General features: G+C 42.3%; 1 protein-coding gene across 4 annotated transcripts; it reads right to left on the bottom strand.

Moving 5' to 3' along the window:
• Positions 1-36,087: 36,087 nt before the first annotated feature.
• NOL4 (nucleolar protein 4) lies at positions 36,088-192,787 on the bottom strand. 4 transcript variants are annotated; one of them, XM_056854337.1, is made up of 11 exons: positions 192,500-192,787; positions 144,940-145,089; positions 136,787-136,898; positions 132,196-132,308; positions 128,005-128,137; positions 81,430-81,713; positions 62,836-63,015; positions 61,979-62,170; positions 48,420-48,533; positions 42,978-43,158; positions 36,088-36,360 (listed from the first exon to the last, which is right to left on the bottom strand). In XM_056854337.1, exons 1-11 carry the CDS (start codon positions 192,785-192,787, stop codon positions 36,167-36,169), a joined length of 1,941 nt encoding a protein of 646 aa, XP_056710315.1. In that variant the 3' UTR covers positions 36,088-36,166. The 4 variants fall into 4 exon arrangements, with proteins under 4 accessions (XP_056710315.1, XP_056710317.1, XP_056710316.1 ...); XM_056854339.1 differs by lacking the exon at positions 192,500-192,787 and adding an exon at positions 191,684-191,777; XM_056854338.1 differs by lacking the exon at positions 61,979-62,170.
• Between the last annotated feature and the right edge of the window lie 35,151 nt (positions 192,788-227,938).

The following is a 227,938-nucleotide window of genomic DNA, read 5'->3' as shown; positions in this document are numbered from 1 at the left end:
TGGTAATTGTGGGTTCTTTTTTTACTGATAAGGAAAATGTTACAAAGGCATAAAATACAGAGTTTAATTAGAGCAGCTACTTGGTTATCTTAAAAACCATTTCTTTTCCTTCCAAGGAGAACACAAAAATGTAGAATGAAAGCTATTCACATGCTGTCATGAATTTAACACCACTGTGAAGTAAACATGGGAGAAATATATCATTCCTACCCACATAGTAGAACCTTACAAACCTCATGCCTGACAATCCATGCAAAAAATTGGCAATTCCTTCCCATCTCTCATGAAAGATTTATAATGGAAAAGTGCTTTACTGAAATCTAATATTTTACTACCTGAAACAAATTGTGCAACGTTATTTTGGTTCAAAGTATCAATGTAAAAAGGATAATATCAAAATATATGTTGATGTGTTGAATTTGCTTATTATTAAAAGTACAGTCCATAAACTGTTCAGGGATGTCATGCTTGTGAGGTTCTACTGTTTTGGAGATCACATTTGTGTTCTTGTGGGACCATATTTAACAGAAATCTGCCATTCCATGAAGTCTATTTCCTTTATTTTTTAAATGAGGTCAAATATGTAGAGCTCACATTCCTGTAGCCTGTGGTTTGACTTTTCTGTTTCGTTTTCATAGTGAGACCTACAGATTGTCTTGATAGCCTACAGTATGAAAGAACTAGACAATTACAATTGCCTCATCGAGACAGGTACTGAGAGTCAATGGTCTATTGTAGTTTAAAACACTCCATTGGAGAGAATTAACTTGCAGGTTTCCAGCACTTTCAGGTATCCTTGAAGATAATTTTTTAATACATTTGAAAAGCATGTTTTGTAATGTGCAGAATAGATGGCTAAAGGGAGCCATTGTTAAATATACATGTGTTTGCATATTTAGTTGAATTTAAGAGGAACTTAAATTAGAATTCTGTTGTGAATATATGCAGTGGATAAAACCCCAGTTCCAGTTAAATTCCTGCCTGCACTGGAACCAGGATTATATCTGATGAAGTCAGGGTATTTTCTTTTTTAAAAAATAATCACAGTGACCAATTTATAGCTACAATAGCATATTCTATCTGTCCTAAGAACTGGTAGCTAAAAAGTATCATTTATTAGCTCCAAAAACATAGTGGAGAGATTTTGGGCACAGTCTGGAGGAAGTGAAGCACTTATCAGTGCATTCCTGAAAGGGGGCCCGAATGCTCTGGCATGGACATTAGCGCTGGGGCACTTATGCCGGCACCTCTGGACCACGGAGGTGGCAGCCCAGCCCTTGGACGCCGGCGCAACCTCCCACCAGCGTTCTTCCAGTGCAAAGTCCCTGTGCTGGCAATCCCAGGAGGCATTCCCGGAGCGTTCTGGGGGGCAGAGCTTCTGTTAGGCAGCTTCCTAACCCCTTTCGCGCCTGGAAATGTCTCCTAACGAAACGGCGTTGCTGCACCACCATTTTGGGTGGCGCAGCATCCCTGTTTGCAATGGGGCCTTTCCCCCCATTTTAAAGTTTTTCTAACTTTAAAACCCTTCCCCCCCCCACGGCTCCCATAGGGGCCACACCAGCTCCTAAGAGCATTCCCCCACTTTCAGGAATGTACTGTAAGGCATCTTATGCATTCTTGAGAGTAAGCCCCATTGAACTGAAATGTACTTCCAAATAAACATGCATATAGTTGGGGAGCAAGTCTCTTTGATTTAAATGGAATTCTGACGTGTGGCTTTCTCCAGATTATACCACTTGTCTCACCTTGTTCACAGGTTACACTGAACGCACGTACAATCCCTGTATGGTATACACTTGATTGTTCTTTGTATGCAGGTTGAGTATTTCTCATGTTAAAATCAACGCCCATACAGCTGAATGTGTGATATAAAATCCACATTTATCCAGATACTGGTTCCCGGTTTCATTCATGATGTGAATGCATGTTAGCTCTTTCTTACGAACAGATGTACACATGTACAAGCAGGATGTACGTGCGTTCACTGTAGCATGTGAACATGGCTTCTGTGTTATGGCTGGTGTAGCATTTGAAAGAATTTGAATCGTTCTCTCTTGTTAGAATGAGGGATAAACTAGAAAGGATGGTAGTTGACTTGTGTGTTTAAATATGTGTAAGCTGATGCATGTAGAAACTGGGGATGGGGTTTGCATTTAACAGCGATATGTGGATGAAGGGGACTGCACCCTCCTCCACTTTTGCTGTATCCCTCTTTATCTTCTCCCCACCCCAGCACCTTTCTTGCAGTTGTTTTCACAATTGGTATCAGAACTTGGCTGAGAGAGAAGTACATGGGAATCTTGGCTCTGGGGGGACAGCAGTAGGCAGAAGAGGAGGAGAAGAAGAAGAGTTGGTTTTTTATATGCCAATTTTCTCTAACTTTTAAGGAGAATCAAACTGGCTCACAATCTTCTTCCCTTCCTCTCCCCACAACAGACACCTTGTGAGGTAGGTGGGGCTGAGAGAGCTCATAGAGAACTGTGACTAGCCCAAGGTCACCCAGCTGGCTTCATGTGTAGGTGTGGGGAAACCAAACCTGTTCACCGGATTAGAGTCCACCACTAATGTGGAGGAGTGGGAATGAAACCCGGTTCTCCTGATTAGAGTCCACTGCTCTTAACCAGTACGCCAAACTGGCTCTTGAGCACTCTCCACATGTGCAATGCTTTTACTGCTTTCTATACACATAGGAGTGCAGCTGATCCAGGTTTAAATAGTCATCATATTTAGTTTAGTCGTAAGGATGTGACTAACAAAAAGTTCACCCTGTTCATGATGTATGTGGATGTGTTTGTATGTGAGTTTGAATGCATGTGTAAGGTGACATGGCTGCAGTTGCTTTATTTAGCATAGGAGAAGGTATTCTTTAAAATGGGCATTGGACATAATGGTGCTATGTATTATTCTATGTTTGTCCAAGCTTCTCCCTAGTGGAATTCAAGCCAGTGTTTCCTTATGTTGCGCCTGGAATTTATTTTGGCATTCTATTTTGAAAACGGTTGAGGGTGGCAGTAGTAGTTTCTGAGAATTGTACGTGTATAGATGATAACAGGTATTTTGTTCACAGTTACCACTGCATTGTTCTTCTCTCATTCTCGTCCACACTTCAGTCCCTGTGTCACTGGATTCAGCCTTGACAGTGCCGTTTATGTCACAGGGTTTGATAGGTTTATGCACTGAAGGGGGGGGGGGAAATGCAGCTTAAGAGCCCACAGCTTCATTTCATGTGTGTTTGGGTATGTCTGTACCAGTATCTTTTGTCACATTCAAGATTTTCCCAGTGTTTGTTTTTGTGTGTTTCTCATACATTTGTACATACATCCTCTTCTCAGGATTGTGGGCTCTTAAGAAAAGAGAACGCATGCAGCCAATCTTATAGCAAATGTATTTGCAAACACTTGGAGGTCCTGGGACTTGCTGAGGAGGTATGGAACAATAGCCTTGTTAAGGGACAATGTGAGAGAGTTGTCTAAGTATAACAATTATTGAAGAAGTTTGTCTCATTTATTAAGATTCTAAGATCTGGTGAAAACTGGTGTGACCAGCTAACCTCTGCAAATATTGACTTACGTGAGTGGGTCTACTTGCATGAGCAGGATAACATCCGAGGAGCAGAATTGTGAAAGCTTGGATCTTCACCTCTACAATTAGAAAACATTGCAAGATACAGTACTGGAGATGTAGAAGTGTTCTTCCATGAGTCCTTAGATGTAGCAGTATGTACTTGAGGCTCCTTAAATGAGCATTTAATTGCAGGATAGCTACCTTCAAAAGCAGCACTATGAATATTTCAAGAGTTTAAGCTTAGGGCCATGCCAAATTTTTGTGATGTTTGATTTTCCATGCAAAGGTGGTTGTTGTTGTGGGTGGGTGGGGGGCACAAAACCTCACCTCTCAGTCATGCACAGTTTCCATACCTATACGTAGCCTGTTTTCCCATTGCTGGTTTGATACCATGTTTTTTTTAAAAGACTTGAAAGGGTGTCTGTGCTATTTGATTCCAGCCAGTCAAGAATCCTGTCATGAAGATGCTGGTGTGGTAGTGTCGCAGAGCCAGTCAGATTTGGCCTTTGATTATGTCATTAAGGAGTAGCAAAACCCTCTCACTGCCCTTCCTCTAAATTGGGGCACAGGAGTAGACAATAAATGCATCCCTGCTGCCCAGACTCATGTGCCCTCTCTTCTTGTGCTGCACTCATGTTTTCATTGATGGTGTGAGGACGATGCAGCAGAATCTTCACTCAGTGCAATTCTAGCTATGCCTGATTACTTGGGGCAGAATGTAGATGGGTATGCCTATTTGAATGTTCATAAGCCACCCACATTCTGCTCCAGCTAACACAATATGTATAACTGAATCAGATTAAAGGACTGTCATCCTGGTTACCTTGGCAATTGGGATGGAAACACTCATAAAACACCCCCTCCACCCATTTTGGCACAGCTCTAGTTTGCATGGTTATATTTACCATGGGAACATTAGTGTTTCCTGCAACAGTTATGTAGGGCACAAACAGGAGCTCTGCATCCTTAAATATATGTGTAAATATACTTGGGAGTTCTGTCCCAGGTGGAATTCCAAGACATGTACATATGCGAACTTAATAACATGTGTCTGCAATTCATGCTTACTGGTGGCAGTTGGTATCACCAACATACTAATGGAAAATATAACTGTTCTAAGTAAATAAATATGCATAAGGTATGAATCTGACTTACATGTGATAAATAAGAAAGTAGAATGCTGATAAGGGATACAGGACCCTAGGATAAGATACAGACTGTCCTAGCTTCTCTTCCTTCTCTCAATAACAGATGATGGGGAAATGAACTGGTGCAGACATCTCCACAGTATACACATCCATCCACAGTGATAGATATGATTTTTTAAGTATCCAAAAAAATTTCCACCTTAGTTTCAGCACTTTTTGAAGGAGAAATTAAAAGGCTCCACTGTGTTCTTCCACTTCTCTGATATTTTGTTCAAAACATGTCTGAGACCTGTACATGATATTGGAGTATTTGCTATGTGCATTTTATGTTATTGCCATGATTTTTCTAAACAGAAATTCCCTAGGACTTTTATTGGAACTATGTAAAGATTTGATTAACTGGGCACTCCCCATTTTGTATCCATTTACCTGCTATGGTGTAGTGCATGAAATTAATTAATTTGGGGGAGAAAGGTTGAGCCATAAAGCAAAATGTATTTCCTTTGTACTATAGATTTCTTTCTTAAAGTGGTGTGTGTTGTCAGGGTGAATGACTGAATTTTGCTTTCAGGACCCTGGAATTTCTTGCTCAGTTTCTAAACTGGTGCATATGGTGCTTTATAATGCAGTTTCTAAAGTGAGATTACCTTATGCTGCAGCCCTTACAAACATGCGCACAATTTCAGAGAAGTTGTTATAGCCTCTGGTTTTGCATAGTATGGTGAAGTCCCAGGATAAACACTTGACAAGAGCTCAGAATCACCACCTTACAGGATCATCTTAGCAAACACATGCAAGGCCATGCTTTAGACGCTGAATGGCTGGTGCCACGTGACAGCAACAGTTGTGTACATCAGTGGAGAAAATGCCAATAATACTGTTCAGTGGATTATCATGGACCTGTGTAGCTAAATGCTTCTGAATCAAAGGGGGGCAAAATCCTGTTGTCTTCAGTCATCATGCTTTGTCCTTGTAAAACCAACAAAATAGTATTTTTAGTCTAATTGAAAGGAGCTGCTTCTTTTATAGCACATATTTCGCTTTGTACTATATTTGATAGTTAAAAGATAATTTAGCCTGTAGAATACTTTGTTGTATTTGTACTGTTGATGAATGTTACAAAAGTGCTTTACTTTGTTGCCATAATTCTCTTGTACTGCTGTAAAATTATTATTTTTTTCCTGCTTTTCAAAAACCTAAATTGATTGACATTTTCGGTACCGGGTTTTGTACATGTTATTATTATTTTTTAATTTGTCAGTATTTTGAATGTTTACATCTCTTTGACACTAGCCATTCAATGCCTTTTTAGGGTAGTATTTCTCCTGCCCAGGATAAGAGCAATGTGAAATCAACCCATATTTAACTTGCATGAGGAATAGACATTCATGTGGGTTGGGGTATCCTTGCCATGCATAGATATTTTGCATCCACATGTAGAGAAATAAGATCTCCCTTCAGTCCTCTACCAAAGAAAAAAAATTATTCCCATAGGACAAGTTCTTCAAATTCTCAGAAGGGGGAATTGTTGATTTCATTGGCATTGCTACGGTTTACTATTATGCTTGCTTTATTACCTGACTAAATGTGACTGAGTGAAAAAAAGGGTTTAAACTATTTTTTTTAAAGAGACAGTGTTTGGTTTAGAATTCAGGGATCATGCTTTCATCAACGGTGCTGTCCGTCTTTTTCTTTTTTTTTAAACCATGTGTTGCATACAAACTTGACTGGTCACACACAACTATAAACTAAGATTTGTTCTGTCTACATGTTTGCTCTCTATCCTCCCAGGCCCTTGAAAATAACAATTTGGGCTTCAATATTAAAATATTCTGAAGAAAATAAAACCAAAAATACATGTTTGTTTCCCCCCTCTTTTTGTAGTGTACTATATGAAAATAAGCTAAGTTTGTTGGACGTTGAAAACGTTGCTGCTAAACCGGGAGAATGAGAATATCATAAGATATGTGATAAGATATAGGTGTGTGTATGTTACATAGACCACTTTTACTACCTGTTTTCTCAAAAGTGACCCCAGGTTGGCTCATTCTATAAGATATTGGTACAATAACAGAATTTCAGACATCCACCCAAATATAGACTGAGTTTGGATACAGACCTTAACAGGACAATGAAACATCTGTAGGTGAAACACCCTATTCCTGTAGATATGAGAGAGCCAGTGTAGTATAATGGTTGAGAACGAGCTGTGATCTGGGAGGTCTCCAGATATCACCTCTGTCACAGAATCATTAAGCAGCCTTAGGCAAGACACTGTTTCTGAGCCTGTTTCACCACCACCTGCAGTACGGAAATAATTATATCCGCTTACCTTTGCAGGGCTGTTGTGAGGGTTACAAGAAGATAAGGTGTGTGAAAAGCTTTGATCAGTGAAAGAGTTTTGCCTTCTAATAAGAAAAAAGATGTATGTCTACAAGTTGGTTGGCATGATTTTTTTTGCCAGTGAAGGTACACATGTCCTATTATTGGCAGGTGGCCAGGTTCAGCGTGCCCTCCTTTGTGTCAATAGGAATCCCATTTGTAATGCTTCATTAAGCTAATATGCAGTATTTACCACATGACTGTGATGATGGCTATTGCCTCATGATTGCGCTAACTTACCTCCATGCATTCCTGTCATACATGCCTTGTACCAGTGCACCAAAATCTATCAATACTGGTTGTTGCCCCCATCATAAACATCCATTTTTCATGTGGCATGGTAGTTCAATAAGTTTGGATCACAAGCCGAAAGAAGAGAACGTTAAGAAATTTCTTGCAATGGATGACTTTTGAAGCTTGAAGGTTTTGCACATTTACTTTCAATATTTCACAAGTTCTGCACACACACTGTTGTTTTTTTTACACTTTATTTGAATCAAGGGCAATTATAAAACAACGAGAAACTCATGGGGAAATTCCTTCTCTGCACTTTCCTCCTCTTCTATACTGCCTACTCTGTGGCCTCCATTTCCAGCAGGTCAAGAAGAATCCTGCCAGGGGAAAACAGGTGCTGAACCCTGGTGGTGTTGGAGCCTGGCTGCCAAACCAGCCCAAAGTCCCAGCACTCAGCACTCACCATGTGCTCTCCGCTGACCGCCTGGAGGCTTCCCTCCCTTTTGAAGGCCGCCTCTACTCTATGCGGTCACTGTTTACCCCACACCGCCTGGAGGCTCCCACTCCTCCCTTGCCTGCCTCCTTCTCTGCCAGCTTTGCCTGCCTGGTGCAGTACCCATTTGTTGCCAGTTGCCGGTAAACCCCACTCCCATTTTTTGAAATGGTTGGGATTTTTCTGTAAACCTGCAGCGTTTCACAAGTTGTTAGAAAAATGTTCCTTCTCTCAATATGACCCTGATCCACAGATTTAAGTATCTGCAGACAGGGCCGTGTTGAGAATTAGATATTCTGATTATTTTAAAGAAGACTTTAAAGAGGTTTTCCTCTCATCCTCACACATAACCTTTAAAAGCCTTCAGAGATCGTAATATGCAGGTAGGTTCGTATGGAGAAAAGTGGTTTTAATACACAGATTATAAAGGGGTTGCAAGGTTGAAACTAGCACTTCTCTCCTTCAGCCCACAGCTCAGATGGGCTGAAATGGCATCCCTCAGATTCTGATATTTAAAAAATATATAAAGGTTTAAAGAAAAACAATATACAGAAGACACATTAAGCTCAAGAGAGACAAACTGAAATTCAGAGTAAAACCTAGAGAAATTTAAGTAATCTGAGAAGAAAATTAAGAAATAAATAAAACAGTGAATTGGGACAGCTTTTGTCTTTGTTTTTGATTTGTGCTTTTTTAGTACAGGGATTTCCAAGGAAATATTCTGGCTCCTCCTTCCTTTCTTGTAAATAGTATCTGCGTTAGGCCTAACGTGAAGGCTGTTGTATTATGTTTAGTTACTGTTTGGTGCATTTTTCAACCTTTAAAGATATGTAGTTTAAAATACTGAAGAAGTTCAAAACATCGCTGGTGTTGCTGTTACCTGAACTGCAAAATTAAAAGAGTTGGGGAGTGGGAGGAATAGCGCAGCATATCCTATCAATTGCCTGTAAAATAAAATGTTAACACTTTCTAGGTTTCTGAGAAGTACAGCCCATTCCTGACCTCAAAGGACGAAAGTCCTTTGGAGGCCATTAATTTACTGGTTCCGTTAATTGACTGATCGCCACTTAAACACAGAAATAAACATGCTACTGGAAATGGCCTACTTACACGAGCAGCATACCTTCAGAGCAGAAGATCACTCCTTCTGTTCACAGAATTCCAAGACCCCAGTACACATGACAGCCCCACGTGTTCACTAAACATGTGCAGAGGTAGAGCGGGAGGGAGCATGTGGACATGCCTCTGCATGATCACCTGGTCATCCAAAGCCAATGCCACTCATCACAGGGAGGGAGAGATCATGTGGCCACTTAATCCATGCTGTAGCCCCTGCAGTTGACAAGGCGATCATGTGGAGCCAGGGCTCCTCCTCTCCCTCCGTCATGTGCACTGGGCTCCTGTTGCTATTTTCTAGCACATGCAAGAGTAGCCATCATTTCACATGAGTTTGTAGCTCTGAGAAGACTACTTATGTGAGCACAACCTACAGCTGTCAGATCATGGTTTGAGAATTATAACTAATATCTAGTCTTTTCACTGAGTTTGGGTATAAAGCATTTATAGCTAAACTTGGCTGTCTCTGTGAACTGCAGAGGGATAGCTGTGTTAGTTGCAGCAAACATAACACAAAATTCCAGTGTCACCTTAAAGGCTAACAACATTTATTTCAATAAGAGCTTTTGTGAAACAGATCTCAGTTCTTAATTATGCTAACGCCAGGGCCATTTTATCAGGTCTTTTATGCTTATTTAGTTTTCTGAGCACTATCTCCTTTCTGTTTACTCCTTAAAGTGCAGATTGCAAATATGGGTATCCCAGGATGGCAAGATAATCTTCATTATTTCCAACAACAAGGGATACCATCCCAGTAGACAAGAAAATGATATGACAGGGTTGGCCATGGAACTGGAATCATAAGAGTATACAGCAAGGAAAACAATGGCGGGGGAATCATCTGGAAGGGCCTCACAGACCTTCATGGCTTGTAGTTCCTGTAAAAACGTTGTAATTATTGCTTCAGAAACTGTTGCTTCTAGTTGCATTATTCAGCTGGATTGGAGAATCCCCGGGGGACTTTGGAAGCTTGAGGCTAGACATTGTGTAACCGCATCTCCTTTGGGATGTTCCTGCATTCAGTTGTAATACAAACTCTCTCAGCTGAACAAATGCAAGATCCTACTTGCCAGCCTCTTTTGTCTATTTTTCTGTTGTGGATCCATGCAGAAGAAATAATGACACTGTAGCATAATATGCCTCATGTAGGAACCAAAGCACACCGTCAGTCTGCAGTAATAATATATAGCAAGTCTTCTAATAAGGAGAAACAGGCACCTCTCTGGGTCATAGGCTAGATGAGAAATACTTTATGGGGGGGAGGGGTTTTGTGAGCAGCCACATACAGAAAGCTGTATTATTTTAATGCATTTCTTCACATCTCTTGCAATTATCCTTGCACTTCCTTTGGCTGTCTTAGACCAGGCCAATTAAATTTCACATCACTTCCTCCCCGCATATCTTTCTTGAATTGGTGGTCCACTTTATGTTCTTATAATGATTTTCCTGCTATTAAAACTACTACTGATTTCTAGCCATAATTCTAATTCCTTTCCCACAAATTAGAAGCGTTTTCAACTTCTGCTTTACCCAAGATTTTTTAAATTAATTACCCAGTTGCTTACTTTATTCATATGCTTATTTGAAAAGGGTAATACCTTTGAGCACATTCCAGCTCAGGCAGCTGAGTGGGCTCTGACAAAGCCCCCGACATGCCTGAATCTGAATCGCTGCATGGATAAAAGGGGAAAGGGGGTCAGATTACAATTTTAATTTTAAAGGGCTGTCAGGATCCTACAGACGATCTGCTGAACAAAGCGAATCGATCTGCTTCCCATCTGAAAACATATAGCTGGGGGCTGAGCAACCCACACAAAGAAAAACCATTTTAGTTCATCAGATAGTCTATTATATTATGCATTACATATTAATTTGCCCAGGTGAGTTGGAAGGCGTTTTAGTCTTTGCAACTTAGTGTTGGTGGGGTTTTCCCAAGGAGATCAGGAGTGTATAATGGTAGAGCCAAATCAGGTACCACTGAGTAGATTCCTTTTCTGTTTCTAGCAGTGCATTTTTGTTGCCAGCCATGAAAAAGGCTGTCTCTCAAAAATGTTTGCTGGCATCTGCCTACTGCAAGGCTGCGCTCAGTGACCTGCCCTGCCTGAGCTCCTGTTGCACATGAAAGACAATTTTCGTAGTTTTCTATCCTATCAAGCACAAATCTGATCCAACCGTTAGGCAAGCATTTATAACTTTCTCAGGAAAGGCTAGGCTAGCATTACAACTTCCTTGGGATTTCTTGCACACATTATTGTGTTTATGAATACTTCCCATATTTCTTCATGCCACTGTTTCTTTAAATCTCTTCCCAGTCTCACATATACTTTTTGATAATTTTCAGAGCTCCTTTTAAATTTATGTGAGGATTATTACACTACTGGAGCTAATCACTAGGGGGCAACATCATATATATATAAACTACATTTGGATACTATGGTTACAATCATGGCTAATGACTTGTGACTTTTAACACTGAAGTTTCAGTACTTCCCCCACGACGATTAATTTAAATACTGTGCATTATTTTCTTTCAGTACTGCTTTGTTAGGGCAGCACTGCTGAAGAGTAGCAAATTGCAGGTAAAAATCTTAGGTGCTGCATAACTGATTCAGAAAAAACAACACTAATATTATTAAACTAATAACTTATTCTACCACAAGTACAATGCAGCCCAAAGTTATCAGAATCACAATTGTTCTGTGATCAGTATGAGTTGACTGTTGCTACTGGCTGTTCACAGGAAAATAGGGACAATGGGTATGAAGTGCATCCATCTGCTAGAAATTTCAGAGTCCAAGACTAAAGGCTTGCAGTCCTCATTCTGTCTTAAACACATTTCATAAAAGGCTATGTCTGATACTTTTTTTGTTTTTAATTTGCACATATCGCAATTGTTTTTTTGTCGGGTAGAAGACAAATGTGTGCCTTTGGCTTTATTTAACCAGAGATGTGACAAAATGGAGGAACACTTGCTACCCCACTTTCAAGATTTTTAGGGAGGTTCCACTCAAAGAAAACATATTCACCCGTTCTTAGCAAAGGCAATGCTTCCTGCCCTCATTCTGAATTGGCTTAGTGAAGATGTTAGGTGTCCAAAATTGGCTTCGTGCTATTGGGGAAATTGTCATGCAGCTTGTGTGATTCCTGGTTGTTTGGGATCATGTAGCCGATGTAGAGAAGCTTTAAAAAAAATATATAGCTGTGATGGCAACAAATAAGCTGCCAGGAGGGGAAGCAAGATTTATAAAAGAATAATGGGAGGGAGTGCAGAGGAACATGTCAGGCTTTCCTGAAGGGGCTGGCAAGGAGAAATATGGGTGCTGCTGGCAAAGGATGAAGCCAGGAACTGCTGTGCCTTTGCTTGTCCTCGCCCATGTGAGCAATGAGGAGCACAGGCACAGCGGTGCCTGGCTTTGCTGTATGCCAGCGCCACTTGTATTCCTCCTTGCCAGCCACGCTTCACCCAGCTGGGGAAAAGGAGCGTAGGTGTCTGGCTTTGCCTTGCTGGCACAAGTGTGGCACAGCCAGCAAGGAGGAGCATGGCATTACCCGCACTACCCCTCACCAGTTCCATCATGTACAGGCTGCAAAAGGAGCAGGTGTAGTGTGTCCGGAGAGGGAAAGTCCGGAGAGGGCAGTGCTCCCTCTTTCCCCTGCTCACCTGAGTGGGGTGCGACCTGCAAAGGGGAGCAGAGTGGCTCGCCCTTTCTTCCCAGCTAGTTTTTAAGCTCTTCATCAGGTGAAGGGGGGGCAGCAAGAGGGACTTGGCTCTTTACCAGATCCATTTTGGCTTCTATGTCTGCCCCTTCAAGTCTCACTGGGTAGACTTGAAGAGGGTTCTGAGTAGACCTGCTTGGGACTGTTGTCAAAGTGTCTGAGGAAGATCTTAAGGTCCAGATGGCTCACATGGAAGAGAATGACGGACTTGGACCATTTAAGTGTTCAAGGTCAAAACCAGCCCTTCAATTCAGCCAAGAAACAATCTGCAAGCCGCTGAAGGGGCTGCAACCCCAACATTGTAACCACCACGCAACCTACAGCTGTCCTAATTTATTTCTCTGGAAATTATTCCTGCTTCTTCATTCCATGTCAAATGAAAATAGCCACTCGTGAGACTTGGTTGTATTTATGGGCATATATAGTATGGGCTATATATATGGAATATAGTGCATTCAAAAGGGAGAGGGAAGTTTTGTCAACTGTTGCATATAGTCGCTTCAAAAATAAGGTTAAACAAACCACAAGGAGTAGAGTGATTTATTAGGAAAAAATAGGCACTGGTGTAATGCTAGACATTTGTTTAAAGGATACACCCTTCTGACTGAAATCTTAAATCACTCTCTAGCTAGAATGCATTAACATGGATCTTTATAGCAAACAGACTATATGCCAAGTACAGATTGTTTTTGGACCTTATAATGGATCACTTTTGGGGAAATGGAGAAGTTTGGTCTTAATTCAGAGTATCCATTCCTGTCTTCTGAATGAAACACAGGTTTATTGCCCAGCAGTGAGCTTTCATAGACCTTGGTCATCAGAGATATTTGAAAGCAATGGTTTTCAAGGGCAGATCTTCATCTGATGCAAGTTAGAGTCAATTTATGCTCTGTAATATCCAAGACTCTTACTCATTCTGCTTTATGGAACAAAGGCTCTTTCGAGGCATTTCTAATGCTCGTGCTTCAATCATGATGTATCATAACAGTGTTCCTCATGAAGATATTAGCTGATAAGTATTTTCTTAGACATTTGTCCCATTACTATTGCAGCATTCTGTTACTCTTTTTATATGAGTGTACGCGCACGCATGTGTGTAAATAATGGCAGGTGGAACTGGCCATAATGCAGAAATCTAATTAGTGATGTTTCTGGTTCTTTTGCCTGAATAGACTTATCTCCAGAGACAGACAGAAGAAATAATAGAAAAGAAAGGACAAATCAATGCTGATAGACTCCTACTTAATCCCCCAGGCCATTGTGTGCCAGGGCAGGGAAGCTGAGTTACCTGACTGTCACCTGCTTGGTAGACTGTGAGGTCAGGATTTTGTCAGGCAGGTGCAGAACTTGTTGTTTACTTAACAAGGTTAGCAGCTGCTGCCTCCTAGCAATTAAATAATAAGTTCAGGAGGAGGTTGCCAGGTGCTGGCTGTCCTATATATGCTATGACAAGCAGGGCAAAATTTCCAGTAAACACCTGCCAGAATCCCAGGCAAACCTCAGCTAACGGGCTGTTAGGTACCTACCATTAAACAATTTCTAAGTTTAGCTGACAGCTTTGTGAGCTTACTGGCTGTCATGTCAAAAGTTTCAAAAGATAAGATATGCAGAGAAGGGCTTCCTTATTTTTCAACAGGTGTGCATTGAGGATTTTTTTTTAAATCCCACGACAGTTGTAGATTTTGCCATTTCAATTAAATGAGGGCAGATGTTCGTCTGGTATAAGCTATCCAAACACCATTAGCTTAAGTACACTATTTTACACCACAGGAACAGCTAGGGTTAGGCTGTTAACCACTTTCTTATTTATTCTACTAAGATGCTGATACTTGCAAATGTTTGCAGACCAAACATTACTTCTTAGTTGCATGGTTATCAAATGTTCCTGTTTTATACATGAGTTTGACACAAAATTTTTGGTGTGCAAGTTTCACATGAACCCATAAACACACGAAGCTGCCTTATACTGAATCAGACCCTTGGTCCATCAAAGTCAGTATTGTCTACTCAGACTGGCAGCGGCTCTCCAGGGTCTCAGGCAGAGGTCTTTCACATCACCTACTTGCCTAGACCCTTTAACTGGAGATGCCGGGGATTGGACCTGGGACCTTCTACATGCCAAGCAGATGCTCTACCACTGAGCACAGATGGCTAGATGATCTTTCTTAACATTTTAGTTCATCCTGTAAAACAACCTCCTCTGCTTGGCTCAGCTTAACCAAAACAGCACTTTGTGTGATGTTGATAATAGTAATAATTATAACTGTACCCCACTAGTGTTAGTTTTGTCTTTTAGAAACTCTCCCAGCATCATTTGATGTTGTGCCATGTTTTAAATTTTCCTTGTTAGCCTTCCCTTTCATGTGTGTGTCCCAGATTTTGTAGCAAGTTGCCATGAGTAGGTTTATGTCTTTGGAAAAGTAACCAATACATTCAATTAATCGTCATACATAATACATAATACTTGAGATTAACAATTTTCGTATGAGGTAGTGTTCTTCTATTATTACTATGCTCTTCCAAGGCACATCATCAAGGTTTCATCATCACAACCACATGCTGTTATTGAAAATTTTACATTTTAAGATGGCTAAATTGTCATGAAATGGATACTTCTACCTGTTGTTTTGAGGACTTTAGTTGTGTTGAAGTACAGTTAATGTAAATAAAATTGAACTGAATTTAAGGGGCATACTAACAGATTTTTCTGAAAGGGCCTTCCTAGATAATCAGTTTGTTAGCATAATAAATAGGCTCATGTTATGTATTCACTGAACACAATCCAGAAATCTTTTATTGAAGTTGAGCTTTTAGTACATGGATGTGACATCAAATCTTACAGTACCTCTGTCATGAACAGTTAAGATTTCAGTCCAGTAGCACCTTAGAGGCCAACAACAGTTTCAGGATGTAAGCTTTCGAGAGTCAAAGCAACAGCCAGTGGCGATACTGTGTGATTGCCTAGCAACAGCCACTGAGGACATTCATTTCTGAAAGCTACCAATGCTGCTTCTATTACCTTTGGAGGGTTTTAACTCCCAATTTTTGTGTGGGTGTTGTTCTTGGGACTCAGGTTTTTCTGCATACTTGGGGCATTTTTCAGGTTTGTGGAAAGAAATGTCTTGTCTATTCATGGCTCCAGTCTCTGGATTTAAGTATCCACAGATTTGGCCATGTTGATAATTTGATATCTTGATAAAACCAAGAATGCTTCTCTCCCTTTCCTTAATAGTATGCTAATTTAAAAACAATTGAAAAAAATGAACCCTGTAAGCTCGTTCTTGTTCATTCATTTTGAACTGAAAATGAAGGAATCTAAAGAAACCCCATTAACTTTTGTTTCCTTGGGTTTCAGTAGAAAATGTGCTTCCCTCTATAATCCTTGTTTTTCATCTAATGTACATGCAGTTTTCAAAGACTGTATCTCTCATCCAAGGACTACATTTGCCAAATTCCAGGGAATCAGAAGTAAGGGTACATGTGAAAGAGAGATAGATCACTTGTGTTTCTGAATGGAAACTTGTGTGAAGGTTATGATAACCATCTGTCAGCAATGCTGATTCTATGACCTTAGGCAGATCATGAGAGGGGGGGTATCTTGGCCATCTTCTGGGCATGTAGGGGTAGGCTGACCATATGTACTGTTTTGAATGGGACAGTCCCGTTTTTATCATATTTCCCGTCAGGCCTGTCTTTTTAATTAAAATGTCAATTTTGTCCCGTTTTGCACCTCATTACACTTCCAATGTTTGTTTCCTTCAGTTCTGACATTTCTTATGCTGCATGCAGGCATGGCTGGGTAAATTCTCATCGGGTAAATTCTCATCGGGTGACACTACATGGAGCTTAGCTCCACCTCCCCATGCCAAGAGTGTGAAGGAAAGGGGGGAAGGAAGGAAGTGACAGTGAGAGGTGCTCTCTACGTCTACCTAAATTTTTGTATTTCTGTCACTGAAGAATAATAGTAAGCTCAATATGTTTTTTGTAATAACACTTTTTTATCATCTTGCTTTTTCATGAATACAGAATATTACATAACCCCTGTCCCGTTTTGCCATCCTAATGTCCTGTTTTTGTCTCAATATGGTCAGTCTAAGTAGGGGTCACCGGAGGTGTGGGGGGAAGCTGGTTGTGAATTTCCTGCATTGCCCAGGGGGTTGGACTAGATGACCCTGGTGGTACCTTCCAAAACTATGATTCTATAATAAGTTTGGTACAACCATGCAGTCATCATCCAGGTAAACATTGGTCCATATAGGGCTGTATGGACACTTAAACATTTCCCAGCCTTGTCTACTAACCATGTCTGTGCATGTAGAGCCCAATATACAAAGTGGGAATCTTTGCAGATTAGTAGTGGAGAGGGACTCGATGCAGTACTTCCCACATACGGTACTTCTTCCCCTCCAAACAACTTATTCCAGCTTCTTTCTCCAGACATGAACTGTTACATTATTAAGCTTCAAAACCCATAAGAGGCATCCATTTACTGTCCTGTAAAGTGCATTTCCCTGCCAATTCTGCTGTGTCCTTTGCAATGCTTACTTTGGCAGCTTGGAGATTGATGCAACAAGTTCATGTCATAACAAAGGATGTTGCTAAACAGACTAAGAACTACAGTCTGAAATTGGAAGCAAAGTGCTTTCTAGTAATGAAGGAAAGCCTTGCATACAGAAAATAGCTGTGGGGACACCTTAATTTATTCTTCTGTGCAACACTGAGTGAAACTTTAGTTCCTGTTCCTAGATTCATTAACGCTGCTCACTGCAGGATCTCATAACCCACTTGTAAACGACTGCTATAAAATCTATCGAGTCTAGTATGATACAGAAATATAAGTATGTCACTGGAAAGCTTTGTAAAATATAAACACAATTTATGTATGGATTTTTCACTCCAGCCACATTGTTGGGGGGTGGCAAGTTCTCCTAAGAGGCAGTTATTTCCTACATGGCTCTTCTCTGTCTCCATAAATGTTTATCACAGCCTAAAGGCTCCTCTGCATCCTGTCAGGTAATTGTTCTCAAGGGGAACACCCACTAGCCGAGAAGAAATGGAGCACAATATAAGCATGCCTGGCTCGAGTTTTCTACTTCCAGCCCATCAATGCTGGAATGGGTGGAGATGGAGAAATAGTTGATGTAGTACAAGGTAAGTACCAGCTAATGATACAAAACCTTATTTTCTACAGCAAGCATGGGAAAATGTGCTTACCATTAAATTAGGGAGACTGTACCAACAAAGTGCAAATTTGATATTTATTTATTTAAAATGTTTATGTGCCCACCTTTCTCTCAGGACCCAAGGCGGGTAACCACAATGTTTGTGTGTGTGTATAAACAATGTAATAAAACCATAATTAAAACTGAACACATCAAAAACTAAAACAACTTAATGCCCTCAGTTTGCAAAATCTGAGCAAGGCTGTTAATGATAAGACATTTTAGAGGTCATTAATTCATAGGGTCACCATAAGTTAGAAACAACTTGATAGCACTTAACAAAAACATATCACTTCACACTGAAGGTAAGGGATTATGACTCCATAAAAACTTGATGCACACAGAAAACTAGGTATCAGGAAGTGGGGTTCTGTCTTAACTTCCCCCCACCCACATACTATTCCGTAAGATATTTTTTGTGGGGGGACATTCAATATGCAATGGTTGCAGTCTACTGTTACATTCCAAGAACAGTTTATTATGTGATGTGCTGTTTGTCTAAACCTGGCCTAGAAGCTGATTAGTCAAGCATTTATGAATTAGTCTAGCTGTATTCCATCCCTAAGGCAAGATGATTAAATTCCAGTCATATATTCAAAGGTGCCTACAACTGGATGTGAAAGTGGGGAGTCCTTTGACAAGGATTCCTGCTTCTGGCAGGAGGCTGGACTGGTGACCCATGAGGTCCTTCCAGCTCTATGTTTTCTTAGATTTCTGTGACATTAATTATATACTCTGAAGATTTATTCTTCAGTGCCTACAATCACATTACTCAACCTGTTCCAGAGATAAAAGTGCATTTGTCTGAGTTCTGCCTAGAGCAGTAAGCAGTCCAATATGTATTAATCATCAAAGTGTGTATGTTCCACTGCAGGTTACATTTTACAGAGCTCTGTAGAGAAATGCAAAAGAGCTCATTATGAAGGTTTAAGGTAAAGAGTCGGTGCTTCTAATGTACATTTTATGCAGCTAAAGTAGTCCACAGCACTGTGTTCAAAATCACATTAAAAGGAACAGTTTCTGTGTAAATCTTCCTATAGTTTCTGGCACCTTATATAGACACACACATAACCATTAGTTCAAGGAAAGGCCTGCACTCTGATTCCCTTTAGTGCTAGATTTAACACTATCTTAATCCTGTACTCTTGCATGTACATCTGTTAGCATCACTATGTCTTGTATGATCCTAGGGGGTGCGGCGGTTCACTCAGAAGTTGGGTATGTGGATCAAGGGTCTAGGACACACATTAGTTCCATCTCCAACATCAACTGTGCAAGAACTTCCCCGGGTGGCAGATGCTGGGGAGGGAAGGCCTTCCTCTCTTAGAGGCACTGGAGATCTGCTGCCAGCCAGTGGAGACCGGATGGGGCGAGGTGGACCAGGCTGAAGGCAACTTTACAAGATAACCAGGCTGAAGGCAACTTGACAACTTCCATAGACACGTTCTGGAGAAGCCGCATCCTGGCTTTACAGATCCCTTGATGCATCACACATGGAGGCATTGAACTGGGCCAGCCAAGTGGTACGCCAAGTGCTGCGATGGAGCTCCTGGAGACCATATCAGAGGGTAGCTGTGTCAGTTTGCAGTAGAACAGTTAGATTGAAGTTCATCAGCACCTTGGAGACCAACCAGAGTTTCAGGGTAGGAGCTTTCGAGAGTCAGAGCTCAGACAAACTCTCTAAAGCTAATACCCGAAAATGGGGAGGTGTGTGTGGCTCAGTGGTAGAGAACCTACTTGGCATGCAGAAGGTCCCAGGTTCAATCCCTGGCATGTCCAGTTAAAGAGTCTAGGCAAGTATAGGTAAAGGTCCCTTGTGCAAGCACCGGGTCATTCCTGACCCATGGGGTGATGTCACATCCCGACGTTTCCTAGACAGACTTTGTTTAGGGGGTTGTTTGCCAGTGCCTTCCCCAGTCATCTTCCCTTTACCTCCAGCAAGCTGGGTACTCATTTGACCGACCTCGGAAGGATGGAAGGCTGAGTCAACCTTGAGCCGGCTACCTGAAACCAACTTCTGTTGGGATCCTACTCAGGTCGTGAGCAGAAGCTTGGACTGCAGTACTGCAGCTTACCACTCTGCGCCACGGGGCTCCTAGGCAAGTAGGTGATGTGAAAGACCTCTGCCTGAGACCCTGGAGAGCCGCTGCTGGTCTGACTAGACAATACTGACTTTGATGGACCAAGGGTCTAATTCAGTATAAGGCAGCTTCATGTGTTCATGTGTGTCACTGTAATAATTTGCAGAAATACAAATTTCTTGTGTGTAACTCATATTAGTAAGTGCACTCAATTTAACAGTCAATCTCTCTCATTGTTGGGCAGAACTTTGTGTGTACATACTGTGATTTCTACCAGACACTCATATTCCAGCAGTCTTTGTTTTCTGCCAGGCACTTGGATCTACGGTCAAAACCATGAGCAGAAACTTGCCCTCTTCAGGCAACTTATCCACAGTGCCGTATCCTCTGGGGTCTGGTGTGTAGGACTGAACTTGCCTATCCAGTTAGCGCACAGGAGAGTCTGGCAGCTTCAGCAACAGACTTGTTTATTGCTTCAGACACTCTTGGAAATTACCACCTACACACAGAACTAGAACTAAGTGAGGCCTTCCCCATACAGGCCTTGATGGAGGGAAACAGAACCTACGGTAGTTTGAGAAGGCTCACTTAAAGGCATACAGAAATATACATCACACACCCCTTTCTTCAAGCAAATACTGTCTTATCAATTAACTATCAAATTGTTAAAACCACTTCTGAACTGGGAGATAGAGGTCATTAGTAGTTGATTCATAATTGGAGAATAGGCTTTACTATTATCATATCACTCAATGAATTTTACAAGCAACTTCACCTTCATGCTAACTCCATGCTTGTCTAATTACATCAGTTTTTCAGCCACAGCAAGGGGAGCATCCATCTCCTGCTCAGGTCCCATTTCTGATGGGAGTCGGGTTGCCAGGTCCCTCTTCATCACCGGCGGGAGATTTGGGGGCAGAGCCTGAGGAGGGTGGAGTTTGGGGAGGGGAGGGACTTCAATGCCATAGAGTCCAATTACCAAAATGGCCATTTTCTCCAGGTGAGCTGATCTCTATCAGCTGGAGATCAGTTGTAATAGCAGGAGATCTCCAGCTAGTACCTGGAGGTTGGCAACTCTAGATGGGAGTGGTGCCTGAGCAAGGGGCTCTTTGCCTACTGGCTCCTGAGTTTCTATGACCAGGTGCCTGTCAGAGGAAGAACAGACTCTCTGCTCCTTTGGTAGCTGTGGCCTTGAGGAGTCATGACCACATATGAGTGTGGATCACTTTTTTTTTTAAGTTACTGGTGCTGGCATCCACCCTGCAGCTGTTTGTATCCTTACCCTGCCACTTCTTGAAATAAAGGCATAGGTGCTGTGTATCTGTCATACTGGGCCTTCTGATGTTTTTGGTGCTTATGCAATCTAAAATGCACCCCTAGTGGTACTCTGAGCCTCAGGATAGGAGTTGTGGCTGTTTAGGGCGCCTCAACAACCTTCCTCTTAGCAACTTGGCTGGAGCAACATCCATCCCAGTTATGGGACTATGCCTCAGATTTAGCAGTGCAAGATGAGAGTCTGTACCATCTTGTAGAGCTTTCTTGGTCAGGCACGTGATGATTGGCCTGGCCATTTGACTAGGGGTATCTGAGACTCAAATGTATTACTCAAAGGTAATACCCCAATTTGTGGCAAATTCCTTTATCACCTGACTGGCAAATGGCACATGGTCATGGTCACTGATGATGTCTTTTGGTATGCCATGGCATGCAAATGTTGCCTTCAGCTTTGCTACCACAGTCATGGCTATCTTGTCAGCCAGGTGAAGACTTCTGGGAACTTGGAGAAATAGTCTACAACTACCAAGTGTCCTTGTAGATCAAATATGTCAGTGGCTACCTTCAGCCATGGCAGATCCAGAATCTCAAGTGAAATCATTGGTTCCCTGTGTTTGGTTGGCTGGAAATCCTGGCATGGCTGGCAGTTGCTAACCCAACTAACTGCTTCATGTTTGGCCAATATACCAATGCTCTAGCATGTGCTTTGGATCTGTTGACTTCTTGGTGGGGGACATGCTGCAGTTTCAACATGCTTTATCTAGCATCTTGTGGAATGATGATTTTGGGACTTAACACCAATAAGTCATTTTCAAGTCTGTTGTTGTCTCAGAGTGGCCAGCAAGGATGGAACTCCAGCCCGACCTGCTTGCTCCTTCTGGGTTAACCACTGATGTATAGGTTCTTTACAGCTAGCAGGTCTGTTTCTGCTGCAGTGAAATACTGCAATTGTTTAAGCATGTCGTCACTGAGTGGAGTTGTGCCACACAGGCCATAAATCATCTGTTCCTCCATCAAGGGGTTCCACATCAGGAATTGAATTTTGTCTTTGTTGAACCTGACTCCCCTTCTTTGGGCTCTCTCAAGGAACTGCCAGATCACCTCATAATGGTCCTCTTTGGTGGATGCTGCAACAATCAAGTCATCTGACTGCAATCTGCAATTTTATGAACACCTGGGATATCTCCAAAGCACTCATGACTAATCTGCTGAAGGACCCCACTGGCAGACTTGATGCCAAAGAGCAACTGGTTGAAATAATGCCTCCCCACATAGAGTGTTGTAAGCACACAACTCTGCAGACTCTTTGTCTAGGGCCCCTTGCCAGTAGCCATCCTTTTTCATCCAGGATGGTGACTAGTTTTTTTGCCAGCCAAGTTCCTCTGCACATCTTCTACTGCAGGAACTGAGAAGTGTTGTCGCTTAACTGCCTCGTTGAGATCCCTAGTATCTAGGCACAACCTGAGTGATCCATCCTTTTTTTGTTTAGTTATCACCAGGCTGTTGACCCAAGCTGTTGGCTTGGTCACTCTTCTGATGACCCATTTTACTTCAGGATCTCCTAAGACTGATTTGAAGGGGCAAGGACAGCATATGGGATCTTTGTGCACCCATGCACCACTGGTGGTACTATGGGGTCTACATAAATATAAGACATCTGGAATGTGCCCAATACTTTCAAAAATAGCAGGATAATATTTGAAAAGGTCCTCCATTGTGGTTGGGGGGTGCAACACTAGATCATTGATGTGCCAGATCAAGTCAAGGACTATGGAGGCTGTCCTGTTCTATAATGGCTGATCTCCCTTATCTGTGACATAGAATGTGAGATTGCATGTGGTAGGACCACTCTTGTGGTGAGCCATGATGGCATCTCTTGGTTCGATTCTTGCATGCCCAAAGGCTACTAGTGTCACACTTGTCCTTAAAGTTTTAATTTCTGTTCCAATTTTCTCCAGTTTTCTCCGAAATCCCCAGTGAAAACCCTATGGCCTCACCATAAGTCAGCTGTGACTTAATGGCACTTTACAAACACATAGTTTTGCCATGTACAAAGGCTCTTGAGTGACTGTTTATATTTGCAAGTAGAAGGAGTGTAACCACCTTCAGAATAGCTGACAACATCTAATCCCTTTCTTCAGAAAACAGGTTTGTGGGGTTCCACAACTCACCATAACAGTACTAATCTATGCACACCTTCCTTATTTAGGTCAGGTGGCTTTCCAGCCACACAGCTCAAAGCCTCCAACTCCTTAGAGGTCTGGAGTCAGAAAAGCAGTTATGCCCACCAGAAATTTTAAAAAAGACCGGCACAGTAATTTCCTAGTTCTGCATAACCAGGATAAGCAATGTTTTACTGTGAGTAGATGGTAGCAGCTGTGGCTCTGTTCTTCATGCCAAGAACATGGGGAAAGGCAAGGGGGCAAGGACAGCATTTTTTAATTTTATACCCCGCCTTGGTCCCCAATAGAACACCAAAGTGGCTTACAACATCATTTGCCCATCTGCTGTTTATCTGCACAATAGGCTGAGAGTGACCGGCCCAATCAACAAGCTTCTGTGGCAGAGCAGAGATTTGAAGTTGGATCTTCCAGATCCTAGTCCAACACTCTAATCACTACACCATGCTGGCTTACAGAGTCTACTACAGATACAGTAAAGATTCATTACATTTTTTGTCCTTATGAATAGTACTAACTAGGATCCAGCTGTCTCCACAGATAACGTATTCTATCATTTTTTTTCTGCCTCTCCTTTCAGTCTTGTCTCCTCTAATGGCCTTTTCTTTAGTAAAGATAGCAGAAACTTTCTCTTCAGATGCCTCTTCATTCTTCAGTTTGCCTCACAGCTGACTAGTGCAGACTCATGTTAAGTGCCTCCAGGTGAGACTTAATTGGTCACTTTGGGTATAGGACTCCAGGCTATTACCTGTTTGGAATTTTTAAAGTACAAGTACATCATACATGCTGTGAGGTGTTGAAGTTCTGCTTGAAAAGACCGGTTGCACAGAATTAATCATACGGAGCTGCATAAAATGAAGCTTACCATCGTCACTGTCTTTGATAGACAGTGAAATAGCTGCCAGTAGACTTTTCATAATATCCTTGAAATGTGAATTAAATTTGAAATGAATGGGATACTTAGAGCAGCCATTCATTACTTTAACCTAATAAGTACTCACAAACCTCCTCAGATGTAAGCATAACAAAAGAAAACAAAAAGAAATAGTGCTCACTGAAGTGCCAAGCAAAGGGGCTGGTGCTCCACAGAAGATGAAGAAAGGAGGGCTACCAGAGCTTCTGGTACAGATCATCCCCAAAAGAGGAGCTCAGAAAAACAAATACACTCACCAAAAAAACATACAACAAACAGAAGGGTTTAATTATTCCTCACCAACAAAAGTATGACCCCGCATTTCATGTCAAGGAGGATATGGCAAAAGAGAGAGGTGGTGTTATGTGCTGTTCCTTCAAATCTCACCCACCTTGATTTTTATTTCCTGTTTCCCATTTCTTGACTCTCAGAGACTCTGTTCAGTAAAAGAGATGAACTTACCCTGGCTACTTGGTTGCTTTCAGTTCTTAGGAAAATTAAGTCTGCACTGATGAGGTTATAAATATATACACAAATAACAGTGGTAGGATAGAATTCTGTCTCCATGACTAGTTAGGACAGAATGAAAACTAGGTTTGGTAGGTTCTGCAAAATTCACTATTTTTCTTAAAGTGGCAAGTTTTACATGCTGAGAGTCTTACCCTTAGTTATTTTAAAGAAAAAATCCGTGTACCTTGATCTCTGCTCTAGCTTTGCTTCAGCTTGTTTTCCTTCAATTCTCAACTGTTTCAAAGTGTGTTACTTCTATCTTTATATAAAATACTCTCAGTCTTTAAACAAACTTTATGGGAATACTATTATACAGAACTCTTTCAGTCCACTGTCTCTCATTTGGGCCCCAACTGAGGAAAAACTGAACGTGGGTGTTATACTTGCCTAATTCCTGACTCCTCCCAGGAACTACAACATAATCTTATTTTTTTCTGTATTGCTATAACTGGAGATTTTTCTCTTAAGAAAAAGTACAGATGCAAAAAACAAAAAAACCTCAGTTTGTCTAAATAATCAAACCTCAGAAGGTGTTTTATGGAGAGATTGTAATCTACACTGATTGCTAGTTATGTTGACATTCACATTGTTGTCTCTCTTGCTAACGGAACCATGAACTGACTCCACCCACCTAAAATACTTCTCATTTCTATAATCACTTATGCCTGATTTTGTTAGAGGGTGATGACTTCCTTTCTTTTCTTTAATGGAACAGAGGGGCACATAGATGGGTAGAATGAAACACTGCCTTTGACTCGTGCCCTTGTCTCTTTGAACCAGAGTGCTCACCCAGCTGCTTCCGCCTTGCCTGCATGCTGGCTGGGGCCGGGGCCGCCTTCCCCCTGTGGCAGCCAATCAAGTCCTGTAGGTGGGGGCTGGAGCATGATGCAAATGTGTTTGTGTCTTGCCCCCCCCCCCGGTTTTCAAGGCCCCCTCTGCCTGGCCCTTGGTCTTCTTGTCAGCACAGTGGATCCTCCCTCCCGCCCTGTGTTCACTGTTTTATGTTATGTTTTATTTGTCACAGCTTTAGGCGGTTTTGGCATTGAGCCGGATCCAGTTGGGGGGAGGCTGTGCATGCCTGCCTCCCTATTTTGGGGACCCCCATAAGGGATCTTGGGTGTTGAGTCCTACTATGGATGCCCATCTTGGGGTCTGTTGCATGGCTCCACTCCCAGGTGGCAAGGGTACCACTTAAGAGGTCTTTGCACATGTGGAACCACTGGCTCACTTCTCTGTGTTTTCCCCCAACACTTTGCTGGAGATGAATTCCATCGGCCGAAAGGGTGGTCTTTCGATGCCTGGATCTGTGCCTTATGCCTTGCCAGTGCTCCATCTGCTGTGATCAATACAGCTGTGGTTTTTTCAATCCACTCCTTGTGTTACGGCTTTCATTTTTTCACCCTTATTTCCGCTATGGTGCTGCATTTGCCCTTGGGAGCGCAAACTTATTCTTGAGTAGTGGTACTTCTTTAACACAGAATAATGATCTTTTGTGATTTTTACATAATGTACTGGCTTTCAACCATTATAACAGAGAAAGGAGCTTACATGGAAAAAATCTGTTACCCTTCAGAGGGGCAAAGGAGAAGCTAGAGCAAAACATCTCTGTATAAAGCTTCCGGCATGCCTTTTCCTTGCTTCTTGGTGCCCTTCTTGTTTTCAGCCTCTGATTTTAGTTTAAATCAACTTGAGACATTATTCACGCCCATTCACAACTGGTACTTCAAGACAGCCATCGTTGGCCTACAATGCAACATGGAGATACTGCTTAGGAAGGCAATGCTGGATCATTTGCCCCAGGAGGTTAATATACCACAGGGACATACTTATTATTAAACAAAATAGGGTGATGCAGAAAGAATAAATGTGTAAAAAAGTGTGCCCTTCATTTAATAATCTTAAAAAGGTAAAGGTAGTCCCCTGTGCAAGCACTGTGACGTCCCAATGTTTACCAGGCAGACTTTGTTTACAGGGTGGTTTGCCATTGCCTTCCCCAGTCATCTTCCCTTTACCCCCAGCAAGCTGGGTAATTTTACAACCTTGAGCCGGCTACCTGAAACCAGCTTCCATTGGGATCGAACTCAGGTCGTGAGCAGAGCTTTTGATTGCAGTACTGCAGCTTACCACTCTGCGCCACGGGGCTCTTGATCTTAATAATTTTACTGAATATTATTTGATGTGTGCTGATAGTTCAGTGACAAATCATACACAGTTGTAAATATACTTCCCAAAAGCTGGGCAAACCATGAATCACACAGGAAAATAATACAGCAATAAATTAAAACAAGCAGAGCAACAATAAATATTAAAGGGAGACCTATAATCAGCTATGCATTTAATTGTAGCATTGCTCAATTGTAACTATAGCTCTGATTGCCATCTGCTGGCTATTTTTTTACTGTGAAGATTTGGGAGTCTTGGAAACTTTGGAAAATCACTCTGCAGTCACATGATGAGGATTCTGTTTCCAATATTGCTGTTGGGAATATGTAGGCATTTATATTGGCGATGGAGCATTTACATAGGAATGTTGTGTGCTCTTTCCCTCATCAGCTGTTTCCCCAGCATTTTTCTCCACTGCACCACTGAAGGCCTTGGGGGGGAGGGCTTTAAAAAAACCAATAACTGATATATTGATTTATTGTGATCACTTTTAAAACGTGCATAATCTTACCCAAATAGTGTGCAAACATGATTTGACTGCACTCTTTCCAAAAAGATTCCAGTAAACTAGGTTTGGGAAAGACTGGCGCAAAGCAGGGGAAAACATAGAAACAGGGAAAATAGACTCAATGTCATGTTGTTACTTAAAAACAACAACAACACCTGTTCTACTTAGGGTGACCAGCCAGAGCAAAACCTCTGTGCAGAAGCAACCTCAAATGTTCACACAAGAGCAGGGAAACTAGAATGGAAGGGCTTTTCATTGTAAAGCATTCTTATAAGGTCATAATAAATGAGTGAATCCAAAAGCAACAATAAGGCATGGTTTTTATTCAAGCCAAGTACAATGTCACCAAGTTATGAGCAAGCTTGCAGGTCTCTAGAACTCTATTTCAGGCTAGGTATTAAGGAAAAAAGGGGAGGGGTAGAAAAAGATATGGCTCAAGTTGCTATCTGCAGTTTTTAAGATAGAATAGTGTTAAGCAAACTCAATGCTAGATGCAAAAAAAGAGACCTCATTGCACAAAAGCTATGGATAAGCAATGGTTGCTTCCCTCTTTGAAATATTAAAGCCAGCAGACATTCATTTCTGACTCTGGAACTAACTGGAACACACATGTCCCTTGTAAGACAGGGAGCAGAAGAAAGACATGGTACTTGTGAGTTATCCGGGCTGTGTAAACGTGGTCTTGGTATTTTCTTTCCTGACGTTTCGCCAGCAGCTGTGGCAGGCATCTTCAGAGGAGTAACACTGAAGGACAGTGTCAAGTGTGTAGGAAGAGTAATATATAGTCAGAAAGGGGTTGGGTTGAGCTGAATCATTGTCCTGCAAAAAGTATCAAAGGTAATGTGCTAATCATTGTCCTGTAAGTATCAAGATAATGTGCTAATGAGGGTGTGGTATGTTAATATGGAAACATTGTATCTTGAAGTGATCTGTTAATGTGTGAAATCCAAGGCTAATCCGCATGGCTATTGTGGACTGTAGTCTTTGTTAGTCTGGAGGTTTTCAGGACAGGAAGCCAAGCCTTATTCATTCTTAAACTCTCTTCTTTTCTGTTAAAGTTGTGCTGATGTTTATGAATTTCAATGGCTTCTCTGTGCAATCTGACAAAATAGTTGGTAGAATTGCACAGAGAAGCCATTGAAATTCAATGGTAGAAATTCAATGTTAGAAGCTCACCTTCATCCAGCTTTATTATGCCCTTTCTGCATATATTTATATACAACACGGGCAGTAATTAGCATCCAAAATAGCAGCAAATCTGTACTGTTACCTCTAAACCAATTGTTACTGCTGACAAAGGCAGGGAGGTGGAGTATTGTTTAGTAAATCCTAAACCATTCTATTTGGTTTGGGTTGGGTGTTGTCAATGTATACCTGACACTATATTTCATTATCTAAGCCTCCAGATGCATTCATGCAGGCTCTCAACCAGTGCTTTGAGGCTGTGGTTAGGTAGCTAAAGCAAAACAGGCTGAAACGGAATCCAGACAAGACAGAGGTGATCCTGTTTGGGAAAGTTGATGTTTTAAAGGGACTGGATCCACTTGTAGTAGATACAGTACAGCTGGCATTTGCAGATCAGGTTAAGAGCTTGGGTATGCTTATGGACCCAATCTTGTTTGAAAATAAGGTTGGTGTAGTGGCCAAGAATGCCTTCTATCATTTGCATCTGGCTTGCCAACTCTCTCATTTCTTACTCAGCTGATCTGGCCATGTTGATCCATTGTTTTTGACTACTGAAATGTTCTGCATGTTGGGCTGCCCTTGAAGGCAAACTGGAAACTTCAGCTGATTCAGAATGTGACAGCCCAATTACTGCTTATCATAAAACAGCTACATTGGCTGCCAGGTTGTTTCCAAGCCCAACAATCCAACAGATGATTACTAGAGAGAAAAAAGTCATAATTTTGTATATGGGGATCAGGGAGGATTTTACCATAATTTCTTATGTTCGTTACCAGTTCAGGATTCAAATCCATGTAATTTGTTTAGGTTTGGGATGAATACTTTCAATGGGGTATCTATTGGAAGGTCTGGGGCAGCTGTTTATAATGGCACCAAATTTGCACAGAATATAGTCCTCCATCTAATTTAAAGACCCCCCCAAGTTCAAGCAAATTGGACCAAGGGGTTTGATTTTAAAGACCCCCAAAATAGGTGCCTACCAAAGCAGGCACATTTCTCTCTGCTGAATCCTAAGGGTGGAAATGGCACTGGCAACTGGCATTTAAAAACAACAGCAACAACAAAAACCCTTGTCCTAGAGTGAGTAAATGAGAATATTTTTAATCTGTCCTTTGAAAACTCTGCAATTGCCATTTTTCTTTATTGTGGTGTGTTATTTGTTTCCCTGCAACAAGTGATGAAGGATTCCTTTGCAGAAAACCTCTCCATTCCATCCCACCTGATCCCAGAGCTCTGCCATTATTCCCTCTGAGGAGTTGGGGGCTGGCATGGCTGCTTTTCAACCAAATTACACCAAACTCTGCAGGGGACTAGGGCTGCCTGTTCTCTAAAGACCCCCCAAATTCAAGTGAATTGAACCAAGGGGTCCAATTCTATGACCCTCTGAACAAGGTGCCTCCCAGCCATCATAATTGCAAAGAAAAAATGGCTCCACCCCCACAAAGGAGAGAAGGAAGCAGAGCAGTAGTTTTGCCATTATTCCCTATCTGGAACTTATGGGGGTAGAGTGGCTGTTTTTCAAACAAATGATACCAAAATAACAGCATAGGTAGTGCTGCCTGTCTACTAAAAACCCACCAAGTTTCAAGCAATTGGACCAAGGGGTCCAATTCTATTAGCCCCTAAACAAAGTGCCACCAGCCTTCATACTTGCAAAGAAAAATATGGACTCTTACCCCACAAAAGAAGGAGGTAAGAAGAACTGCGGCTCTCTACAGATGGTCTCCAAAGATGACTGGCTGGGACCATTCTGTGCTTCTCCATTGCAAGAATCCAGCTAGAAAGAAAGAAAAATGCTGTTGTCCAGGAAACCAGTAACATCAAAGAAAAACACGAGGGCATGCTGCATTGCTGGTAAATTCCTGAACTCGAGAAAGAATTGATTATTTGGGGGAGGGGGCTTCTTAATTCCTAAGAATCCTGGATTTGTATCCCTGTTTCAGAAAATCACTGTAATGACCCGAACCAGTGATTTCAGTGGATATCTTCAGCTTGGGAATTTAATAATGGACACCCCTAGTTATTACCCTTAAATCTCTTCATGGCCTAAGACCAAGACATCTGTAGGACAATCTGTACCAACTGCAGTCCTCTGGCTGGCACCTACTCGCAGTTCCCCCTTTAAGGTAACCCTCCTAGCATCAACCAGAGCCCATGGCTTCTCCATTGTTGCTCCAACTCTGTGGAATGGGCTCCCAAAGGCTACTTTATTTGTCAAGATTTTAATAGAACATAAACTGCAAGTATATCTTAGGGGAGGGGTTATTTGGGGTTTTTAGTCTGTTTCTTTTAAATTGTAATGTTTTAAATTATGATTTATAAACTGACTTGAGCCACAAGGAAAGGTGGGGTATAAATATTTTACTGAATAATTTCTGTGCTCTTCTATCTCATTAATGAGGAGTTATGATGGTCAATCCCTATTCAAAGTCCAGAGAGGCCTGGACTGCTTCCAGCTTTTGAGGTCCCTAGACACAATAAAAGTAAAACATGAGGACATATACTCGTCATAAAAACAAGCTTGTCAAATGGAAATAATTTAATTTTGAGCTTACGGCCCAGTCCCTCCTGGCCTGTACCTTTGATTGGCCCTGAAGATGGATTGAAGTAGTATTGCTTATTTCTTTTCTTTTTGTATCCCTCTACATTTTTGTCATTGGTTTCAATTCTCCATTTTTTTAAATTATTTTTTTTGCTGGTTTTGTTGATTTGTTTGTAAGGTATACACATGTCGTATGGATTTTATTTACAAATTAGTCAATATTTATAAATATACTATATGTACAACATCATGTGGATCACTAACATAACACTGAAAATGCACACATTGTGGTAAAACCTGATGGTGTGGGATTTCATGTTAAAGTTGTACAAAGGTGAAGCAAAATCCTTATGGGGATTGAGGGTTGAAACAGAAGGGATGAGACCTTTGAAATCATCCCTACTAACTGTGCTTTTCCCATATGCATATACATATTTCTGTCTGTGTGCACTAAGGTTAGCAGCACTCTGGTGGCAGTGGAGGATCCTTACCCCCTCCTCTTGTTTCCCAGTACCACTCTGAGCATTGACAGGATAATTAAAAAAAATAGCTGTTGGGGCAATGGCATGACAGCACCTGCTGGAAAACTTGGAAGTGATGTCATGCCTCAATAGATAAAACTAGTTTCTGGTGATTCCTAGAGGGAACTGACATCACTTGCCGGGAATACCTTTATTGTAAAGCTTTAGATTTTCTGGTAATTCCTAGAGAGGATTGATATAACTTTCATACCGCACAGATAGTTTCCATAGAGTTTCCAATGATTCCTAGAGAAGCATGATGTCACTTCTGGGTTTACTCTGGAAGAGATACCATGCTGCCATTGACAGCAGTCCCCCATGTTGTCCCCCTCCCCGGTCTGCTGTTGGTTGCCAACTCTACTGTGCATATTTATAAAAACAAGTATCCACAAAAGAATTAAGAAAATTCACATCTTGTAGTAAGATTTCTCAGAAATTATACCAAAAACTCACTCTTGCGGGTGCTTATGTGAGTTTACAGTAAATTAAACTCACACTAATCTGTCATTGTGCATCGTGCAGATATTATGTTTCATTTGTGCTATTTCTACTCTTCAGCTTTAGTTAATGAGCTAATTTTTGTCAGTCACCCATTATAAAACATAACAGTTGCCCAGCCATTAAATGTTCCAATAAATGTTTAACTTTTTGTACACAGTAAGCAACTTAGCTATCACTAGTAAAGATCTTCACATTTCAGAAACCAGTGTTATGCTTGGACACACTATAGCTGTGTTTAGAATTGTAGCTTAAATCTCTGTCAACAATAGTAACCCCTCTGGCTCCATTTAGTTTGCAGCTACTCCCTGAAACAATGATGTAAACAAAGCATACCATGACATTTTGCTCTCTGCTGTGTCTGCTGAGAGACTGACCTGCATATTACCAACTGCTCTGTCATTTCTGCTTGGTAAGTATTGGCTCCAGGAAATGGATTCCAGCATAGCTTCCTACTAGTTAGGCCATCAGCAGCACTTCTCAGTTGGAAACTGTTCTCTATTACTACAAATTCTACCCTTGATTTCACAGAAGATGCAAGGATATAAGTAGGTCAGAACCACGGCCCTATATTGTTTAGAATGTGTAATGAAAATTAAGAAAAGAAACCATTTAATGGAGATTTCGTTGAGGATGGCAACAGAAGTTCATTTCCTAACTGTGCTCATTTATAATCCAGCTGCATCAGGATCTGAATACCACAGGTCAGATAGAGTATTTGTGTTAGTTTCTGAAAATGGCCTGCATCTAAATACTCTTACAAAAATCAACACATAGCTAAGAGTACTATTTTTAGGAGGGTTTTTATGTTTTTAAACCTCACAGATGGAAAACAAACCATCACTTGCTGAATTTCTGCTTGTCACACAGTACTTTAAGGCATAGAAGTCATGGCAGAAAAGAGTTTCTAAGCCTACATATTTACTGGACAGAAACTTGTAGAGGCATAGAAGCAAATTGGTTTTGCCATACTTCCTCATTGTGCATGGTGCCATTTTTTGTCAAAAAGTTTACATTAATAAATATATTGACCTTTCCATATATTACATGTACCATTAGGCTTCAATTCTGAAGGGGGGTGAATTGGCTTAGGAGCCGGTGTGACCCCATGCTGACATAAGTGCCCACTTATCCTGGGATAAGAGGCACTTATGCTGAAACAGGAAGCATTCACTCCGGTGCCAGTAAGCCATGCCACTGCGCAGGACTCCACCGCCAGCGCTGCTACGCTGGCAGAAAAATCCCAGAAGTGGGAGCCTATGCCAGCATGCAGGACGTTCCTGGGGTGTTCCAAGGGGTGGAGCTGATGTTAGTCAAGCTTCCTAACTAGGGTTGCTACCCTCCAGTTATCGCTGGAGATCTCCTGCTATTACAACTGATCTCCGCCGATTGAGATCAGTTCACCTGGAGAAAATGGCCGTGTTGGCAATTGGACTCCATGGCATTGAAGTCCCTCCCCTTCCCAAACTCCGTCCTCCTCAGGGTCTGCCCCAAAAACCTCCTGCCGGTGGTGAAGAGGGGCCTGGCAACCCTATTCCTAACCGCTTTCGCCCTGGGAACACCCCCTTGAGCAGCGGCATTGCTACACCACCTTCTTTTGGTGGCATAGCCCCATTGCATTTTCTTTTTAGAACATTTTAAATTGTTTTTTTTTCCCTTGCAGCATCTGGGAAGCCTTTGAGGAGGCAGCATGACTGCACCATTCCCAGCTACCATGGATCTACTCCCCCCTCCGGAATGGGCTGTTATTGTCTTATAATGTTTCGACTTGTCCAAATATATGGTGGTAAGCCATCTCCATTTTTCTCTCTTGTCCTATAAGCACATCAGCTGTCAGATTTCCATTATGTTCTGCCATAATCTGCAAAGCTAGCCTATGCAAAGATAAGTGGCTCACCAAGGTTGTTTTAATTCTAGGAATGATGCTGGTGTATTTCTAATGCCAGGATTATGCTCATTTTGTGCTCCAGGGATGGAAAGTGATTAGAACCCTTCTGAAGTAAACTGTAGCCTTTTATGTAAGTAGAGCAACATTTCATTAGAAATCATCTGTAGCATTTGATACAGACTTGATTTTAAGCAGGATTTTCCTATTTTAACGTGAACAGTGTTCCAAAAAGATTTCCCTTTACATATGCTAAAATATTGTTTCACAGGCATGTATTGAAACACAGATGTTTGTTTATTTACCCAAACAAAACAGAGGATTTTTCCCAGCCCTCATTTTTTTAAAAATTTAATTTAAATTTGTGAACATTTAAGTCCACAAGAAAAAGAAAGGTTTGTGTATTTAAGTACCTCCAAAACACTCATTTCAATAGGCTTTTTAAACATTGATATTCACCAACAGTATCACAAAAGTTGTCTTTTAAAACATAACTGTAAGCAACAGTAATTCTAGAAACACTAAAGGGAAAAAGCATAGCAATGTCCACAGTTACAAGAAAAAGTGCACATTACTTTGTCACAATCACAGTCATTACTTGGAAAACTATATGTAACAAGTAGATAGAAAATATCACTGATGCCTTAAACTCATCATCAAACCGAATTACATAAAAAATTGTACACAAAATAAGGCAAATTCAGGAATGCACAAGGAACTTGTTATTTAACAAAAGCTAAACAACAGAACAGGTATTACAATAAGCATGAACTAAAAATACTTTTCTATAAATACATAAAAAATAAACTTTCCTTAGCACACAACAAAAACACCATCAATGTGTATTTGACATCTTAAAATAACAAATGCGGGGCGGGGTTGGGGGGCATCAGGGAATGAGAGCTTTGTTTAAGTGACAGCTGTATCCTTTACATTTTTGTACAGTTTTTAGACCAGCGTTAGCATTATAAAATCACCTCAGAAGTGTTAATGGCCCTTTTCAGATACATATTCACTTAAAAGAAAACAAAAATAAATACACACAGGAGTGCAAATTTTCCGATTGTCACTTGCAACCTCTTCACATTCAATTATCTACATCCATTCACTACCAGAAGGACTTGTACAAGACAGCAGCAGCAATCCTGGAGTTAAAATGAGCTAGCTTGTAAGAGATCACTTTTTTTAAAAAAAAATTAATGATATGTCTTTTAAAAATAACCCCCCACATCTTGATTAGTTGATAATAAAGCTGCAGCTCATTATGAAAGGGAGGTGAGAGCGTTGTGAATTCAGGAAATGTCTACTTCCTTTGGACATCATTCCAGCGATATTTGTGTAGGTCTCCACCAGGGAATGGGCAGCTCCAGCTCACAAAAAAGAAAAGTACTTGCCGTAGAGTGGATGTGGATTGGTGAAGGGGGGTAGAGTTTCAGAAAAGAGGACTATCACTATCTCCTCAGAACATTATTTTGAAAAATCAGTGACAAATTTACCAAAGTAAAAATGATCAATTTAGAATGAGAAACAACATTTTGTCTTGGGTTTTTCCCCTATAAAAATTACATTTTCTTTAAAATACAAGATCCTTTTCATTGCAATTGCATCCTGTCAACAACAGGGCATTTGGCAACTTTTTGCCGTATAATGCAGCTTTGAGTCCACTGGGTCAACAGCACATTCCACTAATATTGCACTTGGATTTTGGACCAGTTTTGAACCCTCACTATCTTCTGTTTCCATCCATATTAGAACAAGTTAATATTTCTAGCCACTTTTGCTATTGATGCTGACAGAAGAAAACAAACATAAAGCAATAGGTCGGATATATTAAGTATCTCAGAAATCTCAGAGATCCAAGTTGGCTTGAAGAACCTTAACACACCAAGAACATCAAAGAAAGTGTGGCATTGTGGTAATTAACTCATCAACAAGACTGTGCAGTAACTGAAAGTTCTGCTCTGGGAATTCAAAATGCCATTAGTGGAAATTCTGTGGTAAACCTAGGTCAGCAGGATGGCTGTGTGTCTCAGTTCTGCTGCAAAATAAGGTTTTCTAGTTCATCTGCAGAACGCAGTAAAAATGCAGCTGATTCTCGGTATCCTGCAACGAGTTGCCGTACTGCATTGATTTCCGTTGGGCTCAGCTGAGGTCTGGAGCTGGTACTACTGGAAGATCCAGAAGTTGTTGCTAACTGCCTTTTCATACTGAGATCCGTTGGACCTAGAAATGAAATGAAAACTACTGAGGCATCAAGGTATTTATTTAAAACATTCCTATGCCACCTTTCCACTCAAATAGGTACTCTAAAGTGATGAACATTTCAACATTCAAACATTTCAACTTTAAAATAGCATTTAAAATGTGTGTGGGTGTTAAGTGCCATTAAGTCACTTCCAACTCATGGCGACCCTATGAATCAATGTCCTCCAAACGATCTATCTTTAACAGCCTTGTTCAAGTCTTGCAAATTGAAGGCTGTGGCTTTCTTTATAGAGTCAATCCATCATTGGGTTTTCCTCTTTTCCTGCTGCCTTCAACGTTTCCTAGCATGATTGCCTTCAACTTTTCAAAGCATGATTTCCTAGCATTTAAAATAATGTGCATATAACATATTTAATTCAAAAGAACATAAACATACACACTCATGTAACAACATAAAAAGCACCGACAACAGTTAGTGGAAGGATGCCACTAGTTTCACTGTTATGGTTCTGTTTAGGGCTGTTGATTCGGTTCGGCCCGAACTGAAAATCAGCCGAATTTCCCCTGATTCGGTGGTTTTTAGTTTGGGAGGAACCGAACTCAAAACTGGCGGGCAACCGGGGGGGGCGAATTCAGCGAGTTCGGGAGTTCGCGAATACTTTCGGCAAATTCGGGGCCGTCAGTAAGCAGCATAACCGTCAGTAAGCAGCATTCTCCTCCCCCGGCCAATCGGTGACCAAGCTGGGTCTTCTTCTGGCCAATCAGTCAGGATTGAGTACTGGAGGAATCAGCTGATGTGCGGCCCAGCCAGGGAGAGAGAGAGAGAGAGCGAAATCCTCGTGTGTGTGTGTGGGGTGCTTGTGCACATTTGCTCCTTTCTGTGGCTGCAGGGGGCGTATTTTTGGGGGTACAGACACAAAACTTTCAGTGGAGCTTCAGATGAAGCTTCTTAAGATACCCCCCAAGTTTTGTAAACATTGGGTCAGGGGGTCCCGAGATATGGGCTCCCCCCTTTTTCTTTCCATGGCTGCAGGGGGCGCATTTTTGGGGGTACAGACCCCAAACTTTCAGTGGAGCTTCAGATGAAGCTTCTTAAGACACCCCCCAAGTTTTGTAAACATTGGGTCAGGGGGTCTCGAGATATGGGCTTTCCCCTTTCCCCTTTCCCCTATTGGGATGAATGGATCAGCCGATCCTGAGCATCTCCAGAGCAAAACGTTCCATGCCTAATTGGAATCATCTTGGATTACAAATCCTCCCCAGCCCGTCCTGATGGAACAGAAGACAGCCACAGTAAGACCCCTTTGGGGGCTTTAATCTATAATTTTTCTCCTGTGTGTGTGTGTGTGTGGGGGAAAGCAGAGTCTGTGTGTGTGTGGGGAGGGAGCAGTTTCTGTGGGTGGGGGGGAACCCAAAGGGGGCTTTCGTCGGTTCTGCCTGGGGTGTGTGTTCCCCCTCGAGTCTCTCGCTCCCTGGTTTGAGGGGGGAGGTTTCAGTTGTGTGTCTTCTGGTTTTCCCTGTTGCAAAGGTGTTGTTTTACAAGGTTGTGTTGTTTTGCAGTTGCTTTGCAAACGTCTCAGCTGTTGTCGGGGCTGGGAGCTTTGTGCATGGGCGGCAAGCTCTGCTGAGAGATGCACATTAAGGGTGGGGGGACCCCTTTCAGGGCCCATATCTCAGCCCCCCCTGACCCAATCTTTACAAAACTTGGGGAGTCTTTCAATAAACGTCCTTTGAAGCTCTGCTGAAAGTTTGGGACCTCTAACCCCAAAAATGCCCCCCCAGAGCCGTGGAAAGGCACGATTGTGTTTTTAATGGCTTTATTTGGCCGAATTTTTTTTCCGAACTTTGAATTCCTGCCGAATTGAACGGATCCGAAGTGGGGGAGTTCGGACTTCGGCATATCCCGAATCTAAACGGGCTGAATTCGGCCGAATCTGAACTATACCAAAAAAAATTTAATTCAACAGCCCTAGTTCTGTTGGCACAATCAGTTATTGTTACGTTGCTTGTTGGACGACTTTGTGAAAAGCTTCTTCCTTGTTTCATAGTAGCGCCCATCCAATTTGCAAGGCAAGGATGGAGAAACACTATCTCATATGCTAGCCATACTGTCAGTTTTAACTGGACAGAGGTAACATCCAAGAACACACAAGTTCTTGACCAGGGAGAGCAGGGTACAAAGTTGAAATAATAAATAATAAATTATATACCCTTATATAATCGTCATTTTATTTACGGAATGCCTTCAAGGTGCCCAGTGCTTTACCTTTGAAAAATGTGTCGATACAATTAGGAGCTGCAAATTGTGACATAAAAATAAAAATAGGAGAAAACTGGTCTTGGCTGCTCTTAATACACTGTGACCTGGTTTGTTTCTATGTGCATTATTACTCGTCTTGTGGTCACTTATCCCAAACAATGATTACATAGACAGGACTTCCATTGGAACTTAGACTGATTTATTGCCAGTGTTGGAAGCTGGGCATGGTGACTGGGGCATGTGCTCAAACACTGAAACCCTACCAACTCCACGAGTCACCAGCCGCTGTTGTATGTTTTTGTAAGTCAGGACTACTCACTCATTTGCAGAGAAGTTCAGCTTCTTCCATAGCAGTAAATTAAACCTGATGCTCAACGATCTTCTGTGCAATATCATTTTTAATACTCAAAGAATGTCATTTCTCTAGCCTTCAGTGGGGTGACTCGGTCATTTATAATGTAACTAATACAGACTGTGGTGTATGGATTCATTTAAGCTGCATAGATATCACATATTTTTGAATGCTAAATAGTTCTTGTTTTAACTAAATCATTCAAATTGCTAGAAGCACTCTGAACCCTCTCAAAGACTTAGGCATTCATTTATCATATTAGCTACTGAGTAAATCTGACATTAAATACACTGGTGGACAAATGACTTGCAAGATTTAACATGAGGTAGTTATTGCCTCATAAATTACTCATTGGCAGCATCAATTACCTAGAATTCTAGAATGCAGGTCAGATGTATAATACGGCAGCTTATTTCAGTGATAAAAAACACTGATAGCTCATGAGTATCGAAGCCATATGTGAGTTATCTTTCCAATAATCCACCCTAGTTACTGCTATGGGGCAGCCTGTTTGATACTTAATAGCCTGATGGGAGCTAACAGGTTCTGGTAAATTCAAATATTCCTTTTAAATTGATCATTAATATTATAGACAATAATTTATAGCCACAGTATATAATTTTAAAATCTGTGATGAGATGTGAAGTTATTAACAATAGCCAAGATACCAAGAATTGTGACATGAGTTCTCAAAAGTGATTTCAGAAATAGTCTGTGGTATGGCACGGAAACCAGCTGTTCAAAGCAGGGAAAATTAAATGTTCACTGGACTTCTGCAAGCCCCTTGCATGAGCCTAAAAAGATGTTTAGATCCCAGACAATATTTTTAAATCCTCCTGGGTAAAGGAAACGAAGGCCAATTTTTCCTGGAAAAGACGCCTCTTTCTTGTGGGTTGTACTTTCAACTTTTTAATGCACATGCCCATCATTTTACTCCAAGGAGATTATCTTCCCATCTAGAACAGCACTGTCTGGGGTTGACGCCTCTACCCCTGCATTTACCCCAGGGGACTGCAAACCCTACCAAGCAAGCCCTGAGACTGGGTTAGTCACTTATTAGGTTGCAGCAGGGTGTGGCCTTGATGGATTCTAATCAGGAGGAGAGGTTCTGGGTGTTGGCCCCTTATGCAAACCCTCACCTAGACCCCTTCCTAGAGGAGGTGTGGGCTCTTGGTGATGAGTGGAGGGGCCGTAGAGCATCTGCTTGGCATGCAGAAGGTCCCAGGTTCAATTCCCGGCATCTCCAGTTAAAGGGACTAGGCAAATAGGTGATGTGAAAGACCCCTGCCTGAGACCCTGAAGAGCTGCTGCCGGCCTGAGTAGACAATACTGATTTTGATGGACCAGGGGTCTGATTCACTATAAGGCAGCCTCATGTGTTCATGAGTGATCACTCAATTTCATCTAGGTTTGCCAGCTCCAGGTTGGGAAATATCTGGAGATTTTGGGGGTGGAACCTGAGGAGGATGGGGTTTGAGGAGGGGAGGGACTTCAATGAGTTATAATGCCATAGAGTCCACCCTTCAAAGCATTCATGTACTCCAGGTGAACTGATCTTTGTCGCCTGGAGATCACTTGTAATCCAGGGAAGTCTCAAGCCACCACCTGGAGATTGGCAACCCTAATTCCATCACACACACTACTCAAGTGTTCCCTACTTCCATGCTACCGCGCCATTCCTAACCTTCTCCATGGTGGAGGACAGAGCACTATCTGGCCTCCTTAAGGGGAAAGGAGTGGCTCCCAAAACCAAGAACATTAATTTATGAGCCATCCCCTTCCACAGCAAGGCCCTTGGTTTCGCCAATCTCTGTAACTCATTTATTGTGCAGTAGGCCATCAAGGCCTACTGCACCGGATACTTGCTGACCCATTTCTATCAGCATTCTTAAAGAGCTCCTGGGGCATCTGCCAGCAATTTGTTGGCCAGATTTCAAGGTTGTCTTGTTTTGGACCTCCTTCATGCTCACCTTTTACAGGGATTTCCACAGCAGCAAACTGGTCTCTGCTTTGCAAGGTCATGCGGGTCCTCCAACAGTGAGACATGGTCATAGTAGGGTCAGGGTTCAACCTGGGTTTACAGTGGTCCAAGACTGACCAAGGAGGCTGTGGGGCTAAGGCGCATCTCCTTTCTTACCCTGTGGATCAGCCCGCAGGCCCCACATGCTGGGGCCAGCCCTCGTCCATGCTGATTGGATCTTCCTTACAAGGTTCCAGTTCATTAGCATCATGTGGGCTGGCTGGCAGTCCTGAAGCTCCCATCAGCAGACTTTGGGGTGCACTCATTTTGCATAGGTGCAGCAATCACAGCAGCCTTCATCTCACAGGCCATAGGCCGCTGAAAGTTTTCTGCCTTTAGGGCCTACATTTGTTCTCCTTCCAGGTCTCCCTTCTATCTCCTTTTTATTTAGTTCCAGCAGGGCAGTGTAGAACAGTGTGGATCGTGAGCCACAGAAGTGTGCACTAGGCAGGACCTTAGGCATCATCATTCAGTTGGGGTTGCCAACCGTTTTGCTTATTTCCCAACCTCCAGGTACTAACTAGAGATCTCCTGCTATTACAACTTATGTGTATAGCATGTTTATAGGTTGTATGTTGTAAATGTTTGCACATTGTAATTGAAGATATACAATACATGTTGAGAGGTTTAGTCTAGTGCTGGTTTATTTTTGTTACATACAGCACTAGTGAATTATTCCTTTGAAGTACCTGGAGGTTGGCAACCCTACTCCCGTGCCCCAGGACCAGAAATAGTGTTGCCCTGTGGAAACCAGCAGCTGCTGAAGTTTGATTGCCTGGAACACATGAGAGGGCTTTTTTAACTGCTGCCCATGGATTATGGAACTCTCTACCCCCAGGGGAGATGGGTGCTGTCCTTTCAAGTCTTCCAAAGGGGTTTATAGACATTTCCCTTCAAAAATGTATTCAGTCTTGAAAAGGAATGGCAAATAAATTTACCTTACTCTTATGGGCACTGATTTTATGTAACTGTATACGTTTATTGAATTTACAGATTTATGATTTTGTATTTCACATTTAGTGTCTAGTTTGGATGGAAAGACAGTTTAAAAAATACTCTAAGTAAATAAAACCCTGACAGGTATTCACCTTTAAATTGCCATTCATAATTTTTATGGGCTTTTGCATGGACTCCTTTTTATAGACAAAATGCTTCTAATAAGATGTAAAATCTGAGTGTTGTAATTATTTTTAATTGCTGTGGTGAGTGACTTCATAGCAACCAAAGAGATTATACAGATAGGTGCTATTGCCAGCCAATGCCATATTTTTATGAAGTCCTTTGTGTGGTATGAATGGTGAGAGTATGCAGAGAAACAGCCTAGACAGTATTTTCTCCAAGTATGGAATTCCCTCCTGACCTGGATGGCCCAGGCTAGCCTGATCTTGTCAGATCACAGAAGCTAAGCAGGGTCGGCCCTGGTTAGTATTTGGATGGGAGACCACCAAGGAATACCAGGGTTGCTGTGCAGAGGAAGACACTGGCAAAACCACCTCTGTTAGTCCCTTGCCATGAAAACCCCAAAAAGGGGTCGCCATAAGTCGGCTGCGACTTGATGGCACTTTACACACACACACACACGTGGAACTCCCTCCTTCTGGAGCTCTGAAAAAAGTAATCCAACTCTGAAAGCAATGAAAGTTTTTTTTATATATGGAAAGGTTTAGTGGACATAACTCAACATGAGCTCTTTTAAGGGAATCCTTATTCTAAAGATATTTGCTTAATATATGACTGGGCGGATATCTTCTTTAATATATCAAATAGATGGCATTGCTATTATTGTACACAAATGTACTGGCTGAAAAAAAATAACCTAAGTACTCTGTCCCCATTAGGAGCGTAGAAGTAGAGAACTCATCAATGTAAGCCCACAAATATTGAATACTTCACAGATTTATAATATTTAGTAAAAATAGGCAGTAATTTTCATCTTACATACTGCTGGGGTGGAGGAATTATGCATGCAAATATAAATGCAGAAGTCTGTAAAAAATACTTACCACTGCTAGAAGCATCACTGAGATTTAGCAAACCTCCTCCTAACCCTCTGTAACTATGGTAACTGTAGGTCCCATTTCCATTTATGTACAACACCTCCTGTGTGCTGGAAACAGCTGATGTTGAATAAGTGACCTGGGTTGGTTCCTGTTTGTATGGTTTGTCAGTTGGAGCAGTTTCATCCTGCAAGAACAATGGTTCAACGGACAGTGTCAAACCACTGCTGCAATTTTTCCTTGAATGAAGAGGGCGTTGCATTGTTATTTAACAGACGGGTTGGCCTACACTACTTTCACAGCAGGTTAAAGAAAATGTGGAACAAGCACGTACAAGTTATTGACACTTTATCTGCCAGAAAGAAACCATGAGATCATTGTGGATTTTCCTGTAAATGACACTGTCTTTTCTATTGGGAGTTATCAGCAGCTCATCCAATCTATCCATACCCACAGCCTTAAAGCATCCTTTGTGTCAAGGAAACCAAAGCTGTAGATACAGCTAAAAATAAGAGACAAAGAGAAATTATTACATTGCCATTTGAACTGATTTTCTTGCTGCAAGAATCAATCGAGATTTTTTCTTGATGAGCAATAAATAACCCCAAAAGCCTGGCCATGCCTTGCAACTTTAGGCACATGCATTATATTCCCATATAATATTAGCTACCTGCCATTATCTGGACCACTCCATCTCATATTATTGCATCTCTTCTGACATCTCTACATTGCAAGTTTTTCACCATTGTTCTTATTTGAAAGTAGGAAAGAACCATTGTTGGAACAGTGGACATGGCTGCTTTTCCATTGTGATAAAGGGACAATGAAAGAGTTTGGGACAATTTTTAACAATTCTAGAATATGGAGCAGAGTTAGAATTATCCACGAGGCCTGGGGTTCTCCTGGAGTAACAAGTGACCTCCAGAGTATAGAGTATCAGTTTTCCCTGGAGGACACAGCAACTTTGAGAGCAGATTCTGTGGCATCCTGTCGCTGCTGAGCATCCTTCTCTCCCAAATCCATGCTCCCCAGGAACTGTCCCCAAATCTCCAGGAATTTTTCAAGCTGGAGCTGGCAAACCCAAGCAGAGGAGAAAACTCACCAGACTACAATACACTACAGTGATTTCACACCTGGCTAGTATTTATTCTGCACAAAGCACAGCTCACATAGTCATTCTTCATTCAATTTTGGGACTGGTTTGATTTCTTGGAAGGAAACGGTTATTGCCATTAAAGTTTATTTCCTGAGGTGAAACTAACTAGGTAACATATACAGTTTTAAGTGCTTTATAAACAATGACATCATGGACAGTTCTATGCATTGATACAGAATCTGTCCTGCCACAAATTTTAATATTTTCTGTTTAAAATTTAAATAGGAACATTTTCTATGCTTTCCTAGTTGCTCCAGAAAAGCAGCAACAGTAAAAACATTATCACTGTAATACAACAAATAAAGCTATAAGACATAAGATAATATACACTTTATCAGTAGACATAAACAACCAAGCTAACCAGAAAAAAACACTGAATAGCCAGGCAACAAAAGATAAAATGGCAGGTGCGTGGGTAAATATGAATGTTTTCACTTACATCATTCTCCCATCAGCCATTTTATTCTCAGAACAACCCTGTGAGGTAGGTTAGGCTGAGGGAGAGGGAGCGGCCCAAAGTCATTCAGCAAGCTTCTATGGCAGAGTGATAGGGTTGCCAGGTCCCTCTTTGCCACCGGTGGGAGATTTTGGGGGCAGAGCCTGAGGTGGGTGGGGTTTGGGGAGGGGAGGGACTTCAATGCCATAGAGTTCAATTGCCAAAGCAGCCATTTTTCTCCAGGTGATCTGCTCTCTATCGGCTGGAGATCAGTTGAATTAGCAGGAGATCTCCTGCTACTACCTGGCAGCTACTACAGAGTGAGGATTTGAACTTGGGTTTTCTCAGATCCTCGGCCACCACCTTAACCACGCCACACTTTTGATGCACAGCCCCATCAAAGTCCATTAGTTGTTGCACAAGATTGTTGGGTATGATTAGAGCTGGGACATTTTGTTTAATGTTCTGTTGTCTCGTTGCAGTGTACTGTTTGTATGTAAGCTAACAAAAAAACCATTTTGGCCTAATATTGTGTTTTTCATTAGCTTTCATTTTTCTGGGCTTGACCCAGTTTAAATTTTATGAGCAATAAACTTGAAAGCTCATATTATTTAATCATGTTTTGGTATATCAAATTGTTCAATAATTTCCTTCAGTTTTAATAAGGTTACCGAGTTGATGTGATCAGCAGTGATAATTTTTTTTTTCTAAACAGGGACTTGATGCTATTTGGCTTTTGCCTTGGTTCATTAAACTCCATTAACACTAAGTGTTTGGGGGTCGTTAACTGCGACCAGAATAAAAATGTATTAACCCTACCAGTTAAACAGAATGCGTCAACCTATATGAAACCCACCATTTAAAAAAGATGAAACATGAATGGTGGCCTCTGCAGACCTAAACCAGATGGATGGGTTATTCCTCCATGATAAAATTATGCTTCTGGCTCTGATTATTCTGGAAACTCATCTTTTAGTGTTTCCTTATTTCTTCCCCCCCCCCTATCAAACACAGCATGACTTTCTCAGACACCATCAGACAGGTGTTAGAATGAAGCGCAGAAACTGCTACGTGAGTACCGGTATCTATGATGGGTAGCAGTGTTCGTCTATAGCAGTGGAATAAAACAGGCCCAGTTCTACCTTAAAGACTAACAACATTTATTTCACATTGTGTCAGGTATGAAAATCAGACTGGTGTTTTAGGGCCTGTCCTATTTCACAAGGGTGTCCTGCAGCAAGTAGTTTTACAGGTCAACACCGCACCAAAGATGAGCTGCTAGGCTCTTATGGGGAATGTATTTTCAAAGATCAGGTTACACAGCTGCAGCCTGTCATGGAAGGGTGGATCAGCCCCTTCCTCCAAGAGGAGCAGGATCAGCACTGTTAGAAATCTCCAGACTGTCTCCCATTTCCCAGTGATTCACAGAAACAAGCTCTCATCCAAAGCAGAATTGATTCAACAACAGATAGATAACAGGCGATTTGCACAACCTATACTGACTCCCCAGTCAGGCTGGAGAACAGAGCAACAGGCACACACATACAGAGATGAGGTTAGGGTTACCAGGTCCCTCTTTGTCACTGGTGGGAGGTTTTTGGGGTGGAGGTTAAGGAGGGCGGGGTTTGGGGAGGGGCTTCAATGCCATAGAGTCCAATTGCCAAACCAACCATTTTCTCCAGATGAACTGATCTCTATCAGCTGGAGATCAATTGTAATAGCAGGAGATCTCCAGCTAGTACCTGGAGGTTGGCAACCTAGATGAGGTAATTACTTGCTAGAGCACTTGGTTGCCATGGAAGGAGATGTACTGCTGGCAGAGCCTCCTCAGGAGAAGAGGACACCCTTTGCTAATTTTGGAGTCTCTATTTATAACTTGTTCAAAACAATGGCTTTTTAGTGCTGTACATTATTGTATGTTTCATTAAATGTGACATAATTGCAATATGTAAATAAATTTACATGTATTTATCTTAGGTTAATTGTTTATACATAGTACATATGATAAAGGCTTGGTACAGGCTCACATAGAAATGTAAAAACGGACCAATGCTGGATCAGACCAGTGGTCCATATATTCCAACATCCTGCTTCACGTAGTGTTCAACCAGATATCCCCAGAAGACATAAGAGCAGAGCACGGAGGCTAAAGGCCCCCCAGCTATTATTGCCCCAAGCACTGGTATGCAAAGGTTTTCTGCCTCTGAATATGGAGGTTCAATTTAGCTAATAGCCATTGATACATTTATCCTCTTTATCTTTTAAAGCCAACTAAACTAGGAGCCATCACTAAAACTATGACAGTGAATCCCATGAGTTAATTACTCTTTGAGTGAAAAGAGATATATATTTTTATTTCCACTCGCTCTACATCATCCATAATTTTAAAAAGTGATATCACCCCCCTCCCACAACAAAAGTTCTCCAAACTAAAAAGTTCCAAACACCTTAGCCTTTACCTTTGATAATTTTGGTTGTCTTTTCTGCACCTTTTTCAGCACTACAATGTCCTTGCTGAGATACAGCAATGTGAACTCCACATGATGTTCTAAATGCAGACATATTTTGCTTCCAACCACTTTCTCAATAATCCTTAGCTCAGAAAAAGAATGTCCGATGAGCTCTCTTTTTGTAGTAGGAAATGTTGGTGAAAAAAAACAGAATTTGTTTTTTTCACCAGCATTTCATAGTATAAAAAGAGAGCTTATTTGACATCCCTTTTTTGTGTGGGGGGGTCAGGTTGATATTATTTCCATACTGCAAATGAAGCACTGAGACTGAGACATAATTACTTCTCCTAGGATTACACTATAGAGTTGGTTAGGCTTACCAGGTCCCTTTTCTTCTTCGGCGGTAGGTTTTTGGAGTGGAGGTGGGAGGGGTTGCCTGCTCCCGGAACTGCTGCATTGCAAAGGGCCGATTTCCACTCAAACTCCCAGTTTGAGTGCACCACAAGGGGCCATTTTCCATTTAAAACCGGCCCTTTGCAATGCAGCACTTCCGGATGTGAACCGGAAGTGACCTGTCCCTGCCTGCACAGATTGCCCGCCAACCCTCAGCTGGTCAGCGGGTGGCCAGGTGGATTGGCGGGGGTTTGCACTTGGCAACCCTAGAGTTGGTGCATGAAAATGGAATCAGATATGCTCACACTTCCAATGTAGCATTCAATATGGGAAGTTATAGATCTTACCAGTGATAAGATCCATGAGCTTTAGAGGTTTAGATTAGGATTGTAGAACTTGCGATCCAGGAAAATGAATGCAGCTCAGTAGCCTTGTCCTGGGTACTTGACAATCCTGTTACATTTGCCCAGCTAGGTGTTGAACCTCCGGTCAACTGTGAGGTAATGGTTGGCAGACAGCATTTTGCTTGGTGCTTGTTTTAGATGTTATCTGAGAACCTCAAATCAACCATGTGTCTGCTAGCTTTCTTCCTTTAAACACACAAATGGACCCCAGAGAGGGACTTGAATATAAGGTTCTAATGATGGAATCCAAAGAATGTTTGTGTGCGTGTAAAGTGCCATCAAGTCACAGCAGATTTATGGCGACCCCAGCAAGGGGCTTTCAAAGCAAATGAGAAGCAGAGGTGGTTTGCCAAAGCCTACCCCAGCAGAGCCAAATAATACTTAATAGGGAGTCAATCCCATTGAACTAAGATCCACTTATCTCCAGCCAAATGCATCATTATGCTCCTGAAAAGATTGAAAGCATGTAACAGAATCCACAGACAATTTACTCCTCTCCCCTAATAGGTAGCAAGAGCTTTTGCAAGACTATGCATATTCCTCACTTTACTTATTTCTGAATATTGGTTCTCTCCCACCACACCACCCCTACCCCCGGATATCGTGTACCTGCTGTCGATCCAGTCGCATCCTTTTTGCTGCATTTCTGCTTTCACTTTCACAGGCTGATGCAAGGATACTTTCCGCCACTGCTGAAGTAAGGTGTGACGGAATGGGTCGTGACTATGAAAGAGAGAGAAAACACAAGAAAATACTGGGATCATTACCAAATCCATAACAGTGCTCATAACTAGAACATATGCAGGAGGGTCCATTAATTCAAATGTATTTTCATATCAACGAAAAGTGGAAATGGAGACTGTAAAAATGAAAAATGAAAACTAGTTAGAATTTAAGCCTGTAGTTGAACCACAGGTCCCTCAAATATACATTTTATGACTTCCCTCCCCTATCAATTTTCATATGGTTGTTCATATATACTACTAAGGCTACATTTGAAAAATGACATCAGTAAGAACATAGGAAAGGCCCTGCTGGATCAGACAAAGGCCCATCAAGTCCAGCAGTCTGTTCACACAGTGGCCAACCAGGGGCCTCTAGGAAGCCACAAACAAGACGGCTGCAGTATATTGCTATCATAGAAATATGAGCATGCCTGTTTTTAATCTTAAATTTCTAATAACTGGAGGCAGTTTGGGACTCTACATAAGCTACTAAACTGAAGTTTAATCCTGACATGATGGAAGTTCTACAGGTGAGCAGAAGATCTGACTAAGACATAACGTGTCACCTGATCTGGATGGTGTTGCACTCCCCTTGAACAAACTGGTCCATAGTTTGGGGGTGCTCTTGGAAACAGGCCTACTACTGGATAAGCAGATGGCAACTGTGGCCAGGAGTGCCCTTTACCAGCTTCGGTTGGCTAGCCAGCTGCAGTCTTTCCTGGGCAGAAAAGATCTGGCCACTGTGGTACATGCCCTGGTTAAATTTAGATGAGATTACTGCAACACGCTGTACATGGGGCTACCTTGGAAAAGTGTTCAGAAACTACAATTGGCAACTAACACGTGCAGGGCCCGAAGCAGGGCCCCGTGGCCTCGCACCTACCTCCTCCGCCACCCTGGCCTTGCCCTAAATTCAAAAGGGCCAATGGGGGCCCAGGTGGTTGAGGCCCAGGTCAGCCGGCAACCCGGACCGAGGTGCTTCCACTCAGGCCCGGCTGCCGGGGATTTAAGAAGGGCTGGCCCTGCCCCCGACTGCATTCGGCTTCAGGTTGTCCCGCCCACCCTCCCTTTGTTCAGTGTTTCGGTTTTCTGTTGTCGCAACTTAGTTCTGGCAGTTTGGCATGGGGGCCAGATCCAGATTGGGGGCAAGCGGCCTGCATTCCCCATTTCCCCCCAATCGGAGGATCCCAAGAAGGAATTTTGGGGGAGGCCTGAATGTGTATTGGAGCATGCCCAAATATAGGGGCTGCTGGGTACAAGCCCAGCTCGGGGGCTGTCAAGGGACTTGCCCAGCGGGGGCAAGTGGATTGGACTCCTTCCAAGTGGCAGGGAACCACACAGCTGGCTTCCATCCACATGGGTTCAGATACTGCCATCTCATTGGCTCCCAACAAGTGGGCTGGGAGGTCTGTCTATCGGCCAGCAGTGGGCAGACCAATAGTGAGGATCATGCCCCCAATGCCATGCCAATGCCTATTGCTGTAACAATAGAGTTGTGGTCATTTCATCCAGCTACTGTCTCTGTGACTTAATTTATGGGACCCTGGGGGGATGTGGGGAATGCTCGGCCACAGGTAAGGGTTGGTGGGCCTGTAAGGGCTAAGGCCGGCTCGACACTACTCCCCATAAGCACTGGGTCAACAAACAAAATTCTCATTTTCTTACCTTCCCTCAAACTCAGATTGAGGCCCTAAGGCCTTACAACTCTGGATAATAAGATCTCTGTATTATTGAGATCTCTAAAATGATATCTCAATGTAAATATTTGTTGTTAGGAGTTTAAGAAAATGGATTGTCTTTCCAGTTTCAAAGCTAAGAGGCACAGTTGCTTTTACCTTCTAGTAAATTATTTTTTATAAGCTTACTGCATGGCTTCCCAATCTATGGCATTTAACATCTATGCAAAGGCTGAATACCAGCTCAATACTATTCTGATGTGTCTTTAATAGGACAGGGACCTCAGTGGGATACAATGCCATAGAGTCCACCCTCCAAAGCATTCATTTTCTTCAGGGGAACAGATCTCTGTAGTCCAAGGTTGCCAACCTCCAGGTACTAGCTGGCGATCTCTATCTATTACAACTGATCTCCAGCTGTTAGAGATCAGTTCACCTGGAGAAAATGGCCGCTTTGGCAATTGGACTCTATGGCATTGAAGTCCCTCCCCTCCTCAAACTCTGCCCTCCTCAGGCTCTGCCCCAAAACCACCCGCCAGCTGCGAAGAGGAACCTGGCAACCCTACTGTGGTCTGCAGATGAGTTGTAATTCTGGGGGATCCCCAGGTCCCACCTGGAGGCTGGCATTCCTAGTCTTGAAATTATATATTTTAAATAAAAAATAATTTCTCAACTTTTATACATTGCCTCAAAGCCATCCAAACAAATACTCAAATGCATGCCTACCACCTCACAAACAAAAGTAGTTTCTACACTGCTATTTGTAGAATGGGCAACCATTCAGCTGTCAGATGAAATGTAAATTACAGATTCAAATGTCAGGGGCAGTGAATGTGTGTCATTCTCTTGACTGAATATTAGTATTTGTAGTCTCTTGAGGTTTTTGATTAGAAGATGATAAATCAATGATCAATAGTATGTTAACTACTGAAACACGACACATCAATAAAACATTGAAAAGACTGGAACTGCAAACTGTTGAGACATTGAGTTCAGTACATAATTAAGGCTACAATCTTAAGAACACTCTCCAGGAAGTAAGGCATGGAATAAAATGGGACATCTGAATAGACCTTTCTAGGATTGCTCGCTAACTCTCTTAAATCAGTGAAATTTAGCAGTTCTTAACTTTGGCTGGATTGTGCCCTAAGTATTTTAAATTAAATATACAAGAATAGCATTTTTCTCTTCTTTATGAAATCTAAGCAACATGATTTTTTAAAATTTGGTTTGTTAGCATTCTTAGGATTGCACTGTTGTACTGTCAAATATGGATCACTGAACTACTTTAGTCTTAAGTAGTTCAGTCTTTAAAATGCAAAAACACGTTTGCAAGCTGCCATCTTATTTGAGCAAAGTTTGTTTCCAAGCCAGGACCAATGAAGTAGGGGGTTGGGGTTGGGGAGGCATGGTCAGAGGGCCATTTGACCTAGGCCTCAAACTCAAAGGGGGACTCTAATTGACATACTTATTCATTTTTTGGCATTTGATAAGTTTTACAACTTGGTTTTATATGCATCCCTAGCAGTCCAAAATGTGGCAGACTCTCTCAACCTAGAGCTGTGCACACGAGCAAATAAAAGACATAATGTGGTAAAAGGAATAATTTTGTGTTAACTGATATAGATCGTCTCATTCTTTTTTTGCTGCCTTAGTTTGTTTTCACATGTCATAATTTTTATGTTTACTATGGCTGGGTCCTCAAAAGCTGGAAGTGGTTAGGGCCTCTTTGGGCTTCTGAGAGGGTGTGTTCCAAGTCATAAACAGATGGGAAGATACCAGTCAAAGATATGGTTATTCCATTTCTGAACATGCCTTAATTAGCATATCCAGTTCACTGCATTGTGTGATATCACCTTACTACTGAAATTTATTAAAAGCAGATTTGTATGACCTTTCTTCCTTACTAGCAACCAACTGTATGTTAGAACCATTCAAATGACACAATTTTATATTGCCCCCCCCTTCAAGCAATGGGTTTTAAGAACAAATAATGCAAAAAAGAAAACATCTTTGAAACCATCCAGAGCCATGTACTGCAACCCTCGTAGAACAAGTATGCTGAAACATTAACATTGATAGTATCAATAGCTGTAGTCATATTCTTGAATGGTATTCTGTAATTCAAGAATCCAGTCCTTAAAAGTAAAATTATAATTGCCTAAACATGGCATTCATTTATACTTATCGGTTGAAAGAGCTATTATGCCAGATATTTGGGGTAAAGCTAGGATTATAACTGTGCAATCATAAAAGCACTGTTCTGGCAGTAAGTCCCAAATACAGTTTAGTAGTAGACCTGTTTAGGATTGTTTTCTAAGTATGCTTACTTGAAGTAAATCAGTGGAAAATAAGTAATAAATTTAAAAACTGTCTCAAAGAGTACCCACAGAAATTTCTATAGTACATTGCCCAGAGACAAAAGTGCAAACGTAGTTACATGGAAAAGAATGATAATAGATTACATAAAACAATAACATATGGGGTACTAATTGGCTGTTGCACTGCATATCAGAAGCCAAGTTTAAGACTGAATCCTATGCAGATTTTATGTGACAGCCTTTAAGCTTCACTGTAGAAAATCATCAACATACTTCTACAGTTATTATTAAGTGTTGATCTTTCAATTTAGTTTCAGTGTAAATGTGCTTGTCTCTTAACAACTCTATCCATTCCAATGCAATTGCGCCAACACATACATATTTGGAATTCAAACATTTAAATATTAATCTCAGAGGGCTCCTCAATTAACATTTCCCAGATAAAATAACTGATATCCAGTAACTCTGGCTATGGGATACACAGTACATCTTTATTTATATTTCATGTATACTAAGTGATCTCAAATGTATAATATAATATTCTGTCAATGAAATCAGAACACCTTCAACAGAATATAAACATACTCACCAACATCTTGTTACAGAATTAAGAATGGAAAGAATTCTTGAGAATAATGACATGTGTTTAAGCAATTCTCTCTCACTATGAAGCATGCAGTTGAAACCAGCACAATATGCATGTTTGAGCAACATTCTGCATTACAAACTGAAGAACAGCACTGCACTCTGTTGGATGTACTGATATTGTTCTAATTTAATATTCTCTCATGTCCTCAGTAAATATAAAAGGATCTGTCATTTTAATGCTTGTAGCCTTGACTTTGGCATTGGTTTTAATATTTTCCATTCATTCTTGCTCTGAATAGAAATGGGGGGGGGGGACCTCCCAGCAACTGCTAGCAAAGGGGGGGGGGATGATAGGATTATTACTGAACATATTACTTTGAAAAAAATAGCAACTTTAATTTTCAAAGCAGCAATCCATTTAATTCAGACACAGTTCACTTTGCTTCTAATATTGTTCTTATTATAGTTGGTTGCCTATAATAGCCCCAAATGGGGGACTATTTGCCAGAGACAAAGGGCGAAAACGCATGGTCACTTTAGCCTCCTTTATTCCCTGTTTCAGCCAGGATTCAGCCAGGATCGAACACATGCGTTTTGCCGAACGTGCGTTTGATCCTGCCTGAATCCTGGCTGAAACAGGGAATAAAGGAGGCTAAAGCTACCATGCATTTTAGACCAAAGTTTAGAAGAAGTGTCTCTTGTTTCATATCAATATATAGCAGCAACAATTGCCCAAGATCCTCATTCTGCAAAAATCTGTACTTAACAGAGAAGAAACAGACAACAAGCACACTCTGGGTAATTCCTGTTTGTGCATGTTCAAAATGTCAAAGCCAGTTTCAAATTATTCCTGTCTCACTGAAATGAGTAGGACTACCTGTAAAGGTGTATACAATTTGACTGGGCAAAGACTTGCTAGAATGCCAGGGATATCTCTTGTGATTTGTGCTTTAGGATTTCATAATACCCTGATGTGATTTTTACATGGGATGGGTGTTCAAACAAAGCTGGTGGTTTTTAATGGCAGGGAAGTGTGAAGAGGAGTTTGGCAAGCAGATTTGTCAACAGGTAATGAACGTAGAATATCATATGGAGAAGGAGCCCAGTAATATTAACTGATTCTTCCCAAGGTTTATCAGAACCCTTGTGTTTCTCATGGGCTGATCAGTCTAAAAGCTATGCTGTTTGGTCCTGGTCCTGTTTACTCAGAAGTCAGTCCCACTGAATCTCATGCAATTTATTCCCAAATAAATGTGCAGACGGTTGCAGCTCTAGTTAGGGCCAAGGAAAATAATACTTTATTAAAATATGAAGCCAGTAATAAACTATATTGTTTTGATTTTTATGTGTCCTGTTTCATGGAGAATTTTATCCAGCTATCAGGCTGTTTTGAGATACATTATTTGGAAATAAACTTTGTTAATCTAAATGGAATTTACTTCTATGTAAGCAAGCTTGGCTTGGTTTAAGCCGTACAAAAAATCAACATGTTTCTGCAGCTCAATTTATAACCATATTTATGAGAACTAAAGTATTTGGCAATTAACACATCCTGCTTGCCTGCCAATGACCAGGATACATTGGTTGCTGCTATGGATCAACATCCTGTCTCCCTTTATAACCCACAAACCCATCCTTGCTGTAATCATTTATGATTCACAAGCAGAAAGATCTGTAGTAAAACCTAGGATGGGTTTGCATGATTGCACTAGATCCTTCTGCCGATGTTTATGAGCCTTAGAGCAGCAGAGTACAACTTTAGGCCAAAGTGCTTCAAATTGTGCTACGGACTCAAGTCCCAGAAAGGCAGCCTGAAAGATAATGCCAGGGACCTTACACATCTGGGCCAAAAGGGTAGAGGCATACATAAAGGCATTTAAACATGCCCCATCCTATCAGGACATGGTGGGATTTAGGGTTTCTAACTCTGGATTAAGAAATAACTGAAACCTGGAGAGAGTGGGTTTGGGGGAAAAGAGGGATCTCAGAAGTAGGGCTGCTAAAAAAAATGTTAAAATTCGGGTTCGGGTTTATTGGTCCTGGTTTTTTTCGGGAAACCCCGAAAAGCTGAATTTTCCATACTGGTAAATATGGGAATTAGGCTTTTTTCCAGGTTTCCCGAGAAATTCGGGTCCAATAAAGCCTATGGGGCTTTCCTCGGCTCCGGGGGGGGGGGTTGCAGGTAAGGGTCCCAAATTTTCAGGGTAGCTAGAAGGGACTCCTTGCAAGAACCCCCAAATTTGGTAAAGATTGGGCCAGGGGCCATGAAGAGGGGAAGTATAGGCAGAAGCTCAGCTTTGCCTCCTCCACTGACAGAAACCCATTTTAAACAGGGGAAAGAGATAAAGGCTTTGCTTATACATACTGGTTGGCAGGCAGAGATGCACAGACAGTGGGGGAATAGAAGCAGAGACTCCAGTTTTACCTCACTCCTTGTAATAAACAGACTTGTGGTTTGGGGGCAGAGTTCAGGCTTTCCCCCTGCAGTAGTAAAGCACAAACATGAACACACACACAAACTGAGAACTGAGAGACCTCTAATGACAAAGAAAGACCTGAAGATTCAGGATCTGAGATCTCTTAGTTATTTTTATTTCGATGTCCATGGAAAGATTCACCTTTTTGTGTGCAGAGCAGATAGATCCATTTTGAAATGAAACATGAGTACATGTGGCAGAAGATCTAACCTGGTTCTTCCCCAATACCATATGCTGCTGAGCTCCATTATTTGATGCTTATTTTCTCCAGGCCCGATGAAATAAAGAAAGTCAGCCAAACGGGGACAAACATGCTTAAGGGAACGGAGTGTAGTAAATAAAGCAGTGGATGGGGGCAGGGGTTGGCTTTCCTTGCCTGAGTGATACACTTTTAAACTACACCATACCCATATTGAGGATTCTTGAAAAGGACAGAAGGCTTCCCAGTTCATACTAGCCTGTATCTGTTGTGCAAAGGAGAACAGAGACCTGCATGAAATTTGGTAGGGGGGAATTCCTTCAGAAAAGGGCATCATTCCCAGTGAAATCAATGGGGAAAGCTTTCTGATTTCCTACTATGGTGAGTGTTATTTACAATAAAAAGAATGTGACTCAAATTTTTAAAGTGACAACTGAAATATAACTCTAACTTTTTTTTGTTAGTTCTTTAATTAGATGGTCATGGTCATCAGATATGGTTGCTTGAACATGGCATTCTTCCTTAAGCTGGAAATAACTGCACAATATTGTTGAAAGATATTTAGAGCAAATCTCATCCCAGGTATATTTTTAGTTATTTCCTCCATCATCAGCCTTAATTATTTTCTGTGAGGTGGGCAGATGCTAATGAGAAAGAAGGCCTTTTATTTAACATCTGTGTTCCAGATGTCCCCTGCAGGGAGAGAATAATGAGACAATTAACTGAAAGCCAGATATTTTTTGCCAGTTCAAATCATGTAGGTTTAGAATAAGTTGCAGAACCACCACCACCACCACCACTTTTTTTGAAAGACAAAATAATTTCCTTCTGGTGATCTGCAGACTTCTTGATAACTTCCTGATGGAGAGTGTTGAACTTGAACATATTTTTAAAGGATGCTCCCAAAAAGAATATGGGAGGTTTGAGTGTGTGTGTGTGTGAGAGAGGGGGGGGGTCCTTCCATGGAGCTCAACTCAGAGCATTGTACGTGGTTCTGTCTTCCATAAAGAATTGTAACAACAACCCAGTGAGAAAGGAGAAGATGAGAGAATGACTGCCCTGGGTTCACCCAGCAGGCTTCACATCAGAATGGGGATTTTAACTAAGAAAAGATGATAAATTTAGCTATTTGATAGGGATACTTGTTGGAAGTCATCTACTTAAGATGTTAATGACAATAAAAGGATTACTTGGATCATGTTAGTATTTCAATAAACAAGCCTACGAAGACTATCAGGATATTTTAGGTTGCAAAGGCTGAGATCCTATTCATATTTACCCAGGAGTAAATTGCTCTGAATACAGCAGAATTGAGAAAGCATACTTTTGGACTGGGCTGTAAGGCATGAACAATATCCCCACTACTGGTCACACTACCAGGTGTGTACTTGAGCCTACTATTGAAACATTGATTTACTAAGATTTATTTGTTATGAGCCGAAGGGGTTTTTTAAAGAAAATTTCTAACAATTTCTGATTTCTTCATGATTTTTCTCCTGCAATTGATATTATATGGTTTGAAAAAATATTGCAGAAGGATGCATCAGTGATAGCATCAATGAAAATATTACAGAAGGATGCATTCAATGTTACTTAAGCCTACTATTAAAACTTATTTACTAAGATGTTTATTTTTCAGCAGAAGATCAGTAAATATATCTTAAAATATCTTTATACAAAATAATGCTGGGGAGTCAAATTGTATATATAAAACAGAAACTCAATTTCAGCTGGATATTATGTGCCTATGTGATATCCAGTTTTAAAAGTGGAAAATAACTTTTGGTGAAAATTAAGAAGGCATATATATAACTATAGTAATATCTCATAAAATAGCATCTTGTTAACTTTTTGTTATTTAGCCAATCAGAATGTCACAGAAGCAAGAAACACAAAATTCTTTCTGGCAAAGATTTTTTTAATGAAGAAAAAGCCACTGAAGAAAGGAAACATAAATAATATGTCATATGCACACATGAAGTTGCTATCAGCAGCATTTTAAAAATAGGATATTAATACTGAACTAAGAACATTACTTATTGAAAAGAACCCCCATGAGACAGAGCCTTTACCATTGCTTCAAGCTTACAACTGTCCTCTTTTATGTAGTATGGTTAGGATTGCAGATGGCAAATAATTGACAGTGCCAACCTAGGGCACATTCCCATTTCTTCATCACCACAGTCTTCCACTAATTAAGTGTAGTGTTTACATCTTCATTTAATTCCACAGCACTAAGCAACAGAAACTGTTCCCCCATTTGTTCTTTAATGTCATATGCCACATGTTGTATAATATATTCTATTTCTTTTTACTCCTACATAAAAAATGAAATTTTCATATGAATCATGTGAGAAAATTTGCCTTTAATAATAGGGCTGGGCATAAAAATCAAAATTGTTTTAATTTTCAGTTTACCATTATGATTTTTAATTTTTTTGTAATTACCAGTGTTTGTTAATTGCACTCATTTTTTTCTTTCCACTAGTTTCTACAGATAACAGTTCTTTCCCCACAATTTAACTGGGATTAAATTCTCAAGGGCTGCGGGAAAGAGTTAACTACACAAATTGCCCCAATTAAATACATAGAGATTTCAAATCGTAACTCATAGCAAGCCAGTGTGTTGCAGTGGTTAGAGTGTCAGACTAGGATCTGGAAGACTCAGGTTCAAATCCCTACTCTGCCATGGAGGCTTCCTGAGTGACCTTTGGCCAGTCACACACTGGCAGCCTAACCTACCTCGCAGTGTTGTTATGATACATTTAGGACTGCCAACTTCCAGGTACTAGCTGGAGATCTCCTGCTATTACAACTGATCTCCAGCCGATAGAGATCAGTTCCCCTGGAGAAAATGGCCGCTTTGGCAATTGGACTCTATGGCATTAAAGTCACTCCCCTCCCCAAACTCCACCCTCCTCAGGCTCCACCCAAAAAAACTCCCACCGGTGGCGAAGGGGGATGTGGCAACCCTAGATACAGTGCAGGAGTAGAGAATGATGTAAGCCTTTTATCCCCATGGGATAAAAGGCATGGGATAAAAGGCAGGGTATGAGTATGGGCTAATAAACTCAAGCTTGATCCCAACAAGATGGAAGTGATACCAGTGAGCTGAAGGTCTGACCCAGGGTTTAATTTGTGGCCCATTCCAGATGAGGTAACGCTCCCCTTGAAGGAATATGTCCATAGTCTGGGGGTGTTCTTGGACTTAGGCCTACTGCTGGATAACCAGGAGGCAGCTGAGGCCAGGAGTGCCTTTTACCAGTTTTGACTGGTTAGCCAGCTGTTGCCTTTCCTAGACAGGAAAGATCTGGTCACTGTGGTACATGCTCTGGTTACAGCTAGATCAGATTACTGCAATGCGCTCTGCTTGGAGATGCCCTTGAAAAGCAGCCAGGATGTTGACTGGAGTGGGTCATAGGGATCATATCACTCCAGCCTTGGCTCATCTACACTAGCTTCCAATTGTTTTTGAGCACAATGCAAGGTGGTGGTGATGACATTTAAAGCCCTATATGGTTTGGAACCAACATGCCTGAAGGACTGCCTACTCCCTTACAAACCTACATGACCATTACAGTAATTCTCAGACGGCCTGCTTCAGGTGCTTCTGCCTTTTCTGATTAGGTGAGTGGCAACCTAGGAAAGGGCCTTCTCAGTAGTGGCACCAAATCTCTGGAACTGTTTGCCTGTTCCCTTCTGTTGCCATCTTCCACCAGTGGGTGAAGACTTTTTGGTTTTGCTTGGCATTCCTTCAGTGATCCCTCCTTCCTCCCTGATGTTTCAACTGTTTTTATCTTTTGTACTTAATTTAAGCTCTGGTTTTAACTTCTTTTAATTAAGTATTTTTGTGTTCGTTTTAATGACATTTAACATGAGATTTTAATTTGTATGTTTTAATTTGTTAGCCACCTATGAGGACAGGAAGGCAGGGTAAAATATTTAACAAGAAGAAGAATAATTCGGATTTATACCCATGCTCCATTGTGAAATCCATTGTGTGACAAGTGTAATAAATCTAATGAAAATATTCTGTGAAGGAGACCTTCGTATGGTAGACAGTTAGAGACCATGTCAGGATAACAGGCCTCCATCATGAGGAGCCTGAGTCTCTTTTAGCCATTATCTCTTTTAGCCATTCTTTGTGATGGGAGCCTCTTCTCTCTTGTGGCCTCTGTGATGGCAGCCATTCTCAGGCAGTATAGTTGCTGAGGAAAAATATGTGAGAGAAGAAGCTCTGGGCTCAACCCAGGGTAAGCCTCTACTGGCTTCCTTTGGCAATAGTTCTCTCAGACAGAGCTCATCTGTGGGTGAGGGGTGGGGAGGTTGATCATGGTTTTCCACAGCCAGGAAGAGGCCTGGAAAACATGTTACACTTGTCTTTTCACACCATCCCAGTCTCTATCTGTATAGACATCTCTTGGCCATGATGGAATGTGTCCAAGTGTAACCCTTCTGAGGCTAGTCATGTTTGAATCTAACCATGTACAGTTTGGCTCAATAGAATACAGGAAACTTACCAATATCAGATAGTTTCATGAAGAATTTTATCTACTAAATCATTTTATCCACACCAAATAAATACTTAATAATACTATTTACTAGAGTTAATATCCTTCAATAATTCAAAATTAATATACAACTCAAAATGTTCTATACATTTAGTCATGCAGTTTATACAAATACTTTTGATTGTATCCTACACAAGTGTAGGAAGTGTTACACTTGTGTAACATTACAAATTATGCTTCTCTTTCCCAAGCTAGTGATTTTAGTAGATGTACTCATTTTTCTGTAAAACAACCATTTATATTTCTGAAACAAATACATGGACATAGAAAGAAAGAAAGAAAGAAAGAAAGAAAGAAAGAAAGAAAGAAAGAAAGAAAGAAAGAAAGAAAGAAAGAAAGAAAGAAAGAAAGAAAGAAAGAAAGAAAGAAAGAAAGAGGAAAATTGTTACTTATAAAACAAGATTTTTATTTAATTCTTAAATTAAAAGGCAGATGTTTGGAATTATGAAGACGGGGGTTCCCTTTTCATGGAAATGCTGACAGTGATAATCTGCAACATGGTTGTTCCTTTCTACTTAAAACGGGACAAGATGTATTTACTATTTTTAAAATTGGGTATGTGTTCAGTCATTTAAACCAAAATGAGGTTGCATCATGACAGCCCCACATGTTTTTGTACTTCTTATTTTTTTCCCCAGAGAGATCCTAGAAATACCCAAATGAACATCTATCAAAAGGCTTTAAAATCCTTCTTGATAATGTTACAGTGCAATCATATGCAGAGTTACCACAGCCTAAGTCTGTTGCAGAGCCATCCTAAGGAGAGAGCCCATTGACTTCAGTAGAAGAGTGTAGCTCTGCTTAGGATGGCACTGTTAGTGTACCAATTCCAAAAAGAGAGTTTTAAAAATAAGAGCTAAAAGGCACAAAGAAGGCAACAAGTTAACAGTGTTGGGTTCATGTTGACTTTGTGTCTGGTATAAGTAATTTTTTGTAATGATTTGAACAACTTCTCTAAAAATCTCTCCCACAGTGTTTCTATACATCACTCAAGAAGCATTCTAGCAGAACTCTTTCATAGCAATTCTGCCACCAGGGCAATAATTAATTGTCCTGTCCTAGCATGTAGGTCCCTAGCTCTAATGCATCGCTAAGGGCTATGCCTTGCTGGATCAGGAAACATGGACCCACAGCCTTGATCATCTCTGTTAGTTTTTATAGAGTTAAATCAAATTGTATGTGTGGCAGGGGGAAGTTCTGGATCCAGCTCCTCTCCACCCAATGGTAATCAGTAGGTATGTACAACTGCATATTTGCATATGCAAGTGAAGCTATGCCCTACAGTCTGTTACTGTACACACCCATCCGTGGATTTGGGCCAAAATGTCTTCTGCATGAGTGTCAAAATGCTGACCAAAATATAATTATTTCTGTGTGTATCTTCCTTTTTTATCTTGCAGTGATCTCCATATTTTCTTAAGGCATTTCAAGTTCATTCAACAAAGGGAGAAAAAATCCAGGTGGTATGAAAGGAGGGAGCAAAACCTCTGACCTGACATTACCAAAAAATAAAAATAAAAAGAGACACTAAGATGAAAACAAAATAGTGTCATGGATTTACATATGGGGTTTTTGATGGAAACTAGGGCTGGGTTTTAGATCAAAACTCACCATCTCAAAACCACTCCTTTTCATCCGCCTGCAGGACTTGAGGTAAGTACGTATACGCTTTCTGGCACGCTCTTGATACTCAGGGAACTGTCGCCTGCATGAATCAATGATAGCCTGGATCTTTTCTTTGGGCTGCTTAGAGATAGGGACCATTCGGTCCAAGTTTTCATCTACAAACAGCCTGACAAACATCTGTTGGCAAGAGGGAGACAGAGGAGAAGGATTTGGAGGGGTGCTCTGTTCTGTTTCTAAGCTTCCTGTCTCAATTACAGATAGGAAGACATGTTTGTTTGTTTTTCTTACACAGTGAAGAGCTTTGTAATGGAAAGGCAGAAATGTTAAGCAAACGAGGATTTTATTTTAGGACTGACAAAAAAGACAAGAAAAGATTAGACTATAGTGTATAGAAATTGTAAAGGAAATAAAACACAGATTGTGAAAATAGCCACGGAATCATGTCTTTGATTAACAATGTGCTATGGTTGCTGCATTGTACTCTGTCTATAACTCTTCCCTTGCTGGCAACAATTCTTCATGTTGTCATGCAAAATTATATAAAACAACAGAAAATAGCTGACTACAAGAATACTCTTGAGAATCTATCTGCAGGCCCTTGTCCCACTGTTTCCATCCATTTGGCAAACATGCACACAAAGACACACACAAATACACACAATAGAGAATTCCCCTAAATTAAAGAAGCTTCTAAGTCAGGCTAACATGGGCACTTCTAAGTGTTCTAATGGGACTATGGGGAGGGTTTCATACATAAAATTAGTGCAACTTTTTAATGCAACATTTACCCATAAACAACAACCCCAAATTAAAACAAAATTCAGAAAAGCACAACAACTCACATTAAAAGCTTTCAGCCGCTCAGCTTCCACCCCATCGGACTCAGTAGACTTTTCAGCATCTTCATGTTCATCATGGTCATCCTCATCCTCCTCTCCCCGGTTGAGGGAGAGGTCTTCAGCACCTCGGTCCATACTTTCATTTTTGCCAGAATCATAGCTTGAATAGCTGTGGGCAGGTGACTAGGAATAAAGGAATGCATTTTGTAAAATGTGTCAGATTAGAGTCTGCCTCTGCTTCTACAAATCCTTGCCCTTTGCAAAAATCAACAGATTCTCAATAATGAGTTAAAACAAAATGTTGCCCAGGAAGTATAGTTCTTTGCAAGGCAGTGTATAGAGATGCAGGATTTAAGTATGAATGATTACTTAAGAAATAGCAATTAATTGAATAATTGCATCAGAAAATTGTGAACAAGAAAACTCAGTTGTGGGTATGATCCTTATTAATTTGGACCTATAAGAATTTTTCAGTTCTGTCTTAGAATCACTGCCTGCCTTTATTATTTGCTACAAGTACTTGCAGCCTCTGATAATCTGGAGATTCTGATGTTCTTGAAAACATTCTGTTCTATAAATATATCATTGCTTATAAATCTATTGAATGCAAGAACAATCTATGTAATCTATGTATTCTTGTTCCCTTATAACCAGCATGATTTACTTATGATTTGTACTTGGGCACAGGAACCTGGATATAAACTATATCATAAAAAGCAGACTTCAATTTACATCTGTCTCTAGGGATGTGCACTTTGATATATCCAATATCAAAAACTATATCAGTATTTTTTGGGTGTATACAGATCTGAATACACATTGGAGAATTGCAGGAAAAGCCACTAAATCTGATCCCGAATATATCCAATATATTCAGGTACCGTTTGGTATATCCTGAGACAGCAATTTAAATTTTAAAGCTCCAAGACTGCTTTCCCCCCTTTTGAACATTAGGAGGGAGAGGGAAGGAGGCAGATGTCACATAGGGCTGTTGAAAAAAAATTCGGTAAAATTCGGATTCAGCAAAATTCAGCCCATTTTTATTTGGGAAATGCCGAAGTCTGCTCCCCTGCTTTGGGTCCGTGCAATTCGGCTTGAGATCCGGAGTTCGGGGAAAAATTCGGCCGAATAAAGCCATTAAAAACACAATCGCACCTTTCCGCGGCTCCAGGGGGCATTTTTGGGGGGTAAAGGTCCCAAACTTTCAGCCTAGCTTCAGGGGACCCTTCTTGCAAGAACCCCCAAGTTTTGTTAAGATTGGGTCAGGGGAGCTGAGATATGGGCCCCGAAAGGGGTCCCCCCTCCTTAATGTGCATCTCTGACAATGGGGGTTTGCAATTAGCAGAGCTTGCCGCCTACTCCCGAACAAACAGCTGAGCTGGGGGAGCAAGGGTGGGGCAGGTGCGAAGAAGTTTGCAAACCATGCAAAGCAACACGTTTGCAACCATGCAACCCATGCAAAGCAACACGTTTGCAACCATGCAAAGCAACACCTGACGCCTGGGAGTTTGCAAACCATGGAAAGGGACAGACGCACGCTAGCTATGCATAAGGAGCAGGAGGGGTGGAATTTCCCCTTTTGCATCGGACCCGGGACCAGGCAAATGCATTCTTTAAGTCACAATTTGAAAACCAGTTTTGAGCAAGCATCAAAATAGACCTAACCGATCTTATGAATGAGGGGAAACCGGAGGACACACAACTGAAGCCCCCCCTCAAACCAGGGAGAGAGAGACTCGAGGGGGCACACACACCCCAGGCAGAACGGGCGAAAGCTCCCTTTGGCTTCCCCCCCATCCACAGAAACTGCTCCCTCCCCACACACACACAGACTCTGCTTCCCCCCCACACACACAGGAGAAAAATTATAGAGAAAAGCCCCAAAATGGGTCTTACTGTGGATGTCTTCTGTACCATCTTCTTCGCACCTGCCCCGCCCTTGCTTCCCGCAGCTCAGCTGTTTGTCGGGGCTGGGAGCTTTGGGCGTGGGAGGCAAGTTCTGCTAATTGCAAACCCCCATTGTCAGAGATGCACATTAAGGGTGGGGGGGACCCCTTCTGGGGCCCATATTTTACCCCCCCCGATCCAATCTTTACAAAACTTGGGGGTTCTTGCAAGAAGGGTCCTCTGAAGCTATGCTGAAAGTTTGGCGGCTCTACCCCCAAAAATGTGCCCCCTGCAGCCACGGAATGGCTCGAATGTGCACACACACCCTCCCCAAGGGGGATATCTCTCACACACAAACAGATACTCTCTCTTTCTCTCCCCAGGCCGCGCAGCAGCTGGGCTCATGCACCCAATCGCGACTGATTGGCCAGAAGAAGACCCAGCTTGGCCACCGATTGGCCACGAGAGAATGCTGCTTACTAACTGACGGTTATGCTGCTGTGCCGAACCCTGAATTTGCCGAATTTATTCGCTGAACACCCCAAACTTGCTGAATTCGGCTCCCCGTTTTCCCATCTTTTTTGAGTTCGGTTCCATCCGAACTAAAAACCACCGAATCAGGGGAAATTCGGCTGTTTTTCGGTTTGGGATGAACCGAATCGACAGCCCTAATGTCACAGGCAAGTGGGATTGCACACTACGGAGAACCAGTGTTAGTGTGCATATTTGTGTGTGTGTCAGTGTCTTACAGGTCTGTCTGGCTGTATCTGGTTCTTCGGGGCTTCTGTGAATTGCCATTGGTTCTATTGGACTTGGACTTCCATGTTGTCCCTGGGTTCTGCTGGGCTTCGGTGGATTGTCATTGGTCCTGTTGGGCTTGCAAAAGTTCCCCCAACCCCTCTGCTTAAGTTTGTTCTGCTGGTCTTCTGTGGATCGACACTAGCTCTGTTGGGCTTGCAAAAGTTCAAGATTTATATGATCATTAAATTTCACAATGTTTTGGCTGTTATTACTTCTTGTGATTAGCAAAAATGCCAGCTACTATGGCTCTGTGTTCTGAAAAACACTTTGGACCAAAATAAAGAGAAGTGTCTTATCCTGTCAATTATTATTAAGAATCTATACTTTTTACAGTTTTATAACCTATACATAATTCTAGAAATAGTAATGTATACATTAATGTTCATTTAAGTGTTGTATTTCCCTCTAAAATGGCAAAAAGTATAAGAAACAAACATACAGATTTGTTCCCCTGTAAAGCTTTTTCATTTCATTTATCAAATTCCATATTTTTCCTTGCAGAGGATTGCTGGATAAATCACATATCACCGTTTCATTAAACTGTTTTCCACCCTGAGTGTTAAAAGTTTGTCAGGTACTAGCAAAATATTGCTAGTTTTGGCAGTTTAGGGTTTCAGGCACACTGCCATCTTTTCTGAATATTCTGGTCAGCAAGTCAGACTATGTTAAATACAAATCCCTCCAAAGTTATTGAGCCGGCAACAACATGGTAAATGAGGTATGTTTCGAGTGATACACGTGGGGGGGACCCTATCTTCATATATACACTGATGGGGTTTGAACTGATGGTGACTAACAAGAAAAGAGATGTTGGGGCCTTGTTGGAAATACCAGTGATCCCCTGCAGCAGGCTTTCAGGTGGCACCTAGAGTTGCCAACCTCCAGGTGGGGCTGGGATTCACATGGAATTATAACTGATTTCCAGGCTACAGCGATCAGTTCTCTTGGGCCTTTTATGCATGGCTGTTTCCTCACGGAACACCCCCCCCCCTGCAGACGGCTTTGGGGCTTTGCTTTGATTATGCATGCCTTTTCTGAAGATCAGAGGTCACCTCGCTCTCCCAGCACATTTCCACACATTTTGTCCGCGTTTTATGGATACTGATAGCAAAGGAAACAGCCTTGCATAAAAGGCCTTGGTGAAAATGGCATTTTCAGAGGGCAGAGACTATGACATACCACATATTCTAGATGAGATCACTTCCCAAACATCCCCCTTCACAGGCATAGCCCCCAAATCTCCAGGAATTTCCCTAGGCTGGAGCTGGCAGCCCTAGTGCTAGCTGAAGCTGCTGAAGATAGGGGGAGCCAGGACAGCCCCAGGGGAGGGGGCTGTGGCTGAGTGGTACAGCATCTGCTTGGCATGAGGAAGATCCCAGGTTCAATTCCCAGCATCTCCAGTTAAAGGGACTAGGTAAGTAGGTGATGAGAAAGACCTCTACCTGAGACCCTGGAAAGCCGCTGCAGGTCTGAGTAGACAATACTGACTTCGATGGACCAAGGGTCTGATTCAGTATAAGGCAGATTCATGAGTTCATGTGTTCATGTGTGACAATCCATTCTGCAAACAGAGTTCTCCCCCACTATTCTTAAGATCCACCCCATAAGGAGAAATAAAGATCTTTTCTATTCTGTGTAGCAGTGAATAACCAAGGAATGTGTCTCTAATTTAGTAGTCTTGGTGTAGTGTAGTATTGTCTTTCCTTGTAATGGTTTCACTCATCAGCAGCTATTAGTTTCTTGTGAACTTTTGAGGGAAGGATCTCTGTTATGTGCTTACATTAATCTACAGGAGGTGTCTGGTAGGTGGATTGTAGTCCCTTACTGCAACAGACTGGCCTTCTCTTCCACTTGGATGATCCTATACAAATAGTAACCATGGCCAAAAAAAGACATAATTTCTTTTGTAAAAAAATAATGTACGCCTGTCAAAATATATAAAACACAAGATAAAAAAATATCTTCCTGAAGCATGTTTATACCAAATCATCGGTTAATAAGGTACAGTACACAGTGTGCTGCAGTTGATAAAAAAATTAAACAGTAGCAGTGCAAAAAAGAAATGGGCATATTAATATAAATTACAATATTCTGCAAATATGCCCCTTTTATTTTTTCTCGAAATGTGAGATAATGTAATTTTTGTGTCTTCCCATTACTATGCAAAGCACAATATAACACAGGGCTGAGGCATAATCTTTCCATATTTATTTAATATAATTTCACTTCACAGCTTGATCGAAGGCCAAAAAAGCTAAAGTGATGGTTATATAAAATCTGTTCAAGGCATGAAATAACTCTTTCATGAAACTGATTTGATAGGGTAATTTTTTTGAAAATGACTCTTCTTGCCTAACAGACAAATTTATTTAACATATCTCTGGGAGGTTAACTGATAGAAAGGAATATGACTGCAATGGAGTGTGTTTCCATCAAAGCCAATGGCTAGCCAGGGCATAATTGCATGCTCAGTCATATGATATTTGGAGCAATCAGGATGTTTAATTATACAAAATTCAAAGAACTCTGCACAGATGAATTTAATATGTTCTGAATTACTACCAACTCATTCCTTGGGCTAGATCCAACAGCTTTTCTGCTTTGACCACCCCAAAAGGCTTTGCCAGGATAATAGTAGCAGTAGCAGTAGCAGTAGAAGAAGAAGAAGTAGTGGAGGAGGAGGAGGTTTATTTAACAAAATATTTTTTAAAACAAAATCAGCCATGGCGATGCAGTATTTCTGGAAGTAAAACTGGAAGTGCCATCATCAAGTGCACAAACAGCACTGGCCCCAGAATGGCTGGATGGATTGGCAGGCAATTGCCCACCAATACCACCCACCTGGCAACCCTAGTGACTGGCCCAAGGTCACCCAGCTGGTTTCATGTGTTGGAGTGGGGAAACCAACCCGGTTCTCCAGATTAGAATCCACTGCTCTTATCCACTACACCACGCTGGCTCTCTGATAGCGAAATTCCTTGCTTTAGATGCATTTAGCTGGCTACTGTTGGACACTGATGGTGGACTAGATAAATAATTGAACTGGCATGGCTTTTATTTTCTAATGAACCCTTATTCGCAAGGCTCTTATTTTGGGCCACTACAGCCAGGATATGGGTTAATATTGGGGGGGGGGTATTTATTTTAACACAACTTCACAGGCATAGTGATGAACCTTAAGTGATTAAGGTTCATGGGCAGAGTCAAGATTATTATGATAATGCTTCACATTTATTGTCTGCTCTTTTGCCAAGCACCTTGGAATGGCTCTGCAGCATTATAGCAACCAGTAAAATGGATTAGAGTGACTTTCCTGAGGCTACTCACAGCACATTCCTGACCAGAATGCCTGCGCTGGGCTTAGGCCTGCGCTGGGCGGCGCTGCCTCCTAAGGAGGTTTCGGCCCTGCCAAAACCAACGCCTGGCGCAAAAAATCTGTGCAACCCTCATATCTCAGTCAAAAAAGGGGGCGTTCCCAAGCAGTAATGGTGCCCCTCCCCCGGCCGGTGACGTGACACCCCGGGAACGCCTCCTGTGACGCCGGGACACCCTGGGAACACCTCCCAGGATGCCAACATGGCCTTTGCTGGCATCTGGACGCCGGTGGCAGACTCCATCGGCATTCGGTTCCAGCGCTGCCATGGCAGTGGCCAGCAACCGACGTCCGGCCACAAACGCCAGCGCTCACCACCCGGATGCCAGCGCTGTGGGCTCTTGCACCGGTGCAGGCCTTCGCTGGCCTCCAAAGGCCTTTGGTTCAGGCCGCCAGCGCATCTCAGGAATGTGTTGTCAGTGTCTTTCACAATGAAGTAAGGATTTGAAGCTGAGTTTTCCTATGTATGATTAATACTCCAGCTACTACAGCACATTGGTTCTCAGGTTACATGAGGCACACAATTAGATAAGGCACATGGTCACGGGGATCATTCCCCAAACTTCTGGTTAAAAAAATGTTGGAGGGATTTTGAATGGAGAAATGGCTTCTTAACCATTTTTCCTCCAGCCATTTTCCCACTCAAATTACCTGCCCACACTGACTTTCTTCCCAAAAAGAGAACATATGGGGGCTTGAACCTTTTACATCAACAGATGGGGGGTGGATTTTGATCAGAAAAGGGATGAGAAAGCAGCTCCCTTATTGTTTCTCTGCTTAAACTTATACCTTTTTTGAAGCTGCTTTCAACTATTTAAAAAAAATCAAAGGAAAGATAATGCCTAGTTGGCATGCATAGTTTGGACTTCAGTGCACATGAACTGCTAAACCATAGCCCTGACTAACCTTGGTATATGACACACTTATAATTTTTTTAATTGCTGTCAGCTTCTAGCTGATGGCAAGAAGCTCTTATGATGGGGCCATCATTCACAAAAACGGGCTATTTGCTGCCACAACCAAAATTAAATGTGGAATAGGATAAGGTTGCACTGTTCCATAAAGCAGTCATGATCCTAGCTAGTATTCAAGATCCTCAGGAAGTGTGTGCTCTTAGTGTCTCATATTTCCAAGGTATATCCAAACACAATAAGAAGCAGCTGAGGTGGTAAAATTACGCCCATAACTGTCAGCAACAGACATTTCCCTTCATAACTATAACCAAAGAGCTGTTATAGTTATGAAGGGAAATGTATACCTCTGTCTCCTTCAGACAGAATCTGTTAATGAAATACTGCTGGTAAAAACCAAGAGGTCTTTCTCATTAAAACCTCTGTGGGCCCTTCATCAAATTACTGTCAGAATTTCTATCCTAAGCGTTTACTCAAATAGTATTCCTTGTTATAATTTGGGGCCACTGATTTCTGTAATGAACTTTCAGAATCTTTGCAAGCCAGCAGCAGCAGCTAATGGGGTGGGACAAAGGGAATACCCCAGCCTCTGAAGGTTGCAGCCTTACTGGTGAGCAGCAGGAAGCAGCAATGGAGCAGCCAATTGCTGCAGCACTGTACAGGCATACCGTTTCTGAGTGGCTCACAGACAATGCATGGACATGCCTGCAGCCATTGCCTGGCATCTCTGTTGCCACCTCCCATCTAGGGTTGCCAGGTACCTCTTGGCAACCAGTGGGAGATGGGGGGGTGGGGATGAACTTACAGGCAGTAAATGTAGTCTGAGGCCTCCGGCATCTGCAACGCTGTGATGTCATTTCCAGTGTGCACCGGAAGTGTCTTCATCGCATCACTGACAACTGTGGGGACGCTCTGGTATTTGGGCAAAATATGGTAGAAGCATTTTTACCATAGAGTTTTGCCCAAATACCAGAGTGTTCCCACAGTCATCAGTTATGTGATGATGTCACTTCCGGTGCACGCCAGGAATGTGGACATGGGAGGCCTCAGACTACATTTACTGTACATAAATTCCCCCGCTGGCTGAGCAAAAGGTGCTGGAGGGCAGGGCGCTTAAGACAGGGATCCCCAGCTACCAGCGGGGTGTGTGTGTGTGTGTGTGTGTGTGGCAACTCTACTCCCATCACCCACCAGCAGAACTACCTACTTTTGGCTGGGAAATTCCTGGAGATTTAGGGTACAGTCTGGGGAGGCTGGGGTTTGGGGAGGGAGGAGCCTCACGGGGTATAATGCTATAGAGTCCACCCCCCAAAGCAGCCACTTTCTCCAGGGAAACTAATCTCTGTAGCATGGAGATTAGCTACAATTCAGGGAGATCTCTAGACCTCACCTGGAGGTTGGCAACCCTACCCGCCAATAAGGGTGTTCCATCTTCCCCTCCCACTTCCGCAGCATACAGTAGTGGAGGCTTGTATATTCCCTGTGCCCATCTCCACTATTGCAAACTCTGAAATATTAGCTGCAGATTCATTTTCAGTTATGCCTTTACCATCTGCTTCCCCCACCTTTCTTGAAGCATATGAATTTTGATAAATGGAGCCATTCTTTTTCTTCTACGTTTCTACATGGAGCAAACCAAATTCTGGCTGCAAGAAAGCTCACGGCAAATCTCTCACCGGCATCAGTGGGAATAAGAGAAAATCCCATTACTCTCATTTTAAATTTCATGCACACTAGCCAAGCAAATAATTCTGATTCTGTTTTACTTTTCTGTTCTTTGTATTAGCCTCATGTTAAGAAAGATGTTGCAAAAAGAATGGTTTCATGGCCACAAAGTTATCTTCAGGCCATTTTGTATATTTTACTATTTTTAATTTTTTTAATATTTATGCCAGTGGCTAGAATGTTGTTATTTTGTGACAGTATATTGGTTTACCCATTTTTTTAGTGCAACTGCCAGTCATTGAGAGGTATTGAAAATAACGTTTGTGTTAACATACACATTCAAGTAAACTCCTCAAAGACACTATTTCTGTGCAGTAATTTGGCCTCTCTAATGTATCAGTGAGTGCTTTAACTGAATTTATATTTTGCTACACTTGTCATTCTGTTGTTGCTAGTTTTATTTGTTTGCCCAACAAATAAAAGAGCCCCGTGGCGCAGAGTGGTAAGCTGCAGTACTGCAGTCAAAAGCTCTGCTCACGACCTGAGTTCGATCCCAATGGAAGTTGGTTTCAGGTAGCCGGCTCAAGGTCGACTCAGCCTTCTATCCTTCTGAGGTCGGTAAAATGAGTACCCAGCTTGCTGGGGGTAAAGGGAAGATGACTGGGGAAGGCACTGGCAAACCACCCCATAAAACAAGTCTGCCTAGGAAACGTTGGGATGTGACGACACCCTGTGGGTCAGGAATGACCCGGTGCTTGCACCTTTACTCTTGTCATTCTGTTGTTGCTATTTTTATTTGTTTGCTATGTTTTTAACTGATTCTGTATTTTAATATCGGCTTTGGTTTTTCTTTTGAAGAGACAACAATGGGTGGATGGATGAATAGCTAGAGTGGCAAAACAAGACTTGGGAAAACTGGGTTCAGATGTGTGATGGAACTCACTGGGTGACTTGACCAGTTACTTTCCCTCAACCCAAACCTTAAACTATCTCAAAGGGCTATCTGTTGTGAGAATAAAATAGGAGGCCTCATGTACTCGTTCCTGAATTTCATGGGTGATGGGTGGGATGACAATGTAATATTTTTAAGTCGATAAAGCCCCCTTAGCTTGGCCAAATTAAACTGCTTTCACAGAAAGGTCTGGAAAAATAGGACAAATGCATGATGGCTTCTGGGATTCTCCACTGAAGGTGCAGATTCTTTTTGAAATCTGAGTACATACAAAATTGTTACCCCAATATCAATTTCCTCACCAAAAAAAGAGAGGCAGTGCTCATGTATCATTCCTGAGTATTTCCATTGTTTCAAATTGGACAAAAAATATATGAGACTGCGGTATACAAAATCTTTGAGCTAGTTATTTCCCTTTTGCATGCAGCTCAGATTCAGGAAGAGTTAAGCATAAAAGTATGCTCTGCACACAGAAGTCTGTTTCACATGGCTAATTGTGACTAAATGTGCGCGAGGGAACTGCACAACTTGTTCACTTGCTGCCCAAAGTGTTTGACAACTGGAATATTAAACAGTGGATTTGTGTTTTTTATTGTTCTTTTGCCTTCTTAAGCATAACTTTCAGTAAAACCAAACAGACTTTAAAATCCTTGAGATTTCACCTCCCTTTGGCATATTGATGTAATTCTTCTAAGTATGTGTTAACTGTATATAACCCAACATTCCTTTGTTTGTGGTAAAAGGGATTAAACTTTCCCTGTATTTAACCTGATGTTCCCCGAGAGAACAAAGAAATATTTGGATACAAAATGTACCAAGAAGGAAGCAAAGGCTTTATTCCTGGCTTAGTACTCCACAGTACGTTTTTCTTTTTTAGTTTTTGTGTAAGTATTCTGTAATGTAAACATAAAAAAGCAAACAGATGTATCACTTGAGAATGCAGAACAAAAGAGAAATAACAGAAAGTACATCATGCACTGTAACTGAGTTTAACAAAGAGAACAGATTGCTATCAAACCTAAATAAGATGAAGGGCAGCAGTGAATACAGGTTGTTAAGGAGAACCCAACCAGATCTTATTCAGGTACTTTGAAAATAATGCAATTTTTGTGAGAGTTTGACTGCTTCATAGATATTTACTATCAGGTTGCCACATGAATCCTCCCAATGTATGAGAATGCACAAAGAAATGGAACGTGTCCCCCACAAAAAACACAGGAAATTATTTGCCATTTTTCATGCTTCCTTCCTGATTCCTTCCATAGGAGGGAATAATATCTTCTCTATCCTCACATCATTCTTCATCTGTTGGGCAAACTTCACAATTTCAGTTACTCAACACAAATATCTTGGCAACCAGCAAGGGCTACTATTGCTGTCAAGTCTGGCAATTATTCAGACTGCATGTGTCATCTGCAAAACTAATTTGACAGGGAAAAAATCCAATTAAATTCTGTAATTTTGCCTTGCACAGAATTAAGATTCTCGCATTCAAATGACCAGTTCAGCCTCATTATAGCCTGCTTGTCTTGTCACTACAGATGGCCACTTTGCACATTACAGAAGGGCAGACCAATCCTTATGGGGAGGTAATTACAATGGGCATGGGGACGGCATCACTGCGCCACCTCCTGAGCAGCTTGCAGTGGCACAAAAGCTAAAATAAAATGAACCCCCCCCAAGCCCCATGAAACTCCTCCATAGTTTCCAAACTCAGCACTTGCAAAAAGGGTGTTCCTGGGCTGAAAGGGCTTTGGGAACACCCTAGGACAGTGGTGGCGAACCTATGGCACGAGTGCCAGAGGTGGCACTCAGAGCCCTCTCTGTGGGCACGCGAGCCGACGGCCCCGGCACAGAGTTTGCCTGAGTTCATTCTCCCGGCTGAGGAGGCTGGGGACCTGCGGTGCCTTCCCGGCTCCTCTGGGAAGCGCCGGGCTCCTTCCCAGTACCTTCTCCACAGTTGCCGGCTGCGCGCTCCAGAAGTGAAGACAACGACAAGCCTTCTGCCAAGGACTGGAAGAGGCGGAGCCGGGACAAGGCTGGACCGGGAGTGGGATGCCTGGGCGGCTGTCTGCGGCAGGCTGGTTGGTGACTGCAGGGCAGGGGGTTGGCAGTGAGGGCCGAACGGGGGCCCGCCTGGCGTTTGTGCTGGAGCCAAGCCCTTCGCTTAGCTCGGGTTTCCACTCTGCTCGTTCATGCAACCGAAGGTGCCTCTGAGCGCATGCAGAGGGCTGTCCCCACCATCAGCCCCGCCCCCGCATAACAGTCTTTTTTAATTCGTATGAAGATAACAGTTGGGAAAAGAACCAAACTGAAGGGGTGGGGGCTATGCTCCAGCTGCTTTCCTTCCCCCGCTCGGCTGCCCATGCAGGGTTGCCAACCTCCAGGTAGTAGCAGGAGATCTGCTATTTCAGTTCACCTGGAGAAAATGGCCGCTTTGGCAATTGCTCTATGGCATTGAAGTCCCTCCCCAAACCCCACCATCCTCAGGCTCCACCCCAAAAACCTTCCACAGGTGGCAAAGAGGGACCTGGCAACCCCTAGCCCCATGTGGACTTCTAGCTGTGTTGGCACTTCGTGATAAATAAGTGGGTTTTGGGCTGCAGTTTGGGCACTCGGTCTCTAAAAGGTTCGCCATCACTGCCCTAGGAACACCTCCTGTTGCTGCCTGCCTGCTTGCCTCTTTCAGAGAGAACTCTGCGTGTGGGCGTTGAGTAAAACGGTGCCTGGAGGCATGCTGCTCTTGCTCATGAGTAGAACAGCTGGCTTTACTCATGAGCAAGGCTTGCAGACTTGTTGCTCTTGCTCATGAGTAGAATGGTTGGCTTTACTCATGAGCAACTGTTGGTTCAGGCAGGAGGGAAGCTCCTGTTGCTGCCTGCCTGCTTGCCTCTTTCAGAGAGAGCTCTGTGTGTGTTGAGGGGTATGTGCAAAACGGGGCTTGGAGGCATGCTGCTCTTGCTCACAAGTAGAATGGCTGGCTTTACTCATGAGCTGTTTACTCATGAACTGCAATGGTTGGTTGCAGTTTGAAGCTGTGTGTGTGTGTTCAGTGCCGTCAAGTCGCTTCCGACTCATGGAGACCCTATGAATTGATGTCCTCCAAAATGTCCTCAAGGATAAATTTTCTGAAGCTGGTATTAGCACATTTTACCAAGGTTGGGGTCCGAATTACCCCCAATTTAAGGCTTTTGCTGCTAAAAAAATAATAATCTATGTTTGGGACAACGTGTGGCAGCATTTGGACTTACCACAGCAAGCAACCCCAAGAGTCCCCAGACATTGCAGCACAGGTCGCTACAACAAGGAGGAGGCAAGATGGGGAGGCAAAGCCTGAAGCTACAGCTTGAGCAGGAGAAGCCAGAGCTAAGACAATGAGAGATGGGGAGAAGCAGAGGTGAAGCTGGTGTGGAGGAGAATGGAGCCAGACGAGGGTGAAAAATAGGATTTCCACTTCTCACGGGTACTACTTTCATGTTTATGGAATACCTTTCAGTCAAAATAGTTTACAATAAAAACAAGTGCAAAAACAATCCACAATTAAAACAATCAAAATCTTGAAAAAAAAATCCAAAAACCACAAGGTCTAACCAAATAGCAACAACAGCAGGGCAATCAAAATATAGCATAAAAATAGGAAACAATAAGAATAATTTGCTTAATATAACATCTGAAGGCCCAGTGGAAAAGGTATATTTTTGCTCCCTCCCCTCAAATTAAGAAAGACCATGCCAGCCAAGTAAAGGGTTTTTCCAGAGGTCAGGGACACCACAGAAAAAGTCCTCTCTTTGTTGAATAAGGTTTCCACAATTATTGATATCTGAAGGACCGTCTCTTTCCATAAGTCCCTGTGCACCAACTATGGTCTTCAGGCAACCATCTGCTGGCTATCCCACCACTTGGGGTGGCCCATTTGGCATTGACCAGGGCACGGGCCTTTTCCATTGTGGCTCCTGCTCTGTAGAATGAGTTCCCTGAGGCGGCGAGGGGGGCCCTACGTGGAGATCTTCGGGAGGCTCTGCAAGGCTTGCTTGTTTGCCAGCGCTTTTCAGGGAGTTTGAATGGCTGGCATGGAGGGGGGGAGAGATTTGGGGCTTGTTACTTTATTCTAGTTTTAACTGGTATTTGTAAAAACTATTGTTGTAAGCTACCTTGAACCGCAAAGAAAGGTGAAGTATAAATATTTTAATAAATAAATACCTAGTGCAGAGCTTTAAAGGAAGATCTAAATACCGTGGAATGGGCTTATGTGGGTACTCTCTGAGCTCTCTAAGACATAGACCAGCACTTTGAATTGGGCACAGCAGGAGACAGACAGATAATGAAGATGCTTCAGAACAGTGTACCTTCGTGTTGGCTTACACACATCAGTAGATTAGCAGCCAAATTCTAAACCAGTTGAAGTTTCTGGACCATTTTAAAGAGCAAACTGTGAATTACAGTAATCTAATCTAGAACTCAGCAAAGCATGAAGGACAGCAGCTTTCAATCACAAGTGTAGCTGGCATATCAATAAAAAGCACACTGAGCCACAGCTAGACACACAAGAGCACTTCCGTATCCATGAATATATAAAAACTGTAAAACTAATAATCTCAAGCACGCATTTCCCCAAACTACCAAACTTCCTATCATGATCATCTCTGTTTTTTTCTAAATGATTCACTCATTAAGAGAGGTTGAACACACACACAACCTAGATCAGCTGATCAATCTATCAAGTATATATATATTTAATACTGTCCTTCCTTTAAGGAGCTCAGGATGGTGGTATACATGGTTTTCTCTTCCCTATTTAATCCTAACAACAACATCTGAGGTAGATTAAGCTGAGGGAATGTGACAGGCCCACGGTCTCCTGTGATGTTCACTCCATATCTCTGGAGGTTTTTTGAGCAATGATTTCATGTAGATCATAAAAAAATAGGCAACTATGTTGAGCCCTTAAGAACTCCATAGCACAATTCACATAGGGAGAAACAATGATTTCTAAACACCCCTTCCGGAATCTACCTGCCAGGTAGTCGTGGAATCATTACTGCCCTGAACAATCTGCTCCCGCAGATGGTCCAGAAGCATACCATTGTCAATCATATTGAAAAGCCACTGGGATATCAAATAGAATCAGCACATGTGCAGTCCCACATTGGTTCTGGGAAAGAACTATAGTTCTGTTCCTTTAGTCTATAGTTTTGGTTGTTGTTTTTTAAAAAGAAAACCAAATACTATTTGTATACTAAGATTCAAAGCTGCTTATCATAGGCACTGTTTTCTGCCAGTAATGTGGTGTCATCTGCATATCTCATTTGCTTTTTAATGCTTCTTCCACCAATTTTCACTCTATCTTACTCTATATCTAATCCAGCTTTCCTTATGATATGTTCTGCATATAGATTGATTATATATAGGGACTATATGTAGGCATGGTAAGTGAATAAGACAAAGAAGACAGAGCTGGCCAGCTCTGCTAGGAACACCTTGCCTTTAGAGCAGGTGTGGGTTTCTAGTGACCTCTACCATTCTTCCCTGTCTACTCTACCCCTTACAGAGCTACACATGTGTGGCATAATTATGCTACCTCCCCCAAAAAGGTCAGAAAGCAGGTGCTAGAACAGGACTGCTGGTGTCTACATCCTCAACAATGGTAGGACCATAATGGAGTCACAACTGCTCCAGAACTATAGTAGACAGTAGACAGCATGAGTAGACAGCAGCTAACAGATTAGGCTGTAAAACAAAATGCCTGTGATACACAGTACTATTTGTGGTGGCTATTTTTTCCTGATGGTGAACACCAATTTTTTGTGTGTGTTTTTTTTAAAATTAAATAATTATAATCTATGTTTTATTAATGCTTTCACCCCCTTTTGTAAACTATGACAAGCTTTTTTCCAGAATATCTACGTGCTCTTGATAAACATATACTAATTTCTTGGTAGCCTCTACAAGTAGAAGATTAAAGCCTGCAATGTGAGATGCCCTACAATGTTAATGTCTAATAAAGTATAATATACCACACATCTTTTCTAAGAAAACTACCTACTTTATCACTTTCTTCAAGGTAACCTCAGATGCCATAGTATGCCATACAAACCAGCAACTCAACAGCATTCAATATATCATTAATTCTGATTCTGGTACCAGGAAAGAATGGCACAATTCTCACAAAGAAGAGACACATTTGTCAGAAAAGTTCCATTTCTTTGTCACCTCAGCAAATGGTTATAGGTGCACATTAGCTGTTCCCAGTGTAGTAATAATTCATTATGTCCTCACAGTATCTAAAACATTTACCAGTGATCACAATTAAAATAACATTTTTTTTCCTGGGAGACTAGTACAGCATTTTTAAAAATAGCATATTTATCTTTCTATCTCATGTTCATCCCACCCTCTCTCCAATGACCCTAATATGACATAATGGAGACTATCTTATTTTATTCTCATGAAAAAATCTGAGGTAGGTTAAATTAAGAGAAAAAGTCCACAAAAATAAAGGAATTCATAACTGGTTCTTATTGTCATTTTAAATAGGTTCTTGTCATTAAAATTGATTAAGATTATTTAATATCAAAATGAAAATAAGTCAGATTAGGAAATCAATGTGATACTCATTTTGATTGGTTTCAGTGGGTGGTGCATTTCTGGGTTCAATTCCCCTTCTCAACTAGAATGAAACTATCAGGAATTGTACCCCTCACACTCAACCTTACACATTCCAGGAAGATAGCAGAAAACACCCATGTTATATAGTTAGTAAAAATTGTAACTTTTAGATGGATACAGGGAATTATGCATTGGTATATGAGTGATCTTGTCCCTTGTTCACTGGGATCCTCAAGCAGGATGGTTGTTGGAATTTTTAAAATATAAAAATGGAGTGTGTGCCTGAGGAATCTACCTCCTGGCCTATTGTTTACCTCAATGTGCTCCATTTCTTTCACCATTTTTCTTCTAGCCTGGCTGACAGATTCTGGCTGGGAGAAAAAATTATTCAAACAACGGAGTGCAGCAAGGCAAGACAGTGGGAGGGCAGAAATGGCTCCTCTTGCCTGTGCACTCCAGTTGTGTTTAAATGTAAATTCTCCCTTTACATGAAAATGTCTACATTTGTGCATATTGGATCACCCATGGCTCCAGTGCATTTAAATACAACAATGACATCTGTGTATGTGTGTGTGTTAAGTGCCGTCAAGTCGCTTCCGACTCATGGCCATAGAGTTCAATTGCCAAAGCGGCCATTTTTCTCCAGGTGATCTGATCTCTATCAGCTGGAGATCAGTTGAATTAGCAGGAGATCTCCTGCTACTACCTGGCAGTTGGCAACCCTAGTGTGCATGCATACAAGCATGCCAACTCACTTTTTACTCTACTGGGGGGGGGGTGCTAAAGCCTCAGTCTCTACCTCTCCTTCAGTCTGCAAGTCAAACATACTCTCTATTGCTGGAGGGGCAAAATCTGGCATGTTTCCTCATTCCCCCCACATTCAGCACATGCAAGCAAAGCAATTTCTTTATCCGGTGCAGCCAGAGCTACTGAAAATGAAGACCCATGCTTATATAGATCCATATTGCCTCCTAATGCCGGTGACATAATGCAATAATTGGCATACAGTGGAAATGCTGTGTAGGGCTCCTGACAGGTACAAAATTTCTGAGGCCCAGGTTGCTCCGGGGGCACACACAAAAAAGGCAATCCATCTATCTAATTTTGCTCTTATGCAAGAGCATGGGAGCAGCTAGGACAAGGTCTATGGGTCTGGACCAATAGCTTAAAACTTGTGGTTTCAGTGCCAACTGGAGGCCCTGCTAGCAATCCAAAATTACTCCCTTTAATCTTTTGATTGACTTGAAATCATAGAAACAATTCTTATGAGCAAGAGAGATGTTAATAGGGTTGCCAGGTCCCTCTTGACCACCAGCGGGATATTTTTTGGGTGGAGCCTGAGGAGGGCGGGATTTGGGGAGGGGAGGGACTTCAATGCCATAGAGTCCAATTGCTAAAGTGGCCATTTTCTCCAGGTGAACTGATCTCTATCAGCTGGAGATCAGTTGCAAAAGCAGGGCATCTCCAGCTAGTACCTGGAGGATGGCAACCCTAGCAATTAAACTATGTTTTTAAGTTAAAGAAAAGGTTAAAGATTCTGGATTCCAGCTTTCCCGGTCCCTTAAGCTTTGGTTTTTTGCACTCTTGTGCAAAAGACAGCAACAGAATACAGTGGCATTCAATGAATTGTCAAGGTAATGTATATTGTATTTTGCTGACAGTTATTGCCCAGCATTAAAAGTCTTTGTGCCCAGTACTCAATTTCAGTGATAGGTAGATGTGCTAATCCAATAAGCAGCATGACACTTTAAAAAACTGGAGTTGTCAGCAATAACAGTAGAACAAATCAACAGAAGTATCCTATTGGATTAAATTAATGTCTACATTCTTCTTAAAATACACATTCATGACAAATTCTCTGCCATCAGACTAGCTATTTAATCAGCTGGATCTGTCATTACACAGGACCTTACTCTTTTCAAACCAATATAATAGGAATAGGACAAAAAAGATCTTAGAAAAGTTCCGCTTCTTGCCAGTTTTATTTCAGGCATGATCATGTATGCAGAACAGATTGTATAATATATAAATAGGAATGATGAACTTTAAAGTCAACTCTTTTCACTTGTTAACAGTATCCATATATAGTGAATAAGAGTGTGTGTGCATGTTTTATGTTATGTTAATCATTCAAAAGTGTGGTTTCACAATGTCTTCTTAAAATATTTCTTATCAGAAACTAAAAATCTGCAAAACATTTCAAGTGGGAAAATATTCATATTGGTAAGCATATTCAAATGCTTAAGAGAAATACACACTCTATGTCCCCAACCCAGCAGACACATCTAGGTGCCAACTGTTACTCTATTTCCCCACTTTACAAAGTCTGAACCTTCATAGTAAACTTTTCTCCTTTCTCAGGTGCGAACTTGTAATATCTTGTGAACATGGAAGCATCTTACCTTGCTTCCATTTTCTTTTGCCTCTTGTTCCATCTTAAGATCAGATACTAGGAGGTTCTTGTACTTGTTCTTTCCATCACTGCTTTGGTCATCTAACCTGTATTCTGAAGTCAGCTGAGCAGAGAAGGGGCTGTCACTCAGGTTCAGAGGCTGTTCATCCAGTTCCAGAGCAGTTTTGCCATTACTGTTGGTTTCTGCCATTTCTCTGCAGTGTGTTCCCCCTGAAGCATTCGAACTGTGTCCTGCAGTCTCATTTCCATTAAAACTCTCTGCAGCTGAATCATCTATGAAACATATGGATTTACATATTGTCAATGGCATGCCATAAAGAACATCTCTCTATACCTATTTAAAAAACAACCTTGTTTCAACTTACCCAGAATTGCCAACAATACAACTGAAAATCTTTGTATGACTGGTACCCACTACTAACAGATATATTAAGAATAATGAGTGAAATTTTCCCCAGACCAGACTGGCTAATACCTGGGCAGGGGAGGAAACCATCTTCCGATGTTGTTTATATATAAACGTATGTTTACAGAACACTATAAATTACAATTCTCTGTACATTTTGTGGAACAGTAAACTGTGTATGCCTAATTTCACCACAAGATTTAAAATGTAATTGTTTGTGAAGATTTCAGTGTATAATTTCTCCACAATGACACAAACAGCACCCACAAATATGTCTAAGTGTGGGTGCATCTGCTGTGATTCTGTTACCATATTGTTTCCATTAATATAGTTTATACTATCCTCTCCGATAATACAAAAACAAAAACATGAGATATATCCTATACCCATTCACATTTCACTTTATATATCTTATGCATTCAAAATAATTTTCATGGGAAAGGCTGTAAATATACTTTCCTCATATAAATATAGCCATATATTATCATAAAAGAATCAAAAGAAAAATAGTGTTTTAGCCATGATAGGCTCCCCCCCCCCCAGATGTTACCAAAGTAACTAATTCCCATGGTTTATACACTTCATTCTGGGGCAGTTGGTCTATTTTATGATAAAAAACAGCTTTTTTTCAAATCATAATGCTGTATCCTCAAAACTCAGTCACAAGCAGACCTTCTTTGTGAATAATTAAACTGACTATAATGAAGAATCGCTGAGAAATTTAATATCATGGGTATTCTAAATCACTTTTGCATTACTAATTCTTTTCTTTTTCTTAAAGTTAGTCAATGCCTGTGAGATTGTCTTCAATATTAATGGATTCTCAGTGGCCAGTTGATACCTTCACACTTTAAATTTCTGGGCACACTCAAACTATATTTTTGTTTTGTGTACAACTAAAAATATATAGCTGCAATTATATACATATGGACACATATATAAACATAAGCATCAAACTACTATATACCACAGTTAATATTAGTTACAACATCCTATCAGGTGTATATACTATAGCTAACCTAGTTAGCAGCCTTGTGTGTACACATTCATGGTCCAGGAATCTTTTAATTTATAAATGTTAAATCAGTAATTACAGTTTAAAGATTTGGTTCTCCAAACCCTTTCTAAAAATCCCCTCTTCTGATGAACTTATAGTAAAGAAACCTCAGTTTCAGCAATATATCTAACATGCTTTTCCAAACAAGTAATGATTTGTTTCTCCTACTAAGATAGAGTAACATCTGTATTCATTAACACTTCCTAAAATGCCAGCTGTAGAGGCATGGCTCTAGTATTATTTACAGCAAAATGTAATACTATGTGTGATATCAGTAATACTTTGTTGGCTATTTAATTGATCATTCAGTGATGGCTTGAACATAAATTTAGTGATGGCTTGAACATAAACCCTCTGTTGTTTCTAAATCAGTAATGATGAAAGCATTGCCAGGATTACTCCTTATGTTAATTTCTTGATTATGAAACTCAAAGTCAAACTTATGAAACTCACAGATCTTGTTTTGTTTTTGCCATCAATAATTGCCAAGGACCTTAGTAACAAAAAGAGTGTGGGATGTTGTAGCAACAAAGGAAGAGCTAGTGAGATAAGATGGCATGTGCATGGAATTTGTATCAGTTGAATTTCTGTGATTTTTATGGGTTTCATTCCAAAGCACTTGGTTTTCTCACTATACGGAATAAAAAACGTTTTTGTTTATCAGGCTTCTGCTGAGGAAAATTTGCCTTCTGTCCTCAGTACATTATTCAGGCAAACTTCATAAGAATAAAAATGAGTCCTAAACTAAGGGCACAGTATAGGATTGCCAAACTGTGTTTGGAAAATTCCTGAAGATGAGATGCCGTAGAGTCCACCAACCAAATCTGCCATTTTCTCCAGGGGGATGGATGTCTGTAGTCTGGCGATCAATTGTAATCTCTGGAGAACTCCAGGCCCTACTTGAGGTTGGCAACCCTAGCACCGGGTTTAAGAACTAGAGTTGACTGTTTCATTCCATTTGTGCTTTACAATCCTAGGCCTCCGTCCAAAGATGGCATGCACTACACAAGGCTGTGGACAAGTAGCAACCCAGGACAGCTGCAGGTACACTTTCCAGTCTGCCTTACTAAGCAAATGGGAATGTAAATTTATTTATGTGTTAATTAAATAATTAAATTATGGATGATTAATGTCAGGTGAATTCTGGCATTAAAGAGAACTGCTGTTAGGGCTTCCGGTGGTGCCGTTGGAGAGAGCACTCCATTTCCCCAGGTTGTCCTGGGAGAAATCCAAGTTTGCGTTATTTTTGGGGTACATAGATACCCCAATCCGACCCTTGCAAGTGGGTTGGAAAGCAGGAACTCCCTGCAGCCCGCAAACGCGGTTTGACCTCCTAGGTACTCTGAGGGGGCTTTTTTAAGCCCCTCGGAGTCCTAGACGCCGGTCCTGCGAGGGCACTAGGGAAGGACATCGCCAAAACGCAACTTTGGCAGCAAGCTCTACCCTCCACCGCCTTAATACCAACATAAGGACTACATAAAGAAAAGAACCTCACCTCTTGACACCTAAGTGAGTACAAAAGAACTCTTCGTCTACTTACTAGAAATTTGAACAGACGGGAGGCTGATAAGAATATTTCTGGGACCCCCACCCCTCCATAATCCGAACTGAAAAAGTTTGATCTGAGTTAGTCATCGGGATTAGCGACAGGAGCCTTATCGGATCGATCAGCCTAAACCATAACAAAGAGTCGGAAGGATACCTTTTAGACTGACAAGAATTATCACCAATGAGAGGTCCGAAGGAAGGGGAGGGTGATTTCTCTTCCTGATTTTCCGGCGAATTCCTGCCACGTTTGCAGTAAGGGAGTGCCTGGAACGGAAGACTCTCTATAACACCCTCTCTATCATTGGAACTAAAACAACAGGAAGTAGCCGCGGGACTGAATATCCGTCGCACTCGAGTTACTTTCAAATCATTCCTGAAGGAATAACCATCGAGAAGAGGCGATAGAAGGTCTGCAGCACTAGTAACTTCCTGTTTACTTCCTGATTAATCCGATCTAGAGTGACCGAAAAAACTCACTGGTATTTTAAAACTTTAAAATGCAATTTTAAAGCCAATTTCGACTCTTTTCAACCCGAAAAAATTACTAGGCTGATCTTTGAACTATCATCTTTTAACCAGCACCTTAAAGGCCCTGTCGGTGGACATGTATTTTACTAGCTTTTTTTGAATGTAAATGTCTCGACCCCGCTCTGGCTCACTACATAGCCCTGCCTATACTAAACTAAGGGACTCTTTACAAACCTCGACCATGGAAAAAAAGTTACAGGATATGCTAACTAAACAAACTGAGGCAACAAATAAACAGTTTGAACAGATGTCTGCACAGATGGCACAGTTGACTTCTATGATGACAAATCTTGGTCAAGCATCCCAAGCTATTAATCAGAAGTTGGATGTGGTCACTGGAGACTTGAAAGAAGTAAAAACTCAAATGATTGTTATGAAGACAGATATGCAAGCGATGGATGTATCAATTAAGAAAGTGATGGATGAGCACAAGGACACAAAGAAAAAATTAACAAGCCAAGAAAAACAGATTGAAACAATACAAGCGGATCAGATGGCGGCAAAAAATCAAATGGCAATGATGGAGATGAGAGTGAAAGAGACCAACCTTCGTATACGCAATTCTCCAGATATGATGGGAGATAATAAAGAATCTGCAATACCAAATTTGGCCTACTTATTTCAGATAGATGAACAAGAATTAAAACAAGCCATTAATAGAATATACAGGATACCACTACCTGCTAGAATGAGAAGATCTAAGCCAAGAGATTTGATGATAGTGTTCTATGACACCAGAGTTAAAGACAAGATTATGAAGATTCATTATGAAAATCCAGTGTCAGCAGGAGACTCCTCTCTTATACTACTGAAGGATATTCCAAGGCATCTACTTTCACAGAGGAATAACTACAAAGACTTTGTGTCTATACTGAAAGCTAATGGCATCAAATATCGTTGGATTATGCCACAAGGTTTGGCTTTCACCTATAAGGAAGTGAAAACGACAATTCTATCCCAAGCAGATGTGGGGAAATTTTTGAGAAAATATAAAATGGACCTTAAAGAATTACCTGGAGAGAAGGAGGAAGAAGAAGAGGAAGAAGAAGAGGTACAGGGTGCAGAAGGTGGTACTAAATTATAGACTTTTTATTTTGCTAAAAAATACTACATTATGGCAAAAGCAATTTCTTGGAATGTAAATGGACTGAATGAGAAAACTAAAAGGGCCAGAATCTTCAAATATCTACAGAAATATAAATACTCCCTAATTTGCCTACAAGAAACCCATATAGCTTCAAAGCATAAAAAATACTTGGAGAAACAGATGCTTGGACAAGCATTTATTGCTTCTGCTAAAACTAAAACAAAGGGAGTGGTAATCTATGCCCACCCCAGTCTCTGTCCAGAACTAGTATATAAAGACAATGAAGGAAGAATTGTAATTATCAGAACTAAAATATTGGGACAAAGGACAATAGTGGTTGGAATCTATGCACCCAATGAAGGGAAAAAATCCTTCTATGAAAAATTACATGACCTGATAACCCAGTACTCACAAGACCAAATTTTATTGATGGGCGACTTCAATGGAATTATTCTCCCATCTCTGGACAAAAAATCAAAAGCAAAAGATATCAATGATGGATGCTTGCCTAAAACTTTCTTTGCCATGGCTTCAGAATTAGAATTACAAGACATTTGGAGAACAATGAATACAACAGCTAAAGAATACACCTTTTATTCAGCAAGACACGATTCACACTCCAGAATCGATATGATATGGGCCAGTAAATCAATTTTCACGCAACTACGTAAAATTCATATTTTACCTAGAACTTTTTCTGATCACAATCCTGTTACCTTTGATTGGAACAATAAACAAGCATTTAGATGGCGAATGAACGATAAACTTTTAAAAGACAACCAGATACAAAAGGAATTACAGGTTTTAATGAAAGACTTTTTTGAAATTAACCTTAATGGGGAAACTTCTTTAAATACAGTTTGGGACGCATTCAAAGCTGTTCTGAGAGGTTTTATGATACAGAAACACTCGGCCTGGAAGAAGACTCAATTGCAATTTACAAACAACATACTTTGGAATTTACAAAATTTGGAGCAGAAATTGGTAATGGTAACACAGGAAGAGGAGAGAAGAGAAATTCAAATACAGATTTCTGCATCTAAACACCAATTAAATTTGGTAATAATGGAGGAAATGAATAAAAATCTGAAACTTGCTAAACAAAAGTATTTTGAATATGCAAATAAACCAGGAAATTTTTTAGCAACACAACTGAAGGACTCATTTCAAAAGAAGATTATAACAAAAATCCAAACTGCTAAAGGACCAGTTTATTCAACTTCAGAAATTCAGAAAGAATTTGTTTCATTTTACTCTAAGTTATATCAGAAAGAAAATACTCCAAAACAGAAAATAGACAAATTTCTAAACTCAATACAGATGAAAGCTTTGTCAATGACCCAGAGAGAATGTATTGAAGCTCCAGTAACAAGGGAAGAAATACAAGAAGCAATACTGAGACAAAAAACGGATAAAACACCTGGACCAGATGGAATTACTGCACTATTTTATAGAACTTTTAGTGACAATTTAGTTGGATTTTTTGGTTCACTTTACAATGCAATTTTGGACGAGGGAACATCCCCGGAGACTTGGTCACACGCATTTATATCACTGATACCCAAAGAAGGAAGAGATCCAGAAAAAACATCTAATTACAGACCTATATCGCTCCTAAATGTGGATTACAAAATTTTTGCTTCGGTTTTGGCATGTAGGATAAAGCAATTTATTAAGGATCTTATACATGAGGACCAAGCAGGTTTTATACCAGGAAGGCAAATAAAAGACAATGTAAGAATTTTACTAGATTCACTGGAATATTATGACCATAATATTCAACAAACTGCGGCTTTTGTATTTTTGGATGCAGAAAAAGGCTTTGATATGGTCTCTTGGAACTTTTTGAAACGGATTTTGGATAAATTGAATTTTGGAGATCGTTTTCAGAAAGGTATATCGGCTATTTACACCTCCCAACAAGCTAAAATTTTGGTTAATGAATCAATGTCAGATAACTGCCAAATCACGAAAGGGACTAGACAGGGATGTCCCTTGTCTCCACTTTTATTTTTGTTGGTGTTGGAACCGCTATGTGTGAAACTAAGAAGTATGGAGGACATCCGCGGGCTAAGAATTAAAAAACATGAATTTAAGTTGAGAGCATTCGCGGATGACCTACTGCTAATTTTGGAAAACCCAACACAGTCAATGAATATACTTCAGGAGACTTTGGATGATTTTGGAAAAGTATCAGGCTTTAAAGTGAATCAAGAAAAAACAAAGATAATATTTAAAAATTTATCGGAAATACAACAACAGGAATTTATATCATATACTGGCTGGGAGAAAGCTAACAAAGTTAAATACCTGGGAATTTGGATCACTGCAAAGAATAAAGATCTGTTAACCAACAATTACCTCAAGTTATGGGGTAAGATTAAAACTGATATGATTATATGGTCAAATAAAAAATTGTCATTAATGGGACGTATCTCAACGATCCAAATGAATGTCTTACCGAGGATGCTCTTCTTATTCCAAAATTTACCAATAATATCACAAACAAAATATTTTGAAACTTGGAGGAAAGACATTTCAAACTTCATCTGGCAAGGAAAAAAACCAAGGACTGCTTATAAATACTTGGTGGATCTAAAAACTAGAGGAGGTTTAGCACTGCCTAACTTTCAACTCTATGCTGAAGCGGTAGCTTTAGTATGGCTAAAAGACTGGATGAATTTGTCAAATGTACGTTTGCTAGACTTGGAAGGTTATAATAACTTAAGTGGATGGCATGGTTATTTGTGGTATGATAAAATTAAATTACAAGCAACATTCCGTAATCATATAATCAGGTCCTCTCTACTTCGTATTTGGATGAGATATAAACACATTTTGGAACCAGAAACACCGATGTGGATATCGCCCCAAGAAATGCTAACTTTGCGCCCACTTAGACCAGACAAATTTATTACTTATCAAGATCTAACTAATTGGGAAGGAAAGAAATGCTCACTAAAAGACTTTCAACTGCTTAAGGATGATTTACAATGGCTTCAATATTACCAAATCAAATCAGTTTTTGTACAAGATGCAAAAAAAGGTTTCTCTAAAGAAAAATCTCCTTTTCAAAGGATTCTACTAGACAATAATACAAAGCTGATTTCTAAAATGTATAATCTCCTTTTAACAATATACTGTGAGCAGGACACGATTAAACCAACTATGATCGATTGGGCTCAAAATGTGGGACATGATATTGTTTTAAATAAATGGGAAAGATTATGGTCTAAAGATTTAAAAGGAATAAAAGCACAGTCAGTGCGAGAAAACATCTATAAAATGATGTATAGATGGTATCTAACACCCAAGAAAATTGCAAAGATTTATAAAACGATGTCCCCTACTTGTTGGAAATGTAACAAAGAAATTGGTTCCTTTTATCACATGTGGTGGACCTGTGACAAAGCCAAAGACTTCTGGGACATGATTTATAACGAACTGAGATTAATACTACAAAAGAATATATCCAAAACACCAGAAATGATGTTATTGAGTATGATTCCAGACGACTTAGCAACACAAAGAACCTTTTTGATATATGCCACAACAGCTGCGAGACTGCTTTATGCAGCGAAATGGAAAGGGCTAGAAACTCCAGAGAAAAAAGACTGGATTGTTAAAATGTTTGAAGTGGCAGAAATGGCAAAACTCACAGCTATTCTAAATGAAGAAAATGACGTTCGGTTTTTGGGGGAATGGGGGGCGTGGATGCATTATTGTGAATATGAGTTAAAATTGGGAAGAATGGAAGAATATTTTCTAATCTGATCCAGAGGATTATTTTTGATTTTTTTTTTTATATTGAATAAGCATAATTATATTTACTAACAGATTATGGTTTTTTATATATGGTATTGATATTTTATCAAGATTAGATTACCTATGACGGGAGGAACTTTTTATTAAGAGGCAGATAGAGGTGATGGGGAAGTCAAAAAATTTTCCATTTCTTTTTTTTCTTTTTTCTTTTCTCTTTTTTATTATATGATATGGAATTATAACAACTTTAGGTTAGAATTGAAATTCGATATTGTTATAGATGTTGTTTAATGCAATGGAAAATTTCTATCATAAAACCCAATAAAATTTATATATAAAAAAAAAAAGAGAGAACTGCTGTTAGAACCTCGGTCAGCATGTGGTTGCAATGTATGAATAAGAAACATAAAGGAGACCTTTATGGAGTTAAAATTCTCACAAGCAAGTTTTAAAAGTTTCAATAGGCACATCAAATAGAAACTTGGTTCTTTCTGGCAGAATTATAAACACATCAGTTCTGATAAACAATAAAAGACATTCTACAGTGAAAAATCATCACGAGTACTTAACTGGAAAGCTCATATTAATGACTAAGAAGAAATAAATAAGAAGATCCAAGAAACTGTGAGGGGAGTGCTGTTAACAGAACACAACTTTCCTCCTTTCACCTCCTACTGTACTCCCTGAAACACGGCCCCTGGAGTTTGGGTAGGGTTGCCAGCCTCCAGGTGGGTGGGGGCATGTAGTTCCCCTGGAGTTCTAATTGATCTCCAAGCCACATGGATAAGTTCCTCTGAAGGAAATTGCAGCCTCAGAAGGCAGATTCGATGACATCCCATCTCTGCTGTGCTCCCTTCTCTTCCCCATACCTTTCCCTTCCCTGACACCACCCTCATATTTCGAGAAATTTCCCAAGATAGAGTTGGCAACCCTAGGCTCAGGACATCAGGAACAACTGGAGGATTACAGTGGAATGGGAAAATCAGTAAAAAATCTCCCCCTCTGCACCACAAAAGTGCCCTTGCTCCAGCAGAAAATTACTTGGGGATCCAACTGATGGTCTTTCACCATAAATACCAATTCAGCAAATATTCAATACACAGGCACATTCAATTGCATTAGAAAACTGAAAATAAGCAGAGGGTAACTCTTCCTTCCCAACAGTAAATCAGACAAAATGCAGGAGCTCTGTGACAAGTAAGAATCAGTGTAATGGGGAAGGGGGGTGCATGGCTCAATGGGAAAGCATCTGCTTTCCATGCAGGAGTCCCAGGTTCAAGTTTCAATACCTCCAGTTAAAAGGATCAGATAGTAGGCCATGTGAAAGACTCCTATGTGAGACCCTGGAGTAGTCAACAGTAACCTTAATGGAAGGATTGTCTGATTCAGTATAAGGCAGCTTCATGAATTCATGCAAGAGAAAACTGTTGATTCAGGATCAGAGATCAATCAGTTTGAAATCTCATGTAAAAGTGCTAAACCACTCCAATTTTCTGCAATACAAATTGCCCCAACCACCTGATATAAGCCCCAGTACAGGCAAAAAAAAGAAAAGAAAAGACAACCCGTCATTCATGTGTAAAATAAGCAAGGTGCCGGTTGTCATGGATCAACGGAGTTAAACCCTGCCCCATCATCACAATGATCTACAAACTGTTGCTGGGCTTTGTTGTCAAGTATTGTTTTCTGTTTAGCCACTGTAAAGTCCAAACGTCACCACAATATTATGTGTCACTATAAAATAACTCCTAGATTAATCAAACCTTATATTAACCATGTTAATAAATGGGGGAGGGAAAGAAAACAAGGGGTACTGGAAAGCTGCCACCACCACCACCCTCATCCCCAGAGTCTTTGTAGTTATGAAAAGCCACTGCCAAATTGAGAAAATCCGGGAGTAGAGGTTGGGGCAAAAAAAGGGGGTTGGGAGGGAGAAAAATTAGGATGATCTGGTGTAGTCTAGTGGTTAGAGTGTTCACCTTGGGTCACGGATTCAAATTCCCACTATTGACAGGACACTCTCTGATATAAACCTCTCACACACTCTGCAGACCTCCTCATCAACCCCACCCTCTGCCATGGAGGTTATCCTGCTGCTGCTGCTCCCCACTACACCTCCCTTCACTGTCCAATAATGAGCTGGCAAGAGATGTAGTGATAAGTGGGAGTGTTCAGATCATCTACTGACTTCAGTTCTTGCACAACACTCAGACTCATCTTTGGCTCCACCCCATCACCCTGTCAAACGGTTCTGTTTGTCTTTGCTGCTATAATCTGTGGGTGCAGACAGCCCAACCACTGCTCCCAAGATGATCAGGTGAGCAAACAAATTTGTCCTTGGCCAGCTGGTAAGTGGGCTTGTCCAAAAATCTAGCCCAAAGATCTCCAGGTATTTCTCAATCCAGAGCTGGCAACCATAAGTGCTGTCCATTGTACATGCTGCTACCCTGGTGCCCAAACCATTTTTTTTCCCAATCTGACATCTGCTGAAGCTACTTGAAAGCAGCGGTGGGGGGGAGGGAGAAGAAGAGTTGGTTTTTAATATGCTGACTTTCTCTACCACTTAAGGAAGAATCAAACCGGCTTACAATCACCTTCCCTTCCCCTCCTCACAACAGACACCCTGTAAGTTAGGTGGGGCTGAGAGTGTGTGACTAGCCCAGGGAAACCCAGCTGGCTTAATGTGTAGGAGTGGGGAAACAAATCCAGTTCATCAGATTAGCCTCTGCCACTTATGTGGAGGAGTGGGGAATCAAACCCGGTTCTCTAGAGCAGACTCCAACACTCCAAACCATTGCTCTTAACCACTACACTACGCTGGCTAAGGATATGGACAGCATTTATCCCTTTCAGGTATGAACAGTTTAAAAAGAGATCTCCCCTTGCCTCTGTCTGCTTGAGGGCTAGGGTTGCCAGCTCTGGGATGGGAAATACCTGGAAATTTTGGGGGTGGAGCCTGAGGAGGGCTGGGTTTGGGGAAGGGAGGTACTTCAGTGGAGTATAATACCATAGAGTCCACCTTCCAAAGAGGCCATTTTCTCCAGGTGAACTGATCTCTGCCACCTGGAGATTACTTGTAATAGCGGGAGATCTCCAGCCAGCACTTGGAGGTTATTTAATAATCAGAAAAAATCCACCTCTGGTGCTGGTATAATTATTGGAAGATATTACAGCACACTTGCTCAATGTTATTCTAATAAAAAAAAATTACTTGCATTGTTACATTGTTACATTTTGAAAACACTAAAAAAGAATAGACACTATTGATGGTTTAAAAAAATTTTTTTGATTAGAATAACATTGAGCAAGTGTGCTGTAGCACCTGGAGGTTGGCAAGCCTATTGAGGGCCCCAGGAAATAACTGAATATGGCAACTGGTTTCTAGTTTCAAAAATACTGTGCTTAATTCAAGGAGAATTCATGCGAGCTGAGGAGGGATCAGGGATACACTTATGTGAAAGTCTGCACTGAATACTCTTTTTTTTTAAATAATTTTTTATTTTCTTATTTAACACATCAACATACAAAACAATATCCAGTATTAAAGAATAGCAATAATACTAAAAAATAACGAATACTACCAAATTAACCATAAATTGACTTCCCCCTCTCCCTCTTCCGTCCAAAAATAAATCATATAAACTTTTGCTAACGGAACTAATCCCAATATTATTTTAATAAACATATTCTTATCCTATCTAACATCATTAAATCAGTACTAATATAAAATTAATAAAAGGTGTAAATAAGGGATTAGATCAAAAAGTATTCTTTAAATGGTCCCATTGAAAATTAAGTTTTCCCAAAAATATTAAACACATGGTTTAACAATTAAAATAAACAGTCAAAAATAAAAAACAAATAGGAACCATTGAGAGATATTTGTATATAATCAAAAAAGAAAAAATATTAAGTTCCCCTACACCTCCTCCATTTCTATTAAAGATTAAATATTTTATAAATCTTCCATTTAACCCTAACATTCATTTCAGACATATTATAATTCTAATAAATCAATATCATATATAGTTTCAAACATATTATAATTCTAGTAAATCAATATATGATTCTATTTCCATTTAAGCCAGTCCTTTTAACCAGTTCCTTTTAATCATATCGCCAAGAAAGACCAAACTCTTTTAAATTAGTCCCTTTGCCCGGAATTTTCAGCATTTCCTTCCTTTCTCCATTAACAGTAAGCGTCGAAGAACATCCTTGGAGGTTGTTAGTAAAGCTTCTTCTACGAATAGATGGTCTTCATAATAAATCCACGTTGCAATCTGTTCCATCCCAAATTCAAAGAGAAAGATTCTGGCAGCTCCAGTTTTTGTACTCGTTGGATCCTCCAAGCAAATATCGAACAGTTCATCAAGCAGGTTAAAGAGACCAAAGTCAAAATGACTCACATTCAATTCCATTGTTGTCAGCCGGATTATTACACTTTGCTTATTGAGGTTTTCCATTTCCTCTACAGAATTCTTCATCTCTCTTGACAAGTAGAGGCATTTCTTTAAGGTCTTCCTCATTCATTTTTTGAGTGATTGACTGGGTAAAAGTATTCATCATAATATCTTTAAGTTCTTCTGGTACCTCATTTATTTTCTGAGTCATTTTCTGGGTTAAGGTGTTCATCATAATGGTCATTTGATCCATCTGTATTGACATCTGCTCCTGTTGTTTTGACAGCTGTTCATACTGTTTTGTAGTTGTCTCATTTTGCTTAGCAAACATGTCTTGAATTCTTTTTTCCATATTTACTTCTTACAGGGGTTCTTAGAATTTAGATGTTGCAGGCAACACTGTATACACAGATAGTTGATTCTTTATTTCAGCGATTTTGGCAAGTCTTAAAAAGTGATTTTCCAGAGTGTGGGTAGATTAATAGTTCATGCTGAGTCTAATCGCTAAGATGTTCCCCAAGAAATCCTCAGAAAACAGCTAGAAAATAAGTTTTAAAATTTGAAGTACCATCAAGTTTTTTTTGGACACTCTAGGTCGGCAAACAAACAGGAAGTAGGAAGTCGGCAGGAAACTGTGCAGCCATGGACCTTCCGTTGTCCCCTTTCTGTAGTTTTTTAATGGTAAACCTTTTAGTTGGTGCACCAGGGGGATTCACTTCCGGTCTTATGTGCTTCTGTACTTTTCATCTCCCTGTTGTTGGCAGGCGTCTTGCAATGCAATAGTGTTGCTTCCTAGAGGTCTTCCGGCACTTCAAAGAAGATCTTGAGGACGTGGCAGGAGGATCTTCCCAGCCGGAAAAGGTAGCGTGACCAAGGGGAGGGAGGATTTTATTTCTCCCTTCCCTTCAAACGTCACAAACTCTGATTGGTACTTGCCACGTCTGTCAGAAAGTTCACTTGTTTAGTCTACCCCCAGATCAACTTGATAGAGTCCTTGCCACTTTATCTGATATCTTATATTAGCAAAAAAGTTTTTAAACGATGGGGGGGGGAGAGTGCGGAGTTCCCAGTTAATTCTGCCAATCAATTCAACCTTCTATTCCCGGTAAGATCAAAAGAATTCTTACTACTCACTTAGATTTCAGAGGGTGAGGTTTTTCTTCATTAAAACAGTTCATAAGATGGTTATAGGTAATGGAGGTCCAAGTCTAATGCCAAAGAAAACGCTTGTGGCAATGCAATCTCCTCTCGATGCCAGCGGGGACAAACATCCACACCTCTGGGGGGCTTAAAAAAGCTCCCTCGGAGAGTATGGGAGTCACACCGCTTTCTTCGGGCTGCAGAGGAATTCCTGCGTCCCGGTCCACTATTTAGGACCGGGTTGGTGTGCTAAAAGCACACCAATTCAAAGCGTTTCTTGGATTCCCTTGGGAGCTCTCCCTAGGGACGACTGCTTGGGACCAGCTCGTTACCGGAAGTCCCCCACTGAATACTCTTGATACATAGTCTACATGTAGATAGCCTAGTTCAGGGGTCCCCAACCTTTTTGAGCCTGTGGTAGGGTTCCCATTTGCCAGTGTATGGCAGGCAATTGCCCATCAATTAATGGACCTGCCTGCCAGCCCTCAGCTGACTGGCAGGGGGAAGCAGGCCAGCTGAAGGGGGGGGTATCCACCTGCATGCATGGCAGGGCAGTGCACGGCAAAATAATGTCCCTTCTGGGTTTTCCCCGGAAGTGATGGGGATGCTCTAGCACACCCATTAAAAAATCCTCTATGGAAACAATAGAGGTTTTGGAGGAATGTGCTAGAGTGTCCCTGTCACTTCCAGGGTAAACGTGGAAGGGAAATTAGTGCTCATATGCTCTGTGCGCGCACTAATAACTCTCCTCCCACCACTACAAGGAAGCTCCCGCCAGTGGTAAGTGGGGACCTGGCAACCCTAGCCAGTGGGCACCTTTGGAATTTGTGGGTGCAGCCACAAAATGGCTTCCACAAAACTTCTGCTGCAGGAGATGGAGCCAGCCACAAAATGGCTGACACAGTGAAGATTAAGCAATGGTTTTAAAAATCTGAACAGCCAATCAGATCTCCAGTGGTCAATCAGAACCTTTGTTGGTAAAAAACCCACGTGGCCCTGCCCACTTTGGCGAGCACCAGGAAAGGTGTCGGCGGGCGCCATAGCACCCATGGGCACCATTAGGGTTGCCAGCACCAGGCTGGAAATCCCTGGAAATTTTGTGATGGAGTCTGAGGAAGGCAGGGTTTGGGGAGGGGGAGGCCTCAGCTGGATAAATACCATAGCGTCTACCCTCCAAAGCAGCCATTTTCTCCAGGGGGACAGATCTCTGTGTCTGGAGTTCAGCTGTAATTCTGGGAGATCCCCAGGTCCCATCTGTAGGTTGGCAACTTTTGGCCTATGCTGGGGGGCCCTGACCTAGTTTGAGTGTGGGGCCTTGTAGATACAGTTCCATTTCCCTCACCACACATTGATTTTCCCCACGTTTAGAACATCCGCATAATAGATTATAGCAAATTTCTCACCCCATCATTTCATCATGAAAATTCCAGTTTCAATTACATTCCTCTTTTGTGTAAATTGGAACCATAATTTTTGCACCATTTCTGTGTACTCATATTTTAATTAATTATGTATTTATTAAAATATTTAAATCCTGCCTTTCCTCCTGGATCGGCAGTTTACAAATCATAATATTACATTTCACCATATAATAATGATCAGAATGCTCTCAAGGTTATTTGTATTATATTGTAAAACCATTGGATAATTTAGAATGGATACTTAATTGTTTGTGGTAGAAAAAGTATTTCCTCCAATTTTATCAATAGCACTTGCAGTTCTGTCAACATTTGCCATTGTATCATTTCTGTAAAAACAGGCAAAATGGAATCTTAACATGTAGAAAGACAACATCTTAAATTTGATTTGCAACATTATACGTAGAACTTTACATAAATGCAAAATCAGCAAATAATCCCTATGTTGCATTTCAGCTCCTTAATATCAGGTATAGCAGCTCATGAATATTTCAACCCTACTCCACTCACCCCATACACAAATAATTCTTTTTTTCAACCGAGTTTCTGTTTGCTTAATGCTTGCTGGTTTGCACTCATCAACTTAAACGAAAATAAATAAATATGGAAAAACTTTATTGATTCCAAAGCTTACTGTAAACTTTGTGGCTGAAAGCCAGACTACCTAAACTGCTTTTGGGAGCCGCAGAAAAGGCACAAAAATAAATATACGAACAATCAAAATATGTGCTTTTCGACCTGCTGCTATTATAGTGAAGAAATGCCTTAACATTTCACGTGTTGTATTACATCACAAAAATATCACACAACATTCACTTTATTTAAAAGTTTTTATTATGTCTTTAAAAACTAGTAATTCTACTTTTTTCCTTTATCAAAGCTGTTTTTAAATGAAGATCGTAAATCACCACTAAAAGAATGTCTAAACTTGCATGTTCAAAATGGGTAGCTCAGCACTTTGAGAACTGGGAATTGCTGTTGTACATACAAATAGGTTTCCACATGCTTTTTCACTTCCTTTTCATCTTGAACTTCTGGGGTTTAAAAATGTTCAATAGATTATTGAAACAGTTGAATTTCAGTTGACAATCCATGCTCATTGTTACTGCTAAGTAAACATATACAGGTTTCGAAGCATTCCTTTGCTGGTTAGTTCAGGCCAGTTGTTCCCCTTGTTGTATTATGAATTAATGCTTTGAATTTCTACTTAGAATGCCACAAACATATTGTTATTCTAGGCATAGCCATGTCATGTCATTCAGTTGTGTACATGGGACATTCTTCAGCAAGACTTCGAAAGCCATGATTCAATATTCCACTCAGGAGAAGCTGACACTTACAGTGAATTCTGCTCTTCAACTTAAATACCAGAGTCTTTGGCAGGCCAATTCTATCATTGCAGATACAGCATCCCTCAGGCGAGGTCCAACCTTTCTCTTGCAATGTACCCAGGGATTAGCTTGACTTCCCCTAAATTCTCTCCACTGCACAGTAAGAGCTAATCTTTCCTGTATGAACCAAGAGATGGTGTTGCTATGACAACACGTTCTAGTAGTGGGACAACTGAGATGAACCACAAAGATGACAGGGAGACACACACTTGGCCTTCCTCCAGGGTTAAGAGTTTTTTTCCTCTAGGATTTAATTCTCCCAAGTTTACTGACAGCCTGGGATGTTAATTATCTATGTATTTAGCTAAGTAGAGATTAACTTCTTAAAAATATGGTGGGATGCCACTGTGTTCTTAAGTGAAATTGCCAGCTCTGAATTCGTTATATTTTGATTGTAATGTGGCTATTACATGTTATTCTTATGCTTTAATATGCGCTCACAAAGTATCCACACAAAGAAGAATAAGATTCATGCCAAGCCCAGTCTTTCAGCATTTGCCTTCTTCATGATCTTTGTTTTCAACACACATACACGCAATACCAGTATCTCATATAAAGTGACGGATCCCCCTTTACCGCAGGATCCCTTGTTTGCGGGGCCGCGCCACGAGACCGGGGCTCGGCCGGCTTGCGCTGTGGCGGGGTATGTGTGTTGGGCCAGGGGACTCGGCACCTGGCTTCCCCCCCCCCGCTCTACAGCTGGGCCGCGGGGGGCTGCGGCAAAGGCCCGCATGGCCGGGCGCGGGCTCCGCCCCTGCATTCAAACTGGCCTACCTGGGCTCTGTGCACACGTCTCCCCGGCCGGCCTTAAACGGACCTGGAATTTTTCACTCTGGTCCTCTGGTGGGGTATTTAAGGGCAGCTCCGGTCCTCTGGTTTTCAGTCCTCCACCATGCTTGTCCCGCCCTCCCTCCCTTTGTTCTTGTGTTTTATTGTTCGTCGCAACTTTAAGGTTTGGCAGTTTCAGCATGGGGCCAGATCCTGTTTGGGGAAAAGCCGGCCTGCGGGCCCCCTTTTCCCAGGCTGGGGACCCCAATAAGGGGTTTTGGGAAGGCCTGTGTGTGGACAGGCCCAGACGTGGGCTGTAAGGACGGCCTCCTCCCAAGTGGCAGGGGACCACATAGTGGCTGCCATCCATGTGGGTCTTGGATACTGCCATCTCAGGCTGCGCTCAGCAGGGTGCTGGGCGCAGGATACATCAGCTGGCAATGGGTCACCTGATGTCAGGATGCTGCCTCCATGCTTGCCAATGCCTAATGCTGTATCTATAATAAAGTTGTGGCCTGTTTTCATCCATATATGTTGTCCTGTGTTCAATGTGGGCTCTAAGGCTAGCCCCCATGGAAAGGAAGGGGGCAGGGCATACAGTTGGGGGGGGTACTGTGCCGAGACCTCGGGAGCCCTCTTGGCCTGGGCCCGCAAGAGCTCGATTTAACATTAAGGCCTAAGCAGCTAGGATTCAGGGTAGGAGATGCTGCCAAAAACAAATTCCGAAGGCCTTATTTCTCATGTTACTATAAAACAAACAGAATAAGCTTTCAAAACCTTGTATAATGTAGGTAAAAGGAAACTTAACCATTCACATTGTGTACATGATCACTATATCAAATATGGTGGACCAATAGTCTGTTTCAGAATAGGGCAGCTTCAGATGTTTATATGTTCATAATACGTTGTATGTTTCATCTGCCATATATGTCAAGAAAGATCCTGCTGTCTTTGTGCTGCAGGAACTCTTGCACATCAGATCTTGGGTAATATAATTTATTAATGCCATGCACGGTGCTTGTCCCTGCAGAGGCTTGATTAATAGCACTGTGCAACCCCACTTAGATCTGGATTAATTCAATTCTTAGCATGCCCCACAATTACTATGTACACAGTATTTTTTTAAAACCTTATTGACTTTGACTCTTCCCACAGCTTACCATGAAGATATAATGGTGTGATTCATTAAAACACTTACGGCACCAGTGACTGTTATTATCTAATTAACATTAGGGTTTTTATATTTTTGAATTTTTTCTACTTTTGTGCTCTGCAAAAGTGGAGAAAAGCCAAAATTTCAGCAGACTTGTGGTTCTTACTCTAAAACCAACAAAACAAAAATTCAAACCTCTTTAAGAATCTCTTTATTAAAGGACTTCTCTCTCAAGAGGCAAAATTTTATACTAATAGGCACTGAGCAGCACTGAAATATTACAGATTATTTTCCCTATTTGTTGGATATACATAATATGAGAAAGTCATGCAAGTAAAATAACTGAGCTCAGGGCTGCACAGGCCTTTCCATGAAGCAGAATGTGTGGCCACTTACTTTAGGTAGCAGATTTGGGGCACCATAAAAGGGTGACAAATTGTCTGTTAATTTAATGGCTTACTATTTTCTTCCTCTTCAGGTACTGAAATATTTGGGTTCATCTCTGATTGAGCTATTGTTAGAGATAGAACTAAATGGCTGGTTTGTATTTTTGTTTGATGGACAAGTCAATGCCATTGGGGGGGGGGAATCCATAACACGGTACCCTATTTTTTCTTTTTTGAATACTGAGCAGAATGTACATTGTTATGAGCTTTGAATAAGAGTTCCACACTATAAAGCATCATTGTGTTACTACATACTGTATTGATGAAGGACATCTATTACAAATCAACTTTATGATGAAAAATGCAATAATAGCTTACTTGCCCTGGTATACCTAATGGCAACATTAATGGATATTAATGACATGAACATACTTTATATGCTGGTTCAGTCCTCCTAGAAGGATGCTAAACAATTTACTCTGGGCACAAACTAGCCAACATTGAATGAATGAATGAATGAATTTATAGCAATAGCCAGCACAACTCATCCAAAGCACAACTCATCCAACTAGCACATGTAGCCAACATTAAGCAATTTTAGCATGTGTTTAAATCTTTCCCATTGAAATCAATGAAAAACAAAAGTAATTAATGTTAGCTAACTTACTATTCATATCTCACATTAGCCAGGATCCAAGCACTATGCAACAAGTCTTGCACACCAAAGCAGACTTTTAATTTTTGTTTTCTATAACTGTAGTTCTCTAGACTGCCTGGTAAACTTCCTCTGAAACTGGAAAGGGAGGTTCAAAAACACTTGGTAATTTGGCATGGGACTCTGTTGTTCAAGGGGAAACATCAAAAGTTAAGTTGGGCATGGTCATGCGCTTAGATGCACCTAAATAAATTCTTTGTATTCTGTCCATTGATTTGTATTACTATCCCTTGTGCAATACAGCAAAACAAATATGTGACCTGTACAAGTTTTCCATAAATATGTATGCTCTTCATTATTTTTGAGCAATGGGAGAATGCAGAAGCACAGAACTGTCTCTAGCCCATGTACTGAATCTACAGTAGGTTTAGCCACATCATTAGCAGCATTATTAGTAGGGCATCATCTGTTGATGCATAACTCCATTGTGGAGGGAAAGGACCCTTAAAAAACAAAGAACAAAAAACCAAATACCTGTAGGAGAGGAGCATACAAGAGTATGTGATGTAAATTGTAAGATACTGCTAGTAGCCAAAAGAAGTTTGCTAGGTTTTTTTTTCTTATTCTTACAAGGACTACATGTTTGTTTGTTTTACAAAGGCTAAATATAGAATAACAGGGCATAACTTTTGAATTAAAAATACAAACCACCAACATGACAGGAACTGTGTGAAGTCATCAGTGATGTCATAGACATAATCAAACAACTGCTCAGACATCTAGAGGGCTTCTCCATAGGGCACTGGTCATGTTGGTTTAGGTTCAGTGTGTACGTTTTTAACAAAATGTGCATAGACTGGAGAATCAAAAGAAGCAAATATGATGTTGGAAGTGAAGGACAATATAACATCTCTTTAGAGCAAGCATACTTTTAGTGTGTGTGGGGAGGACAGTAAAGCGATCAAGATGGACAGGTCAAATAATTCTGTATGCATACCTTTATCAATTTTTCTGTTATTCCTATATTGCCTAGATGGCTCATCTCGGGGATTTACTCTCTTTCAGCTGCCCCTTCCTCCTGACCTCCAGGAGGGAACCATGCTCTCTGACTCTCCTAGTTAGTATGCCTGTTTTACTTTCCCTATCACAGTAAGGATTTATCAATAAGGGATATCTCTTTCTTAAAGCAACAAGCCTCATGTGGACTTTATCTTAAGCCAGTCTCCCACTTCTTCTTGCACACAATCAGCTCAAGCTAACACATAAATAGTAGCCAGTGCCAGCTAGAGACAATACAGAGGTATAGTGCTGGTTCTTACCTTTAAGACCCTCAATAGCTTTGGGCTGGGGCGTTTGAAGGACCCTCCTCTCATATTGTTTAGCCCAGTAGTTAAGATCCTATTCTTATGCTTTCCTATACTCGTGCCTGCAGGGGTTGCAGTTGGCAACTAGTGACAGGGATTTTTCAGTAGTGGTACCTCACCTCTGGAATGATGACCCTTTGTGGCTCAACTGGTGCCTACCTTTGCTCCTTTAGGTGTCAGGCCAAAACACACCTCATAGGGTGTCTGTTGTGGGGAGGGGAAGGGAAGGTGATTGTAAGCCGGTTTGATTCTTCCTTAAGTGGTAGAGAAAGTCGGCATATAAAAACCAACTCTTCTTTTTCTTCTTTCAGTTGCAGTGAGGATAAAAACAGAGAACCAGGGACAGAGCCTAAGCTCCTCAATGGGAGTCCGCAACCAGAAAATGTAGTACTAATGACACCTTTCCAAGCATCATTGTACAGACAGTGAAGAAGACTGCTACCTGGCTTGCTGACAATATAAGGTTAATGTTGAGTGGCCCTGGGTGTTGCTATGGCAGCTAGAACTCTTATGAAACAGAGACACTGTTGCGCATGTGCAACCTGAAGTGTCAGTTATCTCACTGACCATGCAACTAGATAGGTTTGATCTAATGCTGTGCGACAAGGCCTGTAGCAAGCGTATGGAGCAGGTAGGAATTCTTCTGCTCCAGATAGCAAATCCCATCGCCACCGAGCCCCCTTGTCAACACAGGAAAACAAAGAGGGCCCATTAACGCCATGTCCTCTTCTCACTCTCTGTATCTGATCACCTATTTCTGACTTCCCTTCCAGATTGCATCTTAAGTGTATGCAAACCTTCTCATAACTGAAGGGGCTTCTCACTTTGAGATCAGTAGGCTATTTCCTTTGGTGCCCTGAAACAAACCAGTAATGAAATTATTCTAAAGAGAATGAGAAATCTAGCATTAACTGCTGGACAGATGACAACAATAGCATTTTAAAAGCAGTATGATCTCTTGTAGATGAGAGTAGCACTCCATGAAACATATTTGCCACCAAATCAATCTTGTTTTCCGGTGAGGCCAATATGTTTCCAAATCAGTCTGCTACAGTGGAAAATTATGTTGTCATGGCTTGTACTGAGCATGTCCTGTGAGTAAATCAAAGATTCTAGTAAGGCTGTTAGTGTGGGGTATTTTCCCTCCATCATTAAATTAGTAGGAATACCACATCTTATTCTTATTACAGTGCAGGCTGGAAATTAGTTTCTGTCTGTTACTGGTATCCCACACCACAGGAGGGATTTTGTTGTAAGATCTACATATACAGGCAGGAAGGCCTGCTCACGCAACAAACATAATACTAAGCTCAAGCAAAATTCATAGCACCCTTCTTAATAATGTGGGACGAGAAATTTCCTTATGACAGTTAGGCAGTTATTTGAAAGCCTTGCCCCAAGTCTTAGGAATGAGAAAGATGTCACAGCCTTCATTGGTGTAACTATTTATTTACAATTTCACATTTTAAGGTAGATTTCATACATCTGGGGAAAAGGCACGGGTATAGTGATTGTGTTTATTCATCCTGCAAGTAGTAGAAATCCCTTTGGTATGACGATTGAATCTTGCAAGTAATGTGAATATCTGCTGGGTACATGTATTTAACCTGAGTCAATAGTACTGATTTAATACAAACCCCAAAAGTTGTGTTCATTTTTAAATGATTAAATGCCTAGGAATAATAATGACAAAATGGAGGTGACTGTGTTAACCCTGGCTCAGCAAATCTTCAAAATACAACTGGCCAAATCAGGAGGAGATATTTGCTGAGAGCTTCAATTTTACATCCTATCAGAATCTTTGCAATAAATTGCTTGGGTAGCATACAGAATCCTTCTGAGGCTTCCCTACTAAGAAAGAAGGCAATAAGAAGTAAGATGGAAAAATGAAAATAAAAGTGATAAAAATGATGACCATCCTCCAGGCTTTTGTGAGCCAAGCTGTCCATCATTTTCAGGTTCAGAAGTTCAGCGTTGCTGAGGACTGGCAGAAAGAGTCAATGGCCAGGCTGGCGCCTCAAAGTCTAAGGACTGCCTTCGCATAGCATGATGTCCATGCAAATCAGTTTTCAAACAGAGGGGAAAGAGTTAAATGCAAGAAAAATAATGCACAGAAAAAAATTCTTTTGGTGGCAAATAACATCCTGTGAACAGTCCTTTCTTTATTGTGGTCATCAAAAATTTGATTTCAAGAGATGGTCACAGTGTGCAGAAATGAAGCCTTTACTAAGGGCAACCTTCAGTTTGAGAGCAGTTTTTCGGGGGGGGGGTGAGATTGGAGCCAGCCAAAGTCTCAACCATGGGGGCTGTCTGAAGGAGATTGCTCATCCACATGGATGAAGAAATCTCCTTCAGAAGCCTGGTGGTCAGCAGCTGTTGAAGCTGGCTCTTTTTAGTTGGAGGGTATATCCCTCCGGACGGGACTTGGTGACCCCATCTTTTAAAAAACCATTATGCTTGATCCAGATCAACCCACTGAAATTATGGGGTCCTAACAAAACCAGTAAAAATAAGATAGAAAAAGGGGAGAAAGCACAGAGAGAGCAAAGGTGAATAGCCAAACCCAAAAAAGTTGAATATTTATTCGGCTTTTTCAAGAATCACCTATTCGGCTTTGGGGAGACCCCCAGGTTTTGGTGTTAGGTACAACCGAAGCCCAAAAATTACCAAAATGCCTAATTTCGGATTTATTTTCAGTTTGGGTTTATCGATATGCACAACCCTATTCTCATGGCTTTCTAGCATGTACGAACTGCAAAGAGTGAGAAGTCTGTGCATATAGACCAAAGTATGTGTAATGTTGGGTATCCATTATAAAACTTTATGGAGTATAATTTCGCCTTAAACAGCAGTTGGTGTGTGGGAGAGAAGGTGATGATCAAGGCAGTGACATTAGGAATAGTGGGACAGATTATTTCCCCAGCATTATTTCTCTGATTAAAAGTAGTTCCTCAGGGCTGCTTTTAGCTCAGGTAGGGGAAAAGGATGGGTACCTGTCTCCCCCCCCCCCCTTAATGAGGCTAAAAGCAACTCAGGGAGAATCAGAAGAGGAGAAGTAACCCTGTTTCCTAGAACGGCAGCTCCTATCCATATCACCCCACTCACTGCTTTTTGAGATTAAATTACATGTTGGAGGATTCAACTATGGATCTCCACAATAACATGTAGTTTGGGCCTAAAATGTCCTTTCAAATTTATAAACATTCATGCTAATTCTTGCTTAAAAGCAATTATAGACATTTTGTGACACAGTCAAGGACCCACGAGGGTTTGTTTCCCTTATCATCATTCAATGAAAGCTCTTGCTCATTCTTATTACTGCTGTGAATGAAAATTACTTCAGCCACAGTTCAGAGTTGTCTTTTTCACTGACGGTCTTCTCACTTGGTTGATGTGTTTTGGTTTCTCATATGGCTTTTTGTTATGCAACTTGGTTCCCTGGACTTAACGATGAAAAGCCAATTTTAAATGAGCTCTTTATTTCAGAGAATTTTCCAAAGCCTCTTGAAAAACCAAGTAAAAAAGAGCCACAGCTCACAAAAGCTCATACCCTGCCAGAAATTTTGTTGGTCTTTATGGTGCTACTGGACTCTTGCTCTTTTTTACTGCTGTTGACAGACTAACACAGCTACCCATTGTTGAAAAACCCAGGCTTTCTTTGAAAGCTCTAAAAGAAAACACCCACTAAGAATCAAGAAGGGAGAGATCTTATAGCAGCAGCAGCAGGGGAATGGGGTTAGGCTCTTCAGGCATTAATTGGGGCATGAATGCTTACCAACAAGAAGCTTCCAATATGAAGGTAGTTTTCCAAGACTTCTAAACCCTCATTAATGACAGAAATCCTGGCAAATTATAGTTCCTAGAAAGCCTTGTAGCACATTACAACCAACCAAAATAACATAGTGTGCAACTGTTGAATTCTCTAGAACTCTCCATCAGACTGAATTAAAAAAAGAAGAAGTGGTGGTAGGGAGACATTTCAGGTAGGGTTGCCAACTTCCAGGTAGAGCCTGGAGATCTCCCAGAATTACAACTGGTCTCCAGACAACAGAGATCAGTTCCCTTGGAGAAAATGGCTGCTTTGGAGGGTGGAATCTATGGCGTTATACCTCGCTGAGTTCCTTCCCCTCCCCAAACCCGGCCCTCCATCCCCAAATCTCCAGGAATTTTTTCAGCCCATAGTTGGCAACCCTACTTTCAAGCAATGATCTTCCAGCTTCTGTCTGCATGCCTGAATGAATACATTGCTGACTCCAATGGAAGGCAGGTGTGGCTATTATTAGGATGTAACCATGGCCTTCTGGGAAGAAGGAGCAAAAAAATGGAAACCATCCACATGAAAACACAAAACCCAGCAGTTGATCAAAGGTCTCGCCAGTACAAAAGGATACATACTGGTTCTTTAAAAGGCCAGAAGCCCCAACGTGGTTACCTACATCTATAGATCCCAGGGATCTTGGCTCAGATATCTTGGTAGTAAGATTTTATTGCCAAATGAAGATTGAAGCACCATCCTTTTACTTTGCCTCCCACCCCTAGTGCTGCTTCTGAATAATAAATTTTTTGGGAAAGTCTGAGTGAAACTTAAAATGGGCTGAATTAAAACTGATCCGTGTAATGCAAGTTTCTTATTTCTAAATTGGCTGGCATAGGAAGGGAAGATTTTCATTTCTGAAAGCTACCACTAGGGGCATGCATATTGAAATGCCAAACTTTTTGGGTATTTTTCGGGTTTTTTAATTGGGAAAATGGCCACGATAAAAGGGAGCTGAAAAAGCGGGTCCCTAATAATGTGGAATTTATTCTGCATTATTTGGGACCACTGTGCGCCCCGTGGCGCAGAGTGGTAAACTGCAGTAGTGCAGTCCAAAGCTCTGCTCATGACCTGAGTTCGATCCCGAAGGAAGTCGGTTTCAGGTAGCCAGCTCAAGGTTGACTCAGCCTTCCATCCTTCCAAGGTCAGTAAAATGAGTACCCAGCTTGCTGCGGGTAAAGGTCAGATGACTGGGGAAGGTGTCAAGAAGTTGAGGTATCTCAATTTCTTGGATTTCATGATTTTTTTGGTTATTGGGATTTTAGACCAGAAAAATAAGTTTCCTTTTGAAAATTGCTTCTGTGGAGGGAGTAAGCCCCAGCTGGTGCTAGTTAACCATTCCCCTTTTTGGAATGCAAGGCCATGCATTGCCATGGTAATTAAATGGTCAGCCATCATGACAATGTCCAGGTGCAGGTAGTTCTGCAGGCTTCCTCACCTGAACACATCTCTGAATGAGTCAGCAATTCTGACCAAGCGATTAATTAACAGCTAAGTGCTTGCGTTTTCTCAATTGGCCTCTATGAGCTCATGCCACTGAGAAAACGAATATAAGGACAAACCAACCCTTGAGAAAACTATGCATGCTTTGGGGTACAGCAGGAGAGCTGTGCTGGCTGCATCACAACCCATTTGATTTTGGCCCTACGGGGAAACTCTGGTCAAGCTGACCTGCTTGTAGAAACCTTTGGACAACCTTTTGAAACTTGAATGCTGGAAGCATTTTTGGAAGTTGGTAACTATAAACCTGATGCAAGAAACCTTTGCCAATCCTTTTGAACCAAAAAGGTTTTTGAATGTATTAGCTAGTTATGCTAAACAGTTTATTGTTTTCTTGCTTAACACTTCATGACTTTTCTTTCCTGTAAACCAGCTTGAATCTTATAAATAAATTGTTAGCCTTTAAATGGCTTGTGTCTGTGATTTTGGGATTCCAAGCCTAAACTCTAAGTGCCTTGTTTGAGTGTAAAAACCACCTACCAAAAACCTAAGACATTTTTAGGAGTGTAATCTTTCCCTGGCAAGCCTCTACCTTGCAGGGTAAGCATTGCACTCAATGTTGGAGTGAGTTGGGAGAGGATTGCCCTTATCTTCCCCCTGGAGCTCAATCTTTTGAAAGGGCTGGTGGCAGCTACTCCTTGGACTTGGGGCGAAAGCCTGGAGTTCAAGGTTTTGTCTTTTGGAAAACTTCTGACCAAACCAAAGTAGCCTCCAACTGGTGGAGACAGGTTGGGGAGCTCTTTGACAGAAGGCACTGGCAAACCATCCCATAAACAAAGTCTGCCTAGGAAACGTCGGGATGTGACGTCACCCCATGGGTCAGGAATGACCCGGTGCTTGCACAGGGGACCTTTACCTTTTACTATGGCCCTGCCAACATTTTTTTAAACCTCCCCAATCCCTCACTTACCTGCTGTCTGCTTCACCACGGCAGCCAAACTCCAGCTGGCGCTCAGCTGCCGTGGCAAAGCAAAACCGAAGGCAGGGCAGGCTGGGAGCTCCCAGACAGCCCCACCTTCAGTTACCCACCACAGAAGCAGGGCTCCAGCTGGAGCTTTGCTGCCGCGATGAAGCACAACTGACAGTGTGGATTCCTAGAGTAAACAAGTATGTGAGCATCCTACCTGGCAATATATATATTACAAGCGTTTTCATGCACAAAATATTTTATTTACTGTTGGTTTACTTTTATGCCACCTTTCTTCCTCAAACAGATACCTAAGGGAACTCACAAAAAATTAAAATGAAAACAATAATAAATGCAAAACATAAAACCCAGGGAAAGATCTAAGGAAATGTGTGTGTAATGTGTAGTTAGGCACTAACAGTGCATACCTAAGCAGAGTTATACCGTTCTCAGTCCACTGACTTCAATGTAAAAGCTCTCAGGGAGTTCAGAAGGTTGTTAAAACCACCTTCTTTTTCTCATGGTGCAGTTTTGCCTCTATAGTGTAGAGATCCAAACTTGGACAAGAAATTGTAATTTTCTGTCCTACCAGCAAATGAATATATCGGGAACTCTGCCCTTTTTCTGTAAGTCTAATTAGATATTACATCTTTCAGAAGTGTAAATGAGAACGCTGCTATAAAAGCTGGTCCTGTGGGTGGTTCAGAGAACAGAGAAGGACCTTTCCATCTCTATATACTTATTCCCACTTGAAACCAAAACAGAGGAAATGTAAAATTCCTCCAAAAGCGAATTATCTAAATTAAACCTACTGCACATAATCCTTAAAGAACACAGGATAGTGAAAAAGATCTATTTGAAATTGTACCAATATCATGGTAACCATGTGACCTCAATAGCAAAGAGCTCTCAGTTCATCAGTGCATAGGTGAAATTAGGACACATTTTTTTGCTCCAATGTACATGACTTTGCACTAGAGAAGGCTAGTCTCCCACTATACAGGGAGAGCACCAACCCTGGATGCATGTTCGCCACTGCTGCTCAACTGGGTGGAGGGGAAAAATGGGAGGGGATGATTGTGCATGCTCCAATATGTGACCTCATTTCCAGTTCTATACTGGAAGTGACATTATCACATTGATGTGTTCATTTTGAGTGAATCCTACAGTGGTGCCATGATACAATGATGCCATTTCCAGTTTTGCACCAGTTTTGCTTGTCCCTGCCCCTGGATTCTCCCACCAGGGTGCTAGCCAGGACTGGCAGCCCTACTTTGCATTTGTTTAAGCTGAATCTCACATGCCATTTTGTTACTTAGTCATACAATTTAGAGGAATACTTGAATTTCATACCCTGAATAATTAGTTATCACTGGTAAATTTGGCCATCTCACTAACTCCAGATTTTTTAGGATTTGGAATGTTAAGTGAGTCTCAGCAGGGGACCTTGATGTCCCTTATTGTATTTCTGCCATACGCTTCCTGTTTTATAATCACCCATAAGATGGTTCCCAATCCATAAGATAGCCCATTCTCTTATCCAAAGTTGGCAAAGGATTTTATGAAAAGTCAAATATACAGCCTTTAATGGGTAACCCATGCTCAAAATATTCTAACCGTTTTGGTTGGTTCTTTCTTTAAAGGCCACGTTTGTTATATTTACTGTCCTACAGAGAAAACAATAAAAATCTTAATGGGGAAAACATTCATAGCTGAATTTTTTCTCATTTATTTATATTAAAAGTTTAGGGAGCAATCCTAAGCAGGTCTAATCAGAAGTCCCATGTTATTCAGAACTGTTAGGGTTGCAGCCCTAGACGCTGGGGAAAACCCCAAGGCTTGTGTGTGTGTGTGTGGGGGGGTGGAATCCTTGTGTGAGATCTGGAGAAATGCTGCCAGTCACTAGGCTAAATGGACCAATAACACAAGGCAGTTCTTTAAAAAGGTTGTCAACATTTCCAAGTATGGAACCACTTGACCCTCTACCCCAAATTCCATCTGCTTCCCTCAGACTGGCCATCGTGCTGGTTTTGGATATACAAGATCCTACTAGCCAAATGTGTTTAATCTCCCTCTACTTCAGCATCACTGTTCAACATGCCTGAGAAATGGGAGCCAGCATCACAACATAAAAAATATTCATAAAGCAGCTCCCTTTAATATAGGCCTATGTTATGGAATTTGTACATACAAGCTTTTGTCTCCCATCTTAAAGAGTCAACTGCTAACACAGGTGACCAGGTCAGTTGTTAAATGTGCAGATGATATTATTCTTTGATTCTACTTAGTACGCGTAAAGATATGACTTAAGACAGCTATGTAATAAAAATAGAGAAAATATTTAAAGTTTGCATTTAAAGCATTTCTGATAATACAAAGAAAAGATCTAATACAGAAAATGTACAGACATAAGGGGAAATGTCACTAAAATTTGGGGAGTTAGTTGTTTTGATTGTGGAAAAAAACAGTTTCCAAATTTTAGGTATAAGAATATGGTAAACCTATAGGGCCTGATCTCGTCAGATCTCAGAAGCTAAGCAGGGTCAGCCCTGGTTAGTATTTGGATGGGAGACCACCAAGGAATACCAGGGTTGCTATGTAGAGGAAGGCACTGGCAAACCACCTCTGTTCGTCTCTTGCCATGAAACCCCCCAAAAGGGGTCGCCATAAGTAGGCTGCGACTTGACGGCACTTCACAAACACACATAGGGTCGCCATGAGTCGGAAGAGACTTGACGGCACTTAACACACACACAAACCTATTAGATGTAAATAAAAAACGTTGCAGACACAAGAATGCAATACATCTATTCAACCTAGTACATCTGTTCCTACCTAGTAGTATGTTTGCTTACTCCAATATTTAACAAAGATTTTTGTAAAGATACTCCATTATTTAATTTATGGATATGATGAAGTACTACTTAATTAGCACATAGAGGTTATAAAATTAAAACAACTGGCACTAAAAAGAAAAAAACGTAGAGTTTAATAAGAGCTATTTCATTTTCTGTTCAGTGGCAAATTCTTAATAAGGGCAGAAATAATTTATGCTGCCTAAAGTTTGATAACAGCAGACCTCTAGTGGTTATTAGTATAAATGATACTTTCTTTTTACTGTTTTGGTTTAGAAAGATCATTGTGTTTATCAACAGAAGAAAGAAGTGATGCAGAAATATAACACCTAAGGAACGATCCAGTGATGTTGTCGAAGGCTTTCACCGTCAGAGTTCATCGGTTCTTGTAGGTTATCCAGGCTGTGTGACCATGGTCTTGGTATTTTCTTTCCTGATGTTTCCCCAGCAGCTGTGGCAGGCGTCTTCAGAGGAGTAACACTAAAGTACTGTCCTTCAGTGTTACTCCTGAATTCCCACAGTTCTACATTCCCACAGTTCTACACCTGCTTTTGCCATCAGAGAATCATACCCTAAGAACTACTTTTCAAATACCGTATATACTTGCGTATAAGCCGAGTTTTTCAGCCCAAAAAAAGGGTTGAAAAATCCCAACTCGGCTTACACGCTGGTCAATACAGTAGGTGGAGGGAGGGCGGAACTTGCCGCCTCCTCCAGCGCGCCTTCCCCCGGGCCAGGAGCGGCCTGCGCAGCCTCCTGCGCGCTGGGGGGGGGCACCGCCACCGCCTCCAGCGCGCTTCCCCCGGCCCATGAGCGGCCTGCGCGCTGGGGGGGGCGCCGCCTCCAGCACGTTTCCCCCGGGCCAGGAGCGGCCTGCCGGGCCTCCTGCGCGCCAGGGGGGGGCGCCGCCTCCAGCACGTTTCCCCCGGGCCAGGAGCGGCCTGCAGGGCCTCCTGCGCGCTGGGGGGGGCCCGCCGCCGCCAGCTGATCGCCGCCTCTCCCAGTAAGTAGGGGGTTCAGGGGCTCTTCCCCCTCCCCCCGTAGGGGTGGGTCTGGAGGGCCCAGGAGCCCGGGCAGGAGGGCGACCCGGGGGTTGTATAAGCCGACCCTTGGCTTATACGCGGGTGCCTAATTTTTCCCCATTTTTTGGGTGAAATTAGGCACCTCGGCTTATACGCGGGTCGGCTTATACACAAGTATATACGGTAATCACACACTAAAAAGCACAGGTCAGACCTGAGGTCCCTAACCTATGTCAAATGCAGAGAGGCAGCATGATGCCATAGTTAGAGTGTTGAACTAGGATCTGGGAGACCCAGGTTGGAATCTCCTCTTCGCCATGGAAGCTTGCTGGGTGACCTTGGGTGAGTCACACACTGTCAACCTAGCCCACCATTTAAGGTTACTATGAAGGTAAAATGGAGAATAGGATAATGATGTAAGCTGCTTTGGGTCCACATTAGGGAGGAAGATGGGATCGGGGTATAAATGAAATAATAAATGTAAAAATCAGACATAGAAGTCTTCAATTCCCATGTGTACTGCCTGATTTATCTTAGGATCATGGCAAACACTAAGAAGGTGCTTCAGCCTTCCCCACAGTTTTCCCAACTGGAAATGGTCCCAGGGGGTACACTGTATGCCTGAGCAAGTTAAGCTGCAACAAAGCCTGGTCAACCCAGTGAGAGTTGAACCAAAGCAGGGATTCAAACTTAGTTCTTTAGGGTCCAAGCCCAAGACTCTATATCACTTTGAACACAGTCCTGAAAGGGGGGGTGAATTGGCATAGGAGCCAGCATGACCCTGCGCCGAGGTAAGTACCCATATATCCCGGGATAAGGGGCACTTACTCTGGCACAGGGGGCATTCACACCTGCGCCAGTATGCTGTGCCGCTATGCGGGGCTCCGCCACCGGCGCAGCCATGCCAGGAGTGAAATCTCAGAAGTGGGAGTCCATACCAGTTAGTGTGTGTGTGGGGGGGGTGTCCTTCCAGGGGAGGGAGCTGCCTGTAGGCAGCATCCTAACCCCTTTCGTCCTAGGAATGCCCCGAGTTGCAGCATTGCTACATCACCTTTTTTGGTGGTGTAGCTTTGCTGTTTTCTACGGGGGCATTTCCCCCATTTTACATCTTAAATTGTTTTATTTTCTCTGCAGCAGCCAAGAACCCTCTGGGAAGGCGCTGTAATTGTGCCACTTCTGGCAGCCACACATCCACACACCCCTTCAGGAATGGGCTGCCCACCTACCTAAGTTAATAAATTATGGGTGAGATCCAAATTTCCCTCATCTCTTGCACAAGGGGAGAAGGACATCATTTCCTTCTGTTAGCAGCCTCTCATGGGATTCTATAGGCCTCTTTGCCTTAGAGGACTTTTCAGGAAGGTGGGAGTGCTGCTACTTGAACAGCAGGGCTTAAAAGCCCCTCTTTGCAGGCAGAGCATCTGTTCTAATTTAAAGCCAAGCCTTTGTTATTTATATATTTAATACAGTTCCTCCAAGAAGCTCAGGGCTGTGTGCATCATTCTTCCCTCCTTCATTCTATCCCCACAGCAATTCTGTAGGGCAGGTTTGCTAAGAGAGAGTGAGTGACTCGTGTTGCCCAGTGACCTTCATGGCAGAGTGAACCCGGGCCTCCCAGATGTTAAGCTATCTAGTCACATAGGAATTGTTTCTCGTCTAATATAGGAAAACCCAGATGCAAGACTTTTGTTAGCCACCTTTATTTCAAGGAGATAGGGTGGGGTATAAATATTTTAAATCAATAAGCAGAGATATAAGAGAGTGAAAGGGCACAGAGAGAAAACAGGGACAGAGGAAAAGGAAACAGGGATTAAAAGTAAATATTAATCTTTCTCTGTTTCTCATACTTGGTAATATATCTCAACAATCTCACCCCCCACCAGTGGCCAGAAGGGACCTGGCAACCCTGCGTACCATGGAAATGTGAGCACATTCAACTGAAGAACTAATAACTTCCCTGTATCGTTCAGGCACCCTTCACTCTGGGAACTTAAACATGGGCCAGGACAGGAGGACTGATTGGTGAGGGCTGATCCATCCATCCCAACTGTGTCTTAAATACTTTGTGATCTCACACACCCAGAAAAAGGCTGCAGTTACTTAGGAGACCCTTTATATGCCTTACTAATGAAAATTTTCTTTAAAAGGATTAACAGTGTAATCCTAAACAGGTCTACTCTAAATCCTCATGTAGTATACTCAGTGGGGCTTATTCCCAGGAAAGTGTTTTTAGGGTTGTGCTGTAAATTTATGTGACTCCTAGCTCTATATTTGGGACTTTTTTTCTAAGGGGGCATAGGGTTGCCAACTCCATTTTAATAAATTCCTGGAGATTTGGGAGTGGGGCCTGGGGAGAACAGAGAGCTCTGCAGGGATGTGATGCTACAGTGTCCACCCTTTGGAGCTGCCGTTTTCTGAAGGGGAACTGATGTCTGTTGTCTGGAGATCAGTGGCAATTCCAGGGGAACTCCGAGCCTTACCTGGAGGGTGGGAGCCCTGGCAAGAGGGGGAGGAGGATATGACTTTTATTTCAGTTCTTGTTTTCCTTTAAATTTTACAGATCTGTATGCCCTGTGCAGAAGAACTAAATCACATGATCAGCAGAATTCTTTGATGCATCTCTTGCTGGACTTCAAACTGCAAATGAAATACTGCATTGTGCAGAGACACTGAAGGTCAGCCTTTAAAAGTAAATTTGGCTGCAAATTTCAGCAACAAGTTGTGACTTGTAGTTAATATTCAAGGAACAAAAGGAATCCTTAGCAATATTGGTATGTTCATAGAATATAAGAAGAGCACTGCTGGATCAGACCAGTGGTCCACTAGACTGTCGAACATTCTTTTCTACACTATAGCCAACTAGTTGCCCTGGAGGGCCAACAAACTTGGGATGCTGCAAATTTCACTGTGAACACATTTGATTGTCGAAGTTATTGTGTTCAAAGGTAGCAATCAGAGCTGAGCTAATCACTTGGTCTGTTTGGTTCATGCCGAACAGCCACGAATGCCTGCCAAACTGGTTCACAGAGTTTTCCCAAAACTGTGCATTTGCAAGGATGCTACTGATTCAAACTGATCACCATCCATTAGCATCCATTACATAAGCACTACTTAGCCAAACACCAAAAGGACAGGATTTTATTGCAACACAGCATTTATTGATGACTAATTTATGACTTGTGTGTGATCTGAACCAGTTTACATTGGGTTTTCCCCAAACTGTGCATGTGCAAAGATGCTGCTGATTCAAACTGGCAGCCATCAGCATTACTAAGGTCTACTTAGATGAACATTGAAGGGTAGGATTTTATTGAAATACAGTATTTATTGATGACTGGTTTATATGATTTGTGAGTGTCCATTTAGACAATTGTTTGCTAAGCAGAACTGTTATGCAGCAAGGATGGGGAGGTAGTAGACCTCAACTGGGCTGTGAGTGAACCGGCATGCGTTAAAAGCTAATTGAGCTGCACTGCATGGTTAGGAAGGAATACAGTGAAACAACCTGTTGAACACCCACAAACAGATCAATGAACTAGCAAACTGATCATCAAAAAAATAACATTTCTGTTTGCAATCGGCGAACAGGGCACGAGCCAAACCAGTGGGTTTTCATGCATCCCTACAACAAACAGAGCATAAAGACCACGGCATGGAGGCCTCCTCCTAGCACTGGTATTGAGAGGTTTGCTGCCTCTGAGTATGGAGATCCTCTTTAGTCACCATGGCTAGTCACCTTCATGAACAACTCACATTCAAAGTATTCTCATATCCAAGTTAAGTGCCATTTCCAAGTAAGACAGAGAGAAAGATTAATAATTTCCATAAATTTGTATTGCTTCATATTCTGTCTCCTTTGTTGCCATTTCCAACAAGTGCTTCATTGTGTAATTAGGCTGCGCATGTACAATGACTCTCAATCTGGCATTTCAAGTAAATCTCAAGGGTCTATTTTGTACCTGAGTTCAGCTGTGAGTTTCTGTAACTGTCATGTCTGTCTGGTTGTACAAGTACATGTTCACATTGCTGCTCCCTTTTTGTGCTTGTGTCCTCTCTTGCCCACTGACCATGCCTACTGGAGATGGCAGCATAGTGGGTCAACAGATGGTTTAGAGTGGTCAAACTCTTTTGTTTGTTCACCATCCTTGCATTTCACAAGACTTACCACAGGGTGGCACCATTTACTATTACTCTTGTTTAGCTTTTGTGAAGGTGGGGAGGGTTAGGTGTTAATTTTTTTGATCATCAGAAAACTATACACACTTTAAAATCTGTGAAATGGCACATATATAAATATATACCTGCTTTTAAAAAAATCATTTCTTAAGTTTTAAAAGTTTTGAAACAACAAATGCAGCCACTTAAGGTATGATGGATACCAGTGTTGCAAAGCTTTGACAGCTTTGTATATAAGAAAAATACCCATTTCAAGGGATAACATAGTGTTTTTATTAAGCCAATGCTTTTTTAATTGTGACAATTCAGTGCTAACAATTCAGTATACTGTGCTGCCACACAAAAATGCATTTAAAAGAAAAACTATTCATAAGACTGTCAGACAACAATAGGGAAATGGATGTTTAAAACAAACTTTCCCTGATTAAAAGCCACATACAGTAGCAACATCATACTTACATTTAAATTCTTACCATGCATAGCAGTTTAGATACCTATTGTTAAAGAAGCATATTATTTTTTTCACTATGTTAGGTGGCAAAGAATATGTGGTTTTTGCTTCATTTATTATTTAAAGAGCAGTTGCATGGTATCTCTATGTTTGCTATATACAGGGTAATATTTATTATCTAAAATTCTATTACTCAGCTCTCTAATCAGTTTTACAGCATATCAATCTGACCTCATGCTAATGCTTATTATTAATATTGCACTATTGTGGCTTCGGTCCAAAGTTTAACATGGAAAGGAATGGGGGAAGCACGTGCAGAACTGCCTCTGGCACCGAAGTCAGCAGTGAAGCTCTCGTGTGCAAGTAGCCCAGACTACTGGTAAGCCATTTCTAGATTCATTCCACGGTAAACAATGTTCAATAATGTATAGCTCTGGAATCCAACTGGAGCAGGTTCAAATAAAAATGCACAGTATTATGCGAATCCGCAAAACAACTGCAAAGGGCAAAAGGGTTGGCCTCCCCCACTGCTTGCTCCTCCCACTGTACACTCTTTCCTTGCAGCCTCCAACACATCTTCCTTCCTCTCCCACCTCTTGCTCCCAGACCATCTCATCTCCTTACCAGCCATTCATCCATAACCCTCCCTTCCTCCCTTCTCAATGCTCTAAATTTCCTCCCTCCAAAAACCTTGCTCTTGACCCTGTCCCTTCCACTTCTCCTTCCCTCTTCTTCCCAGAGGCTCCACTTGGAGCTGGACACCAAGAGGACCCTGGAAGCAAGGATGCTGTAAGAGTTTTTGATAGCAGAGATTCTCTTGTCTGCATATCTAAAAGGATTGAGCAGTGCTATGTTGGCTAAGGCTAAGTGAGCAGCACTTACTAACTATGAATCAAAACAATTAGCCTGTGGATCCAGGGACAGCACCTGATCAAAGCTCTCTTTTGGTGACAATATTCGGCAGCAGAGTGAGGTAAATGCCTATGTACAACCATCTCCTGTGGCAGTTACTGTGATGAGGGCAGGACGTAGCAGATGTCATAAGAACATAAGAAAAGTCATGCTGGAACAGACCAAGGCCCATCAAGTCCAGCAGTCTGTTCACACAGTGGCCAACCAGGTGCCTCTAGGAAGCCCACAAACAGGATGACTGCAGCAGCATCCTGCCTGTGTTCCACAGCACCTAATATAATAGGCATTCTCCTCTGGTCCTGGAGAAAATAGGCATGCATCACAACTAGTATTCATTTTGTCTAGCAACCATGAATAGCCCCATCCTTCATGAGCATGTCCACTCCCCTCTTAAAGCCTTCTAGCTATCACAACATCCTGGGGCAAGGAATTCCACAATTTAACTATTTGTTGTATGAAGAAATACTTCCTTTCATCTTTTTTGAATATCTCCCCCTCCAGCTTCAGCAGATGGCCCTGCATTCTAGTATTATGGGAGAGGGAGAAAAACCTCTCCCAGTCCACTCTCTCTATACCATGCATAATTTTATAGACCTCTATCATGTCTCCCCTTAACTGCCTTCTTTCCAAGTTAAACAGCCCTAAACGTTTTAACCACTCCTGATATGGCAGTTGCTCTAACCCCCTGATCGTTTTGGTTGCTCTTTTCTGCTCCTTCTCAAACTCTGCAATATCCTTTCTTAGGTGTGGTGACCAGAACTGTACACAGTATTACAAGTGTGGTCTCACCATAGATTTCATGGCAAACAGGTTCAGCAGGTCACCTTACTGTGTTTGACAGCTGCATTCATGCATGAGCTGGTCCTTGTATCTGTTTGCCTGTCCATCAGCCTCCTTGAACAGCTGCTGAACAGCTTTGCAACTTCACAGTAGCTGTGGTGGTCGCATTTCATTTCCTTCTGTCTTGCAAGCCACTATTGCCTCTGTGCAGTGGTGAAACCGATTCTCCTTCAGGTTCATGGATGGTCAAGGTTAGGCAATTAAATGACAAGGGGGGTAGTAACTACAAGTATCAAAAGTCTGTGCAAAAAATGTGCATGTCAAATAACCATGACAATAACATGGACTTAAATGAGCACCATACAATATGACTATCTTTTACAATACAGTGTTTATTAGTAATCACTGGCTAAATGATTAATTTGCTCAGTGTTTACTTATGCAATTGACTGCCAAGCAGCAAGCAACAAGGACTGATCTGTGGGAGAGGGGGAAACTGGGACTCAGACTGTGTGAGAACATGAATGCATGACATGCTGCTGATTGCAGTGTATTGCACTGTTTGAACAGCCAAAAGGTAACCCAACTAACAGGTTCAAGTGACCCCTGAATAGCCAGTTGAAAAAATGGCTCCCTGTTGACAACTGGTGAACACAGAATGTGAACTGAATCTATGGATGCCTGAGCATCTGTACTCCTAACAATGGTGTTTTATGCATGGTCGCTTAACCCTCCTTTATTCCCTGTTTCAGCCAGGATCAAATTTTTGGGTATGCACGTTACCTCATTCCTTGGAAGCTCAATACTGCTTCAACGCAAAATGAACCCGGCTTTTCCCATTCCTCTTCTTGCCCGAATTAAACTGTGGATCCTGGCTCATTCCAAAATCACTGAGCTAACGTACAATTTTCTCGGGTGGAGCTTCGCCCCACCCTTTTTCAAACCCCTCTTCAAGGCAGCATTCAGATAGCCAAACAGGGGAAGCACAGAAGATTGGCTTCTCTCACAGCCAATCAAGAAGCAGCGTGTAAAGAGGCAGGGATTCAAGTGCTTCCTGCTTCCTGCTACCTCGGAGCTCTTTCTGAGCAAAGAAAGACTTTTTAAAAAAGAGGCTTGGATTTCTCCCCCCTCCTTCTTTCAGATTGCTCCGTTTTTTTGTTTTTTGTTCTTAAAATGCTTTTTTATGTGGCAGTTGGGTTTGGGGGGAAGGAAATTTTCCTTCCAGTTACAGAGCATCATTTAAAGGGGTAGGACTTGATTTGAACTTGGGAGACTGCTTTTCTGTATTCATGCCTCCATTAGCACACAGTTTCGTCCCTGATCATTCCAGCCAATGCATACAGTTTCCCCCAATCCGGTTTACTTTGATCCTGGCTGAAACAGGGAATAGAGAAGGCTACAGCGACCATGCATAAATGACCAATGTCTTTTATCTTGTCCAACCCTCCACTTTGTTTGCATCCATACATATCTGCGCACAAATAGTAAGCTTGCAAATAAATGAAAAATTAAAATGCTGACAATAAAATGTCATCCAAGACTAAAAATCTCCATGGTACATTTTTAATTATCTGGGGGGAAACCCAGCACAACACCCAACAACACAGAGAGCATACACTTTAAAACAGTTTTCATATAAATCACACAAGTGGAGAGAACTCAGAGCTGATAACCTCCATTATTTAGTGTCCCATAATAATCAATCCAGTATATTGTCGAAGGCTTTCACGATCAGAGTTCATTGGCTCTCGTAGGTTATCCGGGCTGTGTAACCGTGGTCTTGGTATTTTCTTTCCTGACGTTTCGCCAGCAGCTGTGGCCGGCATCTTCAGAGGAGTAACACTGAAGGACAGTGTCGCACTGTCCTTCAGTGTTACTCCTCTGAAGATGCCGGCCACAGCTGCTGGCGAAACGTCAGGAAAGAAAATACCAAGACCACGGTTACACAGCCCGGATGACCTACGAAAACCAATCAATCCAGTGTTTCACAGGAAAGAACAATAATCCTACAGGCAGCAAATGTGGGTTTTTCTGGCTCTGTGATTTCCAATAAGCTTTAAATTAGCTTTAACATGTATTTAGTACCCAACAGAAAACTGACTCAGCTAAATAACTATGTGTTGAAGGAGAAAATCCTCCTAGTAGCTTGCTACATTTCCACTAAATGAAATTCTTGCAAGGGCCCATGCAAAATCATTCTTTTAGATTTATTTTGCTAGCTTAGCAATATATAGGCATTATATTAGCTCTTGGCACAAGGATAAAGTCATTCACAGTGGTTAAACTAATGTAAAAAAAGAAATGTGATTGGACAAAAGTACAAAGTATTTCTGAGCTGTTTGCAAGAGAGAGATAATTTTCATTTGGGCTGTTATTATTGGCTTAAAATCTTCACTTACATAATTATGCAACAATAACCAAGAATTTGATTGTAACCAACTGTTAGTAGATTGTTGCTAACAAGTCAAACATGACAAACAATTTTGAGGCAATTATTGTCATTACAAGACACATTGGATTGTTCCAGGCAAAAAGTAATAGAAAGTGACTGTCCGGGGCCGGCAGCCAGCACAAACCCTGACCCGGGCCTCCCCCCGCCCCTCTGGGACCGGCTGGCGGGCGGAGGGAAGAGGCGGCGAGGCTGAACCATGCCGAGAATACAGCATGTGCATTATTAATGTTTAAATTACTGAATTTTGCTATGCCAGGGGTTTGCCTATAAGGGAACTCTGTTTTCTGCAAAACAGGTAGTGCTTCTTGATGAAGAACTAATGGAAGCCATTCTTATAATGATGCAAAACTTACTACTCTGGTCAGAGAAGGCAATTATTTCAAAATATGTAAATCTGTAAGCCCATGGAACAGGAAGCAGATCACTGATCTTAGCAAGCCTCATCCAAAACTGGAAAAAGGACAGTGATATCCAAGAGACCTCCCAGTTGTAAGAAAGATTGTTCTGAGGAACCCAGGGAATGGTTGGCGGTGCAAGTCTTCCCCAAAGAAGCAATTCTGTATGGAAGGGCTCAATCAGTCACAATGATCACACCAACTTATGTGGGAGGAAGACAACCTGCTCTCCTGTCTAGAGCACTGGTAGGGCTTCAGGAGTCAGCAAATTGGAAGTAACATAGGGTTGCCAGCTCCAGGTTGAGAAATACCTGGAGATTTTAGAGGTGGAGCCTGAGGAGGGCGGGGTTTGGGGAGGAGAGGGACTTCAATGGTGTATAATGTCATAAAGCCCACCTTCCAAAGCGGCCATTTTCTCCAGGTAAACTGATCTCTGTCACCTGGAGATCAGTTGTATTCTCAGGGAATCTCCAGCCAGCACCTGGAGGTTGGCAACCATACAGTAACAGCCTGTTCAGCAGTATCTAGCCCGGCATAAGAATAGGGATTTTGAGGTCTGGACAAGACAATGTATGGACAAAACAAATGTGTTAGGAATTACAACCTCTCCTAAAGGTCTAACGGCATCGTACAACTTCTTGCACAACCTATTCTCGACAACCATATCTTGTTAACAACCTGGGTGAAGGCTGAGTTAATCCCTAATGTTTGTGTCTATCTGAACCAAGACAGTTTTTCTCAGGATACACCACAAACAATTCATGCAGCTTGCTTCTGCTATGTATGTGTAAAGTGTAATCAAGTCGCAGCTGATTTGTAGCAACCCCAGCAAGGTGCTTTCAAGGCAAATGAGGAGCAAAGATGGCTTGCCATTGCCTTCCTCTGCAGAGTCTTCCTTGGTGGTCTCCCTTCCAAGTACTGACCGTGCTTAGCTTCTGAGATATGACAAGATGGGGCTATACCATGCCACCTTCCTCACTTCTGGTAGACCATACTATGCTGAGTTGCCTCATGTGGTAGGGCTGCAATCACAGTGGGTACATCACTCACCTAGTGCACTAAATCACCCCATACAAGGAATTCTCAAAAAGACTAATTTGTGACATGACAACTTCAGACCCATATGGAGCAGGAACTTATCATGCTCTACAATTGAATAATCATTCCAGTGTCACTGGAATCCCCTCATGTATGGATAATACTATATTAGCCCCAAAGAAGTCACTATATATATTTGTCTGTAACACGTGTATACTACAATTATACTGGTAGTAATTATAAGATGTGTTGTGACCAAAAAGAAAGATAAAAATTTTTTAATTAACAGGCCATATAAACTATCCATGTGAGTCAACAAATGGTCTCTAGCAAGAGATGGCCATTTGTTACTGTGAATTACCTTTGGAAACTGTAAGTCTTTTCAGGAATGAGTTCTTAAGGGGAATTGCCTTCCCAGGCACAGTAAAGAAATACTTCTACAGTGTGTTTTGTAAACCTCAACTTAAAAAGAAGACTGTAAAGATCATTGTTTCCAGACGGAATTTTACAAACCCTGTTTTTAGGTTCTTCTTTGAGGTACCAGTGGTCTGACATGCTAATATTATAAGCTGGAATACCCCAAGGAATAACAGAGAGAAGTAAAGCAGAGCCTTAGCTGCTAGGCCAGAATGCTGCTAGTGGGTAAGTAACAAGGGGATACTATCAGAATGTATTAGTTTAGGGCAGCTGGGTAGGAAGATTCAGGAGAGACAGTCAATGTTTTAGAGTAACTGAAATGGGAATAAAGCAGACCTGCTACCTAAAGGGGTTTCTAGGGGCAGAAATATAGAAATGTGTATTGACAGTCAGAGCCAAGCTAATGAAACACACACACACACACACACAGGTATGAGGCAACAGCTTAAAGTTAACACTGGGCAATAGAAGGAAATGTCTCACTGGAGTCTGATATTCCCAGTGCAATATCTGCCCCTTTCTTCACCACTCTTAGTGAACCATGGTCTACTACTTTTTGACAAGAACTAGGGTTGCCAGGACACAGCTGGCAACCCCCGGGAGAAATTGGGGGTGGGGACTGGTGCACTGGTGTTGGGCTAGCATGCTGACATCACTTCAGGTAAAACCCAGAAGCAACATCATTAGATGCTCTAGAATTTACAAAAATGCTATGGTTTTATGTCAATTCTAGAGTGTTTTTATCAGAAGTTACACCAGCACAACATCAACTTGTGCTCCATTTCCCCTCCCCATTTCCTCCCACCAGCACCCGAGGCACTAGTGGGCAAAGCAGCAGGATGCTGGGAGCTCTTCTGCTACAGCAGGAGGTATGGTATCCCTAGGAACAATCTGTATTTTCTCCTGATAATCCCAGTTAACTAGGCTTTAGGATTTATTTTAGCCAAGGTTTTGTTGCATTCACGCAATACATCTGGTCTGCAGTCCATGAGTATTGTTTCCCTACCCATTCACGTTATGACAGCAAATGAGAACACAAATGAGAACACAATGTGACCCATTCAATTAATTAAATCAATTCTATATCACCTCAAAGAAAAGGCTCAAATAAAAAATATACTAGTTAAAATTATTTTTTAAAACATTACAGTCCAGTAAACTCCAATGAAATCAAAATTGTAACAGTCTGATTTTGTTTTAACCACCCTAAATAATTTGGTGTCATCTGCAAACTTGGCTACTTCACTGTTTAACCCCAACTACAGGTATTCATGAACAGGTTGAAAAGCATCGGTCCCAACACAGATCCCTGAGTGACCCCACTGCTCACATCCCACCATTGTGAGAATTGACCACTGATTCCTACTCTCTGCTTCCTATTTTTCAGCCAGCTCTCAATCCATAAGAGGACTTGTCCTCTTATTCCATGACTATGAAGTTTGCTTAGCAGTCTTTGGTGGGGGACTTTGTCAAAAGCTTTTTGGAAATCCAAATACACAATGTCCACAGGCTCATTCCTGTCCACATGCTTATTGACACTTTCAAAAAACTCTAATAGGTTAGTGAGGCAGGACCTACCTTTTCAGAAGCCATGTTGGGTTTTGCTCAGCACACCTTGCCCTTCTATATGCTTGACAATTCTATCTTTAATAATGCTTTCCATCAATTAACCCGGAACAGACATTAAGCTAACTGGCCTGTAATTTCCTGGGTCCCCCCTGGAACCTTTTTTATAAATGGGTGTTACATTGGCCATTCTCCAGTCCTCTGGTACAGAGGCTGATCGAAGGGACATATTACATATCTTTGTTAGAAGTTCAACAATTTCCCATTTGAGTTCTTGACGAACTCTAGGATGAATACTGTCTGGTCTCTGTGACTTGTTAGTTTGCGGTTTGTCTAGACATTCTAGGACTTCCTGCCTTGTTACCACTATTTGCCTCAGTTCCTCATTCTCCCCTCTCCAAAATCTCTGTTCAGGAGAAGGAATCTGCCCTGTATCTTCAACAGTGAAGACAGATGAGAAGAATTCGTTTAGTTTTTCAGCAATCGCTTTATCCTCCCTTAGAGTTCCTTTACTCCCATTGTCACCCAATGGTCCAAATGCTTCCCTAGCTGGTTTCCTACTCCTAATATACTTAAAGGATTTCTTATTATTTGTTTTGATGTGTATAGCAATATGCCCCTCAAAATCTTTTTTTGCCTCTCTAATTATCTGCTTGCATTTCCTTTGTGCAAGTTTGTGTTTGCTTCTGTTTGCCTCGTTTGGGCAAACCTTCCAGTCTCTGAAGGAAGACTTTTTTCCCTCTAATTGCTTCCTTCACCTTACCCATTAGCCATGGTGGTGACCTCTTGGACTTATTACTACCTTTCCTGACCTGCGGTATACAATCTAACCAGTCCTTGATTCATCAAAAGTAGCCAACATTTCCTCAGTATAATCTAAACCTTATCCAATAATTTAATCCAACTATTTGCATGTAAGTGAGCTCCTTAACAAATCTTCATTCTTTTTAAATACTGGAAAGTTATCTGTCAAGCTTCTTTTCTCTGAACAGAACATACCATGTTTGTTTCCATACACAACCCCCCTTCTAGGCCTATCATTTTTTTCTACCTCACCTCCAAATCTTTTCCAAATTGACTAATTGCTTTGGAGAAAAAGAGTATTCAAAAGCAATCAGGTTGTTTTCCTGGCATACAGGTTCAATAGATGCTGTCAAAGCAAGTCAAGTTTAATACAAATGCCATACTCTGCAACCAACCCCCACCCCCAAACCTGACCTACCCATGATTGGGCTAGGGATGCCAGCCTTCAGGTGGGACCTGAGGATCCCCTGGAAATACAGCCCATCTCCATACTACAGAGGTCAGTTCCCCTGGAGAAAATGGATGATTTGGCGGTTGGTCTCTATGGCACTGTACCCCTCTGAGGTCCCTGTCCTCCCCAGGCTCCATTCCCAAATCTCAAGGAGTTTCCCAACCTGGATCTGGCAACCCTATCCCCCCATCCCCTGCTGGTGGCCAGGGGGGACCTGGCAACCCTAGATTGCGCTTTGCTTACAAACACACACACAACAAAGAAATCACGAAAGCTCACATCCTGTAAGAAATTTTGTTGGTCTTTGTAAGGTGCTACTGGATTCTTGCTCTTTTCTGCTATTATAAACAGACTAAAATGGCTACTCATCATGATCAATCTCAATGTAATTCAATTAAACTCCATCCATTACAGCACAGCTTCCAGAATACATGGAAAAGTAAATAAGAATGGTTTGTCATCAATATTTTGTGAACTCGGGACTACTGAAGCAGTCTGTCTATAAAGGATATCAGCTGCGAGGCTCAAAGAGGTCCAAGTGAGATTTATGAAAGGTAAAGCTGTGCTGCCATCTTATGTTCAATTACTTCTCCCCAAAAGACAGGTTGGAGACTGATAATCTGTATCATTAACAGATTCTTTTGGATGATATCTGTGCTAATACAGAGTTATACTGCATATTTTGCTCATTGTCCACAGTATTCTTGGTTGGCCTTGTGTACTATAGCCCACTGTGCCATAATGTTCTTGGCTGGTGCATCATGCATCATTATTATCCACTAGCTAAATGTTTATTATTATGATGTGCAGGGTTTGTGTACAGAAAAGGCCTGTGTAACAGACGGCCCCAGAGGCAGAACGGGATGTAAAAATGACCCAAGAGGAGCCTGAGCTGAATGGCCCCAACAGGGGCTGCTCAGCCTGGACCTGACCATTAGCAGACTCATCCACTGGCTCTTCTATGCTGCCACCAGATGCGTCTGACCTAGCTGGCAGCAGTGCAGGTGGTGATGACCAGTGAACCTATTCTTGTTGTTTTCAACTCTGCCTGTGTCCAAGCTCAGCAACCCATGAGGCTCAGCTTGGCTTGCTCCTGGCTACCAGTGGCCCTGCAAAGCAGTGGCCCACTTGGTAATCCAATCTACCCTTGCACACACTTTGAGTGTGGGAGCACATTTGCAGCATGTCTCTGTGTGGCCAGGTTTTGCCCCTCTTTGCAACATTTCCCCAAAAGCAGTTTTCATCTTTTCTCATAAAAGTGAATGGTAGCGATTAAAGAATTGCTCTTGGAAAGGCCACTGTCTTTTAATAGTATGTTGCAGATAAGGCTGGCTTTTTTGTGTGTGTGTCCTTGGAAGTAGGCTGAGTTAATCTGTCTGACTCAAAATACAAGTTATAATTGTTCACGTACATATAATGGAAAGCTTCTGGGATGCTTGTGATTTGATTTGTAGATCAGAAGCATTCCAAGGAACACATCACAGTTATAACAACAACAACAACAATTTATTAATACGGTCACTGACCAGCAAACAACAACAACAACAGCCACAACAAATACCTTCATTTCCTGCCTTAAATTTTCCATTTTCTGTCGGTATATCTGTGTAACCTTACTGTCTAAGCAGCCATCTAATCTCATGGGTCAATCACAGAGCACATTTTTATGTGTACAAGATCCCCGGTTCAATCCTTAGCATGTCTAGACTAGTTGACAGGCAAGATGTTCCTCTGCTTGACACCCTAGAGGGCCACTGCCAACCAGAGTAGACAATATTGATCAGTGGTATGACTCAATGCAATGTAAGTTCATATGTTCATAATAGATGATAAAGTAGTAGTATGTCACGGGCAGCAATTGAACAGCCAGCTAATCAAAGCCAAAGGATATTGTTTGGTGATGATCAAAGAGAAATGGAGGTGGCCAAGAAGATTTTATTTTTAAAAACTAAACTTACCATCTTGCTGGCCTTGGAGAGTCTGTGGACTTTGAATTCTTTCTTCAAGATTTGAACTAAGGTCAGAGTTTACTGCAGACATCCTGGTTGAGTCACTCAGATCAAATTCATCACTTTCTATAGAGCTTTCATCCTAAAAATATAAAATCACATATTTAGTTTATTTGTTTATTTAGAAAATTTCTATGCCGCCTTTCCGTAGAGCCTGTTCAAGGTGGATTACAGAGTAAAGCATAACACAGAATTAAAACATTAAAAATTAAAGGACTATTAACCCAGCATTAAAAACCCAACAAGAGTACAAAAACAGCATAAAAATTTCATAGCTTAAATCACAGTGGGTAGCCGTGTTAGTCTGTCTGCAGTAGTAGAAAAGAGCAAGAGTCCAGTATCTGAAGAAGTGAGCTATGGCTCACGAAAGCTCATACCCTGCCAGAAAATATTTTTGTTAGTCCTTAAGGTGCTACTGGACTTTTGCTCTTTTCATAGCTTAAAATGAGTCTCAAAAACACTTCTCAGGCTAGCAGTGGACTGTCAAAGAAATTTGGAGGGTGGACTTTATTATACCCTGCTGAGGTCTCTTCCCTCCCTGAAACCCTGCCCACCTTAGGCACCACACCCTAATCTCCGGGAATTTCCCAACCCAGAGTTGGCAAGACTACATGTTCCTGATGACAGCATTAGAAGCACAGTGAGGCCCAGAGCTTGTAAGGGTTAAAATGAGGTTAAAATGAATATGTTTAGTCCAGTCTGAATCACGCTGAATTTAGCTTGCTGCACAAAGTCCAGCAGGTTCTTTTTTTTTTTTTTTTTTGCAATGCCTGCATTTGCATACATGCCACTATTAACTTTTGGAAGCAGTTACCTTAAAATTAGTTTTTTTAAAGTAATATTTTTTTGTAAACCTGAAGTTTCCCCCAGGTTTGCAGAACCCTAAACAGTAGCTGTAGCTGGCGTTATTTCATGAATATCTGCCTATCTGCACAGGAGTCAGCCCTTGGCTACTAAATATAGCGATTGCAATTTCTTTCGTGCTAGGCTTCTAAGTTAGCCCTTTGTACAAGAAAGCTGTGATATATAGTGGGGTTTTATCTTCCGACCCACATACATACACGGGTGTCTGATACATTCTTGGAAACAGAAACTGAATGTAAATCCAGGAATGGATTGTTCAAAATGTGCCATAGTATATGAAATAATTTAAAGGCATCTTTTATGTTCTCCTATATATTTGCCTGCCTGCATACATTCATAAGACATCCTGTATTTGTGAATAGGAGTAATTGGTAAAATCTGGAATGTTAAGAACGGTGTTATCTTTTCAAATATACTACTGTTGAAATTTCAGGTTCTTATTGCTGAGTTAGATTCACATGAATACATGAAGCTGCCTTATACTGAATCAGACCCTTGGTCCATCCAAGTCAGTATAGTCTACTCAGACTGGCAGCGGCTCTCCAGGGTCTCAGGCAGGGGTCTTTCACATCACGTACGTGCCTAGTCCCTTTAACTGGAGATGCTGGGGATTGAACCTGGGACCTTCTGCATGCCAAGCAGATGCTCTACCACTGAGCCATGGCCCCTCCTTCTACTGATTCTGCTCAAGTACACTGTGAAGCTCTGATATGAAACAACTGCTTCTGCTGTCCAGTCAGAGGTTTTCTGTCATGACATTTCTTTCTTCTTTCCCCCTCCACTAACAGTATTCAGTCATTAAATGTGCTTTATCATGATAGGTTGTAGGCACAGAGAAAAATACTAGAAGATGCCACTTTACTTTGCTAGCTTCCTTCATTAACCACCCAGCAAGTTACTATCTGGTTTTTCATCTACCACCTTGAAAGTAAATCCAATATTTCCAACTAGAAAAAATAATGTATCACTATTTTAATAAATGAAAATAGATTACATGATATTTTCTTACCTTATCCAAGTTGAACTTGGATCTTATTATTTTGCCTTAGCTATGCTAATGGTTTTTTGTTTTTTTTTTGAGAATGCGATAAAAGCTAGATCAGGTTTCCCTTAATTCACTCTGAAAAGCAGATTGACTCTTTTTTTTAAAAAAAATGTTCATTCTGTTTTTTTCCCTCAGAAAACCCCTACTCAGGAAAGCTACTAAGAATGCTTAGCTTTAAGCACATTCTTAAATCTCACTCTCATAACCTAGACTCAGGGGTTTTGAGGTAAGTTTAAGCACTGCCTCGTTTTTGAAGTGCTTCATTTGTCTGGGCCCAAATTTCTTAAACCATCCAAAGTGTTCTTGCTAGCTAGGATAAAAGGCCACCTTAATCCTTTTAAAAGGTTCAACCCTATTATTATCAAGGGAATCAGTCATGCAGTTTGAATGATTTCACCAAGGCCTGAGCATGCCACTTTGAAATATACATGTACATACAGAAGTATTCTTGGTTGTTGCTACCTAAGGATGCTACTGGATTTTGTGACCATGCAGTTTCAACTGGAAAATCCAGGCTTCTAAGATGAGTTTTCCCTGCTGGGGATGAAACTGCAGTTATTTTTTTATTACCATTATAATGAAATCCAATAGAAATATTACCATTCTAATTTATGCCTGCTTTTATAGCAGTGGTGTAAAAATGGTAGAGCAAAACAAGAGGGCTGCTCCAGTCGCCACGACAAAAGAAAGCCAAGACAAACACTGACAGCACAGTGGGAAAGTGAACGTTTTTTGATCAAACACTAAAAGGCCCCTATGTGTTTTGCTGTACCTTCATCAGAGGTATCTCTACATGTGTATATCTACATCGCTTTTCCACAGCTGCTGAACTCACAGGGAAAAATAAGCTTTAAGCATTTGTCTTTGCCTTCTTTCATCTTGAAAATGGTATACAACATATAAACGGCATAAAAGGAATAAAAATTGGGAACACCAGCCATGAAAATGAGCTCACAATGATAACACAGTGATAATATTAAAAAAGAAATGGAAGGAGGCATTTTTGTGCATCTCTAGAAATAACAACCACATTCATAGGCCTCCCTCATGTCCCCTTCCAGTGACCAAAACATAAAAGCTAATGCAAACAAGGCAAGAATGATTGATCTGTCTGTATCTTTTGTTATGTCATGTCATAGTCACTGAATAGCACAGCTATGAAATTAGATCAGCGGGTGTCAACTGCATGTTACCTCTTTTTATAAAGTGCGTTCTGGACTGTGAACATCCCAAACTGGGGGGAAGTGGTGTGATCCTATTGTTAGTACAATCTAAAACTCACCATAAAAGGAAGTAACATACAAGTGGCACCCATTTATATCCTCTTACTAGTGAAAACTACTGTACTAGCCACAGAAGGCGGGAATTACAAAATTGTACATTTCTTGATTCTTTAGCAAATAAAGTAAATCTACAAGGAGAAATCTCTGAATGGATCCACTGACTCTAGTTACCTTTAAACTTCTTTATGTTTTATTTCTATCAACAAAGGCTCTTCTACACTACCTTCCCCTCAACTCTCTCATTATTTGAATACTAGATATCAAAACATCCAAATTCAGTTGAACAACTGCAGGTTGCCAGAACGTGTGACATCTCCTATGAAAATTGTAGTTATTCTTCTCAAACCTCCGATTAAGTAGATGTTTTCAATATAACTTATATCATTAAAGTAAATAAAGCTGTGCCCTGACCATGGTTAGCCCAGGTTTGCCCAATCTTGTCAGACATTGGAAGCTAAGCTGGGTTGGCCCTGGTTAGTATCTGGATGAAGATCATCAAGGAATACCAGGGTCGCTACACAGATGCAAGCAATGGCAAACCATCTTTGAACATCTTTTGCCTTCAAAATCCTATGTGTGTTTGTGTATGTGTTAAGTGCTGTCAAGTCGCTTCCAACTCATGGCAACCCTATGAACCAATGTCCTCCAAAACATTGTATTGTTAACAGCTGTGCTCAGGTCTTGCAAACTGAGGGCCATGGCTTCCTTTATAGAGTCAATCTATCTCACGCTGGGTCTTCCTCTTTTCCTGCTGCCTTCAGCTTTTCCTAGCATTAATCTTATGGGGCCACCATAAATTGGCTGCAACTTGATAGCAAAAAAGAAGAAGAAGCTGTGTTTTTTAAAAAACATTACTCTTAATGGAAGATCAAACAAGTCTCTGATACTGTAAGGTAACTATGGGAGAATACAGTTCATTACTATTTCATGCCAGTCATAGATATTTACCTCATCTTGTTGGGAATTTAGTAGCTGCAGCTTCATATGCTTCATGTAGGCCATTGTGATTGGCATATTGTAATCAATCATGCTAGTCACCAATGTTGGGGGCTTTCCATTATCTGTAAGAAAAAACAATTATGTCATAGGTAGTTATGGCGTTTTTCATAGGCAAATTAATTCAAAAGGTTGCATATAAAAGTTCCCACTTCATCAAAAGCTACTGCTTATCAACCCCCACAGAACTTCCATACAGTCAACTGCAAAAATTTCATAGAGAAACGATTTTGTGAATTATTATGAGATTCTCTTGGTTTCTCCTGAAATTTCTCAGGTACTTCACCTGAAAGATGAATCGCCCCATTTTTTAGTTGGAATTCTAATGGCAATTCCAGTATGGATGATGAGTATGGCTGCTATCATTAGACATTTTATGGTTCGTCACATAAGTGCTTAGCCTCAGAATATACATCTAGCATAGGGTTCCTGTATTTTTTGAAATAATTCTAATTATATTTGGCATTTTAGGTTGCTCCTTCATGCTACTTTCATCGAGTCAGAGTCTACATATTGTAAGTAAAAACTGTGGCTCATTCCCGCCTTCCATTGTCTCCAACAGCCCATTGTGACCTCCAAAACTGATGCTTGGAGTCAGGTGAATCTTATAAACAAAATGCTGGTGTGAGCTACAGTGAGGAGGGGGGATTGGGCAAAATCACCCCTCCTTCATTTTCAGTCAGATGAGATCTTCTTATGTCACAAGGCTCCCTACCCTACTCAAAGGTAGCATTCTCAGAATTGCTATCAGTTCCATGCGCAGAACCAGCTGGACAGGCACAGATCAGGGGTCTCAATCCGTGGATGAGAAAGTGTTGCCAGGAGCAAGAGTTTAGATTTGTTAAGGACTAGGGAACTTTCTGAGCCATGCCAAAGCTGTACAGAATGAACCAAAAGAGAACCACACAGCTGGCACTTTTAAACTCCTCCTGAGGGAAAGCTGACAAGAGCTGGGGAGCCTCTGGTTCTGGACAACTCAGTCCAAAGGGACAATAGAGTAAATACTCAGGATGATATTAGTAGGAACACAATAGAACTTGGGGGTGAGAGTAGGATGGTGAAGAAGGGCCATGTGCAGAGACAAAGGGGCCAAGGGATATGAGGGTTGTTAGAGAGGGTAATGCATTGTAGGTGTCTATATGCCAATGCTAGCCTCTGAGCCAAGATCGGGTAGCTGGAATGTTTTGTACTAAATTACAGCTTAGATATAGTCGGTGTCTCAGAAACATGGTGCAATGGGGAAAATCAATGGGATACAGTCATCCCTGGGAATAAGCTCTATAGGCAGGACTGGGAGAGATGGGTTGGGGGGAGGTATTGCCTTGTATATCAAAGAGGACATAGAATAAAATAAGTTATAAAACATTAGGAGAATGACCTGCACTGCTTTGTTGTTTTGTGCTGGCCAATGGCCGTAACAATAAAATGTATGTAAATGTATTAGGAGAATGAACTCCCCAGCAGAAGTCCTAAGTGGTCCCTAAGTGTTATTTAAAAGTGGGGTTGTACTATCACCCACCTGGTCAAGCCCTAGAGGCTGATCATACGATGGACAAGGAAATAAGGGAAGTCACTAAAGCAGATCAAACCAGCTCCCGGGAAATGAGGGGGGGGCTTTGGGTGGGGGCAGAATGTCAGGCATGGTCTGAGAAAGGAATGTTGTGGTTTCTCCAGGTGCTGGCCAAGGCCAGCTCTGTGCCCTGTAAACAGTGTGTTTAGACTTCTCTCTGTGGGAATTCTCCTAGCTCCCTGACAGCTCCAGAGAGGGGGGTTGCCATGGTATCCAGATCTCCCCGATTTGCCCTTTGCTTTTCCATGTATGCCCTGTACTGTACCCATAGTTTTCACTAGTGTCCATTTGACTCCTGGCTTCTGTTACCTGTGGATTTTCCAATAAATCAACTCTCTTTGGACTGCCTGTCTGCTGAAGCCTGTTTATGGGATTATCACGGGACTAGAGCTTACAGTTATGATTCTGAAAGACTTCAACTACCCTTGTATTGACTTGGTAAAAAGGTGCTCAAGTTGTGCTGTAGAAATGAGATTCCTAGACATCATAAATGACTGTGTACTGGAACAATTGGTCACAGAGCCAATGAGAGGGGTAGTGATCTTGGACTTGGTTCTGAGCGAGGCTCTAGGCCTGGTGGTGCCGATGTTGCACCAACTAGGAACAGTGACCACAATGCTATTAAGTTCAGCATTCATGTCAATGAAAAGCTAGCCCTAAAGTCCAAAACAGTAACATTTGATTTCAAAAGGAGGAACTTTACAAAAATGAGGGGAATGGTTAAAAGGAAGCTGAAGGATGAACACATGAGAGTTGTATCCCTAGATGACGCTTGGAGGCTATTTAAAGCCATACTAATTGAAGGCCAGATAGAATGCATTCCCCAGGTTAGAAAAGATACTGCAAAGCCTAAAAAAATGCCTTAACGGTTAATGACCCAAATCAAAGAAGCCATAAATACTAAAAAGGCTTCTTTTAAAAAGTGGAAGGTTTGCCCCAGTGAAGTGAACAGAAGGGAGCACAGTGTCTGACAAAAGAAGTGTAAGTTAATAATTAGGAATATAAAAAGAGAATTTGAGGAGATTGCTAAAAGATTGCAAAACATTGCTAAAAGTACTCAAGAGAAACAATAAACATTTCTTTAAATATATCTGGAGCAGAAAACCAGCCCAAGAAGTAGTTTGGCCTTTGGATGACTCTGTTGCCACAATGAAGTTCTAGAGCTATTGGGGAAATTAAAAACCATTGTCTCCAGGTCCTGATGGTATATACCCAAAAGTTCTTAGGGAATTCAAATTTGAGATTTTGAACTACTAACCTGTATATGTAACTTATCACTAAATTCAGCCACTGTACCAGAAGACTGGAGAATAAAAATGTTACATCAACTTTTAAAAAGGGGTCTAGAGGGGAACCAGGAAACTACAGGCCATTTAGCCCATCTGTCAAAGGTAAATTAGTAGAAACTGTAATCAAAGATAGAATTATTAGATACATAGAGGGCCAAAGCCTGCTGAAAGAAAATAAGCTTAGCTTCTGCAAAGGGAAGTCCTGCCTCACTAACATTTTGGAGTTCTCTGGGACAGTGAACAAGCATATAGATAACAGTGACATTGTTGATATAACATACTTTCAAAAGGCTTTAGACAAAGTACCTGACCAAGGAGTCCTGAGTAAACTTAGCAGTCATGGGATACGAAGATGGGTCCTCTTATGGACTAAAAGTGGTTAAATGACAGGAAGCAAAGAGTAGGAAAAATGGACAGTTCTCTCAGTGGAGGGAAGTAAACAGTGGGGTCCCATAAATATTGGTATTGGGGCCAGTACTATTTAATTTGTTCATAAATGTTCTGGAACTGGGGGTGAGTAGTGTAGTGGCCATGTTTGCAGATGACACAAAATTATTCAGGATGGTGAAAACCAAAAAAAATCAAAAGATCTCCAGGAGTATTTCCATGAATTGGTGACTACAATGTGGCAAATTAAGTTCAGTGTTGGTAAGTAGAAACAAAACAAAAAAATCCAACTTCAAGTATATGCTAATGGGGTCTGAACTTGCCAAGACTGATAGTGACAGCTCAGTGAAAGTGTCAACCCAGTGCGCTTCAGCAGTGAAAAAGGCAAGCTATATGCTGGCAATTATTAGCAAAGGAGTTTTTGCTCCCTCTCCCAAAATATTAGAACTCCAATGAAGCTTATAGGCAGAAGATTCAGGATGGACAAAAGAAAATATGTCTTTACATGGGTGATTAAAATTTGCTGCCAGAGAATGTAGTGATGGCCAAAGGCATAGACAGCTTTAAAAGGGAATTATATAGATCCACAGAGAATAGGTCTATCAGCGGCTACTAGCCATAGTGACTAAAAGGAACCTCTACACTCAGAGGCAGTCAACCTCTAAACACCAGTGTCAAAGGCAGCACCAGGGGAAGGCATCAGCCTCTGTGCCCTATAGCTGAACCTCCAGAGGAACTGGTTGGCCTCTGTGTGTGAGATGAGATGCTGGACTAGATGGACCACTGGTCTCATCCAGCAGGGCACTTCTTATGTTCTTATTTTCTTATGTACCTCTTGCATCAACTTGGGGGTGGTCACAACTTTTTTCTAAGGGAAGGGTGGGACAGGGACAGTCCATTTCCATGAGCACCCATATGCTCGCATTTCATAAGACCCAACCCATAGAAGAAATTCCAATAGTAAAGAAATGCACATTTAGAAAAAAATATCATTTTTAATATCTGAAATGCAGGCTATCCATGCATTTTATTCTCCTTTTAACTGGACATTTAAAAAGGAGAAGAAAAGAAGGGATGTTTCTCTTAGGTAAAATCTACTTTTCCAGAGAAATATGGGATTACATATCCTTTCAGATAATGCTGGAGACCTCTACATTCTGATTTAAGTAAATGAGATTATAAGATTGAACCATTCTAGTGAACAACATTTTTATGAGTCTTCACTTAAACCAGGAAAATATAAATGGGCATTATGAATAAAATTGCTTTACATTCTACTGTTTGACACCAAAGATACCTTTATGATCTGCTCCATCTGGGTTTAAATGCATTCTTTTCTGGCACTCTGAGCAGCTCATTAGAAATCGTGTCACCGCTTCTCTTGGTAGAAAGGCATAGGTCTCAGAAATCTGAAACGAATAACAAAATATAGCCATCATTATATAAGCTGATTGAACATGATTTAACAGAACTGATCGTTATATTTGTGAATAAGGGATACTATATCATAATTCCTGAAGGTGCCGTGAAAGCATGCACTGAATGCTACACAGAATTTCAAAAAACAACAATTTAATCTGTCTGCTTATCAAATAAGGACACTTAAAAACAAACAAACCATTCAAAAAGGCTTAGCTTTTGTTTATGAAAACTAAAACACATAAAATATATCAGCAACAGAGTACATGTATCATGGGCACTCATAAGTTTTCCAAAATCCATTTTCCTTCATATAACTGGAATACTATGCAAAATTATTTCCTGCTCCCAACATATTTTACTGTGAAAATCTGAACCTGGAGATTGTCAGCATTCACCAGGAAATTCTGAGAATCTCACATATAATTCTTGAAGATTCTGTGATCTAAAAGACTATCGGCTTCAGCCAGGCTTCTATTCCTCATGCCTGGACCACACCTGAGCAGAGAAAAGTAGGGGGAATGGCATCCAAGCACCCATCCATCCTGTCTTGGACATAGTTCCAAACTCTATAGCAAGGAACAATTACAGAAGTTACACTATATGCTGCCATATTTCTGCCACCCAGTTAAACCTTTAAACCTATAAAATTAAGACTGAAGGTAGGTAGAGCCCATATACATTCTTTGACTGAGCTGTAACAAATTCAGAGTTTGGCAGTATCAAAATTAATGGAGCACTCCTACGGATTCATTAAGAGCCTGGATTTGAGGGGAGGGGGAATGCTTCATTTATTTTAATCAAGCATTTCTTTTGGATTCTCGAATAGGATACCAATCCTTCATGGGAAATAATAGAGCCAGGACTCCAAACCAGTATATAACTCTTCTAATTCACTGGAACCTGATTTTACATTTTAACTACATTCAATTTATCCACATAGCAGAACATTTTCACTAGATTTTCTGACTGACAAACACAGAGAGGTTCTTTTCTTTATAACGCTACCCTTGGCTAAATACCATCTCTGTAACCTTGCATATTAGCCCATTACAGAAGCATTCTGTAGAACTGCAGAGCCTCTTCAGTATTTCCCTGTTTTATTTCAGTCAGCGTAACAATGTTGGGATAATTTTCCTTGGTCTCTGCTACAGATACATAACAAAAAGGTCCAGAGTGACATTTCTCCACTCTCTGCATACAGCCAACACAAACAGGTACACAAGTACAACAGGTGAAGACGGGATGTGCTTGGTGAGTTTTGCTAACAGTGTTAGTCACCAAGTAAGAGTGGTGAAAGGAAAATGGAACTGGAGACAAGACCTCTAAACATACATACTCCCCTCCAGGAATCTGGCATGCTGAGGAAATCAGTGCATGACAAAAACATGTTGTGTTTGTCCTTAGTAAAAACATAATGCTTCTCTGAAATCTTGCTGTATTCCCCATCTGTAATAAGGAGAGCAGTACTCCTCATGTCCCCAACAGTTCTTTTAAAGATTTGTATAATCACAAGTGAGTCATATTATAAAGTGCAGTAATATTTCCAAACTACCCTTTTTTCCCATGACAAAGCCCAGAAAAATGTGTTAGATCATGGACGCTTTACTATTGTTGCTGCTGCTGCTGCTTTTATTCTGATAACCCAGAGAAAATTACAAGGTATATTTCTGTCACAATGCTGATAAAAGGAACTACAGAATGAAATACATATAATTCATAATGTGCTGACAATTTTTCTTGGGACCTTGGTCAGCAACTACATGAAGTATATTTAAGAACAGACTAGAAGGTGCAGGGTCCACAGTATCATCAAATGCTGACTCATGAGTGCAGTAACTGCAGAAGAAAGGTATCACCTTTATCAACATTTAGCTAGAGAATCATCCACTAGGGCCACCAGCGCTGCCATCCATCTTGTAACCCAACCTGAAACGAGACTGAAAGGAGTCTATGGCTGATGATTTATCTGGGGAGGCCAGTAATTGCTCTGCAGCAGCTTTTCCTATCATTTTGCCCAGGAAGGGCAAATTAGATATTGGCCAATAATTGGCCACATCATTCTTCTCTAGTGATTTTTTAAAGCAGCAAATGGATGAACACCTGTTCTAGGGCACAAGGAAAGATACCCTGAGTCAGTGATGGATCTATAATGGAAATTAGGGACTGACAATATTAGTCAGTAGCATTATAGGCTAGATATTTTAGAAAATCTGTCTATTATTCAAGGTTTTCATTTTTTTAAAATCAGGCAATATTTCTATTAGAGTAAGATGTAACAGAAATGGAAGTCTTACTGAGCCTATTCCTTCAGCTAAAAGTGTCAGACAGGGTTGCCTTCTTGTTCCTGCTTTTTCTTTTTATATCAATAATATGGCGGAGTATTTAAGTTCAGAGGACTTGAACCCACCAAAATAGAACAGCATAATATCCCACTATTACTTTATGCGGATGATCTGGTGATCTTATCTAGAACCCAGGTTGGCATGAAAAGAGCACTGGATAGATTGGCTAAGGTGGAGGGGTGGGAGAGATATTTACCGGTCTACGAGAGTTAGGGCTGTTGAATTAAAAAAAATTCGGTATAGTTCGGATTCGGCCGAATTCGGCCCGTTTAGATTCGGGATATGCCGAACTCCGAACTCCCCCACTTCGGGTCCGTTCAATTCGGCGGGAATTCAAAGTTCGGGAAAAAAATTTGGCCGAATAAAGCCATTAAAAACACAATAGCGCCTTTCCCTGGCTCGGGGGGGGGGGCATTTTTGGGGTTAGAGGTCCCAAACTTTCAGCAGAGCTTCAAAGGACATTTATTGAAAGACTCCCCAAGTTTTGTAAAGATTGGGTCAGGGGGGCCTGAGATATGGGCCCTGAAAGGGGTCCCCCCACCCTTAATGTGCATCTCTCAGCACAGCTTGCCGCCCATGCACAAAGCTCCCAGCCCCGACAACAGCTGAAAAGTTTGCAAAGCAACTGCAAAGTAAAACAACACCTTTGCAACAGGGAAAACCAGAAGACACACAACTGAAACCTCCCCCCTCAAACCAGGGAGCGAGAGACTCGAGGGGGAACACACACCCCAGGCAGAACCGACGAAAGCCCCCTTTGGCTTCCCCCCCACCCACAGAAACTGCTCCCTCCCCACACACACACAGACTCTGCTTTCCCCCACACACACACACATACACAGGAGAAAAATTATAGATTAAAGCCCCCAAAGGGGTCTTACTGTGGCTGTCTTCTGTTCCATCAGGAGGGGCTGGGGAGGACTTGTAATCCAAGATGATTTCAATTAGGCACGGGACGTTTTGCTCTGGAGATGCACAGGATCGGCTGATCCATTCATCCCAATAGGGGAAAGGGGAAAGGGGAAAAGGGAAAGCCCATATCTCGGGACCCCCTGACCCAATGTTCACAAAACTTGGGTGGTCTCTTAAGAACACTTGTCTGAAACTCCGCTCAAAGTTTGGGATCTGCACCCCAAAAAATGCGCCCCCTGCAGCCGCGGAAAGAGAAAAGGGGGGAGGCGATATTTCTGCCCCCACTGAACCCATCTTTACAAAACTTGGGTGGTATCTTAAGAATGATTGTCTGAAGCTATGCTGAAAGTTTGGGGGCTATATCCCAAAAGAAGTGCCCCCTGCAGCCACATAAATGGAAAAGGGGGGAGGGAAAAGGGGGAGAGCCCATATCTCGAGACCCCCTGACCCAATGTTTACAAAACTTGGGGGGTATCTTAAGAAGCTTCATCTGAAGCTCCACTGAAAGTTTGGGGTCTGTACCCCCAAAAATGCGCCCCCTGCAGCCATGGAAAGAAAAAGGGGGAGCCCATATCTCGGGACCCCCTGACCCAATGTTTACAAAACTTGGGGGGTATCTTAAGAAGCTTCATCTGAAGATTCACTGAAAGTTTTGTGTCTGTACCCCAAAAAATACGCCCCCTGCAGCCACAGAAAGGAGCAAATGTGCACAAGCACACACACCCCACACACGAGGATTTCGCTCTCTCTCTCTCTCTCCCTGGCCAGGCCGCACATCAGCTGATTCCTCCAGTACTCAATCCTGACTGATTGGCCAGAAGAAGACCCAGCTTGGCCACCGATTGGCCGGGGGAGGAGAATGCTGCTTACTGACGGTTATGCTGCTTACTGACGGCCCCGAATTTGCCGGATTTATTCGCGAACTCCCGAACTCACTGAATTCGGCTCCCCGGTTGCCCGCCAGTTTTGAGTTCGGTTCCTCCCGAATTAAAAACCACCGAATCAGGGGAAATTCGGCTGATTTTCAGTTCGGGCCGAACCGAATCAACAGCCCTAATGAGAGTATCTGGTGAAAGCAGCGATGTAGAGGGAGAAACAGCCTGCATTTCTGGAGGTAAAGAAGGCAACGACCCTACACCCAAGCAGGGTGTGTGTGGTCGGATTCAAGGAGCACACACACACTATGAATAGCCCAGGACAGACAGACAGACAGACAGACAGACAGACAGACAGACAGACAGACAGACAGACAGACAGACAGATAGATAGATAGATAGATAGATAGATAATTTATTTGCGGCACTTAGCCAGTCAAAACATGATAAAACAGAAAGCATGGACTAATAGATTCTTACAATTAGAAAATTACAGTCCGAGACTTAAAACATTTAAAAAACATTTTAAAAAAGAATTACAGCTGGGACACCTCTGTCAATTGCGCTGTTCTAAGGCAACGAATTTTCATTGCTGCTAAACAAAATTTTGCAACCTGAAGAGTGGTTGAAGGATTACCCCCTTCTAGGAGCATCTCAAACCTTTCACCTGCCCTGTCAGATCTCAATCTTGATAAGAGGGGCTCAATAAACTTTGAACGGGGTAATGTATAGAAATTGCAGTTCAGGAGGGCATGCTCAACTGTTTCTAAGTCCCCTGATTTGCAGGGGCAGAATCTCTCTTCCCATGGTGTCTCCTTATGCCCAGGACTTATATTTATACCTAAATATGTGCCCCTGTGCCTGTAATGGCACCCCGTTAATGAAGGAGGAGTCCAGTTGCTCACAGTGGGGCCTGGGGTTCTCCTGGAACTATGACAGGTCTCCAGACTAAAGAGATCAGTTCCCTTGGAGGAAATGGCACAGGGCAGACTCGATAGCACATTACTGCTAAGAATCCTCTCCTCCCCAAACTCCATCTTCCCCAGGTACTTCCCTCAAATCTCCTGGAATTTCCCAAGCTAAAGTGTTCAAGTCTAGCTCTTACACATTTCAAAATCCATAATCAGTAGGAAGCCAGAATAAAAAAAAACATATAGGTTGGAATTACATGGGCAAGATTTGACTTTGAAGGACTATGAAAGCTTTAGGAGAGAATGCAAAGAACGCCATCTACTAACCAGAACCCTTTTTGTTTCCTTTTGAACCTGTCAAACATAATTTTTATAAAGGAGCTTGACTGATATGAAAAAAGCAGGTGTGTTGCTTGTACTTTGGCTACACAAACAGAGAAACTCTGCTGTTAGGGCAGGTGAATTGTTAGCTCGTATGACAGACGCCATATAACAGATATCAGTTCAGTTTATCTGACACATGTAGCATCAATTACCAGTTATCTGTTTGATCACAAACTGCCCTATGGGCATTGCAACTTTGACATGACAGCACTCAAACAATTCATGTAAACATCCAGTTTCCTCTCCCAAGTGGTTTTCCTATTTTATTTTCTATTCAGTCGTTGGAACAATCATTGCAACTGCAGCAGCAAGTGTCACACATCACTTTTTCTAGCACATGCGAATTCATATTTTCCCAATATGAACGTCATACAAAAAACTTAAATTTGACCTGGTAAGATTCTACTAATTTCAGAACTGACAATGAAAGACTTTATATTGTACAAACGTATTCACCCCTTTTAATCCTTAACATTTACATTTTTTAAACATACAGCCCATTCCTGACTTCCGAGGACGAAAGTCCTCAGGAGGCCAGGAAGGGGCTGCACCAGTGTTGGGGCCCCCCGCTCTGGCACCTACTTACGCCACCATGAGTGGCTCCAATGCCTGCAGGGAGGCCCAGACACCGGTCCCCTGGCACTGCCGCAGCAGCGCCGCCCAGGGATGCTGGCTGAGCCTTCTGCCAGCAACCCACCAGCGCAAATCCCTGTGTTGGCATTCTGGGAGCATACTGGTGTCCCGAGGGTGTTCCCAAGGCATGTCGGGGGGGGGGGGGCGAGATGCCTGTAGACAGCTTCCTGTCCCCATTCAGCCCGGAATGCCGGTGTTGAGAATGGTGTTGCTGCAACTACTTTTTAGCAGGCGCAGCATCGCTGTTCTCTATGGGATGAAAAGCCCCATTTTTACCAAAAAAAAGCCTTTAAAAACCTTTAAAAGGCTTTTTTTTAAACCTTTTTGTGGCTGTGAAATGGTAGTTGATTGTAAATGAAGTCAAAATTGGGTACATTCTTACCCCTTTGTGCTATCTGAACAGGTAAAGAACTAATGGTACCAAGAAAAGGCTATAACACACCACCTCCAATTATCCACTGTGATGTAAGCATAATACAATAGTATCAAGAGGGGTGGAGCAGGAACAAAGAACAAAGTTCAAGAAGGAAGTGCCAGAGTGAGTACAGGACAGTCATAGCCCACCTTCCAGATATGCCACTGGTCAGTTAATATAGGCGCCAGCAATCAAAAATGTTATCATATTTTGATCCATCATGAGGGTTGCCAGCTCCAGGGTGGGAAATACCTGGAGATTTTAGGGGTGGAGCCAAAGAAACGTGGGATTTGGGAAGGGGAGGGAGTTCAATGAGATATAATACCATAGAATTCACCTTCCAAAGCGACCATTTTTTCCAGGTGAACTGATCTCTGTCGCCAGGAGATCAGTTGCAATAGCAGGAGATCTCCAGCCACCACCTGGAGGTTGGTAACCCTATCCATCATCTTTACCAGACACCCAATCTGTCTATATCCTGGGTTTTCCATTTGTGATTTTTTTTAGATGGAATTTTTATAAGTGAAGGAGGAAGACGTGGGCGGTTATTATTGGTTTTCTGTTTTATTTAAAAGGTTTTGTTTCAAATAATAAATACAAAATTAAAAATATAGCAATCAGCTTAATAGCTATAAATGCACGGGTGTCTAGTAGCATGACACACAATTATTTCTCAGTGGTGTATATAAAATATCTGCTTGTGTGTGTGTGGTGGTTAAAGTATTAAAAATATAGAATCTAGTGTTGTTCCTATAAATGCCATTATATTTAAATGTATGTAGCTAGTTACTTCTAATCAGACTCCCTGCTTATAATGCATAATAGTACCATAAAGGACTACCAAACTCAAGGTGGGGCCCAGAGTTTTCCTGGAATTACAACTGATATCCAGACAACAGATATAATAGACAACGGAAATAACAGGGGAAGAGAGTTCTCATGGAGAAAATGGCAGCTTTGAAGGGCAGACTATGCAGCATTATATCGCAGCTGAGCTCCCTTCTGTTTCAAAATTCTGCCATCCCCAGTCACTGGCCCCAAATCTCTAGGAATTTTCCAAGCCAGAGTTGAAAACTCTCATGCCATATGTTACAACAATGTCCATATTACAAACTAATTCAAATAACTCTATTTGTACATGTAAACATCGCAAAGCACATATATGTGGCTAGTGATTAATATTAAGACACATCTATAGCTTTTGTACAATGATTTAATAGAAACACAGAATAATTAGGAATTCAGTGTGATGACTGCAAGAGAAATCACAATTCCATCTATGTCACCTTGATAATAGATTCCAGATATATCAATAGGGTTGCCAACCTCCAGGTGGTGGCTGGCCATCTCCTGCTATTACAACTTATCTCCAGTCGATAGAGATCAGTTGCCCTGGAGAAAATGGCCACTTTGGCAATTGGATTCTATGTCATTGAAGTCCCTCCCCTTTCCAAGACCCACCCTCTTCAGGCTCCACCCCCAAAATCTCCAGGTATTTCCCAGTCTGGAGCTGGCAACCCTATATATCAATGTTTTTCTGAGCTTGTTTTACTTACAGCTTTGTATGTTCTTTTTTGTCCAGCGTGTTTTCTGATTTGTTCTCCATTTGGCCCCGTTTCCACATGCATGGAATAGATAATATCAAAGAAATCTTCAACAACAGCTACCCGTCTTAAAGACAACTTCTCATCTACACCAACTCCATCCTAGAAAAAAAATGAAAGGGAGCACAGGTTGAATAGATAAACTACTAGGAAATACACATACCTTTAGTTAGAGATGATTAGATAAAGATCTTTGTATTGACATCTGAAAATCACTATCCCAGAGTAATATTTAGCAACTTGATAACAAGAATGTTATTATTATACAATAAGTATAGAATTTCCAGAACAAGTCACTGAATGAAAAATGAATCTTTAAAATACGTAATTTGGTTTTATGGTGATAATGTCAAAGAAAGAAATTGTTAAATATTTTCAAACTTGTCAAATAAAAAGAAGAAACAGCATTTGAAAACTGTTTATGCCAAGCAAACTGCCTCCAGTTTGGGTACATATTTCTCCCCTTCCCCTTCATCTTGAGGATGGGACCAGCTTCTCTTCTCACTGTCTTGACATGGAGCTAGGGTTGCCAGTTCTAAGTTGGGAAATATCTGGAGATTTTTGTGGAGGGGTCTGAGGGGGGCAGGGTTTGGAGAGAGGAGGGACTTCAATACCATAGAGTTCAATTGCCAAAGCAGCCATTTTCTTCAGGTGAACTGGTCTCTATTGGCTGGAGATCACTTGTAAAAGCAGGAGTACTTGGAGGTTGGCAACCCTAAAAGGAGCCAATCAGCAACTTTTGGCCCATGACTACAATAAAGTAAGAAAGCCAACAGAGTGTGCAGTGCTATGCCTAATCTCACCAAATGTACTGAAGATGACAATAGCATCTTCAGAAAGAAAACATATATTGCCCAGGAGCTATCAGATCAGTTATCAAGGTCTCTCAGGGCATAGTTATAAAAGGGTCCAGCCATGTCAATATTCTGCCAAAGAAAGAACCGTTCCTTGCATTACCATTTCTTCCTGAACGATTCTTGGTATACATTGATCTAATTTGGATTGTTCAAATTGTCTGCCCAAAGCTAGTTCAATAGTGTAACTAAAAACTAGGTGTAAATAAGAAAATGGAGGAGAGGTATCTCTATCCCACCTAAATACCCCCTTATTTATAATTATTTTTAGGACCACAGACCATCGTCTCCTCTCCTTTGGCCAAACTTGTGATATATCTGTAAACCTGCCTTGCCTCCTCCCATTTTCTAAGCCTGGAAAGAGAAACGTATTTTCACTTTCAATGCAAGCCTCCTATAAATGGAGCCAGAATTTGTTCCTGTGGCATTACTTTCCAGGGATCCTCCAAATGCACCCTATCTGCTCCAAACCCGATTTTATGTAGCTGTAGAATACCCAGTCTAGCTATGGTTGCTAACTCCGGGATGGGATTTTAAGGGTAGAGCCTGGGATGGATATAATGCCATAAACTCTACTCTCCAAATCAGCAATTTTCTTGGTGATAACTGAACTCTGTAATCTGGAGATCAGTTGCAATTCCAGGGGATCTTCAGGTCTCACCTGGAGGTTGGCAACCCTAATTCTAGCCCATGTCATAGCCTTATCTGCTGCTCTTTCCCTTGAATTACTTTGAATTATTTGCTGCCTGGAATCTCAGTTCTTTGCCAAGGGAACTGGAACCAAGGGTGGACTTGGTGTTTCTGGGGCCCTTGGCAAAACTTGATGATGGGGCCCCAATAGGGTTGCCAACCTCCAGGTACTAGCTGGAGATCTCCTGCTATTACAACTGATTTCCAGTTGATAGAGATCAGTTCACCTGGAGAAAATGGTCGCTTCAGCAATTGGAATCTATGGCATTGAATTCCCTCCTCTCACCAAACTCCGCCCTACTTAGGCTCCACCCCCAAAACCTCCCACCAGTGGCAAAGAGGGACCTGGCAACCCTAGGCCTCAAAATCCCAACAGTCAGCATGAGGGAGGGATTAGCTGAAGAACAGCTGGGAGGCAATACTCTACAACTGATCTCCCTTCCCCTGTGCTGCCTGAGTCTTGGGTCAGGTGGGGGATCAGCTATAGGGCAGTTAGGGGCTCCCCTACCCTACAGCGGATTACAGCAGAAAAAAAGGTTTTTTCCTTACTCACAGGCTTCTTCCATGCAGATTTTGGACAAATTGGGAACTAGGCCACAATCACACTGGTACACGTATGGGATACACATACCCCCTGAACACACATAAAAAGTAGATTTGCCAAGAATAGCCTTCTAGCTGAGGAGAAACTCTCTGGTTTCTATAGAGTTTTGGGCCAAGTGCTACAGCGTCACCCCCAGCAAGATGCCATCACTTCCAGGTCACACTGGAAACTGCATCATGGTGCAAAGGCAATGATTCTCCTCACCTCGTTTGCCCTGCCTGTTTCTGCCCAAAGGCCAGCTGAGCATTGGCGGGCAACAAGAAGAATTACCTAGAGGTCTCCCACCATAAGAAGGCAAATGGTAAGCCTACACAATAGTGATATATCATATAAGTATTTACTTAATCAACATATGCAAAAAATGAATGTTTCAGTGGAAGCATATTTTGCTACAAGCATGTGAGAAGCCATTATGAACTTACGTGAATACAGACAGAGAAAGAAATTGTACAATAATATCTGACCAGACCAAGCATCAATTATGTCTTTGAATTGCCACAGATATTTTAACAGGGTGTAGAATTTAGCTGCTTGGCTTGTAGAAAAGGACTCAAATCTGTTTATAAATGCCAGTCTCTGACCTTGCAGCCCTTCCCTAATCCCTGATACAGGGAGGAGCTTTCTTTCATCACTCATTTTTATGAGAAAAGTACTCTGAACATTCCATAGTTAACAGTGCCACCTACATCTCAAAACCTTGCAACTGACGTTCATATTATTACTTCCTAAAGAAAGCTATGAATTCCCTCATTTTTCTACATACTAAGCACTATTTCATGCATTTCTCATCCAAAATTCACAGGACTGACTAACCTATATGGATAAACAGGCATCTCTCTAATAAATATATTGGGGAGAAATTTCGCTGGATGTCTTCTTTTTAAACTTGTTCCTCCATTCCCTGCACATACAGATTTCACTTTAGAAACTAAACCCCAACGATATAGCCATTCCAGCTTTATAAGTTGCATGCAGTCTATTAGTAATCTTCATGCATGGAAAGGATCAGAGTTTCTGCTTTGCTTCCTGTTTTACCCTTTTAAATGCATGAATTTCATTAAAGAAACAATTTCCATTTATTTACTAGCTCCTTTGACAAAAAGGCTTGAGCTTAACCATAACAGAAACAGAAGTCTTCACCTTTCAAACCATTGTCCAGCCCGTCCTCTTTCAGTTATTCCTTATTGTGTGTGTATGAGTGTGTGTGTGTGTGTGTTTCAAGATGCTGAGGAAGTTTTCCCCTGCAGCACAGCAATACAAAGACTCGAAAAACGTAAAAAATATTTGGAAAAAATAAGGGTTTAAAAACATGTCCACTCCCTCTCTTCTGTGAAGAACATAACAACAGTCATGCTGGATAAAACCAACTGTCCATCTATTCTAGCTTTTCACATTGTCACCAACCAGATACATGTTTAATTTTTTTCCCTTCAAAAATGGAAGGAATTTCCCCCCAGTTGTTCCCAAGTCTTCACATCTGTACTCCTCCAGCAAAGGAGATTCAGCTTTGACCAACAAAAAAGTTATTTGACCAACAAAAAAAACCCATAAGCTCTCTTTTCTTTAACAAATTCACAAAAGCAATTATTTATAAACACAACACAGAGTGAAGAAGATGGGTAAGACATTGAACGTTATTAACATTTTTGATGAAATGATGTTTGTTTAGTCTTTCTGTTCAAATAATATTCAAGGTGGTTTATTCAAGGAGCCCTGCTCTGACTATGAGAACTCAAGTGGCTTGGAACCCTGTGCGGCTCCACATCTTGCCATCAGAAGTTCCATGGGGGTCCTCTATGGTTGCCAACCTCCAGGTACTAGCTGGAGATCTCCTGCTATTACAACTGATCTCCAGCCGACAGAGATCAGTTCACCTGGAGAAAATAGCCGCTTTGGCAATTGCACTATGGCATTGAAGTCCCTCCCCTCCCCAAACCCCACCCTCCCCAGGCTCTACTCCTGCTGGCGGCGAAGAGGGACCTGGCAACCCTAGGCTCCTCTGTAAGCTTCTGACACAACTTATTCGATGCTTGATGCTGCTGTAGTGGCCAGTCAATGCTCTCCATATTTAATATTTAAAAAGAGAGATGGGATGATAATTTTGTCAGCTACTTCATACTTTATGTTAAAAAAGAATCATGATGTGAAGATTTTAACAAGTTTTTTTTCCCAGTAAAGCCATAGAAATAAAAAGCTGCTAAAAGAAATGTGTTCGCTTTCCCTTGCAATAAAGCTATAATATTGTATGTTGCCTGTATGCCTATTTGAAATAGACCTCATTAAAATTCTCTTCCCTTGAGCATAAACGTCACTTGTGAAACACTTGTAGAGTTTTAAAATATATTCTTAGCATTGTACATAGTACCTGAAAAAGTTGTTGTTTTTAATGTCACTATTCGCGTTATTAAACTTCCCTTTCTAAATAATATTCTCTGGCCTAAAGATACATGCAAAAGTTAACAGTGCAATCTCAAGAACATTATGTTGGAAGTAAGCTCCACTGAATAAAAAGAGACTTACTTCTGAACAGACCTGCTTCGGATTGTGCCCTTATTGTGTGCCCCCAGTAGTACATAAACCTGAGCCAGGATGCCCCATAGCTCAGGACACACAGCACACGAATCTGCCTCTGAGGTTTTAGACAAGCACATTTAGAGCACACAGCATTCCACTGTGGTTGTGGGAAATGCACTTAGCACCACAGAGGGGGCACTTTGCACTTATACCCAAGGGGAGGAGAGCAAACCTCCTTGCTGTGTTACTAATAAGTGTCTCAATTCAGAACCTTTACAGGTACCCCATCTCCAGAGACACACACCAGAGAAGCAACCACATACTGACAGATGAACTGGGGTGGAGTTCCAGCAGGCTTGGCCTGGGGATTCCACACCTTCCGTTCTTTCCCCCTCACATGTTGGGCGCAGTCCAACATTGCAAGCCCTTACATTCGAGTCTAGTGTGGTGTTGTGAGTGTATGGGGGAAACCCAAGGCAGCTGCACCCAGAAGACGCCCCAGGTCAAGAGATGGGGCATATGCTCCCAGGAGTGCTGGCTATGATCCATGTTGGAGGTGTGGCAGGGAGGGTAGCAGCCCTGTACTGGGCTGTTATCATAGTCCATTGCCAAGGTGGCCAATCCCCCCAGTTTGGGATAATGGGCACAACTAGAGTACAGGGGGTGAGTGACAGCTGCCCCTCTGTGGTCTGTGGAATTGCTGGCCAAGCAACCATGGTACCTCTTGCCTTCTATGCAGCAGCAAGATCTGATGGAGTGGATGCAGTTGAGATGCAACCCACACAGTGGGTGGGGGTCATTAGGATGATATGGGATGCATCTGCGTGAGGGTATCCTGACAAATGCAGTCCCCCCAACCTTGGCTGTAGTGGTCAGGACCACTGCTCTGTTCATCATCATTGCATATGTCTCTGTTCTGTGTCTGTGCAGGCAGTCATTCAACAGAGGGAGGACATCTGGGAGAATGACATTCCCAGGCAATAAGGTTTGGCTGCAGTGCCCAGTGTGTATTCTGCCACTCTGCCATGGGGCTGCTCTCTTACTGGTTCCAGCCCAGCTCCTGCAGCATCCCAACTCAGGCAGCCATTCATCTGGCAACCCCCCAACCCCACTCACAGGCACACTGTGTTAGGGAAGGCTTGCCCCATCTCCCCGTGGCGTCCCAGAGCAGCTTGTGAAGGCACAGGGGGTATACTGGTTACCTTATTAGTTCCCTGCTACTGTTCAATAAAGTCTGGAGTGATCTACACCTCTGTTCCAGTCTGTTTGTCATTCAGCAGATTTGCTCCCTGGCCCCTCCTACCCTCACCCCCCTTTATGCCGTGCCATTCTTTGCCCCAACTGCTGCCACCATCTATGATTTCCTCACAACCTCCCTAGAATAGTTTCTCCTTCACACATCTAAGGAGGGGAGCTCTGTCTTGGGAATGGCATGCTGGGATCAATGTCAGTTTTTAAGAGGCCGGCCGCTGGACTGATATCTTGTTCAGTTGTAAAATATAATGCAAATCTAGGGGCACCTTAAAGACTGATGACATGTAGTTCTCTAACAGAGTTCATACTTTGCAGCTCACCTCTTCTGACATGTTGCAGATAGCTGCAACAGACTGACATGGCAACTCGCCCATAGTACCACACAGAATTCACCCACTCTGCCGGCTGATGTTTACAGCTTACATTGGAAACAGGCTAGTGGGTGACCTGAGGGGAGATGTGTTAGATGTAGCGGGGGGGGGAGGTCTCTGAGTCTCCCACTCTCCCACAGCACTGCTGGCATCTGATGATCCATCCATGCAGGCTGACGGTGAGATGCATGGGGAGCAACATGGAAGGATTGTGAAGAAGTGTCTCAGCCAATTCATTGACGTCCATGGCAGCTCCTCAGCTGGGCTGTCCTGAATGCCCAGTCCCATAGGGGTGGTAGTGACATCAGGGCTGCAGACCTAATGCCTGATAGCATGCCCCTTTTGCATCTGCCTTCCTGGTTGCTTGTCTTGGGTGTGAGGACTGAGGGTTCAAGCCTGGCCTCTGTCTTTTGGGAGAGGGGGGTAAATGATGTTTGTGCCTTGGAGCCGCCATGGTTGCATGTGGCCAGCACTTTTGCTGATAGTCAGACCCCTGCCAGGGGACAGATGGACACCCTTTCCTCTGTGTGGGCGCACTGCCCCGTGGGCTATGGGAGGCATCTCAGGCCATATTCCTCTGTTGGGATTGCACTGTCACTGGTCTTTCATTCCTTTCCTCAGGTGCTCCATGGGGGGAAGGAGTGGCTTTGAGGGGCAGTGGCCACATCAGCAGGTAGTGGTTGGCTGAGCTTGTGTGTGCCACTCAGAGGGAAGTCATCAGGTGCCACTGCCTGATTGGTGGGTGTAGTCAGGTATGCTGTGGGCCCCGGCACACTCACTCTGTGGGCTGTTCCTTGCAGAGGAGCATGTGTTGTCCTTAGGGAACCAACCAGTGGCACCACTACTGCACTGGCAGCAACCCACACCCACCACAGCGTCCCACAGAACTGGGCTGCAATCCAAAGGGAGTTTGCTCCATTGCTCTTAGGAGTTTGCTCCATTGTAGAACAGGAGGCTTATTTTCAAATAAACCTGTAATGAACATGCAACAGAGGTACTGCTATGAAATAAAACTTTTAAAAAATACAACATGTTGAAAACTCTGACCTTTTGCCTTGGCACATTTCCAGAGTAGGTGTTCATTAATGCACATGCAGCAAACATTACTGGAATCTATTTAGAAATGTCTCTATCTCCATTCATTTTTACTGGTTTGAAAAACTCATTTAACCCAATTGTAGCCAAATGGTTGCCATCTCACGGACTATGTTACATGGTAACCAAACAGACACATGTCCCAGCCGTCCCAGACCTGTGTCAAGCCCAAACGCTATGGAAAGAGGCCCCTGCATTACCGGGTGAAACTGACAAGGAGGAACCATGGGCAGAAAAGCCTCTCATGGAGAACCAGAGGGAATCCATTTTTTCTGTGCCCAGACCGAGTCTCCATCAGCTGCCATTTTGCAAGGAACGACCGGACAGGCAGGCAGCTCACCCCACCCTCCATCTACATAATTAATGGCCCCTTGGAAGCCATCGAGATAACCGCAGCACGAGATCGCACCTCCGGTGTCAAACGAATGAGTCACCCGGGCGCAGCTGCGTGAACATTTGTCTTGGATCAGATGGTCCCATCTCCCGATGCTCCCAGAATGTGCTTAGTCAATGGTTTAGGTTGAGCCTGTCTAAATTGCCCCCTGCCCCACCTCTCAGCCAACCATCAAGGTCTTTGTTCATGCAGGGAGCCACTAGGGGGTAATCTAATCAACGCCCACCCCAGAAAGGGTATAACTGGGGACGCCAGCATATACTCAGCCGACTCCTTTTATCTCTCCTTTTTCATACCTACTGTTACTCTGTCAGTTTGGATAAGCGCTGCCTGATCATGCACCCCTCCCGCCATGCTGGTCAAGTCACGGGAATCCCCTGCCCCCTTTTCACTTTGCTGCATGGAGCCCAGGACGTCTTCTTCAGGATCAGGTGACTATCGCCCCATCTTCAAGGGGACCCTGCCAAAGTGGCAAACGTTCTGCTTTTACTACCTTTATTCTCTAGGCTCTGTTTGTATGTTGTGAAAGCCTGTTTTTCTTGTTTGCGTACATATAATTAAGTAAAATCTTTTAAACAAATCCACCGCCTCTGCCTTATTTTGGGGGTCATGGAACGGACTTTGGTATACACAGGTTAGATCCCATTTAGTTACGCCTTTTGCCAGTTATTAATTTGCTATTCCCCATATAACCGTCCATTTACCTGCAGAATCATCATACAGCTCTGCAGAACCAACACCACAACTTGAGTACAACATAAAATCTATAGTGGACAAACCTCAAAGCATAGCTAAATCAACAGATGAAACTGAAATTATCATGAACAGTAACATTTTAAAATGTGGATTTACCTATGGATTTGTTTCTGCATCTATGTGTCTCACACTATTGATACCAGCTCAAATATAGCTGCAAACGTGAATAATCAAATTATAATTAACTGGACTTTTGTTTCTTCTGTGTTTGTTGGAACAATTAAGGTGAATCTTTCAAAGCAATAGTTCTCCATGTGAATTGGGGTTGCTTAATATATACGATATCTGGAATTGTATCAGATTTATCTGCACATAACCCATCCCAATAGACAAGAAACAGAAAGAACCATGCACTTTCCATTATATTTTCAGTAGGCATAAATTAAAGCATCCAGAGGAATCAATGGATCTCTGACAGCACATGATCTGCCTCTTACCTCATGGCAGTAACATAAACTAGGACTGTACATCCAGATTACAACCTTGAAGTTCTGTTCTCCAGTTAGACAGCTTTGCCTGCTTTTATCCTTGATGCTGGCAGAGTCCTTTTAAAATGGACCCTAGTTTAATGATCTAGTATTAGACTTGTTGTTTTTCACAATATAAAAAAACATAGTGAGGTATCAGCTGTTTTCTCTGAATATAGTTTTTAGATCATCAATGAGAATGTGCAGAATTATTGTTGCCATTATCAGAGACAGAAAGAGAGAGAGACTGGGATATATTCTATTTCAGCTAAAACGATTCAGAAAAGTCACTAGAAGTGAAATGTAATGAATGGGTAGGTACAGAAAATGGATGTTAGAATAAGGGTCACTGCTATTCAGGGTTTATTTCTCAGATTTGTAAAAAAAATGTAACTTAAAAGCCAGCAACACAGACATTGGCGGACATAAAATCATAGATAACATGTCCAAGATAAAGTGTCTCTTCCGCCCCAACCTAGTCACAGTGATCCACGCAACTGTCACCTCCAGACACGATTACTATAACTCGCTCTACTTAGGGCTGCCCTCGAGACTGACCTGGAAGCTCCAGCTTGTACAAAATGCTGCAGTGAGGGTCCTTACTAGGGTTGCCAGGTGGGTGGTTTTGGCAGGCAATTGCCCAGCAATCCACTGGGCTGCTCTGGAGTGGGGATCGCACATGTGCATGGCCGCATGCGACGTGATTATGTCACAAGCATTTTGGGTGTTTGAGTTAGGGTTGCCAGGTCCCTCTTCGCCACTGGCAGGAGATTTTTGGGGAGGGAGGGACTTCAATGCCATAGAGTCCAATTGCCAAAGCGGCCATTTTTCTCCAGGGGAACTGATCTCTATCAGCTGGAGATCAGTTGTAATAGCAGATCTCCAGCTACTACTGTAATGCCTGATTATATAAATGCATGTAGTAATTATATTATATACACACACACATGTACACTCACATAGAGTGCACTGCTTAGAGGTCGGTACGACCTTGAAAATGACAGGTCTGAGTTAATGCACCTGCAAGAAAGTAAAGTTTCATTTCCTAATGAGAAAAACAAGACATTATCCTATGCTACGCCCTCGGGCCATTCTCATGGGGTATGTTAATTTATTAGAAGATGCTACTAATGTTCATTGGTTCTTTATTATACGAAATACTACCATGTAAGGCAAATGCCATCCCCCGATCCTGTGGTATAAAGACTCAATCCTATGCTTTGTTCTCTGGTGAGTAACCCTGCATTTTATCTGTGGTTATTTCACCCCAGGTCTGTGTTTAGCTAAATAAAGAACTGTTGCTTAACCTTCTCCTGGTTGTCTATCATTGGACTATAAGACAAACAGGCATTTCACTACCTGGAGGCTGGCAACCCTAGTTTGAGAGCTAAAGTGGCTGTGGCGATGTGGCACTTCTGAGGGTAAACCTGGAAGTGACATAATCAAGTTTCGTGCAGTCGCACGCATGTGTGATCGCTAGGGTTGCCAACCTCCAGGTACTAGCTGGAGATCTCCTGTTATTACAACTGATCTCCAGATGATAGAGATCAGTTCACCTGGAGAAAATGGCCGCCTTGGCCACTGAACTCTATGGCCTTCAAGTCCCTCCCCAAAACCCGCCCTCCTCAGGCTCCACCCAAAAAAACATCCCGCCGTTGGCAAAGAGGGACCTGGCAACCCTAGTGATCGCCCCAGTCCCCCAAAACCTCCCACCAATGGAGAGGGGGAACCTGGCAATCCTAGTCCTTACTGGGACCCCGCTGAGGGCCCATATCCAGCCGGTGCTATGGCAGCTGCACTGGCTCCAGCTGGAGCATCAGATCAGGTTTTAGCCTTTGAAGCCTTACACGGTCTGAGACCATCATATCTGTGGGGCTATCTCTCTTGGTACAACGCCCCCCTCCCCCCGAGACCTTTACACTCCACAAATAATAATCTACTAGTGGTCCCTGGCTCAAAGAGTGTCCAGCTGTCCTCAACTAGGGCCAGAGCTTTTTCTGTCCTGGTGATGGCCTGGATGGCCTTACCAACAAGGACAGGGCCCTGCTGCGGGACCTTAAAGAGTTCCGCAGGGCCCGTGTAATGGAGGTTTTCTGCCAGGCCTATAGTTGAGGGCAGCAACGGTTTGTCATCAGAGTTGGCCTCTCTCCCTTCCCCCCTCTTCTTTTTGTTTTGTCAAATTACATCTGGGGGTTTGGACTGCTTCCAGGCTACCATGGCTCTATACATTGTTATAAGTGCCTGTGTTTAACTATTGAGCAGGGTTGCCAACCTCCAAGTACTAGCTGGCGATCTCCTGCTTTTACAACAGATCTCCAGCTGATAGAGATCAGTTCCCCTGGAGAAAATGGCCGCTTTGGCAATTGGACTCTATGGCATTGAAGTCCCTCCCCAAACCCCACCCTCCTCAGGCTCCACCCCAAAAATCTCCCGCCGGTGGTGAGGAGGGACCTGGCAACCCTACTATTAAGTGATCTAGGAATTTAAGTATGAAGGTTTTTAATAATTTTAAAGTTCTAATTATAGTCTTATTATATTTGTGTTGTATTGTATGATGTATATTGTTGTTAGCCAGCTTTAGCCTGCCTCAGCCGGTGGATTGAAGGCGAGATATAAGATGAAACACAAACAAACAAATAAATAAGAAATGAAATATTTGAATATGAGTCCAAACAGAAATCCTGTAAAGGGGTGGGGGTGGGGGAAACACACACACACACCTTATTGATAGCATTGCAAACTCCAGAAAAGCAACAGCGAGCAATTTTAAAATAGATTTGTGTCACATACATACCCAAAATATATAAGAAGCGTTTTGCTTACAATAATCAATGTAAATAAAAGTTTTAAAGCAAAATGTAAACTAAAAAGACTGTTGTGTTTAGTCAAACAGAAAAAGGGGGTGGGAAGCTAACAAAACAAAAGGGGGAAGCAAAAGACCCCCAAACTGCCAATTCTTTCTTAGGCTCCCATTTGTATACATGCAATGTCAGTTATTTTGAAGTAATCAAGCTTTCCTGAGAGGATCAATTGCTGTTTCTCAAGCAGCAGGAAAGAAACTTGTCCGATAAGCTGACTTTCTGACTCCTACCTAGAAAATACCCCTTTTAAACTGTTCAGTGTAAGTGCGGGGTCTCTGTTACTAAATATCAGATTTTCTCCCCAGATCCAACTCTGTAGCAAAATATTTTGAGCACTTTGAACAAAAACAAGGCAAGAGTGGGTGACAAACTTCTACATGACAAGTTTTCCTTGACTGCCTTTCTTGCAAGGCTGAGCTGGAGGGATCAGTCCTGCGTTGTCAGAACGAGATGACCTAATCATCTCCATCTATGACTCTGTAATGCAACAGCTGCTCAGCAGCTTGTTGTAAACAGGTTCATTGTCTCAGCACTGTTCCCAGCGGACAACTGTCTCTTTCTCAAAACTACTCCTACAACAAACTCTTAATTGGCACCTATGATTGCAGTCTCAAGGAAACCAGTAGCGCAGTTCATTATGTCCATCAGCTCAGTATCCAGTACAGTTGAAGCTGCAGGCAGACAAAAAACCTAAGTGACCTTTTGTGTGTTTTGCACACCTTTGATTCTGGTTCTCAACAGGGACTGCTTTTGCCACTGGTACAACAGGGAGCAATTACTACGCTCTGGAACTAGGTGCAAGGAGAATGGGACTATGTTGGCAGCGACTGCTAAACTACTACACATCCTGGATATATTCTAAATAAGCACATGATGGAAAAGTCTGTGGGCAAAAATGCATGGGAGGTTTTGTCTTGGATTTGCTGCTCTCTAGATGCACAATTTCCCCAGCCAAATTCTCAAAACTCAAAAATAAGCCCCCATGCAGAGTTTTGAGAATTCAGGTGGGGGAAATGTGCATCCAGAGAGTGGCAAAACCAAGGCAAAACCTCCCATGCGTTTTTCCCCTAAGTGTATCTGGGATGCCACTACTTACTCTTCAGGATATGAATTTTAGGATATGGATCTAATAGAATACTTTCTCCAAATAAAGATCTAGGTACCTTCCCCACCCCCTGTGGTTAAACATCACCATAAAGAGGACATATGTGCAATTTATTTGACACTCCCTGAGCAAACAGATATTTAGTACATCTGCATTATACATTTTTGTTGGGCTTTTCACTGTTTAACAGCCCTAATGTTCTCCTAATAATTCAGCTTGGTAAGGGTGCTTAAAAATTTGTTAGTAATCTCTATCATGTCCACAGAATACAGCTTCTAGGGTTCCTGGAGCGAACAGGATGGCAATATAGATTGCTAGATGTAGATGGGAAGACTTGGATTCGAATCCCCAAGCTGCCATTAAACTTGCTGAGCTGCCTTGGACCAGTAACTATCTCTCACACTAACCTAGTTTACAGGTTTTGTAAGGAAAAAAAGTGGGCAAGAAGCAAAGCCTAAACTGTGAAAGTACTCTTTTCACTATATTATGTTTGCCAGTACAAACTGATCTACCTGATCTGTGTGTGTGCTGTCAAGTCACAACTAACTTATGGCAACCCTGTAGAGTTCTCAAGGCAAGAGACATTCGGAGGCGATTTGCCATCGCCTGCCTCCATCTCTCATCGCCTGGGGTGAGAGAGTTCTCAGAGAACTGTGACTGGTCCGAGGTCACCCAGCAGGCTTCGTGTGGAGGAGTGGGGGATTGAACCCAGTTTTCCAGATTAGAGTCTGCTGCTCTTAACCACTACGCCCCACTGGCTCTCTGATCTATATGATGCATATACATGACACAAATAAGATATTCTTGATTCCATAGTAGAAAAGGCTGCTAGAGATACTTTTCTTTAACATGATGAGATATCCACAGAAATACATTCATATTTCATTTGACAGACCAAGAAAGGGATCTTGGGGTGGTAATGGATAGCTCAATGAAGATGTCAACCCAGTGTGCCGCTGCTGTAAAAAAGGCAAATTCCATGCTGGCCATAATTAAACGAGGAATAGAGAATAAAACTGCTGATATCATACTGCCCTTGTACAAATCTATGGTGAGACCACACTTGGAATACTGTGTACAGTTCTGGTCACCACACCTAAAAAAGGATATTACAGAGCTTGAGCAGGTGCAGAAAAGAGCAACCAAAATGATTAGGGGACTAGAGCAACTGTCCTATGGGGAGCGGTTAAGACGCTTAGGGCTGTTTAGCTTGGAAAGAAGGCAGCTGAGGAGAGACATGATAGAGGTCTATAAAATTATGCATGGTTTGGAGAGAGTAGACAGGGAGAAGGTTTTCTCCCTCTCCCATAATACTAGAACACGGGGTCATCTGCTAAAGCTGGAGGGTGAGAGATTCAAAACAGATAAAAGGAAGTATTTTTTCACACAACGCATAATTAAATTGTGGAACTCCCTGCCCCAGGATGTGGTGATGGCTGCCAGCTTGGAGGGCTTTAAGAGGGGAGGGGACATATTCATGGAGGAGAGGGGTATTCATGGCTGTTAGTTAGAATGAATATTAGTCATGCTGCACACCTATTCTCTCTAGTATCAGAGGAGCATGCCTATTATTTTGGGTGCGGTGGAACACAGGCAGGATGGTGCTGCTGCACTCATCTTGTTAGTGGCTTCCTAGAGGCACCTGGTTGGCCACTGTGTGAACAGACTGCGGGACTTGATGGGCCTTGGTCTGATCCAGCAGGGCCTTTCTTATGTTCTTATGTTCTTATTCCATGGAACAGTGCAGTCCTAAACAGGGATTGACTTCAGTTCACTTAGAAGGGTATAACTCTGTTTTGCATTGTAGATCTTCTACTGCAAACAGGTTCTGGGGCTCAATTCTGGGAACTGGTTAGACAAATAAAGAGCTAATAATGTGCTATGGGTAGATTAATGACTGGCTAAAGCACCATACTACATAAATGACTGCATCTGGCTTATAGCTTGCATTTATTTATTATTTACCGTATTTCTATCTTACCTGTCTTCACTTAAATTCAGAATTATGTTTGGAAGCAAACTGGAAGCCAGTGCAAAGCTATAAGTACAGAGATAATACGTTCAGAGTGGCAAGACCTGCCTGGTTCACATGATCACTGCATTTTGTTGTAGTCATAGCTTCTCAATACTTTTCAAAGGCAGCTCCATGTAGGACATGCTGCAGTAATCTAACTAGGGAGTTATAAAAACACAGATGACAAGGTATCCTTTTTCCAGGAAATAATGCACTCAGAGCACCAATCAAAATTGGTAAAAGGCACCCTGAGCCACAGATGCCTCTTGGACATCCAAGCACATTATCAAATCTAGTAGCAGTCACAAGTTGTAGACCTGACACTTAATGAGGAGCTCAGTTTCATCAAAAGTAGGTTTAACACCATATCTATGGTAAAGAGGAACAACTCTGGTAAACAGCCCACCTGATCAAAGCCGTATGGTTGTAACTCTGCACCTTCAGAGGTACCATGTTATGCAATAGTAAGTATGCATGGAAGTACTACCATTAGTACCACAATTCAATGTGGTCTCATCAGGCCCTTCCCCATGATATCATGAGGCTCCATTCAATGAGTCCCAGGTTTTGGGGTGAAGGAGTAACTCGATTTCCCTTAGCATAGTCCTGCCCCTCATCATAAAATGTCTGGCTATGGGCCTGCCTGGAAGCAAGTCTAATAGAGCATAGTGAAAATTACTTCTGAGTAAGCATGCGTATGTACGGCTTGATTGTAAAAGTTACATCCTTTGCGTTCTACTAGTGCCATATCTTTTTAGAGCATGGGGACAGAGACTGGCACACAGAAAAATTCAACCTCCTTTTTAGCAAGATAATAGTTTAACTGCAGTTTGAGAGGGGTAGCCATCTAAGTCTGCTGCAGCAAAATCCAACAGAAGTCTAATGGCACCTTAAAGACTAACAAAATTTATTTCAGCATAAGATTCCATGAGTCAGAGATCGCTACATTAAATGTATGCAGTGAACATCCACAGGAGATATATTTATAGTAAATGTACATTTTAGTACATTTATACTAAATGTAAAGGAAATATATTTATACTAAAAGAGTGAGTGAGAAGATGTTACAATGAGAAGCTAGTTAGAAACAATAAACAATCAAGGAGAATTCCCTCCATTCAAGCTTATCATGTCTCACACTGCACCTTCCTTGATTAGATCTGATTTTATTTTTATCCTATTATGTCCATCTACCTACAGTTGAGAGCAGTCCTCACCCACTCTGAATGGAGCATATTCTCTTTTCTTGGTTGTTGGGTCTAACTGGCCTCTCTTTGTAACATCGTCCACCCCATTCCCAATTTTCTATTGCTTCTTACTTGTAACTTTAAGTATAAATATAACTTTTACAGATGTACAATCCATGCATCTAATGGAGTGAACTCTGACTCATGAAACATAATGTTGAAATAAACGATGTCAGTCTTTAAGGTAGTACTGGGCTTCAGTTTGCGTTTGAACAACCATTGAAAAGCCTCCACTGATCTGAATGAATTGTGGATTGGGCTCCAATATTACCCTTAAAATGGTTTCTTCTTGCAAAAGTACACAGATAGCTCATAATTATATTGCCCTCTGGTGTGTTCCATTTAGACAAAATTCAAATTATGAATGAATATGCTAGATTAGAATAGAGCTGCACTCCAGAATGGTTTGCTTAATGAAGAATGTCATTTATCATTCCTAGGTTGAAAAGGCCATCCTGTAATGTATCCTAAACTCAGAACAATGCTAAGAGCACCAGCATTATAAAATGCTGAGTTTTCTGCACAGGGTTAAAATACAGCATCTTCCAGTGAAGTACACCTGCCACCCAAAACAATACTTTAGCCACTGGACAGGTGACACTAACCAGGTGGTATTTATAATGACAAAGAAAACTACAGCCATGTTTTCCCTCTCTACAATTCACAAAGAAAGAAATGAAACCTTTTTCAGCAGGCAGCATTAAAAGATCCTGGGTGACCACAGGCTTAAAATTATACCATATTAGTTTAGCTTCAGAGAAAATACCTTTTAAGAAAATGATGTAGATATTTATTCAAACCAAAACTGGTTGAGGGGAAAAAAGGGCTGGTGATGTATGTCTCAAATGTCTTTGTAAGGAGAGTCAGTTAACATATAGTGCTATTATTGTTAGAATGTATAATTTAGTTTGTCAGGGTATACGTTTGCTAACATAGCCCAATGCTCATTGGTTAAGAAACTGAACAGGTTATAATGGAATGTAAGAAAACGATCCACCTCTACCTAACAAATGTAGGTGCAAACAGTGTGGAAGAAAGGGCTTCATGCGGCTGTTTTATCATACTTATTTATTTGTTTGTTTGAATCATTTATTAGCCACCCTTCTTCCTTATTGCACTCAAGGAGGCTTACAGCATAGATAAAACTCATAAAATAAAATACACTGGAAACATAAAAACTAAGATTTAAAATCACAACCCAGAACTGCTTATAAGCTTAAATAAATACAGTCCTAAACATGACCATTTGTCACTAAAGTTCATTTCTGATTTTTGCTGTGGTCCCTTCAACTGATCTTATTATAAGATGCATAACAGCAGAATTTTACTTTCCCTCTGTTAGCCTACAGGCAACCTCCAGTAGAGGGAGTTGGCTGTTCTACTGAAATTCATTGAAGAAGCTTTTCTGTCACTGTGGGGATGATACAGAAGTCAGCAAGGGAAGAGGGGAGAGAGTGTAGTGTTCTCACGAATGCTGTTAAATATACCACCAGGATATAAAATCATATAAGGAGAACATTCTATACAGGCTGTTTACTCTAAGAAGCCTGTGCGCATTTGTCTGCAAGTAAGACTTCCAATGCTCAGTGGGGATTACTCCCAAGTAAGTGGGCACAGCATTGCAACATAAACTCAATTTATAGTTAATAGTAGCAATGTGGGAGCCATTTCTTGGCGGCTTCTTCCCATTTCTTCTAATAACATTTGGATCCAGAAACCAGGACAGGGCTGATAACATGATTCTTTATCACTTGCTGATCACACTTTGAAGAGCATGAGTATTTGGAGGATTCATCAAGGTGAGCTCTGAAATAGCAAGAAGGATAGAATACATATTGTGGAAGTCAAGATAGTGGCATGCTCTCTAAGGCAGAAAGATAATTGCCCTGCATGGGAAGGACGCTGCAAATCTCTGTCCTGGGCCCCACAAATATTTCGATTTGCTGCTTCTGATTTCCTCCTGAGAACCCCTTTCCCATTGCCTTTGTGGATGCTTACTCAAGCAGGAAGCAATGCATCAGAGGCAAACCCATTCTTAACAAGTTATTAGAAAAGTGGAACAAGACATCAGTATATACCTAGAGCTACAGAAATCAGATCAGGAGCCCTGAAACATTGGTCTCTGAGCAATTCATGGAGCACAAAGAGTAAACAGCTGTTATACGTCCTAGTCTTTTATCACGGTAGTACGTTTTAATCTTGCTGTTCCTCCAAGGAGCTCAGAACAGTATACATAATTTTCCCTTCTCCATCTTATCATCCCAACAACCACTTGAGGTAAGTTAGACAGACAGAAGGTGATTGGATCAGGGTCATCCAGTGAGCTTCATGGCAGAGCGAGGCTTTAAACCGGAGTCTCCCATATCCTCGTTTGGCACTCTGCAGACTGCTCTGGCCACACAAGTGCCCGCTCCTGCTACAGATTCTTCCCAGATTCTGACTATGGTAGGAATAATGACAGCCTGCAGTTGTTCTCCCCTCTCAGGGACACTTTGCCACCCGAATGTTCCTCAATAGCCTACAAAGCATTAAGACTGCTAAGATGTATTTGATAAACAAAACACAGTTCTCTTACCCCCACCTAAATCTCTTGTGGCTACACACATTACATTATTGTTGTTGTTGCTGATACGTTATTTATAGTCCACCTTTCTCACAGAGCCTCAAGTTGGAACCAAAACTAGAATTCCTACGGGGAGAACTTAGAGAAAGGGTTCATCGGGTAGACCACTCCCCATATTACCTATCGAACAAAAAGTATGGAAGCTATGCATGAAGCTGAACTGAACCAGATCACCATTCAGAATAGTCACACTTTGCCTCTAACCCCAGTGCTGCTGGCTAAAATACATTCCGATTGTGTGTTCACAAAGCTGAACTTGTAAGGGACTGGGGTTGCCAACCTCCAGGTAGTAGCTGGAGATCTCCTGCTATTACAACTGATCTCCAGGTGATAGAGATCTGTTCACCTGGAGAAAAGGTCCACTTTGGCCATTGGACTCTATGGCATTGAAGTCCCTCTCCTCCCCAAAACCTGCCCTCCTTAGGCTCTGCCCCAAAAACCTCCCACCAGCGGTGAAGAGGGACCTGGCAACCCTATAAGGGACTTACAATTTCATCAGTGAGCAAGAAGGAAATGCATGGAAAATAGTTTTCCATGCCATATGGACAGACTGAAATTTTTAGTCAGGCCATTTGACCTGTCCAACAAACCAAATATTCCATCACTGTGCCTTTGTGATCACAATCATTATGTTGTTATATTGATATTTTCTGATGCCCAAGCAATGCACTAACAATATCTATATCCAGGAATTACTGGGTTGTATCCAACCATCATTTCTGCTGGTCAGAAATGAAGGAAGCCTCTCCTTTGTGTGTGTGTAAAGTGCCGTCAAGTCGCAGCCAACTTATGGTGACCCCTTTTTTGGGGGGTTTTCATGGCAAGAGACTAACAGAGGTGGTTTGCCAGTGCCTTCCTCTGCACAGCAACCCTGGACTTCCTTGGTGGCCTCCCATCCAAATACTAGCCAGGGCTGACCCTGCTTAGCTTCTGAGATCTGACGAGATCAGGCTAGCCTGGGCCATCCAGGTCAGGGCAGTCTCTCCTTTAATCACCCCAAAAAGGCTATGCTGCAGGTCATGGGGCCTGTATGTACAAAAGCCATGTGGGACGAGGGCTGAAGTATGGAACAAAATTGTGTAAGAATGAGTGGGAAAGCCAGCTGGATACAACTAGGGTTGCCAATCTCTAAGAGGGACATGGAGTTCTCCTGGAGTTGTAGCTGATCTCCGGACCAGAGAGCTGGTCCCCTGGATGAAATGGCAGATTTGGAGGATGGACTCAATGGTATCATATTCATGCTGAGATTTTTCCCCTCCCCAGGAAAATTAGCATGGTGCAAGAAGACTGGCTATTCCTCCAGTCTGTCAAGATTGTACTGAAGGTATGGGATTTACCAGCTTCTGCAGAAGGCTCATCCCTTGCTTCTCCCAGATGACAGTGCCTATACCTATCATCCCCTGAAGGCTAGCCATGGTCCAACTATTGTTGGAGGTACAACATGACTTAGGGAGGGAAGGGAGGATGGTATAGCCCGATCTTGCCAGATCTTGCCAGATCAACCCTAAGCAGGGTTGGTACTTGGAAGGAAGACCTTCAAGGAAGACCCTGTAGAGGAAGGCAGTGGTAAACCATCTCTGCGTCTCACTGCCTTGAAAGCCCCTTGCTGAGGTCACCATAAGTCAGCTGCAACTTGATGGCACTTTACATGCACACACAACATACCTTCAATAACTTTAAAAAAAACTTTCTCTTCTGCTCTTATTCTAACTCACCCTGATCCAAAACGACCCTTCATAGTAGACACTAACCCTATAATGATTACTCCCTTGAAGCCACACCACTGCAAATGGGGGGAGTACCAAGAATTATACTCATGTGCCTACTTCTCACAGAAGCTTCTACCTAAGAAAAACTGTAGAATTGCAGACAAGTAGCTAATAGCAATTCCAGAAGTGCATGGGCACTTGGACTCATGTTCAGCCTCAGTCTGACACGGTTGTTCCTTGGAGCTCTGCATGAGTTCTCCATCCATTCAAAATGACTTCACTGGCAGCCCTCACAATGTCCAGGCCTTCCCATTTCTCTGTTCATCCACCTTTTCAGTCTAACCTGAGCTCAGCCTGGCTGAAATCTCCGTGCAGATGGCAAAACCGGGCCACAAAAAGATTGGCTTCTCTCACAGCCAATCACAACGCAGTGTGCAAAGAGGTGAAGATTCAAATACTTCCTGCTTCCTTGGAGCTCTTTCTGAGCAAAAGAAAGGCATTTTAAAATGGAGATTTGGATTTCTCCTCCCCCTTTCAGATTGCTCTGTTTTTTGTTTATTCTTAAAGTGCTTTTTTTATAGGGAAACTGGGTTTTTTTGGGGGGGAATCTTCTCTCACAGTGAGCATTGCAATTATAAAGCAGCATTTAAAGAGCAGGACTTGATTTTTGCTTGGAGGCTGCTGGTACAGAGATTCCCAACAGGAAAATGTGGGTCCAGCCAGCAACGAACCTCAGGCAAAACTCCCATGCATAACTGACCATAGTGTCATTACCTTGAAAGAGCTAAGCACCCAATGTTAGTCTTGACAGCCTGTGGTCAACCCAGGCTCTTACCCATTTACTTTCTGAATTCTGTTCTTCTCCATATTTGATGATCAGATAGCATACTGCTCTGGTCTAGCTGTGTGCCTCCAGTCTAGCTCTACCTGAAAAAACTAACTGAAGGGATCTTGAAACTCACTCATGGCATTTTACCCCAGGCCACCTTGTTCTGTTCACATCAGAATCAGAATAAAGGCTTCCTCTCCAAGCCAATCACTGTTATTCCCAGATTAAGGAGTACATGAACAATTGGCTGTATGTCTCAGAAGGACCTCTGTAACTGGAAGTATAAAGGATGCATCAGGATTAGGGCTCAGCCAAAGTATCACCTAGGGAAAAAATGGAGGATGTGAACTAGAAGGGGTGTGGGGGTGTGAAATTATACACATGCATTTAGTTTAGTTCTTCTGTGGATGTTCAATCAATGCACTCACGGTGACTGTTCTCTTTGCCAAAAGGTACCTGGGAGTGGTCAGGATCCGCAGAGCTCTTAAACAGAAAGCTCTATGAATCTGGCACTCACTTTCTGCTATTGTGCCCCACAGCTGAATGGAGGAATCGCAGGCAGTTCCAAATGGGAGACTCGCATAATCCCTTCTGGCCTGGGAAGGTAATTGATATAGGAGGGCCAAGCCAGCATACAGGCAAACATAAAGCCTGCTGGCTTTCTCAGTCTACCTTACAGGGGGAGCCAGAAGATGTAGGATGCATGGTGTCATTACCTTGAAGAGGTGAAGTACTCCATGTTACACCTGACAGCTTGCAGGAATATAGACTGGTTCTGTAATTATACACAGATTTACTGACCTCCAGCCTGCCCTCTGTAGTCTGCCTTCAGCTTGCCCCCATCCAAGTTACCCACATACCCTTGAGCCTAAGTACACGACATGTGTAAGTTTACACTTATTTCACATCTTCCCTTATAATCAGCAGTGGCTTTTCGGAAGCCTGGTCTTCCTGTACAAACCAAACTCACAAAGATGAGGCCTATACCAACCAAATATGAAACTGTGGCTGTTAAAAAGTAGTGGTGGTGATAATGATGACATGAAGCCTGAGACTCTGAATCACCAGATGGGTGGCTCAAACAAACAAACAAACAAAAAGGCTTAGTCACTGTACTAACGTGATGAATTTTGATTCAAGAAGTGGCTGGCATATTGCTCTGGGTCACCTTTTTTCAACTAAGCTCTTGTACAGTGCAGTTTTCCCGTCATGGCATGATAGATATTGAATGAAGACAGACATCAGCAGTTTGCCTTTATGACAACCTTGCATTTTACAGCTACACCAAATAAAAGGGTTGTGGGGTTTGTTGAGGGGAGGGTGAAATTTTGTGAACACAGCTTGAATTTGTGTTCAGAACACATTTGAGCTAGGACACATTTGGTTTCAACATATGAAATAATAAAGAGCACATGCAAATTGCCATTCCCTCAATGCTTATGAACCAAACTTCCCACACACATCTCAGATGAGTGGGGGAGGATTTCAAGATTATATGGTATAAAAGCAGACTTGAACCCTGGTACTGTTTACATGGGCTCATTCTGTGCTCATATGTACATCAATGCCTTTATGTGTCACTTCATTTTGTGTGTGTTTCTGTGTCTGGATCGATGTAAGCATGTATTACCAGCAAGTGTATCAGAATTGCCATGTGATTAATGCATTCTGAATGTACACTCAATCCATCCTATGCTCATCTGTATTAGCATAAACACCTGGATCTGTGTCTACATCACATTCTCTGTGTGCACATTATATAGCATTGCCCTGTAAGCAACTGTGTATTTGGTGTTGCATCCTTTTGCTTTGTTGGCACCCGACCAGCAAGAGGATGTGGATTTAACTGGCTTGTTTTCACTGTCTCTTTATGGGTGTTTTTGAATTTGCCAATATCAGCCCAGGTGAGCTGTTGTCAATATCAATGACAAACAATTACCACAGCTTGTTTTTTGTGCCTTGTGTATTTCTCATCTCTGTATATGTGTGCATTGTCCTTTGATCACAATTCCTTGGGGTGACCAGCATCAGAGTATGTGTGGACTGCTTCACACTCTACACTTTTAAATACAAATGTAATAATTGCCTTGCTGGATCAGCCCAAAGTCTACCTGGCCTGGCATCCTGTCCCAACAGTGGCCAGCGAGATGCCTAGCCATCCCCTACTGCTTGTCTCCTGCCTTGTCTTCAAAGGCACACACAGCCTGTGAACTTGGAAGTTCATAGAATCATAGAGTTGGAAGGGACCGCTAGGGTCATCTAGTCCAACCCCCTGCAAAATGCAGGAAATTCACATCTACCTCCCCCACACACACCCAGTGCCCAGAAGATGGCCAAGATGCCCTCCCTCTCATGATCTGCCTAAGGTCATAGAATCAGCATTGCTGACAGATGGCCATCTAGCCTCTTCTTAAAAACCTCCAGGGAAGGAGCGTTTACCACCTCCCGAGGAAGTCTGTTCCACTGAGGAACCGCTCTGTTAGAAAATAATAATTATGAATAATTATGGCTAATAGCCAGAAATTTTCTTATATGGAAAGCACTTATGAATAAGAAAAAGCGGTGAAACTCTCAAAAAGCCCATCACTTGCCCATGTGTGTGTATATGAACAGGGAAATACACCTATGTGTACTATGCGTAATCATCAAATGGGGCAATCAACAGATGGGCTTCGTGCTTTTTTCCCTAAACAGAAGTGCTTTTCACGAGGCGTGAAGCTGCCTTGACACTGGGGGGGGGGGGCAGAGCGGCCAACCTCCGCCCCCCCCAGCTGATGCCAGCCAGCTCAGCATCAGTCCAGTTCCGCGCTTTGGCCTGTCCACACCCCCAACTCTCCGTCTTTCTCGTCTGCGCGTGCAAGGTCCGGGAGGGCGCGTGGGAGTGCTTCCCGGGCGAAACCGCACGGTCGCTTGAGCCTCCTTTCTTCCCTGTTCCAGCCAGGATTCAGCCGGGATCGAACGCACGAACGTTCTTGGATCGAACGCACGAACGTTCTTGGATCGAACGCACGAATGTTCTTCCCTGTTCCAGCCAGGATTCAGCCAGGATCGAACGCACGATCCTGGCTGAATCCTGGCTGGAACAGGGAAGAAAGGGGGCTCAAGCGACCGTGCGTTTCCGCCCCCAGCGCGCCTCTTCCCCGTGGCGACTTGGCTGAGGTTGCTCGCTGCCCATCCAGGTGCTGCTCAGCCGCCTCCCGCCGCTCGCAGCCCCAGTCTCCATGGGAACTCGCGTGCGGGGGAGGAGGAGGGGAGGGGGGCGCGCGCTTGCTGCCTTCTGCCGCCGCGGCCGGGCCTGCCCCAGCTCCGCGCGCGCGCTCCTCTCCCCCCCCTCGCGCCCCCCGGCCTCCGCCAATCCGGAGAGGAGCCTCGGAGCCCGGCTGAGTGTGTCCTGGAGGTATTTCAGGGTTACTATAGGAACGAGTGGGAAGGGAGGGGGGAGAGTGAAGGCGGGGGGGGGGGAAGCGGCTCTTCCTCCCTTCCCTCCCCCCCCCCCAGCATCCCACCCCTTTCCACCGTGCTCTGACTCGAGTGCCAGTCCAGGCCCGGGAATCAATCCATGCAGCTGCAGAGCCAGGAGGCGGGAGGGAAAGAGGCTGCCACTCTGGCTTGGGCAGGGGGGGGGGGGCTCCCCCACCCCACCCCCGCTAGGGAGCCTCTCTGCATTCGCCAGCCGGGAGAGCGACCCGTCCCAGCAGGCCCATTGCCTTGCCACGCGCTGGAGGCGGAGATGGACGAGGAGCGTCTGCCCCCGCCCCGCCCGCGCTGGGTGCTTCTGTTCACGAGGCGGGGAGGGATGCTACAGTTGGGAGGCAGGCGCCTGGCAGAGCACCGATTCAGACAGAAGGGACGCTTTCGCGGGGGGGGGGACTGCCGCCCGGCTCCGGGACAGCTCCCCAAAGCTCTGGGTTTTGCAAATGAGCGCCTTTAGGGTGGCGTGGGATGGAACGGAGGGGAGCAGGGGACCAGCCTGCGGAACAAAGGGCATGGGGTGGCAGCGTTTGTGGGATTGGGTATGGATACACCCTTGAGATAGACGGAGCCTTGCCTTTCCTCCCTGGGGGAAGGGAAACAATGGCACCAAGCTCACACTCACTTGCCCCCACTGGCAGGGACTCCTACTTTCAGAGCTTGCAGCATTCACACCCTTTCAGCCTAATACCATGCTTGTCTATTTTCAGCCCCACTGAGTTCAGTGGGACTTCTTCCAAAGCAAGGGTGCATAGGAGTACGGCCGTAGCATAAAGATACCATTCTCCTTTGACAAGTCGCACCGTAGCAGTTTTGTATATTACAGCCAGACACACACTCATACCCGCACCAGAAAGGCTGGTTTCATTCACTGTGTATTTCATGCACCAGAGATAGCCCAGTTGTGGGTACCATCACAGCCATCTTGCTTCCTTTGTTTTGCCAAGGTCCCTGTGAGGTTTACAGAGGGTCAGACAGGCCTAGGGAAACGACTAGAGCAGCCAAGTGTGGCATATGGCCCCCTTCTAAGCTGCCAGCAATAAGCCCTTTGATTCATACTGTTGTGTCTCTCCCAAGGTGTATGCCAAGCTCAGGGTGTGTGAGATGTGCTTCTTTGTTATCTGAATGTTGAAGGCAGAGCAGGTGAGATGTAAGGGATAGACAAATGTTTGTTTTTGTTTTGTTGTTTTTGTTTTTGCAGTTACAGTTTTATTGGCATTGCCTGCCCAACTCCAACAAAAGATCCGAACGACAGTCATACAAAGCCCTATAGGGGTTATTTACTAGACCATATGGCTTGAAGAGGGGGGAGAATGTTTACTAGTGGCTGAACCAATGGCAGGCAGATTTCTCCATCCTGGATCAATTTCTCAGATTAAATATAAAGTGTGTGTCACGTATTTTATCCCTTGGTGTAAGTGGTGTAAACCAAGGATTGTTTCACCAAAATGACATTTTATCATAAAATCAAATTTTATCATAAAATCAAATTTTATCATGTCTTAAAGTAAGCATAATAGTATAAAAGGTTATAATAGACATTAACACAAATATATGATTACCAACGTTGCATAATCAAAATATTATCCATAACACTTTATTTTAAAATCTGCATAACTGGGATGATCCTCAATTTTCCCTGAACAATGGTCCAGCATCGATTAATGTGTATGCAGATTGTGTATTTGCTAGAGGACTGCATAGGGCTGAGTGCTGATAAATCAGCGTTTCCGAACATGATCTACCAGGCTCTACCCCCAAATCTCCAGGCATGTCCCAACCTGCAGTTGGCAACCCCTTTGCATGTGCATCTGAGGAGCCCCATGGGGCATGTTGGAATATATGGCCTTACGGTGTCACTTAACTCCAAATCCAAAGGTGATCTTACCACAGAGTTAGATAGAGGGGACAGGGACAGGAGTGTCATCCGATAGCCATCCCCTCCCGTCGTTTCCTGTACTTTGATATTTTAGACTGATATTCTCAGGGGCTTTCATTTCCCTCTCTTCTCCTTTGCATCCATCCAGGACAGAAGCTAGAGCCGTCCGCTTCGCTGACTGGCCTTCTCCCCCGCAAAATGGAGGGAAGGCAGCTACACTTTTATATCTTGAAACTTAGAAAGCTAGATTAGTCTAAGGGACTTGCAGTGTCCTTTTCTATCAACAATGTATTTCCACAATAAATGAGTTTTAGTTTCACTAGACTCGGTGCTTGCACAGGGGACTACCTTTGCCCTGACATGGACGGCCAAGGCTAGCCTGATCTCGTCAGATCTCAGAAGCTAAGCAGGGTCAGCCCTGGTTAGTATTTGGATGGGAGACCACCAAGGAAGTCCAGGGTTGCTGTGCAGATGAAGGCACTGGCAAACCACCTCTGTTAGTCTCTTGCCATGAATACCCCAAAAGGGGTCGCCATAAGTCGACTGCAACTTGACAGCACTTTACACACACACAAACAAAAGCCTGAAGTTTTCTTTTGTTCCTACCCGCACACACACATGTGATCCCAAGAACGGAGGGATCAATTCTGCTGTGAGCAATAGCCTTGCGCACTCTGCTAACGAACAGGGATTTCATAACCAAGAAATCCTAACAGCGCAGAGTAGTAAACTGCAGTACTGCAGTCCAAGCTCTGCTCACGACATGAGTTTGATCCCAACGGAAGTTGGTTTCAGGTAGCCGACTCAAGGTTGACTCAGCCTTCCATCCTTCCGAGGTCGGTCAAATTATGCAGAGGATAGAGACAGTGGACACAGATAACTTTTTCTTTCTCTTCCAAAATGCTAGAACTCAAAGGCATCAAATGAAGTTGATGGGTAAATTTGCCAGCTTCCAGATTGAGGCTGGAGGTCTCCTGGAATTACAACTGATCTCCAGACTACAGAGACCAGTTCCCATTGGAGAAAATGGCTGCTTTAAGTTTCAGGACTTTCTTGACAAAAAGACAGAAAGCAAATGGCAAATACAAGTGTTCACAATGTATAATGGCTACTAGCATAGACAGGATTAAAAAAAATAGATAAGAGTATACACACACAAAGAAGCAAACATCTGCAAGGAATCTAAGGTAAAGGTAAGGGTCCCCTGTGCAAGCATTGGATCATTCCTGACCCATGGGGGGGACGTCACATCCCGACGTTTCCTAGGCAGACTTTGTTTGCAGGGTGGTTTGCCAGTGCCTTCCCCAGTCATCTTCCCTTTACCCCCAGCAAGCTGGGTACTCATTTGACCGACCTCGGAAGGATGGAAGGCTGAGTCAACCTTGAGTCGGCTACCTGAAACCAACTTCTGTTGGGATCAAACTCATGTCGTGAGCAGAGCTTGGACTGCAGTACTGCAGTTTACTACTCTGCGCTGTTAGGATTTCTTGGTTATGAAATCCCTGTTCGTTAGCAGAGTGCGCAAGGCTATTGCTCACAGCAGAATCGATCCCTCCGTTCTTGGGATCACATGTGTGTGTGCGGGTAGGAACAAAAGAAAACTTCAGGCTTTTGTTTGTGTGTGTGTAAAGTGCTGTCAAGTTGCAGTCGACTGCTGAATGTCACAAGGGACATCCAGGACAGCCAGATGTGCATTGAGAAGGGATGTACTAAAATGAATGACAAGATTGTCCATTGGGGACAATGGGAGATGCTGGAATGCCCATTGGATATACTGGGAGCCAGAAATGCTAACTGATTTGCATGGAATCCATTGAAATACATTACTGCACACAGAAGTTGCAGTGAGTGCTGAATGGATTTAGAATGATGGTCTCTGGGCCCAGATAATTGCTCAGGGACTAGAATGACAGTGGAGTGTGTGTGTGTGTGTGCCACAGTTATACCACAGCCAGCTGCTGCTGTGCAGGCAGCCCTTAGGATTGCTCTGCCTGAATACTATCCAGCCAAAGTTAAGCACTTCTAAGGAATGCTGGTCTCAGTGGGAGAGTGTGCATCATGTTCTTGTTTCTCCCATTAAAATAAATGGGATTTTAAAATAGTTCATGTCTAGCTGCCTTGTACTTTTCATACATGAAAAACAATGTTCTTCTGATAGCGCCAGTCCCAAGAACAAGAACAGTCAGCAATGATGTTACTTTCTTTTCATTTCCCTGTTAATCAGATATTTCTCTTCCTGCTTTTTTTAATTATTTGTTTGCTGTCAAGTCACAGCTATTTTATGGTGACCCCTGGTGGGGTTTTCAAGGCAAGAGACATTCAGAGGTGGTTTGCCATTGCCTGCCTCCTCGTCACAACCCTGGTATTCCTTAGAGGTCTCCCGTCCAAATAATTGCCTGGGTTGACCCAGCTTAGCTTCTGAGATCTGATGAGATCAGGCTAGCTTGGCTACCCACTTATAATTAATATTTTTATTTGGTGTACTATTTTCTGAACAGGCACATAATACAACAGTAATCCTCCCCAATGATCTTCCCACCCATCCTTATGCAACAACTACTTAGAACAAGAAGAAACATATAGTAAAAACTTGAAGAAGAAAGATAGCAATCGAAGTAGGGGGAAAGAATGAAAAGGATGTCAACGATGGAAGTCTTGCCATGAGTCTCAATAAGAAAGATGCACAATAGACAAAGTATTAAGCTGCAGTACTGCAGTCAAAAGCTCTGCTCACGACCTGAGTTCGATCCCGACGGAAGTTGGTTTCAGGTAGCTGGCTCAAGGTTGACTCAGCCTTCCATCCTTCCGAGGTCGGTGAAATGAGTACCCAGCTTGCTGGGGGTAAAGGGAAGATGACTGGGAAAGGAATTGGCAAACCACCCCGCAAACAAAGTCTGCCTTGGAAACGTCAGGATGTGACATCACCCCCATGGGTCAGGAATGACCCGGTGCTTGCACAGGGGACCTTTACCTTTTTATACTTGCTATCCTTTTTATGTATGTATATGTATATTTATGTATATCTTTTATTTGCTGGTCTTGGACCGTATAAAACATATTGATTGATAGTACCAGGATGTTGGAAACCCTATCTCTCATAAAATTGGAATGTGTGGTCATCTGCTGAAGCTGGAGGATGAGGGATTCAAAACTGATAAAAGGAAATATTTCTTCATACAACGCATAGTTAAATTGTGGAACTTCCTGCCCCAGGATGCGGTGATGGATGCCCACTTGGAAGGCTTTAAGAGGGGAATGGACATGTACATGGAGGAGATGGGTATTCATGGCTACTAGTAAAAATGGATACTAGTCATGACGCATGCCTATTCTCTCCAGGATCAGAGGAGCATGACTAATGTATTAGGTGCTGTGACGCACAGGCAGGACAATGCTGCTGCAGTTGTCTTGTTTGTGGGCTTCCTAGAGGCACCTGGTTGGCCATTGTGTGAACAGACCACTGGACTTGATGGGCCTTGGTCTGATCCAGCATGGCTTTTCTTATGTTCTTAAATCAAAAATTATTAAGCTTATTTTTTTTCTTTTAATTATGAGGCTTATTTGAGGAGGCAGCAGCAGTAGAGTGGTGGTGGTGGTGGTGGTAGGACAAGTCTGCTGTGAGAGAGCTGTGTGTCTATGCAAAAAGGCAGCACAACTTGCAAATGGACACATCTTAATTCATTCTGATGCACAAGAACAGCTTGCTGGGCTCTCTGCTTGTGACTGGCAGAGTACTTCGAATGCACCAATCCCGCTTGTGCATGAGGGGCCATGATACCAGGAAGCTGCGGCTCTTGTCACACACACACCCTCGACCACAACACTGCTGTGCTCGGGTGTGGGTGGAGGTGTCACTGGGGTGGCTCTCAGCCCCAAGAAAGGGGAAGCAGATTTGGGAAACAAGACCCTGCTTACCTGTCAGTGAGTAACCATTCCTTTGGGTCCTGCCTCCGGAGATGGGGGTACCTGTAAGGGTTCTGAACTGAGAGAGGTCAGCAACAGAATGTGGATTTTGCTCTCCCCTTCTGGTGTTTGTGCAAAGTCCTTGCCCAGTAGTGCCCTTTCTGTGCTTTGCTACCTCCAAAGTGCCTCGCTGCTCACTCTAAGTCGGCACAGAAGGAAGCTGAGAAACAGCAACCTGTGCCACGCACCCTACCTTGTGAGTTGTGAGTCATCCTATTCAGGCTTTTTGCAGGACTGGGGGGGGGGTGCGATTGGATGCTGGGGGCTTGGCTGACACAGGGGTGGGAGATGATTGGTCATGCCTGTATTCGACTTCCTGAGATGCTTTGGGCTTTATGGATGTGGCCCACAGCTGTGGATGGGTGGGGGGGGATGATTTTTTTAATTACAATTGGCACCTCTGGGCTATGCTGTGATTTTTGTTTGTGTAACTTTGCGCCTCTGATGGATGGGGCACTCTCAGGATAAAAGGGCTTAGCAAGCTAACTCCAGCCATGCCCCCAGAACCTCCCACAACCACACTGACACAGGGGCCTGTCCCCCAGTTACACTAACACGCCGCCACTGCAGGGCTGCACTGGTACCCAAGAGTAGCAGGGCAGGTGCTGGGGCCTGTGCTGGCATAACTGGTCTTTACATTGACATCTCAGATATAAGCACGCATAAAGGTCAGTTGGCTACTTGTGCGCATTCCCCCCCCCCTTTAGGATTGCGCTGTTAGTATGCCAAGTTATTATTTAAAAAAAAAAACTGTTCAGCAGTAGTAAGCAGTGTTGTGAGGTTTTTTTAGGTTTATATGAGCTATTAATTTAGCCCTGCAGGAAGCATAGCATAGACACATAAGCAAAGCCTTTTAATTTAACTAGACATATTTGTTGAAAAATAGTTCCTTACACTAGAAGAGAAATCTTTAAAATATTTGTTACAATATTTATATGTCTTCCTTTAAAATCTTACATACTGCCATTTCTCAGAAGCATCAAATGGTGGAGCAATAGAGGAGGTAAATTTCACAAGATAACTCAAAATTACCATAATGTTTTCTATGAAACATCAACAGAAAGCCCCAAAATACAACGCATAGCCTTTAGGGAACAGATGCAAGAACAAATTATATACTATGAAAACTGCTATCAAGCTTGTTAAAAAATATAAAGAATCTATGTACATTCTGAAATAGTATTTTAGCTCTAAAAACTAATCAACTGCCAGTAAGCCAAATAGAAAAACAAAAGGTTTGAGGGAAAAATTAAGTGAACTACTTTCCAATGGCACTCACAAAACATATGCTTGCTCACAATTTCTTGTCTGATTAATTTCAATGCCACACTGTAAACTGACCCATATAATATATCAGGAACACTACAAGTAGCAGGCTAGTTTCTTCTGGAGACAAATAATGTCACCTCAGCAACAATTCAGAGGAATCACAGCACCAGAACAGAGCATTCAGCTGTATAGTGTTTCTCTCTCTCTCTCTCTCTCTCTCACACACACACACACACACATACGTGCCCTGTACAAATCACTGCAGATTAATTTAAATAAAATGTGGTGCCATCCTAAACTGAGTTACACCATCCTAAGCCCATTGACTTAAGTGGACATAGAAGACTGTAACTATGCACTGTCAGCCTCTCCACCAAAGCCACCTTACAAGCTAGTTGTGATTCTGAGGAGAAAATGTGTCAGGACCTGACTCACCATTGTCTTGGAAGGAGGACACCTTGGAGGAAGACAGAGATTCCTCAAGCATCAAGAAGCCCCCCATACACATTATATCCAAGGCCGTGTACACATCCTTCACAAGATGACCCCTGCCTTCTCTACCATGACAGGCAACCATGCAAGAGCCACTGGAACTCCCTGAGTGGACTTGTCCACCTCCAGCATCCTCAGAGCCTCACCCAGGACCTCAGAAATAAAGAAGGCAGTGAGACAGAACCAAAGACTGAATTACATGAAGGAGCACACACCCAGCAGTTTGAAGCATCCCACACGCCAGTTTCATTCAATAAGAGAGCGCCACTCACTAGAGCTTTGCTGGATCCAGGGCACATTTCTGGCTGCAGGTGGGGTGGGGTGGGGTTTGGGAATCTGAAATAATGTGGCTCCATTGTAGCCTATGGAAAATCTTTCTGGGCTCTGGGGGGGGGGCTATTTTTTAAGATAGAGGCACCAGATTTTCAGCATAGCTGCAGGTGACTCTCCTTAGAAGAACCAGTGGGTTTGGTAAAGATTGCGTCAGGGTATCCAATTTTATCATCCCCCAAAGAGGCTGCCCTCATCCATCCTCCATTGGAAACAATGTAGGGAAAATGGGGCCCCTTAAAATCAGAACCAACTGTGCTGAAGCGCCTTTTTTTTCTTTTAAAAGGGATTTCTTCCCTTTCTACTGCTGTAGCTGTATGATGCTGCTGAAATGATGCTGAAAGAACCCTTTTTTTTTTTTTTTTTTTTTTGCTTTTTTCAGAATTGGAATTGCTGGCTACAGCTTAAACCACCCGTTTTTTTGATCGGGCTACAGTGAATGCACACCCCTAGCCCATAGAATTGGGCCCCTTGGTCCAATCTGCATGAAACTTGGGAAGACTTTAGTGGACAGGCTCTTGTCTCTTGAAATGTTGGTGTCATTTGGTTGGTGGGAAAAAAACAGCTAAGTCCAGCCCTTCTGAAAAATTCCCCCATAGGGAATAATGGAACCCAAATAATTCCAGAATCCCCCCCCCAAGAAAAAATAATGGAACCCATGTTCCAAAAACAGTATCTGGTACCCCTGAAGACTGGTGTTTAGACCCCCAGAATCCAAAAAATGCCATTTTTTTAGGTGCACATTCCTACACCACAGTGTTCTCATGATGACCAGCCAAGGAAGTATATCCTATCTGGAGGGACCTAATAAGAGCAACATGGAACAGCTGGCTGAATTTATTATAATAAAAGGATGTACATGTCTATCTGTTAGTTTCTGACAGGCCTCACCAGAAAATAAAGCTAGGAGTTTCAAAATTGGCTGCCAGCATCAGGATGAACATAAGAGTTGCAGTGCCAAAACTGAAGAGAATCGAAACATCATGGCCCAGCTTAAATCCAGAACATGCATGCGCTATTTGAAATGGAAGTGACAGTTTGCTCACCACCCAGGAAGGTGAAGACAGCACAGACAGAGAAGGTGGAGAATATCCTCTCCTTTACAAAACAGGGTGTTTAAAAACTTTTCTGAGCTACAGTTCAAAAACCAATCCTTTCTCTGTGATAGTGTAATTTTGTAAAATTAATGGTTGTCCTGGTAACCACTGAAATTCTACTAGGCATTTGTTTTTAGAAACTTCTGCCGAGATTGAAGTTTTCCTGCAAGCTGAAGCACCTCAGCCACAGCCACAGATGGATAAGGCAGGTTATTTTAGTTCTGTTGTTCTTACTGACTTCTTTTAGAGAAAAGTTATGGTTTGTCAAACAAAACATATTCAAAATACTTACCAGTGCAGGAAATATGGCCAAATGCACCTTTCAAGGTAATCCTATGAAGCATGCAGGTGCAGAGCCCATATAAAATAATACTGTGAGCACAGCAAGCTATGAGGTTGGCAAGCAAAGTGAGCAGGGATTGGCCCCTAGTAAATAAATAAGTTGATTAATTAAAACATCATATAAAATCAGGATACTTTATCTCAACATTCTGATATTTGGCATTGAGGATATACCTGTAAATTGATTTAATCTGTCCAAATTTTAGGAACATCTAATGTAAAAAAGGCAGAGTTATAGACATTTTTAAAACTGCTTAGATCTTGAAGGTGCTGAAAGTTTGTGAGTGTCTTCTATGTACCCAAAACACACAACTTCTTTAGTCATTTCATGTTCTGTCAGGAGGAGGAGGAGGAGGAAGAAGAATAAGAGTTTGTTTTTATATGCCGACTTTCTCTACCTTTTAAGGAGAATCAAACTGGCTTATAATCGCCTTCCCTTCCTCTCCCCACAACAGACACGTTGTGAGGTAGGTGAGGCTGAGAGAGTTCAGAAAGAACTGTGACTAGCCCAAGGTCACCCATCTGGCTTAATGTGTAGGAGTGGGGAAACCACTCCAGTTCACCAGATTAGAGCCCACCACTCATGTGGAGGAATGGGGAATCAAACCCGGTTTTCCAGATTAGAGTCCACCACTCTTAACCACTACACCACGCAGGCTCTCAGGACAGGAGTGAGGGAGGGGGTAATGTTCTTCTTTCTCAAAGCAGTTTCAAGATTGTGGGGAAATAGAAATATTCTTGTGACGCTCTTCCCAATCTCTAAATATACCCAGGAGCCTGATTCAGAAAGAGAAAGCAGAGGAGGCAATGTGACATTACTTCTTGCCCAATCACCCCATCCTGGGTTAATCTTCTTTGGAGAAGCTAATGGGGTGAGGCCATGATGAGGGACTGTAGCTAAGAGCATGCAGAGGGTCTCGGGTTCAATCCCCAGCATCTCCAGTTAAAAGGATCAAAGTAAAATATGTTAAAGGCCTCTACTTCAGACCTTGGAGAGTCACAGCCCATCAGAGTAGACAACACTGAGCTTGCTGACTCAGTATAAGGCAAGTTCGTGGGTTTACAGCCATGTTCCTTACCTCCTTCTAAAAGATGTATTCAGGTTTGCAAAATAGGAGGCAAGAGCAAATCTGAAAAAGTAGACCCTCCCTCCCCTCACTCTATCCATGGAAATGACATCTGTAAAAAGAAGGAAGTAGGTAGTAAGGATGTAAGGGAAAGCAGCAGGGTATAGCCTGATCTCAGGTCTCAGAAGCTTAGGGTTGGTATTTGGAAGGAGACCACCAAGGAAGACTGTGCAGGTAGTGAAGATAGTGCAGATGATGCTGGAGGAAGGACTAGAAGTCCCCATCCCCATTTCCCTCAAACTTGACGGGCATTTGGCTTGCATGGGAGAACAATTCTGGCTTCTGAAAAAGGAGATCTTCGTTCCTTAATCTTTTGGAATTTTTTGAGGATATCAACAAGCCTGTTGACAGGGTGATGAAGTAAACATTGTATATAATCACAAAATGCTCCTAAAAACCTAGCAGTCATTGAATAAGAGCAAAGGTCATTTCATGGGTCAGTAACTGATTTAAAAAAGGAAGTGGGTGGCAGAAATACATGGACAATTTCTACAGTGAAGGGAATTAAGCACCAGAGTCTTCCAAGTATCTGTTTTCAGACTGCTGGTATTTAACTACATTATCTCCAATTGGGGATATAAAATGAGGTAGAATGTCTTTGAGAGTCAGCAAACATTTAGATGTGGTTACCCAGAAGAGATTATATACTTGAACTAGTAAAAAGCTTTTTACAATGCCCCTCACCAAGATATCTAAATTAAATTTAACAGTTTTGGATTAAGAGAAGAGCCCTCTTATGGGTCAGCAATGGGTTTTGAAAAGTGAAGAACCACAGAGTAAGTATAAATGGGGAAAGTCAAGAGTGGGTCATTTCAAGGATATGTACTAGGATTAATGCCATTTAACTTTAATACACTGCAATGAGTAAGGGATGATTAGCCAAGTAGTAGAGTTTGCAGATAAAATAATTCAGGATAGCAAAATCCCAAGCCAATTATAAACAACAAAATTATTCCTCCAAACTTGGTGTTTGGGCAACAAAAATCACAGATGATCCAATCTAATTAAATATAAAGTGATGCATACTGGGTCAAAAACTATACACTTTTACACACGTACCTCTGGGGTATAAACTATTTTAACAGGAATAACTCTTGAGTTATAACCCAAAGTTTTAGCTCAGTGCACTATAACTGTGCAAAAAATATAATCAATTCTGGGAATTAATAAGAAAATGGTTAAACTTTAAAATCAAAACCACAAATTCTACAATGCCGTAATAAAAATCCATAGTGAAACCACATCTGAAATGCTCTCCCAAATCTGTATTGCCCCATCTCAAAAGAGACAATACAGAGATGGAGAAGTTACAACGAGATAAACTAAAATGAATGGGGGGGGGGGTGTCCTTAATATAACAAACAGAAAAGTTAGAGAGAATGATACAAACAGAAAGTATTTTCTGCCTTTCAAAAAAAACCACCCAAGAATTGAGGGTCTTTGAACTAACTGAGAATAGTAAGGGTCAGCAAAAACTATGGTTGCCAAACCACAGTTTGGGAAATTCATGGAAATTTGGGGGGTGGAGCCTGCCCAGGGCAGGGTTTGATGAGGGGAGTGACTTTAGTAGGGTATAATGCCATACATTCCACCATCCAAAGTAGCCATTTTCTCCAGGACAATTGATGTCTATATTCTGGAGATCAGTGGCAATTCTGGGAAATCTCCAAGACCCACCTGAAGATGGCAACCCCAACAAAAATAACACTTGAGGCAATGCACAGTTCATCTGTGGGATTTGTTGTCATACTATAATGGCTGCTACCGTAGATGGATTAGATAAATGTATGGAAGCTATGTCTATTAATGGTTGTAGCCATAACTGTTGAAAATTGATCCTTAATACACATTACTTGTGAGTTTCATGGCTAGCAGTTCATAAAGTACTGAACTCGATAGTCCTTTGGTCCAGACCATCAGTACAACTCTTGTTATAAAGAACAGTGATTTGCGGCTTCCTGAATATAAGACAACAGAAGCAAATTCAAGACCTGATAGGTATAAAAAGAAGAATGACCGACTGTGGCTAGAATATATTATTCAAGATAACATAGTATCTTGGAGTAAGAAGAATAGATTATACAGAAGTACAATTGCCAAAATGTATTTGCAAATGCAAGGTATATGATCTACCAACAATATGAACAAAGCAAAATAACAAGTAGTACAAATGATCTTTCCACAACTGAGCATATACAAGGTATAAACCATGAGAAAAAGAACAGTGATGAGTACACACTCAGTTTGATATTCTCACAATATCTTCTTCATATTACATACAGAATGTATCACCCATATGCAAAATTCCCAAATTCCTCAATCCTGTGAACCCTCATGGTAATTCATTAAGGTAAAGATAATGACAGCAAAAGTCAAAAGTGTTGGGTGAGAACAAGAGAGTCTTAATCAGAAGATAACAACACAAGAAATTGTGGATGCCATAAATAATTTGAAATCGGATAAGGCACCAGGTCCTGACGGATTTACACCACAATATTATAAACTTTTTGAACAACAATTGACGCCTATTTTACTATCTCTGTACAATGAGGTAATCGAGCATGGAAGAATTCCACTGTCTTGGCAAGAAGCACATATATCTCCTATACCAAAGGAAGGCACCGATCCATATCTTCCTCAGGCATATAGACCAATCTCTTTGTTGAACATTGATTACAAAATTTTTGTTTCTATTATTACCAAAAGATTTCAAAAATATATTAACAAATTGGTGCACCCAGACCAAACTGGTTTTATACCAAAGAGACTTATGAGAGATAACGTACGATTGGTTCTTAGTGCAATTAAATATATAAAGTCAAAATCTTTAAAGACAGCAATGATTTTTTTAGATGCGGAAAAAGCTTTCGATAACGTATCTTGGCACTTTATTTCTAAAATACTACAACAAATGAATTGTGGAAATACTTTTCTTACGGTTTTCAATGCAATATACTCCATTCAAAAGGCACGTCTATTGATAAATGGATCTCTTTCGACAGAATTCAACATCAACAAAGGTACCAGACAAGGGTGCCCACTTTCTCCACTTCTTTTCGACTTATCAATGGAGGTTCTTGCGAACTATATAAGAAATGACCCTAAAATCTTAGGTCTGGTTGTCTAAAACGAAGAACATAAAATTAAAAGTTATGCAGATGATGTTGTATTGATTTGCCAAAACCCCGAACGAACTTTACCATATGTCTATCAACACATCAGAGAATTTGCTAAATACTCCGGCTACAAATTGAATAAAACAAAGACAAAAATCTTGACTTTTAATACTACAACTGATGAAGATGTGAATCTACAAGGAATTACTGGATGCCAAATAACGAAGGAGTCTATTAAATATCTTGGGGTCAGAATATCATCACAGAACAAGACACTTATGAAGTCAAATTATTTGAAAATATGGGGAGACATAGAAAAAGATCTAAATTTATGGTCAAAAATGAACATTTCTTGGCTGGGAAGAATATCGGTGATAAAGATGAATGTACTCCCGAGACTGAACTTTCTATTTCAATTTCTGCCGATTAGTATACCAGACAGAACAATAGAAAATTGGCAAAAACAAATAAATCGATTCATGTGGGCCGCGAAAAAGCCAAGAATCAGATTCAAAGTGTTACAAGATGAAAAGAAAAGAGGAGGTTTGGCACTACCTAATCTTAAACTATATTATTATGCAGCCTGCCTAACCTGGATTGCAGAATGGATAAAATATCCTAATCACAGACATCTGATTTTAGAACGAGCGGATCTTGGGCAAGGATTTCATAAAATTTTGTGGGACCCCACAGCAATCACTTACAAGGACAAAACATCAGAAGACTGTGACATCAAGACGGCGATACTAAAAGTATGGAAGAAGCATAAGAAAAGAATAAGTCCAACTCCACCATCCATAATGTCTCCAACTGAAGCATACCATGACAACGTTAAACTGAAACCGGCTGTTCAATTTACTTACAATGATATGATAGAGCCAACAGGTGAAATCAAGAGCTTAACTGAACTTCAAAAAAAATTTCAAAAATTAAACTGGCTAACTTATCTCCAACTGAGGTCTAATTTGAAGAAAGATTGCTTACATCCTCGGCCATTTCGAGAATTGACAGAGTTTGAACTGCTAATAACCAAGAATGATTCTCATCTATTAGGAAAAATTTATAAACTTCTTTTAAAATATGATACAGAAGAAGAACAAGTAAAAACGAATATGATTAAATGGATGCAAAACTTTGGCGAAATGATCAACATGGAATCTTGGGAAAGACTCTGTACCTCTGAATTAAAGTATACTGTGTGTCAAGAAGTTAAAGAAAACTGGTACAAAACATTTTACAGATGGTACTTGACCCCAAATATGCTCTCTCATATGACATCTTCCGGGGGGAAAGGCGTTTGTTGGAAATGTCAAAATACAGACGGGTCTTACTTTCATGTTTGGTGGACATGCCCTAAAATTCAACAATATTGGAAACAGATTCACAGAGAACTCCAGACGATATTGAAAATGAAGATACCACAAGATCCCAAATATTATTTACTTAGTATCGTTCCACCAAACTTGCCTTTGAAATTTCATGATATTTTTAAATATGCCACAACAGCAGCAAGAACAGTTCTGGCAAGGACTTGGAAACAAACGTCTACTCCCGAAATTGAAGAATGGAAAGAAAAGCTTTTAGACTACGCCAGTATGGCAAAAATGACTTTTATCTTAAATCCAAAGATTAATGAATCCATGGAACAATTTAATGAAAAATGGGAGTTATTTTATACTTATATGTCCTCTAGATAAGCAATTGACTAGTTAATATCTTTTTCAAAACGATATATTGACAAATGAAAGATATCTATCTTTAAAATGCCATTTTATTAGATAAATTATATAATGTTTGTTTGATATTTGTTGTACTCTATGAGCTTATTTTTTAACGAAATTCTAACGATGTTTTTATATATTCATGATCTATTTTCCCCCTTCCTTTTTTTCCCCTTCTGTACCCCCCAAAATATAAAATAAAAAAGTGTTGGGTGTAGGAAAGGCCTATATTTTAACAATATCAGAAGTATAGAATTAGCGATAATTAGGACATAAAAATGCCAACACAACTGTTTCTTCCCTCCGTGAATCTGCTCTGAACTGAGAAAGGACTGAATTGAGGAAAAGTCATGGATAGTGATGAAAGTGATATAGTAATTATATTTTCTCAAGACCCCTCCCCTAGCCATGATCTTATGCCAAAAATCTAAGCTCAGCTATTGTATTTGTGGACTACCATATTGATTTCCTAGAACTTTGTATCTGCCCATTTGTGCCAACTTTTATCATAATTCATAGGTCAACTGAAATTGCTACAGAATATAAAAACAAGTTAGCAAATTTTTTAAGAGGAAATATTTTAATATAGTTTTTCTTCAGAAAATTTGTTCTCATTTTCCAATACTCTTTTGGTAGCTGCACCTTGAAAGACAGTTTTAGAAGGACAGATAGGGATGATTTAGTAAGCATAATTCAAGTACATAATGAAGCTTTACTTTCATCCAAGCTAAATCAAAAGTTATCAGTAGATCAAACATGCCCCCATTTTTTATCAAACATGCCCCCTAATGGCACCAAAATTGCTGGGCAGCTGGTGGAGTCTGTCCTCTGAATAACCCCCAAGTTTCAAATACATTGAGTCAAGGGGTTCAGTTCTATGGGTCCCTGAATAAGGTGCCCTCAGCCATCCTCCACTGTTTCCAGTGGTGGGGGTTCATGCTTTCTCCAGGGCAAAATCCAATAACAAAACACACCTAAGCATGCTGCAAGAACCACTGATCAGATGCCTCCTACGCACACAGAACTAACAAGCCCAACAGACGCAATGTCAAACCACAGAATCCTAGTGGAACTTTAGGGGAGGGGGAACAATCTGTCTTGGAGAGTTTTGAAGTTTAAACTTCTGGCTCTGGATATTCCCAAATATATCCAGATATATTCAGGATCAAATTTACCAGCTTTTGCAGAGATTCTGTGATGTGTATTCAGATCTGGATGTACCCGAAAAATACCAATAAGGTTTTTTGGGGGTATATTTTTGGATTGCATATATATCAGTGCACATGCTTAGTATGCATGGCACAAGGTAAGAATCTTATCCATTATTTTTGTGCACATAGATACTTCCCACACTTGAAATGAAGTGTGATAATTCTAATCCATACTACTGACATATAATTCAAGACCAGGAAGCGGCAATTACTCTGGAATAAAAAGATATGATTTTGTTTGTGAACCCGATATATTTACACAAATTTTCCATAATATTTTCACAGTGAAATTGCTCTTCTTTTTGTGGTGTGAAGCCTTATGGCATGGACAGTCCTTAGCTAAGGTTGCAGTGTTCTCTATACTTGTACACATTTCACACATTCCATTAGTCTTTAGTGGTATATTTGGAAGTTATAAATGAACGTTTGTAACAATCGTGCATTAGGGTCACCAACTCCCGGTTAGGGAATTCCTGGAGATTTGGTGGTGAAGCCTGGGAAGGGTGGGGCTTGGGGAGGGGAGGGACCTCAGCAGGGTATAATGGCATGGGTCCAAAAAAGCCATTTTGTTTGGGGGAAACCTATATCTGTAGTCTGGAGATCAGTAGGAATTCTGGGAGGTCTTCAGGCCCTGCCTGAAGGTTAGCAACCCCATAACACATGCTTTTACATTGCTATATGTTGTTATGAATATGACTAGTACCTTCGTCCTCAACATTTAAGGAGGGAGTGGCTGCCTGTAATAGTACATTATAATAACAGCAACACCAGCATGATCTCATGTGTACTACCAGATTTGATTGTGTACCCCTCACATGAAGCTGCCTTATACTGAATCAGACCCTTGGTCCATCAAAGTCAGTATTGTCTACTCAGAACAGCACCGGCTCTCCAGGGTTTCAGACAGGGGTCTTTCACATCACCTACCTGCCTGGTGCATTTAACTGGAGATGCTGAGGATTGAACCTGGGACCTTCTGCATGCCAAGCATGCCCCTATAATCCTAGTGCCTATCACATTGCTTATTGGATGTCTCTTCCTGTGCCTCAGTGAGAAAGTAAACTATAAAGCAGGGGTTCCCAAAGTGGGCAGTACCACCCCCTGGGGGGCGGTGGGATTACCTAGAGGGGGCACTAAGAGGCAAGAGGGCAGCAGGGGGGCGCTAGAGGTGGGCCCCTTCAATTGTGTTGTTCACTAATTTACAGTAGATCAAGCTCATGTTACGTACTATAAGACTTATGCCTGCACCATTAATTGTGTACCATTAATGCATATATTCTATTTTAGCATGTATTTAGCATGCATTCTATTAATGCATGTATTCAATTTCAGGGGAGGGGCTGTGGCTCAGTGCCAGAGCATCTGCTTGGCATGCAGAAGATCCCAGGTTCAATCCCCAGCATCTCCAGTTAAAGAGACTAGGCAAGTAGGTGATGTGAAAGACCTCCTCCTAAGACCCTGGAGAGCCGCTGCCGGTCTGAGTAAACAATACTTTGATGGACCAAGGGTCTGATTCAGTATAACAGCTTCATGTGTTCATACAGTTTAAAGCTTTAGTTTCCCAACACTTTTGCCAGAACAAAAACCTGTGTTTAAAATGACAACCAAAGTATTGTGGACTTCATTGATCATACCTTCATTATACAAAATTCTGGGCAAGTGTTATAACTCTCCCCATACATACATATACAAAAGGTCGCAAGAACACATGTCTCTATTACAAATAGGGGGAATCAAGGCACCTGTCATGTCTTATAGATGCTGCCTCCTGCGCCTTATCCTATTCCTTACTCCCAGATCTTACTCCCAGATCATAACCTCACTGTCTCTCACACATACATTTTCAAAATATTTGAACTCCTGTCTGTAAGCCAGGAGAGAACTATACTGTTTGGCCAAAGTATAAATGTTTAATGAAAATGCATTTTAAGCAAAGGTCATTCTTGGTTTTTTGAGTGAGAAGAGCATGAATAGACATGAGAAAGTTCTTGCCCAGCTTGCCAAGATTCTGAATTTATTAATATAGACTTATTCTTCTGAAACCTGTATATTTTTTCTGGTATTCATGGATCTTAATAATACAGGAACCTGGCTTTCCATAGTTTCTGTAGACTTATAGCTGACCAGCATTTACTTACTCTATAGATATTAAATAAAGATCAAATAATAGTTATTTATGTTGAGTGTATTCTGTAAAGAGGCTACAACATTTTACAAACTTTTTGAAAACAACCTCACTGATTTAAACAGAACATTTGGCTCCAAATGGACAAAAATAATTTAATCTGTTACTACTTAACATTACTAGCTTTTCCTTCTTTCTAGTTTTATTTTCAGAACTCAAAAATGCATTGAGCAGTCAGAGATCTCAAAGATGCTATTGCACAATTTCCATTACTTACGCCAAGTGATGGTGGTGCTATATGTTGCTAAATGATAGTGAATACCAACTCTTAAAACTTTATACTAATCCTTATCAACCATTTGGCACATTTCTCAATCTAATGCTTCAGTGAAAGGCCTTTTGATTAGTCATGATTTCACCATTGTTATAAAGTGCGGTTTGGGCTTAATGAAAGAGAATAGACGACAAATATAACCAACAGAAAACAGTAGCAAAGCTATATTGCTCTTTGAGCTGTACATGTAAATACACCACTCTATGTTGTCCCACTGTAGACCTAAAATGGCTGTATTGCAGGATGTTGTTGCCTGGTGACCAAGAGTGCATCTCCTACACTACAGAGGGATGTGAACACTGGGAGACTGACTTGCTTCTATTGCTCTCCAGAAGCAACACACTGAAATGATTAGCTCTACATTCAACAAGCTAAATGTTCCCTTTCTCTGTATGGTCCTTATAGGTAACATAACTCTGTGACTGTGGATTGTTCTCCAAGCAAAGGCAAAGAAAGATGAAGTCTACGAGTGTTTTATTCACAGTCAGTCCATTTAATAAACAGACTAGGGGTCTGCTACTGAAAGCCTGCAAGTTGTCTTTGCTTCAGTGAAGTCTGTGTTGTATGCCTAGTCCGGCACAAACTCCCACCTGCTATCAGTCTCTCTTTCTTTCATTAGAATCAAGTAGTTAATTAGCCTCAGCCTGTCCTCTCCCCTTCTCTCTTTCCCTTTAATGCAGCAGTAATGATGTCTAATTACCAGCAGCAGTGGATTACAGAACCTTCAGGAGCAAATCTCTCTGGCTGTCAGCAAAGCTTAACAACAAATCTTAAAGCTTCAAGAAAGAAAAATTCTAGACAATGAAAATGAAGACCCTTTGCTCAATGTTAGTCAAATGTGGGTGTTAAAATGGTTGTTTCATTTCTCATACGAACTCTGAGGGGGTGTGTCTATTTTAAATGTAATTGTCAATGGTGAATTACCGTAAACTGAAATATATTTTACCTACACTGACTTTTTGAATGGTGGTGTGTTTTTATCATCTTACGCTTAGGGGGCTGAAAGTTAACTGCCCTGTGCAGTGTAGTAGCTTATACAGCAATCAACAGCTGACTTCAACCAGGAATGATAATAAACGACTAAAGCCTTCTATAGCTGCTGTGGACTGAATGAGAAAGCAGCTAAAGCAACTGTCCATGGTGCCAGAGAGTAATGTAAGATGACTCCCATACACTTTGATTGCAAGGAAAAATTTGGAAAGTCAACTATTGATATATGTGCAGTATGCCTTAGATAAAGCTGAACATGTCATTAAACTATTGCTAGAGCTAGGGCCCAAGTTATGAAGTTTGTGGTGCAGTAGCCATCTGAGTGCAATGCACTGTGTTCGAAGTTTATACAGCAATGGAACACATTACAAAAACCGAATACTGAAATGCGTGAAATCAGTTTTGTTTTTAAAATCTAGGCAAGGAATGCTGAACTACAGCATAAAATAATGCATACTGAGCATGATCCAGTGTGGCGTGCATGTTTGCATGTACATTGGATTATGGCCACTGAATCATGTAGAGCACAAAGATGATGAAAATGTTTCAGGATATATTATTAGTATTTTGTCATGATGCCTCTGCAATACTGATGATTTACAAGATTATCAGGGCAATCTTAAAAACACTTTCCTGGGAGTAAGCCCCATTGAACAGAGTTGAATAGGATTCTGAGTAAACTTGCTCAGGATTGCTCTCTTTAGATGTGTTAAGAATAAATTCTTAAAATGTGAGTGACAGGTATATAGCTTTCCAGTCCAACAAGATAAACACTTAGGTGAAACAGCTACTAAGTGGGCGTATCATGAAAGAGAGGTCTGGTCACAGAAATGTGACAGTATCAAGACCCTAATCAATGGATGTCTGCATATACTTTGATAATGACACAAAATATGTAATTGGCACAAACACACACAACTTTTGAAGACCCCCAAACACAAATTCATCTTGTTACATCTTTGTTAAAACTACATTCTCAATTACATCTTGTCCCAGAAAAATAAGTCTTTGTAGCTTTGTTTGTATAGGAGTCAAAAAAACACACACAACGACTCTTGTCCCAGAAAAATAAGTCTCTGTAGCTTTGTTTGTATAGGAGCCAAAAACACACACACAACTATGAAAAATAAAATACGCTGCTCACAAATAAAAACCTATTCCTGTGAATAGAAAAGTCGATAAAATAAATGGGATTAAACCATATAGTTTATGCCTATAGTTTTATGCCTATTGATACTTCAACTAAGGTAAATATTGTAGTCAGAACTTAATAGTGGATGGAGTTCATCATTGGAATTAATGGTGTTTGCACAGGACTCAGTAATGCTCGGTGGATGGACTCAAACCCAGTAACTTTCACAGGATAATATGATGTTCTGTATTCAAAGTCTGTCCTAGAAGGTAAACTTAAAACCCAAAGCCAGCAACAACAAAAAAGGAGGCATACTGTTCTAAATATTCACTTTTGCAGTCCATTTTCTCAATACAATTTGATATCTATCCTTTCAATAGGTTTATACATAGGATATACATAGGAATAGAAAAGTACGTTGAAGTGTTACTACTGAACAGGGTACTTGCAGGTGATCACAGCATTTCCCTCTACAATATACCCCTAGCTACATTATTAGTAAGTCCTAAGCAATCCTCTCTTTTTTTAATCATCCCAAACATTTCCCCTAGTCCAAAGTGAGAATCCAACTAGCATCAGACGGTGTTCCAACAAGCCCTCATACCAAATAATATATTTTCCCCCACTGCACACATTTTCAAAAACCAAGCCTGAATGTAAAACTCAAAACGCAAGAATTAGTGAAGAATAGAGATGTGAACACAACCTACTTGTAACCAACAGTTCCCATCTTCTAAACCCGCAAATTCTGTAGTGAATGTCACCAACACAACCCAGCATAATAGCTAGCTTTTCAGCTTCTGCCTCTGGAAGGCTTGCTCTACTTCTGAGATGGCATCAACTGAGAGACTTGAGCAAGCTCAGAGAGAGAGAGAGAGAGAGAGAGAGAGAGCGCAAGCAATTCCCCCATTTGGTCATGTGCAAGCCTATGGCTCTTTTGTTGATTACCCTGCCCTCCTCTTTCTGCAGTCAGCCAGGCATATCCCGGCTGCCCAGGGATGTGAGCCAACAATGAAAGGAAAGAAGCCGATATCCTGGGGAAACCCCCCCCAAATCAACTACCAGCCCTTCCCTCTTGGCTTTGTGCCAAAAGGATCCACTGTGCTCTATCGATCACAAATCATCTAAGCATGGGCATGGTGTGGCGGGAGGACAAGCCACGGTCCCCCTCCCAGAACTACCCACGGAATAATACATCTTTTTCCCCCTCCCCCCCCCAAAAAAAAAGCAGGGAGAGGGAAAGAAAATTTCCACAGGGGTGTGTTTTGTGGGTTTGCCGTGTAGAAGGGAAAGAAGAATCACAAAGCCCTGGAACGGGGGAAGGTGCCAGGCACATGAAACATTGGGGAGGGGGGGCGATTTGGAGAGGGAGGAGGGAGGAGAAGGAGCCAGCAGCGTGAGCCAGCCAGCCAGCCAGCCAGCCGGGGGGTGGAGGTGGCAGCTCTGTGCCTCCTGCCGCCGCTGCTCCGACTTGTCCTCCCTGATGCGGCCACATAACGAAGGCAGACAACCTCTGTGCTACTAACCGTGGTCTTGACCGGCACGTAGAGGACCTGCTTCCCTCCTCCTCCGCCGCCGCCAGCAGCAGCAGCACCGCCGCCGACCTCGTCCGGACTGCCGAGCTGGAAGCCTTTGGATTTGACCCAGAATTTAAATTTGGCATTATCCGTGGAGCTGGTCTCGGAGCCGTTGAGGAGCTGGACAATCCGCTCGTATTTCTTGCGGGTCACCGTCTTGGTTTTGCCCGAGTCCCCGTAAGTCCGGAGGCACCAGTCCTGGAACTGGCGGTACATGTCCCGGTCGCCGCTCTCCATCGTCCCCGTGCGCGGCACACACCTTCCCCCCCCCCGCCCCAAAGCAGACCCGGGCCGGCTCTCCCACGCCTCCGGGGCACCTGTTCACCCCGGGCTCATGGGGAAAGGAGCCTCCGGCGCCCGGATCCACCGAGAAGGAGCAGGTCCCGCGGCAGTCGCCCCCCACCCCACCCCCCCGGAGGACTCAGCCCGAGAGCGGCTCGCCGGCCCGGATCATGTCTTCAACTTGACGGGCTCGCCCGGGCCGCCCGTCCGCCTCCGAAAGCGGGCGAGCGGAGCCGGCGGGGCTCGCCTTCGCCCTTCCCCGGTCCGCGATCGGCCCCTTGACTCTCGTGGCGGGCAGGACTATCCCGGCGCCTCCCGCCCCGAAGCCCCGGCCGGCTCAGGCCCCGCGGAAGAGGAGAGGGAGGCGAGCCAATAGCATGGAGTCGGCGCCTTCTCTCTCGGGCATCGGCTTCAGCCTGGATGGTGCAGGTTGGGGGGGGGGGAGGAAAGCCCACCCTCCGCCCCAGCCAGCCAACCCTCGCCCGCCTTCCTGTGTCTATCCTGGAGGAGCCCGCTTCGCTCCCCGAAGCAGCCGCTCAGCGCAGGATGGAGGCAACGCCGGAGGGCGCGCGGCTCTCTCCCCCCCCGGGGGGGCTCCCCGATCGGCTCTCCCCGCCGCGGGGGCGAAGGCGGCGGGACAGAAAGTTCTCCGGTGCCGGAGCAAATCCGGCGCGCGTCCTGGAGAGGAGCCTCGGGCGAGCCTTTCCGAGGGCCGTCCGGTTGTCGGTCTAGCGCTCCGCCCCCGGGACGGGCTCTTCGTTCGCATCGAGTCGATCCCGTCCCACGGAGCTGCGTGTGATTCGAGGCTCCTCTCGGGTCCAAAAGAGGGAGGGAGGGTGCGGCGGGCCCCAGGAGGCGTCCGTCCGTCCGTCCGTCGTCGCCCGTGGCCGGGGCTGCGCGCGTGATCGCGGGGCTCGCTCCCGAAGGGCTCCTCCAGGCTGGACTATCCGGCGCGCTCGCTCTCTCCGGGCGTGCGAGGAAGTTTGGCGTCCGGAGGCGCGCCCCGAGCCCCCGCCTCCCCGTCTGGGCGACGCTACGGCCCCTCCCTCCGGCCCCGGCGCGCCCCGACGCCTGCGGGCCGGGCCGCCCAGCCCCCCCGCCTGGGGCGCCCGAGCCCTAGCGCCTCTCGGCCGCCCCCCACGCAGGCCACGGCAGGCGGCCGCCTCTGCTCCATCCGCCGCCCATCCGCCGCCCGGGGAAGGCAGCCTCTCGCATGGCGCTCGGACCCGTCCGGCCGCGGCTCACGGGCGAGGAGGAGGAGGAGGAGGAGGGGGGGGAGGAGGGGGGGGAGGGCGCGCAACGGCTCGGCCGCCCAGCCGGCGCGTCTCCCTCCGTCCGCGAGGGGCAGGCGGGAAGGGGGCGGCCCTGGCCCCTGGCGCGCGCCTCCGCCCGGTCCCGGGCAGGCCCTGGCCCAGTGGCCCCTCCCTCTGCTCCCCGGGGCTCTGCGGGGAGGGCTCGCGGCGCAGGAGCCCCGACTGACAGCCGGCGGCGGCGCGAGCCCAGCGCCAGCCCCGCTCCCCGCGCAGCCCCTCTCCCTCGGCGCCCCCTCCCCGCTTCGCTCGCCCCTGATTGGCCAGCGGGACAAAAGTTTCTGTGGAGACGGCTGAGCGGCGACGTGACGGACAGAATCGTCCCATTTAGGGATAGCCGGGCGGTGCGCAGGCTGCAAGCCGGGCGGCTGCAGGTTGGAGAGCGCCGCGCGGGCGGGGAGGGCAGGGCAGGGCAGGGGGGCTGGCTGGCCCGGGCGGCGAAGGTGGCGCAGGGGAGGCCGGGGGAAGGATGAGGCAGCGCCGGAGCCTCTCAGCCACGGCCAGGTAGGTGGGGGGGGGAGGGGGAGGGGCGTGCAAGGGGAGCGTTTCCATGGAGACTTCTCCCCGTCTAGCCTAGCCTCTCTCTCCCGCCCCTCCGCCTCCTTTCCTCTCCTAGCCTCCCATCAGATCAGCTGACGCATCATTAACTTAGGACCTAATTATTGCTTATTGGAGCAACAAATGAGCGCGAGGGCCAGCTGCAGGAGGCTGGGGATGGGCGGGGGGAGACCCCCCCCCCTCGAGCCCGAGGAGCGGAGAGTCCCGGGTGGCTCGGCGTTCACTCGCAGGGCTCCAGGCAGCCGCCGCCGTGGCAACGCCGCTCCCCCCCCCCCGCCCAGCTCCGCCTGGCCGCTTTTGTTGACTTCCAGGAGAGCCGATGCTGCCTCTCGCAAGAAGCCCGCTTCGGGCCCCGGGCGCGGGGGTGCTGCGGCTTGGGGCCCCAGAGGCGGCTCGCCCGTGGGGGCGGCTCTTGGTCCGAACACGTGGCGGCTGTCAGCGGGCCGGGCCGGGCCGGCCCTCGCTCGCAAGGGGCCGGCGTCTCCCTCCTGGCGCCTCGGCCCTCGCCCGCCTCCGCTGCGCCCTTGTCGCCCAGAGTGGGGCGAAATGCCACCGTTCCCCACGTGCGCTGGGAGATTCCTTGCCAGTTTCGTGTGGAGGAGGGGGAAACTCCCCGAGAGCATTGGGGACATCAGCATCTCCCTTTCACCTAACGCTATGTAATTTTTGCACTAGTGGGGAGCCCATTTCTGGGCAGGTGCTCTCAGAAGGAGTTTGAGGGAGAGGCTGTGGCTCCGTGGCAGAGCCTCTGCTTGGCATGCAGAAGGTCCCAGGTTCAATCCACGGCATCTCCAGCTCAAGGGACTAGGCAGGTAGGTGATGTGAAAGACCCCTGCCTGAGACCCTGGAGAGAGAGCCGCTGCCGGTCTGAGTAGACAATACTGACTTTGATGGACCGAGGGTCTGATTCACTATAAGGCAACTTCATGTGTTCATGTGGGGGGGGGGGGGGCACCTATGCCTAGATAAATGTTTTGAACACAACTAAAGAGAAAATAAATTCTTGATCACACATCCCAGTTTTCGATTTCTTCTAAATGGGACAATGCTACTCATGATAATGTTTAAAAAAACCTTCAAAGTATAATCTGAAAGAGCAGGAAAACTAAACATATTTATTCCTTCTTTTTTTAAGGGAAGGTGAGGAATTTAGGCTGTGACTCTATTCACACTTACTAGGATGTAAACCCCACTGACCATTGTGGGATTTTGCCCATTTTGATTATTTATAGCCACTTGACAAGGGCCACATGGTGGATATATGATTCGTCAAGATTTGAACCCGGGGTCACATGGTGGGTTCATGACTGGTAAGATTTGAACCCAGGGCCACTTGGTGGGTTCATGACTGGTCAAGGTTTGAACCTAGCACTAAGTTCATTGCTGTTGTCACGCTCCACTTGAAAGACAAGGGTTCTCAATCACTCTCATTTCCTTTTTGCTGAGCAATGAGCATATCCTGACCTTAGCCGGGAAAGTGGGTTATAAATCTAATAATAATTATTATTATTGTTGTTATTATTCTGTTTGCATTCTGGTTCAGATTCAGCCATGACTGAAAATGTTTCAGTTTGGTTTTGGCCAATAAAAGTGCCAGTAGCTGATTCTGTTTGTATGAGCATTTTTTAAATTTATATCCCATCTTTCACTCTAATGGGGACTCAAAGCTCTTCATTTCATCCTCACAATAGCCCTGTGGGGTAGGCTAGGCTGACAGTCTATGACTGGGCCAAGGGTATCCAGCACGTGTGGATTTAAATCTGGATTTCCCAGATTCTATTCCAACACATCATGTTGGCTCTGTATTCACATTACATACAGATGTGATCATTTTATTTTAATTGTATTGCCCAGTGTTTTGTTTTGGGGTTTTTATGGGGTTTTGTTGTGGTGGTGGCTGTTTTGTGAAGAAGGAGAAGGGGTGTGAGTTGGTACTCATATATAAGACTCCATTGATTTCCACCAATTCCACACTTAGGACTTGGGAAAGTCCTCCCCAAAGGTGCCAGTAATTAATACCACTGAGTACCTCCACAGAAAAGCCCTGGTATTACTGAATTGTAAAAACATGCTAGTCAGAGAACACTGCAGTTAACATAGGAAGTTAGAACACAGAAGGAGGCAAAAAAAATAGTTATCCTGGATTATTACTTGATATTGAAATATCTGACAGGGAAAGTTAACAAACCCTAAATTTAAAAATGACTCCACTTGTCTTTCTTACTCACTTAACATCTGCTCCCTTGTCCCCAGATTCCTATGTAGGTATTTAACCTCAGAGCTTTAATACTGGATGGTGGTTTTAGTTTTAAAGCAGCAAACATGCTGATGTTGATGTTATGAAGACAAACCTCCAAGAACAACTTGAACAGCCGGAGGCTGGCTGAGGCATTCTACAGTATATGGGAGTGTGGTCCCTTTCAGCAGGCTGTTGATCTTCACAGTTTGTTGCAGTGAATTTGACAGGCCTTTGTCTTGCTTACTTGGAATGGGAAGAGTAAAGAAGCCTAGACAAACTTCAAACGTATACAAAGTCAGGCAACATTTAATCAGTGCCCCTAGCAGATTGTCTGCTAGGGTCAAATTTTGATCAGGTTAAATAAAGACGGGCAGCCCAATTCTGAAGGGCCAGTTCTGAAGGGCAGATCCACAGTGGCCATCTTGTTTATTTTTGAACTTTTCCAGTGATAAGGAATGGGGGGAAATACGCAGCATTGTCAACTAATAACGCACATTTTACCATCATGCATAATTAATTGTGGAAATCACTGCTACAATATTTAGGATTGCATTTGGTTAAGTTTACTAACTCCTGAATTGCAATTATAATATTTGTCTTTTCAATTGTTTTAATGTATTTTATTTTATGTATTTTATTTATGTTTTAAGCTTCCTTGAGCTCCATAAGGAAGAAAGGTGGCTAATAAATGTTATAAACAAACAAACACAAGATACAGTAACAGCCAGTATTTTAGATGGTCTTAAAGGGGGATATTCATGGAGGATGGGACTATTATTTCCCATCATAGCTGAATGGAACATCCAGGTTTGAATGCCACTGACACCGCTTTCCTGGAGGTTATGGCAGGGTGCTAGTGAGCTTCCTAGAGTGATCTGACTAGCCACTATGGGGGAAAGTATAGTGGATCGAATAGACCTTTGGTCTGATTCAACAGGACTTTTGTTGGTGTAAATTTTAAATTGTTGATTTTTTAAAAGTCTCTTGTTATTTTGAACTGGTTATAAGCTACTTCAAACAGGTGTCTAAAGAGGCAGCTAAGGAATAATCATAATTAATTAATGTGTTCTTAACTTGTTTAAAAAAATTATGTTCAACTTTAGATACAATATAATTTTTAATCTATGTTTCTAGTTCTAGTTTCTAGTTCTGTTTCAGTCTGAAATCAAAGAAAGGTACAATCAAATTCAAGTCCCAAGTTCAAATACCCAGGAACTCTGAGAATTCCTCTTGAGGGTCAGTAAAGAAACATTGTAGGCTGGTTTTTCATTTAAATGTTATAGTTTTCTTGTTGTCTTTGGCATTCTGTAATCAGTAGAAACATGGAGATGGGGGGACAGAGTGGAGTTGACATAGTGAGGCTTCTGAAATTCTCCTCATCCAAATTTCTCCTTGGTTTATGTAGTTTTGAGTTACCTTGTCTTGTTTCCAAAGTGGTGGATTAGGAATGAATCGGTGAATTGGGAATTCTTGGTTCATTTTAAAAATATTTTACAAAGACCTATGCATGTGCAGTTTTTTGTAGTTTTCTTTCATTTTTTTTCATCTCCTCCTTCTGTAATATTCATATGCAAATATATATTGATAAAACTTTGCAAAAAAGCAATCTTAATATGATTGTATATTTGTACCAAGATTCTTTTTGTGTGGTGCAGGAGTACGTGCACATATTAGTAAAACTTCATAAGAACATAAGAAGAGCCATGCTGGATCAGACCAAAGGCCCTTCAAGTCCAGCATTCTGTTCACACAATGGCCAACAAGCTTCTCTTAGGATATTACAGGAAGACTGTCCTGAATCTCCCACCCTTCAGCTTCAGTAGATGATCCCGTGTTCTAGTATTATGGGAGAGGGGGAACAGTTTCTCCCTGTCCACTCTCTCCATACCATGCATATTTTTATAAACCTTCATCACGTCTCCTCTTACTTGCTTTTTTTCTAGGCTAAACAGACCTATGCATTTTAACAGATCCTCATAGGCCAGCTGCCAAAGTCCCCCTATCATTTTGGTTGCTCTTTTCTGCACCTTTTCAATCTCTGTAATATCCTTTTTCAAGTGTGGTGACCAGAACTGTACACAATATTCCAAGTGTGGTCTCACCATAGATTTGTACAAGGGCAGTATGATAGAGGTAGTTTTATTTATTCCTGTTCTAATTATAGGCAGCATGGAATTTGCCTTTTTCACAGCAGCCACCCCCTGGGTCAGCATTTTCATCAAGCTATCCACTACCACCCCAAGGTCCCTTTCTTTGTCTGCTGCTGCCAGTTCAGATGCCATCAGTGTATATGTGAAGTTGGAATTATTTGTCCCAATATACACTTACTCATTTGCTATTTTAATGCCCATTTCCCCATTTTGAAGATATATTTTTGGAGCTCTTTGAAATCCATTTTTGTCTTAAGATAAAGGTCCCCTGTGCAAGCACCGGGTCATTCCTGACCCATGGGGTGACGTCACATCCCAACGTTTCCAAGGCAGACTTAGTTTGCGGGGTGGTTTGCCAGTGCCTTCCCCAGTCATCTTCCTTTTACCCCCAGCAACCTGGGTACTCATTTCACCGACCTTGGAAGGATGGAAGGCTGAGTCAACCTTGAGCCGGTTACCTGAAACCGACTTCCGTCGGGATCAAACTCAGGTCGTGAGCAGAGCTTTTGACTGCAGTACTGCAGCTTAACACTCTGCGCCACGGGGCTCCTTTTTTTTGTCTTAACCACCCTAAATAATTTTATGTCATCTGCAAACTTGGTCACCTCACTGCTCATCCCTAACTCCAGATCATTATGGACAAGTTGAAAAGCACCAGTCCCAATATAAATCCTTGATGGAACCCACAGCTCCCATCTCTTCACTGGGAGAACTGACCATTTATTCCTACTCTCTGCTTCCTTTTTTAAAGCCAGTTTCCAATCCATAAGAGGAGTTGTCCTCTAATCCCATGACTCTGAAGTTTGTTCAGGAGTCTTTGGTGAGGGACTTTGCCCTAGTGATCACATCCTCTCTGGTTGGTTCCATGACCAGCTGTTCTAGGGCACAGTCATTCATGGTATCTAGAAATTTAACCTGTTTGGCATAACTGGAACACAAATTTATCCAGTCAATATGAGGGTAGTTAAAGTTGCCTATTATTACAACTCCCTCTCCTTTGGATGCCTCCCTGTTTTCATTTTCCATCTCAACATCACCCTGAGCACTTTAGTCAGGGGGCCAATAGCACATCCCTAAGTACTACATTACTTTTGGGGCCCCAGTTTTGTCACCCGTGGAAACCTTTTTAAGGTTTTTATTTTGTTACACACTATGCTCTCCTTGACATACATAACAGCAACTCCTCCAGTAAGCCCTTCCCTGTCATTCCTGCACAGTTTGTATCCAAGGATGACCATATCCCACTGGTTCTTTCCCTTCCACCAAGTTTCTGTCACGCTCACTGTATCTATGTCTTCCCTTAAAACCAAAAGCACTCCAACTTCCTCATTTTGGGTCAGAGACTTCTGGCCTTTGTTCAGAAACTCCTCCTCCACACTGTGTTTCTCTCTACACACCTCTGGTGTGTGCCTTTTCCACTCCAGCACTTTGGTCTCTTTGGGTATCCTGCTTTTCTTTATCATCACTTTCCTTATCCACCTGATCTCCATTTGTGCAATTGGAACTGCATTACTGAGTTCAAGTGAATGTAAACCTGAAGAACTATGGGTGGTAACTAGAGATATTATCAAGGAAGAATGTGCAAAGACTATTCCTGTAGCCAAAAGAAAAGAAAAACCTCGATGGATGTCTGAGGAATCTCTTAAAATTGCCAGATATAGACGAGAAGCAAAAGTAGAAGGTGACAGAAATAGAATCAAAAGTCTAAGTGCAACGTTCCAGCGACTGGCATGTAGAGACAAAGAGACCTATTATAATAACCAGTGTAAAGAAATAGAAGAGAACAACAAAAAAGGAAGAACAAGAGATCTGTTCCACAAGATCCAAGAAATCAAAGGGAAATTTAAAGCAAGGTTAGGCATGCTGAAAGATCAGCATGGAAATACATTAACTGAACAGGACAAAATAAAGAAAAGGTGGGTACAATACGCTGATGAAAGGATAAAAGATTATTTCCAAGAAGAATCTTTTGAAGAAGAACCTACAGTTTTAGAAAGTGAAGTGAAAGCTGCATTGAGAGCAATTGGGAGAAACAAATCACCAGGAGCAGATGGGATATCAATAGAGCTATTCCAAGCCACAGAAACAGAGTCCATCAAAATCTTGACAAGAATATGCCAACAGATATGGAAAACAAAACAATGGCCCACAGACTGGAAACGATCCATTTACATTCCAATTCCCAAGAAAGGAGACATCAAAGATTGCAGCAACTATCAGACCATCGCATTAATTTCTCATGCAAGTAAAGTGATGCTCAAAATCTTACAGCAAAGGCTGTTACCATATATGGAACGAGAAATGCCTGATGTTCAAGCTGGTTTCAGAAAAGGAAGAGGCACTAGAGATCATATTGCAAATATACGCTGGTTACTGGAGCGTACGAGAGAATTTCCGAAGAAAATCAGCTTGTGTTCCATAGATTACAGCAAAGCTTTTGACTGTGTGGATCATGAAAAGCTATGGCTGGTTTTAAAAGAAATGGGTGTGCCACTACATCTGATCGTTTTAATGTGCAACCTGTACTCTCGATAAGAGGCCACAGTTAAAACAGAATATGGAGAAACTGAATGGTTTCCAATTGGCAAAGGTGTCAGACAAGGATGTATTTTATCTCCCTATCTCTTCAATCTATATGCAGAACATGTAATTAGGAAAGCAGGATTAGATTTAGATGAAGGTGGGGTGAAAATTGGAGGGAGGAACATTAATAATTTGAGATATGCTGATGATGCTAAATTATTGGCAGAAAATAGTGAAGATTTGAAACGACAACTGCTAAAAGTTAAAAGAGAAAGTGCCAAAGCAGGACTACAGCTGAACATCAAGAAAACAAAAGTAATGACTACAGGAGAATTACACAACTTTAAGGTTGACAATGAGGAAATTGAAATTGTTCAAGACTTTCTATTCCTTGGCTCCACCATCAACCAAAAGGGAGACTGCAGCCAAGAAATCAGAAGGAGATTGAGACTGGGAAGGGCAGTCATGAAGGAGCTAGAAAAGATTTTGAAGTGTAAGGATGTGTCACTGGCCATCAAGACTAGATTAATTCATGCCATCATATTCCCTATTACTATGTATGGGTGTGAAAGCTGGACAGTGAAGAAAGCTGATAGGAAGAAAATAGATTCCTTTGAAATGTGGTGTTGGAGGAGAGGGTTACGGATTCCGTGGACTGCCAAAAAAACAAATCAGTGGGTTATAGATCAGATCAAGACTGAACTGACCCTAGAAGCTAAAATGACTAAACTGAGGCTGTGGTATTTTGGTCACGTCATGAGACGACAAGAGTCACTGGAAAAGACAGTCATGCTAGGAAAAGTTGAGGGCAGCAGGAAAAGAGGAAGACCCAACAAGAGATGGATTGACTCAATAAAGGAAGCCACGGCCTTCAATTAGCAGGATCTGAGCAGGGCTGTCAAAGATAGGACATTTTGGAGGACTTTCATTCATAGGGTTGCCATGAGTCGGAAGCGACTTGACAGCACTTAACACACAGAGAGAAAGCAGTGCAGAGAAAAATAAAGAAATTGAATAGGAGAAATTCATTTGGGACATGCAAGAAACAATTATGCTTTTTGCTTCTCTCCTGACAAATTTTGCTTCTCTCCTGACAAATTGGCAGACATTTGCAGTTCAGAAAAGCTTTAAGCCAGGGCTGCATGCACATGTACATCCCACCCCCTCCTGATTTATAAAGTCAGTTAGAGGGGAGGAGAGAGTATCAATCCTCTGTTTGTTTCAGCTGCACTGATCCTCTGCCTCCATAGGGATGCTATTAAAAGATTTTGCTGTCCTGGGATGCAGTGAGGAGAGACCATTAAGTCATCAGCCATTGCAGTGACTGTTGGCAGGATGTGAATGGCCAGTTGTGAGGTGGACTCTTGCCCATTCTCGTTGGTGAAAGCCAGCTGGAAGGAGCTAAATGCCTCTCTGGCTGGAGCTTTCTGTGCTTCCCTTTGGGAGGGCAGTGTAGTTGCTTGAGTCTGCTTAATTGTGTTTTTTTTTTAACTATATGCCATAACTACATTTGACACCATCTCAAATTTTATTTTCCTTGGGAAAGATTGTTCAACAGATGGTCACATCTAGATGCTGTCTGCTTCCTGGAATTCCAGTGGTTGGGCTGTTGTTGTTGTTGTTGTTGTTGTTGTTGTTGTTTAACCAGGCATGAAACAGACGTTGAGCTTTGGTCACTGATCTGTGCCTAGAAATTGACAGAGAAAATTGAACCACACTGTAAAATCTCTCAGCAGCCTTTGGCATTAGCCATAGGTACAAATGAATACCTTGGAGGAGAGATGGCACTGCATGTGCCCTCAAAAGGTCCCATGCATATGGTGCCTATGTACTTACACCCAAATGCACATAAGCTCCTGTGAAAGTGATCCAGGACCCCTATTTTTCAGTGGCTATGGCACATCTGCCTGAACATGAGCCTACATTCATAGGTTCCTTGTATGTGCAATCCTTCAATGCATGGAAGTAAGGTGTGGAACCTGCTGGTACAACCCCTCTGCGCATTCATATTACCCCCAAACAGATATTGATCACAGGGTATTGGAGGAACAATTTTGAGATATGATCGTTTTCCACATAATTGTTTCTTGCATGTTTATCATTATTCCTAGTGATGAGATAATGGATAGTTATAATCCTTCTCCTGCCTAGACGTGCCATATACCTTTCAGTTCGGCTTGTACCCTATTTGCCAGGTGCAAACAGAGACCTAGTTTTTCTTTGATTGGTTCAATAGTTTGTTGATGTCTTTGTGGGTGTTCAGCTGGTTGTTTCAATGCATTCCTTACTTTTCATGACCTACAGTACAATTGGCTTTTTGCATACACCCTAATTGAGTGCTACTCCCCCCCCCAACCTTAATGTGTAACTGGTCCACTCAGCAGGCAACTGTTTAAATAGACAATTAGATCACTCACAAATCAGTCATCAATAAACACTGGGTTCCAATAAAATCCTACCCTTTGGTGTTCATCAGTGACGCTAATGGCTGCCAATCAGTTTGAATCAGCAGCATCTTTGTGCATGCTCAGTTCTGGGAAACCCCAATGCAAACCAGTTTGACAGGCATTCGCAGTTGCTCAGCAGTTGCTCAGCAGTTGCTCAGCATGAACCAAGCAGACTGAGTTATCAGCTCACATCTGATCACCAGCTTCAGTAAATTCGACAGTTGAATGTGTTAATAGCAAAATTCACAGCATCCCTACTCCCACCTAGTATCTTACCACAGAGATCCATCTTATGGTTCTTCTGCTGCATGCATATAAGAAGCCAGTGAGTGACATTATTTGGATTTGTGGTCAAGTTGCAGTTATGTACTGATTATATCTTTCTTTCTCATCTAGCCTAAGACCTGAAATTTCCATCCTTAAACAGTGTCTACCCAGGGTCAGGGATAATAGAAGAGGAATTCAGATAAAATGTTTGGCCCAATGCTCACTCATGCTGATTAATGTTTTCTCTGTACTGTTTGGGAAGGTTTAAGAGAATATACAGAATGTTGTATTTTTAAATAGGTATGGTATAGTCAACTGTTTGGTGATAGGAGAACAATGGATATAGCTAATGTGAATCCTGAACTATTCACAGTGCCATTACAATGTTAGTTTCTAAAGGTGATTAGGGCTACTTTTAGATCTTTGGGGGCAAATGACTGTCACTTCATACTTCATTCAACAGTCCTGTTTACCAGAACTACACTGATGTGACGCCGGTGTTTCATATAGTAACATAAAATGTGAATGACAGACAAACATCTCTCATCATGTGGTAGACAGGCACTGAGAAGCTGCAACCAATTGTGGCCCTTTACTCTAGAGCTTGGGGATACGTGTCTGACATCCAAACGTTATGTGTTTTACTGCAGGGAAAATTGATGTGAAGTGATGTATTCAAAGCCAACCCAAGCATTTTGGCTGCCCTAACCTAGGGCACCCAACCTCCCCTCTCTCTGCTGCACTGTGGAGTGCAGGAAGATGGTGCCTGCCCTCCTCGCCCCTCCCATTGGTCCATGGTGAGAAGCAACTGCCACTCTCCTCATCCCTCAGCAGTTGGGTCAGGCCTCACAGTGGGGCATGGTAGTGCCCACCCTTCTGGTTCCCCAGTGGCAGGGCTCAGCCATGCTCACCCTTATCACCCCACCCTTGCTCCCACTCCACACACACCCCAACAGAGTGAGGGGGAAAGGGAACAGTCTCCTTCTGAGGTAGCCCCCAATGCCATGGATGAGCAGAGGTGCTGTTGGACTGGTTAGCACTTTTCTGGCTCTGCCACCATAAGCAATTGCCTATGTTCCTCTAGTGGATGGGCCACCCCTGGATGTAACACTGGTGTAACAATAGGGAAACATGATTCCTGTGTGATATGGACTTTTGATTGGCCTGGCTGACCTGTAGAATTTGGAGATGGATTGCTCTTGAGCGCCATTTCTCCTTCCATGGAGGCCAGAATGCCCATTGGTTTACTGAGGATCTTCATGTGATGAAAAAGTTGGTCAGGTGATTAAAGTGCAAGTGGAGAAAAACTTGAAGCAAATATGACTGAACATAGTTGAAAGCACATTATCATGTCTACTTTGTGGTGATCGCAGTAAAGCAAGCTCACCTTTCTGCCACCATTGTATTTGGACAGGGCCGTCTGGCAGAGTGTTTGCAGGTTGTGAAGGGGCTTTTATCTCATGCCATAGAGGATATTGACCCGGAAAACATGCAAGCCTATCGTGATTCCTTTGCAATGCATTTTGAAGATAAAATTGCAGATAAAATTGCTCACATCCTCCATGACTTAGACACCATGGTTGGAGTGGTTCAATCTCAGGATGGTATTGGAGAGCAGTCTGGTCTTAGTTGTAAGGATGACTTTCAGTTGGTGAGGACTGATTGGGTGGACAAGTGTGAGGTGCACCACATCTGGTTTTGAACCCACCCACCCCGCCCCCATGGCTAATTGTATCATGCCCAGCTGGGTTGATTGACAGGATCCAGGAGATAATAAATGTCTCTCTGTGGGAGGTAGATTGTGATGGATAGTCATGCTGGTCTGTCTGTAGCAGTAGAAAAGGGCAAGAGTCCAGTAACACCTTAAAGACTAACAAAATTTCTGGCAGCTTTTGTGAGTCACAGCTCACTTCTCTGTGGGAGGGTTAAGTTCCAACCACTTTGAAAGGGTTGGTGGTGAGATCTTTCCTGAAGAAGACATCCCTGGACCCAAATGACCTAAACAACTACTGCAATAGCTAATTGCTAATATTCCATTCTTGGACATGGTGCTTAAGTGAGTGGTGGCTACACAGCTTCAGACAATCTCAGAGGAGGCAGATTACCTAGATCTATTTCAATCTTGATTCAGTCCTGGTTTTGGAATGGAAACAGCTTTAGTCACCGTGACCAATGACCTTCGTCAGGACAGTGTTGGGGAGAGTGCATCCCTGTTCATTCTCCTGGACCTTTCAATGGCTTTCGATACTATTGGTCATGGTATCTTTCTGGAGAGGCTGGTTGGGCTGGGAGTAGGGGGCATCATGCTTCAGTGGTTCCACTCTTACTTGACCAACTGATTCCAGAAGGTGGTGCTTTTGAGACTTCTGCTCAGCTCCATGGTATTTTTGCTATGGAGTCCCTCAGGGTTCTATCTTATCCCCCATGAAACCTCTGGGAGTGGTCATCTGGAGATTTGGAATGGAGTACTACCAATATGTGGGTGACAGCCAGCTTTTTTTTCTCTGTAACAGCAAAGCCACATGGGTCTGTGGAAGTCATGGAGAAGGTAATGGGGTGGATGAGGTCCAATAAACTACCTCAGTCCAGAAAAGACTTAGGTGCTGATGGTCAGTGGACAAGGTGCTGGGGGATTGTGGAGCCAACCTGCGCTGGAGGGGGTTGCATTCTCCCTGAATGATCAGATTTGTAGCTTGGGGGTGCTACTCGATTCTGGCTTATGGTTGGAGGCTCAGCTCTGTTCCATGATACATAGCACATTTTATCAGCTCCAGCTGATTTGCCAGTTACAGCCTTCCACAAAAAGTGTGGTTTGGCCAGTGATCCATGTTCTGATCACATCCAAGTTAGCTATAATGTGCTCCACATGAGGCTGCCTTTGGAAATGGTTCAGATACTCTAATTGGTTCAAAATTTGGCAGCCAGGCTACTGTCGGGTTAGTTACAGGTATTCTGTCACCCCTGTGCTGAAAGATCTTCACTGGCTACCCATCTGTTTCTAGGCACAATTCAAGGACCAGGACCATCCTCTCCCATACAACCAAGCCCACTTAATCCTGTTATCTTTGCCCATACCTCCAGGTGGTGACTAGAGACAGGGCATTTTCTGTGGTGTCACCTCACCTTTGGAATACCTTCCCCCTTGAGGCTCGCATGGTGCTTACTTTACTTTCTTTTAGGTGCCAGGCTAAAACACATCTTTTTACCCAGGCTTTTAGTTGGTTAGGGGTTTATCTTATCAGCTTTGTAATGGTCTGCTTTGTTTTATGACAAGTTTTTATGCTGCCTATGTCTCATGGCTTGTATTTTTAATGGTTTGTGTTTCATACCGTGGTGTTAATTCTAAGCCACCTCAAGCAGGACTCTGAAGAGATGGTATAGAGATATTGTAAATAATCAGATGATGGACTTGTAGCAAGCTACCACAAAGACCATGAGTGGTAGGAGAACTTTCCACTGGTAGTTCTGGCAACAAAATCAGCTCATGGTCATTCCTCTTTGTTTTCTAGGAAGTGTACTACTACATACCATTTGGGGGGAAATCCTAGAATTCAGAGAAACAGATTTATGGCAGACACAATCAGTGAGCAAAAATGATTAACCAGGTGAAGTGTGTTTTCTTCTGGAAAAGCTACATCCACTCCTGTGTGAATGAATCTTTCCCACACCTTCCAGTGAAACAGTATGCTTGCATTAATTCTTCTTTGTTTTCTAGGAAGCGTGATACTGCTTGCTATATGAAATGTGTTTCCTTGTAGTCAAGTGACATTCCCAACCAGCCTGAGTGTGTTGATGTGATGTTTAAAGCCACAAAATAAATATGGGTGTGCAACCACACTGTGCCTTGATAGAAACAGCAACGGGTAATGATCTCTAGCTGGGAGTTTCTCAGCACTGCCACACAACACTGATATCATTTTATGTTTGAAACAGATGTAAGGTCACAGAGCAGTGGAGAAAGGAAAACAGGAACATTACATCCATGAGTGATACTGTATACATGGTCACTGTAATCACCTTTAAAAGTGAAGTGCAGAACAGCGGTAACAGGAAAACAGGTCACTGTACCCAGATCAAGGACTTCAGACTGTAATGCTTATAAAAGGACTGATTCTCTCTGATTATTAGTAGCAGCTTGTAATGACAGGTGTGCCTTAAATGAGGAAAACAGTGAGGCAAAGACTTAAATTTGCTGTAAGGCTTTCCCACACAGTCCTATAAAATGGCATAAAAATCTGTGTATCTACTTTGAATAAAGACAAAGTTTTTTCTTAGACCGGTGTTTCCCTATTTCATGAATAAGGCTGAAATTATAAGCCTATTTAATTGAAAATAAGTTCCACCAAAATCAATGTGGCTTACTTTCTGATAAATTGGGTATGATCAGGGTATAAGAGCTGTCATAAGTAAATAGAAGATTAAGCCTTACTGCATTTGGTAATGTAATGTATCAGAGAAATGGAAAGGGATGAAACTTACGTTAAATAAAATCATTATTTTCTGTTTTCTCATTCGTTCATCCTTTTTGACAGATGTTGCCATCTTTTGTGTAATATAAGTTATACTTTAAAAGAAATATGTTTCTAGTCCTGAATATGAAGCTAGCTTTCATACAGCATATCAAATGCACTTTAGTATCATTTTATCAGCAGCTTGATTTAAGCCGCATTAGATCAATGAATGAGATTTCCCACGCAGTGCAATACCCATAGTGCTGAAAAAACTGTGTTAGAGAACTAGACATTAGAACATTCCATGTACATACTGCAGATAAAGATTTTAAAATAAACTGAACAATACCTACATGCAACTTAGTGAGTGTTCATTTGGGTGGGAAATTTCAGGAATTCTGAAAAATCATTGGTAAATCTAAAGAATTAGCAAAAAAAAGTCTGGTTAGTATAATTGCATTCTTGCTTTGGGGAGGGGTCAGTGATAGAGCATTGAGAGCCAGTGTGCTGTAGTGGTTGAAGCTTCAGACTAGGATCTGGGAAACCCAGATTTGAATTCCCATTCTACTTTGGAATCTTACAGGGTGACCTTGGGCCAGTCACACACTCTCATCCTAACCTACCTCACAGGGTTATTGTGAGGATAAAATGGAGAGGAAGAGAACGACATAAGCCATTTTTTGTCCCCATTGGGGAGAAAGGCAGGATATTAGGTAGGTAGGTAGGTAGGTAGGTAGGTAGGTAGGTAGATAGATAGATAGATAGATAGATAGATAGATAGATAGATAGATAGATTTGCATGCAGAACGTCCTACATTCAATCTTCGTGTAATACTTTGACTTGAGAGTTTAGAGAGTCACTGCCAACCTGAATAGGCAATACAGCAATAGTCTGGCTCAGTATAAGGCAGCTTCATGTGAGGGGGAGTAGAGCAAAGAAAATGGATGGGATAAAAGTTTGAGTGAAACAAATACGTTCCAGGGGCAGATAGAAAGGAAATATTGTGCCACTTCTCACAATCATTTTGGCACAGCACGATTATTGCTTATCATTTAATCGATGTGGAAGTCCTATGAAGCAGCCTCACACTAAATAAGAATAGTGGTACCATCTTTTCTCATTATTGTTCACTCTGCCAGCTGAGTTGCTTTTAACTGGCAACATTGGGGATTAACCTGAGATCTTCTGCATGCAAAGCATGTGCTTTACCACTGAGCCATGGCTCTTGTGGTCATCTGAGTATACCCACTTTACAGAACAAACTGTTCAGCATGATCTCACATATCTACATAAAGCAGAATGAACAAATATATGTTGAGATACAATTTTTGGCTAATAGTAAAGCACTCAGACAATTGCTTCACTGCAGATTCAAAGAATAATACAATTTCCACTCACTATTTCAGTGGCTATTTTGTAGACGGAGGTATGCAAAATGTGGCCGAATGCACAGAGGCTAAAATGCAGCTGCTCCATGCTCAAACTGGGTGAAAACAGAATATCTGGTGGCCCAAAGTTCTTTTCAGAAGTTGTCTTTACTGAGAAGAGACAGCCAAAGCTAGAAAAGTGTTTGTACCAATGTCAGGTACCAATGAATTTGACAGATGTTTAATTCTTAAGTTTGACTTCAATTATATGTATATGTTATTGATCCTATTTATTGCTGTAATAAATTAGCACTGTATTGTGTAAGATATGAAAAGTGTTTTAAAATGGTTTTGGACCGTAGTAAAAACAATAAATGGAATTCTATGATGAAGAGTTTTCCACCAGGGGGCACTTGAAAATCTTGCATGATACTGTTTCAAGAAAAAAAGAAAAGAACGAATTTGTTAAACACAGTCCTAAATGGAAGCAGAGTACTAATGCACATCCTGACTGATGGTCCTGAAATTAGTGCTAAAAGGAAAGAGTCAGCCATGTTCGCATTATCATGCAAGATGTAGCACTCCACACATTAAATCTTTCCTATACAAAGATCCTTATTTTGTATATTACCAGCCCACCTTCTCTAAATTATAGACCCAAGTTAAATTACAAGTCCATAAAACAATGGAGCAATCTTCTTATGAGCTGCCTGATTGGCATACACTTGCAAAAAGAATATTTCTACCACTCTTTAAAAAATATGGAATGTATTCTTTTTCTTTCATGTCTACCACCTGACCAGTGTTTTGTTGTTGTTGTTGTTTTGCTTTTTGCTGCTGGGTTAGATGTGGCTAGCTCTCTTCAAGTTAGTAATCATAGCTTTGTAAAATAAACATCTGTTTCAATGAACTATTGTGTAAAATAAATGTATAAAATCTAGTTGCTGTTCATTTGCACTTATCTGTTCACTATATATATATATATAAATAAATGGCTGGCAACTAGAAAACAGAAAGAAAAGGAAGTATACTTTAGACCTCACATAGCAGGAGAAAGAATGAAACATGAAATTGTACCCATTAAGGGAAAGGGAATCCATAATTTCAAGAACTTCAGTATGCTCAAAAACTATCACAAGAATTGTAGGGCTGTATTAGAAGGATAAACCTTGAGCTCTGTATGGTTCCAGGAGGTACTTTAAAGAATTCCATATACATCACTAACTGTAATGAGTAGACTCTCTATGTACTATGTATTTTTCAGAGTCTAACTATTCACTGTTACTTATTGATGCATCACAGTCACCAGCAAAACTCTCTTCTGAGGAGTTTGAAACACAATGAAACACTAAATCCATTTTGAAATCCCAGATTTCATGGATTTGTCATCAACTCAGACTTATGTTTCCAGGTCAGACATAATTTTTTTCTTGTCTACTGTCATGGGAAGAAATCCTTCTATAAAAATGAACAGGTAAATGGTACTAATATAAAAGACTGAAGTAGAGAGCTAGATATTGTTGTCAGATTAAGTAGCATGGGAATAATAATATGATTCAGGTGAAGTATCTAACAATTCACTCCTAATGCTCTGCTGTAGCTACAGTAGCATAAAGTAAAATATACTGCAGATATAAAAGAGGACCCTGGTATGGACAGAGGAAAAGAGATAGTCAGCTGTGTCTCACAAAATTCCTACAGTGTTCCAACTAGTATTGATGGAAAATGTCATCAAGTCACAGTCAACTTATGGCAACCCCATCAGATTTTCAAGGCAAGGGATGAACAAGAGGTGGTTTGCCATTGCCTGCCTCTGCGTAGCAACCCTTGACTTCCTTGGTGGTTTCCCATCCAACTACTAACCAGGACCAACCCTGCTTTGCTTCCAAGATCTGATAAGATCAGACTAGCTTGGGCCATCCAGATCAGGGCAGTGCCCCCAACTACTCTAGCAAAAAAGGAAAAGGGAAAGTCCTACAAGGATCTGCCTCACAGTCACAATTTCACAAGATTGCACATTCCCCCTTTTCCTTGCTTGAGAGCAAAGAAGTTGACCAAGAGAGATCAGAATACTATCAGCTTTACAGCATACTACAATGCGTTAAAATATCCACTCCTCAGTAAGGTGAGGTTGGGTAGCCTTCAGAGACCACGCAGCAATCTAAGAGGACGTTTTGCTTTGTAGATTGATGGAAGAAACTTGTCTCCTTGGGAGCTGTCCGCAGTTCTGCAGGTCGCCTTTGCATGTTATTTTCTCTCTATAGGGAGATCCCTGTCAAATCTCCATTGGCTCTACTATTGGCTCATAGATCATAACTTCCTCCTGTCTGATTCCATCAATCATCAGAGGCTCTGTTTTACCCATGGCTACCTATGCTGGCAGAGATTCTTACAACTGGGCTAAAGAAGAGTCTCAAAATAAGTCTAATAACATCGGTACTCTAATCACTGGTGTGATGCAGCACGTGCATGGCATTCTAATGCTAGTTGACAAGTCTATGATTTTTATGAAAGTAGAATGCACTTGAATGTTTAGTATATTAACAGCCCATTCCTGAGGGCGGGGGCGAAACCTCTTAGGAGGTGGCCTGACCCCACGACCAGCGTAAGTGCGTGTAATCTCGTGATTACACGCACATGCTGGTGGGGAGGGTGGCTCCGCCGGCGCCCAAGCACCACGGAGCCACGCCGCGCCCCTCCCCCAGTGCGGCCTCTCTGTGGCGCAGGCCACAGCGTACAGTAGCTGGCGCAGGGGGGCGTTCCGGGGGTGGGGCGGTACGCCGGTGCCAAGAACGGCGGTGCTGCGCCTGCTTTTTAGCAGGCACAGCCTCGCTGTTCCCTATGGGGCGAAAAGCTCCAGTTAAACAAAAACAAAGCCGCGAAATGGCTTTTTTTGTTTAATGGCATACGGGAATCAGCTTAGGAAGAGGCGCCACCACGCCTCTTCCCCGCCGTCCCCGAACGCCACCAGCTCAGGCATGGGCTGTAAAGGACCTAAAAATCTGAGTATAGTTTTCTTTTGCTGATTGGGGGATTTTTGATTCCCCAGTCAGTGGTTGGGGAAGGGTTAAGCATCCTCTTCTGTGAATGCCTTTCCCCACCCTGTGCTGGTGTTTCACTCATATTGTCTAGTTCTTCGCTTATGAAATCTGGGGTGTATGTTGAGTGGTTTCCCTATTTTAGTAGCAGGACACCAGTCCACTGATTTTTACTTAGGTTTAATTTCCTCTAAGAGAAGAAAAAGTTGTGTGAAAGAATCTTGTGAATTTCAGCTTTGACAACATGTAGACTTCAGTGAGTGATGCATTCATTTTTAACAAAAAATGGACAGGCTTTAAAACATTTCTTGAAGACATACTTGATATAAGTACCCAAAATAGCAGGAGGCAGATTATTCAGTCTGTAAGGCCACTTAGCACAACTTCCATAGCCAAAAATGTTTTTCAGATAGACATGGGGAGAGAATTCTCATCCCACTCCCTATTAGAAAACAGGAGCATTGTTTATTATTGACAGTTTCCATCTATTCTTGCCACAGAGGACCATAGATAATGCTTAACATTAGCCACAAATACCAAAATCCCACACCTCCCCAAATTTACCCCTGCAGAATTCCCAGCATGGTGTAGTGGTTAAGAGCAGTCGTTAGGAGCAGTGGACTCTAATCTGGAGAACCGGGTTTGATTCCCCACTCCACATGATTTCCCATCTACCTCACATGGTGTCTGTTGTGGGAAGGGGAAGGGAAGGTGATTGTAAGCCAGTTTGATTCTTCCTTAAGTGGAAGAGAAAGTCAGCATATAAAAACCAACTCTTCTTCTTCTTAGCTCTTAGGAGCACTTTCAATTCTTATCAAGATTTTTAAAGAAGATTTTATCTTGCTTAGTTTACAAAGTCATATTTTTTCTGCATACTTAGGGAATCCCTCGAGTATGCAGAGACCCTGATCTTGTGTGTGGGTGTTCTGGTTTTGCTGCTTTCATTATCCATACAGGAGCCAGCCAGTGTGTTATTAAACAAAGTGATCCCAAACTTCACACTACTGTCTCCCAAAGTGGCTCACATCAATAAAGAGAGACAAGGGTTGCCCTCAGGGTGACAAACCAGAAAGACAGGACACAGAAGGGAAGGCTAGTGGCAGAAAAAGCTGCAAGAGGGAGATTAGTTTGACCATGTCAGAATGATGTTAGCATTTTGGTACAATTTGGGCCAAGCTGATCTTCCATTTGTAGTATTCTTCTTTGGCTGAAGGTGGTGCAACTATCCTGTAGTCCTTGCACCAGAAGAGCATGTTGCCATTAGCTGAGCAGAGTGGTGGGGATGCTCAAATGCCCTCAGGTCTATCTCGCATTCTGCTTGCCGGTCACAAAAAGAGAGCTGGTTTTTCACTGACTAGTTCAGCTGTTCATGAGCAGCAGCCCTGCAGTGGATCACTCTGGGCATATTTAAACAGTACAGTGCAATGCAATCAGTAGCACTGCGGGCATGTGTGTGCTTATAAGGCCGAAGGAGAGTTTTAGTTTCACACACACACACACACACACACACACACAGAGAGAGAGAGAGACTTGTCATTGCTGCAAGCTGCTCAGTTTAAATAAAGAACTAACAAAGCAGTCAGTCAGACAGTGCTTATAAAAACACCATGGGTTTTTAAACATTCTGTTTGGTGTTCATCTAGGTCCATGTTATCAATGTTATTTCACACATGCATGTTTTTGTTCACCCTTACAGGAATAATACTCCCTGTTGCCATTTAATTAGCTGATCTGACCCTGGGGGAGAATCTGTTTCACCTCCCTTGCAGATATAAAAACAACCATAAGGCAGAAAGAAATTGAACTCCATCACCACAGGGTTAGCATGCAGCTGCAGAGCTTCTTTGACAGCAGCCCAAGTTGGATGGCAGCAAGGCAGGGAGATCTGAGGCTTGCCTCATGAATGATCACAGTGGCAAAAAATAGCTTGCTCACCTGCTAAACATGTTCATGGCACTTCTATGCAGTTGTAGGAAACAATTCTATCGGCTTCACAATATTCCTTGCGCAAATGTAATACCCCCCACTAAAATTACTGGAATTCTGAAAAGGGGGGTAACACTTCCATCATGACCCTGATCTGACTTAGTATGGCCAACCACACAAGCTATTGGTGTGCCTGGGAGTGTGAGGAGAGGCAGAAAGGAATTAATGGATTATGTGTTGCTTCAATTCGCATATCAAACAACAGGATCTACACGAGCAAATTGTTCCACTACTATCAATGGCCAGTAAATGGAGTGTCAGGCATATCAAAAGCCTGAAATTACTCCTGGTCCTCGACTGGACTGACCAGTGTTACTGCCTTAGAGATAGAAGGAGCTGATCATTTTAAACATCAAAGCATAGTACAGTTTGTCAATGTTAATGTGTGAGGCCCAAGGCAATTGCCCCTATTATCCCTCCCTACTGACAGGGAGTTGGCACATAGATAGGGTTGCCAGCTCCGGGTTGAGAAATACCTGGATATTTGGGGGTCAGAGCCTGAGGAGGGCAGGGTTTGGAGAGAAGAGGGACTTCAATGCCATAGAGTCCAATCGCCAAAGTGGCCATTTTCTGCAGGGGAACTAATCTCTGTCGCCTGGAGATCAGTTGTAATAGCGGGAGATCTCCAGCCACCACCTGGAGGTTGGCAATCCTACACCCAGAGCAGGCCCTCTGAAGAAGACATTCACTCTTGATGGTTTTGTATGAGAGTTGAGTTTAACCAGTTCATCCCAGAAGCCCTGTGAAGTGAGGCAGAGCTCCATTTTTACAGGTGGTAAACAGATCTGCCATACAGTGACATCCATGGTTATACAGAAAGCTCATGGCTGGTTTGGGATGAGCTGAACTGAGCTGTGAAGCAGCCTCCGGATTATTAACATAAACCTCCCTACTACTCTAGCCGCTATCTGTCCTTGAAATTATTCCCTCGGTGCATATTCAATCTCTCTCACATCAGTACCATTTACACTTTCTGATGCTATGTGTCAGGAAATTAACAAGAATCCTAACAGATACTCAGAGTTTTGTGTCTTTATCACAGCACTGAAGTAAAAACAAGAGAATATAATCAAGCTTTTGAGAAACCAACTAATGTGTCAGTATTTTGATTTGCTTTCCTTTGGGAGTACTAAGCACATTAGTTGATATGAAAGGGGGGGGGAGAAGAAGGCCTTCTTTTTTAATTGCACCATGCTTCAGCAAAAACCATTCACTAAGCTCTGTAAAAGAAATTATCTTTCATCCTAAATCCTTGAACAAATTAAAGACAAAGATCTGAGCTGGCTTTTGAACACTGCTGACCACTTCAAATAACTTTCATTATTTTTTTCTTGCTAGCTTGATGTTGAAGAGCATCATAATCCACAAATAGTCCCAGACAGCATCATGAACCTGTCTTGTGCAAAAGAGCAAAAGTTGAATTCTATGTAATGAACAAAGTGTTTTTTCAAATAGCAAAGTAAGTGTTTGTTTCCCAGAACCGGGTTTAGAGTGGGAGAACAGAATTTTACATGGAAATAACATGTTGCTTAGAGCGGAGTTTGACTTTCCAGTTAAAAGAAATTTTAAGGAAATCTTAAGGACAATAAATCCTACATGAAATGTGAAAATTTTGATTTCCTGCTCTCATCCAGTATGATTTGGGGTTTGAAGCAATCGGCTTCAAAACATCTTATGACTGTAAAGTACTTTGAGGACTGGAACATTAAGCTTCTTTGCAAAGATTTGAATTTTGCTTCAGAGAAAAAGATTCACTCAACAGGCAGGCACCATGTCTGACTCTAACAGAAATTTTGGAAATGCTTGTTTCCCAACCTTTGTGCTAACAGGTCAAAGAAACTTTATATGTTTGTGTACACAGGTATATAGTTTCTGAGAACCTAGCAACCAATCCAGAAATGCCTTCATTTCCAGCAATGGGATTACAGTTGATCCTGCAGGTTGCTGGTAGCAGCCTTATGCAGGGACAATTACGTTATTTTGATGGAAACAAGAACACAGAGGACTATGGGAAGGCTCACTTCATTTCTTTTGCAGCAACCTATGGCCTTTTCTGATTCATGGGAGTAGTGAACATTGGTGCAAATATGTACCAGTCATCTTGAAAAAGTACTAATGGAAGGATGATATTTTCTGGTAAGTGTATTGGCTGATTCTGCTGTTTGCCATGAAAGGATTTGTACTTATAGAAATTGGAATGTGGGTCTTATGTATCTTGGAAGGCAGATACTTTCATAAATTTCTTTATGAAGAGGCTGGCTCTGAAACAAAGGTGGGAAAGAGGGACCTGAGCGGTGCCGGTGAGGATGTAAAATCATTCCCAACAGAACTGTTAAAAAGAATAGGGAAAAAACTAATTCATTTTTATTTGTTTTGGAACCTGCGTGGTTAGAGGGCTGGAAAGACTCAGGTTCAAATCCCTGCTTGCCATGCAATATACTGGGTGACCTTGAGCCAATCACTCTTTCTCAGTCAAAACCTACTTCACAGAAGAGATCCAAGTACTCTGCCCTCAGCTCCTTGGAGGAAGTACAGAATAAAAAGACAATTGGGAGGGGCCGTGGCTCAGTGGTAGAGCATCTGCTTGGCATGCAGAAGGTCCCAGGTTCAATCCCCGGCATCTCCAGTTAAAGGGACTAGGCGAGTAGGTGATGTGAAAGACCTCAGCCTGAAACCCTGAAGAGCCACTGCCAGTCTGAGTAGGCAATACTGACTTTGATGGACCAAGGGTCTGATTCAGTATAAGGCAGCTTCATGTGTTCATGTGAATAAATGAATGCTAGTTGTTCATTCATTGGCCCTTTACACACACACCCAAATGTTGTATTCAGTGCACCCATTAAGGAATATAATTCTGAGGCTGTACCAAGGGACTGTGCAGTACAGTCAGTACATACAATAAGCATGGGTGATGGGGGGGGGGGAAGAGAAGGAATGAAAAATGAAAAAGAGTTATTGTAATAATGGTTAAAACAAATATGATTTAAAATTTTAAAACCATACAGAAAAAGGAGCTGACAAGTACGCATTTTTTTAAAAAAGAAAACTTACAGTAGGGACATCTTATTCAGTATTCACTTTGTCAAAATAAAAGCAGATCTAAAACAACAAATATGTGAGGTGCTTAGTTCAGAACAAGTAATTTCTTTATATTCAGAACCTATGTGTAGAAATGTATAATATCTAAGTTTTACAGTATGCATGTAGAAGTGTATTATGTAGTAATAACATCCCTCCAGGTGGACTCTAGAGAAATGAGAGGAAATATCTTTACTGAGGAACTATTTGCATACAAAATAAACAACTACTGCTTGGTGATACATGCCTCCATTTTGACATTCTAGTTTGATGGACCGAGGGTCTGATTCAGTATAAGACAGCTTCATGTGTTCATGTGTTCAAAGTTGCAAGCCATTTAGTAGGGTAACGAAGATGACTCCAGACAAGGCAGAGTTATGCTGGTCAGGAAGGCTGATGTTTTAGAGAGACCTGGGCCCACTTGTCTTGGATAGAGTGGAAGTGGCTTTTGCAGAGCAGGTGCTCATGGACCCTGCCTTCTTGCTTGAAAAGCAGGTTGGTGGATGACCAAGTGGTGTCGTGGTTAGAAGCAGTGGACTCTAATCTGGAGAACGGGGTCCCCCCCCCCATTCCTCCACATGAGCAGCAGATTCTAATCTGGTGAACTGGGTTGGTTTCTCCACTCCTGCACATGAAGCCAGCTCGGTGACCTTGGGCTAGTCACAGATCTCTGAGAGCACTCTCAGCCCCACCTACCTCACAAGGTGTCTGTAGAGGGGAGGGGACAGGAAGGTGATTGTAAGCTGGTTTGTTTGTTCCTTAAGTGGTAGAGAAAGTCAGCATATAAAAACCAACTCTTCTTCTTCAGGTGTGCCTTCTACCAGCTGTACTTTGTTAATCAGCTCTTTCTTTTCCTAGACTCAGCTGACCTGGACACACTCATCCATGCTTTTGTAATTCCTTGGTTGGACTACTATGACACATTGCATGTTGGCCATCACCAGCACCCTTGCGTCTTTGACAGTACCATGAGCAGCGGGGGAGGGGGATTGGGCAGCACCTTTCAAGCATTCGCTGCATGTGTATGTTCACATGCATACATGTAGCAACATTTGAGCAACCCACTGCTGCACTAAACGTTTGTAGATTAGGGACATAATGTACAGTTGTTCTGAAATTTTAGGGAGGGATTCAAGGCCTCCCAATTTAAAAAAATCTAGAGATTTCAGATTCCCCCCCCCCCAATACACAAAAACAATAATTGGGTCATGTTTTAGTTTTCCAACATTTATAGACAATTCTGAGAATGTAGGAATATCTTCTTCCTCTCTAGGTAAGAAGCGTATATTATGTTAATAATTTTGCTGGGGATTTTAATGTATATAATGTATTTTCCATGTGATTTTATATTCTTCATGAAACACCTTGGGTACCCTGATTGGTTAGAAAGTCAGTGATATAAATAACTTCTAGATTCATTTCTTGTGCCCTGTAAAGGGGTGGGGAGATTTACAAGGTGAGTTTCAACAAGCTTCTTTCACAGGTCAGTATGAGGTCCCTGGATTAGTTTGTGAGGGGAGCTACTTAGAAAATGTAATGAATTTACACAACAAATAATCTCAGTCTTTCCTAATATAAAATACATCTTTTAACCTGGAGCTCTGTTATGAGTTGATCTAATGCCTGTTTTATAATGTGTGCATGAATATTCAAGCCAAAAGAAAGGGCTTTCCTTAGCTTTTCTCAGCGCTGCATTATGCTGCTATTTGCCTTACAAAAACTAGGAAGTGCACACAGATCTTTTACAATTTGTCCCATGTATTCATGTGAATAAAGATCTAAAGCAAGATGGTACTTGGCAAATCTGACCTGCTTATTAACCCCATTATCTTTCTAATGTTTTCTTTTGATGCTGAATATGGAACATGAGGGGAAAACGCTGGAGATGCTGGAGCATAAAATCACATCTGCCTCATCCCTTGTCCAAGATCTTAATTGCCATTAAACTATAAAGTGCAGCTGAAATCTGGTGCAACAGCATATATACTGTAAAATGCCTAATGTGACTGTTACTTGGTCTAGAAAATTATTTTTCACAAGAAAAGGGGAGAACTCCTCTGTAGAAGCTCCCTGGAAGAGGAATTCTCCAGCAAGGTGATCTTATAATCCTACTACACATGGTGGCGGCTACACCAAAGCTAACGCTGACGTAACATAATTGTGACCCTCTGCACATTTAGCACCCTAGTCAACACTTGTGTGCTATATTTGATTGATTTCATTATTTTTTTCCCAGCTTCGCTGACTTCATATATTGTAGCCAGGATAGGAGAAAAATGTTAATATCAATCAGTCAATAGAACACAGCAACATCATATATGTATTGAATGGAGGCAAGGTTTAGTTTCTTTCCATTCATAAATACATGAGATTCATTCCAATTTAGCTACACACTAAAAAAAGACTGCTTATTTTCCCCCGCGCCTCCTCCTAATCCATTTTGTGTATGCCATTAAACAAAAAAAAGCTGTCTCGAGGCTTTCTTTTGTTTAAACAGGGCCTTTTGCCCCATAGAGAACAGGGAGGCTGCACCTGCTGAAAAGGAGGCGCAGCACCACCGTTCCCAGTGCCAGTGTACCCAGCTGAATGGGGATAGGAAGCCACCTAACCAGCGGCTCCTCCCCCCGGCCTGTCCTGGGAATGCCCACCAGCTCAGCCACTCTACGCCGTGGCCTGTGCCACAGAGAGGCCGCTCCGGCAGAGGGGCGCAGCGCGGCTCTGCAGCGCTTGGGTGCCGGTGGAGCTGCCCTCTCCACCAGCGTAAGTGGTTGTAATCGCACGATTATATGCACTTATGCTGGCGGCAAGGTCACACTGCCTCCTGAGCACTTTCACCCAATTCTCAGGAATGGGCTGTGAGATAGTAACTATCTCTTTGGGATATTTGCAATGAATTTTAATACTGGGCTTTGGCCTCTGACACCTGATTTTCTGCAGCAGCCAGTAAGTGGGGTTTCCAAAGAACTCAGCAGTGCCATTTCCAAGTATACATCTTTCCTGCCACCCAATTTATGCTTTGCTATTGATCAGCTTTTATTTTCAGAAGTCACAGGATTTTGTTCAGTCATTGTTACTCAGGGTATAGATAGCATTTGTAATGCATGAAGTGAAAATATCCTTGAAGCCAACTCCTAAGTATGCTTGAAATGCACATCTGTGTGAATAATTTCATATATTTATTGTTACTTTAGAAACTGAATGAGAAAAAAACACTTAAGATTCTGTATTTATTATGTTCTTTCTACTTTGTTCCTGTGGTTAAAATAAAGATATAGAAAATGTAGAAAGAAGCCTTCTACTTTCTCTATGGAGTTGTCAGTAGTCCCGTTTTTAATTTGCGTCTATTTAAGTGAATTAAAACATGCAAATGAGCAGTGGCCAGGGTTTTTCCTCCTCTGAGAGAGGCAGAGATCTTTTCAGGACTGAGAAAAGAATTCAGCTTTCAGAGGTCTAGGCACAGGTGACTTTCCTCTTAACCTTTATAGGTCATTGATTCACTTCTAAGCTATGTCACTAGAGACTGAGCATTGTTATCAAGTTGCAGACCATTAAACTATGAAAATGACTTGTAGCATTTTTGTGCAGTCCAGTAACTGTGTTATTCCATGTTAGTACATTATTTTTTATCTTAAAGATGGATTAACCCCATTTTACAACAATAAAAAAGACAGGCGCACTTTCATGAAACACATGCACAAATGCATGTTGCGCATGTGTTGCTCTGGACCAAAAAGCCCAGTCTATGAGCTGGAGCAGCTCATATTGTCTTCATATTAATCATCTGTTAGAGGAGGGATGCTCCATGAATCAGGCTTTTCAGCTGTGGAAAACATGCAGACTACCTGTTTGCTGGATATTTCCTCCTATTGGTCCTATAGCCTACTCTTTAACTGGTTCTCTGAAAGTAATAAAAACAACAGCAATAACAACAATAATTCTTATTTATATCCTGCCCTCCTCCCATGAATGGGGCTTAGGGTAGCTCACGTCATAAATACAACATAATCACAATTTTATAAAAATGTAAATACAATACAGCATGACCAATTTAAAATCAACCAAATTCAGTCCCACCCCCAATGGCACCTAAAAACTCCACATTTAAGGAGGATATTATCTAAAGGTGGCCATGCCTCCATGCCTTTCACTGATGCCCCTCAATCCTGGGGGAGGGGAGGATGGAGGCGGAAAAAACATAACAACAAGGAACATCCCACAGGGAAGGAAAGGGAGGGAGAGAGGGAAGGAAGGAACAATAAAAAATGTTTGAGGGGAAAGACCCAGGTAAAAGAAAGGGAAGGAGGAAGGGGGAAAGAGAGAAAAGGAAACAAGGGAAGAGAGGCCGGCTCTTCATGTATTTCCATCGCTGTTCTCAGCCATAAGCCTGGTAGAACATCTCTGTCTTACAGGCCCTCTGGAACTGGGCTAAATCCCGCAGGGCCTGGGTCTCATCTGATAGAGAGTTCCACCAGGCTGGGGCCAGGGTTGAAAAAGCTCTGGCTCTGGTTGAGCACAGCCGGACAGTTTTTAGGCCAGGGATCTCCAATAAGTTCATACCAGCAGAGTGTAATGCTCTCTCAGGGATATGTTGGGAGAGGCAGTCCTGCAGATACAATGGTCCCAGACCGTTTAAAGCTTTAAAGGTTAATATCAGAACCTTGAACCTGGTTTGGTACTCCACCCAGAGCCCATGCAGCTGACAAAGTACAGGCTGGATGTGGGCTCCAACTGGGGTCCCTCTCAGGACCCTCGCTGCCGCATTCTGAACCAGCTGGAGCTTCTGGATCAGTCTCAAGGGCACAGCTGCGTAGAATGAGTTGCAGTAGTCTAGACTGGAGGCGACTGTTCCGTGGATCACTGTAGCTAGATCAGTGTGGAACAGGTAGGGGGTCAGCTGCTTAGCCCGACAGAGATGAAAAATGCCGTCTTGGCTGCATGCATGACCTGGTCCGATGACAGGGAGGCACCCAAGGTCACTCCCAAACTCTTGACAGAGGGAGCCAGTACTAGCTGGACCCCATCAAGAATGGGAAGCTGAAGACCCCCACCTGGACCAGCCCAGCCCAGCTGCAGCACCTCTGTCTTTGATGGGTTCAGTTTCAATCAGCTCAGCTTCAATCATTTCACCACAGCCTCCAAGCACATAGCCAGATTTTCTGGGACAGTGTCTGGAAAGAAAGCATTCTTCTCATTGCATTTCTTGCAAAAAGAAATCCTCCGTCCAAAACTACAAACACATATTTGTGATGAAGCGAGTATATAAATTCATCTTAACTGTGTGCTCTCTGTATGGTGAATAGCATCATCTTGCATATGTGTGGAGATGTGGGCAGTCACATTGGCCAATAGTAAGCAGAAATGTTAAGCAACACCAAATTAGGAAATAACACATCTTTTCACCTAGAAAGTCTGGAGATAATAAACTTAAAATCTTAAATATTTTCCTTTGAAACAAGGATACTTCAAAGTAAATTAATTATTGAAAACTTACAGGGAAACATCCAAACAGAAATCATGTTAGGACACAACGAAATGTTTTTAATCAGTCTGTTCTCTTCCCATCATTTGATAGGCAAGATATGGAGTTCATTTCCTTCCTGTTCCTAACAAAAGCTAGACATAATAGGAACAACAAAAGGTTTAAAAACTCAGTTTTTAAGACACCAGAATGAAACAAACTTAGAACCAGGCATAACATTTTGGGCTCGTTGACCTGGGACGTAAACCAATTTAGTGAGACTACTTGCTGTCTCCCATCTTCTACACAGGGTCAAACTAGACGTGATGGCATCCAAAGGTCTAACCCAGCACCCAGAACAGCAGTACTTGAAAAGACATGAGTGGGGGGAACAACCACCTGGTCCTGCCATGCTGCGATCAATCAGGATTTTGCCATGTGCGACATTTTTAAAAATTAGTTTAGCTCTAAAATGCTCTCCGCATCCATGGGTCAGACCCATGGTCGCTGTAACATCTAGTTTGGTCCCCAGTGTGCATTGAACCAGTGAGATCAGTAGATAATCTGTGCCCACCTCCTCTGTCCAGTTATATACACCTATATGCAACTATAATAGCTCCTCAGGGAGAAGCAGACAGCTGATTCAACTGTGCAGGTACTCATGTAGTACTGTCTTCTCACATAATTGTACTACCTTGGACTGGTTCCCTTGTTCGAAATCATCTTCATGGCACAATCTCTCTCCAGTCAGAGAGTTTACTTATTGTTTGTTTATATTCCATCATGGAACTCAAGGTAATGTACAAGGATTCCCAGAAAGTCTCCCATCTGGCTCTGATCAAATCCAGACCTGCGTAGCTTCAGCAAGGCTGCTGTTAGGGATGTCCCAAGTTTTACATTGAACATGTTCAACAGTCAAACTTGTTTGAATGTGACAATCATATACAAGCCACTCACCTGATTTGTTTAGTTCGTGTCTCAAGCACTTGCTGAACATATTTGCATCACATTTTTTAAACATGGCACATGCCCCCAAATACTGCCAATCTAAACAGATCTGCAATCACTCATATTATTAAGGACTACTTAGATGAATGCCGTGACCTGGATGGCCCAGGCTAGCCTGATCTCGTCAGATCTCGGAAACTAAGCAGGGTCAGCCCTGGTTAGTATTTGGATGGGAGACCACCAAGGAATACCAGGGTTGCTGGGCAGAGGAAGGTACTGGCAAACCACCTCTGTTCATCTCTTGCCTTGAAAACCCCAAAAAGGGTCGCCATAAATCAGCTGCGACTTGAAGGCACTTTACACACACACACTTAGATGAACAGCAGGATTTTTTAAAATACAACATTTACCGTATATACTCGTGTATAAGCCGACCCGCATATAAGCCGAGGTGCCTAATTTCACCCCAAAAATGGGGAAAAATTAGGCACCCGCGTATAAGCCGAGGGCCGGCTTATACAACGGGTCGCCCTCCCGCCCGGCCTCCCGGGCCCTCCAGACCGACCCCAGTGCCACCCCCTCCCGGGCCCTCCAGACCCACCCCGACCCCAGCGCCACCCTGGGTGGGAGGAAGAGCCCCTGAACCCCCTACTTACTGGGAGAGATGGGCGGAGGAGGCCTGCTGATCAGCTGGAGGCAGCAGCGGAGCCCTCCCAGGGCTGAAGCCGGTGGCGGAAGGGCCCTGCCTGCGCGCAGGCAGGCCCCGCTGGCTGCTTCCAGGCCGCCCAGAGGGCGCACGAGCAGGCAGCAGGGGCAGCGGCGGGGCCCTGCCTGAGCGCAGGCAGGCCCCGCTGGCCGCTTCCAAACCACACAGAAGGCATGCGGGCCAGCGGTGGCAGTGGCGGCGGTAAGTTCCTCTTCCCTCCTTCCCCCCTCCCTCCCCCTACCGTATTGACGCGCGTATAAGCCGAGTTTGGTTTTTTCAGCCCTTTTTTTGGGCTGAAAAACTCGGCTTATACGCGAGTATATACGGTATTTATGACCGAGATCTTTATGACATGAATGATTTCACTATATATGACTGCATCCACACAGTGAGCCAATGATTCCCCTGCCTTTCCCCCCACTATTTGCCCATAGGGTTTTTGAGGGCTTTATGTTCTAGCCCTTTTTGTTGCTAAGTTATGGCAAAAGGTGTACTGAAACACTGCAATGAAAGGAGCTAGAGATTAGCAGAGATTGTGGTAGTAAATCACTGGCACATTAAAGTGCTATAGCAATTACCATTTTTTTTAAAGCACTCAAAAAACCTTTCGGTGGCTTGGCAAGGGAAACTGCAGCCACAACTGCAGGAAAAGCTGATTGCACTGTGCAGCGTTGGTACAAAGGAATACAGTGAAGCTATCTGCCAAACAGCCATTAACAGGTTAACAAACAGATGAACAGGCAAACCAGCCTGTGTTCAAGAATCTCCCTCAACCCATATCCTGAGACCTTTGGTGATGGGAAGGCTATCAACTTTCTCCCTAGTGCAGAAGTTTTTCACGTAGATAAAATGATAAAAGGCTTTTGCTCTTGTACAGAGAAGAGGTAAATGTACCTCAATGATGAAAATGCTTGAATAAGAACATGCACATTTCATCTTGTTTCAGATTTCATGGTTTAAAGCAGGGACTGACTCCAGTATTCCACAGTCTACTTTTTTAACTGGGGCGCCCATCGTTCATTGATGTGTTTTAATTGTAGAAAGTACCGGTAAGAGTTCATATTCAAGATCTTTTAACAGTGAAGACATAACTAATCAGTGCTAAGTGATCACCTTGCTTAAGATTGTACAAAGTATCTTATAGAACCACACTTTAGGTGCTATTTACACAGCCCAAATAATGTACTTTCAATCCACTTTCACTGCACCTTAACAATCATTTGCAAGTGGATTTTGCCAGTTCACACAGTAAAATCCACCTTCAAAGTGCATTGAAACAGGATTGAAAGTGCATTATTTATGCTGTGTAAATTGCACCTTAGTTCAGCATCCTTTTGCAAGAATCCCATTATGATGGACCGCAGTCTATTTTCAGCCACCCACTTGTAGAACATAGGAGAGTTGGGACTAGCAGGACATTGCTCTTTTTATTCTTTAAACATTTTTTAAAGAAGGGCAGGGGCAAGATTCCTGCATTACTAAAAACTGTCTGGTGGGCAGACAATAAACAGGTGAAGCTTCTTACAGATGAATACATCTCCATGACAAGTGAAGCTGCACCAAGTCAATTTCTGCCTAATGAAGCTGTTATAACTGCAGGAGCAAAGGAAAAAAAGGAACCACTTTGAAACAATAAGCAGTTGAAAACAAATTGCACTAGGATGTCATACTGTAGTGGGAGAAAGATGAAAGGGGAAAAATCTATTATCCACACAAGGTGCTGCACTAAAACTCATGTCTGTCTCATTATTTTAACCAGGGCCGCTGTTTTGACTGGGCCTGCTCCATTGCCTTTAACAGTAGCTTAATACACAGAAATAAAGCAGGTGAAATTTTTCCCAGAACAGAGACAAATGGTGGGAAAATTCTCACCTGCTACGTTTCTGGGTGCTGCACTGCTAAGGCACAGAAGGGCTTGCAAGCTTTGTAACATACTAACTTAGTAACATACTAACATACTGAAACTAACCAAAGATTCAAATCCTTTTGTGGGCTGCCCATCAGCAAAAGCTCAATAAAAGCAGTAACAATTCTGGCTCGGGTTGCTGCCAAATTTCACCTGATGTGGAATTGTGAGATGAATTTGGAGATTCTTTTTTTAGGTGAAATACCTAAGATGAGCAAAAAAAATTAAATAAGATTTGCATTGTTTCTCAGGTGGTAAAAAGTCAGCAGCAAGAAAACCCTTCACTTTTATTGCAAATACATTACGATATCTATGTTCCCACCAGATATTGGGTCTGTGTATCACATCTTCCCCTTTCCTACCCTTTCTCTAAGGGGTTTAAGGCAACATAGATGATTCTCTACTCTTCCCCCCTCCCCCCAATGACCCTGTAAAATGAACTACATTTAAAAAGAGCAACTGGCCCAAGATCACACAGTGAGGTTCAGAGTTGAACGGGGAGCAGCAGACCCTGGGTCTGACTCGCTGACCCATGGGAGTCAAACATAAGGCACAAGGGCTGGATCAGGCCCCTTGAGGGCTATTATCCGGCCCACAAGCCAGCCAAAGCAGCCACTCCCCGCCCCCGTCCCGAGGTGTCAATGATCAAAGACTGTTAAATAAAAGAAAATAC

The sequence above is a fragment of the Euleptes europaea genome, chromosome 8 (assembly GCF_029931775.1).
Source record: "Euleptes europaea isolate rEulEur1 chromosome 8, rEulEur1.hap1, whole genome shotgun sequence".
NCBI classification, from domain to species: domain Eukaryota; kingdom Metazoa; phylum Chordata; class Lepidosauria; order Squamata; family Sphaerodactylidae; genus Euleptes; species Euleptes europaea.
Note: the sequence above shows the minus strand (reverse complement) of the source record. Positions and strands in the feature narration are given on the sequence as shown.

What these genes read in the sequence shown, in the direction of transcription:
- NOL4 (XM_056854337.1), bottom strand. Translation starts at nt 192,787, where the DNA reads ATGGAGAGCGGCGACCGGGACATGTACCGCCAGTTCCAGGACTGGTGC. An exon ending in AGCGGCTGAAAGCTTTTAAT is followed by an intron (nt 62,171 to 62,835) that starts GTGAGTTGTTGT and finishes TCTTGCCAACAG; the next exon opens with ATGTTTGTCAGGCTGTTTGT. An exon ending in TGCGACTGGATCGACAGCAG is followed by an intron (nt 43,159 to 48,419) that starts GTACACGATATC and finishes TTGTTCTTGCAG; the next exon opens with GATGAAACTGCTCCAACTGA.